General features: G+C 41.4%; 5 protein-coding genes across 6 annotated transcripts; 1 reads left to right on the top strand and 4 right to left on the bottom strand.

The window, feature by feature from the left end:
* Nucleotides 1-12,148: 12,148 nt before the first annotated feature.
* ism2a (isthmin 2a) lies at nucleotides 12,149-32,827 on the bottom strand. 2 transcript variants are annotated; one of them, XM_036542558.1, is made up of 6 exons: nucleotides 31,869-32,827; nucleotides 24,134-24,379; nucleotides 20,503-20,797; nucleotides 15,724-15,864; nucleotides 14,138-14,206; nucleotides 12,149-12,939 (listed from the first exon to the last, which is right to left on the bottom strand). In XM_036542558.1, exons 1-6 carry the CDS (start codon nucleotides 32,001-32,003, stop codon nucleotides 12,422-12,424), a joined length of 1,404 nt encoding a protein of 467 aa, XP_036398451.1. In that variant the 5' UTR covers nucleotides 32,004-32,827; the 3' UTR covers nucleotides 12,149-12,421. The 2 variants fall into 2 exon arrangements, with proteins under 2 accessions (XP_036398451.1, XP_036398452.1); XM_036542559.1 differs by lacking the exon at nucleotides 31,869-32,827 and adding an exon at nucleotides 27,800-28,109 and having other exon boundaries at nucleotides 12,422-12,939.
* Nucleotides 32,828-38,273: 5,446 nt separating this feature from the next.
* On the bottom strand, nucleotides 38,274-56,607 carry sptlc2a (serine palmitoyltransferase, long chain base subunit 2a). Its single transcript, XM_036542277.1, has 12 exons — nucleotides 56,359-56,607; nucleotides 53,751-53,945; nucleotides 53,070-53,224; nucleotides 52,449-52,597; nucleotides 52,021-52,145; nucleotides 50,554-50,647; nucleotides 48,765-48,870; nucleotides 47,959-48,178; nucleotides 47,504-47,630; nucleotides 41,132-41,267; nucleotides 40,887-41,016; nucleotides 38,274-39,355 (listed from the first exon to the last, which is right to left on the bottom strand). The coding sequence occupies exons 1-12, from the start codon at nucleotides 56,500-56,502 to the stop codon at nucleotides 39,236-39,238; spliced, it is 1,701 nt and encodes a 566-aa protein (XP_036398170.1). The 5' UTR covers nucleotides 56,503-56,607; the 3' UTR covers nucleotides 38,274-39,235.
* A 24,576-nt stretch (nucleotides 56,608-81,183) lies between these two features.
* alkbh1 (alkB homolog 1, histone H2A dioxygenase) lies at nucleotides 81,184-89,231 on the bottom strand. The gene is made up of 6 exons (XM_036542298.1): nucleotides 89,085-89,231; nucleotides 86,310-86,418; nucleotides 85,888-86,050; nucleotides 85,170-85,260; nucleotides 82,299-82,492; nucleotides 81,184-81,634 (listed from the first exon to the last, which is right to left on the bottom strand). Exons 1-6 carry the CDS (start codon nucleotides 89,220-89,222, stop codon nucleotides 81,184-81,186), a joined length of 1,146 nt encoding a protein of 381 aa, XP_036398191.1. The 5' UTR covers nucleotides 89,223-89,231.
* A 1,060-nt stretch (nucleotides 89,232-90,291) lies between these two features.
* LOC118787026 (SNW domain-containing protein 1) lies at nucleotides 90,292-97,196 on the bottom strand. The gene is made up of 14 exons (XM_036542420.1): nucleotides 97,172-97,196; nucleotides 96,160-96,313; nucleotides 95,182-95,343; nucleotides 94,901-94,996; nucleotides 94,510-94,616; nucleotides 94,049-94,153; nucleotides 93,870-93,939; nucleotides 93,210-93,275; nucleotides 92,996-93,112; nucleotides 92,757-92,898; nucleotides 92,421-92,523; nucleotides 91,357-91,474; nucleotides 91,092-91,255; nucleotides 90,292-90,931 (listed from the first exon to the last, which is right to left on the bottom strand). Exons 1-14 carry the CDS (start codon nucleotides 97,183-97,185, stop codon nucleotides 90,739-90,741), a joined length of 1,611 nt encoding a protein of 536 aa, XP_036398313.1. The 5' UTR covers nucleotides 97,186-97,196; the 3' UTR covers nucleotides 90,292-90,738.
* A 283-nt stretch (nucleotides 97,197-97,479) lies between these two features.
* adck1 (aarF domain containing kinase 1) lies at nucleotides 97,480-236,494 on the top strand. The gene is made up of 11 exons (XM_036542650.1): nucleotides 97,480-97,503; nucleotides 102,511-102,650; nucleotides 103,442-103,525; nucleotides 150,551-150,754; nucleotides 179,586-179,744; nucleotides 180,285-180,443; nucleotides 183,770-183,886; nucleotides 206,486-206,635; nucleotides 207,647-207,844; nucleotides 229,298-229,491; nucleotides 236,169-236,494. Exons 2-11 carry the CDS (start codon nucleotides 102,519-102,521, stop codon nucleotides 236,335-236,337), a joined length of 1,566 nt encoding a protein of 521 aa, XP_036398543.1. The 5' UTR covers nucleotides 97,480-97,503; nucleotides 102,511-102,518; the 3' UTR covers nucleotides 236,338-236,494.
* Nucleotides 236,495-236,801: the final 307 nt, after the last annotated feature.

Genomic DNA, 236,801 nt, shown 5'->3' on the forward strand with positions numbered 1-236,801 from the left:
ATGGGTCGAATGAAACAGACTATTTAGGCTAGATTACATTTTTTTTTCTGATGTCCATAAGTGATCTGAAGCACAAAGGTGTTTTTAATAGCCATTCATTTTGACAGGTTCTTCTGTTCATTCTAATTTGATGGCTATCAACCATTCCTCTTTGGAACAAGATTGCCAAGACCACCGAGATAACTACCTGATATTTCAGAAAAGGGCTTTCCATTTATTCCATTTAATTTACTTCTATTTATACAAGATAAATAATATAAAAACACAAGATGAAAAGAATACGCAGGTGTTTAAAAATACTGGGCTCAGTCTGAACTGATTGAGAGTGTTTTCTGTGCTACAGAATAGGAGGCAGAGACAGAGGGAGGGAAAGAAAGAAGAAAGTGGGAGTGTGCACACAATGAAAGTGTTTAAAGTACAAAAGATAAAAGGTCCTTTCAGAGAAATACAGTCATGGTTAAGAGAAGCTATGAAATATTATTGGCGATTTGTTCTCCAAAAGTCTTTGTTTTTGTTGTCCCTTTTTTTTCCTCTGTTCTTTCTGTTCTGGCCTCACATCTGTGGAGATTTATTTTGTTTTCCAGCATGTGAATATGGTCAGCATGTGTTTGGCCACGTTCCCCCATCCCGATCAGGCTCTGTCCCTCATGAGTTAATAACGGCTTGTCATTAAGACTTTTGTTCATTGCAATCTCCAGGTGCATTTCCAGCTGACATCTGGCCTAGTTTCTGTCAATAAAAAGGCAAATATGATTGACTCTGCCAACCCCCAACCCTCCCTCCGCCCACCCTTTTAACCCCCGACCCCCACCCCACCCCCGCCCCCCAGTACAAGTTGGTCATAAATGAATAATGAGCTCGTATTCATTAAGCAATCAATAATATGGCACACTGATTTGTAACAAGTGTATTATTATTGTAATTACAAACTCATTCTCATTGTTCCTTTCAGACAGGGAACCTCAGCACAATCAACACTGATATGCATGTACCATCTGTCTGGGTATCTGTTATATGATAAATTTCACTGTTTGTTACTCTTCCGGACAGAAAGTGCATTCTTGTCAATGAAATTGTCTGAAGTTAAGTGTCACAGCAGCTTACAGTTACAGCAAAAGCTCAGTAGAATACATTTAAAGTATGGCAAGTCACAAATGTAGATTAATTCATCATTACGTGAAGACCCAACAGCAAAGCAATGCTGCACTTCTAATGATACTTCTTCTGCTGCTGCATAATGCTGATAAGCAAATAAAACCACTTTCAGTCATTTTTGGCATCATATCATATCTGATTGTATAAATTTCCTCTGATCCCTATCTGTTGAATTCTCAGTCTGTTTCCTTCTTATAACTGTGTTTAAGTGCATCGCTTAAGTGAGTGTTTTTTCCATGTCATGTTTTAATTTACAGTAGCGGTCTTCATTCCAAAAAATGTTGTGCTCAGAATAATTTTAAAGGTATGGAGAATATTTTCATTCATTTTGTCTACCTTTCAACAGCCACATAAATAATATTTTTACTTCTTTACCACCATTGCAGATAAGTACACCAGCAGTACTAAATATGACAGGCTTTGTATTATTTGGGCACACAGATCTAAAAATCTCTTAAAGGTAGCATGAGAGCCATTCACAAAACAGACTGTTGTTCAGAACTGTACAGAGCATTGGCAGAATGTTCCTGGAAAGTCTTCAGCATGCCTCTGAATAAATTTAATGCGTACTGGGAAATCCATCAGGTGCAAGCAAACATCGCCGAGCAAATGTGGAATATTTCACACTCCCAACCTACCACCCTTGTGTATGGAGCATGTGTTACTACAGCCTTAATGCTAATAAGGGACCAAAAGATTTTCGACAGAGGAGTGCACAGCGGCAGTCTGTATTTGGGATGCTGCTCTGCTTGAGGTTTCTTCATACAGATCCTCTATTTCATAATGCAAGATAAGCACCCCAGTCTGGAGTCAGTGATGATGCAAATTCTTTTGATGGTAATGATGATCACGTTACATGACATCACATTACCTTACATTCATTTAGCAGACACTCTTATCCAGAGAGACTTCCAGCACAAAAGAGCATAAGTGTATCCATTCAAGTTAAATGAGCAACAGTGTCAGACCAGGCTAACAACAATCCCAGACCAGTGAGTGTCAACACAACACTATTCAAGCCCTACCACCAGTTAACTTGTGCAATCTGACTAAACAAGGGAAGCCAAGTATATCAGTCACTAGATCACAGAATCTAAAACACATCGCAATACACTTTGATGATAGTGGTGAATAATGAGACCGATGATGATGAAGATGATAAATGATAAATAATGACAACGATGATGACGATGATGATAGTGACAAATAATTACACCAATGATGTTAATGCTGATGATGATGACGAGGAGGAGGAGGATGAAAAGTAATGACAATGATGCAAATAAGACCTTGATGGTTGTGCTTCACTCCTGGAGTGTGTCTGTGTGTGGACAGAGACAGAAAAAAACTTAAAAAGAGGCCTCACGCCAGAACCTGCATCAACAGGTACAAAACTTCTTGCATGGAAGACAAAAGAGATCAAGCTCTACATCCTCTGCCAGCAGACTCCAGCAGCATAACCATTTTAGAATCGCTGTACCACACCGAACTCAAAACCATTCTGTAGACATATTCGGACGTTCTCCGCTTGTAACCTTGGAATCGACAGATAGTGAAATGGAGATACAGGCAAGCATTCCTATGTGCTCTGAGACAGCATGCCGCTGGCTATCCCTCACACTTTGCAGAAGAGTACAAATTAAAGGTGAGTGACAAGTAAACACTTCTCTGGACAAACAGTGCTCCTGAAGACAAGGGTCAAGGCACCACAATATGCCAGTCACTCCTGTTTGCAGTTCAGATCTGTGGAGCGTGACCTGCCTGCCATGGTCTGCTCTGGGTAAATATCTGGGGCATCAGGAGCGTTGGTTCTGCCTAAAATAGCTGCATTGTGGAGCCGTCATTAATGACCATTCCTAACAATGGAGACTCCACCTCCAAATCTTTACTTGTCTCATTTTTCCACACACTTCAGGTCAAGAACCCTGTTTGAAAGTAGTGATCATAAATTAAAACCATTTCATTACCAGCACAATTAATTGAGGTTATTTGTTTAGCAATTGGAGACTGTAAACAGGCTATTTAGTGTCTTCATGTCAGGCAGGTGTTCCATGTGACAGATGGTAAAAAGAACATCTTGTACAGCAGCACACTGTCCTTTTGCTTCTGGATAGTGGCTAACTGTCATGGTCTCCTTTTGGTAGCCAGTCATTTAAATGCTGTCATGTACCAATTTGTGACTGTAAAGCTAACACGCCTCATTGGTCTGAAATACTGAGCAACCATTACTAATTTCAAACGTGCATACATACATAATGTCAGTTTGCCAACCTGTCAATTGACTTGAGTGACAGATTACTTCATGAATGCCATTAATATTTACAAATGACAAATGGTTGTGACAGGTGACATTGAGAAGGTAAACCTCAGTTTCACCATTATTCATTAAGCGTTCAGATGACGGGTTTGAAGTTTGAAGCAGAGCCATGTGTGTCCCCTCTATCATTTTGCTGCCTATTGCAGTGTTGTCAGTTACCAGCCTTCTCACACATTGAGCTGCACTGTCCCTAGTTCAACTCCTCCAGAAGTGTCTGAAGTATTGGAAAGGAATGAGAAAAATAAGGAAAAGTCAAACAGAGGGAGCCTGAAGATAAAGCAGCGTGAAGATAAGTTGTATTGTAGGAAGAAAAAAATAACATGGAAGACTGTTTGAGTGGAAAAGTTTGTGCTGGAACTCACCGGTGTGTTGTAGCCTTTGATCTCCGCTCATGATGGTCGTATCCACCGTCTCTCATCTGGATTCACTTTGCTGCGGTCTGCTTTGGATCTCGCTCTCCCATATTTATGGCCCTGACAATGGTTGTAAAACAAGCCTCTCTCAAGCGCTGCTCCATTTCTACAGCCGGCAATGACTGAATGGTCTTACCGAGACCTCTCGGTGCCACAGGGTTTACTTGAGTGTTTTTATTCGAGCATTTCGGCCTTGCGCATGGAATTATGAACCTGTAACCGCAAGAGTCATTATGCTTTGATCCCCTATTAAAAATGATCACCTTCCCCAGCACGCCAAATGCTTTGATTTTTAATAGATTCTAGTAGCCAGACCAGGATCATTTGTCTCAGTAATGAAAAAAAAATGAAGGCGCAGGTGAATTCTTTCGAAAAATAATTTGCAAGCTTAATAGAATAGCCATACAAAGAAGTAAAGAAGTATTCTTTTTTTGCTAACTGGCTAGTGGCCATTGGCTAATGGATATTCACGTATTGTAACAGGTTGGTCCAGTGCCCAAGAGAGTCAAGTGGAAGAAAGCATATTTGTCCATTGTTGACAGCGTTGTTGTCATACACATCTGTTATGGCTCAGAAGAACTCATCGAAGCACGTAGAAAAGTCTAGCAGATACAAGAGCTAGTAATCGTTTTCACTGATTTATTTAATGCATGGAAACATAGAAATCAAAGACATGATTCCTTCAGAGAAGGAAAATACTCATGAGCTTTTGGGAGCGGTCAGTTCAACAAGACACAGACTAAGCCGTGTGCCATTTGAAGGTTTATGTCTATGTATTTGGGTGTTTGAAAAGAACTGAGATGATTGTCAAGACAATATGAAGAAGAGATTCCAATAGAGAAAACCTGCTAATATAGCAAGTGGAAAAAAACTGCACTTGCTGTTAATCATGTCATTTAATGGACACCATAGTGAGTTACAACAGCATACAACATAGTGTTTGACATTAGATGGACCCACACTGACAAACACCAAGACATTCCACAAACCACAGAAGCAGCTTTTCAACAGCTAACAGTCATCTGAATCAGGTTTGTTTATGTTTCCTTACCAATGATTACTCTAGCTACGCACCACAGTCTTCTGTCTAGTGATGTTGTCAGCTGTGATCATAGATCATGGTTCCAATGCTGCCTCTGTCTGCATGGTCAATGAATGGTATCAAAGGGTCTGAGCTTCAATGCTAATGCTAATGAGTTTACACCTCCAGGAGTCCGAGGGAAAAAATTACAGTAGCAACCTCATTATACTTTACTGTACTGAGGCTGTGTGTGTCAAACAAGTAAAGAGAAAAAAGTGATTGCTTAGTGACCATGACTGGATACGTGTCACTTGACGTCCTGTCTTGAAGATAAAGGATAACATTCTAATGCAATTGTTAATGAACACTGAAGAAATCCTCTGATATCTTTTGCACAAAGCATGAACAATGTATGACTTGTAAGTCAAAATTTAAGATTCAGCCAACTTTCACAGAACTAACTCAACTACCCTCCAAAATCATCTGTAATACATTGATTTGTGTAAAGTATGTATGTATAAATACAGTTTGGCACATTCTAACATATTTTTTCTGCACTCCGGAATAAATGTTTGACCACTGCTGTATAACCATTTCTCCACCATTTATTTTTGTTTCTTCTCTACCCAGGAAACAAAGCAAACTCTTCCCTCTTGACTCCAGCTGTTTTCAGTAAAAACACACAGTGATACAGGTACAGTTATCTTTGTATGACCTCCAGGATTCACCTTTGAGAAGTGGGCTTTGAATTCAGCATGGGAGCCATAAAACCTATGTGCAATAAATAACTTCTTTTAACTTTCAGCGACCATAATTTCTGCTTGTTATTTCCATTGGTACAAAAACAATGTTATGGTGGGAGACTTTTGAAGGTGGCACAAACTTCAAAGAGAACTGTAAATGCTCCCATTTATTCTTCTGAATAAGCAATATTGTATCTGACAGAAAATATGATAAATGCCCTGAGCTTCACTTAATCTCAAACACGAAGTGATGCCTTAAGACAAAAAAAAAAAAAACAAAAAACAAAACTGTATACTGTTTGCACATCAGGAATAAGAAAAATATATTTACTGAATGCTTGACGTAATCCCCCTCTCTTTTAGGTATAGAAAGCTCTCACAACAAGTTATTTAGTCTAGTACAACTTAATTAAAGTACAATTCAATTCTGTTCAGATGATTCATTTTTTTCTTGTCCACATATACTGAGATTTTTTAAAATTTATATCTTAATAGGAATTCAGATGCATATTGTAATACAATTCAAACTCTAGTATGGCAGAATGATGTCAGTACTCAGTGAGAAACAATCAAGTAAAGAGGAAAATTTGTGAGGTATTAAAATAAAACAAGGCAAATGATACCCTATAATCTGCTGAAAGATGTCTGATTTAAGAGATGATTTTTATACATAAAAAAGGAATAGAAATGCTTCTATATGTCATGGAACATTACCCAAGGCTTGTTATGAATAAAAGGAAGTGGACATCACTGAACTGTCTTGTTCTACATGGAGACAGGAAAAGAAGATGTCTGGAATTACATCCACATATACACGCTTATACACACACTCATAACTTTGTTTTTGGAGAATAGGGTATTTCATAATACAACAATTACCAATATCACACTTTTGTGTAATACACAATCAAACTTTAAAAGTTTGGCAGTAAAACTGGAAATAGGCAGTAGAAAACTCCTATGAGGGGAAATGTGAGTGGCACAGAGCTATGTGCACTTTGTATATGTCTTTTGTGATCAGCAATTACTCTCTGCTACCACTTTATTTCTGACGCTTTATGTAGTGCAATCAAACTAAAACCATGGCAAAATGTCGTTGTCATTCTCTGAACCAAAATATGTTTTTTTATTAGAGCAAAAACAGAGGTGTGCAAAGGGAAAGAACTATATGAAATGTGAAGGCCAGGCCAGCGCAGAGTACTATACCAGTTGGAAAGATTCTGCTGAACCATTCAGGAAATGTACAGGGTTCCAAAGAGGCCTTTACGCTCTGTGGAGGTTCTCTCTGACCTCACCAAGAACAGCACCTGACTTGGATCGCATTCAGACTGCGGCCTGGCCGAGGTATTCAAGCTATGCTTAATGTGGAGGCAATTAGTTCACTAGAGTAACAGATGGCAGTGACATAGTCGGATAGCAATTTTATGATAAGCTTCAGAAACACCCATGAGCGCTCTTGACGTGATTCATATTACACATCAGCCAACTGCTTCCATTATAACATTTCCTGTATGCAAACCTTTAACCTTGAAACGAGACTATTTAAAGTTGAGCCGAGCATATAAATACTTATTGAGGCAATTTGTAAAGACAGTATTTGAATTGTCCCAACTTTTTAATATGGCTGTGCTATAGACTGTTCTTGTCTGAACTTCTGCTGAATGGTTTAGCTACCCATCTTTAAAAGAGATGGCAGATTTGCCTAGGAAAAAGAATTACACAGAGTATTCCACTCATAATTGAGAGCAGGCCGCTACACATGTGCAAAGGCTTTGGGTGTTCAAAGATCAGTCGGCAATCCCCGCACGGTCCTGGTTAAGGCACAGCAAGGGCACGACTGATTCAACAGCTTGGCCGCTGTCCATTCAGATGTTTTATCGACCAGGTAGGGGCCTGCTTCCAATCAATCAGCTGAAGGAAGCCAGACTGCTCATCCGAGCCTTTGTGGGCTGGTGTTTTTGGCAGCGGAATAATTCAGTCAGATTGTGGCATAGGACAGATCAGAGGTCAGGGGATTCATTCCGTCACAACTCAAAACAGATGAAAACACTGGAAAAAAACTGAATGACTGTTGTATGCGGATGCATCGCTTCCGTTACCCATCTGTTAATATAAAAATGCTAACCAACTGCTAATAGGTAATAGGCTAGGCTAATAGGCTAACAGGACTCTATCAGCATATAAAATGTAATTCTTTGACCCAGATTTTTTAATTAGTAAGGGGTAAGTTATTTTCTCCTCATATGCAGTTTTCTTTGAGCTCCTACAGAATCTACATCACTCAACCATATGGAAATGAGTAGTGCACACACGTGGGCAGAATCCTAACCCTCATCCACAGTTCATAGCCTGTTAATGAATACAACTGAAAAATGACCACACATCACTGGACCAAAAATTCCAGTAGACAGTTGTGGCAAACATTTGTATATTTATTATATTTGTCACAGCACATTTATAACTTGTAGACAAGAATGATGTAAATGAAAATACACTTTGTTGAAGTGGTGTAAAGTAATGCAAATGGTTTCCCTTTTCACATAACAGAGATCCCTTTTAGGATGTTATTCAGATTCAATAGTGCACCTTCAGTATCATAGAATCATTTGAATATTTCTTACAAAGCTTAAGCAATTATTAAACAATGGACAATAAATACTGTACAAGAATATATCTAATACCATTTTTTTTAAAAAAGCACAATACATCATGCTAAACAATACTTACATTACATACAAAATCCTTTAAAAAAAGAAAATGCAGCATTTTAGCAAGTTATCTCTTTACAACAGTAACAAAAAACATGTTGGTACAATGTAATATATGTATGTCTATTTAAATAAAGTGCCTCTCAAAAAATGTTATTTTCAAAATGTGATACGATATCGCATACATTTAAAATATTATTCCTGATAAAAGGTTTGTGACGTAAACTTTAAACTTTAATCCAAGTGTATACACACAGCTCAGAAACTGCACTTCGCCACTGAAGGCAACACAAAATGTTCCTGATTTTTGGAAAAAAATGACCAATGACATTTATCTATTGTTGAACATTTTGTAAGTACAGGAGCATTTTGAATAATCTACCAGGATACGAAATAGATTGCTTCATATCATCTTATTCCTTGAACTGGCGCTTTGTTAATTAGCCCAGAATTTTTGGACATTTCTTAATTTTACAGTCTTCTAAAGTAAGCTATACTACTATATAGTAGGCTACCATGCTATAGTAGTCCCAGACTATCCCAATTATATTGGTTCACCTGAACTTGAGCATTTTAGATAAACTTCTATGGGGGAGCACTGGAATGCATACTTGTAACATCTTGAATACACAATTAAATACATATAAAAAGAAATTTTTAAAAATATCACAGAACACAGCCATGCAAACCCTGCCGTATCAGTAAATGTATCTGCTGCCAGTGAAAAGAAAAAAATAAAAGTCAGATTATACCACACGGATGTCTTACTGAAACCCCCAAAGCTTTTCGGGTTCTGCCCAGTTTCTGCCCTGTGCAGCTCTGAGGATCAGAAATGCTGGCCAGCCTTGAAAGAGGCTGCACCGCACCTCTCTGCTGACAAGGAAAGCAGGGAAATGGTTTCGAAACAATCACTACTCAAGAGCCCTGGCCAAAGTAAACATCAGTGAAAATAGTTATGCCCCCCCCCCTTTCCCAACTCAATGAAAAGTGTGCTCTCTCATTCAGAGTGATCTCCAACCTTTCTCCTCAGAGCACCATTAGACTACGCACTGACCCGAGGGCCCCCCCCCCCCCCCAGCCCCGCCTCCATAGGCTACACCTGAAAAATGAACCACATTAGAGCTGGAGGGGGAGGGGGAGAGGGACTTTTGCAGGTGTTGAGCGGTCAGTAATAGTCTAAAATGAGATACACACATTGCACATACAGTGCACAGGAATTAATAACAGTTTCACAGCTGACGTATATTAGATTGTTTTGAGCCATATGCATGATTTAATTTGTCAATATGAAAATACATTCAAGAAAATTTGATTTAAAAAGTCTCCAAATACTAGTTACCATTGCTGTCAAAATGCATTTGCATCATTTGGGATAAGGTTTTACCTGGTAGAATTTCTTCTGCTATTAAGAGCACCAAAAATAGTCCATACTCACATTTAAGTCAAGTTTGCAATAAACTAAGAAGAAATTAGCCAGAGTGGTAATGAGGAAAAAACGACTGCATGTATATTCATTCAATCATGTTTTATGGTTATTCCAGAATAGCGCAAATAATTTCATTTTGACCATAGGGATTTGTTTCAGACTATTTAATAAACAACCGCTGGACGCTCAGTGCCATCTCTGCAAACCAAATTTGACTACGGTTATAAAAAGGGAACCACAAGCAAATTTAGCTTCACTTCACTCAAACACAATGGCAGTAATATAATTTAAATGCGTGAAGGTCAACAGATAATATGGCCCTTTCTAAAAGTTCAGTTCAAATCATCCCAAGATACCCATCATTCGCTCAATCAATGTATAACTGCTCAATCAATTATCAAGTTATCCATGAACGACAGAGGACTGACTAGTTTACAGTATGCAAAGAATGCATTGGGTACGTACAGAGATGTGTGAGATGTATGTGTAAGGTGAACTGTATCAGAATTGCCAGAAATGACATTTTAACTGACAACAGAGAGGTATTTGCATTAGCTAGAAGTTTCCAGCACACCAAGGTTTGCTTTAACCTCGTAAATGACGTAAATATGACAAGACAGTCCCTGAACAACCTCGCCTAAAACTACATAACAATCAATCAATCAAAGCTGTATGAAAGAGGTAACTGTGTGTTTCATCAAAGGTTAATTGTGTCGTTTATACATATGCTGATAGCAAAAGACCAAAGGCAAAATTGCTCCTGACAGGCAGTCAAATATGTAGTTTGAGTTCACATTGGGTTTTAGTCTCAATGTCTCAGCTGTGGTTGACTCTAAAACTACTGTGTTACACAGCTTATGTTGTCATGACTTACTCTGATTGGCTGATGAACACGCTGTCCTTTGACGTCCCGCACTTTGGAGGCAGTGTGTTCGGCAGATACCGTAAACCTCTTTTTTTTTTTTTTTTTTTAGATAATGTCTGATATAGATTGGGGGAAAAACCAAGCCAGCAAATAGAAAGCCCCCAACTTGTTAAATGACACCAAAGCTGAGTCCTGTTATTCTTGGATGGGACAGGCTTCTGTCAACATGGGCCTTTCAAGCTCAAATCATGGTGTTCCGCGTCAACATCTCTCAATAACACAGCTCACGAAAAACACAATCTGTGAAAGGGGAGGATTTAGCTCTTAAAACAACATCCTATATAAGCACAGGCCTTTGATTGTGATTCGGAGATGAGTGCTAATGTTCAAAGAGATCCTCTGTTTACAAAGGCATCCATTTACTTCTAGAGTGTCACCTCCCACCTTAGGAGAAAAGATCAACTCTGTAGTAACGCCCCTAAGTGTCAAAAGTTTCTTGGATTGCATTTAGCACAAAGACAAACCTTAGGGAAAAGGGAAAAAACCCAGGGGGACCCTGTCATAGCTTAGATCATATGGAGCAATCCCACTAGGAACATAGCAATACAGCTTTCTGCCACCAGGCTAAGAATACCTAAGACTATTTCAATGTATTTATTTTACTACCTTACTTTTCAGATCATCTAATTATGCCCCAGTGCAACTTCACTTCAAACAGTGATCAATGTGTAACATCACATATCTTTTTTTGTCCTGGGACATAAGGCCTCACTAGATTTATGTAAATAAATAGGTCAAGACCTAAGATCCTAAGAGGGTTAAATATGTAGACATGACTTTGATACTCCATTTCAGGCCCATATTCATATCATATATTTTCCTCTGTGGAGCCTATAATGTTTCACCCTATAAAAGGATAGAGGACTGAATAGTATCGTTTCAGGAACACTGTCCCCCTAAAACAAAAAACATACAGGAGAAGCATAAATGGGCGTGTGTGGTTGATAAATCTAGACTGACCTTGCCCAAAGAGAAGCTGATCCAAAAAGCTTTAAATATGGGATGACAAAAAGGAATATTGTGTTTAAACTCACTGTATCTTTAGCAGCTTGACCATAATTCGTTTTGTGAAACATCAGAGTCTTTGAAAACCAAAATGGCCCATAGAATCAAATAAATACAGCGTCCACATTCTAGAAGGTGGGGACGCAGCACCCATGCCCACCCCAAGTCTCTTTTTCCTTTGTAGCAGCACATGTGATTCTGTGGAGAGAGAGCGTTTGGAGGGGAGCGTTTTGCATCCAAGTCTGTTAGGCGCCTTCCAAAAGTTCGTAAGCCAGTGTTATTTCTGTTTTGTTGAACATCAGTGTTAAAATCATCCCACCCACTGTCCCAATCCCAAGACTTTTCCAGCAATAAATTACCAGCTTGATATCTGTGAAATGTCTGTATTTCCTGCAACACCTGAAGTCTTCAAAAAAAAAAAAAAATTTAAAAAGCGGGGTTGGGGGAGGTTATTCTTTTCAAGAGAAAAGTGCCAGTATCAACCACCCTAGCTTTTGGACACCAGCGTAATGCGTCATACATAGACACGTTACAGCATTCCACAGTAAATGAAAAGGTCGAATCTCATGCTGGATGCAGAAAAGGCTTGGGAAAGCTTTCTGAGAGATACGTTTCGTTGCGGTCTGTCCATTCTGTGCATCACTGCGACACCACGCGGGACTGAAGGAGATTTACGTTTTTTTTTTTTCCCCTTTTTTCCCCAAGGACTCAGTACTCCCTGGCCTCCTCCAGCTCGCTCATGTAGACGTCCTCCTGGGGGTTCTCCGCACACTGCAGGCCGTTGTTGGGGGGCCGGACGGCGTGGAAGCGGCTCCAGTCGCCCTTGCACAGGATCCAGGGCAGCACGTCCACCTTGTAGTGGAGCTCGGGGGAGAACTCGGTGCTGATGAGGTTGGGGGCGCCGGCCCCCTTGCCCCGGGTGATGAGCTTCATGTGCTCGTTGTAGCAGCAGTGCTGTGCCGCCAGCGTGGTGCTGTCGAAGGAGAGCATGGAACGCACGCAGAACTTGGCGGTGGGCTTGTAGATGTCCAGCCGCTCCTTGGGCCCGCTGGCGTCGCGCCACCGGTAGGTCTTCTTCAGCTTCTCGTCGAAGATGTTGACGGCGCTGTAGACCACCTCCGAGGGGTAGCTGCACGGGCAGCTGGGCAGCTCCGTCAGGACCTGGTGGAGGTACTTCTGCAGGAAGTCGTTCTTGCAGTTCAGCCACTTTTCACAGCTGTCCACATCTGCGGAAAATCGGAACCGTAGAGAATGAGGTTAAATTACGAGGATCTAGGCTAACAGACTATACATTCAACTACAGGGCTCAAATTTGACTCAAATTATGACATGTAGATGGTAAACTAATAGTATTGGTAGGATTTAACATGGATACAATCAAATAGCATACTGTCAATTCAGTTAAGAAAGAGCACATATTCAAATTGTAAAGGCTGAAAGATCTTGGCTGATATATGTCAGTTTCAAAGGCATTTTATTTTATGAACTGCACCTTCTGTAATGAACAGAAACTGAACAGCTTAATACTGCATCTATTAGCAGAAAAGCTAGCTGATATGAAAATGCAAGCAACTGAAGATTCCTAATTATAATGCAATGCTCCTGGCGTAAAACCTCTAGTTATGGACTGATGGGCTGAGGATCTCTGAAATACTGGTATATCAAACAGTATTGAAAACCTTAGACGTAGTAAGCCCAGGCCAAGAAATAATATCTACTTAGGAGACTGCGGTTTAAATTGGAACATTCTCATTATAAACATTCATGTTCCATAGTGAATTAACGAAAAAAAATCTCACACTTTATCTTGTTATGTTTTAGTACAGTCTTCTTTATTATTATTGTGGAGTGAAAAGAGCTATCACTTTCAGACCTTGCCGCCAGAAGTGGGAGAGCAATAAAAAAAAAATATGAAAAAGGCAAATAAAATATTTTCTAGGAGAACAGATGGTATTTCTCGGTCTCGATAATGCTCTCAGAGGAGCAATACCTAATATCATGAATATGGATATTTTTTTACACTCTGACTGGACTCCTAGTACTTCCCTGTGATTACAGCCCCAGAAGAACAGTCCCCCAAAGCAACAGGTCGTTTAAACTACAGGAGAATCATGCGTCAAGCTGGACTTTCAGCACTAAATCCCAAACGTTGAAACAGTCAGCACTGATGTGATCCACATGACTTCACTCCTGATGTTAAACATACTCATGAAGCAGCTTGGTGCAAAAGAAAACCTCGGCTGTTTCTGTTAGTTAGAGACATACAATCAAATTCAGGCCCAGACTTCATTGACAGTTTCTGTTTTCAACTTTTTTTCGCAAAAGGAGGCTGTGGCTCAGTGTCACCTAAAAACACGGGGGCAAGTCTGAGCAAGGAGAGTAGCGCTTCTTTAAAAGACTTCTGGAAAGAGCTATTCCACTGACCTGCATCGAAAGGCTCCGTGCCGTTCTCCATCTCATAGGGCATGAGGTCAGTCACTGCGTTCAGGTCATCTAAGGGCCAGCAATGAGAAAGAAACAATGTTGAGAATGGCCTCAGGTTAGCTGAAGCACAGCATGTTAAAAAAAACAGCAATTGTGCAAAAGTCCCAGAAGTCCTCCAAAATGAAAACTGTAAGATGGGGTGGTCTGGAGTTGGGGGGTGGAGACCTGGTACTGTATCTCTACTGGAAAACTGTGCTGCTTAGAGAGGGCATGGAAATGACTGGAGCTGCTGTCTGTGTGCCTGGCTCTCTCCCAGGAGAGAAAGGTACTGTAAATGCACTCATTGAGCCGTCTGCAAGGAGCTAAGTATCGGGAATGCTCACAGCCCTCAAAGGCACATTATATACGTGGTGAAGTGTGATGGCAGCTTCTAAAACAGACTGATAAGCATCATATTTATTTAGCCCTGGGCCAAAATGAGCTACGAAGGAGAGCTGGAAGGCATGGCTTCAATGCAGACCTGTTTCATCTTTCGTATCCACCGTGGAGACCTCTGAGGCAGCAAAGAGGCCATCACAAACAGTCTTTAGCTGCTTTCCTTGAAACTCATCTACTCACTTAGTGGAATGGGGCCGTGGTGGAGCAGATATACAGGGCGGTTACTAACCACCAACAGTGCAGTAGTTTTGCTGGAGGTGGTCAAGCATAAGCAAGGCAGTAGGGCTGCAATGAATGACTATTTTGATAGTCGAATAATCTACCGCTTATTGAAACGAATAATCGACTATTTGGATTAAGAATCGCACAATTAGGCTACTCAAACGCTCTTATTTATCTATCGGCTTTTAAATTTAGCGTGCGGTTATTTTAGGCATATGCTAACTAACAATAAAGACAATAAATATGAGAACTTCATTCAAAATATGTCTTTTAATGAATGTTTTCTAGGACTCTCATCCAGAGAGCCAACATGCCACCTCTTCAGAGGCTCCAGCATAACTGATGTGCTCCCATGCCAGGCAAGGTCAAGTTTGCAGATGTTGCAGTTCACAACCTTCTTGGCAGCATTAACCCTTTCGCGCGTGCGGTCACACCGGTGTGATTAGCTGTTTAGCGGGTATGCTAGCACCGCTGCGATTAGAACACGAGATTGGAAAAATTCTAGCTAATTTTAGCTTTAAGGAAGCAGCGATTTAACATTAAAAAGACATTAAAAATACAGCAAATGCGGCAGCGAAAACTATGAGAAGTGTAATAACGCTAATGAAAACATAACTAAACATATAACGTAACATGCACGCTGCATAACATAAAATAAGTTAAGTGTGAAAGGGTTAAGAGTGAAATGGTGCCACACTTTTGAGGTCTTTGGTCTTGAAGGTGTTGGCATCTCTATTGTTCACTCCAGTTAAGCAACGTAGCTTAGGCTACATGTCTGAGTATTCCGAGTCAGCACGAAAAACACACGTGATGACATCACCAGCTATTCGACAATTAAATTCGTTGGAAACTAATTTGGTCATCGATTTTAGTTGACTACATCGATTATCCATTGCACCCCTACAAGGCAGTGACAAAAACATTACCTGGGCATCTTTCGAGGTCACAAGTTCTGGACTCCGTCGCCGTGCAGGCGTAGCCACACGACCGGATCCTCTTCTGGTTGCCGTGGCCACATGTGACACTGCAAGGCGACCAGGCGCTCCACTCCTCCTCCTCCTCATATTCTAAAGGGGAAATCAACACAACAGGGGGAAAAAAAAACCACCGTACTTTAGTGGGGTGACTCCTCCTCAGCTTTCATCTGCGACTAGCAAATTCCTCACCCAGCTGGTGGGTGTGTTATGCAATAAAGCTGTGGTCACAAATTAGTTAGAGCTACAGTATAAAACCTTTTGTCAGGTCTCCATATATATTTTAACAAGCTTTCGAAAAAAATAAAAACTTCAAAAGGCTGTCGAGGGTTTAAGCGAAGAGTGAACGCCTTCATACCAAGGTCACGTTAAAAATCAAACATTAACCTTTTAATCGTGGTGCAGTTTAGTACTGTACCTGCTGATGTTTGAGCCTATAACACTCTGTCTCACAGGAAGACCATAAAAAGGGGCCAGAGACTATTAAGTACTCCTCTCAACTTTGTTTCCACACAAGGCTTAATGATGCATGACTAAATTAATATTACATATTTCTGGGTAAAATTTAATCTCTCTAATGAACAGGATGTGGGCCCAACTGGCAGACTCCAGTTTTGTTGTAATAAATACGTCAATGACAAATTCTGCTTGTTTCAGCAGATGGAGCCGGCCAATACAAACACCTCAGTGGAAATGCACGGATTAATAGCTTTTCTTTCTAACGAACAATGCTTTCTCTCTGCAGCAATGTTAAAGAGATTACAGTTTCGCGGGATGGGATGGTTGGGGTGTGGGGGCATTGCCATCAGCTGCTTCACTTACATTTAATATATGTTGGCTGTGCTGCAGCAGGTCACCAGAACGCTGCTAATTGAGAGCTATGGAGCGGTGATGAAGGAGCCCCGATGCTCACACGCCAAGGGAAACAACAGAGGTAGGTGTTGATGACATGTACCTCTCTTTCGCTTTTACCCTTGGAATGCACAAGAACATAACCCCTTTCTGAAAAACGCATTATTCCAAAAGGGGTCGGACAATAGCGCCAAACTGGGTCTTCGGCTAAAGGATGATTTTTTTTTACCGCTGAAGCAATGGCTGCTTGTAGTATCACTGTGGACGGTTGATAATGCATGGTGGATTTGACAGATCTTCAGTCACCGTATAAAGCAGCAATCAGCAGCTGGCACAGACTGATAATGAATCTTTGTGTTCTTTCTCCTAAACGTAATAAGATAATGGTATTACCCAGCACTACCTCTAGTCTCATATGGAGTAAAGAGTTGGCCATGCTTCACCTAGAAAAAAACAGACAACTTTGTTTGAAAATTTCCCAATACTGACATCCTTAAGTCTTAAGTGAGTTCACCAAAGTTAGGACATGGTATAGTATAGCGTAATGAACTGAGCTTAATTAATTACATAAACACTGTGAGGAGGGTACCTAAACGTATTGAAGGCCACTACGTTTGTGCCCTTCAATAAGATACTTAAAGCATAGATCAAATCATGCACCCGCAAATACCCATTTCTGGCACAGGCAAAATATGCAACAATTGTGGCTATTGTAAAAGCTTTGCTGCTACTTAACTTTGGTTTTAGAGACTTCAGAACCATAGAGGTCTTCACTTATCACAGAGAAATGTGTTTGGAATCTCCCATCTTGCTGATAAAGTTTTGGGAAAGTCTAATGTCAGGAGGAAGTTATGTTATGGAATCAACAAGGGCAAGTTTTCTGCACATGGGAGATTTTCCTGAAAAGCATTACAAGTTCAGGGTCTGAAACACACCTTCAACAAAAGGCATAAGTTTGATATCAATCAATCAATCACTCAATCAAAATGACATCATCACAAAGTACATAGCAAAATATGTTCTCCAAGTAGAATGGAAAACCCAGAAAAGCCAAAGTCAATTGTGGAACAACGAGAGACATTTGCCCTGACCAAAGAAAATGGCCACCAAAGTGAAATACAATACTAACAGAGGGAACACAAACATGTGAAAGCTGGTAAATGAGGAATTGCATTAGTTCACTGCAGTATTCCAGAAACTCCTAGGTGGCAGAAAAATTGCCTTTGGGGGCCTATGGTGAGCTATGGGTATGGGCTTTCAACCTAACAGTAGCCTGGGGAGAGATATGACTGTTCATCAATTATCCATGTGCAACTTTTGACAAAACTGTCTGCATTCCTCAAACCCATCCCAAAATATGAGTAGCCAGAGACGAAACTAACTTAAATGGAATGTATGTATGTGTATATATACAACGACATACACACACACCCACATGAAGGTGAAGAAAGCTGGTTGAACTTAGTGCCCAAGTCTTATAAAAAGCATGTGTTTACATGACCGCAAGGAAACTATAATCATCTTCCTATTTCTGGGTTTATAGCCGGTGGCTGATAATGCTTTGACAACATAGTAATTAAAAAGTATTTCTGCCAATGAGTTGCTCTGATCTCTGCTACGAAAGCATTGGAAATCATGCTATTCAATATCATTGCAATGATGATGATGTGCAAAGGATGTGCAGATACCCAAGACTCGCTTGCCCATATGTTTACAACTGTACAATACTTGAGCAAACTACTATGCATGACACTGAAGAGAAATGAATACATTGCCATATCACCAGTTAATCTGATTAAAAACACTCAGATCGTACACAAATCTCATTACAAATTTTAAATGTGCAGCTACCCAATCTGCCATTTTAAATTTGTTGTAAATGAGAAGTTATGAGGCTCAAACCTACTGCAAGCCACAGGTCTCCATGCAGAGCAAGGTCAAAACCCTCTAAACTATGCAGACTGGATTGACTGGCTTAGCACCCCATTTAATGCAGTCTGCAGTTTAATAAATCCGTGCAACCAGAAGGCACCGTGCCCTTTTCCCACCAACAGCAGCACAAAAAAACAGCCCTGTAATTTTATGCGGAGCCCTAAAAGCCCCCTTGAATTCTTGAACCGGCTCAAAAGATTGTGCCGCATGATGCGGAGTGCAGCCAGGGACTGTGGGCCGGCATGAAAAGAATAGCTGAAGCTTCAACTGCCATCCCCAGTCAGCCTGCGCTCCTAATCTACTGTCTAATTGAACACAAATATTAGTTGTTTATCCAGTGGGCCTGGCCTCACGCTGCTATTAGCAAGCGACTGGGCCGGATCTTCAAAAGGCCGCGCTTCCAAGGACCAGTGTCAACTTCAAAGAGGAGGCAAACAATGCGCTGACGGTCGAGTGCCCTCGCTCAGTCACTAACGCGGAACAGCCAGGCCTCATTCTCTCTCGCTCTCTTTCGCTTGCTATCTCTAACCCACTCACTCCCCCCCCCCCCCCTCCCCCCTTCCCTCTCACCACCTCAACCTCTATCTCTCCCCCTCCTGCTTCCTTTGGTCCTCTGTCTATGTTTTTGGGGGGCGGGGGTTTAAGCATTCAGAGGATGAGTGCAGAGACCACACAAAAATTACTCTGACATTCCTGGAAGAAGACAACAGGCTATTAATAATTTAACAGAGCTCCTCTGGTGACCAGTTACAAGAAGCAGTCACCATTTCAAGCCCAATGTCCTACATAAAGCACCAGAATCACTTAGCAGTGGCCGCAAGATTTCATTAGCTCAAAGAACTAGGTACCCAGTGACTGCGCAAAACGTCCCATAATCATGACAAAAGGAAACTCAATAGTAAACTGAAAAAGATTCCGAAGATGACAGTCAAAATAATTTTCTCTTAGAGCCTGACACTCTACTATTATTATGACAGTACCACACGGTCTAGGATACATTATTCCTTTGGTCCATTTGGGTCCACAGTCAGGTATACCAGCGGCCATTACACAAAAAATACAAACTGACCCAACACAGTGTGGCCTACTACACCTGAATGTGGTCAAAGAGCACAAGGCATAATCCAGAAGGTGAAAACCTTCATTTGCTTCAAGGAAGGTTTTTCAGTCATTCAATCCTCCTTTTACTTTGAACAATAAAAGCTGTTTCCTTAATGAGTGTCTCCCACATTGACATAACATCCATGGAACGTGCCCACAGCAGTGTCTCCACTCTACCAGCATCGTCTACTTGCTTTTATGATAAAGTGAATGACGCACAAATAGTCTGAAGTAGATATTTTTCCAATGATGTATAGAGACAACCAACTCTGAATCTTAAGTTAAAAAAACACATTAAAACGCACCTCTTAAATTAGGAATGTAGTAGCTATTGTATATGTTACCAGACACTTTTAGTCAGTTTCCCTCCTTTTTGTTAACAACTGATAGAAATCAAAGGAAAATCCATGGGGGTTGCTACGGGAACAACATGTTTATCTAGCGGTCCTCGTCTGTAACCTCTAAGCATAAATCATGTCAAAGAACAGAGGGTTTCCAAGACCTGAACTGCTGCTTTAAACCGAAAGAAGCAAACCGTTTTTCAAATAGCTCGCTGTATGCGCACTCTCAACGCAAAATATATACATGCACACTGATACCTCAGCAAGCTACAGGTTTAAACGGTTTTAATGATTATGCCAACAAACAAAATCTTGAGGGCAGGGATTTCAGTCTGCCTTTTTATATACTGTGAAACTTTATAACTCCACTGCAAATGACAACGAAAGCACCACTGCTGTAATGCCTTTGTGTCTCTGCTGTGCAAAACTGTGCCTTGTGTAAGACACTGCTCTTGTGAAAATGCCACTGTGATGGTATCGTTAGGGAACTTTGCCATATGCTCACCATAGTTGTCCTTGGAGTCCCATCCCTTGTTCCATCGGCTGTCCCAGTCTCCCCCCACTCCGCTCAGGACGGACTCCTCGCTGTCGTACTCCAGGGTGTAGTCCTCCCCCGAGTCCTCCAGGCTCACGCGGCCCGTCCCGTCCTCGCTCGAGTCCGGGTATTCCCAGAAAAGGGGCCAGAACAGCTTCTTGTTGCCCATCCAGTCCACGGAGGACAAGGACCAGTCATTGCGGCCCTCCTTGGCCAGGTCCATCTCTATCTCCATCTGAGGGTCATCCACAACCTCAATGGTTACCTGTAAGGCAAAGGACATGCCATTTTTTCCCCTGTGAGTGGCACAGTGTGAGGTAAGAAGAAATGTAGTCAGCAGGAGGGAACAATGTGAGGAGGAAAAGACATTCATTCTCAACACACAGGAATCTCAAATGAATGATTGGAACCTTGCCCAAATCCACTTTATTTGCTTGCAAAAGTTTCTAGTTGTTGTTTTGACCACAAGTTTCTGCACCAGCCTGAAACAGTGTACAAATACTTCTAGATTTGCCTTTAATTTGCAAGAACAAGCCCTACGACACCTGACCACAGGTTGCCTGAATATCCTGAAGGGCAAAGGTTAAAACTGATATTGTTTCTGCTGTTGATCATTTGTTGGTCATTTGTTTGTATCTAATACAATTACTTTTAGATATTGTTACCTGTCATAACTGCCACCAAGCAAATAATGCCAAACGAAACTGTAAGCCTTTGGCACAATGGCTGTTCTGGATGGATGGATGTTCTTACAGGGGTAGCTGCAGAAACTGACTCCGGGGCAGAACAAGAAATTGCTTATGATAGGAAAGCATTTTGGCATTTGCTGTAGGCTCTTTTAGTTTCTTCTACTTATATTCAGTTATATCCATACTACCACTCAGCATATGGATTCCAATATACAGAAATGCCAAAATGAATTAAGAAATTGTGTAAGTAAACATCCTTCCCTTAGAGAACAGGAAAAAAAAATCACATTTCCAGCCCATATTTTACAGCACCTGGTGCCAGCTAGATTCACAATCTAAAGCCACAAAGATTGCAAGATACACCCAAAGACACCGGGATGCTGCTGTCCCTCGCAGGGTTGCTCAAGACATTTTTCTTGGTAAACTGACTTGCAGCTGGCATGACCAGACATGCTGTCTCCAACCCGAACTGGGGCCTGTGACAGATAGCACTGCTCCCGTCGTCCATTCCACAGGCAGAAACAAAAAGGTGCTTGTTTATTTTCTGAGCAGCATAACAATCTGATGGCGGCTGCAACTGTTTACAAAGACGAGCTGCAATCTAAAGTTAGCGGTTATGCAACTATATTTGTCCGCATCAGGCGTGAGTTTTGTTACCCCTCTCTGAGGTTACGCTGCACACGACTGTCAGAATGCTCTGTTCTCGGTGCAAAGCCCGTTTCCTTGATCTGCTGTGGATTTTGGAGCTATTCATCAAAAGATTCTGACAGACCCTCATTGATCACGTTAAATGTGTTGCTCCCACTGCATCATAAATAAAATATCAGTTCTACTTGTCTCATACATTGTGGTCATGGTTCAAGTGTCAAACGCAGTGCAGCTGAAGACAAAAAAAAAAAAGACGGCACCATGTGTTTTCAGAAATGTAATATGCAGAGTTGCGCATCCAGTTAAAAAAAAGAAGTTTTTGTCTGGTGCATGGGGGGTGTGCGTTTGGATGCAGAAATGCATCTCAAGCTTGTGCACTTGCACTGATGCTCTGTGAATCAGCTGCCTACACAAAGGCTTCACTGAGCATGAGACACATCCATATTGCAGTGAACTGCATTTCCTCAAGTTCGGCTCAGCTATAAAAAGGGGAACTTTATTGCGCTTAAATACACCCCGTTCAAATCCGGAGACTCATCCTGGATCTCTGTCTAAGAGATCCACTTCCATTAACATCAAGTCCACGTGGAAGGATAACTCTTTGCTACCAGCCTCCCTGTGAGCCAGCATGTATAAATCTTGCAGATGATACCCAGTTAGCCATGTTCAGACTCCTCGCTGTTCAAACATAAAAAAAAAATGCTGATGAGATAAGGTAAAAAAAAATTGCCTGAACCAATGGATTTTATTAGCCACTGAAACAAAAAAAATGCTTGTAAATCCAAATGACTTCTGGATCATACAGTAGATGGACTGTTCCCATTTTGAGGATGGAAAAACTCTTTTCCTAGTAAAGAAATGCTTTCAAATTTGAATACCTACATTTTCTTACATTTTCCCTCTAAAGTCTGACTTAATTTCCTTTAACCTCATGCCAGTACTAAAAATAAAAACTCCATATTTTTTTACTTTTTACTACGGTTTAAAAAGTACATTGAGATCGTGATCCGCACTCAGAACATTAAAAACTGCAGTTTTTGGCCCTTGTTAAAATAATATAGTGGCCTTTCACCTTTTAGTTTTTCCTCTTCCATTTTTCTTTTGCTCCAATGCAGATGTTTCGGCATGGTGGCCGAATTCAGCTGCGTGGCTGTAAAGGTCTAGCGTGGGGTAATTTAAGAGGCCGTTCTGACTGAAAACAGCTGTGGCAGAGCAGTGAGACCCAGTGAGAACCCGGAGGAGCTCCCCTAAGATATCACCCCGGCCAGCTTCACAATAACAGTGTGAAACAATATGTGCACAACCTGATCACATGCAAGACGAACAGAAGCCTAACAACTCTCCTTCTACCTATCAAAATGCATTCAGAAGCACAGAAGTATAATTAACTGGTCCAGGGGCAAGATTGTCTACCTAAATCGCACTGAAATAATGTAAAACTCCCTGTAAAAAAAACTCCAATTCCCATAAGGACTTCTGAGCTGCTTTAAAAAAACAAAACATGCCTGCAAAACTCTTCACTCCTTACACCTAGTGATCTGTTTGAAATAAACAATTTATCAGCTTCCAGTTCTGGTTATATGTGAGCCATCTTGTATTGTTTTGCTCCAGGTGCTGTTTTAGACAATCCCTGCTTCCTGCCATTATCCATTATTATTTTAATCATCAGACGGTATTTACCAAGCCTCTCCATTGTACAATTAGGAATTTATTTGTATTATGTTAGGCTTAAAGAATGTATGTTACACTCATAAATTACCCCAATTTAAAACCCCATAGGGTATTTATTTTCTAAAATTTGGACACGGCCTTCTTGAGGTGGAAGAAATTATGGCTAAAAAGATCAAGTGCAAAAGTTACTCTTACGAAATCCATTCGGGGTAGATGCGCATTAGCTGTTGACATTTGGGCTACATAATCATGTTTTTGGACAGAGTACACTGAAAATGCCATTTTAACATGTGGCTTACAATGAAAGTACTTTCTGTCTTTGCATAATTCAAGGGATCTTTCTGAGATTAAGCTACTTGATATCATTGTTCTATGTGATGCCATCAAAAACATCACTAAGTCTTTGCTATGAGTGAGCTTACAGAGAGAGACAACATGTGCAGGGGAGAAGCATCACAACATACGTCAGAATGGAGGACAGCAAAACCCAGGGTATCATCAAGTCAAAGCAAACAGTACCTGCTCTCATAGCACTTCCACACCATGCCCTCTCACTCGAGATCAGTTCAAAGACAAAGCTGCATTTATCCTACCTGAATGTTCGGATTCTGGGAGTTGAGGTCCGCATTCGCGAGGTCGGGGAAGTTCTTCAGGTCCAGGACAAAGGGCTTGGTCTCTTCCTCCGGTTCGGGTTTTGGCAGGACCCCCTCGTAGCGTTGCTGGGACCAGCGCCTCTTGTGCCGCCGCGGAGAAGACGGGACACTCTTCACCTGGTTCTGCTGCTGAAGAACCCCCAGCCCTTGATGGCCATCTCTGGAGGCTGTTTGAGCTTTAGCCCTCTGAACACAACCAAAAAACAGAGCAAGTTAATTTTCATATCAAGGGCTGAGAATGAGAGCTCATCGAATAAACAGGCAGCAATTGAAATGGCATCTATGCATTGTATATATGCACCATCCATTCTGATGAACTTGTTGATCATCTCAAATTTTCTGGAAAAAACAGGCATTTTTAAACGTGAGAGAGAAAATAATTTTGACATGTGCATTTATTCATTTGGCAGGCTTAGACACAATATGGAATGCATTAGCACAGGTAAGAATCTGTGGGGTACTTTAAAACTCCTCTCTGCCATCCATCACGTAAAACGAAGGACACAGCCACCGGAAACATTTCCCAGGTTCCTTAGCCCTCGTGGTAATCAATTCCTTTCTCTTGGAGGAAACTCGGTTCAAGGTACTGACAAATGGAGCCTCTGCCAGATTTTCCTGTTTTAATGAGATGGGGATGGAGGCCTCAGGCCACAGGGAGGCTCTGGTTAGTTTGAACCTGCTGCGCCAGGATGCCACACAGAGACAACCAAGAGGCTGGCCCCCCCAATGTGGCGCGACACCACACGGACGATGGAGATACAACCTGTAGGGCCACCGCACCACACAGAGACAAAGGATTGTGTTTTGGCCCTGTAGTGAACTCCCAGCGTTAAGCAGCTGTGGTGTTCCTTTTCGTGAAAGTTTAGATTTCAGCTAAGCCAACCCCATCTGCAATGAAATATCCAACATATGACAGCATTTTAGAGCTGGAACGGTGCCAGGAGTGGCAACAATGTGGTGGTGTTTAAAAAACAGTGAAAACATTAGGAAAAAAAAATCACAGTCCCAGAGCAGCCCATACTTTTATTTGGCTACTCTGTCCCGTTAAAATCAGATGGTCAGGCCTGAGTCTAAGAACAGATGGTTGACGTTAAGAGTATTACCCAGCTAAACTGATGGGAAGGAATTCCTGGAGGCTGACCCAGGATGGCGCATACAGGTAAATTATTACACACTCTGGGATATGCATCTACTTCATCTGGTTCACTTTAATCTGGAGTCCCAAAGTCTGGGAGAAAATGTCCTCCATTGTCCCGAATCTAGAGCAGCTCCACTTTAAAAGAAAATATCCCCTTCTAATTTACCATATGACACAAATGGTGGGGTTCAAGGGACCCTGTGGCCCACCCCTTTATGTATAGATGAACATTTGCATAAGAATGTCGACTCAGGATCAGACACAATTTTGATCTGAATTTGATTTACTTTCAATATTTGACCACAAGGTCACAACCATCTTATATAAATTAGTATTTAAATGCTTCTGACTCAAAAAAAAAAACCCCAGAAAAATCCAGAGTTCTGTTTATTCTGTTAATTACTCCATAAGGGCTAAAGAATCCAGCATTCATTGATATTAGTTTCTTGAAGGTGTGGGTAAATGTGAGTATCTGTAGTGAGTCAGAGCACTGTGCTCGGTGAGAAACATACGGATTTATTCTATGAATATTCATTCTTGGGAGCCACATAACACTCATATGTCAAACTAATTTGATCCTCTTATTGTATTCAATATATCCTTGAAGGCTGACCAGTGCTTTGACCTAAATTGCAACACTTTATGAATTAACACAGTCAGATTTGTTTTGAACACTGGCCTAAAACCGCAAAACACAACACAGGGGAATTCTCAGTTCCCCCTGCTGACGCATCAGCAGCACTTGCAATTCACATTTTTGACCGAACAATTGGAAGGCGCCACTGGGCCAAGTTTTGCATGGCCAGAGTCTTCTGAACGAAGTTAGCTCAAAGTGTCATCTGGCTGAATACCTGCAGCCTGTTCCACACCAGAAAATGTGGAGGGCGATGCCTGAAACCCAAATCTGATTTTACCTTCAATTAGGACCAGATGAGTCCCACCGAGGCCACTTTAATCCTGATTACTGAAGCACTTCAAAGAGACGAACAAAACACCGCTGCTGGGCCCATCCATGTGACCCTCGCAACATCAAAGTTGGCCTTCCTTGGGTGCTAACCAAGGGGGCTCAGAGAGGAAGTTGGCACACACATTGGACAAGACAGTGTCACTGTAGACCCTTCCTCCCATGAGGAACCTGACCAGAGTGTCTCTCCTCTCCACTCCCCTGACGAGACCACAGACAGGCTACGGCTGCCCCGGGAGTTAAGAGGCTGGCCTAAGCACAGGCAAATGTTTTGACATCTTCAGTGCTTCTCCTCTTCTCTCCGCACATCTGGATCCCTGTTCTGCTTTACTAACCCCCCCCCCCCCCCCCCCCCCCCCCCCCCCCCGGCATAGGAGGTGCCCTGATCAAAGGCCTCTCTGCTGATCATGTGTAGCCTGCCTTTGCTCAGTTCTCTGGCTGCATCATTCGCACACGCAAAACAGATGTCTCCTCAGCATCTGCTCGCTGAAGATTCCACCTCAGTACACTATTATATTTCAACATGAAGGTTAACCACGGATCCAGGGGAGAGTCTATCTATTGTGTCATTGTCGGGGGGGGGGAAACAAGAAAACCTTATTAGGGCTAAGGCATGATGGGACACTTTAAAAATCAACCTTTGAAACAAAGACCATCCTACTGAAACTATAAAAGGAGAGAACGTGACGAACATACCGCACGAGGATGGGTCTGGAAGCAGTTGCTCTGAAGAGACAAACAACAGCAGAAAACGGTGTATAGATATTCCAGATTGCCAATGCTCTGATTCAAGTAGCAGTGAAGACAAAGTCACTAAAACAGGTATGGGGCAGCTCTCGGGGTTTGATTTATGCGTCCACCAATTTCAAAGGTCCGGTGCTCAGCGCAGAGCCCTTTCCAAGTCAGTGCAGAAGAACAATAAACCAGAGCAAAAACTGAAGCTCCTTTGATCAGCCCATGACATGAAGGAAAAACAAGCGCAGGAACAGACAATACAAACAAACTAGAGAATGGAAATGAAAAACCTTTTCCACGTTCATAGATCGTTCGCCACACAAGGTCACAAAAGTAAAAAGGCATGAAACAAAAAAAAGGTCAAAATGAGATGGATTTCCCAAAATGAAACAGGAGAAGGTTTTACTGTGTGCTACATAAGCACTCATTATTGTGTGCCACAACTGTACAGCAGACAAATGAATCTCTTATTTCCTACACCTCGAACCCCAAAACGTGGTCATTTCTCCGCTGCACTGTGCAGTGTCTGCATTAAAATGCTGCTGTTGATTGACATCTGAGAAGCCCCAAATATAAAGTACACAATTTACACCACCTTCCAAATGTTTACATAGAAGGTTTCTGACAACGAAAGCTAGTGATCAAATCAAATCACGTTTGCAGCTAGTTCACAGCACTAGCTGAAGTTTTAATGGCTGACTGAGGAAAGCCAACCAGTGGGACAAACTTGCTAAGCATTAACCTACCATCCAGCATTGGATCTACATACCTTTGCTTTGTGCTTCCAATGATTTGATCTCATTTGTCATTTTGCACCCATCTGCTTCAGCTCAGCCCACTGGCTCACTTCTGCACAGCTGTTTTCCTTTGTGTCGCTGGGGCTTGATATACCTAGCACCTCAACCAGGTTGTCAGCTAATTCCAGACCCAATATTCCATCTGTATAACTTAAAATGTTAAATTAAAATGCTGGTATTTTTGAAGTACCACTGAATATGAATGATTACATCTATGATGAAAAAAAAGACTAGACGGATAATAATTCTGTGCAGAAAAAGAGAAATGTGCACACATCCTTTGATCAGACATTCCTGGGTGTCCACAAGGAGAAGAGGCGTGGCAAAAGGAAAAATCCAGTGTAAACCAGCAAGGGCGGTCATGAGTGTGGTGACCAATCAGCACGGGGGTTGGGTCATACCCAAATTGGCAGGAACAACTAAACCTACTGCCGCTTTTGACACATTCTTGTTTTGATAGTGTACTGGCCTTCCTGTGCTGCTTCACACTGCGTAACAATCTGATTCGGTTGGCAAATCCAGATACCATCAGTGCACCATATTTCATCCTATCTGTGCATATAAACAGCACAAACACCCATTGTATTCTCTCATCACGGTAACTGTATTGGGCAGAGCGTCTGGCCATAATGCCATATTTTTCCACAAAATACAATATCTTGCCCCACTCTGTGTTCTGCTGACATCAGCATATTTTTGAACTGCACTGTCGCTACATACAAAGGGTTTCGCTGCAGAGATGCAAGTCTTGCACAAATGCCTTAATGTTGAACAGAATTTGTAAATTGACTTCACGTTTTCACAAACCCCAAATACAGAACGCAAGTGGGATACATGATAAAGGGAAACTGAATAGCTGCTCATTATACAATAAGAGACATGGAACTGATTGTTAACTGAAGAGGAAATGCCATTTTCTCCTCTGGCTATGTATTTATAATCATGTCAGGTTACTTTATTCCTCATCGGACCATTATACAGTTAAACACCTCAGCTTGCAGGAAGTGAAACTCAAGAAATAGGACACGGAGATGTATATTACTTCCAATAACCATGCCTGGCTTCTTTCAAATGGACAGACAGATGGTGGTGTCAGTGTTTATTTTGCACTCTAGAGCCCCCTTACTCTTCTCCCTGGAGGAAATTCATCTTGACACCAAGTAACTGATTAAACAAGTGTATGTATTTACAGCGACGTCTTAAAGACATTATTATAGGCAAATTCTGCTCCAAATATTACTTGAATCCTAAAACACTGCAATGCGAACCTCAAACTTTGAACTTATTCAAGCACAGTTTCACTTTTGTTACCACAACCACTTTCAAATCATGTGTGTGCATGTGTGTGCGCGCGCACGCACAGTGTGCTTGTGTGTGGTGTTCTTCACCACACATGTGGTTCTGCTGAAATATCAGCTTGTGTTCCTTCATTAAAAACCCAGAGTATAAATTCCAGTGTAACGTTCAACATCGGTTATGTAGTCTCGAGGCATGTACCATATACCTTCATAGACAGATTATGGTATACAGTTTCAGCTTAACCTCAATTAGAGCACAGGACATTTGAGACCCCTCTACCCTTCAGCTATCCAACGCAGTGATAAAGACCAGCAACTTGAACTTCTGAACAGACTGAAGAATTTGGCACCCTCACAAAATGTGGCATCAGCATTCGCAAGCTTCCAAGAAGGGGTCGCCCAGTGATTATTTAGTTTTACAATTACCAGAGCTGTTTTCCTTTCTTAGCCTTTCCCTGCGTCACAGTCAATATCTCTGTCCACATTCCATTCAGGAATCTGGATAAGTCAATGCCTGTTTGTGTGTAAAATATGGGGTTCATGTTGCTTTCCACAAACATCCTGCTTTAATGGCCTGCTTCTCCCCATGTGAACCTGAGCTGCTACGTTAATAAAAACATATCACATATATCACTTGGGAGCAGGGGGCTGTGGGGGGCCACAGAATAGCACATAACGCAATCCCGGGGCTAGACGGGCCATATTGTAACAGATGCTCTAGGTTTGGCAAAAAAAAAAAAAAAAAACATGGAGCTTAATGCATTTTATCCTGCCTGTCCTTAATGTGTTGCTGGATGGTACTTTGGTACCACTGGCACTGCAGAGTTCAAATACACCGCCACATCAAACATTTGTCCTTGATGCACAAAAAACACTCATAAATTCTATTAGCTCTTTGACTAAGCACTGAAAAAGGCAACAAAAACAAGAGTGGGAACGCTGCAAACCCATTTCAGTGCTCTTGTGACAGCCAATCGTTTCAACAGAGGAAGCGTTTTAACATAAAACACTGCACTCCGTGTTCCACAAATTTATTTAATCATTCCACAGAGATGACTCCAGATTATTTATGTCAGTGTCTGCTAGAGGTGTCTAGGGAAAAAAAGATCAAGCTCAGAGTTCTATGTAACAGATACACATAGTGTTTTTTCTCGGAGAGGGGAGAGGCCCTTTTGACTTGAAAAGAGAGAGATATGATGCCACTACTACCCCTCCGACGCTGAAATTCATCATCTTTTATCACAAACTGAATGTGCCGCTTCTGAGCACTTGAAGCCACCGTGGGGTCAGTCTTCTTGCTAATGCTTAGCTGATTCCTCATACACTCCCACTAAAGCTCTCTGATAGCTGCCTTGGGCTACAGACCTAAGTAATGTTGAAAAACATGAATGACGTAGTTGTTATTTGGGTACTTTTGTCATACCCACCTACCAAACACCATCAATTCATCACTTCAGCCACAAAGCAACAACAGCATACGAGCTGAAACTAGGCACAAACACGTGTTCACCACTCTTCCACCACATGAGCTCAATGTGTCCTCTCCTCTCTGTGGGCACTGGAGGAAACCAAACACACAAAAGCTATGGAACCTTAGTGTGTATTGAAGAATGAAGGCAACACCCATTCCCGCCTATCTGCTGAGTTCACTGCTGGAACTGGTGCATATATGCAGTATTACAGACCATTCCCACCCCCCCTCCCCCAGCCTATATGAGCAATTGAATTGATTCCATGGTAATAATGAGATGAACAGCATGCCATTGCTCCCACCTTTGCACCTTAGGAACATTTTTGTAACTGTGGAACAACTGTTTTGCCTCTATCCATGAGTGTAAGCCACAATTCAGTGCTGGTGTTTACTTTTAAAACTGTCATCAGAACGATCAAGCAAATTCCATTTCTTCAGCGTGCCAAGACTTGAGTTATTGTGATGCAAAATCAATTGTTTGTCAGTCTGTGTTCTGTAGTCCTTATGTAAATTAATTACTGATGGGGTGTGTTTGAACTGCTACAACACAAAACCAACCAACACACCCTCCCCCTTTCAACTACAGAAATTCCCAGCCAACGTTGTGACAACGAAGTGTGGCTTTGTGGTCATTTGTCTTTACACTAGCAGCATATCGTTGATGTCAGACAGTAACTGACAAATGATCAATGCACTACCCAGATATAAATGGTATGGAAATCTGACATGTGGGTACAGATACCAGCAGCAATATTGCGTGGTGTTTCATACTTACTGATGCAGTGTCAACTAACAAAAAGTTTCTCTGGAGTATCTTCTATAATGAGTTTGAAGATGCAAGGCTTAACTTTTCCTCGAAGAATGAATATTTATGTATTTGTATGTTGGCTAAAACAATTATAGCCCTACATTTTTAATGTCAGTACCAAAGCTTTTCCCCCTCATTTCAGTGTAACGTTTAATGAACATCTTATGTGATACATTAGCATAACTGGCTTCACACAGCCTAATCTGCATATGAAATTTAAATCGACATCTCCTTTAACTCAAAATCCGCACGCGAAAGATAAACTGCTCCGTAAAAAGCTCCAAACACGTGCGTTTGGAGGGGGGAACCGACGCTTCAATACTTTACAATACAGCCCTGAAGCTAAAGTCTAAGCTACTTAAGTGAAATTAAAGTAAAAAGTTTGCTTTAAATCATAAAGTCTGCATAATTAATTGCCCAGGACCACATTATCCATCTACATCTTTTAACAAAAGTTGGCTTACCTCCAAAAATGCGCCGCTTCTAATCTTTGGGGAACTGTTCTTGTGTTTTTTTGTGGGAAACCCCTTGACCAGCACCAGGAAGAGTGTCAAGAAGAACACCCACAGCAACAAAACCTTCCCTCTGACTTTGTGCATTTCTTTTCCAAAATAAAATTACCAAGTGGTCTGGCTTTTGCGGCTAACGTTGTGGTGCTTTGTGATGCTTGGATTTGTCGCAGCTCTTCGAGATCTTCAGCACCCTGGGATGGGTCTTAAAGAAAGCTCCGATCACTCCTTGCAAGCTTGGGTTTCAGATTTGGTCTCCGCTCTTGCTGTTTTGCTCCAGGGTTTGTTGGGTTTCTTGTCCAAAACGTGCTAAGCAGCGCGCATATTTTAGTACTTGCAATGCTTTTTAACGGTTGGCGATAAATAAAGCACACTCGTGTAGCGTTTTCGCAATGTATTCAGTGTTTTACTTCCAAATATACGACTACAAGCGGTGCTTCTCCATCTCGGCCAATCTTAAGATCCTTTTAACTTTCGCGCTGATAGTCAACATTATTGTTCGTCCACTTCTCTCTGATGTCTGTCTGATGTTAGTCCCGTTCACATGAAGACGACTCGGTGACTCTCGGTTTATGCGTATCGCTGTATTTTGAACCCCTCTGAACCCTCTGCTGATCTAGTTTTTGACTATCGTATTACCCACGCGCTCTTTTCCTGCCCTCAGCGGTGCACGTTTCACTTTTATGTCTTAACTTTTGCAACGACGTTGCAGAGTGTTTCTCTTGAGTTTACGGCTGGTTATCTTCCAATTTACAGGCACGTGGAGTTTTAACTGTTAGTTAAACTTTCAATCCCTCTCGCTCTGTGTGGAGTATCAAATTGTAAGACCCTTCTCCAGATTGAATTTAACGAGTTATTGGCTAGTTACTTTTATTTATTACAGTTTTGCTCTAAATCAGTCAATCTAACCCCCTTTTTCGGATCTCCAGCTTGCATTTGAAGTCTAGAACATCGAATCCTCTCTGCCTCCAGCCCTACGTGACGTTGCGGAGGAGGGTCCCTGATAGACGCACAATGAAAGAATGAATGAGAGACCAAATGAATGAATTACTCACAAGGGAGGCCTTAAAATGGGGACAATGAAAGGATAACATGATAAGGCTGACGGGAGGAGAGCAAATAGAGCAAAACAACGCGGTTAATATTATTCAAGGTTATAGCGCATTCCAAGCGGCGCAAAAAGCTGTGAGAGAATTCATTTTACACGATTTGATGTTAGCGAACCCTACGTGATGGGAAATACATTTGAGATGCAAATTACTAATTAAACATTATATGATTCCCTTGTTTGTATAACCTTTTTAATTAAACTTCACACTTATGTTCGTCTTAAAAATTTAAAATTGCATGGTTGAAACATTCGACAATAAGCACGTTTTATGGTTATGACTACACTAATTTAGTATTTGACGTATGCAAGTGTTTAATAATACGAAGAAAATGGGATACTTTTCGTGGTAAATTGTTGGAACGAAATTAACTATAGACAATGCGTCTTGCTGGTGAGAGGACATCTATGTAGGCCTAATAATACCATCTTTCAGATCTTCTGCATCCTATCGCCCTGTTTGTCTATGTAGACTAAATTCATATCAAAACAGCCTGAATCACAGAGCTCCTAGATCCTAATCCATATTCAAATCAGAACAAGAGAAAAGAGACAAAAACCTGTTGGTTGGTAACCTTAGATCCTTGGGTGAAGGACATTGCATTTAGCATGAAGAACAATGCATGAGATGGTTTTGCCAGATACATGAACTGCAATATTTATGAAAAGTATATTCCTTTAGTTTAGTTCTTTAGTATATTCCTTTTCTCTCATACTTTCTTCTATTTTGTATTTTTATATTTCTTCTGTTTTTATTTATCTCTCTGCTGGTGTGTTGTGTGTCAATTATTTGCACAGTTGGAGCACTCCAATTACATTTCACTGCTGAGATACTCTGTACAACATGCATGTGACAAATAAAGCTACTTCTTCTTCTTCTAAAATATATTGAAGATGTAAGGTGACCTAGCATTGTCTTGCTATAAATGTTAAGAACACTTCCTTCAATTGAAACAATAGCAAGTGATAGCCTTCATTAACATAATCAAGTTGATAGTTCCAACCCTTGGGTTCTAGTTTCTAGATAAAATGTTGTCTTCTCTATCATAGAGCAATAATACCAGAAGAGACATATTGCGCATTGTAAGGCAACTGCTGTCAGACACAAAGCTTGAACCAACACTTCTCAGTAAGCCTGGGAGGTTTTGTATGTTGTAGCAAAAACACAGAAGGGAACTGCAAGACTCCCTGCTCACACCAAGGGCAGAGTCAGCCTCTAACACCAAGACATCGATGAGTGATTTACTTCCCTTAGAGACACTGTCCCAAGACTAGACAACATTTGGGTGCATCTAACAAGCATCCTGGACTCTATTAGATAGAAACATATCAGAGCAATTAGCAAGTCAGCCTTCATAAGGAAAACCTTAAAGCCTGCCCACACGGCCTCTGGATGCCGTAAGCAGGAAAGAAAAAAGAGAATGAGAGTGGACACCAGCATAACACCCAAACAAACTTCATGGTGCTAGCAAAAAGTCTATGAGACTAACTATATGCTAGCCAGCTGGGCAGAGCCTTAGAGAAACATCTATGAGGTTGCCCAGAGCTGGCTTTGAAAATGATGCAATTTGTGAGGAGCACGGGTTGGGAACTAGCTTTCTATCATTCCTCGGGAGCAGAGTAGTTACGGCACAGATGGACAGAATGAATATGAAGTGGGGATGCCTCTCAAATCCCACCGTGAAAGAAAACAGGACCAATAGTTTGATGAAAAGGTTTGAATGAAGGGATGAAACTGAATAGCAAGACCAATCTCATAACTACTCAGAACTGTTGGGTGGCTAAGAGAGCCATAGTGGAATCAGAAAGTGTCTCCATGGTCTAACCATAGCTGTAAGTGGTCAGGTATGTAGTTGATCTCTTATGCTTGCCATTCATACAGCCTAACAGTCCACACTGAGCTCAGAGTTTAGCTAAACATGCAATTGCTGCTTTCAGCTATGTGAGTCTGTGACAGAGTGCTGTCACTACGGTTGAGTATGCGCTCTGACTGCCATACCAACAAGCCTAGCTCTTTGGCGTTACCACCTTGTAGACCCGGGTTCGAGGCCAGGCAGGGTGACTGCTCTCGCCCTTTGCTGCACGTGGTGTCAGAAGTGTGACAGAGTGCTGTCACTACGGTTGAGTATGCGCTCTGACTGCTTTGGTATGGCAAAGTTATGTCAATGTTAGTTGCCAAACATGGATGCAATAAAGAAGGTGAAATCAGTGGGGCAATAAAACCATGACCTGCACTCATATGCAACAGAGAGCCATAGCAATAGAAAAGTTGGTATTAGTGAAAAGGGGTGAAAAGGGGGGCAGGACACCAATGGTTGTCCTTTTATACTTAGCAATTGACTACTTCAGCACCCCCTAGGGATGCAGAAGAGGACAACAGTCTACTCAGGATGTTGAAATGGACAACCAAGAAGACGACAGGCTCTGGTTTTCTGTATATGTATGCAAGACAATTCCACAGTCAGTTCCTAATGCACACTCTCAGAAGGTGCAGAAGGAAAACTCAGGGAAGCTCAGGGAAAACCTTCAGAAAAAAGTACAATGATGCTGAATTCTGAGGGTAACATTACAATGGAGGTTCAACAAGGAACCCAAGTGAATCTCTGCAATATCAGTAGTAGCAAGGCCCATACATGTGTGCTATGTACCAGTGGTATACACACAAATGGAAGCAAGAACAGAGAAGCACCTTGTGTTAGTGTGATCATCAACTGGAAAATACCATCACCTATTATGATGGCAACAACCAATTACGTGTAACAGAATATACAATATTAAGGACAGCAAATTCATCTTGTAGTTGGGAGCAAAATGTGAGTATTAAATTAGAAGTTAATCTACCAAGATTATGTGACACATACTTGATCAAGTCTTAAAAAGAACTGTGATCCATATATGAACAATAATGATTTTTCCTTCAAAAGCTACATCAGTTTCTTTATCTTGTGTATTATTTTATACACAATGGCAGATTAAATATTGTACGTATGTATTATTCAACACATTATCTATATATTAAGTATCACCAATCAATAATCAGCTATCACCCAGATTTGAATAACTGCTGTTAATGTTTATGGTCGTAATCATAGTTGTAATGCAACTCCAACCATCTCCCTTGCCCCTTGTTATAATTTTTTCCATTTCTGACCCACTTCATAACTACATTAGCTCATCTTTGTTTCAGTGTTTATTTGTAATGTTAATATTTGTATCTGGGTTAACAGATGTTTTTGACTTTGTCTAGCTCCACGCTTGTATAAGCACAGCCAGCTTCAGCATGGGATATATAGTGCTGGATATATGATGTGCTCCGTTATGGGTGGGAGTAATTTAGTGCAATGCAGAAAGAACAATTTGATTGCTAATGCAGATGAAAATCTTGAATTTTTGATGTCCAAGGCTATGACCCATCACATATGATGGACAGATGTTGGGTTAAATTTTACAAAGGCCAGCAAAATGATAACATAGTTATGTACTCAAACAGAGGTACATGATATATTTCTTGGAAAATGTGACCACATAATCCTCCACATGAATAGTTTCAGGAGTGCTGAAGCTGGATGCTTTTCACTACAATCATGTTGAGTCTTGTGGATAAAGGAAAAAGTGAGAACAAGTGCCAAATTAATGTGATGAGAGACCCCTAGCCAGAGCTGAAATGGAAAAACTGAATACAGTGAAGACTTCATCATACACTAAAATTATGCTTTGTACTGTAAAATTGTTTATTTAAACAGTGTCAACAAATCAGTTGAAGGCAAACCAAAAGATTTTTTTCCAAAATTAATCATATACAGATAGATTATAGTAGTCAACATAGCCCCATAGTTCAGCTATACAATATAATGAAACAGATATAAAAAGATTTTGTGTGAGCAATATGTATATTAATATTAATGAAGTGTTCTGTGGTTCATTGACTCGTGAGATAAAATAGCATTGCTCTGAGAAAAGATTAAAAAAAACAGTCATTATTGGTTTGCCCCACAAATTACTTCGATAATATAATACTGGTCTGATGTGAAAAAAGCATTAGGTACACAAAATTCTTTTCAATCATTACATTTTAATGTTCTTAAGGAGGAAGTGAAACATGACAAACTGAGGTGATTTACCATTATGCAGCAAAGAGTGCACTTTTCTTTGATCCAAAAAGTATACCTTCTCTATGCACTATTGGTAGCAAATCCAAGTTATGTTAGAACACATACATATATTTTCAAAGCAGTCCAATATCCACACCGCTATCTCACTGCACGGTTTCTCTACCAGACCTTCCAGTTTTGACACTAGTTGCATGTTTGTCATTACCATTGTATCCTGCTGTGTGCAAAAAAAAGAAGAAAAATGAAAAAGATATGTGTGTATATATATATATATATATATATTACAAATGTCAGTAGTCACATTTCAACTTTTAAGTGAAAAAGCAACAGAATGACTTGTATCATTCATATTTAAAATAGATATATCTTTGTACATTAAGACAATTAAATTGACTTTAAATTTCTATTTTGATTGGTTATAGCAGTTTACAGTTTTTGCCATTATGGCATTTTAAGATTTTATTCTTATTTATGTTTCTGCATTTTTTTCCTATCCTATGGGAAATGTCCACAGTTTTTACATGGGTACTCATTTTCCTGTCAAAGAGAACAGAAAAAAAAAAAAACATGACCAAACACATTTAACATACTTTGCTGTATCAGGCCGTGAACAGAAGGGAGAAACTGTAACTCAAGACACAAAGCTGGTCATTTAAAAGCCAAATCTGGAATGATTTCTGGTTTTAAGACAAGCCACAAAAACGGAGAAGTGAAGTATGCGTAACTCAGCACCTTTAACTGTAAACTAGCAGCTTCAGTTGACTACATCATACATGCATTTTGACAAACGATCAAAAAAATACTCATCAGTATTTGCACTGAGAGCATGCAGTGTGTAAACACGCATGCACTGTAAGAGCATATTTGGAGCTGCCATTGATATGAAGTCCATTTATTACAAAAAAAAGAAAGACATGAAACTTAATAAATAAATCTGTACATGAAGACACATCATAGGCAAAGTAACCACACATACAGGTAAGCAAATGTATAGAATTTTAAGACCCCCTGAAATTAATGAAGTCAATGCACATTCCCTCAGAGGTTGGAAAGTATTCAAAAACACCCTTTGTCTTCGGTAATGACAAACAATACTAATACATGGATACTGAATGTTTTAAAAAAAAAAAAACACAGCCGTATAAAAATTAAGACACAGAAGAAAACTCTTCCTGACAGAAGAGGAAGCTTAAGAGTTAATCGCAAGGATTGCACTTTGAACTTATCTGTCCCCTACAGAAATATACTTTATACCACCTTTTCAAAGAAAACAGATCACAGGACAAGATCTTAGCAATTTTCAAAAAGATGTAACTGGAATCATTTGGAAAGCTATTCTGACACTTGCGTATGGCTGTTCACAAGGTTCACAGAGAAGTCTATTGCCTTGACATTACCCTATGTAAAGTAACCCTAGGTAAAATGAATACTTTGGTAAAGCAAGGAAGATAATGCCTTGGTTCAAGTAAGACAATGGTCCTGGCAGAAAGTCAGAAGTGCATATAAAACACAACTATAACAAAAACAAACCCCAAAGCTAAAACTACTGGCAATCTGATATCTGATATAACATACAAGCACATTTGCATTCATTTGGAGAAAGAAAAACCTTAATCTATTTTTTTGATCGAGGGGGACCTCAGCTAATAGTAATTTCAACATGGATGTGTTTCAAGTTTGTTTCAATTATAAAAATAGTTTTGCAGTCATTTTTGCCTTTTCTGATTTTTTTTTTTTTTTTCATAAATCTCAGCCGAGGAGGTTCCAAAATGTTCATATTGCACAAAAGAGTTTGCGTCATCAAATAAGATATGGTATTAACAGAATAGCATTCAAACAGACTGACCAGATGTCAGCTGAAGAAATTTTCCAAAAAAAAAAAACCTGAACGCCACAATAAGTTAAGAACAAAACCCAACACTACGCCTCAGACGAAAATCAAAAAAGTTAAAACCGTTTTTCTGCCTGGACACTTCTGTGCCATCAGGAGCTCCATGTGTTAAAATAAGGAGGATGAAAGGGGCTTATATATTAAGTGGTTCTGTGACTTTTCACTGAGTGCTTCAGACGAGCAGTGCACATTTGGTTGGTGTGGAAGACATTCAATCTTCGCTCTCTTCGTATGTGGTCTCATCAAAGGGCCGGTCCAGCGAGGGAAGTATTCTGTGTCGGGAATACTTCAGCTGCAATAAGTCACCCACCTCGCTGATCACGCTTAATGCCTGCGAACAGACAGAACACAAAGGTCAGGCCCGACCGCAACGGCCAGTAACGCAGAATCAGCTGTGGTGGCAGGGTGAGATGGGAAAAGCAAAACACTCGAATCTGCGTACCAATTATGGACATGGTAAAAGAAGACAGTTCTAATTTTGGCCATTTTAAAACTGCACTGAAGGCCACTGATGTCTTATGCCGCTAATTTCTAATCATGTAACTATATACAGCTCAACAGTGAATGCAAGGGAAAGATGTCATTAATAGACAATTAATCATGGAAGGATAATGCACATCTACAGTATAGGATCAGATCAGGGGCCATAAGTGCATACCTCATCATGTGTTTTGAGTGCTCGAAACAAAGCCGGTATGTAGGACAGACGCAGCTAACGAAGCTGACAGATAAGGATCACCAACACGTTTCAATAAAACGCACGAAAGACGTGCCTCATCAACACAAGTGCTCTACAACCGCAGCTTTTGAAAAGGCACAGCGTGCTGCAATAAAAAAGTGGGCAAACCAAAGTCAAGTGAAACCATTCTCCTTCAGCAATAGAGGACACCTTTCTGTATTGTGTTACTGCCAGCCATGTGGAAGCAATTTGCCTTTTTTCTTTGCCGCGTTTTTTCTTTTTTTTTTTTTTGAAAGCCCTGAATAAAATGTTAACCATTTCATGAACATGTGCGTGAAGAGGGGACTTACTCAAAATAAGAAAAATGTGGGGCTTCATATGAAGACTCGTACAACAAAGGCGATTCTATTGCGGCACAGGGCTTTGTGGGTAAAAAAAAAGAAAAAAACCCAATATACTTTTCAGCACGGCAAAATCAAGTGTCCCTTGGGGAAGCAGATTAGATGCTCTTTGATCTCCTGCCAAATGCAGAGCAACATGGAAGTCCTGCTTACGTACGGCCCTTGCCTAACACGTGGAGCGGGGCGCTTGCTTCTTAAATTCATTCATGTCATATGTCGCCTTCCCAACTTAGAAGGGCTGCATTCACACTCCTACATGCTTTATTACAGACTTCCCAAACCGGGCTGTAAAATCATAAAAATACACACGCACGTGGCCTAATTGAAAGACTGGGGTTGAAAGCCTGCGCTTCGAAACGGAGTGTTTCATTAAGAGCAAGAACCACGTTGCTCGCTTCGTTCTAATGACCTCAGTGCTGTGAAAAAGTCCTCAGCTGCTCAGTGCATAATTATTGCACTTATCCTCACTTAACCTGCTGATGCAGTTAGCCTCATTTTAGCTAGCAAATTAGGTTTTAACAAGTGATGTGTTTATTTTACGGTTAGCGCTTTAGCTATGGGTCAGCCAGCTTCCATCGCACATTTTGCGGTGTGATGAGAGAGAAAGGCAGTGAAATGTTTTAAAATACACACAGGGACTTGACAAAGAAGGCAAACAGGAGAAAACGATAAAGGGCCAAACTAATCTTTGGTTTGTTCTTGGAGCACATGCAGATTAGACTGGTCTCATCACAGCACATAGAGGTCAAGGTTCACATGTACAGGGAAGTGAACGGCATTACCATGTCCAGCATCTCTTTGGTATGTGCTGCTGAGATGCAGAATCGAGCTCTGGATTCGATGATCGGCGTGGCGGGGAACCCGACCACCACCACACCAATGTTTCTCTTCAGCATCTCCCGCCCAAATGCACTGGAAAAAAACAGAAACTGAAACCTTTGTCATCTATTAACCTGTTGTTTACTTTACATGTAGTATCATGATCATGATATCATGATAGCACTGATGCAAGGACCGACAAACAAACCCGATTTTGGCAGGCATATACAGCATCATAGGCACCACAGGGGAGTCGTCGTTCCCGTAGATGATGAAGCCCATCTCTTGGAGTTTTCTGCGGAAGTATGTTGTGTTTTCTGCCAGCTGCTGGACTCGATCACGACCTGAGAAGAAATGGTTTCAGATGCGCCGAGCAAAATTTTCACCTCCACCTTTGTCAGTGTTTCCCGCCTGTTTTCAGAACCATTGAAAAAGAAAAAAAAAAACAATACTAAAATACTTGACCATTGGAATAAGACATTCTATATAATGGACTGGAAAGAGCGCCCATTTAATCAAGCCTGAGCCAGCTACAAACCTATGAAAGTAATAATAATATGCTGAAGACAGAATGCTGTGTGACAGTTGATCTTCAAAGACCGTAATAACAATACATACACCTCTGCACTTTAGTGTAACTATGGGTAGAGCTTCCTCCTCTCTCAGGCACTAATATCACTTTCGCCTCCAATCCCTCATGGCTTTCACATAGATATTCTCATCGGCTCCCTAAGCAAAGCAGTGCTGCAGGTAATAGCAAGTCACAAGTCTTCACCAACACAGTGAATCAAAAAAGCTATTCACCATGAGGTCTTCTCTTGTGATACCCATTTTACATTTGGAGCCATTTTGCCTCATTGTGGAGCATTTCCACTAAAAGAGGCTGCAAGAAGTGACACAAATACAGCGCTTGGAAGTGCCGTAGATTATGCCTGAAAGCACATGGCTCCGCTCCGTGCTTGAAGGAATTCAGCAACATTTGGCCTGCTGCAGGGTGATCCAATCAAAAGGTTACATTTACAAGTATTGGTTCTCACTTGTCAAACATTCCAAGCATGCTAAAGACTTGCTCAGAGGAATTTCCTTTTCCTTTACGAATTTCTCACCCCATGTTGTTCAGACATTTGATGTCAGCTTCATACCAATCCCTGCGATTTTTGGCACAATGCGCCGTGAGACAAGAGGTCCGGCCGTCAAGCTGTTCTGCGGTCACAAATTCCATTCAACTAATACAAATGCAGCCTCAATTACGAGTGTTTCCATTCAATATTTTCAGCAGTAAAATATAAACATCTGGCACTCCGCATGCAGGTTTTGTTTTACAATATGTAGCTGTTCCTGAAACTAGAGTAGAAAGAAAGCAGTAATCATTGGGCGAGGGAAAAAAAGGGCCCTTGGCTTAGCTGAACGAAAGCGCAACGTGACGGGCAATCGGACGAGACACGTGCGGGTTATCCGACGTGCTCTCGTGAACAGCAACTTGACTGGCTGTGAAATCGGAATCTTCCAGCGATCCCCCCATGTAAATTGGCTACTGACAGATAAAGCGGACTGCACAAGTCATGACCGGGTCATCCCTTCTGCGGCTGAAAAGTAACCCTCCGCAATGTGTAATCTTAAACACTTGGTTTCACTTCTGAGCTCTTCACAGTCAAGCGGCGAAACCAAGCCCCCCACAACAAACATCCCCCCAAAACTGTGCACGTTTGAAAAGTGACAGCCAAGGACTGTGACAAGTTACAATGATGCATGACCAATTTCCAGAAAAAGTAGACATGTATTTTTTACTTAACACATGGGAACAAATTCAACAAGTTCTGTACCAAGGCAAAGTAGCAGTTATTTCACAGAATTCATGAATGGGAGTATAAAGTTAACCCCAAAGGAAAAAAAAAATTTGAGCCACAAAAATACTCTATATGTCCTCACCAGTTACAGTTTACCCAAACGCAATTAACACTGAAATATACTGAAATAGGCAACAGCAATATTAAAATGATAACTCAGTCTGGACTTCAAATTTGCCTAATGAGTAGGAGGGAACACTTCTGTACCGGTCACTGGTATTTATTTGACAGACAGATTCCAGTTTGAATGGCTGTTTTCCTGTGACTAGCACAAGAGAGGACAGTTGGACAACGTGCAGTCTAAATCTTCTGAGAAGTGGAAAAACAAAAGGTGCTTCCTTCCAAGTTCAGCCCGGTATCATAAGCCACAAGCACAAATGTATTAAATGCTGGCGTGCATCTGAAAGCAATAAAGTTTTAGGTTAACTCGAACTCCCCACTTCAAGCCATTCAGTCAATGTGCATGTTCTTCTTGGGAAAGGGTGCCTCAAAAAGTAAATTTTTCTGGGGTACACTTTCAGCAGCTAGTTTCACAATACACATTCTTAACTCCTTCCAGACACTAACTGGAGATTTGGAGTGAAAAAGGCGGCTTAAAGAGCTTCCAGATGTGGGAGCTGTATTCCTTTCAAATGAAAGTTTCTCCTCACTTCCTTTTCATCTAGTGGGAGATAATTACAAACGCCCCGTGCCGAGTATTGGGCTTCTGACGAGGGGGACGCCCCCACGCGGGTCCCGGGCCTGAGAGGGGAAGGGCAGGAAGCAGGGTGGCAGTTGTACGGCTGAAATTAATTGTGAGACTATTCATCTTTCTGATTCATTTGCCATGTTTGTGACACATGTTCAAACAATCTCCGTAGAATGGATGAATCTCCTCCTGCTTTTAAGCTCCTCCATGATCCGACAGTTGAAACCAGGAAATTCACACATTCGCGGAAATCTTAGAGCACTACTTCCAGATAACATGACACTTACCTAAAGAGCTTATTCAACCCTAAATGTCCAGCAAAAATGTATACTGATACAAAAAAAGAAGAAAACAAAGAATTTCAAAAAAAATAAGTAAAGTAGATTCAAGTTAACGTTTCACTTTGCTGTATGAAACACTGTTTTGCTGCAGAGCCTGCAAAGTTTCATAAAACACAAAGGCATAAGAATGGAAAGCATAAATAGTAAATAGTGCATTTAGCTCTATGACTCTAATGGACCATTCCTCTGAAAGAGCGTGTCAGGCATCTCTGGGCAGTACCGGGGAGGGGATGTGTCTGTGCATAGAGTAAGACAGTACCTCCCAGGTCCTTAAGGGGGGGGGAGGGGTGTTCATGGACAAACACACTTTAACACCTAAAACATGTGTAGCTGCGCACCAGGCCAGCAGAAGTCAACACCTCAGACAGAGATGGATGGCCTTGGTTTGCGGAGCCTGTCTGAGCATACACTGTGAAACGACGCAATCAAGAACGCCGACAAGCACTCCTCGCTAAACAACTCCATTCTCCTTGTCCCAGAGAATGACAAACACTGTTTACTACAACCGAGGGGGGACCGGTGTCAGTGTTTGAATGGGTTTTACGAGTGTGCCTGGCTCCTTACAAACACGCTCCATTGTATCCATTTGTTTGTATCAAATGACTGGGGAAAAAAAATTGGGAAACGGCTCTCACGACAGATGCCTTCAAGACATTTCGGTTTCTGCAACACCAGACAAAGCCCTTGGTTTGACAAAGCGCCAGGCTTGGGTCTGAGGTTTGCCTTCCTGATCCGAGAACTTACTTAAAGTCAGCCCTGTAAGACCGCCGGACTTAACCGTATTTCCTGCATCTGTTGTCACTAACCACGCACATGGTTACAGCACGAGGGACGCCTTACACCCCACTAGCTGCATGTGGTAACTTTCACATGCAGGACAATCCGAAACAGGAACCGCCTTACAAAGAATGACCCTACGGTTTGTGCAATCACAGTCTTTAATAAATCACAGTGCGAACGTTTCGCAGTTTCCTCAGGCTCCAAAGACCGTACAGTCAAAGGTTTGTTATCAGTGGGTTACGGTGACAAATTGTAATGTTTGACTTGGATGAAGAACTGAAAACGAGGTGCCATAAAAAAACGGTCACAGTGTGTAAGATGTGTTTATAATCTGTTTTACGCAGAAGGTACAGGGGTCAGGTGCGGCGCGCAAAGTCAAAACAACCCGGGAACTTGAATCAAATCTGCTTACAGTAGATAAAAGAAAACAGTTAACTGGGCAATATCACTTTCCCAAAGTGTGAAATGAGTTATCCAAGGAAGAAAAATGTTTTTGGGGGAGAAGAGAAACTCTTTTTTTTGATAGCCCCAGACTGGTTTTAATTTCATATTTAATTTCACGAGAAATTTTTCTGGACGTGCTGCAAGGTATACCTCAACTCAGCTTCAGTGCAATGGGTCAAAATTCTCCACCCAACTTTTTTTTCTTGATCAAAAAAAAGTAACAATAATAATAATAATATAAATTACTGCTGGACTCAAGAAGGAGAAAATAAATGAAGAGAGCAATAAATTACTGTGAAACACAAAACTACAGAGTACGCAAGCGGCCACACCTTTCCATTTAAGGACGCAAAACAACACTCACATAAAGCCGGTCAAGCATCCAAATGGCTCTGGCTGCATTTGAACAGGGATAAAACAATGTAGCTCAAACAAAGCTTGGCTTCCTTTTGCCCTGAGTGTAAAACAACATAGACACAAGTGGGGTCTGAAAAGGTGTCAGCTCCCTGGGGAACAGACAGGAAATGCGGTCTTTACGGCCCTCCACTTGATTCCTTTTGCTTTGTGTACCCTGTTTTACCAGGTGGCCAATAACGGCCAAAGCCCTTAACTTGCCGCAAATGACCCAATTCTCACTTGTAACTCAGCGTTCATTTATCATATAATTAGCACCACGTTACGTAAAACTATGTATGGGCACTTCCATTTACAAACTTTCAAACTGTTATCACAAGTGGTGCGCGCTTCACTTCTCTGCAATTTGCACGACCGAACACCCTTGACAAAGTGAATCTCGAGGGACTCACTGTTTTCTGGTGGAAAACAGAATAATACCGTCCTGTGTTTGATATGATCTGAAGTTACACTGACGCTCAAACAAAGTCCATCTTAATCCACGTTCTGCAGGAAGCGTTCTTAAAGCGACGACACATATGCATGAGATCTCCTACTGCGTGGGTCAACTTGGTTGCCACTCAGGCTAAGTGGGCAGGGACATGGCTAGTTTCATGCGCCCTCACTCCAAAGGACACAGACACCTTCTGTGCCAGTCACTTTACTGCAGCTAGCAACCGATGGCGAGAGTGTCAGGGATCTTAAATAAACCCCGCTGTCCAAAAAAAAAAAGAATGAATAACGGGCCAAAAAGTTGGGAACAACGTTCCTTTGTCTGGCGGGCTTAATCCGAGCGTGAGGGGGGGGAGACGTGAACACCTCCGATGAGGCCGACTTACACGCCTATTACTCACGGCCAGCGCCTTACTCCTTTCACCTGGGGCGGACACGCCACGGTCCGCTGTTTGTTGTAGCTGTCCTCAGAAGATTGAGTGGCGTGGAGGGGGTGGGGGAGGAGGATTTGGAGAGCCTCAACAAAGGGCCCCCGATTACAGTGCCGCTCCGGATAATTGTTAACACATTTCCCAGGTTTACGCATACTGCTAAATATTTTACCTGGACCGGGGATGTACATCTGTGTAACCAATCAGTCTAATTTAACGTGCAATGGCAAAATACAGTGGAAAAAAACACAGTGAAATACCTTTCCTTTGCGTTCAGCAGCATATGTTCAACGATTACCTAAAATCGGGGCCTACTGTCTATTCAGTGAGCTGATCCTAATCTCATATCTAAAAAAGTCAGCACAGACGAGCTGATTGTCACAATGAAGGAAATGTATCATTATGTCATTCTGATTGGCTAAGGGCACTTTGCTGAGTTTGTTTTCCTTGTATATGGCAGGTTCATGTTTACAAGGCAAATTGGAGGGTGTGGAGGAACACTACAGCCAGCATTTACTGCACAGCTGGTTAATGACACAGGTATGCCTGACGTCAGCCAGGGGCTGGAGCAGAAACATCCTTAAAAGAGGTCTTATCCTCATCTTCCGGCCTGATAAGGATCAGCCGCGCCGCACATTGTAGGGGAAAATGATAGCGGTTTCTGAGAGAGCCTAGGAGCACGGACATACAGAAGCTGCAGGTAGCAGCATTTTGGTTCAATGTCTCTTTCAGACATCATATGCTTTAAGGAGGAATGTTTTCATTTCAGTTCATTGCAAATTACTAGTCTTGTTTCAAAGACTGTCTGATGTCTTTCACTGGACATAAAACAGCCAAATATAATACACAGTAAATGTGTGTTGTTCAGTTGTTTAAAAGGGAGTTACATCTGCTGAAATGAGTCATTTAACTCACTGTGCATGCTAGCATTCTATTCATCAGAAGACAATGACAGTCCAGAGATCAAAAAACAAAGCAGCATTGTTTCTTTTTACCTTTCAAGTGAAACCTTTTAAGACTAAGTCGACAGGCTGTTACAGCACTGACGTTGCCTTCCAAATGCTTTAAAGACCTATACTGCCACCTTGTGGTAGCATTACATCACTTGTATTGCCTCCTTTTTGACACTCTACAAGTGACTTCAACTCATATTAGTCACAAAAAGGTACAAACAAATTTAAACAAGCTTATTTTCAATCTCACCAATAGTGGTTCCATCCTCTCCCATAATGCACTTCATAGAAGTGATGATTTGTTCCACCACAGGGGGTGACATGGACGTGGCATAGACAGCACTGTGAGAATGTGTGCGGAGATAATCTATGAGCTCCTGGAGAGAGAACAGACACAATTAACAGAACAGACTTAAATATCAGTTTTCACATACAGTTCATCTCAAAGTACCTTCACATGAGGTTTTCTTGCTCCTTTTTATAAAGGATACTCGATGCCAGCATAAAACTGTCTGGCGCCATCTAGAGTTTAACCACTGCATGGACAAATTATTCATTGGATACAAATACAAGACAATCAAAATGTGTTTTAGTATTTAAGAACAGAAGCAGAGTGAGTTTTGGAGGTATTAACTGCTGTACTGGCATCAAAACAGTAAATAATAATAGTTAAGTTCATGTGTAATTTGGACAGGACAGCTTTACCTTCTTCCCTCCAATGTATCCTCCCGCTGCCCCAAAGCTCTTGGTAAAGGTCCCCATCATAATGTCCACATCCCTGGAGTCCAGCCCGAAGTAGTCCACCACCCCTCTCCCATTGGGACCCAGCGCTCCGATGCTGTGCGCCTCGTCCAGGTACAGGTAGGCTTTGTACTTCTTCTTCAGAGCAATGACTTCAGGAAGCCGAACAATGGAGCCCTCCATGCTGGGGACGGGGGTTACAAGAAGTTATAGCACAACAGTTAGGAGTCAGTTCTGTTGTGGGGTGGGCATGGGAGGGTGTGGGGGCAAAGCAAAAAAAAAATTTTTTCCACAATGTCACAGGATATGCAGGCACTTTCAGCAGACTCAAGACCAAAGCATATATAGTACCAGTCAAAAGTTTGGAAACACTTTGCTTCATTTTCACCATTTTCCACATTTTAGAATAACAGTAAAACTATGAAATAACACAAATAGAATTCGGCAATGACCAAAAATGTATTATGAATAAATCAAAACACTTATATTTAAAAAATCCTGTATTTTAGATTCTTCAGAATAGCCAAAAATATCTTCTAAAATTAAAGATTTTTTTTTAAGAAATCTATGCATAGGCATCAACTTCACTATTCATATTTGTCTAAGAAACAAATTTCAAGCATTTGAGCATAAGTCTAGATCAAAATGTCTTTGAATGTATGTTTCCTAATGCATGTTTCTTAATCAGGTGTGTCCAAACCTTTGCCTTGTACTGTACATGCAATCTGGGCTGGCTCTGTGCGAGGCTGCACTACACCCACTCATCATACCTGTAGATGCCCTCTACCAGGATGAGGATCTTCTTCCAGGGCCGGTGAGTGCGCGGCTGCCCGTGAACGATAGCATCTCTCAGGAGCTTCTCCAAACTCTGCATATCTGAAACAAACCACAATCTCAATTTCAGCTGTACTCAAGATACATGGCAGGACACGGGTGTTAAGCTGTCTGAAAAAACAAGGTGTCTAACCTGTACACTGGCCCAATGTCAATATTCCATATTTGAGATGGAGTTCATATTTGTGTTATACAAATAAACACGTCTATATTAAACAAGTCTTTTATGGTCATTGTGGGGAGGGAAAGTGTCATTTTTCATCACAGGCTGATGAATCTCTGTGTTGGGCAGCACAAGTTTGTCCATTCACAGCTATATCTCAGACACTGTGTAAAGTGATGTAATGATTTGAATATATGTGTAGGACTCACAGTATTTGTTTTGTGTAACAGGCCAAAATCTCAAGACCTTATTGGGGATTTGCCTTTCCAACTCAGGTTTCTGATTTTTGTTTACATTATGAGCATGTCTTTAAACTATCCATATAAGCTTACACAGCTGGTGCAGTCATACATTACAATAATAATGGCATTATTTTATAATCTAGACATCTGCAGCTCCAGAGCACTGATACCATGAAGCCGGAGTTCATCTGAGTTCACAGAGTGAAAAACATTATTTATATTACATTTTGCTTAGCAGGTACTCTTATCCAGGGAGACTTACAAAGCTTACAGTTTTTTCTACATGCATCCATTTATAAAGCAAAATGTTTACTGAGGCAATTCAGGTTAAGTACCTTGCCCAAGGGTATAACAACAGTGGTCCACCTGGGAATCAAACTGGCAGCCATTGGTTTCCCAGCTCCTTACCAGCACACCACAGTGCTTCGCTCAACCACACACACTCCTTGTGGCCACACATTAGTTATGCAGGCACAGAGCTCAAAGCGCATAAACGCAGGCAAAACTTGCAGGAGTTCTTAATCGAAGCATTTTATTATGCGTTGCATTATGATGTATTTTTATTGCAAATGATGCGTTAAAATGCACAATTTACAAAATCTGTATGGATAACAATGATATAAGTGATCAATCTTGTACTGAAAAAAACCTGTATTCAGGGCTTATATTCAGAAGTATATTCAAGTATATTCAAAGCCAGCAGCTTTCAGACATTCTGTGCTCTCACTCTAGTCTGCTGCCAGCTGCTCCCTGTCACTCTAGAGAGCTCTAGTCTTACCCACAACATTTCAGTCAATGCCTAATTAAAATCTGTTATCAATTCCCACTCTCTAGTAAACGCTGTGAATGAAGTAAAGCACATTTTCTCTCTTGCTCATTTTTATTCAGCAACTGGTACACTGGAGAGTTAACAGATTTCAATGCAAACCACATTATACATTTTTTTTGGAAAAGTATTTAGCAAGATGAAGATCTCTCGTATTTCAAATAAAGTCTGGAACTCTGAATGGTGAAATGCATCATGGTACAGAATGCCAGTTTAAAATGAAACAGAAGTGAGTCTTACTGTGTGTATAGCTGTGTATTTACCCATATATTACACACAGCAACACAGAGGTAAGAACCTGCGGCTGTTTCCTTATATTCTGGTATGGATGTGATGTAAATCTCTCAACTGTTTATACAGGTCTTCTTATAAGTGAACAGACAGAGACCAGGTCATCAGATACCAGGTACTGAGAGGATTTGGGAATATTATTTGTTGCTATCCGCCGGTATAAGCAGATGTCAGTGCTGAGTAAACCAGAGTAGCAGACTCACTGTTGTGCTTGAAAACACGGATGGTGGACCCTGAAAGTCTGGCTCCCAGGACCAGAGAGGCGTGGTTCAGCTCATCACTCAAGATCAGACAGCCCTTGGACGCAAGAGGAGGGCGGAACAAGACGTCAATGACATAATGCACTCAGTAGCGTAGCACTGCTTACAGACAGACGGTGTGATGGACAATGCCGCACACGCGGTCCTTCCTGGACTCCTGGACACTGCAGCCAGTGCTTTCACAACTCACCCAACAAAGCTGACGCACACAAGCCAACCCAGTGCACATTACTGTTGTTCACATTGCACAGCTAAATGATATGAACAACTGTTTTGCTCACGTTGGAAAATTATTTGAGTTAGATACAACCAAATTTGAGAATACCCACAAAAAGCCAGTATTTTTACTACATCAACACCAAACCCTAAAAGAATGTTCAGGTTGCTATCCTGGGTCGGTTAAGCCTTTTATATTTCTACAGGGTTGTCATAGCATCACATGGCAGTTGAAATGGAGGATAACCCACCACCATGCGATTGTGGGCTGCATGTGCCCCTGTGCTGATCTGGCCACGGCCATGAGGAAAGAAACTAGGTCATAAGCCAAAACCAAATGCTAAAGGAAATGACCAAATCCACAGAATACGAGCCAGTCAAACTGCAGAACAAGATCCCTTAAATATTTTTCTTCTCTGCCTCAGGTACCCAACATGCACAGCAAGGTTGTTGCAACCAGAGAGAGGTTATGAAATTTATTCTGGGGCTTATATGAGACTTTGATTACTACATAGTTGGTTATAGAACCACAAAAGAACTCGATTATCTAGTTTGCTTAATAAAAAAATATCTCTTTGGTGTGGATTCCAACTTAAGTAAAAGTGACATACACTTACAATATTGCAGTCAATTTACACGTTACTGTATCTCTGAAACACGTAGAAACCTTAGCAGGAACAGAAACCTACAGTATCACACAGGCAGCAGTTGTGGGGGTGTCAATTTAACATCACAATGGAGATTTCTGCCCCTCAGCAGGAAGTTGAGTAAAAATAAAGAAGATAGCCTCATGACTCTCTGGCCACACCATTTCCTGCACAGATTTCGCTCTTATCTACTTCTCTTCTCGTAAGATCTGAGTTCTCGAGGTCATTTGCAGATGCCTCTGTCTCCTAGACAAATGAATGTTTGTGGAGACAGAGTGGGGAGGAAGCTTGTAGGCCAGCCTGCCCTGCCAGGACACAGAGCAAGCTGATGTAAAACATCACGCACATTATGAATACATTACAGCTGACTATGCTTTCACTGACACAGTGATCAAGAAGTGATTCAAGAGAAGTTATAACAACCAATTAGGAGGAAGCCTTACGGCTGTTTTGAAACAGGGCAAAAGCAGAAATAATGATTGGGACATTGGGACAGAGAGAGACGGAGACAGAGGCAGACAAGAGAGATGGGGAGAATCCTTCATACCTTGCCAGTGAGAGCTGGAATGTTCATGGAGTTGGTTGCGAAACCCATGCCAAAGGCCATGGCGGATTCCACTCCCAGGAATTTTGCTACCAACTTCTCCAGTTCTTCATGCCTGTCCAAATTCCCTGAGCACAGAACACAATGTCAAATACCAAAACAAATACAACAGCAAGGTGTTGAGTGTCATTATAAAAACGCACCTAATACAAACTGATTCAGAATCATGTGACGCGCAGTGCACTCAAATAATGTCAGCACCGGGTACTAGGGAACAGACATCAATACTTTGACGTTCGCTGTGCTCATGCACGATCAACATTGGAAATCCAAGGCCACTCATATCAGTCAGTTGTTTTTAATGATATAAATGAATGTCATATTTTGAGGTCCTTCCGTGTTGGTCCTGTGTTGTGGGCGAGATGACCTACCCATCTCTTGCCTAGTGCTGCCCACGCCGACTCCGTACTTTGTGGTCACCTCGGCTGCAGCATCAGCACACACCCCGGTGTTCTCAGCAAAGCCCAGGTAGTTGTAGGAGCCCATATTGATGACATCTTTCACCACTTTCCCTGTGTAGCTAAGAGGAACAAAAATAAAAAATTGCATTGCCAAAACCCAAAATAATAAATACCACAGCTTTTGACACCACTATAACCTTTCAGTCTATACCAGCCTCTCAAGCTGTGCAAGACCCAAGCAGGTTTTTCTTTTAAATCTGTCAAAATATATCATTTTTCATGCAGTTTATTAATGTGTCTGCGTCAACTTGTTGGCGCTTACGTAACATGGTGTGGTCCAGAATCAAATGTCATCCAAAACTGTGACAATACAATAATACACATTTGGACAATTATTGTTAGGTATTAGTTAAATTTAGTATTTTCAGGACTGTTACTAGTGGACCATACTTCCTTTTGCTTCTTAACTGCACCACAACTGCACTTTTATCTTATTTTCTTATTAGCTACTATAAAATTCTGAATATTACAACAAAAAACAGTTGATTTCTGCCACCCTGGTTGCATTCATGAATAGTGGGAGCCACTCACTCAAAAGTCCAGTTGTAGTCACGGGACACTCGCTCCACCAGGTCCACCTTGGCCCCCGGAACACTGCATATGGGTCGGTTCCAGCTGTCCCGAATTCGCATGTATAAATTCCTTGTGTAAAAGTTTTCAAAATCCTGATAAAGTGGCACAAAATCCTGAAGACAAAGACATACAAATGAACTTGGTTAATATCCCACTGCTTAAAGTCCATACCTTCTAAATATCATTTTCCTCAAGAAAACTACTGAATCACTCTTGCCATAAATGGTTTTTTGGAAATATATTCACTTAACTCTCCAGAAAGCGATTTATTAATTTAAAAAGGGTGAATGATTCCATTAGCAACAGGCATTGTTTAAATCTGAGACCAGCAGACAGTCAATTCTGATACAAACACTGAAAAAATTCCATTTAGCTCCCTTTCCATTAAAGCCCGTTTGTCTTTAGATGAAAACTTGGGAGTTTCGGGCAACAGCAAAAGGATATCCTACTACTTCCTTTACAAATATCCACCCCTGTAATTTACCGCATTCAAAACAATGTTTTCACTTTGCAAACGCAGAGTAACTCATAAATGCCTGACTAAGAACAGTGTGCATTCTGTACAGCGGGGCTTCCTTCCTTTTCAAAAAACACTACACTCGAGAAACAAAGTACAAACAAATCAACAAAAAAATGTACCCTTTGTTCCTCTCTTTCTCTGGCAATATGGCACTTTTCGATTTTCCAGTCCCTCAAGAAGTCCCTGAGGTATCCAAAGATTGTAAGGATGCCATAACCCATGTACGTGAGGACAGCAACCAGCATGGGAGTCTCCTCAAATGATTCATTGAAGGGTCTGCTGTACAATCCTCCATTGCAGGCGACATGGTAGACCTACACATTAACAAGACATTAACCATAACACGATAAAGTACTTCACAAAATTAGCTAAAGGGTCAACAAGCAGAAACACAGCACAATGTCATTGACAATATGAAATGCTCTGAACAAGTATAGCAACTGACACCCGAGTCTTTCCATGCAAAGTATCTGAACATTTTGCACTCAGTATAACATTTTTTTTTTGCAAAATCTGACACAGACTGGCCACATACCTTGTACACTATGGAATATCCTACCTGTTTAAAATATGAATCACTAAATCCCTTTTGTGTGACATCTGTTCATTAGACACCCTTATCCAGGGTCACAAGGATTACTGAAACATAACCAGGAGGTTGCTGGTTTAAGTCCTAGATGGACATTGCTGTCATGCTGTTGTGCTCTTGATAAGGTTCTAAACTGACTGTTAAAGTTTACAGTGCACAGCTTTAGGAGTCAATTCTAAATTAAAGAAAGCCTTCTGTCAACTTGATTAAATTTCAACTAGAAAAACGTGTTTGTATCCTACCAGTGACAGCACCTCCTGCCAAAAAAAAAACAAAAAACAAAACCCTGCTGTCAATACCAAACTTCAGGCTTACATTATATGCCTGCATTTTCCTTCATTTGATTTAAAACTCTGTGGTTAACATTGAAACTTGAGTGAGGGATTGACGTAAAACAAAACTGATCACACTTTAGTCATTTGTAATGTAATACCAGATTGGCCCAGGAATTTTACATGGCCCCATTGTCCCAGTTTCCAAATCATGCAAGTCATTCAAAACCTACTACTTTGCAACCTCATGTGACTAGTCATGCCCTACCCTTAAATGCCTTGTTGGCAAACAGTGACCTCCATGTGCAGTACAATCAGCGAGGAGCCAATAGAAAAGCATGAACTTCCCTCTGCTCAGTGAAAGATTAAAGGAGGTGCTCCAACGCTACACTGGAGCTATTAGGGAATACCAAAAAACAAACAAGTACAGTAAGCAGACATTTATGCCCTTTAATTATCCTAATTGTGGATTCTCAGCTGTTCTTTGGTGGACAGCAGCAGTTCAAAGACTCGAGTTTTTTTTTTCTATGGAGGATTCCTCTGGGGTGTGTTAGCTGCATGCTTTCCTTTCCGTGTGATTGACTGGCGGGGGCTGCTAAGACTTCAGCCATGCTGTACAAGTGAAACACAGGCAGGCCGACTCCCCTGACTGCTAAAATGTTTTCTTGATTTCCTGATCTCTTCCTTAAGAGAACACTGGGATTCTGTGAATAACGGCAAAACACCACGCTTCTATCTGGCTATCGTGTAGACTAGTGTAAAAACAAACCAGCTGGCTAACTTTCTCAAGATTCCACTATCCGCTCATATACACATTTCATTGCGACACAAAAACGGGGCCGGTATTTTTTTCTGAAAGCTAACAAGGAGCCAACCAGTTTGCTTACTTGACGGCTATCTATCAGGCTTATCTGAAGCCATTTAGTTAACGTTAGCGAACTATCAGATCGTTCTCAACTTTAACTGCATTACAGTCGTGTCGTTAGCTTTAGCTGGAAAGGCAGCAGTTTTCGGGAAATACCTCTAACATTAGCTAACTGGCTAGCCACAGATCTTGCGAGGGGAAAAGAAACTTCTCTGCTTACCAAAGGCCGATAAGTTTCGGATTCTATCTTATCGGTCGCTAGCTAGCTATACGGTTAGCCATTCATTTCACTTAACCCAAGTTCGTTTACTACAGCGATGTGACTACTCATTCATCAGTTGCTCCACCCTCACGACAAGCTAACCTGTTTGAGAGAGAAGCGTTTGGAGGGCAGGGCTGGTGTCAGAGCAGTTTGAATGAGTTATCCAAACAAACCGGTAATTTCCAGCCTGAAAAAACACACCCATGCTACCACTTGCAAGACAGTGGTGGTAGGTAAACATAACGTGCAGCGGTTAACACCGCAACTTGCCAAAGTACTTCGTCAGCTAATTAACTAATTAGTAAGCTGGCTACCGACATGTACGTTAGCATTTCAAATTAGCTACCAAGGCTGCACATCCCAACCCACTTTGCCCAAAGCACATGTGTTGCTGACTACCAAACTAACCAGGACTCAATGAAGCAGACTGACAGCAGAGTGCAATAACAAGTCAACTAGTCAATTAGTTATCTCGATAAGGTTACCTAATGGATTCCAGATAACTATAGTAAATAACCAAAAACTAATCAAATAGCCTACACTGATGAAAATACGGACATGCTAGCTAGCAAGCAAAGGTTGATCGCTGGCTAACTAGTAAGCTCATATAGGCTTGTCAGATAGCTAGCAATACAATGTGAAATTCTGGTATTCCGGAAATGCACAGCCAGCTAGCCAGATAGTCCCAGCCCTTCCAGATTTCAACCGAAAGCCGTGCCGTTTGACAACAGGGCCTCACCTTCTCGTCGGGATGGCAGTACTTTTGCTGCTGCTGATAGAGGTAATGATTCTTCACCAAGCCATTCCTCCCCGGTTTTATGCCGTTTGTAGCGCGATGACAAACTTCCCCATTCACCGTCTTGTTTGCGGAGCTCTCGGTCATACTGATCAAATAAAAATCCCGCAAAGTTCTACATTAACGTTTGTGTGTGTATGTATGTAAGCAAAGAAAGGAGTCGCACAAACTCGACACCTCCTCCTTAGGTTCAGCGCACAAAAATTCCAGGGCAAAGAAACCTGAAAATCCAGCCCCTTGCAATACCGGAAATAAACGCCCCTGGCAACTGGAAGCGGCCAATGATACGGCCCAGTATCGGCACCGGCAAGAAGAACGGGAGTGGCTTTACTCTCCAGATTCAACAGGGGAGTGGTCCTTCGAAACGTCAGTGGAAATAAACTCTAGTAACCTTTGAATGGGTGTGGACCCCTTTCCAGTATGTGACGTTGGGCTCACCTGGTCCTGCCTGGTGCACCATTGCAAAAGGTTGACCACCATCTGAAAAAGGTTGCGAGATAATTACCTTGAAAAACAAGAGGGAAATAGAAATTTGTGAACGAATATTTTGTTTTGAACAAAATATTTAAGGCCTGTCGTTCAGAAGAAGATGCACTTCTGGAAAAGGTGATGGAAATGGACAAAGCAAAAACAAAAATACAGTCCTCAGTTCTTCATGCAGAATGAGCAATATATGCAAAGATTTCCTTCATTATGCTAAAACTGCTATATTAACCCATCTTGCCATTTTGCCTGCTCCCCTGTCCAGTCAGTAGCTAATAAGACCACCATCATGTTTTTTTTTGCTGTGTAAATGAGAAGATCTGCAACCTCCAAAGAGAGAAAAAAAACATTGATTGATATTATAGAACTATCTGTGTAGCTCCAGTGAGAGAGTGGAAATTTGCACTTACATGGATGAGCGTAAATGAAGGCAGATCAACTTTGTGATGAATTATACATTTTACTGCCCCTTATTGAATAAGAACAGACTACATGCACTAAGTGATACTTTGTATCATAGATTGTGAATATATTGTGAATGTACTGTATATGGTGCTGCTACAGCCCAGGGTCATCTGGATAACACTATATATTATGCTAATTTAAATTCAAGAGCACAAGCAGTAGCACACAAGCTATTTTCATGGCATATGAAAATGCATAAAAATCAAGGAACAAAATCAGGCCATATCTCTCAGATCCAGAAAAGTGCTGATTTTGGTTTAAACATAAATGGATGAACAAACTGAAAATCTGTCTGTCCATTTTTAGTGAGTTGAGGTGTGCCTGTAGTGAAGCCAACAATCTCAAAGTGTAAGCCAGGACTTCACCCTGGACAGAATGCCAGTCCATCTCAGGGCACAAAGGCTACAATCTTGCTGTAGTAATTAACTTACACAACATGTCTTAGGACAATCTGATAGTGGGAGGAAAACAGTGTCGCCAAAAACAACCTACAAGAACACGGGAAGAACGTTCACCCTCCCTACAGATAGGAAGAGATTCAAATCCCCTGCACCACTGTGTTACTGATTCATAAACAATTATAACCATAGTACTAATACTTACAATAATACTTAAAGAAAATGAGCTCCTTAAACATTTACTTAAATAAAACATCGTCCATTTCCTGTCTTGTTTTAAGAAGATTCACTCCCGTTTTACAGCTGGAGCAGAACAAACTGGCACATCAAATAAGTTGTTTTAAAAAGTATTAACGGTCTAAGTGGTCACACAGAGACTTCAAAGCATGCTTGGATTTAACAGAATCAGTCCTGATCCTTCTTTCGTGAATGGCAAATTAAAAACACCAGGGAACGACAAGTGTAATCTAAGACTGTCAGCAGAGTGGTTTGATTAAACTGGGCATGATTCTTGAGGAAGCCTTTAGACTAATAAATGCAAGTGTGTGCTGTGTGCCTCATGGTGTCCCCCTAACCTCATCCATTTCCATGTCTCTGGAGAACTCTTGCAAGTTTTAATGTGGCTGTCACGGCACAGACAACATCCTGTCTGCTGACCTTTCCTTCACAGCATGGGCACCCATAATTAAACCAATATGTATAGATTTCCCTTCAATTACCCAACCCCCCATTTTAATGGGATGGCTTCATTGTTAATGCGAATTTGATGGAGAAAGGCATGTGAAATGACAAAAGCATATTACCCTGCAGAGGCAAGATAAGCCTGTGCTTAACTTTGTATGTGTTAAATGATTGCCTCCATTGTTTTCTTTATGCCAGAACACTGGTTTCTTTTCCCAGCCATTTGCCCAAAAATATCTGTCACATTGCATGGAATACTATAAACATATATATTTCCAGGAAAGATACAATGTTTTTTACAGTAAAGTATAGTTTACTTGGTTTTGAATAAAGAGGCCAATACATGCAGGACATCTTTCTAATGGCTTGTGTTTATTCATTTTTGTAGTGCTTTAATGCTTTTTCCCACTTTCACAAAATTTTGAAAGGCCAATTGTATTACACTAAGTTAGCCTCTTCACAGTCTCCGCTTTACTAACACAGAGAGATGAACCAATGCAATCCTGTGATACATGAACACACATCCAGTGGCTGTTTTTCACACTACAAGTCCCATAGTGTGCCCCAGTAAAGCAAACTCAGACTGGAAGACAGACACTTCGCTGTTGATGCCATCCAAGTTACTCACAGGTGCCTCATGAGCCACTACTGGTGAGAAGAGTGGACCCTGGCTGATGACACCCACTTAACATTGGAAGAAAGAGGCCAATTATGTTCTGCTGCTATGGGCCCTGGTTATTGTGAGTGAACGACATAAGTCACATGTGAACATTGGTTTGAAATACAGGACACAACCTGCAAGTAACAAGTGCCTTAACTTGCTGAGCCACTATGGAGCCCAATGGTTTTCTTTTTATCACAAGCAAAGGAGGAGTCTATTCTTGGAAAAATTAAGCAACTCAGGGATGGTCCATGTCCCTCTGGTCTCAGATAGAGGAATAAGGGAGATGACTTTCCAGTTTCCAAGGTGCAGATAAGAGCTCTCTCCCAGGGGGAAGTGTATTAACATGGGAGGAGATCCTGCTGCAGACAGTAACATGCTCCACATCATTCAGCACTAAAATGCAGGCACTGGAAACCCATGGCTAAGACAATTTTATTCAGTTCATATGTAAATAATTCAGGACCAGGGCTTTTCAGATGTGTAACCTGGGGCCGCCCTGTATATCTTCAGTTTCAGTCCAACAGAACTGACTAGACCGAGATTAAAAATAAGCATTTATAATTATCTTCCCCATAAGGTCACATTGTGTAAGAAATTTGTGTGCTCACCAAGAAGAGTGAATATCCAATAAATCTTTTTTGTAACTCAGCTGAGTTTGTTTTCAGACAATAGTCATTGTTTATAATACACTTTCTGCTATATTTGTAATATGATATGATAAATAAAATGATTGATTGATTTATTGCCATGGGATTGTTCCAGAGTCCTAGGATCAGTGGAATATGAAGAGTCCTGATATAAAGCAAACATTAATATCTCTGACATTTGCCTAGTTACAAAAGTAATAATCAAAAAATACTTGCTTGCATGTTTTAAATGACTTGCTTGTTTTTAGCCGATTGATAACAAGGGACTGCTTTTTCGAATGCCTTGTTCTAGACAGCACTGCATACATGGATCCTTCTCCTTGCAAATAAATAACACTGTTAATGGTTTCATTAATTGCACTATAATGAATGTATACATTAACATGACAGAAAAATGGTTTTAAGGCAGCTTGTCTTTTTAGGAGAAAAAAGCAGGCAGTTATGGTAATACTCATGAAAAACAATATTTAATATAAAGATCCAACCTAAATGTTTAACCAATCAGCATCCACCAGAAGTAGAAGTTCCAAATATTGATTGTACTGCCAAAAAATGGCATCTGGGCATGAGAATCAGGTACATTTTTTGAAAAAAAAAGAAAGAAACCTTACAAGTAGATTTTTCAAGGAAACGTAGTTCCAATCCATATCTCAGCATGATAACAAAAATACTGTTGAGCTTTAATATTTTGGCATGGGCTTTCAAAGGCTCACACTGTCTCTGTGGTAGATAGTATAATGTTAATCTGTGTGCACACAATATAACAAACCACTGGGGCTGACACAGAGATTTGTACCCCTTTTTCAATGAATCAGAAATACTGGCTGGTAATGTACAAGCTCAACCGAGCCATACAAAATAGATTTTCTTCTTAAACTAAGGTCAGATCCACGCCTCAGATTTCAGCATGGTCACGCGTTCAAAAAATGCTCAAAAAATATGGGTCCATGGCTGAGGTATGCGTTACTCACACCCCGGCTAAACCCCCAGTACAAAGCACTCCAAAGGTCCTTGAGAATACAATTTGATGCACTTTGCAGTTTTCTCATGTACCTCGGTGCACAGGCTATCTCTTCCAGCTGCTTCATGTGGACTTGAATTTCAGTCGTCTGGCCAAGGATCTTGGGAAAACATTAAAAACAAACCCCTCTATCTTTTTTGGTTAAGCAGTTCTCTCATTTTAATTAAAAAAAGAAGAAATAAAAGAAACAGTTGCCCTTAGCGTTCAGTAGCTCTAAATCTTTCTCTTTTTTCCTTTCCTTTCTTTTTTTTTTTACTTCATCTTCTTGCAGAATTGACTTTCTGCACAGATCCTGGGCCGGTTTATATAATTGTTTGGGCGGAATGTCACTCAAGGAGATTGGTGTCAGGGCTGATAAGGCACCAAAGTGATCGGAGTCTGAGATCTCGCCACCTAATTACTGAGCCTCTCGCCAGACGCGCATCTGGCAGGGAGCGATAAGAGGCGCGGAGCTGATCAGAATAAAGCAGGTCGGGAGGGAGCGGGCAGGCGCAGACATGGGGAAACCAAAGCTGTTTTCCCTCTGCCTGCGCTCGTGTTTGCCACCAGTACCAACATTCAGCGGAGCCTGAGAGAGGAGGCAGCCATTTTCGAGATGCGCTGAAGTGCGGCTGCGAGCACACTCGGCCGTGCGAGGGGAGAGAAGCAGTTGCGCTAATTGAAACCACCACTCCGTCTGTCACACGCAGCCTAGGATATGGCGCTTCTCAGTGACAAGGCTAGTTTCTCCCCTACACCCAGATGTAGCTGTGCGACATTCGCTCCCACCACTACCTCTTTAATTCTATCTCTACGTACATCTTAGTACTTGCGTTGGTGGTGATAAAAAACGTTGGTCGCGCGCCACTTAATGAATTAATGCATTTTCTAAATGCAGAAAAGTCGTTCGACATCGGGCCCTTTTCACAGTAACCATGTAGTAGAAATAGTCTCTAATGCAAAGTTGTTGTCCTGAGAGATTGTGTGCACCACGGTCACATCACAGATGACAGTAGAGCCAGCTGTGAAGAAGGGAGGAGAGCAGGCACTCCGCAGTGCTGGATGATCCTCCACACTGTGAAGTGCATATTTCAGACACCTCTCCAGATCCAGGGAACTTTTATGGGTCCAAACGTTCAGAAAATACAAGGGCACATCTCTCAACCTTCCTGGCACGGGTTACAGTGTTTTGTGTTTCTTTCTTTCTTTTTTTGCAATATCTCACTGTTATGTAATGGAGTAGGAGAACATTATGAGTGCACTTAGCAATGAAAACAATCACCCCGTTGTTCAAGTGCGGGATTGCGATGCATTTTCCACACATAGTTTCCAGGATTCATTTCCTCTGCCCTTCCTGTTTTTTTAAGGAGTTCTGGAGTGCGTCGTTGGAATTCTCAGGAGCAACCTGATCGCAGTGAGCGCTCTGACAAAGGATTTCACATAATAAGCAGCGTCGGGCTAATGGCTGAGACCCTCAATTGCCATCTGGTGTGGAAAAGAGATTTCATACATTAAAGCAGCTTTATCAGGGGACACTGACCCAGGTGTTTTCACAAAAGGGCAAACTGAGCACTATTACTTTGAGAATTGGTTCTGCATAGTTTGGAAACCCTACACTGATCTCAGGTTTTTTTTTACAGCGACTTACTATTGCAACCTTATTTTGCCGTCACGCAAGACGCTGACCCAGGCTCCAATGCTGAAGCAGCCGTCCGCCGAGTTTGACCTTTGAGAAGCTTCTGAAATAGCTTTGAGCTACTTAATGAATTGTAATGTTAGAAAGATCAAGACGAGAAAGAATGTCGTTGACACTCTGTACCATGCATGAAATGTTACCAATGCCTGGAATTTAAAGCAGAGATGTAAAAAGGTTCTTTTGAGACATAAAAAAGGAATTATTAACTGCATATTATGAGCAACTTGTACATTTCTCCAATTGTTTCAATGTCGTTTACAACTGAGATTATGACGTGAAGACATAATCAGTAATCATATCAATAATTTCACAGGGATTTAGCTTTAAATACATGGACTTTTCAAGTAGATATTGCCCAAAGGTGAAAAAATAGATGAAAATCAGGTGTGTCTTCTGCTGTGTTTCTGCATTTTTTTAATACAAGTGATTTCAAGATGGCTGTCCCAGTAGACTTCATGGAACAATACCACACATTCTTTCTGCTCTGAGGAATCTTGATATCATTAGGATCAAGTACAGTGCTCCGTTCCTCTGGGAATGAAGCCGTTCACACAGAGGTCTGTTGTACTTGCACATGTCTTACCTTTTAAAACCTGGTTTGACTTGTTCTGAGCGCCCCTCTGGGCACAGCAGAATTCTCACACAGAAACCATTGTGTAAGGCGACAACATATTCTGTGCAGCACTAATGCACGTCCATCCGTTAACTGTCCCACAGGTGGCGCTGTTGGACTGTACCAGACACAAATGTAAGCCACACTTCTAAGGACAGAATAGCTTTTACACTAGCAAATAAAATTTTGAGATGAAAATGTGAAACACTGCTCAGTGCAAAAGGGACAAACTAATCAGCTACTGACCTGATAGTGTTTGTTTTTAATCAATGGGGATGAGTTGTCTGTTGCAGTTCAAAAATTCTCCCATTGGCTCCTGATGCTAAACTCGGGAGTAAACACAGAGGCAAATTTGAATGATATCCATTGATGAGGTATTTATCCTTCCCTTAGAGGAAGAATTGGAGATAACAGTACACGAGAAAGTAGTGGATCTGATAGGGTCCAGTAAACTGATAGCTGTGGTAAACTGAGAAAGCAGGTGGGAGTGCCTGCGACCCCCCAGTCTCAGTGGCTCTCCTGCTCTCCAGCTCTGCTACATTGATATCTAATCCTGTTGTGGCCTCCTCCAGTGTGCGGTCATCTGCGTTTCAGAGGACTGCAGCTGGTAGGAGTCGCAGATAAGAGCTCTGTTGAGCCAGCTAAATTAATTGCGGTAAGGTTCACATTTTTCAAAGGGTTTACTTAAGCCTGCAACAAGCCCTCCTCTTTAATTCTGTCCTCGCTGGGTGAGCTGGTCCTTCCCTGTGGGAGGGAGGGTTGGGGAAAAGCTCTTCTATTACAGCCGCATCATTATTATTGTTATTATTTTGTCATTCACATTTATCTAAAACAGCAAGTTCCATACTTCAGTTCACCAAAAATTATTCACAAAGGTATGTAGGAAATTAAAAGGAAAAACATCAGCTTCTTGGCGTTGTATTTATGTTGTCATGAATTTAGATGCAGTATTTAGAATTTACAGAAAGAACTGGTCGGAAAACAGGTGTAGTGTTTAATTCCAAACCATTGCCATCTTCCAATCTGAGTAAAAAGATAACTGCTAATGCCATCATAGCATCAACCCCCCCCCCCCCCCACCACCACCAAAAAAACATAAAAAAAAAAAAAAAACAAATGTCCCCAGCATCTATGCATAAATAACATGTGGAAAGAAGATGCCCTGCAAAAATGCATCTGAATACAGCTGGGCTGTTTTTCCTCTGTCTAACCTGGACCCAATTACAGGAGCCAATTGGGTCCAGGTTAGACAATTTCACAACGCTCGTCTGGCTACTCAGCAGATAGAGTTGCCATGGGAGCCAGCGCGATTGAAAAAGCTAAATTATAGACTGCCAAAAGGCTGTGTGCAGCGGAGGGGCCTGCCAGCCAAGCTTCAGCACTTGCACACACAAGGAGATTATGTTCAGTGTAAACACAGGTCCTTTCACTTCTCCCTTCCCTCCGGCTTCTCTCAAGCTTCTGTCACTGTAGAGAGGCCAGAGACGTACCCCTACATTTTACAGGAAGGGCAGTGCTAGATTCTTCTTCTCTTTTCTCATTTTCAGTAGATATACAGTAAAGATGGGAATTTACTGGGAATGTATTTACTTACAGTGCCAGTAAATTCCGTGGGTCAGTTGAAGACTGGCAACATGGGTTTTTGGGTTGAAACCAATACATGAAGAATGTAAGACAATGTAAGAAGGGAACAAATATGTGAAATGATGCAATTGGGAAAACGAACTGAAAAGGGACATTGGATCATGCATTGTGATATAAAATAAATTAAATAAATTTATTATTAATGAATTGCTTTTATGTTTGGCTATATTTGCATAAAAAGACATTTGTTTAACATGGTATCATTTTTTAGGAATAAATGTGGAGAGTGCTTGTGGGTGAGGTTTTTGATTGACATGTGGTGTAAAACTCCGCTGTGATTTATGTGGAAAGTTCAATGACCAGAGGCCATTGCTTCTTCATGCTTGACTGCTGACCACACTAGCCAGGCAGCAGGCCCATAAAACCAGCAACAACAATGCAGCCCGAGTCCCAGAAGCCTCACTTGCCCATGGTACCATGGTAACATGTCTGCACAGATTAAAACAGTAATGTTGGTGCAAATAACATAATGGGCCGCAATCAACCCACCAGGAAGCCATTGATTCCCTTGCAATTGCTCATCACCATAACAACAGTATCCAGTGCACTCTAAAGAGCGAGTGCTTTTCTCAAACCGTGGCTGGCTTTTTGGGAACAGCGAGAGCCTCTCTGAACCTTACTGGAGCTCAGCTCAGAGCACTGGCCTTATTTCTGTTATGGTTATTGACTGACTTTGGCATAAAGGTGCAGCTATAGCTAACTATAGTCTCTAAACACAAAGATGTTATATAAGAATATTATCACGTAAATGAATGATGCCCACCTGTTTTCAGTCTCAGTTCATTTACATTACATTATTGTCATTTAGCAGATGCTCTTATCCAGAGTGACTTATATGTTATACTTTTTACATGTTATCCATTTACACAGGTAGACATTTACTGAGAGTTCTGGGTTAAGTACCTTGCCCAAGAGAACAGGAGAAGTGCCCCAGCAGGGAATCAAACCAACAACCTTTTGGTTACTGGTTACTGGTTAGGTTAACCTTTGGTTAAGTCCTTCTCCACAATGCTACACTACTGCTCCTTTAAAATCTAAATTTAAATCTTGCACCTGCTATAGCACTCAGCAGAATGCTGTATGTTATGTAATGACTCCAGCTATTGGTTGCGGTGACTTTGTATTGACTTTGATGGCTTAGTATTGTCTCTGCTCTTTGCTTAACCTTTTCATAAGCACTTTTGTAAGCTGGATAAGAGTGTCTACTAACTGACTAAATGTAAATAAGTAGAAGTCCAGTGAATGTGAGAATTGTTCTTTTTACAATCAAAGAGAGCTTTCACCTGTTCCCCAAAAGCACTGATTGTTTGTAATTGTTTAATTTCTTAAATCTGTGTTCAAAGATCCTTCTCATTTGGTTCTCACCATTATTCATAACTGTGCTTATTTCATTCAGCTGCATCTAAACATGTTAATTGTTTAATTGTTAATTGTCTGATTAATTGCAATAGTCATTGTCTGTGTTGAAAAGCCAGCCATTGCTTAACAAGTTGCACCTGTCTAATTGAATGTCTGTGTAATACAGGTGTGGCTGGAGAGCAAAAAAAAAAAAAAAAAAAACAACAACAACAAAAACAAGCAAAAGTTTGCCTGTGGATTATTTTTGCAATAAATTATTTTACTTTTCTGTGAGAAGCATTGGCTAGCTTTTCCATAATTACATATAAATACATTGGTACATAAGGTGTGCCAACATACTTCAGCATGTTTTTTAAACAAAGTTGTTCTCAGACAGGGGGTTTTGATCTGAATGACCCCCTTATCACAAAAACCCTCCAAGCAGGACTAAGGAAATTGGCACATCCTTTAAAGATCCTTCAATAATTTATGCTGAAAATATTGATATGGATGTCCTGGTTGGTTCTGAACAGGTGTTCAATGGTCCAGCTGTATTCATAGTTACAGGGACATGTTATTTTGATTCAGAATTAATACAGGATATCACCCCTTCATGGAAATGGTGTTGGAGTTGGGAAAGTTGGAGAGGAAAACTGAATTTGGTTAATTTTTACTTCCTAAATGTTGTAGCTGCTGACACAAAAGTCTTCAGTATAGCTATGACACAAAATTAGCTAAATACTCTGTCAGGATGGCATCCCTAGATATTCATAAGAATGATTGAGTCAGATACCTTGAAAAAAAATCTCTGCAAACTGGAGAAACATAATTTCAAGAAATGATGGATATTGTTGCCTGGTTAGGGTTACATGTTAGGGAGGCGGTTAGATTCTCCTCTCACCTCAGGTTTGAATTATTCTATGAAAGCCATTGCTGGTTTTATTGGAATTTGGAGGTGATCTCCCATTGGACATGCCGCAACATATTTGCTGCAGTAGCTAACTCTGGTGCAAAGGCATGAAATGTCCACTTATGATCATGATGGTTTGAAATTATATCTTTATGTCGTCAATATATAGTAAACAAAGAACACAACAGATCATTAAACTGGACAATCCTAGAGTATGGCAATACATCTTTTCATTTTATGTATTGCAGATACATTGTCTTTTTCTGTTTTTGATAGAAAATGGAAGTTGAAAAAATAGCCACAAATCAACATTTCAGCTGATAAATGGGGTTGTATCAGTCATAATGCAAAAACTGAGAACAGATAACACAGAGCCGGTTAATTATTCTAAAAATACTCCTAATTGTATGTTTTATGACTCTATCTAATCATTGTAATTACCATAGATGTGGCAGTTCATCATGGAATGGAGTGCCTAAAATGGTGTGATCACTCCAGATTAACTATCCTGGAATAATGCTAAATCTTCTAATTACTATCTATAGTATTACTGCTAAGGATAAAGTAGTACAGTTGGCCATTACAGTGTGTACTTCATTTGTGTCACAGGTAGTGGATAGTGTGATTAAAATAATCAATTCAAGACTAAATTTTAAATCAGACAGTACTTATAATGATATTTGTACAAATGGCTGCTTTCACCTTATCCCTGACTACCTGCTCTATTGTTGGGTCCGCCTAACTAGCTGGGATTCTAAAAAGATATTGGATTACTGGATTTATCCATTGCCTGTGATTTTGATTTTTCTTTAAGTGATCACTTTGGGTAATAATTATACTGGAACAGGCTTCATTGATTGGAGCTGTCAACAACTACACCACTGAATTGGTGAAAATCAGACACACCAGTTAACTCCCAAATGCACATTACTACAGTGAGTAGCCTACTTGCTACACAAACAGAATTGTGTTTACACTTCAGTTTTCATTCTAGTGGTAACACTAGCCAAACAAGATGGGCCTACTATTCAATATACTATTCACCTATGATTCACTATACTAACATTCAATAGTGTATGCAGATGTACACAAAAGGATCTTTATTTTTTATGACTGCAAAATTATTAACGCCAACGACCTCAGACTAATTTACATACATACAATTTGGAATTCTTAAGCAATTATTTGCACTCCATTCCCACTGAAAGCAGGGTTTTTTTTTCTTGAGCTCAATCATTTGTTTGACAAAGAGTAAAAGAAATGTGAGGCCTATTAATTAAATGCTTTGTGAGACACATATAATAAATGGAAACCTCTACATTGTGCCTCAAACCAGAATAAAAATTCTGTTGATCTTTGTGTAAAAGAGTATTAACTGTTTAGTACAGCCCCTGGTGAGAGAGATTAAGAACATCAGGGTGCAGTTGATTCCACAATGTCCCAGATACATATTCCTGAGCAGTAGATAAATGTATAAGCCATTAACATTCCAATGGCAAACTCAGCAATGCTATAACATATAGCCTAGCAAACATTATTGTTTGCACAATTATATGCAGGTTCTGCCAGTAGCCACGAGGAAGGGTGGATACTATTTGCAATCAAATACCAATTTTTAATATAAGATAAATACGTATTTTAGAAAGGTACATAAAGAGAACAGTGCATGTTAAGTCTAATCCCTGTTTCCTTATAGTACAACTTGGTCACTTCTGATGAATTGATAGTTTGAGGTTTGGACTGAACTTCAGCCCAAGGTGCCTTGGAGGGTTGTATTTTATGGAACAGGACTGCACAGTTTGGTTGGTGTGATGGCTGATAGTTTTTCAGATGCAAGGAGAGAGCAATCCATCTTCTTATTTGTCACTTTTGGGAACTGTCAGAAGGTGCATGCCCACAGCCTGCGAGTGCATACCGTTTCATTCCGTAATTCATGCAGCTTTGTGACTTGCAGACGGATTCCACTCGACATGCTGTGCTTCATTTCACACATGCCAATGTGAGAGCAAAAGCTGAAATGAACTCCTGAGATGTAGTACGAAGAGGCAATATGATATCTTGCTGGAGTTGTAAAGCTACATTTCCCTCAGACGTTTCCTCCCCACTGCCACGTGGTCTTACCCGAGCAGAAACCTGAGGGAAACTCCTAATGCTCACTCAAGTCAAATACCATAGCTTCAAACAATGCTCAAACACGTTTATACTGGACATTACTGTGAATCAACAGTTAAAGATTTCTATGTGATAAATTCTCAAAAAGCCATCATTTTACATGTGAAGTGACAGATTGTAATTTGTGGATAGCCACAATATCAACATTTCATTCAGCTTCAATTTTCTTTGTCACCCACATAATGCAAGACAATAAATAAGAGTGACAAGTTAACAAGTAAATGCTACTGGACTATTTATCAGTGTTATAATGTTGTCTGTTGCTGCAATTTTTTGTTCAAGTGACAGAGTCTTATAAAGATGAATACTTTCTCTTATTGCACGTCCAGAATACACATTTTGGCACATCAGTCAGAAAAGTCAGAAAACATGGGAGGCTTTGAGTAGATCTAATGTATACATTATAAGAATCCATCCCTTCTCGATATTCATAAACAGGTTATTAGCTGCATGCATTTTCGTAGTGAAAGTGTTAGAATGCTGGCAATTTATCACAGCTGGCTGATAGATATTTAATAACAATAGAAAATAGGATACAAATGGGTCTGATGTATGACACTATTTTGTGCTTTGCAATACATTAGCTGAAGGATTTAGCTTTATGAATTACAATGATTCAGACCAGAACAGTCAAATATGTTGTACCGGCTCAATGTTTTAGTGTGTCGAGAAGCCAAGCTGTAATCTTCCAGCCAATGGAAAATACACTCAGATCATTTGTGATGCAGTCTTTTTAGTTTAATTTTTTTCCCCTCTCTATGCAGCGTGTGCAGTGTCAGCCTGCTTCCTCATAAATATTTGCATTTCCACAGCAGGACGCCGAGAAACCACCCATTGAAATCCTAATCCCCCAAGTTCCCATAACATGCCTGGGAGCTGATTTGCATGCAATTACTCTTCTTTTAAATGCCGTTTAAGTGATTTCAGGTAACTCCAGATTTTCAGTGACAGAAGCTTTATTCCCATAACTGTTAGTGGTTGTGTTTTCCCATCCAATAAGACATCCAATGTCAGGGTCGTTCAGGTGAAAAGAAGTAAACAGTCAGAGATCACCAGATTTTACTGTTTATTCATTGGCACATGAGTACGACATTTTGCAGTCTTGCTGAATACTCGCCCACCTCCATAGTTCAAATCAAAAGACACAAACTTGTCTATTCATTTGTCGGAGTATTCAACTTTCCTGTACAACATTTTCCCTGAATTTATGGAACTCCATGAGTTATGCCTCAAATATTTTGCTAAAGTGCACGGGAATTCTTGAATTATCTATTGGTGCATAATCTGTAAATGCATTTTCAAGGAAGTGGAGCTGTCCAAGTCAGTAATTCAGTATGTGGTATTAAAAAGGGTCAATTACTTGTTTCACAAAATTGCATTGGATATATTTACATTTTGTTCTTGTCTTATTTTTAATATCTAAAAGTCAGATACTTGATTATGCCATTTCTACAAAGCTCATCCCTTGACTTATCCCTCATAAGTCAAGGGATAATGTATGTTGAAGTTGGAGTACGAGACTGATAAAAGCACACAATATCCAATTTCTGTAATCATTCATCTATGTCCTGTAGTCCTTTGTGTTCATTTGGTATTTCATATGCACTGACCTTTACCAATGCCTGACTTACATCTAGCATGAATGGTGGAGGGAGAAAGCAAATGAAGGAGAGTTAGCTTACAAGTGCGGAACAGTTAGTGCCCTGTACTGTCAGTTACTTCAAAGGGTCATCCAGTCCCTGACTTTTGTTAAGTGCACCTTTACATTATTGTTCAGATTCTTACAGAGGAAAAAAAGAAACAGAGACTTTCGCTCTCTGCGAGTACTGCAGAAACTTTACTCATGACTGAACACAATCTCAGAGTTCAGTGGGTAGCTCTATGATGTGAGATATGGAACCTCTGAAAGATGACACAAGACCAGGCCCAGACGGGAAAAAAATAATTTACACACAACTACAATATGTAAGAAAAATATGTGCACCAATCTAATTTTAATCACCTTTGAAAACAAAACTCAGAGGCTGCATCCGAATATTCATACTGCCTTACTATATAGTACACAAAAAGCAGTACGTCACAATCCGTGGGGTGTCCGAATATTCAGTAGGCATTTAATAGTAGTCGAACGGTACCTGAATGACTTACTACAGCTGTTGAAATTTTGAAGTGTGCAATGTAAATGCTATCCCATAAGTCAGCTGGAGCCCAAATAACCAAAGAAGAAGAATTCCCCGGGAAAAAGAGAAAGAAGATGGCGGTGTAGTCAACTTGGTTAAGCTAACAAATGAATTGGCTTGTTACGTAACGTTAGCTTTTCGTTTTACCTCAGGTTGACAGTCAGCTAGGTAAAGCAGGCTGATTTTTAAAACATGTAAACATCCGGGTCAAAGGACAGGTAAGATGGTGGCAGAGTACGTCCAAACTGTGTCCTCACTACTCGCTCACATACTCATAGAACGTACTACAGTAACAGTCGGGTAGTAGGTTCTTAACCGATGTTAGTGCATTCTGAGTATTCAGATGCAGCCATAGAGAATTCAGTATTAACCTTTACAGCTTCAGATACTGCATGACAGATGAACTTTTGTAAATAATAATCACTTGCACAATAATCACTATCCACAACAATCCATGCAGTTAACATTCTCACCTTTGAAATAGTAGGAATCCACACAGAAGATCCTTTTCTATTAATAAAATGAGCTCGGCTGAAATCTTTGATTTCTCGACCAATGTAATCAACGTCTCATACAAACCCCAGCAAGCATTTTGAATTAAAATAAAGAGAAAAGGCTCAAACTACTTTGCTATGCCTGCTGGGGACTGGAGGCACAGAGCACAGATGTTGAAGGAGTCACTGTCTATTTCAACTGAAACTGAGTTATGGAATAATAATTTCCACACAAATATATTAATTACTTGGTGTTGGAATGAGAAAATGTAGCCTGTTGATTCTCTGCAATTAAAAATGAACAAGGCAATGGGAGCACTGTCTGGCCTTGAGACCATTTGCAACATTTAATTTAAAGACACCATATACAGTGTAAGGTAAAAACTATATGAAGATAGTGGGGGTTTTTAGATTCAGAGCTCGTTTACAGCCCAGACTCAATTAATGGCTGTTCACTCTGTATGAATAGCTAATATGTGATATATTGTTTCAATACTTGCACAACATTATGATTTAGCAGTTAAATGAAGAAGAAATATTCTGTAAAAACTAACAGAAAATTGCATTTGCTTAAAACCATGACTCAAAGGTTAGAACAATGCAGTGTAGTTATACACTGAATGTGGATTGAGGCTCAAATACACACCATCCAGTTGGCAACTGTGACAAACTAACTATAATGTAATTCAAACCTTATGTTTACATCCCCTTCTGAATCAGGAATTGAGCGCTGTAACATGATCAAAATAGACTTTGACTTACATTTGACAAAGGCATCAGACAATGACTTCGAATAAAAATGTCATTCCATTTGGTATGGAAGGGCAAACATATCCCAGCAATACATGATGCTCCCAAGGGAGCGGTTACTTGTCCCTCTACTCACATGTCAAAGCCCTGTCAAAACCCTTGAAGGCCCAGCCAAATCAGTTACTTAATATCTGCAAAGCTATATGGACGTTTCCAGGAGCCACAGTCAGCATAATTCTTTCCTGTACAAAATAGATTACCATCCGAAGGAGCAATTTATTAATCAAGAGCAAAACATCACTTAATGAAATTGCAGCAAAAACAGAAACAAAATCATTTGGATCAGAGGAATGAACTCATACATTTTAGATCCTATTGTGAATTCAGATGTCAACTTTGGCTCAGACGGCTCTCCTTGGCGATCAGCCTCTTCTTACACATTCAATGGGATTAAGATCCGGGCTTTACAAGCAGCTGGTTAATATCATTAACTTCAGAACGCCTGAGCGTCTGCCTCAACAATTGGGGGCTGTTGATAAGAAATGTGGTCGTATTTAGAATGTTGTGGAGGATTCTGCGTGTTGCAGGACCAACTCAAGTCAATATCTACTCACTGAAGGATGATGAAAGAGAATTTTGGGGGGGACAAATGAATCCCATAGAGGGCAAAGCTGATAACACCAACACAAAGTAATCTGCGTAATCATTATTTTAGAATGCACTTGAACACAGCTGTCTTTGGAAATGCAGCTGAAAGTTATATACATATGAAAATGGAGTCCAACGTGATCAGCTCTTGGGCATTCTACTCATATAACTACTTTGGCAAAAAAACAGTTAACAGACTGCACCCTGAACCCTTTGTGCGTATGGTGAACACAGAATTGAACTGGTGAAACTTTGGAAATGTCACCTCGTGAGTCACACTGTATTTTTCTCAAAGACCCTTTAAGAAATCATTCAAAAGCCAGGTTGCCACCCCCACAAACAAACATCCACACTAATGAAGACCAACTCACCTCGCCATACCCCAGTTATTACTCACTGGCTCCAACCCTTTTCTTCAATTAGACTAAATCACTCATGCCACATATTGGGTACAATGCAGCAAAAGATTAAAGCACATACATCTCAGCTCTGTGGAGATGCTCTATACGGACAGAAAACAGTTGGCTGACATTAAGTAGGCTTGACCTTATTAAAAATGACTAAGGACAGTCACACTGGGACGAAAGAGCTGGTCAGGACAAAAGAGGAACAAAGACAAATGTGGAGATGAATTGCTTTCCTAAGCTGGGGAAGGTAAGTGATTATCTCAATGAAGACCGGGGGAAGCATCACAATGGAGTATTTTGAGCCACATTCAGTAAGCTTTTGTTCTTTTTGACAGCTATGTTGGCGCAGGGCAAAGTAGCTTTGTTTATTTCAAAAATGACTACAGGACGCCAATTGTTGGTCTCACTTTCACAATTATTTCTTTTCGTTTGACATAAGGAGGCATGGCTCTGTGGCTCTGAGTTGTACTAAAATGTGAAAACATCTTTAAAGGGATCAGGTATTCATTTCCTTGCTGTACTGTATATTATTACAATGGAGGACCTTTCAGTACTTCTTGGTTATATTTTCATAAGTCAAGTTTGCTTGTGGCAAATGTTTATTTGCAATGCATAGATTAATCTGATAGTCATAAGTATGGAGTACGTGATTTTGGCATTTTTAATGACTCCACTGAAAAGCAAGGCACTCTGGCTGACTGGTGCAAATGTACACATTTTCAATCATGTCTAAGCACATCACATTCCCAGCAAGACCCCCTCACTGGGGATCCCTTGCACTGGCACTCCTATTTAAATTTCCTAGCTATAACATGCTTATCTCTCAGGGCTAGCTGTCACGTGAACAGCTTCTTAAATGAAAAATCTCCAAACCCTTTGAATTACAAAGCAGGGAATTGAATATTGGCTCCAGCAGGAGAGGGAAGCTTCCCACAATAACCGTCTGTGTGGTTAACAGATAAACACGGCAAAGGAGGCAACGAGATTATGCAGATGAAATCACCCAATTGTAGTTCAAGGATTTATGTGGGATTAATAGAAGACAAAAATGCATGGGGCAGAATATTCATCCGAATTTGGAAAGGGAGCTAGGAGACCACAGAAGCAGTGGTGTTGTGGTGATTATGCAGTCCCTCTTTGTGGCACTAGGGGGGGCATTTCACCCAGGTAATGGACTCCAGCAGCAAAGGAGGACCACCCATTTTACTAGACCTTTTCAGCAGCATCCCGCATTTCAATGTGACTGCAGCAATTATTGGTAATGGCAGTGATTATAAAAATGACATAGCAAATGCAATTTTGCCCCAATTTGCAAAGCTAATGTTCCCTCATTATCTCCCAAAACGAGAGCTGTGAAGGTGAAATCAACAAAGCAGTCGAAAACCATCTTTTGTCCTGTCGCAATAATACATCGTAGCAAACCCCCCCCCCCCCCCCTCAAATTATATTCGAAATTAGACAGCCTACATACAAATAATGTACATGAGAACACTATAGTTATGCACAGAGTATGACAGGTGAGCACTTTCCTTCTCTTCCTCTTGCTAATTTGGATTGTTGTCTGTTTTGTGTTTTGTCATTTAAATCTATTCTGATCTTGAAGCAGTAACAGATCACAATCCTTTCTAGTACTGGAGCCTGATGGGATCACATACTTGGAAAAAAATGTAACTGACAAAGATGTCCTAGCTCACCGGATCACCTATAGCAATAAAATGTCCAAGTAGTAAAAGATATGATGTTAACCAGAGCAGCCAACATAAAATGGCCGGAAGACCCCACATTAAAGATGAACATTTGATGAGACAGGAATGCTTTGATGCTAATGAACTGCATTCTGATCTAACAAGGTGCACCTGCCTGGCCTGAGATAGATGCGTGTGTGTGAATTCTTCCATAAACCTGTGTGCTGTTAATAATTCGTGGAGTGACTCGGCCTCTCTGTCGAGCTGCTAATTTAAGACGGACTGGAAGGCGGGATGAGTGGGCTGGCCACAAGCTGCTTTTGTCCGTTGCACCCTTTCCCTCACGCCGTCATACCTGCCTGTGACTGGTAATTAAAGAGTAATAGGAGTGGGAAAGGGAACAACGGGGCTAAACACCGAGCCGCCAGGAAGAGCAGATAAAGTGGCAGCAATAAAAATTATATGACTGCATACATCATCCTGCCAATGCACAATTTTATCTGAAAATGCAGGGCCTTTGCACGTATCAGAATGAATGTGTTACTGAGAGGTTGCTGGGAGTGCGTGCAAAAGTGGAAGACATTGGAAGGAGGTGTGGAGGTGTTTTTGTTTTTTTTTGTCATTTTCCCCATTTTTCACCCAGCTTTGGTAGCGGTCAATTTTGCATTAAGCTCCTCACCACCACAACAACAACCGCTGTGTGGGGTGAAGCACATGTGGCCCTCTGATACATACATATTCATATCGTGACTATTTTTTGATACTGTAGGACGTGTAGTGGGACACTGCAAGCCCCACGGTGCATTGGGAGGCAAATGCTATCAGAGGACAGGCGCATCCTTCCGATGCTGAGTAACTCATAGGTGCCCATGTGAGTCCCAAGGGTGCCAAGAGGGATGATGGGACCCTGGCTGATGTACCCAGGCCTATTCCCGGTGGAATGAGGCCAGTCTGTTAAACCAAACTGTGCTCCTGTGTATGGTTTTGAACCCAGACTGCAGGGCTCAGCCTGCACTTGAAACAAGAGCTTTTACTGTCTGAGCCACTCAGGATCCCCACTGTGGAGGCGTTGCTGAGAAGTACACTGTTCGTTCTGTATTAGTTACTGGGATGTATGTGGTCACGTGTTACGGAGGAGCATGAGCCATTTCTGCACAATAAACAAACAAAAAAAATCATCCTGGATAGAATCTCTCACTTATAATTCACTGTAACTTTTCTCATGATTTTTATTGAGCAGTCCAGAAGATGTGTAAGACGACTCTTGAGTTTTTTTTTATTATCTGAGGGTAGACATCAGAAGAACTGAATGTCCCTTGCCTCACGGGAGTGATATATTTGGAATCAGAATTTTTGTGATGCCTCTCTGCTCCACTGCACAGGTTAATCTGTGTGCTAGACCTTTTAACTGAAACAATAACACCAAGATGCAGTGGTATAGCAGAAAGATTCATTTCTTCATCAAAGATCAATTTCTTGCTCACATCTTATATGTATGCTTACAGGATTTGATATGCCAGGATCTGTGTGAAGGAACTTTCTGAATTTGAAATAACTGTTTTGACAGGACAGCAGTCAGGCAGATTTTTTTTGTTGTTTGTCATTAGTGCTGGTGAGCCAGCCAGGAGAGAGAGTGGGAACTGAAAGACATAGATTAACGGTGAAAGGTGGAGAAAAAAAAACACTTAAACATAATACACAATATTATGACTTATGTTTACTGAATTTTGAACAGGAGGTTAAAGCAGTGGATTTACAACATCATTTAACCTGGATAAACAGTTTGTGATTGGATGGGCGAGTATTCATGGTCATTGGCCATGTCCCCCTGTGTCTGCTTTGCTGTGTTGGAACCCTATATGTGACAAGCAGATGCAAGCTTTGATTGAGACATTCTTGTATTTTCATCTGTGGCAGGAATACTGCATCTAGCCCAGTGCAGAAATTCCACTCCTAATTAAATTCCATAATGGGAGTCAAAGAGTGACATCAAATCAGAGTTGAGGAAATAAAAGGAAATATGGGCCTGGGTGTCAGTGGATGTCTGGGGGAACATGTTGGTATCATTCCCTTTCACATAATGATTTCACTCAATGGCATGTATTTCATATGGTCTCAGCACAACTGAAATGGTTTATGACAAGCCTTTATTGGGATGTATATACAAACTAGATTCAAGCCAAAATAATTATAGGAAACCAATTGTTTCAGCATTATCTGTATACAGGTGTCATGCTTATGGATATTTTGAAATGAATGTGGCTAACCACATTTACATTACACCAGGCAATGCAGAATCCACATTTATTAATAAATTGCTAACTAATTGACTAAATGCAGAATACTTGCAAATTGTGTATTACCATTGCAACATTGTTGATCCCCTCAACAGTGACATCTATCTGACATGTCTACTTTCTGGTTATTACACGCTAACCGGTGTTTTATTCTATTGTATGTGTATCCATAGCTCAGACTGCTATGATTTTATACATATAACACAAATCATATATATATATATGATAGGATATAATGATATGAAATATATATATTCCCCATCAAATGCAAATTCATATTCATTCCCCTGTCCCCCAAATATGATCCAAAAAGTCTTCATCCAAACAGAGATACATGAGGAATTTGCAAACAGAAGAGAAGGTTCTGAGATGCCATCGCTGAGTTGGGTATTTGGCATGTGTATGTAGAAACTGGATGCACACCACCATGAGTCTGCTTATCAGGATTCCTGTATTAATAAAATTACCATTGATTTCCCAAGATACTGTCTCTTCACATCTCTGAAGACGGGGCCCGAAAATGGAGGAAATAAGTGCCGAATTTCATCTTGACAGGCAGGAGAGAGACCACTCTTACAATTCATTACAGCGCCGACTGAAATGAAGACGATGACACAGCATAATCCTAGCAGTGTGCAAACCCCATAGCACATATTCATTTCCCACACTCCACCTTCATTTCCAACAGACACAGAAATTCAGCTAAGGTTATTGGGACAGCCTCTCTTTCATTTAAAACCACAGGACAGGCTTATGGAACCCGAGTGTCCACCCACCTAAGGAAGAGTACATGATTGGGTGAAGCTTGACCACATGAGCATGCTTGCTGGATAGCCACCCCTCATCGGGAGGCACTGCACCTTCTTAAGAGGACATCAGAGCAAGGATGTTTTTTCTGGCTTAAATACCATGTAATACCTGTCAGTTTGCTTTATTATTTAACACTGATTGGCCCTGGCTGCCAGACAAATGGCACCTCTGAGGCCCCGAGGAAGAATGAGAAGGACCTGTCACAAAGATGGTGTTGCTTTTGCTTGTTTCCTCTTTCTCTCACACACTCTTTGCTTATAAACGGTATATGTAAAGAATAACAGCAAGGCAGATCTTTGACCTGTTAAATGGTGTTGATGCGTACCTGGTGTCTTCTCAAGCCTGCAGGGGGGGGGGGGGGAAGGAAAAAAAAACATTGATGCCTCAGACACCCTCTGGGAGAAAACTGTCATCATTATGATTATTATTGTCATTGTTGTTATTATCGTTAATGCCCTGGGCTCCAGACAGCATTTTTGAAGAGAAGGTTTTGGAATTGATGGATGTCTTTGGTTGTTCTTTTTGAAAACCCAACAAATGAGCACAATGCACTTTTGAAAAATCAATGTGGCTGCCTTCCAAGAGACAATGAGAACAGCACTGTCTGAGTAAGAGCGAGGGAGAATCACTGTTGCATGAAAGAAAAGTAAACAGGGCACAGAGTGGACCAAAGTTATGCTGCCAGAGTTTTTATTACACTTTATCTTATGATGCTCCTTGAAATAACCATGTCAACAGACAAAACAACAACACAAAACAATGTGTTATCTGTTTATTCCCTTTTCTCCTCTAAAATGTACAGATCTTCCTCTCCAAACATTTAAAATGCCTCTTTGTTTCCTGTAATTAGTTTGCTAAAATGTTCCAAAGCTTGCTTGGAAGTAACAATTGTTCTGCTTAATAAGAAACGACTTCTATTTAGCGTGGTCTAAAAAGCCTCACAGAAGCTTGCTATATAACCAATTTATTTTCCCCCTCACAATCTACATCTGATGCTTTCATAACTAAAATGACAACCAGTAATTATTCCAGTGTTATTCTGCATTTGCGCTTTTCTGAGAAGCGCAAAATTAGAAATTATGCACTCGCTCCAATACACATCTGCATGCCATTGTACAGCCAATGTGGATTAATGCTTTTATTTTTCTGCTCCTCCAAACACGTTCAGGAAATATTCACAGCATTAACCCCATTAATTACAGGTTGCGCTATCCGCTCACCGTTAGCGCCAAAGATCCGTTCCCGCTTCATGTACTGTCATGGATTCACAGTTGAACACCACGACCTAACGCTACGAAGAGATTGGATGACATTGAAAACGGTGGGAGATGAAAGTTTCCCACTCGTAACTTTCAAAGAGCGAAGCTTTCGTGCCGCTTCGAGTCAGCTACAGACTGCTTCAACATTCGGTGCTTTGCATTTGATGTCTAATCGCCGAATGGCTCAAAAGCAGCCGACTATCACAAGGGGAAAGCATGAGACGGCGCGGAGAACACATACAATTAGATCGTGACGGCTAATCAAAGAGAGCAGATTTATGAAACAAATTCTAATGTCACTTTTTTTTCCTGGCTGGCAATATCCTCTCGACCTATTTGGCAGAAGTGTTCCATCGCCGTGGTAACGGGAACTCCTGATGCGCGCTGGCTCGATGCGTTTGTCAACCTGCGTCCCTCGGGGCCTGTCAGAGGCGATCTCACTCCCACGTTGACACGTCTGACACTGGTTGACCAGATTAAAAAGATTATATACAGCACCCCTGGCCTTTCACTAAAGGTCAAGTCCATTTAGTGTTACTGTCGAGGGTAACTGCACGTGGCAGTGTTACTTAACACAGACGCACACTGCGGTGAAATAACAGGTGATGGCTCTAAAAATCTCACTGGAAACAGACCTGTTGGTTCAAAGGGCAGACGCCTGGTGTTGCTTAGTGGGTGGTTTACAAGACAGAGATAGCCATTTAAAAATTAAAAATAAATAAAAATGGAAGGGTTTGTCAAAATGCATCTAGAATTCATAAGGTAAAGAAGGGAATGACTGAAACGCTAACGCTAACTCGTTTGTATAGATCACTTCTGAATTTGCTTAGTTAATTAAAAACAAGGTAAGCCCTGTGGGAAAGGCAAAGAGCAGGAGAGGACCTGTAATCCACAATAATGCATACTTAACCTTTCCTCTTCAGAGGACAGGAAGGGTATTGATGAAAATGCCATTCCATCTTATAAATGCAGTATGTTGCACATACTTGAGTCTGAACGTTTTTTTATTGATGTGAAGGATGACCTGGTCTTCTTTTTTTTCCTAAGAGGTCTGCCCTTGGTTTGCAATGAAAAGGAAATGAAATAACATACAGACCCTGTATTTCCTAACATCAAAGCTTGAGAGAAACAAGTCTTTCCTCAAGGACATTTTTACCTTCTCAAGTGTGACCTTCCCATCGAACAGTGCAACAAAGAAATCTGATATGATGTCCAATTCTGAGTCTACACAGGGTGTGAGCCAGAGAGTGAAAGAATGAAAGAGCAAGAGATAGAGAGAGATCATGAGAGAGAAACAGAGACAGAGAAGGGGGTCATCTCACATAGTGAAACAGGAAGATGTAATTGTAAACAAATCACACAACACACAGATGAAGCATTTATTAATGCATACTTTATCTTAGAAGTTGCCATTTGCAAAAATAAATTAAGAGAGATGGAGAGTAGTCACCTTTGTGGATAGTGCCCTCGGACAGAACTGATGACACGAGAGAGATTCCTATCCAAAGTAACATTTGCAGATGTTTGTCATGACTCCCCGTAACCATCTGAGGTATTCTTTCTCTTTTTGGTATTGATGTTCTCTCCTCCCTCTGCAGAGTCCTTGCTGAATGTGGACAGAGTCTGTGTGCGGGTCTCTTCAGAGGGAAAGGCCTGTCCCAGACCCAGGACCTGCCTGACTGTCATGTTGACCCGGGATGTCTGCATGTACCTGGCGCACACCTCCCAGTCCTCCTCCTTCACCCTGCGCACCAGCGAGTCCTCCGGGGCACTCCACTCGGGGCCCTGGAGCAGGCAGGGGGGCAGCGGGGTGGCTGCCGGGGTGGGCACGATCCGGGGCACGATCCGGGGCACGGCGTGGTAGAGCAGGCGGCTGTGGCCCGACATCACCATGATGTCACCGCTGTGCATGAACATGGCGGTAGCAGGGTCCTCCCTTTTGGTGCCGCCGAGCAGGAAGACCGCAGACTGTCCAAAACTACCGGGACACCGGAACACACTGACGTCAGGACCACCGGACTCACATCCATCAGCTACTTACTCATCGCAATCTACAGGCCCTCTACAAAGTTTACATCATTAAACAAGCCACCGCTGACATCCCATTTTTAATTTGTGAAACGCTTGGATTTAGTAAGACTTTTGATTACTGCCATGCACTGTGGTCAACTTGCGTGAGGCCCTGATAGAGTCACACGGATAGCCAATAATGCCATGACAACTGACATTTGATATTTGAAAGAATGGATTATTCTTCATCAATTACTTCCAAATTAATCAGACAAAAGTATTTATTGAGATTTGAGGGTTTGAAGGGAGAATATTTTGACCTTTTGATATTTTGCATCCATGTTCATTTGCACTTAAATTCACATTATTGTGACATGTACATTTTTAAAAATGCTTTTTGGAGAATTTTCATAGTTTGCACAGCTTGTCCTCACTTCCTTTTTAACCCACATGAAACAAGATGTCACCTCATGTAACTTCAATAAGCAGTGTAGTGCTATTCAAAATTAATTTCAAAAATCCACAGCTTCAGTAATTGCTCAACACCTTCCATTCCCACAATGCCTTCTGGCTGTTCTCTGTCCAACAGACACACATCAAGCTGCAAAGCCATTCCCACGGTCCACTCTCACCTGAACGACAAGAGGGGCTGGGTGTGGTCCAGCTCTGATTCATCTACATGGATTCCGAGCGACGAATCAGAGTGATAGTAGTTGAGAATCCCCGCCTCTGCAGTGAAACTGGGAAACCCACAGGCGGCAGCTACATGTTTGGACACAGAGTGCAGATCTGCAGGGAAGGGGGTGTGGTGCTCTGCGGAATATGTCTGCAATGACATGTCTGCGGTTACATACATAAATAGTGAAATTGATGTCTATTTGTCCAAGAAACAAATTTCAAGCATTTCAGCACATTCTTTAGAACAAACTTCCTACTGTCTTAATCAGGTGTGTCCAAACTTTTGACTCGTACTATAAGAACAAATTTATACAAATCATACAGTGACTGTGCAATATACACATGATACAAGTTAAGATCAAAGAAATTAATGAAAACAATGATGATAAAATAACTCAAATTAAAAGAAGAGAAATAAAAACATGTCTGGCCACTCAGAGGGCTCACATTTGAAAGCGGCAAAGTTCTTACAGACTCAGATCTGTTGAGATCAGTTATTGTTAACCTTAGGAGCCAAAGCTTTGGAAACTCAGTTTCATCTGATGACACTTGTAATAAAACCAGACAATGGATAATGTAATAACTTTTTATACTGAGAATATAACAACTTAGTATGTTATTGGATAGTTCATGTTAATTGGTAAGTAACATTTTAGATAATGTGATCATTTTAAATTATCATGCAATTACTCTCTAAAATCATAATCATCATGTATGATTCTATAACATCATATGATTATATACTAACTTGATACCTGTAAAATTGATTATTCTTCATATTTCCACCATTTTACAGTAACAATAAAAACAACACATTAAGAAAGTTCTATATCTAGGATGACTTATACTATTCTTTCATTAAATAGGAAATTCACAAATACATTTGGACTACACCACACACTATTAACTACAACATTTATTTATGGCCCCATTCTAAAGCCTAAAGGCTAAAAAGATACATGGTAGATGTTTGGCCGATCCAATGCAATAATTTTTTCACTGACAATGTCATTGGTTTGTTGGATTAGATTATCTGTTGAACGATCATCTGGTAAATAACTGGATCATTTTGACTGATAATGTAATAAGCCATTAGATAACTTGTAATGTAAATGTAAATCACAATCTCTATTCATTAATTCAGTGGTCTAGTTTGCAATTCATTTTGGTTACATAAATGAATTATTCAGCTGATGTAAATTTACTTGAAGGTTTCAACTAGTTTCAACTAAAAGAAACTCTTCAGTAAAAATGAAATGCAATGAAATCTTAATGCTAACTACTCTCTTTAAAGAGAATTTCTTTAAAAATCCTTTTGTCACCATCAATTGTCTTTTGAATTACCTTTTGACTGAAACTTGACAGTGACCTCCTGCAATATTAATGTTAGTGTTCAATTCAAAATTAAATCAGTGCCATTAACAGGCTTCAGAATGGGCTTGTGAACAAATTTTGTCCAGCAACACGTTTAGTTACGTTATATAATTTGCTACAACATATAATACTTCATCTTTTGAAATTTACAGCTTCTGAAATTTTGCAAAACATAACACTAAATCATTACCATTTAAAAAGATTACATGTAATGGAAGCTAATTTTGAGGTAACTTTATGCAGTTATTGCATTCTCAGCTGTTATCAGTTATTATAAATGATTAGGCCAACATTATCCAGTAAAAAACTGTTATTCAATGGATAATGCAATAATTACCTGATAACACAGTAAGTTATTACATTTCCAGTTTCATGTTATCCAGCAATTTATGAACTTGCCCAGTCTCATTATGTCATGAGTGCCAAGTTAGTATGTTATGATGAATTACTATGTTATCAGGTAATTATTAAATTATCAGTTGCCAAAAAGCTCTATCCCTTATAGAGCAAAGATCAAATATCAAAAGCATGTGCTTTTGCAGAAACAGAGGCATTTTAGCTTGTGAGGTGCAGTGTGTGTCTACTAGTGAAGGTACGCAACATGCAACTCACTGCAAACTTCAAAGGATCACGCCCTTACAGAAATCTGTCCACTGCTGTACAAACCCACCCCAAATCAAAGATTTACACAAGTGGTGAAAGCGTTTCCCATTTCACTGTTCCTCTTCAGCTTTCTGAACATGTTTCTGTATTAACATCGAGGCATAAATGTGTAATCGGTGAATAACCGTGTGAGAGCTGTCTCTCCAAACAGCTGAATTAGTCTGTAATGCCTCTGATATTAACAGAGGCCGAATCCCCTCTCCTCTGCCAGAGCCGGAGACTCCGCTTAAAATTCACAGATTGTTGTCAGACATTTGGCAATGTCAAACTGAGATCACAGTTAATGAATCCAGTGCACAATTCCTGACTGATTTAATACGACAGAAGACTAAACACTTTTGTGCAATTAGCATATAAACAAGACAGGCGTCATGCCTGTACAATTAGAGATGAACTGTCTCGAAAGGAGCAAACAACCCTAATAAGATCTAAGAGTCAGTGAATTCCCTTGCAGGAGTGAACTAGCATAAGATGCATGCAAATCACTGTTAATATATGGAATACATTCTCATATTCAATACATTAATACGGGGGAACAAAAAGCAATTTGTATTAAGTGATATTTATTTTGAGAAATGAATAAAGAATAGCTCAGTGTTTTTAGTTGACAGGTCTGACTCAAACTTGGAATGAAGATCCTCATCACCAACAATTGCATAAAATATGCTTTCCAATCAGAGGGACAATTTAGTTAAGCATGGCACGGTACAATGCCTTTATAAAAAGAGAATGTATTCCTCCATAGTATATCAGTGCACTGGATGTGAATGATAAACAAAATGTATTACCTTGGTGTCCCAGTTATAGTGGTAACCTAAAGTAACCCATCGCAGCTTCTCCAGCAGGGTTTTGGGTTCCCTTTTCCCTGAGCCTTTGCTCCTGTGGTGATTAGAAGTTGCATTTTCATCAAGGGAAAGACAAATGCACAATGCACACACTAAAATGATTCAATTTTCCAGGTCTTCCTATTATGCCCAGCAGTCTTGCAGCCATCAGAAACACAGTGGTGATGTTTCTGGCCTGGGGGTATAGCCCAGCTGGTAAATAAGTGCAAATTCATTCAAATGGCTGTCTGCAGAGCTAAGTGCTTTTAAAGCCTTGTTCAGAAAAGCAGACATCAACAAGACACACTGTTCATTACTAAGACTTGTTTATGACTAAGCGCTCATACCACTCAATCTCTGGAACAAACTACTGAGGAACAAAAAGAGCCACATTTTAACAGAGCACTGAGCCTAATGCCACAGAGTTGTGTGCAATTTTGCAAAGAGCATGTGGTCTCCCACTAAACCACAGTAAAATTGCGTGTTTTACTGAAAAGGGTTTTAAGGACTTGTAAGTTTGAAGAGGTTACAGGAAGCCAGTGAAAATGCAACATAACTTGGGAAAAAACAAACACGTGTAGGCAAGTCTGACAGGCTAGGCAAGTTATTTTCTTATTGATTTCTGCAAACAATATGATGGTTGACTGAAACAGAGGCCATTCTGATGAAAGAACCCACCTACCTCAGGAGCTGTGAGCTCTTCTCCCAGATGTTTTCCGTCTCTGCTGCGGTCATGTGCATGTCCAGGTTGCACACATTAGGTTTTTGTGGGTACACCTTCAGGCACTGCTTCACCCAGTACTGCTGTGAACCAGGGAGGAACGGGTTTGAAATGAAGATGAACCCTACAGGGAGATACAAAAACATAATGCAGATTTTATGAAAGTACATCCTTACTGAGCAGCACTTACCAAATGGAAAAACCTTCAAAACTTAATGTATCCACATGTGACTATCAAGGCGCAAAGCCAAAGTAACATTAAGGATGACCAAATAATCACAATGGTTTGGGAAAACACACAAATGCTACATTCAAACTATTTTGAGAAAGGACCATTTGAAATGGAAGAAGCCAGACAGTGTGCTGCTGTAAGATTCACTTACCTGGATATCCCTTCAGACCAAATGCCTTCCACTCTCTGACTGGCTGAAGGCCGGCCTTATGAGCTTCATTCTCACCGACGGCTGTTGAGCTCAGTTCAGTTCTAAACACCTGGCAAAATGAAAAGGTGATAATTGCGGCATTATGTCCAATATACCAATTTCACCTCAGCTCTGCATCACCTAAGATATATCAATACACTTGCTCTGGAAATACACACAGTAGGTACACTGTTAAAAACGTAGATAGATGCTTGCAAAATGCCAACTTAATAAATCATCAATTATGATAATTAATGTAGCTGGGCTCTTTTTTTAATCAGCACATAAATCTCAATACACATCCCTGTTTTCCCATGATAAAAGAGGTTACTTGGTAATTTTTCATAATTAATGATACCTCTCCATACCTTTGTAATACATGATGCTATATGCAAATTGAAAATGTAGCCTTGAATGTGATTATGTTGAAAACAGAGGGCAAGTGTGCCTTCAACAGCAGCGGAGATGCTTCATAGAGATTAGCAGTAGGTAGGAGTAGGTGACTTGGTACATCTGACATCTACAACACATTGCTTGAATGCTGTAACTATAATGATACTTACATCAAAGTATACAAATAAAAACAAATCTGCCAACATTATCACAATGAAAATTCACAATAAATGTACAGAATGATTCACTACACAACCTATAAAATTTACAACACAAAAATATAAATGCATACTATTAAAATGCAGAAACAAAAATCTGAACAGCACATGAAATTCAAATGCATCTCTTCAAAAACAAACGTTTTTCAGAAATATATTGTACACAACTGTGCTTAAACCATCCATGACAGTAATTTTCTTGAACACAAAAAACCTGATTAGAGAGGAATTACATTTATAATTATGCATCAAAACAGAGCTGTGATGATTCAACAAAATATTTTCAAATGACTGGTTTTGAAATGAAGTTAATGAGAAGCAAAACAGAGCTCTAAATACTAGAAACTACATGAACTATAACAAAGGACATATCATTGTAGTGAGAGCATCCGCATACAGCTGAGCCCCTTTAATCTATACATAAGGAATCCCAGGATGTGGAGCAGTACAGGCAGCTTAGCAAAAGATAGAATGATCACTTCTTTGCTGAACTACATGTAATGCATGATAGGAAAATGACAATGAACAATTATGCTAAAATGTACAACAAAACACTTTCATATTCATTTTATGCATTTGCTATCAGTCTGTAAGGTAAGCATTTTAATATCCATTTCATGGATTAACTGAAATGTGCATTTTGCAAGTTGTGCCCAAATCCAAACGTCATTCAAGATGATATCTAATCTCAACAATTCAGCGTTTGTAAACAACATAACCTTTGTAACATGTGTAATTTAACATCTAAAGCTATGCCCCATTTTTGAGAATGATCACCTATCAGCTATCACCTCTGTATATTAGAAAGGCAACTGACACATTGAACTTGTTCTCCTATAACTATTTAGCAACTTTTTAAAAGTTATTCAGAAAAGACAAAAGCAACATAATTTTGCAAGTAAAAATTGCCACAAAATAGTTGGTTATAGCTTGCTACTGTTCACGTCATTTGCTGTTACGTAACATTTAAATAACATTTAATTGGTAACTTCATCTATTAATTTCATTTCCTCTTTAAACCTGCAAGCTACAGTGAAGAGATTAACATTATGTATAGGAGGTGGTGGTGGGTGACTTAGGAGACACTCCGCCGTATAAACACGCGTTTCTCTCAGGAACGTTTAATAATTTAATTGATTTACAAAAACACAGCAAAACTTCCAAGGCTCCATAGACCGCCTATTGTGATCAAATTACAAAAGACAGGCCAGGTTTGCTGCCCGCTGCACATTTGGCTTGACCCAGCGACTGATCTTTCTAAGGTACTGCAATTGCCTGGAAAGGTCTGGGTTTTCCTGATTTGGACCCAGGTTATATGTGACCCATATTATAGGTGTATATAACCGTTTGCTGGTTTATAACCATGTTAGTGTCTTTTTCTTTAAGAAGAGGAAGATGGAGGATACGTGCTTAAGGGACTCCATGACTGCTCTGATGTGCAACCAAGTAAATCACACTTGTAGAGTAAATGCATCAAAGGCACTACCAGGATCGTGACGCAAGTACACTAATAAAAAAGACAAACCTCCTTGCTGCGACATAACTTAGCTGACCATCGTCATCCACTGCATGGTCAAAAAATGCTGATGGCGTGGCTTTGCCCTAATTACAATTAATCTCTCAAACTAACCACGTAGTCAAACTGACCTGCTTTCAGCCCTAGTTAACGATCAGGGATGCCAGGTTTGCTTTTCATAACCAGTTTTGCACTTTGGTCTTTGAAAAGACTAAACATTGTCACTTTTATTTTTTTTTAAGAATGGCTAGACTTCAACAAAACACACTGGCGTAGATTTTTTTTAATCAGGTTGTCACCCTTTTACTGATGCTATGCAGGTCAAACTTTCACACATAGCTTAGCTAGCTACTGGCTAGCTAGCTTACGTTACCTCTAATAAATTACTGCAAAAGTACCCAATATCAAGAGACTACTTTCCGAAAAAACAGACAACATTTTGCCGGCATTAGCCAACTAACGTTAGCTATATCCAAAAGGGGCGTCAGTGTGTTTGGAAGAAGAGATCTCTAGCTAGCAAGGAGAAAGCTATCGTATAGCAAGTTAGCTAACCATCCACCAAGCGCAATGTTCTAAGCGGAATGTCATAAACTGGTACACACAACTGACCTTTTCATGCTTTAAACCTTTTGAAAAGTCGATCACTTCGCTGAAATCAGGCGGTGGATTTCTACGCTTGTAAAACTTAAACAACTTCCTAAAGGCATCTTCCCCATGCTCCAGCATGGAGGCTGCCATCTTTGCCATTTTAAATGAACTTTCAACTCGGTGAGACCCATAAACAATATAAACGGACGCATTATATATTAATCACTTAAATATACCATAAAATAAATATCGCTACCACTTTTAGTAATTCCTCTTCGTGAAAACAAAGAACAATATAGCGTAATTTTCATTTAGTATTCTGCGTGGTATCAGCGCATTTTCACCGATCTTATATACAAACATATGGACTTTAACCTGGAAGCAACATCCAGTTTGCATAATGATCAGGTATTCTACAGATGTCATGCGCAGAACTGATCCCTGCAGTAATTGATGCAATGGCTGTTTTGAGCGAATATTTTTAATAAAAAAATGACACTATTTGTTGGTATGACATTGTCACTATGCTAGCCAGCCGAAGGGTTAATGTTCTTCCTTTCAGATTGTAATCCAACACATTGATGCTGTTGCAGTCAAGATATACATTAGTGTCAAATTTGTGATGAGTGGATTGCCATCTATCTCCTTGTACTCCGCAAGGTAAATTCATAGCCTAGCATAATGGCATTTTGTTAAGGGTTGTTAAAACTGCGAATGTTTGAAATGCTGTATTTACACTAGCCACACAGCTAATTAAGATACGCCACCGAGCAATGTTGCGAGTTTTCACGCTATAAACACAGGAACTGATTTCAGTTTTCATTTTTCAAACACCTTTTACTGAAATTATCTTAGTCTTTTACAGGGCAAAGATAGGCTTCCACTCAGGCCTCTGTGAGATTGTGTTTTCACACTGTGGGAGGCAGCGTGCACCCTATTAAGAAACCACCAATCATTGAAGGTGATGGAGCAGAGTTATGGCTCTGTCGAGAACCACTGTACAACAGCAATTACAGATGTCATATCATGTCTGCATGGGTCTTGGTACATTGTTTTAATGTCACCAAAAAAGGAGTTATTTGAAGAAATGTTACACAGGATGTACCCTGCTTAAGATTTGTGAATCTTTGTGAAGCTTTGTAGCAGAAGCTAAATCTTCTGCTACAAAGACAGAAATCGACTGGCTACCGACTCAAGGTTCTGTTGTTGTGGACACAAACCATTATATGAATAAAGCCCTCATTTTAATGTTTTTCCACATATGCAACATATTTATTGTGATACTGTACATAAAATATTTGTAAATATAATCTACCTTGGTATACAGGTTTATTGCCTTTCTACTCAAGAAAGAAAAAGCAGGAACAAAACTCTGGTCATTTTCATGGTGCTTGACTTAAAGGGAGCTTAACTACAGGAATGACATATTTGACAGGTGTTTTATTTTGCTGACAATGCAACACAGGGGTATACTTATAACTGCATTTACATCCAGTACACTGACAGCATGTAAACACCAATTCATTACAAAGCAAAATTAGCCAATAAAAAAAAGAATTCAAGTTCACGGTGTTTCCTGTGTATAAAATCTGAGTACGTGTTAAAAGACAACGATCACCTACACTGTTTTAGACCCCACCCCCTTGGTAGAAAAGGTGTGAAAATCACAAACACTCTACTCCTTTCTGCGTTTTTTGTCGTGGTCGTAATCCTTTGAGCGCCCGCTGGTGGATGGCCTTTTGGATCCACCATGCTGCTTAGCCTCCTCCAAGAACTTATCCAGACCGAAGGGATCTTCCTCAAACTGAACTGGACCATCTCTACGGGAGCTGTGGTCCGCTCCAGAGAATTCTCGGTCGGGTACGAACCTGAAAACAGACATCAGGTGGCATGTAATATTATGATTACTTTTCAACATTTTCCATTTAAGGAAAAAAAAGCAAAACTCAAATTTTTTCTTCCATATTACTCCATACGCTCTCAGACAATACCACTTTAATACCATTATGTATCTTCATGATACGTTACCTGTTGCTTTGCATGAGTGTGTCCAGATCATCCCCATACATGTCTTTGTCTGCATTCTTGCTGGGCCTGTAGATGTTCTGGGCCATGTCTCTGCCGCTCCTGAAGGGCTGGTCATACACGTTGTAGATCTCATCCTCTCCACCGGCAAAACCGCTGTCCATGCCCTGTGGTCAAGAGATTGGACACATTGAACATGCTGGTTCAGGCTGACTATCCTCCATGACCGGTCTAACCTCATGTTTCCATGGCAACACTGCCACTGTACCTTGCTCTGGTTGAAAAGGCGCTGGTCGTACTGCGCTTCGCTGGAGGGCCGTGGATTGGGCTGACCCAGTGCGATGAGCTCGCTGATGTCTCTGTCCTGATCTCTCTGCAGCTTTGACCTGTGTGAACAAACACAAACCAAGGCTATGTTAAAACACATCTGAGCAACACAATCCTCCAAATTAGGTACATGAATATGAAGCAGAATCTCAAAAGCTGTGTTGAATATAGTGCCAAAACCCTGCCATCAATAAAAGTAAGGTGACACTTTCCATTTGGATGATTTTAATTTGTCTGCAGCCTGTTCATTTGGATTACCTATTTCTTCTTGGTCGATTGCTCTTAACCTGCATTACATATTCTGCAATGCCAATGCTAAAAATTTAAATGCATTGAAAGCTGAAACAATATGATAAAACAAATCTCATCTGTCCTCATTTTAAATGTGTACAGTTTTCATCTTTTACAGCCTACTTCATCATCCAGAATTAAAGTAATTCTTTACCGAGTATACTTATCATATTACCTAATCATTACCTATACTATATATGTTAAATAAATACTATTAATGTTAAATCCCTGTATATTCAGAGAAGCAAAATTTGGCAGAATGGAGGACAGCAGCAACATGTTAATGAACAGCAATGAGACAACTGTTCAGTCATGCAATTTAGCATTGAACTGTTTCTGCACCCTGAAAACTCATGAAATGATTGAATTATTTTGTATTTATCTAGCTTATATGAAATGTATGTACAACCATTATCAATGGGCAGTTATAGTTACTGTTCTAATTTCATTGAAAGCTTGACAATGGAACACACACTTATGTTCAACACCAGTTCTGAACTGTGATCAGATTAGTTTTTCCTAATCACATAGCTGTTCCTGATTGATTTTTGAAATCAATCAATGTGTATGGGTATATATATATATATATTACACACACGCATATACAATAACATTTTTATGGTCACGGAAGCACAGTATTGGAATTAGATTAAGCTTTCTTCTCATTAGCTTTGCCTTTGAGCAATTGACTTATGTGTTAAAAAGTACATATACCTCTTATCGGGGGCAGCTCTGGATATGTTCCGGTCATGTTGTCTCTCTCTCCTTCTGTCATGACGAATCTCGTCACGCTCTCTCGCCTCTCCGTCCTCCGCACCTGAGGAGAGGGGGAAAACAATCAGCTGGGAGACCGGTGTCAACATGCATCTGTTACCTTTTGTGCACTCAAACATAAAGGGGACAGACAGCTTTAAAAAAATGACCGTTATCCTTTATTCCACCTGTGCCGCAAAGCATGTGCCCATGTGAGTATTTTAAGAGGGATTTTCTCTGCACTTGATCTGTGTGGCACATGGTTCAGCTACATTTTCCCCTGTTATCTGTACGTGCCTTTATCCCCATGGCCTTTGATGCCAGCTCTGCGATCTCGGGCCATCTGAGCCAGCTCTCTGAGCTTCTCTTCTTTTTTCTCCTTTTCTTTCTGCGCCATCTTCTTCTCCACCTGTGCACGCATCTCCACTGCTTCTCGAGCCTATGGGGTCAAACAGTGCACATGCATTAATGAATCATGTCCCTGTCAAACAAACCCGTTAAAGCAGACCAAGTTTTTCAAGGTGTATGGAACTCACCTTTCTGTCTGCAATGTAGAGGGCTTCGGCCAGCTTGGCAAAGTTTTCGTTGATGTGAACTGTTTGTAACCCCCGCCCATCAGCAGCTAAACGCTTATCTAGAGGGATCGTGTACCCCTAAAAAAAACAAATTCAACAGTGAATTGATGTGAATAAACTGGTTTATGTCAAAATTGCCTTTCAACTCTTAAGGTTAATATAACTTCAGATTTACCTTAGCGTTTTTCCAATTTGAAATACATGGTGGAATCTTCCATTCCTGTTGTTCCTTCACAGTCATCTGAAAAGACATCACACATAAGTACTAAGAAAAAAGTGGCAATGTTCAGAGGCTGAGACCACTTAGATGGACTGACTGATTAATGCATTTTGCCATCTAGTAGTATAACAACATTACTGTTATTTCTCTGTGAAGTCGGTTGCTCTATCAGTCGATAGGTGAGAGACTGGGTTTTTGGGTGCAATCAAGCAGCTCTATAAAATGGCATTGATAACTTGATCTGATGGAGGGCTCCTATGTAAAAAAAAAAAAGGATTGCCACCTTTGTTTGGTTTCACGTTGGTAAAAATGCTGTTTGCTGCCCTAAATGTGATGTAGCTTCTGCTCTGAAAGAAAGCTCCCAGCATGCAAATACACTCTATTGATCTGTCAGCTCCCTTGTTTTGTTGAAAAATGAAAACTGCAAAACCTAACAAAGGAATAAAGGAATTTTCTCCAGGAGAAGGCAAGAATTTGAATGCCATTGATTCACTCCATTTCCACAATGGTATTCAAACAGTACATGTGCAATTGCCCTTCAGAGAAAGACTTTGCTGTGAAAGAGCAAGTTTCGACAGACTTCACTTCATTACAAACTCATCTGAAAAACTGTACCTTTCTGCTCGGGGAATGCATTACAGGCGCAGGGGGGGAGGGAGGTCCACGAGGAATCTTCTTGTTGATCCTGTAACATGAACATTTACATTGCATGAACCTCTGCACAAGAGGGGCTTTTGTCTCCTTAAGCACACAGAAAATGTTCAGTAAGTGACAACCAATAATGTTGCACATACTTGAAACGTGGTGGTTCCATGGGGTCCTTCTGCATCTCCACCATCCGAATAACCCTCTGCTTGGCGCCCGAGTTAAATGCAACTCCCTGCTGTGATGGTGTGTACCTGAAAAAGAATGTAATGTCTATCTTAGGATTTAAGTCAGGGGAAAAAAAATCTGTATTGCATCTTATTACAGTAAATGAAAAGATATTTTAAAAATAAACAGAACCAGAAAGGTTTGTACTTCAAAACACTCTGTTCAAGGGAACATTTAGAAACGGCTCTCAAAATCTGGGACCGTTTTATTGCTAAGTATATAAAAGGGATTCATACAGTCTCAGGGCAGATGAAGTTTTACCAAGCAGTAGCAAGCCTTTCATGACTCAACTGTTAGTCAGCAGTTCCAGAGGCAACAGAAGGCTGCTGCCGCTTTGTTCTTCACAAAGACCTGCGTGTGTTAGAAGCCTTGTGTCTCTTACCTGATGTACTGCGCTGGAGCCTGCTTATCTGCAGCGCGCACAGGCATGGCGGCAGCTATCTTCTGGGAGACCTGCTTGTCAAGCGCTGCTCGAGTCTTCTCTGTCAGCTACACGGGAAGAACACACATTCCCTTTAACACTTTGGGGTCAACGTCAGCTCACATTTGATTCTGCTCACATCTGATAAAGTATCAAAGGAAACGATAACCAGTGATGCACAAACCAGTCGAATTCCTCCGACATTTACTTGCTTCCATCAATCTCAAGACCAAGTCCTTGCAGGAACAAGGGGTGCTTTGCCTTTGACTGCAGCAACACTACAAAGCTGGGAACTTATCCTTCTGAATAAACCCAAAATTTCCTCTTTGCAACACTCCCCTACAGCTCTCACCTCTTTGACTGCGTCTTCATCTGGCTTCTGAAGTTCTGGGTCATCTTCATTCAAGACTTCTTTTGGAAGCAGATCTGTGTACTTGCTGTAAATGATCTGCAATCGAGAGCATGATCAGGCAATACTTGTGAGTTCCTGAATTTTGCAAACACAATACTTTAAATAATTCTCGTTTTCTATCTGCCCATATACCAACACGAAATACGCACTATATGAAATTCTGAATTCTGCAAATCTCTTGAATACAGAAGAAGAAATTGAGAGAAAGAAAGTAACCGCACCTTGTCCTTCCCCTGGCCTTGCCGAGCAATAGCATCATATTTGATCTTCCCCTCTGAATCCACTTGAACTGCCAGAGCATTGGAGGTCTTCTTCTTCCTGCCCATGTCCAGGGGGAATTGGGCCACATGGATCTCTGGGAAAGCACCTCCATCCCCAAAGTCCTGAGGCACAAACATCAGTGTTACTATCAAATGTAACCAACAAAGAACAAGCAAGGCTACTGTCAACCCATCTATATAGAGGATAACCTCAGAATCAAGGAGTATATGCACAAGCATGACACCCAGTTTCAGATACAGCTGTCATTCTGCAATTGAAATCTTCTTACTGACTACAGCCTACCATGTGCATCCAAGAAAGCTGAACATTTTAGTATTATTTTAAAACACAAGAACAGAGTCTTGAGCAAATGCAGCTATAGACTTCTATAAAATGTCAAAATTCTGTGAAGAAACATCATGATCAAGGATCAGTGGAGCCAATGTGGAAATGCAGAGCTCATAAGAGGCAATTAAGGAACAGCGTTATTTAGCTAGCATTACTCAATGACATTCAACTGTTTGTTACATTTAAATACTACAGTTAAAGCCAGCTAAAGGGCAGGCTGTACAATTAAACAGGATGGGAGAGATACAACTGGAGAGCAATCCACTTAAAAACACTTTCAAACAGAGATGCTCCTTAATGTACTGATATTTTAACTGGTAGGCTGGCTGGCTGATTTACCGAGATTGAGTAATTGCAGTATGTAGCCATTTTTAAATGCCACGTATGGGGTGGTGGGAAAATAGAGGCAGAGTGAAAACTATTTAGCGGCACATGGGTTGCCTGGGTGGCTTAAGGTTTTATATTAGAACTAGCTTCTCGAAACAAGCTCCTTGTTATGGGGCATTTTCAGAGATTTTCAGAGCAGCGAATAATTTATCATGGTAGAAATGTCGGCTGTTTACTTTCTGTAAGGATGTTTACACCCATACCTCCAGGGTCCGCGGCACCCAAGACTTTCTGAAGCCATATGGGGGCGGCTCTCTGCGTGAAGACACCAGTGCTGTCGATCGGGACCTCTGAGCTCGGGCCTTCTCCTCTGCCTCCAGCTGATCCTGGGACAGCTGCGTAGGCGCTGGTAGAAAGCTGCACATACCACATCACACACCGATTTGAATGTTAGCATAACATGATTTCACTTCACTGTCTTCATCATTACTTCTCTACATTATCCGTTTACAAATCCAGACATTAGTAACTCCAGCGACGAAACTGGCTACTTAGACATATTAGCTGAAGAGAATGCTAACCCATAGCCATCTCGCTAACAACAAGTACCTTTGCTTCAATGCAAAATCCAAACCAGCTAGCTAAACAGTTACAATAGGAATTAATTACATGTCGCTGCCATGCCACAATCAAACCAGCTACGTTCATTTACATTACTTGGTTAGCTACCTAACTCGTCAATATATGATCTCGTTCTCCTGCTAACTAATCAGAATTACTTCAAGCAGCACTGACAAAGAACATTTGCTGGACATTAGCGAGCAAACTGGCTACATAGCTAACGTGTCGTATTCAGTGTGGCTCCATGGATTAGCTCCTAGTTCGTGCAATCAAATGCAGGACCTAAATTTATCTTGAAATGCCACTTGAAATTGCCAAAATACAACACAGTGTGGATACGTATCCATTATTATAAAAAATACAGCTCTTATAGCTAACCAATTATACATTCAAAATGCAATTTAAAACCAGAAGCGTCTCTCGCCAGCTATGTGACGCGAGAGACTTGCTAGCAGCTTGGTCGTGCGGCCTAGTTAGAGAACAATACGACGCAATCAGTTAAAATGATTAAGTAGCAATTAGCTGTACTGCAGCAGAGTGATTATATAAATAAAAGCAATACGTGTTGGTGTATTAAGCCGCAACAACATATTTTCAGTCAGCAGGCTTTTTCTACAAAAAAGACGGGCGAAACCCGCATTACATGAAACTCACCTTGCTAGCGACATCTTTATTTTCCCAGTACCACTTCCGATTTCGTTTGACGTCACATAGCCGTGTGGCATATTGGGTTGTTGTTTCAATTTACAAATTCATATCTGTTGTTCAAATTTCTGAAGAGGTATCAGATTTTAAATCGACTGTTAAGTGTGTGACAGGAAAAAAATTTCGCTCTGAAAGGGGGAAATTAAGAAGCGTGGAAGCGTCGTTACTTTACCGGCAAGTTTCTTAAAGCCGCGTAAGGTTTAAAAACTACTTTACCCGTCATGCCTTGCAAATCCCCAATCAAGAGGATAGGGCGAGAGTTGAGAGGTCAGTGGAAACCGGTGAGTAACGTGAACTTTCAAATTAAATTGAGACACCTTGCGGGAATTATTTTATAATCTGTGTTGTTTTTCAGCTATGTGTCGTTAAATATATAGCTATACAGTTAAGTTTCATTTTTAAGATAGCTAATGTCCTTGTTAAACTAGCTAGATAATGATATCTATCTTCTCCAGCCCGGTCGTTCTCCCGTTACAATGTTACAAAACATCTTGCATAATCTGAGTTTTGACAGTAATAATCAGGTATCTTGCTAGATACCCTATGTTATGAAGAGTGTAGACGAAAAACCAGCCTATGTCAAATAACACATATGTATTGACAATTCCGAGATAGGTATTGTTTCACGAGACCAATGGTAGGAGGCTTCTGCAGGTTAGATGTCAAGTTCATGCGTATGGTGACTTTCTCCTGTCACTTAGATGGTATGCCAGGCTTTGATCATTTAACAGATGTGATTAGAAAAAAATGAATTGCATCACATTATGCTTTTAATGCTGAGTACGGTTTCTACCTAGTGAAACCAGCGATGCGGTAATCGCATTAACGTGATGCTTTATTGACTGTTTTGAAGTGACTGGCTAATAGGCAGTCTATCTTTGTAAATGCCTGATACTTAGCTACCTACGGTTAATCGCGTACTGGTATGGAATCTCACTTAGCCTGTTGTGTGGTGTTATTTGTGTACATTTCTCCACTTGATTTTCTAATTTCCAAGGAAAAATGCAGCTTTTCCATTAATCTGTTGACACAAAGAGTATACCTATGTAATGGGGCGTAGTAGGCATATTCATGCACATTCACTATTATGAGACATGTGGATATTGGAATAGGCATAGAGGAGGAAACTTGTTCAGACATCTCAAAAGGCATATCTACACACACATACGCACGCACATATAATAAATATGTTGACACGCGTATCAGGGTGAGGCTGTGACTTTATTTTAATACACTTAATAGTAAAGTATTTTATGGTGCTTAGAAAGGAGTGCAAAAAAAATAACCCTCGTTTCACAAATGTGTTGTGATTATTGGGATGAGGAATATGAATATGAAGATATCAAACTGTTAACCTATCAAATCTGTCAGGTTTTGCAGCATGTTTTGTACAAGTTGCATAATTTCAAGCATTGACAGGCAAGAGTTAATCACCAGCTCTGGGAGCTTTATGCTTCTCTGTATAAATCTGAGAGATTCTCTGGCTCCTCTGGGGCTAAATTTGTTTCTCACTGTCTTAAAATTCAGAATCGAAAGCTTAACTGGAAGCACCAATAACTACTTTCCAAATTGCTTCACCAATGAGTTTTGTAAAAATGATCATACAAGTTAAATCACCTAATAATCATTAAGTTTGCCCTTTTGGCAATATGTTTAACTCAGACTTTCTCCGAGGCATTTGCCCCTGTTGAAGAAAACCAGAGATCCCTTAGGCATGCAGAGCCCACACCTGATCTGTGCTAAATGTGCAGGTATTGCTTTGAGCCAACATCAAGCTGTGCATCTAAAATCTTCTCACATATAATTTCCTAGATAATATCAGATGGGGTGTAGAAAATGTATCTGTTGCTAAAAACAGCAAGACAACTTTTCAATGTTAAATGTGGTTCAGCCTCCTGAAGTGGCCATCTCTTTTTACAGTAAAAAAAAAAGTTTTTGATGAGGTTGTATGCTCTTTTCTTTCTGAATACTTTGAAAAATTATTTTGGAAAATATTTTACAAAATATCTAGAAAATGGTTTACTTAGATTGATTTACAGTGCACCTCTTTATTGGTGTCCCTTAACATAAATGAAAAATGGTCCAAATATTCTCTTAGTCATCAGAGGTCCAGGTAGGACTCTGTTTGTACACCTCACCCATTCCTCCCTAGATGTTTGCAGGATTCCATCAGCCCCTCTCAGTCACCCTTCATGCCAACCAACTGCCATTTGTCTAGCACATTTAGATGGGAAAGAGCAAAGGTCATTCCGTCATGCTGATGACATATTGATGACTTGCTTATGACCCTTGAAAGCCATTAATGACTTCTTATTCTATTCTTTGAAGATCTGTGGAAATCTCTAGCCATAAATACACATAAAGTGAAGCCTTTTTAGTAGACACCTCCACTCCTAACTTCCCACTACATACATTCATTTCACAATCTTGGAAAAATATTTTTATGGGGAAATTGCATTTTCAATAAAAAGTTGATTGAATATTTCAGCTCATGGTTTGAAAACAAGTCTGTATATTATGCTCTATAATATGTGTAGTTTAGAAAGAGAACAGAGTGCCATAACGGCAGTTTGAATCATTTTGCCATATCTTTATGCACAGATATTGTGTGCAGGACTTTTGTGAATGTGATCATTGGAATTAGCATTACATTTTAGGTGCTGCCCACAGCTTGATCAATTCATGGCAATTCAGTAAAGGTGGCATACTCCTCATATTGTTTTGTGTTCAATTCCACTTTGTATTCCAAGATTCTTCTGCCAAGTGGAGAGAATATGGTTCATTTGGAATAGAGAAATCACAAGATTGTGCAAGATCTTCCAAATTAGACCGAAGCCTCGAGGTGGTATGGCGCTATCTAATTTCATTATTGATCTCTGTCCCATTCTGCTCTGGCTGGATATAGTTTCTTTGAACGCTTCCTCTGCATGATGTCATATGGAATCAGTCTTCTGTCTCTGACTCTTCTTAGCTTCCTTTGTACTTTCCCAGCTATTCCAACACTAAGGAATAAATATTATTGTGAAGATGACAATAAGGAATTGTAGTTCACACATTTTGGTTTAGTCATCATCTTAAGGAACATCCCTGCTTTAAACAAACTTCATTTTGGTACAGTCATGGCAAAGGCCATTTGAAATTGTTTGAGACAATTGCTGTTAACAGCTTACAGAGAAGTAACATCTTCCCTGACCAACAGTTTTTTTGTTGTATAATGGCTAGCAATTTTGTATGCAGTTTGTTTCTCTATTGCCCTGGTCTTTGATAGAGCTCTCCCATTGACCCATTCCTATCAGCATCTCTGACTGAACAAGATTATATCTGACATTTATGGAAAAATGTTCACTCTTCAGTGTCCATCACTGCTGACCATTAAGACTAAGGGAGCAAGATCTCGGAGAGAGCTTTGTAATAAACATGGGATGCAGTCTCATCTTCACTCCATACCATGTTCACTCTGCAATTTTATCAGCTTTTTTTAATTTCTTGTCTTCAAACGCAATGGCATAGCCTGCTTGTACAGCAGCTGCCTTTCCCTTTGAAGAGGAAGTGTGCCAAATCGCTACCATGCAAAAGAACAGTCACATGAAATACCCTCCTCCCTTTTTTGTGGTAAAAAGATTGCGAGCAAGTCGTCTTGTGATACATTTATTGAGAATGTGAGCTTCGCGTTTGTGTTGTAGCCACTGAATAGGAGGAGTTGACCTTTCACCATTTTGATCGATTTCTTTCCTCTGATTTCTAGAGCAGTAAAATATTTAAGCTGTCAACTCTGTGTTATGTTTTGCTGCATGATACACTGTCTCATGCATTAAATAATATAACTAGGTGGTCTGACATAATTCCCTCTGGATTCTTCCTCTTCAACTTCCTGTTCACCTTTTTGAGTTTGGCCATACTTTGCAGAGTTTTGTGAGCTACAAACATAAATGACATAAATGATGTATAAGGAGTGTACGTCAAGGACACTGGCTGAAATTCAGTTGATTCCAATCTGGTTGCATTTTGTGCATGAAAATCAGTTGGAGTTAAAAATTGCACCTAGATACTACCTCTGAGTCCACAAGAAACGTCAAATGCAACTTTGAACTGTATAGCGAGCATGCCCAAATTCACCTCTGGCTGTCTGAATGAAAAAGCACACTTGCTTGAACTTGAGATGCAATGAAACATCTGTATATTCTGTTGACCAGACCCATAGCATGCTTCTGTATGCTGCTGCACTAGAGCATGCAATTTATTACTGTCATGATTGTATATTGTGTATTTTATCATTTTTATGATAAAGTCTTCCAGATTTTTCTTTAGCCAACATTTTTGTTTATCTTGCTCTTTCTGTTATTCAAAAATGTATTATCATTAAAGTTTGTATTTACCCCCCTAAAAAGTAAATATAACATTAAAAATAAATAAATAAAATGAACCAAATGTAGTTTTTTCTCACAAATACAAATTTGCCTAGAGTGTGGAGTGATGTCACTTGTTGTAGCCTTTGGCACAATGAATTCTGGGATATCAGCACATGCCCTCTTTCTTGATATCTATGCCCATGTGGGCCTGGCCAAAGGGAGCCATGGAGGGCAGATAAAGCCTACATTACTGGTTAATGAAAGTTTGGGACACCTTTGGTAACCTTGGTAACGTCCACTGCTCCCTCTGAGGGGAGGTGTATAGGCACACAAATAAGGGGCTTGATTCATATTTCTCATGAATGATGATCTCTGAGGCTGCGCATAGTGTTCGGAAGCAGGTTAGGTACGTCCTTGCGGATGCTGGTGGGCGATGGCAGCCCTAATAGGCTGTTAGTGGGTATCAGACCTGGCCTGGGACAAGCAGGAGGGGTTGGCATTGCTGTAGCCCGTGTCCATACCTTTGCAGCCTGACAGGGTTGCTGAGGGCTGTGCAAAGAGCAGAGGAGATTGTGCCAGGGATGTTAAAGGGAGCGTGCTTACCAGTGGGGATCCTTTTGGGGCTGCCGGAGGCCATGCTTGCAGTATCTGAGGGAGATTTTCCACCTGCTGAAGGTTTTGGTCTAAATTTGGCGGCTTGTACTTCCTTTCACTTTTCACTAGTTGCTTTTCAGTTCTTTTACCTGTGGTAAAATAGATAAGTAATTGGTCTAACTTGTCATTTTAAGCGAGACCTTCCTTCACTGTCCAGTGGTAAATATTTGTGAAATATCCAACCCAGAATGCCAAGATTTAGATCTCTCAGTATAGCTGGTACAATACGTGTCAAAAGATGCACAGTAGTTTGTATTAGCAGAAGTACACTTTTCTACATTGCAGTGCCTCCCATGGCTGGACGGCTGTTGAAGGTGTCCTCTTTGGCCACGGCTGTGTTCGCCTCCTCTGGATTCTATCTGTACAGCAAGCATGTGGATCCCAACGACATCAGCTTCATTAGATTTGGAAGGGCTGCAGCCACGGTAAGGCAGCTGTACTCGCGTGTGGGCACATTATCAATTGCAATATTGTGATTATAAGTAACCTATGACCCTCTCTTGCACTACAAACCAGCACCAAAAGTAATCATTTCAAGTAATGATTTCATTTTATATTACCGGGGTAATTTTCCATTCAAATTTTTCTGTGAAGAATGTACTTTTGTTGCAAACTAGGCTATCACTAGCTCTTGTGAAATTCTGTTTCTGGCAGGGTGAAATATACAATGGAATGGAAGCAAAAAAAGCAAAAAAATCGTAATGCAAAGTGCAGTACTGTTTTTTTTCTCTAATTGCTACCTTCCATTTCTTATACCTTGCCTCACAAACTGAATCCCTCACTTGCCTCCCCAGGTAGCCTCAGACTCTCTTCACTGTGTAGATAAGCTGATTTATAATACTGCTGATCTGTAAGAATCAGCTAAAGGAATGGATGAGTCTGAGGAAGGAATGACTCTAAAATATAGTGTAGATGTGTAGAAAATCACAGGCTAGTTCATGTCTATTATAGTGAAAAGTAAGTTGTTGAGATTTAACTGTTCTTCAGCTATACTGAAATTTGTCCCCATTTTTACACACTTACCCAAAGTGAAAGCTACTGCTGCCATACCCTTTCCTTGGTGCTTCCTGAAATCTTTTTGACTGACTCTCGCTCCAGTGATTTCCTCATATATTCCTTGTGGGATACCTTTGTTGCAGGCTAAATAAATAAAAAAAATGTCTGTTAATGTCTTAGCACATTTCTTATATGTCATTATTAATTCTGTTAATTTTAGACTGCTGTTATCAGCTATGACTACATGACATCCCTCCGAAATGTGCAGTATGGGACTGAGGAGTACTGGACCCTCAAATCCAAGGTAAGGCTTTTTATCCAAGCTCTGCTTTTACATCAAGCAGATTAGAGATGCTGGAGATCAGGTTAAGGTAATATGGGTCTGTCCTTTGCCTTCATATTTGTCACAATGTTTTCATGTAATGAATGATAAGGGTACCTCACTGTATCTGTATAAAATCCAGAAAGGTTCTTCAAGTGAAAGTGACAGTACAAAAAACATGAAAAAGAATGAAAGTTGTGTATCAGTAGCACTGCAGGTTTTTTTTGACAAAAGGTTTGACAAAGCTTGCTGGCACATACTGCTTTTACTGATATCATATTGTATGTGGGGTCACTTCAGACAGCACATACTCCCTATCTTGCTATTTGTCAGTGAATTAGATATTCAGGTTGTACTGTTTCCAAGCCTTTCCAAATCGCTTGCTTCCCTGCTAGGATGTTATCTTCATTTGGTCAGCATTATACTAATGCTACCCATGCTACTGGTCAGTTATCTAGCTTACACTTCTAAGATAAGATGAAATTAAATGCACTTTGTAATACCATACATTTTGAAAAGGAAAATATGATGTTGTCGAATGTGGCTGCACAAAAGAACTTCTGTGACAAATTGGCCAAAAAATTTAAGAAGAGAATTATTTCATATTTAATGTTTAGTATTTGATATTTAATATTAATATTTTTTGTATTTTTCTAGAATTTGTATGAATGGATAAATTTGTAAGTGGATTTTATTGAAACTATCCAGACAAATATTCCATTGATTCAGCCAGAAATTTCATTAAAAAATACTATTGGGTAACAGTATTGGAATGGGTGAGAACATACACCCCTGAAAATAACAAATTGACTTAGGGTCTGGTTACCTATCTACTATGTGATATCGTCATGTCACATGCAAGAGAGCATCCACTTCTTATGTACAAATACAGAGTGTAGATGAATTTTATGAGTTAAGTTTTGGTTGTTCTGTCAGCTGAGATGAAACGGAAGGCTCATGTTTTTGCGCAGAGCCCAGGGCACAGCTCCATAACTTTCTCCATTACTGGCTTTCCTGATACAGAGAGCAGAAAAGACAGTGCAGAAAGACTCCCTCCTGGGGAGTGCTTTCAGACGCCCGACCACAACCTCCACACAGTATGACTAAAACGAAGAGTCAACACACACTAGTATGGGGGGAGGGGGGCTCTGCTTGCACATTTACCTCCCAAACCATCAACCCCCCCTGTTTTTAATTTCCAGAAAGGACCTTCTTTGCTTTAATGTGTGCCTGATACACATCACAACGCAGCTCTGACCTGCACTACATTCTTTCTTATATTCTGCCAAGATTAATACAGAGGTTTTTGAGTATTACACAGAGAGCTGACAGGGTCATTAAAAGTTCGCTATCGATGCTTTGTGTAGACTCTGCCTGTTTGAAGGAAAACTGCTTGTCTGTAACATTCACAGCAGACTTACTGCCCAGCTCTGCGGTGCTGATGTACCTCCAAATGCATTTCTACAGATACCTTCAACTGTTCAAATTTTTATAAGCTGTCTTAACAGATTTTTGCAAATCGTGAAATTACCTAGACCACTGCATGAAAGGATTTTTTTTGAAAAGAGTTCTTTGTGGTTTCTAAATTGCATTCGATGTCAGAGCAGTAGGATAACAGCAAATGCTTTAAAACTGTGATGTCAAAGAAACATTATAAACATTTTCCTCTGCCACCCCTGCTACTTGACCTATTTAAGTGTTCTCTGCTCCATCTCTGCCAGTAGGCATTAACAACAACCAGTCATACTTTCAAGGATTGCGTGACCTTTATATTTCTCAGGAAAAGTGGCGTTTTACCTGAAAAAACTTTGCCTCCTACTGTAACATTGCTTAGGTTGGACACAAAGTACTGGCACACATGTACACACACACACGGGCCCGTACACTTGCGCACACACACAGCCATGTGTTTTAAGGTAATAACTGTAAATACCATGTAACATTCGTTTTGGCATTTTCCCTCCGGTTTAAAAGGCCAGCTTCCAGCAGTAGCTTGTAGATGCAAAAGACCAGTGACCTTTAAGTTCACTTAGTGTCACGTGGTCTGATAAAACGGCACGGGCCAGCAGAGGCAGGTGTCAGAGAGAGGCGCTGAACCCTGAAGAGCAAGGTTCGACTTGGCTGCCCCGGCCCCTGTGCAGGGGCGTGGAGGATAGCACCGTGCCTCCCCCCGGGCCCCCTGTCAAGCTTGGCTACACACAGTGATTAGAATTAATGCAAGCTCCCTGATTTAATACAGAGAGGAGATTTGCTCCGTAATTATTATGAAGTCATTGGTGTGATGCAGTTCAGTTGTTCACGTGAGGCTTTTTAAGATCATTATAGCATACTTCAGTCAGAGTCATTATTTGTGTTTATTAGGGGCAGGGCAAATTATCAAAATGGATTATAGTATATACAGAGTATATTTTTTTGAATATTTTCATCATGTTGAATAGTATGAAGCACAAAATACAAAACAAGAAATACAAATATACATGTATGTAAAATAATAATAACACTGAAATATTTAGTTTGGAATTCAGTTAATAAATTTAATGATTTCCTTCTAGTGCCATTGTCCTTGCCAAATTGTGCTAATTTGAGTTATTAATTTAGTCTCCTCAATAAAGCCTCATTCTCATTTATTTAGTTACCAGTTCCCTGAGTAGTGATGTCCTACCTTCGTTTGGTTATTGGGAAATTTTCAAGCTGCAGATGGTGTGAGTTCATGGTTTTCCATAGGCAGAAAGATGCTTCACATTGAAATGAGGAAACATTATCCTGAACTAAACCTGTGAATGTAAAAAAACACCCTGGAATACTGTAGAGGAACTTGAGGAAGCTTGCAGGTGTTGTGAAATTGTAATCAGTGATGTGTGTTGGCACTCCCTTAAATAGGATCGTTCCACACAGTTGCACGTTCCCAAGGTCTTAACAGATCGCACGACCTGTTCATTGTTCATTTAAAAGCTTTACTTCAAAGCAATTAAATAGCAGCACATGAAAGTACCGTGTTCATTAAGGTTGTAAGATATATCGAAGGCCTTCCTGAGGTAATTATGATTCCCCCCCCCCCCCCCCCCCCTCCTTCTTTTCCATTCCTTCTCACATCTTGCTGTCTGCATTTACAAAGTGGAGTAATTGAGTCGGCAGGGGTACATTGCATGGCTCAAAGAAAGCGATCATTTATGGAAATCAGATATGAGTCCAGTATTTGTCATAGACAATCGCATTGATCTTTACTCAAGTCTTGGTTTAATTTGTAGGGCTGTTAGCTTGCCAGAGTGAATAAAATGCAACTTTCACCTTGAATGTTCAAGAGAGGGAAATTTCTATCGTGAGTTTGACTCTCCAGATCGTAAATTAAATGGTCTCCGATGTTTTGCATATTCAGTGCCACGGAGGCCTGGCTGTGTGATAACACTCAGAGTGAAATTCCTGGTTTTAATTGCTTCTGCATTTGATTTTGTAATGAAAATTTCAGCTGTTGCCATTTCTCCTTTGGGGCACGATATCCAATTTTTCATTCACATTTACGAGTGAAGTCAATAACTGACGGTGTGAGGTGGCAGAATGGCTATCCTTGACAGCTAGGAGAGTGAAAAATCATTTCTCCCACAGCTGGTGTCTCTCAGCAAGCCCTTCTCTGCCCCTTTTAACCTCTGCCTGATGGCTTCTGATGGTGTATCGATTCACAGGGCTATTGTATTATGTGCTAGGAGAAACAGTTTTCATTGTGGCAGCCTCTCAGTTCCAGCCCCACTTTGAAAAGAGCAGCTCAGCAGTTTAAACAGGGAAGACAACCGCCATTATCCCCTCTAAAATGGCCTCTGGGGAATGGCGGCGTTCTCTCCGGCCTATCACAGCCTTAGGTGAGGTGGCCCTCCAGGGTGAGCAACGTGTCATTTTGCTTTTAAAGCAGCAAGACTAAGTACTTTTTTATTGTTTCACTTGAAGTGCACTTAGTTTCATTGTTGTCAGAGTCGCACGTAAATTTGGCTTGTAAATGAGAGGCCTGCAACAACAATGGGAGGGGTGACCTCCCAGTGTTGTCTGGTTGTGTGTGGATGACTTGTATTCAGCATGCGTCTGTAATAGCTCAGGTGAATATGAAGATTTAAAACCAAGACCCCTATAATAAACACAGAAGAGAAAATAATCCCCTTTTCTGTTGGCCAGATTGACCATTAACGACCAAAACAATCATGGCCGCTGTTATCTCATACGAAGCCAGGGCCGTAATAATGGTGATCTCTCTGGTCAAGTGGGTGAGGACAGCTGTTTCCCTCAGACGAATGATACTCCTGGGCACGCGTCCCCTTCAGTCAGGGCACTCTGGAAACAATCACGCTTGAGCCATCGGGTATTATCGCAAATCGCCCACGCTCTGGCCTAGTTTGATTACGGTGTTGGGACGCCCGGGGTTTTTTCATGGCAAGTACATCGGCGGCACGCTGCGCGTTGGCCCGCTGAATTATTTATGACGACAAGACGAGTGGCCAGGTGTGCCGCTCATCCCCAACAAGCATTTGCCTGAGCTGTCGCGGATGTAATCTGTTTTTTTTTCCCCCTCCAGCACGCAGGATGGGGTAAAAGACACTAGCCCCCACCCGCTGCTTCCAGCTCCTTCCCGCCCATCCATCCTCCCAAGCCTGCTCGCGTGGGAGTGGCAGGGCCGCTCTCTGCGCGGGGGAAGGGAACCGCGGTGGAACGCGGAGTGCCGGTCTCCCCGGCTCAGCGGTTTCACACGGGTCACCTTGGTGGGAGCCGAAGCCAGAGCTGAAGCGGTGGCTGGCGCTTCTTGTACTTCTCTTGTACTTCTTGTACCACCGTGCAGTGGTGTGAATGAATATGAACGCATATAAATGAGTGACTCAAAGGCTTAGAAGTGAGAGGTGAGAGACACTCCTGTCTAAAAAAGGGTGGATGGCTCAGGACGCAGCGGTCGTTTGGCACAGCTTTAAGTGGTTGTTCATTTCTATTTATCTTTTTTTTTTTAAATTTTGCTATTTTTCAACCATATGTTTACGATGAGATGCCTGCAGTTCTTGGCTCTGAATCACGCAGAGTTTTGTGGCATGCTCTTGCATGGGTGTCATTTTTTATATTTTCGCCACCTTGTCGCCTCAGGCTGTGATGACTAAAAGTGGGCATCTCCTCAGCAGCTGATATTTTTAGTAACATTTTAAACGTTTAATGGTGTAGGCAGGACCTGCTCAGATAGTATGTGTTTCCTTTAATCCTTTAATGCATTTCTTCGTTTTGTTGCTGAAGTTACCAAGATCTTCTGAACAATCAATGTCCTGTTCCTTAGTGAGAGTGAGAAAGCTGCAGCTCAAACAATACTCAGTAGATTTTCTGTAAAGGGGAAAAAACAACAGTGCTTGAGCTTATCATAGTGTTTAGATGAGGGCAAGTCACAGTTCTGTTATAAGTGTATGTAGTAACCTTGGATGACTGCATGTGTGCTTTACTTCAGACATGGCAGATTGTCATTCTCTGGAGAAACACTGTTATTAATGTGACAAAGAATAAAAGGATGTGTCAGATAAGATCCATCACGTTAGTGCAGCAGGGGAGGAAAGTGCCTTTAATAGACCCCAATCAGTTTTCGGCCCCTTGTCTGCTTTGTGTGACATTTGCCTTTGACTTGCCTTTTCCCTGCACACAAGACTACATAATCTGTTCCTTTTAAACTGCGAATGAACAATAATGACAGGAGGAAAAACTCCCAATTCATGCTAGAAACATGCCCCGTTCCATTGTAATGTCTCAGGTCACGACTCACGATTTGTTGAATTTGTTTGCGGTCTGGGGCTCGGTCTGGAATGAGGGGTGCTGCTAGCCTATCCAATTCCCCTGTCACTCGTGGAAAGGTAATCATTTAAACTGCTTAAACTGACACCCACCCACCCCTCCTGAGATCACTTTTCACATACCGCCAACACCCAGCCTAGGTGAAGGCTTGAAATCTGACGAAAGCTGACACAGACGTGCCGTGGCCAGAGGCAGCGTCAATTCCAGCTTGATAATGTGGCACAGTGAAATGCAAGTCTTTCATTAGCAGCTCTCATCATCTCCCAATTATGCTACGTGATAAAAAAACAGAATCACAGGAGCAACCCACCTGCTTCATTTTGATGGCATTTGTCAGGTGACCGCAGAACCCTGCCGATGCCCGTGTATTTACCCTAAACAAAGTGGATCACAGCTTTAGAGAATTTTTTTTTTAAACAATCAAGACAGTGATGTTGGGAAAGATTCCACATATCGATTTTCAAATAATGTGGCCCTAACGTGTTTAAGTGTCTGTGTTAACGTCTTAACGTTGTCTAACGTTGTTAATGTGTTTAAGTGTCTGCTGTGTCGTACATGGGTAGTTTCCCCACTCCTCGACAGCAGGTCACTCTCCTGGACCTTGTTCCTGCTCCCCCCCTGTGACCCGTGCTGAGACTGAGTGAGTCTCCCCATCGCGGGCGCGAGTTGTTCTCCTTTAAGGATGACTTGGCACCAGCTGCCGTTCTCTAGGAAGCAGCGGAGGTTGCCTTATGCAAGATGACATGGCTCGGACTTCCTGCCTGCTCTGCGAGGGGCCGTGTGTGAGTGCGTGGGTGCGTCTGTGCATGCATACATACGCATGTGTTTTTGTGTGTACGTGCACCTGTGTGTGTTTGTGTTTGTGCATCTACGTGTGTATGTGTGTGCATGTGCGTCTGTGTGTATCTGCCTGTGTGTGTGTGTGTGTGTGTGTGTGTGTGTGTGTATGTGTGTGTTTGTTTTTGTGTGTAAGCGGACCCGTGTGTGTTTGTATTTGTGTGTATGTGTGTGCATGTGCGTCTGTGTGTATCTGCCTGTGTGTGTGTGTGTGTGTGCGTGTGTGTGTTTGTTTTTGTGTGTAAGCGGACCCGTGTGTGTTTGTATTTGTGTGTATGTGTGTGCATGTGCGTCTGTGTGTATCTGCCTGTGTGTGTATGTGTGTGTGTGTGTGTGTGCGCCACAGAGGCTCGTATGCTCTGGCTCTGTTCCCTTCTGCCGCGGCTGGCCGTGTGAGTCGCAGAGGGCAGCATGGGACATTTGCACAGCAAATTAAGCTTCAGACATGGCCAGTTCCACTCCACTTCATTTAGAAAGGGCTAGATACAGTCCAGATAGCACTCACTCAGTGAAATATGGCTGCTCTGATGTGAGATGCTGGCGAACGGTGGGGGTGGGGCAGTGTGCGGGGTCAGAGTAAGAGGATGGGGAGGAAAGGTACTGTTGTCTGACCTTGGGATGTTCTGTTTTGGTCGCCTGGGGTTTTTCTGGTTAAAAAGGTTTGTCAAAAATCGTAACATAACCATCACTGAAATACTGAAACGCGTAGGCCTACAATATTTCAACAACAAATGGCTTCATAGGGCAAAAGCTGCTTTGTTCTTTTAAGAGCTCCTTTCAGACACTTTGGTGGCTTAAATTTATTTTAGCAGTAATGCCTACATTGATCTTCCTACACTGTCCTTGGGAGTTTTACACCTTAAAGTGCATCTGCAGAGCAGTCTTGATTCTATTGAGCGTTGTCCATTATGGGATTTCATCCTAACAACTGAAACGCCAATAGTTTCTGTTATGTCATTTCTGATGATCAGTGTCATAAAGTACTGTTTCAAGGAACTTGACAAGTTACAAAGTAGCATGCCATATTTAAAGAGGACCCCCCACAACCTATTTTAGTTGGTGCATTGGTTTTCAGGGTGTTTGTGTGTAGGACAGGACACTGTCTGTGGCCCATTTGAGGAGACCAGCTCTGAGAACATCTTTGGTGGTAAATATGGGCCATCATAGGAAGGCTGTAGAGCAGCTCAAGACTGTTAACAGATGCTTGTGATCTGGTTAAATGCTCTGATGGTTAGATCCTCTGCACTAGGAGTTCCCCTTGTTCTCCCTCCTCTCCTAATCCTTGATAGCCACCAGGTGGTGCTGCAGGACCAGTGTCTCTCCTCCCTCCCTTTGCTGGAGAAGGTGAGATGGAGATCTGGCTCAGTTGGCCTCCCATCACTGTAAGACAGGCAGCCATGCTGGGGAGCATTGGCTAGGGTTCAGCAGCTGTGTGTCAGTGCCACAGCAACCTTCTCCTCCTGGACCTCAATGCTGCCATTTAATATGTCTCACCGAAGCATCTGCTGATGGAGACAAGAAGTCCTGAGTTTGTTTTGCAAATCGGGCGGATGATTAACTCTGTGGGTGGAATGAAATCCTTTCATGCCCCCTTTTCTACCTTGTGATCCAATGTTATTCCCCTGTGGCTCGCCTCTCATTATTCCCCTCCTACCAGTTTTCTCCATCTTGGATTGTCTTTAAAGATGTGTAATTGTTTGTTCCTGTCTCCTAAGGGAAGAGAGGCTTTGGAACTGCTTTGGTATTCCGCGTCATGCTAGTGGGAAAGGGATATAAGTTGCTAAAAATGGACATAAATATTTGTTACGAACACCACGCATTGCAGACATATCAGATTTGGATTGCATTATGCAGGGGTAACAGTCTAATGAAAAAACAAAAAGGTCATACTCAAGTCAGGCAGTAAGTTTAACTGCTAATTGCAAATTAATTTGATTGTTGTCTGGAACAAAAATGTAGGACATCATGGTTCAAATAGAATGTGAGCCAGAATGCATGCAGTGAAAATAGTCCTTTTTTTTTTTTGCAACCCTAACAACAATACTTTTATCATCTACACCTTATCCACAAATCAGAGCTGTACGTGTTGCTAATTGTAGGAATCAGAAATGATTTTATGTGTGCCAGAATAAGTCACAAACTACATTCTCCTGGCAGGTGAGATGACCGTTTCATGAAAGTAAACAAAGTAAATAAGAGTTCAGGGGTAATCATCCGACAGAACTGACACCATTTTATGAGCCCTTGATCTACGGAAACCTACTGATGAGAGAATGGAGCTTCAGGAACTGCAAAATGGGTGGAGCTATCATATTCTATGACTGACTCAACGATCTGAGCCACTGACATTTTTGCTGTGGTGAGGAGGTTTTTTTTTCTTGATTGGTTCAGTGAAGTCGGTGTTTAACAGCACATGATAGCTCTATACCCATTATGAGGTTCTTGAAGCCTCTCTTTCCCATCACAACTGAAATCTCTGATAAAAATCTGAAACAAAACAATTTTTTTCTTTTTTGTTTCTTTGGCCTGTTTCTTCATTTCATAGCTGCTCGGCTTCCTTGTCGAGATGATGAATTTCTCATTGACACAGGCTGGGGCTCCCAGGCAGTCACCCTCTTGGCTTGTGGAGCAAGAAGAAAAAAAAACAGCAAATTGGGGCAGCTTCTCGTTTGCAGAGAATTTTGCCAGAAACTATGTTATGATTCTGAGAGGCGGGCCGCCAAGGTTCTGAAAATAAAGCAAAATCATATAACCAGATATATACAGAAAAACGTGACAACAATCTTGCAATTACTTTTGCACTTTTTCTTGAATCTCATGAGTTCTGAAAGTAACTGTACTCCAGTGGGAATCATACATTTTAATTTGATAGGTTACACAGCTGGATTGGGTATACCCGTGTAGGTACACTGACAGATTAAGGCAATACACTGCGTAGATGGTAGTTCTTTTTTTTAGGGAAATATACAAAAATGGCATTCAGTGCATGGATATTTGAGGGCATTTGAAATGGAAATCAAATGAAATTTCAATCAATTCCTGTACCACAATTACGTAGGCTGTTCATATTCTCCTCAAGGTGAGGAAACACCGTGTCTTGAGGTAGGGGCGCTGCCCCTGTTTCGGTTGTATTTAGATCAGACAATGGGAGAACATTTGCACTCGCTGTGAGACATCATGCCTTTTCCCAGTCACAAATGCATCATCCTCAGCTGCTCCACAAGACAGAGCGCTTGGTTTTCTGTTTCCAGCAAGAGCCCATCACTCACTGCGGTGGCTGAAATCTGAAGAAAAGCTATTCAGAATATAACTCTAACCATGAAAGCAATTCATCTGACACTCTTTGTGCTATCCCTACACCTTCTCCCCCAAATGTTTTTCCCCCGTAAGATTTATGATTGTATACAGTTTAGCTTGCAGCTCTCGTCAACGTCTGATAGCCTAACTGTGTGGTGAGGGAGCTGTTTTAAAGATGACATTGGAAAGATTTGCAGGTTGCTGTGGTTTTTGTTTATCACGGGTTCAAACAAAAATGGTTAAGTTTGTACTGATGTATACCTTGTCTTCATTCGTTGAAGGAGAATGAGGAAGCATACACTGTATGATACTCAGCCTAATCCAGCCAAAACTTCAAATACAAAATACAGATTCCTGTTTCAAGTGCAAGTTACATCTCACAAAGGTGTTTTAATTATAGCTCTATTTTTTATAGAAGTAGAGTAAACAAATCAATAAACCAGCGCTGTGAGGTGCAAAAAGAAGGCTTTTAGGAAGATAAGGAAGTGAAAATAAACAATGCTACAAACTAGCAGTGAAAGAGCCTCCTGTAATGTCAATACTGGCCTAATGAAAATGCTGGAGGATACAATGACTGCGGAGCTGTAAATCTGTGAAAGTGCTGTTTGGTTAATTGAATATGTGTTTTATTAAGCGCTGTCGCCCAGTGGTGGCAGCTATGGGCAGCATTGGCAGTGAGATGCTACTGTAAACTCACTGTGCTAACAAACAGCACGGGTGGTTGGATCTGATGAAAGTAATCAAGACTAGACCTGAGGAGAGAGTGATTGAGGTGGGTTTGAGGTGGTGAAGTGCCATAACATAGCTCTCTGACAAGGCAAATGGCCCTCTCAAATGTCATGTACTGAAATCAAAGTTTGGCTCAAATGAAGATTTTCCTGAAAAATGTTGGCACATATTTACTACAGAGATAACATCCTTGACTTCGAGGTTATGTTTGCTTTGTAGAGTTGTAAATGATTGTGTGTACATGTTTTTGGGTTTGTATATGTATATAATGCTCTTTTTAAAGTAATGAAACAAAATCTTTGAATAGTAACTCTTGTGGGTTTTTTTTGCCTAAAGCAAATTTGCATTGACCAGAGAACTAGATGAATTGTTTAATTTGTTTGATTTTGATGATCTCATGTTTGCACACAGTTTATGGGCACCTGCCTTTTCTTTCCTCACCTCTGTATTCTGTCCAAATCATGTCCCACAGTGGTCTGAGCCAATCACGGTTCATTCTCCATGTATGTAGTCATGTATTTGCCCCGCCCCATCATAATTAGATAAGCAGTGTTATGCAGTATAATTAATTACTTGGCTCTGATACCCACGTTGGAAAGCAGCCATGATACAGGAGCCTGATAATAAAATAGCTACCATTTCTCAACTTGATTAATGGCTAAGGTTGCTGCAAAAGAGATGAAGGTCAGAAGGGATTTTTTTTTTATTTCTTTTTGATCATTATTAACATAGACACATTTTGAGACCACTAATTTGTCATGGATTTTTAGATCTTTAAACTTCATTAAAATTTTAGAAGATGGGAAATGGAATAGATACTGAAGTCTTAGAGAGAGTTGGTTGAAGAAAAGGGGTACTTCACCATAGTCGATGAGAAAGGTAAGCCTGCGCTGGTGTATCTAGTGTATAAGTTTACTGATACACAGTCAGTTATATGTGTGTGTGTACATCTCATCAAATCTCTATCTCACCATATGTCCGTTGTGTCTTTCATTATATCATGATTCCTAATCCAACATTGTTGTGTTGTTGTGTTTTGAAGCATGACCATGCCAGAATACTTCATACAAAGGAAAGACAAGTGTTGTGTTTTGTGTCCACATTGTAATTTAAACCAAAGTCCATTATGTATGGGTTACATACAAATTGTGCATTCTGCAACATTTATGACAAGCCTGTATTTTTAGGTAGACAAGGAGATCTGAGAAACTTTTATGAGTGTAGATTCGCCTGGTGCGGAAGGCAGACGCTGGTGTTGGAAGACTGATGCATGTTTGCCATGCAGAAAAAGAAGGAAAGGAAAAGGAGAGATGTGCACAGGTTGTGACACGCAGTGAAAAGTGAACCAATGAGTCTGTTTTGTGTTTGCATTGATCAACAGCGGGGAGGCGTTAACGTGTGGTGGTTCTTCTTTCTGAAAAAGAGTTCTTCAGCAAAACAAGTAGTTTTTCGAGTGTGAAAAAGAAAATGAGAGCAAGGAGGAGATGATTGCCTGCATCGAAAAATGAAGCCATTCTGATCCGTCCACAGCTTGGCTCTCCTGAAAACCACATATGTCAGAGATGTTTTCTTATTTTCGAGGCTGAACTGAAGGCCAGTACGTTATTAGTTTCACAGTGTTTGAGCATAGTAGCTGGACAGGGCATGTCTGGTATTGTTTCTGCAGTCACAGAGTTCTCGAAAAGCACTGTGGTTGTGTTTATTGGGGTGTACGTTCAGTGCTAATAGTTGGTCAAGATTAAGGGAGGACTCCCTTATAGTGTCATTTTGCTTTGGAATTAATATTAGAATTCCAGGCCTATTTCTCATCTTCAGGTAGCAGATGGCAACATTATTCTACATTTAGAGCAATTTGCACCAACAAGAGACAAAGAACATTATGTGCAACCATGATCTCTTTTGGCACCCAGTTTCCTTGTAATTTAAACCGGTTTGTAATGAATGGGCACCAACATTCATTTCTCCACCCCCGTGACTAAATTGAGTGTTTTTGGAGGAAATTTAGCCTTCAGTAATGATGAAGGGGGTGGATCATGCTTGGTGACTCTTCTGTTGGATTATCTTATACTTTATACTGTTTTTATATTTTCTTTGGTTCTGATATGCCACCAGGGTGTGAAATACGGGGGGTCTTGGGGGGTCTGAGACCCCTTGAATGACACTTGAGACCCCCTGAAAGCCTCAACAGCAAAATTTTGGGGGGTCTCTGGAAAAATCTTTAAAAAAATATTTGTCGCTTGCAATTGTCACTAAAAATGTCTTTTAACCCTCAAACCCATCCAAATTCACATCCCTTCTTCTCGGAAGAATTCATCGCTAACCATGCTAGTTGCTTGTCTATGCAACAGAGTGTTGGGGAGAAAAATAATTTTGAATTTACATCAAATTTAATCATAGTTACAATATGCATACAGCTCTCCATCCATCTCCTCACCCATTACTCTTGTTTGAATTACTCATGAACTCATCATTGCATAGATATGGAATACGTATCACAAGAGCGGAACCGGAGCTGTGTAATTATGCTAGTCACATATTTGTACATACCGAAGTAATCACGTTATGAAGACAGATCAAACTTCTGCAAAGTAATATCTTTACTAATTTCTTCAACCATTTTCACACTCCTGCTTGTCAGTTAATAATCACAAAGTCACAAAGTCCCTATTGCTTCACAACGTACCGCATATCAAAATAAACAGCAGAACCCTTTCCGATGATACTAGTTGTTTCACTGTGCGACAAAGCGTTGTCGAGTAATCCGGTTTTGAAATCACAGCAAATTTCTGCATTGTCTCCAACATAGGGCTGACATTAGATGCCACTGTATGAAAAATAAACACAGAATAATGTATTTGCTTTTCATTGCAATGATTCAAAAGTTTTGGTCAAAAGACGTGTGCAGGTTTTCATAAAATAAAGCACATTCTTCATCCAGTGATTCAGTGACAAGACTTCAGTGAATAAAACAGTGACATTTATTTCTGTTAGGCACTAAGCACATATTTTTTCAAATTGCTAAGTATAGAGTATCCCACCGTCATGGTTCTGATATTGCCAGATTCCAGACAATCTCCCCTAAACAATTATGAAATTATAAACAAAGATATCTCTACTGCCAGCAATTTATGGTGAAATACATGTAAAAACATAGCAATTTCATGAGACGCAATTTTTTTTTCTCCTTGATTTACTTATTTATTTACTATCAACAACACCACCCCCCCCTCGCCCCCCGCCTAAAAAAACCTCCTGTATTTTGAAACCTAAATGTTGGCAGGTATAGGTAGGGGGGACCCCCCGATTGCCACTGGGTATTTCGCACACTGTATGCCACCATCAACATAGGATAAATCAGGGGTTTAGAAACTTACCCCAACCCTCTTTTAATGAGTGAATTTCTGAACCCCTGTCCCCCTGTCCCCCTGTAAAAGATTCAAATATATGATAAATATATTTTTAAAATTTTTTATCAAATTCACTGACTCTAGTCTAGTGTATATTGTGCACTAATGAGTGTATTGATCCTTGTGTCAGTTGAAAGGTGCATAATAATGTGCTTTTATAATATGTGCATGTCATACCATGTATTATGCAACCCACCCCAGTCCTTTTTACCCAAAGTTTGTAAATCACTTCCATAAACAAGCTTTCATGAAGACAATTGCCTGACTCCAGGTAAAATGTAGTTGTTCTTCTGTCTTCCAAAGTACTAATCAAAAGGACAACAGATTTTTGTAGTGTGTGTTTTTAATGTATGATTGCAAAAATAAAGTATTCATGTAAAAGTGAATAATTATTTAATCAAATATTTATCAGCAAACCATACACTATCTGACTGAGGCAGTCTTGTAACAAGATTCAAGAACTTCTGTGAGTGGTGGGACATACACAGATAATTCATCACTTACATTTTCTCTCCAGATCATCCCACATACAGTGTATTGATAATTTTATGCTAGGCACAAGAGGACAGTATGCAGTTCACTGAAAAAGTATACATATGTTAGCATATGTGAATTTAATCTTCCCCCATATTTCCAAGGTGAACCTTGAGTGCTCAGTCATTTGTTCCCAGCATGCCACAGTGTTAGCTTGCCTGGCCTCTGAGGCACTGTGAGATGTGGCTCAGCTCCATGGTGAAAAATTAACTCTGTCGAGAGAGAGGAGAGTTCTTGCCTGGTTGAAGGTCTATTTTGGGTTGACTGTGTGTTTTCTTTACCTGTTTCGTGTGGGGTCGAGCTGATCTAACAAACCTCAACTCACTCTGGCGAGCAGTACTTAGCCACAGACAACACCCGTGTCTGAGTGGAATAAAACAAACAGCAGGGCCTACCGGGGGCAGTTCAGGGGTTTAAAAGCTCATAAGTGGAAATCGATGCTGAATATCAATCACAGACCAACTGTTTGAACAGGGAACTGGCCGATCATGGCTCTGACCTCCTCCAGCTAACCTCCCACTGGGAAATATCCAATTATGCACTGTCGTACAAATGTATGTGCCTATATGTGCGTGTGTGTGGGCTTGTGTCCCTGAAGGTATCCTTCAGATTCTCCCCTCTTCCTGCAGTCAAGACTCCTAAAATTGGAACTACTTGTGTTAAAGGAAGGAGTCTTTTCTTATGTGAGGGTAAAAAAATAATTAGCAAAGGATTCATTGTTTTTTGGCAGTAATAGTAACATAGTCACATTTTGAACATTGCATATGATGTGCCATGGTGTCCATTCGGGATAAATTATCACTACATATTTCTTTCTACAATTTTAGTAGGTGTACTTTAAACTCCTCCTTTTTAAGTTCTGGTAGATAAGGACATCTACTAAATAACCAAATGTAAAAATGGAAAACTGCAAAAAACTTCCTTGCATATAGACAAGATGTTACCTGGCTAGATATTATGTAACAATTTGAGATTTTAGAAACAGATTGATTTTTTTGTAATGTTACAAAACTGAAATTACACATCATTTTTTTACACTTTATTGCAGTTTGCAGTTTACAGTTTACATTTTGAACACTTTTTCATTTTCTTTTATCATAAACTGCCTCAGTTCCCCTTGCCGAGGTTTTGAGTGTTTTTGAAAATTGCATTACTGCTCAGTACCACTTACCCAGAGGAAATCAAGGGCTTTCTGTCACCCTGAACTTGCAGAAACAGACTGCACTTCTCAAAGCATTAGGCATTCCATTAGGTGTCCTCAAAGCTATTCTCAACATGCTTTCTGTAACCTTGGAAATCTGTTCTAAGTAGGTTGGAGATCTTTGTCAAAGTCCATCCTCAGTTATAAAAATAATTTCCTCTGCCATGCTAATTACATAGAAAGGTGTGATAAATGCATTAATTTAAAGTGTCTTAGGTATATGTAATTGTAAATGTAAATGTATATAAAAATAGTGTATACTGAAATCTTATGAAGAAAACGCTGTTTTTTTTTTTCTTGTCTTACACTGTAATTTCGCAAAATATTACACTTCTAAAGGCATCACTCATAAGACATTCACTTGTATTTGTTGGTTTACCCTGTCATATATATAGTTCTTCACTGAGTTCTGCCAAAACTGAGGTCACCTTCAGATTGGGGTCTGCAGCGGACACAGTCTTGTCAGGTTTAATTCAACTTGATGATGAAAGCATCTGCAAAATTCTCACCGCCATCTGCAGGCTGTATCCCTGTCTGTGCTTGAGAAATCTGAACCTTCTGTTTTAAACATAACTTCTGTATCAACCGGAAAACTATCTTTAGCGCTGCATGTATTGCATTAAAAATCAGAACGACCTCGGAGACAACATTCGTATCACAGTGACAATGCTGACAGGAAAAACGTATATACACAACCGAGGGGAAAAAGAAGACAAAACTGCTAATGCAAATATAGTTATCGTAGAATGATTATGCATTATGCAATCATAAACACTTTCATACCCAGGAGACCGCAGCTATGGGAATTCACTTTCCTTTGCTATTAGCATATCATTATGAAATAGGCGAAGAGCCGCTTTCCAAATTAAATGTAGCTTACTTAGCCATAATGAATTATACATATCAAATAAGAGATCTGCTGACGAGAATGACATTCATTAGAAGGGAAAAAAAGAAGGTTAAAAGAGGCTCCATGTGTGTTCCAAAGGCTTAGCGCTTCTGTGTTTGGGTCTAACAGACCACTGTGCTGTTTCACATGCATCTGCATGCAGCCTTGAAGGCCTTAATGTGAGTCCTTGATGATAATGAAATGGCAATATGTACTAAAGTGATCAGCTGGCAGTTAAGCAGAGGGAGGTGACAGCTTGGGAAGCCGCCCAGGCCTTTCGGTTATGACACATCTGTGAGGCTTCCCTCTCATGTTTGCTCATTGGCTGGATGTGACAGAGCAACATCTAAATGAAGAGAGAGAGAGAGAGCGCTGAGCCATGCACAAAGCAGAATAGCTTTATCAAAAAAAAAAAGAAGAAGAAAAAACTCTGCCAGATGTTAGCGCACGATACCCGAATCAATTGCAAAGCGTCTGCAAATTTCTGGTCAATAATGATATGCACATGGTGGCGTGTCTTTGAGATAACCCTTGGCTAAAGGCTGTCGCAAAAGAAATGAGACAGTCCCTGGACTAATTTAATATGTGCGAGCCATACCAATGACTGTTATTGTTGATTGGCTTTCCTTATTTAGGTCGGCATCGTTTTTTTCTCCCTGCCAGTCATGGGGCCAAACTTAAAGGCTGTGTCACAGCTTCCTGTAGCGTGTGTAGGAAGTGACACAGTAATCCCAGCCTCTTCTTGCTTAGCCTGAGCCATTACAGCTCTAAATTCTGTGACTCACAGAAAAGCATCCATACTCCAGCATCCAGTAAATCCAGTGCTTTGCAAATCTTCCCACCAAGGTGACTGCACCCCCCCCCCCCCTTTCAGGCAAACGGGGTTCTGCCTGTAAGGTTTTCATCTGCAATTCCACAGACAGCATGCTTCCAGGGAATTACTACTGTTGATTATATTAACTCCTAAGCAAATGCTACCCAGCCAGTCTTCTTTCAAAATGCAATATTACCTATTTATAAAACGTAATGCCCGTTATTAAATGCATTGTCTTGCACCTGAACTCATTTGCCTTTTAGTAATATTCAAATAGCTAGGTATTTTGCGTACTTGTGTGTGCACGGCACATATTAGACACACTAAAAGCAACCTTGTCCCTTTCTTCTGTTAAATCATAAAGGTTTTGATCATCTGTCTCTTTGGACACCAGAGGCAATTAAGCGTTCGTAACTGTGGGCAGCATGCATCTGCTGTATGCAGATTAAAGTAAAGAATGGCTGTGGTGTGATTACTGTCTATGAGCTTGTGGATGTTCTAATGGGCTTGGTCTCAGGAGAGGGCAGGCTAACAAAGTCACATGCAGTGGAGAAATGGTTTCTAATGGCCCTTGGTACCACCAGTACTCTCCTCACTCAGTCAGTCAAGTCATGTACAGGGTAAGCCTTGAGGTGCAGGAATTCCCCCGTTTTATTTTAACGTCACCGAGGAGTGATCTTTGAGGCCCTTTGACTGCGCTCTCGGTGACATTTATTGGAAAATTGAAGTGGGTCTGTCAGAAGCACACATGAAATTGTATTTGCCCAAATTTATTTGTGTGTTGAATTCCCCCCTTACATGAATTTAGGTTACATGGTAGGCTATCAGATAATGTGTTTCAGTATTCCAGCTGGGGGAAAAACGGCATTTGATTACTGCCTGTCCAATAACAAGTACTTGAAATGTCATCTTAATGCAACCCGGTGACGGTGCTGGGGAGAAAAAGATATAGGGCCGTGTCCACTCAGATGCTGTCGAGCGAGAAGAGGCAATGAATCTAAGCCTGTGTGTGGGTTCTAACATGGAATAGAGGTCGTAGACACTGTTGATTCTGCCATTTTTCTGCCTGAGCTGTGTTAAAAAAGCAAAAGGAAGTGCGCTGCTGATTTTGGATCTCCCATGTTTCGGCTTCTTTCAGGGCTTTGATTCACTGCGCACCTGGGGGGTGTTAGGGGAGGTGAAAGGTTTTTGTCTCCAATTCCATGCCCAGCGTGTTTTCAGGAACAGAGGCATGTCGACTCCTCTTTGAGAGGAGAAAAAAAAGGTATAAAAACAAGAACCTCTCCCAAAGTGTATCCCCTGAGTGTATTTGAAGGCATATTTTCAATGTTTAATCATCATCTTCAGTGATTGAATAGGTAAGCTTATTGAACACACTGCACTTCAATCTAACCACAGGAATGCGACATTGATTCAAGAATAGTTGCTGCCTCTTCTCCTTAGAATTAGAAACAAAATGGATTGCAGCTGATCTTCTGTTATCTGAATAAGGAGATATGGCACCTGGCTCATTTTACAGCCGCATTCCAGTCAGCACTCAGGTGGTTTTGAGGTAAATATCAAGAGGGAACTGAAGCCTTGGTCTTTGATGACAACCGTTTAGCTTGCTGATTGGAACAGATAAGCCGCTGTGCTGGGTCTGATTGGATATTCTGTGATTGTAATCATTTATTAGGAAACCTGCTGCCTTTGTGTTATCTGCTTTCTGCATACTGAATGTTAGATTGTAAAGAAGTCTGGTTCTATTTATGAGTATAATATTTGACACAGCAATACTGAAAGTCTAAGTGACTGGGCAAAGCAAGTAGTGATTGGTATTGTACATATGTTTTTGCATGATAATATTTTATGATTAATATTGTCATTGATATTTTACAAATTTCTCAGTGGTACAAATCTCAGAGGCCATGGTGGCATCAAAATCATCGACTGCAAATTATAGAATTACTAGCATTTCCAGTGTTGGAAATTCCAGTGTTGTTGCCAGTAAGGGATGCTGGAAAATTGCTGTCAGGGCTAGACAGCTGAACATTAAATCATATTTGATCAAAATATTTTTTTTCATCATAGATTTTTCTTTCTTCCAGGTACTGACTATATCTGTATGTCTATCTAGTGCCCATTGCTTCTCCAAACATAAATGTTCAGATCACTCAAAGCAATTGGTGGCTTTGTAGTTGAGTTAAAAAAAATAAACCAATGCTTTTGCATCTAGGGGGTGCTTCAAACCCTAATTGATTGAGTCTTGCCTGAAATTCAGAGAGAGTCTTTTATTTGCCCTATTGGATTCTCCACTGCAGTTATTAATGACGACCATTAGATGTGAGAGCATTCTTAGTGGCAATATTTAATTGTCATTTAGTTTGCACAGTTGTCTCTAGAGGCCATTGCTCCTCCTGGCAAGGATATTTGTGTAAGTTGCCTTAATGCCAGATGCTAAGCTAGTGAGAGCAAATGCCTGAGAAGTTGCAATACTCAGAGGTATAGTTACTGAAGAAAACACCTCTTACTTTTGAACTCACAGGAGTAAAAGGACAGGAAGCCATCTTGGCTCCAGAAGTGTTTCTAGTTTGTAAAGATCTTGCTGTGAAAACTGGCTATATTTCATCTTATTTCACATGAATTATTATTCTGTTTGCACAGGTGTATTACATGAAGATTTTTGCAAATGAATTTTAGCAGGTACAAAAATCCATACACATTTTGTCCACCTGTGACTGACAGAATGGGAAGGTTGTGTTGCAGTTGATCATACAGGCACTAGATGGCAGCACTGGCTAAAGTCCTCCTGCTGGAATCCGTGGCGTGTGAGTATGACTGAATTTTCAGCAAGCGTAATGTGTCACTTTTGAACACGAACAGTTACGTGGGACATATGTAAATATCTCAATACATCACTCATTATAACCTTTCAAGGGGTTCTGACAGTGTGGCCCCAGACTTCATATCAAACTGTTTTTGCAAACAAGTCTGCACAGGGAGCCTTATGGGAGATGATGCAGGAAATTGGAGCGTTAAACATTTGTATTTCAGCGCGGCGCAAGTTCAAAGGAATGCTGACAACCAGAATTCCAGCAAGTCACATAAATACTTAATTTTTCTGGCACTTTTACCCCTGCCAATCTGAACACAAACCACAAGTGATACAGTGGAAAAAAAAAAACAAAGCAACTCAAAGTAGTTTGGTACAAACTGTAATAGCTCTCACAACTGCCAAAAAATATTCTCCTCATAATGAATAGTTAATTGTTTCATTACCTACAGATTGTGTTCATTAATAGATGACTATGTAACATAATCAGAATGCTTTCAACTAATAAGGACAGAATTTTTTCCCTTAATGCTTTATGTTGCCTCTATTCAAATGAGTCCTTGCAAAATCAGCACTTAGGGTAACCCTTTTTCCATTACGGCAGAGAAGGCAATGTTGTCTTGAACCTTTAGAGCTCTGAAGCTGGAAATTGTGTTTAATATAGGTTTTTGGTATTGAAAAAAGAAGTCTCTAAAGTGGCTATGTTTCATCTCCTGTCTGCAGACAGAGCAGGAAGTCCTGGGGAATTCTGTGTGTACCTCACAGCTATTTGTGTCCCAGAGTACCAAACCCTCCTTTATCAAAATGCTATATGGTAGCAGGGAATGTGCCCTTTTATAGCATGGCCAAACTAACATTTCCCTTTGCTATGTGCTCAGGGTGAGCTGAAATTGCCTTTCTTCATAGCTGGTAAGAGGCGTCCTCAACAGCACCCGAATTTCACTGGCCTGTTTTAATTTCCATATGGAGATTAATTCGCTTGGTTTATCATGTCAAAAGCATCAGGCGCTCCAAAGAGCTTAAAGTGTGATATCATCAAAGAATGAGAACAAGTGACGTTATATGCTTATTGTCGTTTGTTTGAGAAGCTGTGAAATGAGGTTATTGCACCACACAGTTGTCAGATTTGTCACATATCTTAAAAGTGAAAAAGACTCATATCCAAAAGTTGCCCATTAACTGCGTGTTATTAAGTGGCAGGGGAATTAGGCTAAACGTTTCGACTGGTCACTGGTGGGATCAAGACCAGCAGCTTGAGTGAGCCTCTGAGTTCCTCTGAGAATTTTTTATTTCTGAAGAATGCTGTCAGTATGGGCATAAACAGCGAGGATATGCTAACACTTGGACTTGTACAGTGTGTATGGTGTGACTACAGATACACGGGGGAAGGTTTAGCCCAAAGCAAGCTTTACTCTAAACTCCTCTGTGTTATGTATATTCAAAAACATGAGTCAAAACTGGAACCCCTCCCTCCTGCTTTTGAACTGGACGGAACTCCGCTTGAAGGTCCCATCTTAGTAAAGTGAACCAAGTTGAACGCTGGTTTTGATCTTGTGCATTGATGACAGTACCACATGTATTGATAAATACATGTTGGAGTAATATTCCATATCCCACCATGGCTGCAAGCAGTTGTCTTATGTAAATACCAACACTGAACTGATAGAAGCACAATGGATACATTATGCTCTTTTTCTATTTTGATGGTGTTTCTTCTCTACACAATGCACTGATCTTGTGCTCTGTTGCTGGCAACGTCTCTGCTGTCCTTCAGGTGGATGGAGTATGGAGGTGCTCACTGATTCATCATAAGCATTTGGGATTAGAAAGGCCATAAGGTTCCCAGAACTTCTCTCTCTCCCGGCCCTTTGACCCTGTGCGGATGACGTTCATTCTTCTCGGATATGATCTTCAGGTGTGCAGGGTTGCATAAGCACATATACCTGCAGATGCTTTCACATATGCCACGCTAGAGTGTTCAGAACTCGGCTGCATCTTGTTTAGCAAAATTGGTCATGCATGAACATGGTGAGAACTGTGTGGCAGGTGCACCAGTTTGGCAGTTCCAGTGGAAGCACTGGGGAGTGCCTCATTTTGACAGGTGATGCCTCCTGCTCTGGGCCCTGTAGTGTTACTATGATACCAACAGTGAAAACAGGAAGTACAAAACTCTGAGCCAGTACATTTTTTGGATGCTGATGTCCTGTAGTTCTCCATTAAAGTAGAAGATGTGATACAGGCCGCTGACCACACTGAGTTGAATGAACATTAACCTTTCAGGCTGAAGGCAGAGCGTTTCTTGGGAGTGGTACTAAAGCACATGTATAAGCACTCTCTGACTCAGAAGGCAGACTGATTGGCTGTATGAGAAGTCGCTTTCTCTGCCCCACCTCCAGCAGAGACTGCAATCTGGTGTGGCCTAGTTCAGCTGAGAGTGCCTTCCAAGGTGATGAGGGCAGACAGTCTGCAGAGTGAAACCAGCTGCTTTCACAACAGAGCTATGTGTTCTGAGTAGCGGCGGAATACATTGATGACTTTAAAATATATGTGCTTTATTTGTTGTGTTTCATTCTGTGTTCAATTGCCCATTTTTAAACTGTGTAATTATAGGTAGCTTTTAAAAGATGAAAAGCTTTTACAGACAATAAGCTTGACACATATTTGATCAGGATTAATTCATTTTAGACAAATTGAGCTAAAGAATATTGGAAAAAAAAAAAACGGAAAAACATTCTGCCCACGACATGTTTGGGATCCAAAAAAAGAAGAAACCCTTGAAAGTGGAGGCCAAATCGACTCATTAGACATTGGAGCATGTGTGAAGAAACAGGCAGATAGGGATTTCTTGTGAATTTAGAATGCAGAGTTCCATTTGTATTCAGTTTTAAAACTGGGTCAGTAAAACATTTTTTTTTCTTAACTATTTACATTACACAAAAATGCCTTTGTCCACATATTCTGGTTCAGAATAAACTCTTCTGTGCATAATACACACCTCATCACTTGAGTCAGGCACTCGTTGATACTGACGTTGACTTCTGTTTGACCAAATTCTAAATCAGGACATTTTAATTACTGCATCAAACAAAGGAATGTCAGGCCCTTGACTCCCTCTTTGAACAATGTCTAGCCGTTGTCTTATCAATTTGTCAAGGGAGAGAGGTTCTGGGTTTTCATCTTTATGCATGAAAATGCCTGAGGCTCAGAACCCAGGCACTCATCTAGTAGATCCTCTGAAAGTGATCTAATTTTCATAATGGGATTGTTGCTGTTTACCTGCAAACATTACCAGTTTTTGCACTTGTGGAATGGGTGGGCAAATTAACGGTGCAAAATATGGAACGTTCTGTGGAGTTATTCTGTTAATTATTGCAAATTTTAGGACGCCTCTATCTTTTTATGCATTTTCCCATTTGTCCAGCCCTGTTTTCACGACAATTGTGTTTAAAACGGTCAAGTCCTGCAGTTCCATACAGTGGACGCTAATTGGGGGATGGGCACCACTCCACTGATGTCATCCAAACAGCACGTTAGCACCCGTCAAATTGAGAGTGTGTAGAGAGTGGTGAACTGACCACTGAGATCCTTGCTGACCTACCCACCCCATCTCAGCTTGTGCCACCACTGTGGGCTCCAAAGGTTGGGCTATCATTGCCAAATTCTGTCACTATGTCACTCCATCCACCTGAATAACTTATTTCACTGTGGCACTGTTGATAGCCCACTGTATGTGATTCTGTACATTTTAGTTTGGCATGCCATCTGTCCTGAACCTGTCTCATCATAAGAAAGAGTAAGAACATTGTGAGGGATTGAGAGGTCACAAAGAGAAGGGAGTCAGAGGGGTATATAGGTAGCTAGCTACTGTATGTAGGACAGACATAGAATTCACGCATATTGTATTGGTGGATGCGTATTGCCTTTACTTGTCAGTACAAACAGTGGAAGGCTTTATTTTTTCCTCTCCAAGCTTGCAAAATTTGGTAAAAGTGGGACAATTGTCACATTGCATAAACCCTGCTCATAGCTATTAAAAAACTCTGCTTATAGCTTAGTAGATTTGTAAAATGATCATTTTCTAAAATGTTCACTAAAAATTGTAATATGTGTATCACTAGTTTCAATACTAGACTGAGGTAGCATGTTTCCATATCACATGTTTCTTGCTCAGCTTAACAGAAGAAGACAGTGCCTGGAAGAGAGACAGCCCCACTTTTGCCTGGTCGTAGTTGTGGCAGTGAAAGAGGGGACATTGTCAGCCACTGTGGGAAACCACAAAGTGCAATAGGAGCATGGGAATTCGGCCCCCCGACGACTCCACAGACAGGTGTTCACTGTCAGCGGCATTTCGTTTAGACCTGATGTTTTGTGTATTCGCTCGCAGTAAACAACTGCCTATAAGGCCAGCGTGGGGTTCATAATTAATGAATAAAAGAGACATCACGGACAGGGCTTTTCACCACAGCTGTGTTATTGTTAGATTTCATTTTGCAGATAGCGATGAATTTACTTGATTTATTTTCACCTGAAATTGTTTGTAAGATGGTGTTGGGGTGTAATTTTCTTCAATAATGTTAGGAGGCAGTAAAAGCTATCCCCATCACAATACACAATGAAAACACAGTAATTGATGGGAACACAATTTCATATCCATTTGAGTTGGCCATAAATGAAAGATGTTACCTTGTAATAGAAGTGACCCTTATCTGGGGTACCCTATTTGATGTGATTTTGTGTTTATTGAAAGCTCTATGTAACCATAGATTTGAGTAATGCATTTTGAACACTCATGCTGGATTAATTAAAATGAAACCTTGTTTTTTTATCTTAAATGAAAAAAATATTATTCATCCTAATTAAATGACAGAATATTGTAATTTTCATCTTGTATGGTTCATGTGGTCACTTGATGCAAATTAGATTGTTTTCTCCTGGTTTTACTCTTTTCATGGACATTTTCTATTAATGTTTTAGATGCATGCTATTCCTGTCCAAACGTGAAGGTCAGAACAAGTAGGAACAGCCATCCATATGCAACTGAAAAGCATTTCATTAGATAGCCCTGAGATATAAAAAGTGTCATTTTACTGACTGCATTTCCCACAGTACTATTCAAATAAGTTGTTGCAGCTTGTAATAGTAATAGCAGAGATTTAATGAATCTTTTGTGGCTCAAGTATTCTTGCTCCCAATTTATCTTCCTTACAATAAGGCCTTTGTTCAACAATATAACAGAATCTCGGGGAGTATTTTTAAAATGCAGCTTCCCTCTAGGGCTGGGGGGACCACTTCTTACAAGACTTCACAAGCATCAATTAAAATGGCCTGTTAACACAAATGGCTCAAGTTGCCATGAAGAATTCAATGTGGCCAAATCAGATTAAGAGAAAGTAGCTGTGTGTATTGTTTTTTACCATGTGAACAAAACAGTCCCACCCATAAACAAAAAGTATTGCAACGTGTTGGTGAAGGTGGAGGGTATTGAGTGTTTTTGTTACCATTGAACATTGAACCATGGTTAGGTAACTCTATGATGGACAGGGTACGATAGCCTAGTTAGTTAGACATATATACCTGTTTTTGTGAAATGAATTTCTTTTTTAAATCTTGCACTGTATTTTCGATTGGCTGGCAGGCTAGATAACTAACATTTTGACTGGTTGTCCAAGCATAAGCCCAACTTTATCTAGCTAGATGCCTTATCAACACATGACATTCCATCAATATTTTGGAAATGAAAATTCATTCAGACTTAGTTGTAGTTCATATGAACATAACTAGTTACAGCTAACCTTTTGTGAGCCAATGTGTACTAGCAAACTGTTGTCGATATGCTGTGTTTATTGTAAAGCTTATGAATATAATTTTAAACTTTGCTCTCACAGTTTCTGTGGGCATAGCTGACTTTTAAAACGGTGCAAGGTCAAGTAAGGTGCTGTACATTTTGAAGTATGTGCTATATTTTCAAAAATTTATGTTGTTCACATGTTGCAGTCAATGACAGAACGTACCAAAACGCTGTGTGGCATGGAGACCATGTGTGACCTCAGTGCTGAACCCTACTGGACCAATAGGGAATTGTCAGTGGAAAAATAAAGAAGATCAGTGCACTTGGTTTAGAGGGGGAAAGAGCATTCCTCTGAGGCCAAATTACACAATTTATGGCTGCAGCTGTTGTAAGCTCATGTGTTTGAGAAACAGTAGGTCTCCATCAGAGGATTCAAACTGCAGTGACAAGTCACAGATTCCCAGGTCATGGTGACACATAGCAGGCTCATCTTTCCTGTTTTAATGACACCTTCAGCCTTGATGATGCTGATAGATGTACAAGTAAGTAAGAACTGCTTGTGAAATTTTAATGTGAAGTAACACATTCTAGAGATTATCCCAGTACAGAGCAGGAAAAGTGTGGTGGTATGAACTGCACACAGTGGACAGGAGGAATGCATGTTCAGATTAAAGACATTTCAATCGTGTGACAAGCTAAATGCAAGGACTCAGCCAGCTGCCCCTTTCTCTGTCAGTACATTCAGTACTGCAAGTGACAAATTTATCTGGAAAAAAATTAGATTTTGGGATGGCAGGTGAGGGACTGACTTTTTATGGTCCGTTTTTATGGTCTACTGCAGAAGTGAGTTCTTCTGAATATTTATTACAGTACCATTCACATTTTTGAATGTACAGAATTCATATACAACTCCCAACTGCCACATAATAAAAGGTGAGAGAGATGGAAAAGGTATATTTTCATGAATACCAGCCTTTCATTATCAATATTAGTAACTTTAATGGTGGCATTTAAAAAATCTTAACTACCTAAACACCAACTAGATACTGTGAAATATGTAGGCCTATGTGTGGGTATTTTTGCTAATTCACTGAAGTCTTTGTGTTTTTACCACCCCAAATTACTTTCATTGCACAAAATCACAAAAATAATTTTTACAAGTCTGTAAAAACAAAACTAGGTCTACCATTACAATCATTCTTAGCAAAATGGAGCCAAAGGGTGTTACACTAAACAATTTGGCCCACATTATCTCGCACATGCTTAACATACCCAAGCATTGCTGCTCAAGTCTTTACTAAATTCTTACGTGTAACTTGACCCTGGGTGTCTTTATCTTATCATCTCAAGAAACGCTTATTTATTTTTTTTTTTTTTTACTGTTTGTAATGTGGCTTGTACATACTAATAGCTTGCCATTTTTGTATGCTGAAAACATTTTGCGGGGAGATAAAAATCACATGGCTCTCGCCATCCTTCCCTGTAGATGCCGCGAACAATGCTGAATGTTTTCACCGTGATTTATGAAAATGATAATGCCCCTGTGGCATGCATTACCATTTTAACAAAATGAAGTTTATTGCCGCGATACAGCAGTGCTTTGGATAGAGGCTTTAGTCAGGCTGTCGGGCAGGAAGAATTCAGAGAGTCGCCTGGCACCATACCTTTCAGCCTCCATAAATTTTGGACATGACAGTGTATGGATTCCTCAGGCTGCACTACAGGGACTCCATAAGAGAGGGCACCTCCACCGGCTCTCTCTGCGGCTGTCTGTGATGGCAGCTACAGAAACACAGGAGGAATATTTCAGCTCTGAATTGGCCTGGAATTATTGATGCATGACAGTAAAATGCAGGGCATGAAATTAACTGTGGCTGAGAGGTAAATTGCTACTGTTCATTTCTTCTCTCTCTCTCTCCCTCTCTCTCTCTCTCTCTCTCCCTCTCTCTCTCTCTTTCCTTCTCCTCTCTTTCTCCTCTCTTTGTTTCTCACATCTGACATTCAGCAATGTATTCATGGGTGTATTTTTCCCCCCGTTTCTGTAAGAGAGAACAGCAGTGTCTGAGAAAAGACCTGCATGGCACATGTGACATTATTTGGAAAACGTGAGCTAAAAAAGCTCTTTGAATAGCATCGGTTATCTTTTGATTCTGTGTATATGGGGTACAGGCTTTTAATACGGAGAGAAGGAAAGTCTGTTTACAAAACAATGGCTGAATGAACCATAATGGTGCTTTTGGTCTTCTGTTGCCTTTTAGCTTCAGTCTACAGTAATTAATGAAGAGCGAAGCCAATGAGGTGGAACGCTCCAGCTAATCTAGCATGATGAGGAGATGGCAGAAATCTGAAGTGCGCAGACATACATTTGAAAGCCCATTACAGAGCAGCAGCACCAGGCCCAGAATGAATTGCAAAAACAGCTTTTGCTTTCTGTCTTAAACGCCACTAGTAAAAGCTGTATGTATGAGAGTTATGTAATGCTCTCACTGATATATCATTATTGATAGGCATACGTGTGAGCATGGAAAAATGGTCATATTTATAACTGAATATTGTAGCATGTCATACCATTTCAAGTGACATGCCGTTTGTCTGCTTATTGGGAGCTGTGTGGGTGCACATATTGTGTAGTCATTGTTGTGTTATTTTTATTGGGAACAATGGGATATCAGGAAGCTGTGAAGGTGAAAGTCTTTGTTCACAAAATGTCTGTTTGGCATTCGACGCATCGGCAGCTTCTTTTCTTGATAAGAGTCAGTCAAACATTCAAGCCAAGCCAATCCCTCAAACATCTGCTAACAAATAGACCTGGAGCCATTCGATGGAAGCTGTCCAAAAACTCATTTGCAGCAACTGGGCGTCCAAATGTGGGCTGAAACGTACTTTTTGCCCATTAAACACTGAAGTGCTTGCTTTCAAACGGAACTCCCATTCAGAGTGAGAGCTGTGAAAGAGCGGCTAATTGCTATTCGTTGTAATGTTTGTACTCCTGCATTAGCGGAATGGGCTGCTGTTTTTCCTTGCCTCTGGTGCCATTTTACATGAGACTGATTACACGATTCCTGGGAGGAGACCAAAAAAATGCAGATGAGTGGACCTTATGTTAATTTTTTTCTCCAAAATCATATATTATAGAAACAGGCTTGTTTTTAAGGAATTATAAGCTATATGCTAAGAGGTGTGAGGATGTATCAGTAGGTGTGTGAATAACTATGTATGTTTGTGTTATATATATTTGTGTTAATCCACCCCTAACACTCACTAAATGTATTCCTAACAGTTCCCCCAATCTGTTCACCTGACACCTCTGCAGAGTGAGAGCGTTTAGTGGTATAAGCCACACATCCAGAGAGACTTTATTAAACCTTTAAATTACTAGTCAGTGTTGAGTGGGTAGAGGTAATGGTGAGTAGCTGCTGTAATCATTCAGAAGTGATCATGTTGTTTAATGTGCTGCTTGTTAAAAGCTGTGTAGGCTGTGGAAGGAATAAGGAAAACTGTGCCACCTCAGCTAATTTTGCTGTCTGAGGTAAAGCCAAAAATGGCACCTTTGCTGGCATGTTGTTCTCTTTTTTTAACCTTACTCTGATTTTAAATTCTTATTGGCAGTATCCATCTCTGAAGAGGAGTAACAGAAAACTGTGATGTATCCCATCATGCATTGCAACACAACTGGAGGCGGTGCATGACAGCCTGCAGCGCTACTATTTTCTGTTCACCAGTATCGTGTGCCATTGTGATGTGCTCAGCATACATTGTGGAGTTTACACAGACAATTACGTGTGGTTCTTTTCAGTTGCAGAGCTGCAGTGTAGAAGCGCACAGCTGCTCCTCAGCCATACGCCTGTACTCTTACATTGTCTGCGTACTGTGAGCAGAGGGTAGACGAGGAATTTGTCTGCCATTTTAACAAATCACGGTTAATGAAAATTCCAAGGAAATACTGTGTAAAGAATGTGCATGTAATTCTTTAATACAGGTGGAAGACATTGCATGTATTTCTCAAAAAAAACTCATTTTGTTAGGCACAGTCCATGATTATATGATAAACCAAATTCTAAATCTTATAGGATGTAATGTATTGACACCACTTAAGTTCTAAAACTCGCTTTTGGAACCTGCTGGTCTTTCTTACAGAAACTAAATAAGCTTATTCCATTAGTGTGATTTTGTGATGTGTGTAAGTGCTTAAATTGGCTTAATGTTATCAGTTAAACTGAATAACCCCCGTGCTGACATGCCATCTCATTTATCCTGGGTCTGCTTTATTATTATTATTATTATTATTATTATTATTATTATTACTGCTGATTACATTGCACTGTACATTTGTTCCCCCTCAGCATGTAGCTACAGCAATGACAGCCCCGAACAATCCAGCTTCACAAAGTGAGCAGGGCCACTATGAACCCAGCTAACGAGCTAATAATGATAATAAATAGGCTGTGTTCATACTTCAGTAATCAAAATAATTTTGTCTCTGGCAACAGAAATCAATTACCAGCAGCGTAGAGAAAGTTCCAGCCCAACTTGTCAGACTATTGATAGGTGAGATGTGCCTTCCTTGTTATTAGGATATCACACACTTTCATTTAATCTGTCTTGAGGGCATAGCTGTGACACTTGCAGGAACATTCGATTTATATATATATATATATATATATATATATATATATATATATATATATATATGCACATACACATATTTATATATACACTCACACACATGGATCTGTTCAGGTCTGCTTTATTTAAATCATTTGCCTGTTTTGAATGTCCAAACCAAATATGCATGGTGTCAGTGCATGGTGAAAGTGTGGACAGATACAGTAACAATAATTTGAGAATGTAGTTTTATTTCTCTTCTTGAAAGTCAGCTGTAACACCTCCAGTGCCTGGAAAGATATGTGTTTGTGTGTAAACTATTTGCATGTGGACGCAATCCTATACAGTTCCAAAAACACAATCGGTACTAATATTCTATTTACCACACATTTCCCAGTGGCACCTTTCACATGAGTAGAGTGGAATGAAAGTGAATTCAGAGAAACAATTTGCCATCTGTGCCTAATAGCATTTGAAGCCTCTCTGGTCGGCCAGCAATACAGGGCTGGAGCAAATGGTTTAATTAGAAGGCTGCACTGAGTTTCACAGCCATTCAAGGAAATTACTCTGACAGCAGGACCTTTGCAATTGGAGAAATGACTTTTTAGGAATAACCTTTTCATCACTGTATTGCTGACAAACACATGAGAGAAGGCAAATTCTTACCTATGCATCTGCTTAGATTCCCTGAAAACTGATGAAGATGAACTTTACACTGACTAAATTACAATTAAAAAGGAGTCTACATGTTTCATATTAATGTTAATGCTAATTTTCAGTATGTTTCAGCTATAAAAGGTATTTTAAAAATCAGCACTTCGATATGTGAGTTTCTAAAGCAACATGAGAGATCTAATGGGTTTTGAAAGGTGAAATAGTTGGTGCCTAAACTGCGGGTGCATCAGTCACAAAAACAGCAAAATTATTTAATGTATCAAGGAGCACAGTGTAGAAAATAATGACAGCAAATGTCATTATTGCTGGAAAAACTGCATCAGGGAAAAGGAACAGTGGTTACAAGTCCAACCTCACAAACACTTGACAGGATCATTACAAAAAAATCACAAAAGAACAGCCTCAACTATTACCACGGAACTGAGTGTGCACCTCCGTCTTGAGATTCAAAAAGCTGATATTTATGGTAGGGTTTCCATTCAGAAGCCACTTGGAGCCAAGGCCGGTGCACAACAACACATAACCTGCTGTAATGAGCACAAAGCCTGGACTGAACAGTGAAAGAAGGTAACATGGTCTGATGAGTTGTCTTTTACCCTTTTTACTACAGCTGGATGCATTTATGTTTGGCGAAGGCCAAAGTAAGGCTTCAACCCACACTGCCTGTGCCGCTCTTGTAAACATAGTAGTGGATAGGTTATGGTATGGACAGCCATCTCTCAGCAGTCATTAGGTCCAATTGTTACTCTGGGTGGTAGGATTACGCCCAAGGAATGCAAAGCCATTTTAGACATCCACATGCACACTGTGGTGCAAACATTGTTTCCTTAAGGTGTTCCATATTCCAAAGATGATAATACCACATACACATTAGTAAATGGATTCAAGAGTGGGGTCACAAACACTAGGAAGAAGTTGGACACTTTCCATGGCCTCGACCAATCAATAGATCTAAACATAATTAAACCTTTAATGGGAAGTTCTGGAACGGAGTAGATTTCACCTCTGTCCATTATCCCACTAGAAACAGGTAAAAACTGGTATAACAGCATTCCAAGAAGGACTGAAGCTGTTCTGAAATCAAAGGGCGGTCCAAGTCCTCATTAGTTGAAGAATATTCATATAGTGTTTTATGTGCACACATATATATGCTTTTTGTAACTACCTCTCTCAGATTTCTGCTGAAGAAATTGCCTGGTGCCAAATGGCTGTCTGCTGTGCCTTGTAACAGCCTGAGGCCTCCAGATCTCACTGAAAAAAGTAGAACATCTCAGAACAAAATGACACAACAAAGCTTTTCATAACAAAATGACACTAAGTGCATCAAAATGTGTCATCATAATGCAAGTTAGCTTGTAGTAGTAACATCTGCTACACAGAACAGAGTGCTGTGACTGTTTCAGTCAGCCCAGTGGTAAAAGGAAGGAAATATTTTGTTAATGGCCTCCCTTGACACAAAAGCAGACTTTTGGAGCTAATGCAAGTACAAGTTTACAGAAGCACAGAAAGGAGATAAGCTATAGATAGACAACAAAACCCTGCAGATGCTTAAAGGATGGATTTTCTATTTAGTTATTGCATTATTATTATTATGTATTATGCAGTCATCATTGAAACAATTAGCGCAGTAAACATAGCATGTCTCAACAGGGTTGAGTATCGCTTTGAAAATATGAGCCTGTTGAGGCTGCTCCCTCCCCGCGTGCGTGTTCCAGTTTGTGTGAGGTAAGAACGTCTGGGTGGCTGTCAGCATCTGCCAGTCGGTGGGGAATCCACACCTGTTTAATGTCCGGCGCTTGCTTCTTAATACACTTAAAAGGTGTGAGTAATGGGAAAGGAGAACAGTTACAGCAGGATTTCTGGAGAGTGCCTTATTTAGATGAAAGACTAAGTCATAATATTGCACAGTAGCTTCTCTTGTATATGTGATGCAGCTGCATTTTTAAAAAAAAAAAAAACAGATTGGCTTCTTTCTGCTGATGGAAGAGGTAGGAATGTTGGCCAGGGCTTCCCCATCTCGCCACTCTTAGGCTCCCTGAAATTTATCAGGCACTTGCGAGTTGCTCGGATGATGTCAGTAGAGCATTGCCTGTCCCTTGTTTGGCATCCACTTCACTGTAGTGCACTCTGTGACCTGTGGTGTGAAAAATAGCTGCTGGCTGTGAGCAAGCGTGTTTGAGGATTGCATTCATCTTGTTTCAGCACATTTGCATGTACAATTTATTTCTTTATAGAGATTGTCTGCAACTGGTGATTCCAACCAGGGCCGCGAGAAGGAGAAGAACCTTTAAAAGATGTAGTCTGATTGGTTGTTCTGGCAAAACTTTTCCCAGCTCATGCTGCTGATTTGATTTCTCTACACTTTTCACCTCAGGGAACACAATGGCCACGGGGCAGGGCTCTCGGTGCTTCAGACATAGGTGTGATACAATGTCACTTGCAGTACATGTCCTTCCAACAAAAGTATAATGAGTGAACTAAAAGAGACTGTGTCATGTTAGAGCAAGCGTGACACCTTGTCACTTTAAAAGTGCTTATTAAATCACAGTCTGGTAATAGCATGCGCTGACGACTCTGGCACTGACCTCAGGTCCCAATTCGCAAACACGGCCCACACTCCTGTCATCTTATTACACCAAAGAGGAAGAGTTAGCAGGTGAGCGGCTTAATTTGGGCCCATCTCCAAGCCTGTTCCATTCAGAGGTAGAAACGTTTGGCAGTCTGACAGGAATGCTATTGATTTCATTTTGGAGGGAAACAGAATAATGTTTTTTGTTAGCACAGACATTATAGCTAGGGCTAGGCACGTTTATGGGTAGTCGTTATGTGCGTGTCGCCGCACAGTGGATTCAAACTCTTCAGGATTCAAACCTCTTGTTCGTATTGAATTTCGTTTCCTCAATGAAAATGTTGAGTAGAGTACATCCATTCTGTATGCTCATCCCGCTGATGATCAATATGAATGCCTCCAGGAGCAGTTGTTTCCTTTTGAAACCCAAGATATGCAAAGTGTAATGATCAAATTAAAAAGTACATAGTAGCAACCTCTTACTACAGGGCACACGTTCTGGCAGAAGAGCATTGATCGACTTTTGTAATTAATGACCCCACTGAAAGAACCTTTATCACAATACTTGTTTTGAATAAGGAAGATATTTAGCTGATTTTTTATGTTGTAGTACAGCTGTCTGTGTGGCCCGCAACTAAACTATGATATCCAGTCCGTTTTACTGCTCCAATTAAGCCACATGTGCAAATGCCTACTTTGCATTTACCATAATCAATTTTCTTTATGCTATCAAAGGGCAATTGTACATAATGAAATTGATTTCAGCCCATAAAGAAGCTCATTATTAAGCTTGTGAATTTACAGTTCTTTTCAAACAGCCACTTACCATCTCCCTGTGGAGTCAACCTTGCTGCCCTTGCAAGTACATCTCATTTTGTTTGGGCAATTCTTATTGGTCTTTTTCCACTGGCCAGAATGTCAGACACATGCAATAAAGTATTAACACATTTGTACTTAGAAATGGCCTTTATCAGGACATACCTCTACAGCACTGATGTAATTTTATCTTTGCTCCTTGCTTCTCTGTGACAATGCAGTCACTGTTGAGGAGGAAACAGCATCTCTACAGTGTAATGTCACCATGTTTTTACAATATTATTAGCCCTTTATCCTGAACTGTTAATTGCAACTGAAAGCTTAGATCTTTACAGCTCATTCCAACAGCCCTGCATGAGGGCTTAAACAAGTGCTTCATCCTTGAACAGTGCTGCCCTAGTCTTTGAGCGAAGCCAAAGATTCAAGCTGGTTTTTTAATGCCTTTCCACAGCACTGTTTAACCTCCCACATCCTCTTAATCACATCACGTCTTGCCCCTCAAGTTGATGGGGCAAAAAAGCCTTGTTAACCTTGTTATAACAGGCTGGCCTGGAATAGTAAGGAGCTGATCTGGAAAAGGCAGGACCCGGGTCAACATTACACAGCTCAGTTTAGGCATGTTGGAGGACTGCGTGTTCGCACGCATGTGTTCATGTGTGCAAGTGTGACATTTTAATTTGCACTGAGCTGATGCTTCTGGAAAAGACTGGAAATCGACCGGGTCATGTGTTATGCTATACCCTTGCACCCATATGCTTAAGGAGACTTAAGGGGCGGACAATACCTCATAATCAGGGCTAAAGCAGAAACAGCCCACCATTCAGCCCACCATTTCGTATGGAGTGTAAAAGCCCGTGTTGATCATTGCGGATGCAGAGAGTGGCTTCTGCATAAAGCCAAAGCAGCATGCCTGATGGACTCTAAGCCACTGTGCCTGCTCATTACCTCTTCTCCCTGTCGCAGCATGGGTGCATTGATTGAAATCTCTCCCTGTGGGAGGCACACTCAGTAGCTTTGCAGGGATGAATCTATTTAGTGGCGCAAGTAGGGAGGCAGGACCGCGGGGCTGAGGTCAGCTCTCTGGCTGGACTTTATCGCCAGTGTTTGCTCTTCAAAGCTCCAGACTGCTCTAGGACTGTCCCTCAAACGAGATGAATTCGCTAAGAGGTATTCTTTCATGCCCCTGCTTTTATGCTACATGGTAGATGTAGACGTAGTGGCCTGCTGGGAGTCTCGATGTGGTCTAGAATGTTTCTCAGCAATGCAGATATTTTAGCCTGCCCCTGTATATGCTGGTATGTCAAGACACCTCTGCCTGTTATGGGTAATTCATTTAGTCGCCCGCACTGTGCTTGGATACAGTGTGTGGTGTCTGACTGATTATTGTCCTATGAGTACCTCTGGGCAAGGGTGGGGAAGGCAAGCACAGGGAAACGTGGGCATCAGACCATGGATTGGGCTGCAATTTAGAAAGGTCACCCTATCATGGGTAAGCAACGTCCAGAGACTGAACTTTTACCATGTAGTATTCCACACTGACATGGGCATTTCTTCCCAGACTGAGAAGTAAGTATCTACTAGGTATCTGTCTGCTTAAAAGGCATATGCTTCAGGTGATACAGAATGCTTTCGAGGGCAAGGCTTTCGAAAGTGAAAATGGCATGGAGGGACTTTTAAGCTGCAGCACGCTGACAACTTTAAGCAGTTGGCCGACTGATTAATTATGGAAAAATGTAATGTGGACACTTCATCAACGAATATGATGATGAATGTGTCCCCATATTATTAAAGTGATAAACTTTATCGCTCGGCATTCATGGTAATGATGCTGCTTAACAACCTGAGATCCTCATGAATATGACTGTCAGTGCCTTTTCCCACAAAGACAGTGGTATGACTGAGTGCTCTCAGTCTCGGGCTGCAGCGCAGATAATGGCATGGAGAAATTATTGTGAGGGCTAATGAATGTTACATAACGCCACTTTTCAATTCACTCAATTCTTATGGACTTTCTGATGACTACATTATGTTTTTTTCTAAACGCATTCGCCGTTTTTTATTTTACAAAAAAGAGATTAAATGAGTGATTGTAATACCATCCTCTGTAAAACCCTCACCTTTTAACTGTATGAAATTTTAGATACATTTTTTTTTTTAGGTTTTCACACATTTCTTGTACTTCATTAGATAGATAATAATAACACCAGCATATTATACGATTATTTGACTTTAGTTTTAATTCGAGAAATGCTTGTCTTTCTTTGGGGTTAGTAACACAGTTAAGAATCCACATAACCCCCAGGGGGTAAAGTATGAGCTTGAAGTTGGAGTAAACTCTGTCCTTTAACCAATTGGCTGACTAACTCCCAAATGTGAGTTTTTTTTATTATTTGTGCTTTTTTTCTGGAAATCTCAAGTCATTACAAATGCAATGGCATGCTTTGCTTTCATTATGGCAGTTCAAGTGAGTTAAAATCAAACTTACAGTTCCTGGTGAAGGTCAGCATCTGACTTTTTCTTGGTTTTTACCAGGTTACTTTTGTATAATAATAATAGTAATAATAATAATGACTTTGACTTCAAAACTCCAGTATAGTAAGGACATTAAATTCCTTGATTGATTTAAAGCATTTAATGTTTGGTGGGTTTAAAGAGGGAGTGAAATTTATTTAATATTTATGGGAAAAGACTTGGAACATTGTTGTTTCGGCATTGTATAGATGCTTTTACAACTTGCTGTAAAGCCTAAATCTTGGAGCTTTGCATATCGCAGGTGTGTAAACAACCATATCACAACTTCTGACCTAAATGCATAGTTCCCCCTTGGGTGACTCATTACTTGATGTTAATTTGTTATCACGGCTACACAAGTAGCTCTCCAAAGAGACCTTGTAGTCATCCAATTAGCTGTATAATGTCAAACTGTGAAAGGTTGAAAAAGCAAAAGAGAAGTAATAAATGATACAGGCTTTTGCATGGTGGTGTGCATTTTATTGACCTGAGATACTTCAGGATAGGCCAACTGCAGCATTGCAGAACTCCTAGGGGACTGTCTTGGTGGTCCAATGTAAAATAAAAATAACCAGGAAGCAACCGTAGATGTTTCCTGTTTAAACAAGGTATTGTTTTTCCTTCGGCTCCCCCCTACAATAAACAACTTCAGATGCTGTCATATAATAACTGACTAGCACAAAGACATATATTTTAAGGCTTTAAATAGAGTGCAGAAAAATAAAAAAAAAATCAATTGCCGTTTTACCAGGAATTGTGTCTTTGGACATTTAACTGCATTGCCTACCAATAATCGCCAATGTTTTCCGGGAATATGCATGTAATATTATATAAAATACTTTTAAATAATGACACAGACTGCAGGTTTGATAGGAAGGCATATTGTGATCTCACAATGATATTTTTCTGTACTTTCTGGTACACAGTGTATATAGTGAGTCCTGGTCATTGAGAGGCTTTGACAAAGTGTTTTTGAGCCTTCACATGTCCTCAAAGGGTGTAATATCATGGCGTATTGACCAATAGAGCATTAATTTGTCCGCAGTCCCATTTGGAAAAAAAGGAGGCATTAGAAGTCATTGATTAGCACTCTTACCTTCAGCCCATTTGTTGTATGAATGGAAAGTCAATACAGACATCACTTAAAATGAGTGGTTCAGTGTGGAATAACAACATACTAGGCCCCTCGCAGCATCCATAAAGGTCGCTGCCAGAACTTGGTTTTGCCCTATGGGGGGAAATAAAAAGGATTTCTTCCTTTCTTTCCTCTCTCACTCTCAGTTCAGCTCACTTTTCACACTCACACTCACACCAGCTGTGATCAGAGAAGTGGTTTAAAGCAGAAGCATTTGGCATGCTGCTTGCCACATTGAAGTTGTGGAGTGAAGAATGAGAAAGGCTGATTTGAGCAAATGTGTCAAATGGTTTGTATTAATTTGAAAAAGCATTTGTGAGGTGCTTATTGGTTTACTTGGATTTGATTCTTTCTTTCTACTGTTGCATGTCTCTTTTTAGTGCTTTTAGCTTGATTAACAAAACATTGTAGCAAGTGTTTTTGGCAGACTAGCTACAAATGGTCACACAATAAACGCCCAAACTGGGACCATTTTCACTTTATCCTTTATCATCCTAATTTCCAATTAATCTAGCTAAGATCCCGGCTAAAACATTAACGATAACATAGCAGTATAACTTCAGCAGTTTCAAAAACTTAACTTTCCCCGTCATTTCCAATTCAACAAAATGGCCTTGTGTGTTAACTCATGACAGATAGCAGGGTTAATAGGTTGTCCTGAATATCGCTGATCTCGATTTGCAAGTCATGAACTGCTGCAACCTACCAGTCATTTCATTTTCTTGCGTTGCAAAAATAGCCAGTATGATTTTTAAACCTTTTTTGCTTGTTGCTTGTTGTTTTTTTTTCTCTCTCAAAAAGGGACAGGTGGAGTTGTGTTACATTTCCTATAAATCGGATTACAGTCGCACTTGGTGAAATTCTGAACTCGCTATAGTTATTTGGATTAAAATAGGGAGCTTTTAAGTTAGCATTAAGTTAGTATTGTTAAGCTGTTAGTATTGTATTTTAGAAACTGGCTAGTTGGCTGATTTAGTTTTCTGCCAATTTGGTAGTTGTTTGGTTAGCTAACTTGCTGTTAACTGCAGTGTACAGTATAATGCTGCAGTGTAATACCTCATGAACATAATGAAGACTGATGCCAAGATAAGGGGATCAGCCTTCATCTGTCACATCAAGCTGCGTAACAACTGCTGTTTTTTTATGAATAAATGGATTGGTGTGAGTATATTAATGCATTACACAACAGAGCCAGTCCTCCGACAATCAAGAAGGAGTTTGCACACCAGCTAGCTAGCGAATGAGGTTGAATTGCTCTTGATTGCAAGGTAGCTATCTAGTTTTCATCCAATCCAAATTAAACCAGTCCCAGTAGTTTTAATTACAGACCTGTTTTGCGAATGTAACTACAGTTACACAATGCCAGTCACACTAGGGATAAGACAGAATATTTAGACAGAATACACAGTATAACTCTTATACCATCCCGGATGAGTCTCACATAAGCTGTGGGTTACAAAATGTCTTAATGCAGATGACTGTCCTTCACTCTAAGCAAAACCCATTTTCACAACATAGAGACTTTAATACATGTGAAACCCAGAAAATATTGACCCCTCTGATTTCAGATTAGGACTTCAATATATTTCAACCCTTGTCTCACTGTTCACTGTTTTATTGTTACAGCTCCAATAAAAAAATACAGTCAGCTGTAATGAGATCTCCCCTTTTGTGGTTTTCTCGACCTCTTGTCCTCCTGCAGTATGACTCCTGAGATAAAGCGAGCATGCTTGAGTCTAATTAACCATGCTAATCGCTCTTAATTACACACATAAATACATTTTACACAACTAAAACTCAACTGTCACCATCTGGAGACCTTTTGAAAAGGAAGTTTTACAGAACATTACAGAATACCCTCTAACTGTCTGCTACCTCTCTCACTGTTGCCTACTCACGCTCAGATGAGTGCTGTTCCCACTCTCTTTCTCTTCCTCTTTCCTCTCTCTCATGTAACGTTAGTTAAGTAAGTTTGGCAGGGCTCAGACCTGCTCTGTACTCCGAGCTGAGCTGCCTGTATGACGAGTTATTCTCACCCTACCCTCACTGTCAGCGCAGAGGAACGCTGGTGATAAAATTCATCCATTAAGGAGCAGGGAAACAGCCAAATGCACTGATTGATTATTGATCATTAAGCCTTACAAATTGTGTATAAAAGGTACAGGATGTAAGGGCTTGATATGTCCAACATTCCAACATTCTTGATGTCTCTTACTGCAGGCATTGGTGACATCTGGCTAATCACACTTTCTGACCTTTAGCATTGTGTAAGAATGCATGGTCCCACAGGCTCCACTCTGTGAAAGACAGGCACTGTGTTTGTATGTTGAAACATCAGCTGTTGAACAAATGCTTGTAATTAACCCTACTATTGTCATGCCAACTATATTAACTCCAACTCCAACAATTGCTTGCTAGCTAGCCCTGATTTGCAGCTAAAATGTACTGTCACCAATGTGTGCTTAAGTGCTTAAGTGCTTAACAAAATGAAAGGTATATTTTTTGACCATGGCTTCATTAAATAAGGTAGAAGCTAGCAATATGGGCCACATACTTCAAAAATAATTCTGGCAGAAGACTGAGTTTAACTTAGAGCATTGTGTATTTCAATTCCAATAGGATCTCATCCAGACAGAGACATCAACAGGATGCACCAACATTACTGAGAATGGGGATAAATCTTCAGGTTGCAGTATAAAAACCTCACGATTTTGAATGAGGCCGATGGGATCAGGACAATGAGATCTTAAACAGAGCTATGTACTGAACTGGGAATTGGATGTAGAGAGGCTGTGTGTTATAAATAATTAGCTTTTTTGGCACCTCGTTATAGCTTCAAGCTTGTCTGGTAAGTGGACATTCTTCCATGACTAGTAAACATGAACTGCTGTTCATCATGTCTCCTCATTACATGCCGAGTGTTTCCAGCTGACCCAGGCATCTGGCTTACGTACAAATGTTTGCATGGCATTTTTCAGCAATCTGTTTGTGTGTGTCAGGCTATCAAAGGATTTGAATCGCTTTGCTCCCCTCCCCTGTTAACAACATTAATGATCTGACTAATAATAATTAATTAAGTCTCACAACATTTAAGCATGTGTACAGTAATACTTCAGTGTGCGATTTGCATTTTAATAACTTTTTAATAACATACTGAGTAATAATAATAATAATAATAAAAGTAATAATAATGATAATAATAATAATAATAATAAGATACAGTAGAGCTGGCTGTCAGCAACTTGGACATATACCAGCTCTGGCTAGAGGTACAAATGTATTTTACTCTTTAATATGTTTCATGTGATAGTTTTAATGTTTTGCTTTTAGTAATGCTTGTGGGCAAAAACATAGTTGTTATTTTGCGAAAACAACAGCACTGTTGAGATACATTATTAAGTCTTTTCCTGGTAGGAAGGTACCAAGCTTTTCTTGGAATTAATTCACCTGTCTGAGGTCGAAAGCCTGTCTAAGACAAATTATTATATCTGTTAAATGTGTCTTCTATTTATTCTTCTATTTAATCTAATTGTTTTGTAATCATTTCACAAAACATACTTTTCTGAAAGCATTACAGCCCTTTTCTGACCTGTTTAGGTATTACTACATAATATATGTGAAACATTTTGAGATGCGGCTAACTTTCAAAGACGGTCCACTTGCTGAAACAGCTGAGCTAATTTACATTTTCAGAGGATAAAAGGATGTGTCCTTTATCTGTGGAATGTTACCACAGATTGAAACAAAACATTTGCAAGGCACTGTTTTAGAATGCACTGGATGTGGTGACTAGGCTTTTAGGCACCAGCTGTAGATTTTCCTCTAATGGCAAGCTAGCTATCGTATCTCACTCACACTTTGCCAACAGAATCAAAAAAAAAAAAAACGTGTTGCATGAACTGAACGATGGTGGCTTCAGAGGGTCATCACTGGGAGCTGTGACTTATATTGGTAAAAAATAATCTGCAGTTTACTAATAAAGGAATTGTGTGAGTGAACACGTTAATATCAGCAGCCCTATTTGTGCATCCTTTTTGTCCCTTTCGTTAACCCTCACCCCTGTTCAGTAGAATGAAGTTCCCTTGAGCCCGGAGTTTCACCAATAAAAGTCCAGATCAGATCTCTGTATGTCAGTAGTCTGTTTTGTTTTGTTTTGTTGTTGTTTTTATCATTACTATGTTATTTTTCCTAGAATTTTTTTTACATGTATTGTACTTGAAAGGGGGTGGCATTAGAGTGACCTTTGGGCCGCCTATTAGCCGGCTCACAAAAAATCTGTTCTGATGATGGCCCTACAAAGCATTTTTCAAAGGCCATCTAATGGCTTCTGCCTGTTGCTGAAATATGTCATTAATGTCCCCGGCAATTATTAGGCTTGTCAGAGCCGGGGCTTTGTGCTGCTTGGTCCACAGATGAGAGCAGTGAGGAGCTTGGGGGGGTGGGGGGGGGGTTGTTAATTGAGCTCAACCTCATTTTCTCCCCACCACTGCAAAAGGGAGTCTGACTTTGAGAGAGGTGTTTAACCCATGGAGGTAGCAGATGTTATGTGATGCGACAAGGAAACAGAAAGAACAGGTTCTTTCATTTCGTTTTTACGAGCTGAATGTTAAGCCTCCAGACATCGGTGCCGAACCCAGGTTACATTCTTAATGGTTGTTACTACAGCAGAAATACATGGAATAATAGGGTGGGATCTCAGAACAGGCTTGAGCAGTGGGGCTAAAATATGTCCGGGTGTTCTGAGCTAATTTTAATTAATAGTTTAGGGAGAGTTTAACTTGAAACAAAGTATTTTTTGTGTATAAAGAGGTTTTGGGCTTTTCTGACTGTGAAGTCATGGGCAGCATTAGCCCAGATAATCTGTATTGTTTACTGTGCTAGTAATGTCCTAGGGCAGAAATGAGACATTTTACTGGTCAATCAACATTTCAAATTAGCTCTTGAAACTGGCCATTTATGTACAACAATAAACAATAGTGGTTCATATTGCTATCTCTGCAATTTAATTTAATTTAATTTCTTCAGCTCTTATAGCATTTATCACGCTTCTGTGTTTCGTTTGGTCAGGCACATTTATAAGTACTCATGCCACTGTGGGGAACATGCCTATCTTCAGAGAGGGCACCATGTTGTGGATATGGCTCACCTCAGAGATGGCACCATTTATGTAGGGAATAACACCAGCTCTTGATAGGCATCGGACAATTGGTGAGGATAGTTAAATTCTGCAAGGAATACCAGCTTTAATAATGTGAGATCTTTTAAGTCTGCTACAGTCTGCTTTGTCAATGCAAAATACTTCATTGTCATGGCTATAAGTAATAAAACAACTTAATTAAATACAATGAAGACATACATAGATTGGCAAACTAATCAAAATAACTTAAAATTAAAGGATGAATGAAGGAGCTAGTGTAAGGAAAACAAGACAACATAAAAGTAGGAAAGCAAACAATTGAGAAAAATATATGAGTGGCAATTTGAAGAGGTTTCATAGCTAAGAGTCAAACTACAGGAAATATATAAAATGACCATTGTCATTTGACATTAGCTGACAAACCATCAATTTGTGTCTATCTGTACTGTTTAGCTGATTTGACACAAGCTTAACTTCATCAGTTAATCAGTCTCATACAAACGATAGTAAAAAAATATCATTGAACAAATAATGGATGTGTTTAAAATCTCGTTCATGATTGCATTGGCTATACTCACAATGCCAGTATTAAATAAGAATTTTATACTTAGAGATATCTGAGGAAGAGCAGCTCATTAGATCTGCAGCTTAAGTTCATCAGTGGTTGTCTGCAAAAGGTTGCAGGCCATGTCCATTAGAGGCACGGGTTGCAGGCCGTGCCCATTATGGACTTGCTGCAGGAGAGAGAGAGAAGTTCGCAAGGTGCAAGAAAACAAGCACAGAGACCATGCCCATCACTGGATGTCTGCTTCTTCTGACTCTCTTGCCAAGCAGTTGTTGTTAACATCAATGTCAACATTGTTATCAGACCTAGGGAGGGTCCCCTTTCAGAGCAATCACATATTGTTCTTGTTGCACCTATATAGCACAACATCAAAGGCAAGGCACTCCACATGTGCACACCAATCCATCAGTGGCCAAAAACTCACGCCTTGTATAATTGCCACGTGATCTGATTGGACAGTGGTAGCCAGGAGACATGTTCAGTGATGAAGGACCTGAGAATCTTCAGTAGGCTCTGAGTGACCATTGTTGGAGTTCCATCCTTTGAACTAACAGGCTCAGCAGAGCCATTAGGTGGTACACACTTATGGAAGGGCACTAGGATATCTGTGTTGTCTTCAATTAAGTGTAATGCAAGCACAGTGCAAAAAGTTCCTTTTCAGATGGCACAGTGCTGTTCTATGGCCTGATAAGGGAGAGGGGTCCTGCAGAACACAACCTGCTCCTTAACAAATGGCTTGGTACATATAACCTACACCACGTCTGCTTCATTCCTGATTCCCGATTCGCTGTGTGAGGTTAACAGATGTCTGGACCAATAGCTTTTGAGCTGTTGTTTTAACCTGTTCATTAGCTTCTCACCCACAATCCTCAAAAATGACTTTCAGCGTTAGAAAGGTTGTTGAAAGGGCCATGAATTTAAAGTCTGATAGTTACATGGTGGATATTGAAGAAAATCTCATCTGTTGATGTTTACTTAGATGGTGATGGAGTACTTCACTTATCAGGCATAGTAAATATTGCAGTTTTAGTCTCAGGATCACTATTACATTGATACTGAGAGTGTTCAGTTGTATTTTTTTATCTGCTTTCTGAGGAATCAACATTATTTGGCCAGATGTTCCCTTCCATGTACTTTGATCATCAACATGGAAAAAGGGGGACATTGATTGCTTCAAGGCAACCAAACTGTGCATAAGCACAAAAAAGGATGTTTAGTATGTGCTAATAGGCTTTTCCGTAGAAGGCCGGGATTGGACGTCGCGTCTTCCAGAGAGTGGGCCGTCGCCCGTGTGCTACAGCCGCAGATTGGCGAATCGCAGAAGAGCGTTCCCTTCACGCCCCATAAAAGTCGACACCGCCGCGCGGACCGTCCCCCTCCCCGGCCGCGCGGTTGCCCCTGGCGGGGAAGCTGCGCTTCTGCGCCGGCTGCAGGCGAGGGATGAGGGGAGGGGAGGGGCGAGCCCGCATGCCCACCCGCCTGCCTGCCCGCCTGCCTGCCCGCCTGCCTGCCCACCATTCGCATGTGCGAATGATTGCCAAGGCTGGGAGATGACAGGTGGCACGGATTCCTCTCCCTGGGGGATTAACCAGCGAAGAGGAAAAAAAACCTCCTCCTCCTCCTCCTCTTCAAAAATAAAAAAAAAAAAACAGACACTCCAAAGCGATTCTGCAGCCAGCACTCGCTCACTGTCTAGAGACCGGGATCATTACCATCATTATCCCCCCCTTCTCCCCTTCATGCTCTTACGCTATGAAAGCATGTTTACAGTGTGTATCTTTAGAAATTATATTAGTCTTGAAATTTCCTGTCTTCTGCTCTTCCCGATAATTATCTCGTAGCTGTCATATCCTTTTGCCTTCTCTTGGCAGTGAAAATCTTGTTTCCCTGCATCAAGCAGGACAACTCAGGCACGCTCAGCAGTGATCTGTACACTGCACTGGAAATGCCTACGGGACAGCATTTCAGATCTGCCACCCACTGTACTGCAGGATTAATTGTAATCCTGATAATGGAGCAGTATTTACTTTTGCCTTAACAAGGAACCGGTGACATACCAATATATGTGGCAAGGTCAGTAGGGAATTGAAAATGTCATAGTACATATAACACTGAAAGCAAGGTTTGTACTGTACATGGATAAAAATGGGATTTTGAAATGTCTATTCTAATGCATGTATGAATTTAGAGTTTTCCAAATTTGGTGATCTGTGATGAAATTCTGTCACTAGTAATAACATTATCAAAATCCAGATACACTTACGAAGCACACATTCGAATCCACCCCAGCGTTCGCCAAATAGTTCCTTTTTTTTCACAGGGACAAGACTTGTTTTTTCCTCTTTATTTACGCGAATCCCAAAGGGACATCACACTATGAACATTATCAACTCCAGCAGCTGTCGAGGAGACAAGTTGTTGAAATTACCCGTGTCTGCATTGACATCCCATTTAATGGCCCTTCACGAAATGGAAGAGTGTGAAGGAGATGCCTGTTTTGCAAGGCTCCCGCTTATCTCACTGTCTTACTGTTCTGTTGTGTTTATGAGACACATGCCCGGTTCAGAACAACATTTGTGCATCAGGGTGCCTCTCACGAAGCACAACATTAGATCCATCCCCTCAGTAGGGGCTATCTTGAATAAATGGTACCAATACAGTAAAAGAAACTCCCTCATTTGCACACACACTTAGAATAAGATGATCAGTCTAACAATGCTCATAGCTGTATGATTAAAGTTTTACATCCATCTTTTGTATTAATAAATAATCCATCAATCAATGTGTTTTCAGTCATTTTAGGATTAGCAAGAAGGACATTCAAAGCCATTTTTATTGGTGACTTTGCAATTGAGCAAATATACTGATGTCATACCTCACTGTGCAGGTACACCGTCGCTCTGCGGAGCGTCTCAGGGACCTGTGCTGTGCCAACAGGGGCACCTTCATCAAGGTGGGCCAGCACCTGGGCGCCCTGGATTACCTCCTTCCCGAGGAGTACACCAGTACCCTGAAGGTGCTCCACAGCCGGGCCCCACAGAGCACCATGGAGGAGATCCAGCAGGTCATCCGGGAGGACCTGGGCAAGGAGGTGAGATAATCCTAAATCTGTGTGTTCGCCTGCAGGTGGGCTGTTTGCACACAGGTTACGGATGGGACAGTAGCGATGCTGTGCCTGGGTAGCGCCCTGGGTTACCAGCATGGGGAATGTTGGGAAATTCTCTGGTATCACATTTAGGTTTAGGTGAATGTTGAACTGCAACCTTATTTGTCCAAAACCTGCTACAAACTGTACAGTTCCTGCTCTGACTGTCTGTCTCAGGTGTGCAGACACCAGACTCTTTCCTCTCTTGATGTGTATTATTTTGATTGTAATTATTACTTTGGTCAAATATTTGATTTCACAGGTACGTGAGCCATAGGTGTAATCAGCCTAATGTTTGATGTTGTAGTATTGCTGCACTCTCTGAAGGATGATAAAAGGATTCCACTGAAAAATGTTTATTTCCTTACATGATAGGTGTGCAGAGGGTTGCCTGGTAGCTGTTTAGCTATTCAGGTGCGTCTAACACCATTTATTCTGATGTCATTTAGCTAGGTAGCTAGTCTGCCAAGACATCGTGCATTATTTACACGTATATAGTAACAGTGAAATGTCCAAATCCATCTGCAAACAATATTTCTGTAGAAAGACAGCTGGTTAACCTGCCTGGATTAATAATTCAGTGAAACACCTGTACTGTCAAATGAAATCCTGCACTGGGCATACTCTTAAGTTTACCCAAGAGGGCCTTGCCTCTGTGGTGATTTGCCCTTACCTTTGAGAATGATATTTAAGCAAGTATTCTATTTTAAATTGTTTTTCACTAATTTCAGTAACTGTAACATGCAAGTAAAAAAAAAAAAAATAATAAAAAAATAAAAAATGTTAGTAGCAAAACTTTTTTTTAATTTCAAGTTAAGGAACATGTATTGCAGTATTTGACTGACATTTAAAATGTAATTTGCAAGGGATGCTCTGCAGCAGTCTACATGAAGCCACTTTGGAAAACTTTCCCTTCACATTGGCTGAGGCAGGTAGGGCACATATAGGAAGCACCATGGCTCAGAGAGAAGTCATCAGTACAGTGACTGCTGCTGTATTCGTATATTCCTGCTATACAGAGTGATTTGGTGGCTGTCCGGGTGTTGCCATGTAATCATGGAATTCACTCCCCACATTAGCCTTTCCTCATGTGGATTCCCACTTTCACCAGCAGAGGACACTGCTTAATACATAAATGCGTATTAATGATGTAACCTGTGATAACACCAAGCAGTTTTTTTCCCTTCATGGAGCAAATGAAGTCCAATGGAACTTTATTTCCTCCATGAGTTGGCACTGAAATGTTTACAAAAGTAAATAAAATTAAAATATTGTATTCTGAATACTTTTTTTTAAAAATCCTGAAATCTGATATAAATCGTTTATTTAATAGAATAAAAGGAAAAGAAAGCAGGATAAAAGCATCATAGAATTCAGACTAGAGTCTGAGTCAGACTGGTGTTTTGAAATAGCTCTGGCTGTAGACAGTTTTGACACACTTTTAAGGGTGTTCTCATTAGAATCCCAGTTGTAGTTCTGAGCATTGTAATTGTTATATTCCCTTGTTGGCAGTTTTGATCCCTTCTCAGAAAGTTAGAGATTTTATTGTTTTACTGTTAAATGTTGTGCTGTCTCACACCACCATCTGCATTATGGTAATGTTCTCAGGTTGAGGTTTAGTTTGTATATTAGTTTGTCTAGACTAATATAATTTTGTATGGTATAAAGGGTGTATTGTACATTATACTATATAGGCGCTATTTTACTCACTGTAGTTGACAAGTGAGGAAGTTGTGAATGAATATAAAGCTTTGAGTGAACTGGATGCATGTTATGTTTGGATTCAGATGTTTGGATTCAGTGAGGTGGTTTGCTCACTATAGCCAGGTAGTGTAGTGGATTAGGGGCAAAAGGACATGGTGGGTTTGTAAAAGATTGGATATTAGCACTGTTCATTTTTTGATACCTGCTTTCTTGCTAGCCAACCACAATGCTGAGCCCTGTGATGACCGTTGCCTGCTTATCAAGCAAGCCAGCGAACGGTCTACCTATCTTTGCCATCAACATTCATTCGATACGTATTCTTTAATATTTGGTCTATTGATATTTTATTTGATCGGTGTGATATGTTCAAGGTGCACAATTAATTGTTCATTCTTCATTTTTCAGTTTGGCAGTCCACATAACATGAGAAGTTATCGTGTCTGCCACAAAACAAGGCATTATTGATTGTTTGAATGCAAGTGAAGTCATAAATCTTGCTGACAAAAATTGAATTATTTCAATCCCGGCATTTCATTAATGCAAGGGGCACGTGTGACGCATTTGTAGATCATCTGTTTAGTGTGAAATGGCCCTAAAGCTGCACCCCATACATCTATTCAGTGTACGTTCCAGAGGTGATAGTGCTTATCTGTTGCTAAACTCTGGATGTTCCAAACATGTTCCACCATATCTGCATAATAACACTTCTGATCAATTATAAACAGGTTTGTTGGCAGGTTTGGACATAGTTGTCACGTAATGGTAAATTGGCCGTGATCATTCAGTCTGTGTGCCATTCTTTGAAGAGGGCTGTTTACGAGGAGGGCGATTGCAGTGCTAGGATGATGTAACTCTGTAGTATCCTAAGGTTGGCTATCGTGTTTCCATCTTGGGACATTTTTAATGAACCTGGAGGCTGTAGCGCTCACTGAAAAAAAAAAAAGAAACACAGACTTGGAGTGGGAGTTATTGCGGTGCATCCTGAGTTCTTGCGTCACCGTTCATTTGTTCATGGGTGGTGTGCTGTCATTTCATCCATTAGAGCTGAGGTGTTGGTAGCAAATCACTTGCATGCCCATGGGCAGCATGGCTTTGCCTTGAGAGTCTGGGTAAAATCCTGCATTCAAACAGTGATCGCTAGGGCTTAAGTATAAACCCCCTCATTACGTTACGTCTTTTACAGTGAGTGGCAAACCTGGGTACACCAAAAGGCCAGGTCCCATTGCACTTTGTGGTTCCTGTATCAGAGAGTTATTATCTGATACATAAGACAGACACAGCTGAAATATTATGTTGCGCACCTCATCTGTCAAGGGAGGGGAGGTGGAGCATAGAGGGGTCAAACGTGGACAGACAGCAGAAGAGTCAGGCTCTCAGATTCATCAGAATAGCATGCTGACTCAAAAGCTTTCTGGGTGACTATACTCTAAGCCTAAATAAAAGCTAAAGGTCATGAATTTTACAGATGGTTTGCCAAGCCTCCATAACATGTGCAAATGAAGTAAAACCTCTCACTGCCAGTGCTATGAGAAAATAGCCTTCCTGCTGCACAATGCCATTTTAAGATACCTCTAATTGCAATCATGGTATAATAACTATTCTGGAAATAGCGCTGCTTTCGCAATCTGTTGGTCTGACCTTGAGACTCAAGCACCTACCATTCTGCATCAATAGCATGAAGGCAAGCCAACAAAATGTAGGTCGTCTGTGCATAACCTTCAGCAAAGCCTGTTTATAGTTTTATTTTCATTATTCATCCGCATGCAACACAGTTATCAACCCCCCCCCCCCCTCCCCACCCCACCTGCCCGTGTTAAAAGCTGTGGCGTCGGTTAAAAAAGCAGCAGCATTACGTAATTCATTACAGAGCCTCGTCGTGATTGGCTTATGCAGAAAAGAGCTTTTTTCGCGGAGAAAATAAAAGCCATTTTCAGATGGTGATCCTGCGCGCTGTACTGGGAGCGGGAGATAGACCTGTCATGCCTCGTTGATTTCAGTGCAGCGGGAGAATAATCTGCTCGCCCGCGTGTCACAATAAGAGTCCCCCCCCCCCCCCCCCTCGCAGTCCCGCGCTGGCGGAGGAGGACTGCAGTTGCAGCGCCTCTAATGAGGTGCAAAGATCACTTATTTTCAATTTGCACCAGTTGTGCGGCGAGACTTTGTCCTCCGATCATGGCCGACCTTCATTTAGGCCTATATTCACAGCGCTGCGTTGCAGATGAAGGACAGAGGAGTCATGTTTAGGCTGCAGGTAACAGTCTCTCTTTAAGTGGTGATCTTCAACATCACCTCTCAATATTTATGAGGGCTGGCCACAGTCACAAAGAGGTCAAGCTTGTTACTGACAGGCCTGGATCAATTTAGATAAGGAATTATTAATATCGCCAAAGTGCTGAAGAAGCTGAAACATTAGCTTCTCAGTTTAACATCCACAGCGCTATGTCTTGAATCTCATCTCTGTAATCTATTTTTTTCTACCTTGTGGTGTTAAAATAAGTAGGCTTTGAAAGACAGTACACCTTTTTTAACTTCAGTAATTTGACTCAGCTGACTGTACAGTATGAAGCTAGCGGAGGTTCAGCGTTCTGGGGAGCCGTGTGTGCGGCGCGATATTCCCCTGTTTGTTTCGGGCCATCCAGCGGCTGAGACAGTCTGATGAACGTGCCGTCACAGCTGCAGTCTCCTGTGGGTCTGTGGCGAGCGCGGCGCTAAGTGGATGACATTGACTGTGGCTCTGAAAATCCCGCCGAGCTCTGTGACTTTGGAGTGTGACATTCAGAGCCGCGGAAGGTGATCACCTTGCACCGCCTCGAACTACATGAAGAAATACCGTGCTGCCCAGGAGAACCGGGAGACATGTTCAGTTAACAGGAGTGTTAATTTGTTAAGCTCTTCTCTTATTTTTTTAGAGAAAGTGCAAAGATATTCTGAATGTTTTTCACACGCAATTCTTTCACTATATTGAGATCTTTTTTATGTCACCAATTATCTGCAAGGTATCAGCCTCACAGTGTGACTGACAGGACCTTATAATGCGGTAATTGCCCATCCAGTGTTGACAATATATTTAAGGCTTTATATGTAACATTGGTCAATGCATGTTGTCCAGCTCCCAGGCTTCCCGCCCCCCACACAGCCCCCGTGGAGCATTCATTCTTGTTCATAAATATCAGTGGCTGTCGCTCCTCGCTGGCAATGTTTACCGCCGAGGTCAGGGGGGGAGTGACTGAGCGTGAAGTGGGTCAGTGCTAGCTGCAGGAGGTGTCCCTCTGTGGCCAGCTCTCTTACGCGGGCCGCGTGCCGCCGCGGTGGCCCCAGCTCTCGGGGGGCAAGGGGGGCGTGACGGCTCACCTCTCTGTATCGTCCACCGGGCCGGGGTTGGGGGGGGGGGGGGGGGGGCATTCATGTGTCAACGTGCAAGCTCTGCTCAGTCCTCCCACCCTGAGCCGGGATCGGGAAGGGGGGGGGGTCTGTCGTTCAGAAGGGCTCGCGTGATTTGGAATGGGAAGGTAAACAAATCTGATCCCAACCCTTGCCATGGACAGGTTCTGGGATGTTGTGTGCTTATTCAGAGTCTGTTAACATGTTTACACAAGAGTGAACAGTCATGGGAGACTATTATGTAACAACAACACAAGTAGCGTGCTTTACATTGATTGTGTTTCCTTGAAGATACACCAAAAAATGGCCGCTTCTTTCTTGGCTTTAATGTATCTGTCCCTATACACAGCATTGACTGATTCTGGACACATATACAGCTGTCCAGAATCACACCCCTCTAGTGTCTTAAAATGCTGCCACTCTTCTGTTTTTTCTGTTTGCTTTGAGACAGCTATTTAAATGCTCCACTGTGCTGAAATCAATAACACCTCATCCTCACTAGGCTCAGTGGAGGTTACTATATCTTCTGGGCTTTGCACTTCATTTGCTGAAATAAACAGTGTAGAACAATCACAGCTGATGTATTATTGTGACACATTAATTCTTATTTTATTTCTTTTACATGTCTAAATGTGGCAACACCTATTGGCTCCAGGGACTGTTTTTTTTTTTTTTCTTCATAAAAATGTTGACAAACTTCAAAATGGATTGTTTGCCTTTCCTGTATGTGGTCATGGGTGGTGTGAAGTGACCAGTTCCTCATTTTTTATCATCTGAAGAAAATATGGGTGCACTGTATGCATGTGTCTTAAACAGAATGTATTTATAATCTAATCTATCTATAATGATGTACCAGTGTGAGTATACCTCATTACTTCAGACTAACTTAACGCAGACAGCACCCATTAACAATTGATATATTTATAATTAGTCAACTAGATTCTTTTATGATACTGCACAGCTATGTTTTCTAGCTTTTGGATGGACTGAACTGTATTATCCTGTAGATTTTTATCTTGTATCCCTGATTTCTCCTCAGCAGAAATCATGCAATTAAGCAACAGACAGACCGGCCAATCAGAGGGTTGACATTTGACCCTGTCAAGTGGGAAGGCAAACTCAAGTCAAAATGCAGCAGCTAACCTCTTACAGTTACAGTGCATGCTAACAGGCAAACTACATGGTTTACATTAACACACATACACACCCACACACACACACACACACACTCTCTCTCTTATATAAAGTCTCTCTCACACACACACACAGTGACACACGTTCACACAATCACACAGGCGCACTTAGAGGGGACAGCCAGGCTGAAGTGCGGTGGTAGGAAAGGTCGCCCGCTGCCGAGAAGGCAGAAAGGAGCAGAGAGCACGCTACAAGATATTCAGGTTAACCAAACCGGGGCCCTGCCATCCATTAACAAAAGGAAACTCAATTAACCTTTTGTGAAATTGTGGGCCCTGTTCACAAAGCCATAGGTATTTATTATCTCTGGTGTTTTTTCAGCCACCGCAGCACCTTAACACGGGAGCGGGGGAGCCCGGCACACTGCCAGTCAGAAAGTGGCAAGGCTCACCAGGAAATGGGATTTGCTCTTTTCTATGCAAAGTAGTAACACCCCGGCTTTCTCCAACAAGCCATTAAGAGCTGAAAAGAAATCACCTTCTACAGCAGTTAAAAAAAAAAAAGGTGCGTTGGGCAGATATTGACATTTTCAACATTACTAAGCCAAACTTGCTTTTATAGACCATTACGAATGCTCAACTCTTTGGTTGGGCCAGTTCTGCTTTAGTCAAGTCTATAATCGCAGTCCGCCATTGTCATTAACAGTGAGACTGAGTGTATAATGACCAAGAACAAACGTATAATCCACCTATTTATTTACCTCACCAGTTTGATGCTTATTTTTAACATGAGTTCACTGTTTTCCACCTTACTGATCAGTCAGACCCCGATCATCAAACTTCAAATCTTACTAATATCAAGAAACAACCTCTGCTTTTATTTAAATTCTTATTTACCTTCCACTGTCCAAAGCACCCGCTTTAAGTTATTGTTGTTCAAGTTACAATGTGCACCACTTAGTATTCCCTGCTATACAGCAGCGTACAGTGTAATCACAACATAATAAACACATATTATTATCCTCTGTAAAATCCCTTTAGCTGAAATAACATGCCGTCTTAGCTGAAAGCACAGGCCTTAACCACAGACTCCTCCGGCTAAATATAGAAGCCATCATCGGCTTCCAGGCCCCTCATCCTTTCTCTTCCTTTACCTCTTTTTTTTTTTTATTAAAAGCTTTGCTGCCTCTCTGTAGCTTTTGGCCCTCTGCTGCAGTGTCCTTGAAGAGGACATATCTCAGGAAAGCTTTTTTGTCCTTGAATGCATTCTAAAACAGCAGATTAAGTAAATTGAATTGCTCCCTCTCTGAAATTGATTGGGAATTGGTTATAGCGAGGCTGCACGTCGTCGCAAAACCTTCGCGGGCCCCGCGGAAAAAGGCAAGCGTTTCTGCGGCACTGTCACCGCAGACGCGATCGTTCTCGCCCTGGAAGGTAAAGCGGAGAAGAGGAGGCCTTTCTGTTAATGTGCCCCCATCGGTGGCCTCATTATATTCTGAGTGGCCTCATTAATCTCTGGGAAAGGCAGCGACGCGGAGGAGGGCGTTTCCCTCACAGACTGATGCGTAGTCAGGGGCCTGGGTGAGAGGGCCCTTGGGGTCCCTCGCCCCCCCCCCCCCCCCCCCCGGCCGGAGCAGGGGGCCATCGCGGGGGCTTCGATCCATTTCTTCAGACCGACGAACAACAGATGGCAGACGAGCCCCGGCGAAGCGGCCTCACGTTCTCCCTCGTTATGTAAAGGTGGCAGTGGTGGCTGGGGGGGGGGGGGGCTTTATTGTAGCCACTGCTGCATTTTCAATTACATGCCAGCCAGCTGAGCATATAAACGTGCATAATTTCCCTAATGATGTGCAAGATGTGTGCCTGTGCGCAGGGTTCTCTCGCCAAGGTGGCTCTTTTTTTTTCATTTTCGACAACAGCAGGCTGCAAAGACAAGAGAGATGCAGTGACGTGAGGGCACTCGTGATGTTCATTGTACCCCCGCCCCAACCATACATACGTTTAACATACATGCGACAGAGTGAGGCAGTACAGCTTGTGTGCATAGACTTTGCACATTTTACATTCATATATAGGGGGCCTAACATATTGGTCATTTCCAAAAATTGAAGCATTTAATTCATGTGTAGAACATGTGTATGCCCTTCGCTTGTGTGTTCTTCCCAAATACATTTCTTTTTCAAACAACCCATTGAACATGACAACGGGGGAAATTTGTTCCTTTTGCATTATATGGTACTGGCTCCTGCTGAGATTAAAGAATGCTCCTGGCTGCGTGTGTGCGTGCGTGTGCGTGCGTGTGTGCGTGCGTGTGTGCGTGCATGTGTCTGTATCTGTACCTGTGTGTCTGTGTGATCTAAGTGTATAGGGACACATTATCATTTGACAAGTCCTTTCCTCGACAAAAAGGGAAGTGGGACCTCTTCTGTCAGTTCAGACAGCTACTGTTCATTCAGCACAAAGTCACAATACTCTGAGGCCCCTTTTTTTCAGCTAGGGCCATCGCTCCTGTGTCCACAGAGTAATTCCAGAAAGCTTCTCACGTCTTCCATCAGCGATTTAAAGGCACAAATACAGCAGACCAGCTTCTGGGAGGAAAAAGTATGCCAATATAATAGTCTGTCATATTATCCTCTGCTAATAGAGCCCCCAGCTAATTTGTAATGATTAACAGACTTTGGCCATCGTTGCCTTTGTCTAACTGGACACATCATGTGTGTCTGATTATGTCTGAGAAGGGACCCATCAGTCCTAACCATTCAATGAACAAAACCAGCTTACAGCAGAAGATAATGTAGAGAACAATGATTTGTTTCTGGACTGGGCACTGCGTGGAAACTAAGAGTGGTGGGTGCAAGTGACTACCTTTGTGATGTTGTTATCACACGTGAGGTCCTGCAGTCTGAGAAGGCCAACATGAAGTCATTGACTTGTCACCACCACAGTCAGAAAAATGTCTTCACCTTTCTCCCTGAGCTGGTCCTTCTAGGTAGGGATCTCGCCAGTAACTGTCCTGCTCCTTCAGTGCTGGAAGAAGGAAAGTTAAGGACAGAGTGGGTGCAGTTTATGTTGGCTTTTTGCTACTTTCGCAATTTGTTGGTAAAATTTCATTTCTGAGGGAGCCAATTAGCCAGTCAGTGAGGAGCCACTACAGTTTCCAGAGAAGCTTTCATCTAGTTCATCTAGCACCCCAAATATTCCATTGCTGTCTTGAAGGGGAATCAACAGCCCTGCACATACTTCAGTTGGTGCTGAGAGAGCGTGGAGAATGATATCGAAGTACATTAACTCTCCTTACATGTTGTAATTAAAGCAAGTTGCTCATTGCTGCTACTGCTTGTTTGCATCTTTTGCTGGTAACGGAACTGGATATTGAAATACTGACAATGATTTTTGAAAGGTAGTAGTGCATTATGAAGTGTTCTTTACTGTGACTGTGGTTCGTGCAATTTCACATCAAAATAATTTTTAGTGGGTTTTATGAAATGATTAAACATTTTCTGACACATTACAAATTCATATTCATGTAATCCCAAAATTTGTGAGTGAAAATTCTGGATTTGGAATTAAGATTGTAGTAGACAGGACTCTTTTTCTGGTTTTTGGTATTTCTGCATTGTTGTAACTGAAACATTTGTGGAGACATATGCAGCTCCTCAGTGTGAATCAGAATTGTGCTTGATAAACTGTTCCGCAATCTGCTGATTCTATCCTATCTTGTCCTCTATCCTTGTGTAGAAATGAAGAAAAACTGAAGACTGTTGTCCCAAGTGAAAATGCTTGTGTTCTGTCTTTACTCAAAGACAAAAGATTGTTAAAAAAAAAACGTCAACAAAGATTGTGAAAAACTTTACTTCAACAGGAAGGTGTCATAGTGAATTGTTGAACAAGTTGAAGTTTGAAGTGTTAAAACATGCATACAGTACCAGTCAAAAATTTGGACACACCCGATTAAGATAATGGGAAACATGCATTCAAAAACATGTTCATCTAAAGACTTATGCTTAAATGCTTGAAATTTGTTTCTTAGGCATCAACTTCACTGATTTGTCTATGTGTGAATTTCTTTAAAAAAATATTTTGCCTACTTTGAAGAATCTAAAATATAAGACAATTTTGATTTGTTCAACAGTTTTTGGTCACTGCATAATTCCATTTGTGATATTTCATAGTTTTGATGTCTTTACTATTATTCTAAAATGTTGAAAATAGTAAAAAAAAAAAAAAAAAAAAACCTTCCTGTGAGTGGGTGTGTCCAGACTTCTGACTGGTATAGCTGACTGGCTACTGTATATGTAGATGATCAATTTTAGACGGCTCTCCCCGGTGACCGATGCATTATCGCACTGTGATTGCCTTACTGTGGGTACAGTGTCTTGTACTGATAATGTCTTGCATTCAGTTCAAATCTCACACGCACGCGTCGGCTTGCTCCATATGGCTGCAGCTGTGGCACGAGGGCCACGGTTTGATGTCCCCCCCCCGTTTCATCCTGCAACTTTGTTTGTTCTCTCTGAGGCACGCAGCAAACACCTTCTCGCATTCGGAGAGTCACCGCTCTGTCAACACGTTTGGCCGGTGGCCAGTTACAGCCTCATGCATGTGCAGGTGTCGCCCAAAGCTGTGTGACATGCAGGATAATGTTATGGAGGGATGGGTAAGATAAATAACATCGTCGAAAACCTCGGGTCAGGGTTGGTTTGATAGCACTCCGTCGGGAGCCTTGCTCTCTCTGTGTCTCTCCCTCTCAGGCTCTCTGTGAGGTGCTAATGTGCGGATGAGAACTGGGGGCCCACCACGCGTTCTCGCCTCGCTGTAAGGGGAGGAGAGAGCAGTTTTTCCGAGTAACCTTGAGTATCTCTGAAATGTAACGTCCCACCTCCTGTCCCACAGTTTTCCCACAGCACTGGCACTTTAACACTACTGACTAGCATGTATGACCCGTTTGCTTTTGTGTCATATTCTTTCCCGCATACTGCATGCAAATCATAATGTGAATTTGCACATTTCAAAATTGACACAATTTTATTTATTTATTTACTCAGCATGTGTATCATTACATTATACCTGTAGATACAGTATGAAGCTCTATGCCATGTGAAGGAAATTATATAGCTGTGTATTTGCCTGTATTTCAGAATCTCTTGATTAATGGCAAACACCTGCTGCTACAGTGTCCTCTCCCAAGAGTCACACAGGAGATTTAGTTGTTTCCCAATCATGTCCTTTCTATATTTGCACAATAATTCATTTTTCAAGCTTCTTGTTTTCACTACCGGTGTTGCCTCCAGGGTGAGGGACAGATTGCATATTTTTGCATATTAATTAGTAGAAATGAGCAAGAGGTATGATTCAGATCATTTAAAAATGTGAATGTGGGTTTGTGTGTGTATATATCTTAAGTCAAGGTACATTCAGAGCACACACGTGTATTTTACAGTGCTATTAGCCTTAGTGTTTGTCAACAGATTCCTGGAAGCACCATTTATAAGCATCAGCTGCATTTGGTAGGAATGTGCGACAAGGCCATTTTTACACTCGTGGCACATTTAAAAAGTGACAGCATGCCCTTTTTATCTCTCCCTAACTTTAACAGCTGAAAGTTGAAGCGCTGGATTTGTGCTGCCCGGTGCAAAGTGACATATTTGAAGGCCTCTCTGTTGAGAAAGAGCAGAGTGTCAGAGGTCGAGCGGGAGCTGGCACCGCCGGTGGCCTCTCACTCTCCCCGCTGCAGCCTCTCGCTGTGTCGGGAGGCGCTCTGGAGAACCGCCGTCCCTTAATCTCCAGAGAGAGAGAGAAAAAAAAGAAAAAACATCATTTCCACCCCACTGCAGTCTCACCGCTACCAATCTGAGCCTAACCTTTTAAGGCTCACTCATCCTTAAGGACTACAGAAGAGGAACGGTTCAAAATGTTAATGGCGGAGACAATGAGCGACGCCGAGATTCATCATGGCTGACAGCCCCGGTGTGCGCGAGGTGTCAGAGGACGTTTCGGTCGCGTCGCCAGCGCGGGAGAGAATAGCGCGACGCCTGTGGTGTGTAATTCTAAAGCAGAAACGCCTTATGGATTTTATTTATTTATTTTTTTTGCTCCATGCCGTGATAAGGGATTAAAATATTACCATAAGCGCTGCATTATCTTGCTATTGCGCATCTTTCTCATTTACACCTAGCGGCTTGCCATATCTCCCTATTGGTACAGTGTGTAGCTGCCTGTTAACAGTCTGCGCATCTGCAGCATCTGCCTGTAGACTTCACAGCCACGGAAAGGACCGAGCTTCCCAATGGATCATGGAACCACCCAGAGCCACCCGTTGTTGGCTCAGTCCGCCTGGTGAGTTGGCCGGCGTCACCGGCCGTAGTAAGACCTGACAGTCTCCCAGATCATGATGTATAACGCAGCCCCACACTGCACCCAGCCTCATTGTTCTCCATCACCTGGTGTCAGTCCTTCATCCACAGGGGTTAAGCTACTAAATTTGAATATATGACGCCGTATTCCGAAGCTACTCATTCTATTCATAAAGCCGGGGGAAAGCTTGGAGATTGATTTACCGCACAAGCGTAATAAAGCTGCCGCCTTTTTATGTTTTTGCTCCAAGGTCTTTTTACTACTGATCATCATCGAGAAAGTGAAAGCGAAGACAGGTGACGCAAAAGTTGGCAGCACAGAGTTTTTTCCTCCTCAATACCGATCCAAATTAATGGTATCTTAAGTGCAGTTGATTTATTTCGTATGGTGAAAAGATAATGTTTAATCTTTAAAGTACTAATCTGTTTTTTTATGTTGATTATGAGCAGCCCAGCTGTGCCTGCTTTCCTATTCATAGAGTTTAGTCTTCTTGCCTGGTTTACAGCCCTTTCAGAGCGTGATTTACATCCCAAACAAGCGCTGCTCTCACAGAGGAAAGCTGGGCTCGCCTGCCTCTCTCTCTCTCTCTCTCTGGCTCTTTTCTTGTAGGTCAAAGACATTTTAGATTTCTCCACACATATTTTGCCACCCTGTTGATCTGTAAGCTTTTCATTCATGCCTTGTAATTTGATCTGTCTTCACTGAGGAGAAAAAGAATCAACAGTTTTTGAAAGAGCAGGATGCAACTTCCAAGGATAACTGTTTTTTTTTCTAATATGGTAGTGCTTTCATTTGGATAAATGTACACATATTTGTACTGAGACATTCAATAGTTTAATGCATGTATGAGAATCTCTACTATATCACTTCACCACAGATTTATTTACATATTAAACCAGTTTCATATTTTCTGTATTTTATGTTTTCTTATGCTTATGTTTGGTTTGCATGAGGAATTGCTGCATTTGTTCATTGTTAAAGCAGACTATTGCAGTTTGAAGCAGATTTCTCACTCTGTAACTGAGAAATCCAACAACCGAGCTTAAGCAGATGTATCTGTTGGAGTGACTCTTGCAGCTGTCTGACAATGACAGTATTCAGAGTGTGGGTACACTCACAGGCTGCCAGGCCCAAATGCATGCACTACAAATATGAAGAAGCATTCCATCCAGTATGTATATCAAAGAATGTGTTTTTGGTAGTATAAATGTGTGTCTAACCTACATGCAACATGAGCAGGACTCATAACCGAAAGGTTGCCGGTTCAATCCCCGCTGGGACACTGCTGCTGTACCCTTGGGCAAGGTACTTAACCCACAGTTGCCTCAGTAAATATCTAGCTGTATAAATGGATAACATTGTAAAAAACTGTAACCTATGTAAGTCGCTTTGGATAAAAGCGTCTGCCAAATGAATAAATGTAAATGTAAATGTAGGCCACAGATGTAGGGAGGTGGATTTCACATCTTTATTCATATTTACTGTAAGTAATATGGCTGTCTTGCCATATGAACAGGCATATTTGAATTGACATATCAAAGGACTGTCAAAATGAAAACAAATCTGCAAGATTTCAAGACTATATGCTAAGAGAAAAAATGAGTTATTAACTAAGTGACCATATGCTAGTTTACCATATGATCTTTGACTGCCAAGGAATATGACACAACAAATTATCATTTCCAGTGTATGTATTAAACTGTTGTCATAGTGTACTTATCACTTATCACAGTATCACTTTCTACTATCTGAAAGTTATGTGAATGACAGTATAAAAGTAATGATAATAACCACATGGACCAATATTCACTTTCGTAATATATATTGATTAGAGTCATTGTACGATATGGATTTCAAGCCCTTTGAGCCAACCAATTACAATTGGTATAGATTAAGCATATCAGAATGTGAACTGGCTTATTTATATTTGAGGATGCTGCAATTCACAGCTCAGAAGACATGGCTTTCACAAAACATTTATACACATGCTATGTATGACTGTCAGAACATATTCAGAAGCAAATTATTTCATTGCATTTTCAAACATATGGGCCAATATGAAACATGAATAAAATGTACATGATCATGTCCAGTTATCTAGCCAACAATTCTAAGGTCTCAGCCCTCTCTTCAAAACCTTCTTCTAAGACAATGAATTTTCCTTGTTACTAACTGCTTGTTTTTGACCCCTGAATGGCATGTCGTTACAAGAGTGATCACTACTTTTACCATGTTGTGTAATTTGCTCCTTCATTAGTGTAAGGTTACTCATCCACAATTCGTGTATCAATCACTGCAGCAAATTAGTTGGTACTCACATGCTGCTGATGCTCTCAGAAGTTGCTGATCTATTGCAGTCACCTTTTGGGAGCATTAACAATGTGTGCCGTTTAATTTATTCTTCACTTTATATTTGTGATGTGCCTCCAACTACTCTATGTTCGCGTAGGATACCAGGACAGCTAATCACTTGCAGTCAACCAACATCCATACTTTCTGTAAAAACCTTTGCTACTCAATGAGGTTATTACTTAATCCTTCTTGAAGGCAGTAGGTAACACTATACTTTTACATTATTAAGGGTTATTTACATTATTAAAGGTAGTTTTTAAATTCTTAAACATAGTTTCAGTTCTTTTGGTCACTCTTATTTTTATGTGAGTTTTCAGATGGTTTTTTAAATATCTCTTATTTAATGACCTAGTATATCTATTTTTGATTCTGTATAAGTCTGAATGATTCATCAAATGTATTGGCTGTCAGAGCTGGATGTTCACATGAATGGATGTACACATTATTTTAGTAATAAGAATATCCATATCTTCCAAGTCTCTGACTGTAATCAGCCGCTGTTATAGGTCATTTCAGGTCATGCACAAAGTATAAACCATGAACCAATATGAACTGCAAACTCTTGGTACCATCTCATCTCAAGATGGGTATTACAATATACATGCACTCTTGTGTTGCAGTACAGAAAGAGTTCATAAGTGAAAACAACCCCCTTAATATGTTGTTTAACATTCTGTTTGATACTACAACTTCATATTAAAGTTTCAAAACTAAACATGTACCCTGTAATTATCCCTCAGGAACTAAAGATGGTTTGTTCATCTGCCCCTGTTGCTACAGCGGCTTTTGAGCGGTGCACATGTTGTTGCGAAGCCCAAGATGAGACCCGCGCCATATTCATCTCGAAAGACAAAGGGAAGATTATGGCATGTTATAATTACACTGTAGAAATACAGGAGAAATGCAAGCTTACCATAGCCATTATGGTGTCAGCGATACCAGCGGCGCCGGCTCCTTGCTTCTCACAGTCATAGAAATTGGGAGCTGGTGATTACACACTTCCCCATACAGTTTGTGATTTGTTGTTTGGAAAGCCACTTATTATTGTCAGCATCCATCCTGAAATGACTGTACACGTGTCTCTTAAACAGTCAGTTAGCAGATGATAAACATCCTGATAAAGAGGATGTGATTCTAAAGTAGTCTTGCGCAGTAGGGTTTTCTGCCTCATGCTAATTCTGTTTGGAAAGAATGCTTTGAGATGGAAATGTTTGGATGCTATTTCAACTGCAAGTTTAAATGTTAGATCAAAGTTGTCTACTCCAGATCAGACGTGTTTTGAGGCTCTGTTTTTATGTAATCTGCCTCTTTTTTGGCTCACCGTCATGTTGAACAATCTCTGCCGTCCCCGGGATCAGAGGCTTGTCTTAAGTTTTTTTTTTTTTTTTTTTTGCAAGCTTGACCTTCCCTGTGGCTTGCTTAATGTCTTCTTCCTGCGAATGTTTGCGAGTTCCCGAGAACGGGCATTGAATGAAATCCAAAGGCAAAACTGAGGCATCAATTTTTCATCCTTTTCGTCCTCTCAGCATTTATTTTTATTACGTTGTTAATAACCCTCCTAAGACCTATTGCTTTGATAGATGTGCCATCAAGAGCCGAGAGAAAGAGCTACTTAGAGGCACATTTTAATGCATTCGTGTCTTTCTGTGCTGATATTCAATTATTCGGTTGTTTTTTTTTTTATTATTTGGTATTGATGAAGGAGGAGCATACGGAAATGCTTGTCTACTAAATTGAGTTCTTATCGATAATTTAGTAATGCATAACACTAAGTATAGCAAAGAAGCTGTTACAAGTATCTCCAGCTTTAGTTCAATCTTTCAGATTCCACCCCTCCTCCTTTTTGTCTTTTTCATCTCCTTGTTTGTTTATGGTATCAGTTTAATTTGATTTTTGAATAGATACTCGTAGTGCAAGTGCAAGAGGTGAATCTTCACAGGACATTACTTGTGGTCAGGGACTGCTGTTTTTGCAGGTCCTTCCACTACTATTATTCTTGTAAAAGGAAGACAGATGAGTTAGGGAAAGCATTATTTGTTCAGAGTAGCTTCTCATGTGAGCCTGCATACTTACTGATCAGACTTACCTAAATGTTAGTAACTAAGCTGTTTAAATGAATTATTTTAATTTTTTGCACAAACATGTCTTGTTCTGAGCGCACACACACATACACACACATGCACATGTGTGCGCGCACACGCACACACACACACACACACACACACACACACACGTCACAAACCTGAACCTGTTTCAGAGAGCCAAGTTGCAGAAAAACAGCCTGTGATGAAGTTACCTCTGCAATGGTAGCACTCAAAGTGCTATAAATGTCCAGTTGGTTGCGGTGTGCAGCACAAGCGGTGGAGAGTGCAGAGGAAAGCGTGTGAAACGAGCCCTGCCAATGCCTCATAATGGAGGGTAATATCTCCCACCTGTTGTTCCCTGAGTCAGCCAGCTGGGAGTGCTTCTCATAAAGAAACACGCCATGGCACATCAGGCTGGATTGGCCAATCAGTTGGAAGATTGTTGTCCTCACAATACGAGACAAATTACCCACTGTGCATCGCCTCGTCAAATAAAATTAAAAAAATCTCAATTTATACAGCATTTCTGAATGTAAAGTAACTACATACGATTCTCCTTAAAAAAGGAGACTGCAGGGGTTGCATCACAAACCAAATGGAAGTAAATTAGTATTGAATTGTGTATCTTGTATGCCAGGTTCAGGGGGTCAGTAACATTATTCATGTTTTTCATGAGCTGTCAGTGTATATTGATAATATGCATTGATACAATCACTTCTATATGTTGACATATTGTATCATTTTTAATGGAGGAAAACATCATACTCAGAAGTAACTTGAATGGATGCAGGTAAACAACAGGATTTTAGTCAATTATTCAATGGTCACTGTGACTCAGTTGCATTCAGAATAGTGCAAATTTAAAAGTTCTATATAATACTGTGTAACTGTATTTATGCACACAGCAGGTACATAGTGCATTGTACAGTGTAATTTCCCATGTATTAGTGAGAGGTAATGTAAAGTGGGACCAACAAATCATATGTTGCATCTCAATTCCATTTTAGCTGACAAAAGAACAAACAATTGCATAATCTGGGCCCAGCTCCTTCAGCAGACGTCATCTCAGTCTAGCCCTCTAATCATTCATTTTAGCTGATTATCTGTTTAATGCCTTGCTGCCCCCTCCCATTCCCCAGGTAATCACTGTAAATGAGTAATGAGGTCTTAGTTGACCTTCCAGGTAAATAAAGTCTCAATAAAATAAAAACGTTCAGGAGTTGCGCCAACCTGGTTCCATAGCGTCATTCAAAGATGGTTTTGAGCAAGGTCATCAGATGTTTCGTTATGAAAGCGGTCGAGATTAAAAATATGATTCAGCATATGGTCTCATTATAATATTTAGAATGGCTTTTAATGTTACATTTTAAAAATACCATAATGTATCAATATTTCAAGTTTTTTTTCCCCCAAAATCAAAATGAATATTCAAAAGGTATTCTTGCAGACGCACAAAGCCTTTAAATGGCACTGTTTCAGAAACGTCTGGTAGTTAAAACACATCCACTCACATGAAATTAAATTAGACTATAGCCTGGAGGGCAGAGATCTGAGTTAATTTGCTCATTTAAACTTTCCCAGATGAAACACTTGCTGCTAAAACGTTTTCACGTAAAAATGTCCTTTTTATCATCGCCACCCCCGGGGCAAAAGGAGCAGAAGGCTTTCTTACGGCACTTGTCTGCCGCGTCCTCAATTGATCCATCTAATCTATACCTTTATAAGTACCCTTTAACGTCCATAAAAATGTGGCAAGCATGAGGATAACATCATATCATTTAGACACCGTTAACTGATAGTATCCATCAGCTGTGACATTATCATCTCTTTTAGAAACTCCCGGTGATGGCGCCTGGTGTTGCAGGTTAACCCCAGCTAAAGAACATTGCATACTCTAAGGACTTTTCATCGCACTGCAGCGTGTCACTCTTACAATTCTCTGAATGTACATCACCATCAAACAAGAGGAGGCTGTGTACCGGGGTGTGAAAGAGAGTCCCTTTAAATACCGCTGTTGTGGCCAGACGATGCATCGAAACTCACTGGCACACATTTAAGAAAGACAATGGATAAACTGCATGCTCCCCAGGAGAACTGCTCTGATCAGTATGTGCTAGCAAATTGCCACCTTACTCTTTTGCAATCAGTCATATTTCACATTTGTCACTGCTTTGTTCTGAAATAGATCAGGTAAGATCTATACCAAAAAAAAGACAGATAAGTATGTATGTATGTGTAAGTATACATATACATAATGTGAGTGTTCTGTCTGAGATTAGCAAGGCTGAAATTGAGATTCTGAAGGCTTTTATATCCGTAATTTTGGCATGCTTAGATGAATGGGATTAGCAAGGCCACACATCAGGACAGTAAAATCATGTCTGGGCTTAATCAGTCCTCCTATTTTTCCCCAGCTCCTTCTCCTGTGCTTGTCCCTAAATGCTACTGCTCGGGCACCCCCGCGGAGCCTGAATTGCAGCTATTTTCCTTCCCCGTGATTGCTGTCTCGGGAGCCGCTCCCTGTGCCTCTCGCTCAGGAACGGATGGAAGAGGTGGACGCGGGCTGCGGGGCAGGACTGGATTCCAGGGCGCATTTCCCGTCCCCTCGCCTTATTCCCACAATCCACCGCTCCCCTCCCCCCTCCCCAGTCGCTCCGGTATTGTTTTTCAGGCAGACAACTGTAATGCCATTAGATTTAGCCAGCGTGAAATCTGGAATTTTTTTTTTAACCCCTCCTGCCTCTGACAAAATTGCTCCCCCATTCAAATGAGGCCCTGTGGGTGTTTGTGGCCGGAGGACGCTGAAGATTGACGCCGCTCTACAGCACCAAGCGAAGGGGGGCAAAGGGAATGGCGTGCACCGGAGTGAAGGACAATGCCCCCCCGCCCCCCCCCCCCGTCAGGCATATCCCCAGCTCTCCCTTTTTTTCCCCCCCGTCTAATTATAACGCGATCTGCTTTTTCCAGTTTGCAGCATCCCCTGCCTCCTTGCCTTTGTGTGTACTCGTCTCCTCGGCACACCTCGCCGGGGTGCGAGGACCATCTGTCTGTGATGAGCTGTGACACTTCATTTTGTTTCTATTCCAATGGTTTCTAAGGGGACAGGAGTGGAAATGTTTCAGAACAATTGCTGACTAAGCGATACAGTTTGCGCTGTGATTTTTGACCGCGATTCCCTAAACTTGACTTTGAAAGTAGATCTACTTTGCAGTAGATTGGTTAGAGACATTTGGATCAGAGACAGAGATAGCAGTCTGTTACTATTATAACAATTACTTTAATAAATTTGATTTAGCTGGCTGTCCTGTCAGTCTTTCCTAGATCTCCGAGGCAGACGCGCCGACAGTGACCTCATCATCCGTGTCTCTGGAACCCTGGAACGGTCTGACTTGTTCTCTCCTCGCAGAACATCCTGATTTTATGAAGAAAATGACATGAGTGTTTTCAACAGGTTTTCCCCCCGGTGGAGCACAGCGTGAGAGAGAGCTTCTTGCTTTGTCCCCTTCCCTATAATTTGACAAAAGTATAGGAGATGGTGAAGCGGAGCCTTTAAGTGCTTTTGTCACTCTTTCGGAGCCCTGAAATGTGCTGGAGATGGCATCCATTCTTCTGTCTCTTGCTTGCGTTCTGATTAAAGCCTTCTTTAAGGAGAGTAAAAGTCTAAAGTCGTCTGGTTGCGCTGCTCACTTTTCTCACACAGCCTCACGGTAAATTGCAGCGCCGTAATTTAGGAATATTCAAGAGGACAGCTCTGGTTTATGGGGTCAGGGCACTTTTTTACTGTCATGTAGAAACAAGTGACTGAAGTGCTTTGCAAGGATTCTCATAATCATAATCTTTTAAAATTCCTATAAATGAAACATCAAGGGACTTGTAAAAGCAGCCAGGAGATCCCAAAAGGGCAATTTTATTTACAAACACAATTAGCCAAAAATGGAAGAAAACAATCTGAAAATGGAAATATTCCATTTGGTTAAATCCATTTAAATGTGGTGCATCTAAAAATGAAAACAATTTATATTTGAAGATAAGCAAGAGCAATTCAATGTTGAATGGTATTGTATTCTGTATTGCTAAAATTAAGATAACATCTTCAAAAAATTCAATAACGGAACAGTATATTTTTTCTAGTCTGGGAAAAGGAGTCTTCTCAAAATAGCTGAAAGGGCCATGTTTCACTATTAAAAAGTTAATGAATAATGGTCCCTTCTCACTGAATTCCAACAGCAGATGCAAGGTGTACTGTTCGCGGTGCCGAATGAATGACATTATTATTCCTGAATGATAAAAGAATAAGACAGTAACTGCAGTACACTAGATCACAAGATAGTACAAAGTTTTATTGGATTGTATAAATAGCAAAAATTTCCTTAATTGGGTTTTTTATAGGGTTGTTATAATGATGATTCTCTGTAGCTTTTAAGATGAATAACAGAAGAGAAAGCCATTGTTCAGCAGTTGCTGAACAGAGAACGCATATATTTGACAGTGTCTAACAATGTATATGTCGTCTGTACAATAGGTTTGAAAGGGATTCTTAGAACTGACCTCTTAATCACCTAAAGTATTTGAAAGGAGAAACTGCAAAAAAGTCATCATTTGAAATGTCTGAAGTTGTGGGGAAAATAACATGTTTGCAACATTAACAGAAAAAGCAGTGAGTGAAACCCTTGCTCATCTGAAAAGGATGGTGTGATTGGAATGTAGAAAGTGTGTGATCACTGTGGTGAGAATGCAGCATTTTTTCGTTGATATAGCCAGGGACAAGTGCTGTGATGTGATTGCCACCAATGTCCAAACACAGAGACAGCTCGAATTGACACCTCCGTGACTAGACCTGTTATGTCCCTGAGCGTGGCTGCTATTGTACTTGAGAAATGTAGGGCAGCAGTCTGAAGGCGTTGTGGGGCGGTGTGTGGATAAGTCCACCTTGTCTGTCTGTAGGTTTGCGGTTCTCTTTATCTGTGTGGCAGCCATTGCCAATGTTTTGAGAATGCATGTTTTTTACCCTAGTGTTGACTGGTACATGAGGAATGGAGATAATCTGATAAGGTCAGTTTGCTTGGATGCCCCATTCAGTTTTTTCAATGTGCAACAGACAATATATAACATATATAACGTAATGGAACATTAAAAATACCTTAGGTATTTTATTTGTTTATTTGTTTATTTATATATGTGTGTGTGTGTGTCTGCGCAGCTGATTTCTGACATGTCATCCTGCTAACCTGACCAACTGCATTTTTGGGGTAACCATCAGAAGGTTAAATTATTTTGTGTATTTTGGCAGGGGTGGTCATTTTTGGGGGCTCTTTAAAGTTTCAGACACCAGCATTGTCTGTTCCAGTTGCGTCATATCACAGGGCAAAAAAACTGAAGCAAATCTCTTTATTCATTGCTGTTGGCTCCACCAGATGATTTCGTTGAGCATCCTGTTTCGCAGCTGGCCCTGAGGTATACGTTGTAAAGTGTTTTCTTATGCTGATTGATTTTCCCGACTCTGTGGGGAATCATGATTTATGGATTTCCATGCTGCACGATTAGAAGTCTGCTTGATCAAACAGTGATAAACACATTAGCACTCCCACTACCAGCATTGGGATGAACTGCACTCATCATTCCTTACATTCCCTCCCTCCTCTCTCTCTCTTTTCTCTTTTTTTTTTTAACCGCTGCCACAGTCCAGTTAGATTGAGATTTCAGTGTGGCACAATAATGGCTTCAGTGTGCGGTGGGAGGTCAGGGGTCGGCTGACGTTATCTGGTCATCGCAGGCGCATTCTGATCGGCGCTCCTGGGCATCTGTGGATTTAGATAAGCGCCTGCAGAAGCGCAGATTACCAGATAAATTTAGAAAGGACAACCTGGGTCAAGAATGTTGCCGTTCAACAAAATGATGGGAAAGGCTGAAAAAAACAAAAGTCGCAAATAAAAGTGTTTTAAATATGAAGTGTTTACTTAGGGCCTCTTGGAGGTAAATTGTGGATGGTTTTGCTGAAAGAATTTTGGTCATTTCTGTTGCGGCAGGAAACGTGGATGTCCTGGTAACTGTCGGTTTGTGTCTTGTCATATCACTTACAATGCGGGCTAATAGGCTTCTGGTGGAGAAACAGATGATATCACTGCTACAAGACCTTTTTTCTCATAATGCACAAACCAATCATTAATATCAACACAACTGTGTGGGGACCGATCCTGAACCCATGCCATCAGTAATTACAACCATCCCCCACTTCAGTAGGAGGAGAGGGGGTATAATGTAGGAGAGGGGGAAACATGATTGTATATGGTATCAAAAGTATATGTACTCACAACATTATGAGCCCTGTTCTTCACCACTGTGCTACATTGCTGCCCACATCTACGCATAAAAAGAGGCTGTATTTAAACAGTGGTAATCCAAACAACCGAGGCAGTTCAGGAAGAGATATAGAGCACAAAACGCCCACCACCCAATCAACTCACTCAAATTTTTGTAACATCTGGAAAATTGTACTAATTCCTGTGATCAAACCTTAAGGTGATCGCTGTGAGCACAGAGCCAGCAATAGCACAGAGCCGTTGTGTGACATCTGTTCTGTTTTGTATATATAAGCCCAGCATTTGTGGTCTTTTATTACCTAAAATGCTCAGATTGGCTGGTTCAAATCCACGGCAGTCTGTGAGCAGTATCTTTGAGCAGCGGGTTCCCAGTCTGTGCCTCGCCCTCTGCTATTCAAGCCCGGTCTCACAGTGAGTAATCAGACGCGATATCTCTCTGTCAGAATATATGTCCGTCCCCAGTCGGCTCCAATCCGATGCGAGCGGACAGGTGCCACCAGCAATGCGAGGACATCAATACAGCGTCCGCCCCTGTGCTGATCCTCAGATTGTCCCCAGACAACACCCTGGCACAGCGACAGGGACGGCCACACACTCTGCCAACATCGTTTACTTATTTATTTTTTTCCCACTAGTCTGTCATTTGCTCTGCAAATACTCGGACCCTGGGTGATACTGTATATGGCATACAGTGAGTGCATGTACAGTGCAGGGAATTCAAACCCAGTTATGAGGCCCGGGCTTAAGAGTGAGAAAACGCACAGCACTGAGATCAGTGTTGGTGAGTAAGAGTGAGAGCAGATATTGTTGGCACAAGCAACATTGAGTGATGTATTCAGGAAACGCTATTTGGCCTAACACAAGTCAGAACACATTGCAGTCGCTCTTGGATTCATTCAACATTTGTTCCAGAATTAAATGCAAGTGCAGTATTACTTTCTTCTTCCCAAATGCAGTTCGGGGAGTTCATTGATCGCCATGATTAAAGATTGTGGTTGTATTGAAAAAAGTAACTTCTCCATTTATTTGTAAGCCAAAAGGACAAATTGTTATCTAGGGACAGGTATTTATGTCATGTCTTTATTGCAATCATTTCCCTAAAAACGTAAAAGGCCAAATTTACTAATTGTTGAAGGTTTGTAGATAGTAGCAATTAAGGGATTTTAAGCTTTGTTTTTATTCTGACTGTGTGTACATACTCCTCAGTGCTCCAGATATGTGTTGAATCAGTGTTGAATGTGTTCCAGCTTCCTGCGGCATGTGGCGGGGCTTCCCCATGTGCAGGTGAGACGGTGAGCTGTCAGAGTGAAGGGCGGAGTGCCTGCTGTCCCTAGCAAACCAGGGCGACTCACCTGGCTCCACACCTCAGAAACAGACGCTGGCACCACGCCCACCAGCGGACTCGCCCTCCGCCCAGCTCCAGCTTAGACTGACGCGAGGCAATGGGAGAAATCTCGGTGCCAAAAGATCCTGTCAATAAATCAGCTGACTAAATCATGCTATTTTCCAGACCCCCGAATGGTTATGCGAGCTGTCAGACTGGAGCTGTCACTCACCAGAACCTTGTGATGTGGGCCAATGTTAAAAGTCTAGTTTCATCTATTTCTGCGGCTCACTGCTTTCCCATTACAAAAGCTCATGGAATAACAGTTTCTGGAGGAAGTCAGTAAAAGTGCTGTGACTTTTGGCTGTGATTTAGTTTTTTTTTTTCATATGGTGAGAATCAAACTGTGTCTTGACAGGTTTGCAGCATCATGTGCTCAGTCCCATAATCCTTTCAAACCGTGTCTGGGTGCAGCGTACTTTTGTCACCTTCACACCTTCTCACAAGGCCTTTTTGCCTTTCCTGTGGGAACATTGTGCATCTCACATGTGACTGGATGACAGAGAGCTTGATATCTGTACCTGTCCCTTCAGGAAAGACCTGTCCTGGACAGATGAATGGCATGTTGATGCAGAACCAGTCTAAAGAATAGCCAGCCATGCAGTGAAGCTCGACTCCGTGATTGATACAGGGTCCGGCAACTCTCATCAAACTAGGACGGATTGCAGTATAGCTCTCACGCTCCCAGTTTAGGTGGAGAACTGTGTCTCCCTTTTAATTTGCATTCAGATCACATAACCAATCTGTCTTAACAGAGATTTGCAATGTTAATACTGTGTGCAAGGAATAAGGCTAGATAACATTTTAAGAAGAGGGAAAGAGACCAAATGATATCTCCTGACCTTCACGAATCGTTGCTCACAGCAGCTGAAAGGGGATCTATGTTGAGCAGCTTGGTGTTGTGGTTCAAGATGTCCTCTGACTGGGAATTCTCTGCTTTTGAGTCGGGGGTTTCGCCGGTGTTAGCCAAGCCTCCGCTGGGCTCGGAAGCACAACAGATCAATAGACCTAATGCCCTTGTCTCAAGCGGAGCAGCACGCCTCAGTTTATTTGTTTATTTATTTGATTTCTTTTTTTTTTTTTTTTTTTTGTTCCTTCGCTCAGGTTTTGGATGGTAATCCCACCCCTCTGTGGTTGTAAATAGAGCACCAAATGTTGTCACTTCCTCTCAGCAGTGTTCCAATAACCCTGGCCCTCTGACAATAGTTTTTTCCGGTGTAATTCCTGCACAGAGTGGCAGATTACACATTGCATTGGAGTGCATATGCAGGTTACCATTTTTGATGAGGCTTTTACTATAGCCTTGCATATTGGGCATGTACAGAAGTGTCTTCCCAATGGAGTTCTGAGTGCCGGTACCCTTTTCTTCCTTGGTTCTTTTCCTTTTCCTTCTTCCTGTAATGAAATATTCACTCCTCAGAACAGCCCGCTTTGTTAGTTTGCCCTAACTAATGGAGGCTTTTCCGTGTGACTGACGGGCCATGACGGTGCTCTGAGCTTCCTGTGTGTCTCAGATCCACAGCTGTCGGCACCTCTGTAGGATCAGATGTGTTGTTTGTAGGAGCTCTGCTTCCGTCTCTGACCACCGAGGAGCTAAAGCGCACTGTCTTTCCCGGGAAGCAGAGAGGGGAAGCGCGGTGCTTTAGTGAAAGCTCTGTGGAGCGGGGCTGGGGCTTGGGGCCCAGGGGCCGGAGGCCGAGGGCCGGGCGGCACGCCTGGCACGCGGGGCCAAGGCTGGTGCATATGTCTCCGCACACAGCGAGGGGCAGAGGCGGGCAAGCGGCAGGAGCGGCAGATGGCTGGCCAACGTGTCACACCGCAGAGGTGACGGAGAGGGAGAAAGAGGGAGAGAGTGGTGGAGCACAATGGGGGGGAGAGAGGGAGATGGGTGCCAGTCAGACCTTCTCCTTCCCTCCTCTCCCCTCCCGCTCCTGCCTGGAACGGTGCATGGCAGCCCTGACCGTCCTGTGATCCTGTTTGCTGCAAGCTGGTTTTATTTCACATGGCACCGGTGCCCTTTCCAAAGACTGAGGCGGGGGAACATGCGTCACGGACCGAGGGACCTGACCAACGGGAGCTCTGTAAATGCGATCTGAAAAATCTCATTCTGGTCACAGTACAGTGGTGAAGAAAGAGTAGTCAAGAGCTCACAGACCTCACACAAGGGGTGCTGGGCTTCTGTTAACAAGGCAGAGAAAGTAGAGGCTTTACTTTCAACCTGCTCAAAATGACCCTGTCATTTCAGGGGAATAAAGTGTCATAATCCAGCGGTGATGAGAAGAAGGCTGTATCTGCACTGTTGTAAGAAATGCAGAAATGCAGATTCTTGCTTCTCTCAGACAGCTCACTTCATCTGGGAAATCACAGCTACGGAGATCTAACCGTGATCACGCTCTGCCATTATCTCTGTGTCACATTTAAGACTTTTTTTTCCTTCTCACGCAATATGTTTTGTTAATCTTGGTGACTGTAATATTTGTGGTGATATATAAAAATAGCCTGCTTGTTCAGAATTACTGTTTAGACTGGGTGCACTGCCTCTCTGTGTTATGGGTAGATCATGTCCTTATATAAATATAAGGCTATGGGCACCACGGTATAGACAAGTCACCTTATAGTTCACCAATGAAATTGTGGCACATTTGGTTTTTCATTATTACCTGATTAATGAATATGGTTTTACAGTAAAAACTGAAAAGGTCATCTTGTATTTGTATACTATTTGCTGTTTTTTATGTCATGGTTGTACTTGCAAATCTTTGCACAGATGCCCTCAGTGCTGTGTTGGGCAGGAAAACCACCCTTCCCTGCAGACTGATAAAGGCACCAGCACGCATATATTCATACATGTTGCATGTACAATGTAAAACATGTGTCAGTCATATCACCTTGCATTAAAAATGTATGTATGGTAATCTGATAGCGGGCAGATGAAATCCCTCTGACTCTGTGCTTTTCACCCACACTGGGATACTGGCAGCAGGATTCAGAAGTTTGCCCTGTGCCCTAACTCTGTCTTCCTTGACCACTGCTTCCAGGGTTTGGAAACATTCATTTCTGTATGGGTTAACATTGATGCACCTGACACACAGTGACGGGAATTAGATTGGTAATTAATTCAATTGGCTAATTGTGTATGAATGTAAAGAGGAGCATATAAATGGCAATATTAGCCTCTTTCATTCTCTGTGTTGAGGCTGCAATGATGGTTGGGCATGTCACTCATGGCCAGATTCGTATTAGATAAGTCATGTTTAATTTAAGAAAACCCATGTGCTCTACAGCCACTTTGTGGACACCTAGTACTTGATTTGGACAGGGTATAGTTGCACTGTGTTTGACAGAAGTACTTGTGCCTAGGGAACCAATGGAGAAAGAAGAGGCCTGGCAGAATTTCAAGTATGCCATGGGATGTCCTGCACATAAAAATGATTTTTTCATGTAAACACTTTTGACCTTGAGCTCGCTAACTAAGCCTCAGAGGACCTGGAGTTGACTTTCAATCTGACGCGGAAAAACTGTGTAGCTCACATTTAACTTACGGAGCATAAATTCTGCTCCCCGAGATTATTTCAGTTGTTTAACCAGACACAAAAATGGAAAAGTATTTGGCTGGCCACTTGTTAGCTTTGTTCTTTGTGTCTTCTGCCTTTTTTAATTACAAAACAGCATAGCCAAGTACTGCCTCTAATTAAATTAGTTTCTTTTTAAACTCTAAAACACATGAATAAGCATGGTTAAAAGACTGCTTTTTGTTCTTCCATGTGGCGGTGCCTTTGGATAACATTAAAACTCAGTTAAGGCTACACCAGCTTAATATCGCATATTTGGTGTGAGCAGCAGAGGGGAAATTTAAGGATTTTAATAGTGTTTTAATAGTAGTGTCTCTCTGCACATGTCATACAAAGCAGCATTATTTTGGGAAAGGGAAACAGTCTACAGTTTATCTGAAGTTACTGTCAGCGTTGTCACAGGAAAAACAGTTAATGCTCTTATAACACTTGGAAAAAAGTGCAGGAGACATACAACAGAATTGTCAAACACATGTTCTACGACCCCTGACAGATTGCACAGCTCTTTGTGAGCTTTGAAGACACGCCCCTGGGGGCGGCCTCCTTGGCGCAGGTCCACAAGGCCGTGCTGAATGACGGGAGGACAGTGGCCGTCAAGGTGCAGCACCCCAAAGTGCAGACCCAGAGTTCCAAGGACATCTTAGTAATGGAGGTAATTATGGCAGCTGTCCCCAGGCCTTGCTCACATGACGTCTCTCGATGGCCATTCACAGCTGGTGGCATCACTGGGGCCTTTGTTTTGTGCTAAAGTCGCTCGGCCATTTCACATTCCCTCGTACTCCTGCAGATCTCCAATCTGTAGTGTGTGCTTGCAGTTGTACTGTCCTGGAGAGGCTTTTAGAATGCACGGTCTGCAGTCACAATTCAATATACTAACTCTTTTCTGTTACAAAGTGATTCGGAATGATCCTTGCTCAAGATGACAGTATTATCTCCGGGCCTTGTTCATAGTTCATAATTGCAAATCGTTTATCATTGTATAAAAACACAAAAAATGCGTGGCTTTGAATGTTGATGTGATGTCCAGAAGCATCTCAGAGCAAAAAAAGAAGTGATTTTAAATAGTTTCTTACCCAAAGGTGACAACTGTTAATAAACTGATACAATGCTGCTAAGTTAAAGTTATTTTGGCAGGATGCTACTGACACGCTAACGCTATGATAGACCAACAGAATCACTTTGTGTCTTTCAGTTCCTTCTCCATGCTGTGCACTGGCTCTTTCCTGACTTCGCCTTCATGTGGCTGGTAGAGGAGGCCAAGAAGAACATGCCGCTGGAGCTGGATTTCCTGAATGAAGGGAAGAACGCTGAGAAGGTGGCAAAGCTGCTGAAGCAGTTTGAATTCCTCAAGGTAAAAACAGCAAAATTTCGGATGGTGACTTTCTGCGTAAAAGATTCTTAACAAGAAGGATTTCCCCTTCAGCGAAGTTCACAGCCATCCCATTGGGGAAGCTCTCCGCTTTCCGTAAACATCCAAGAAACCAAATGGTTTCACAGATCTGTCAATAAATAAATGAGATTAAAATGGCATGCCCAGTCTGCCTGATAAACATCTCTAATCCTCTCCCAATCAGGAATAGCAGAGTTTGGTGGTTGGATGTGTTTCTGAGTGCAGTGGTCAGATCCTCTTTCTCGACTGCGTGCTTTTTCCTCAGCTGATGAGCTGCTCACTGACACAAACCTGTCAGAGACACACACATACACGGTACACCATTCTGGAACATATACACATACACTCATGACACATCACACAGAAATAAGATGCACATGCAACATGTACGACACATCACACAACAATACAAATACGTACGCACTAGTGCACACACACGCACACACAATCAACCAGCAATTCTCATGTCTGTCCGTGCACCTGCACATCACATGCATGGCATGAAACATACTTCCATACATACATGCATGCATATAGAGAGGCATGTATATGAAGATATGCTCACACCCCACACACACACACACACACACACACACACACACACACACACACACATACACTGAGCTATCTAATCCTCTGAATGATGGAAATTGGGGTTGGGAGATCGAGGCATTAGTCTTTGGTCAGGCCTGCAAGGCTCTCTGGCTTTCCCAGCAGTTGATAAGAGATGCTATCGGAGTGACGTAATACAAATTATATCTCAAGGAAATTAAAAATAAAGCGATCAATAGTATCTTCCGTAAATCCTTTCCCCTAGACTTTTGCTAATCCTAAGTAATTTTCTCTGCCATACTGAAGTTCAACAAATAGAAGAAAAAGAATGGTTTGGAATGCATTGCATTATAATGCAGAAGCACAGAGTACTTTAGGGTATGATGAAGATTCCCTCCCTAGAAGTCACACATCAACCCTGAAGATGTACTGTATATTATAGAACTTACATTAACAGAGCAGGATTTGGAAGAGGTTATGTTTATGGTGATATGCATTTTTCTGTGTGTGCACACGTAAATGTATATGGGCATGTATGCGCTTGTGATGTTTTTAGATTCCTATATAGCCACAGTTATTGTGGTAGTACAGGTGATTACACAGATTCGGACTTGTCTGGTAGCTTACCTCTGTTTAATGATAGATTTCCAGTTGGTATCTGACACAGTGTTATCTTTGCTGTCTGATTAATAACATGGCATTCTTATGTTCAGGACCTCGGAGTGACTAAGAGTGACAACGCAAATATGCGTGAAAGAGAGGTCTGCTTAGGCCGTGCATTAAAGTAGCTTTATATTACATCCCCCCCCCCCCCCCCCCCCCCCACCCCCCCAAAAAAAAAAAAACTTCAAAAGGTAAATAATCCTTCATAACTGCTGTTAAGACCTGCATACCTGCATGGAAAGTCCCTTTTTCTTTTTAACAGCTCACAGAAAGTCCGGCTCACCTCACTGGAAAATGCAAATTTTGGGTTTACACCCAGAGATATGAGTTTAATGATGGTTTTCTCTAATCAGTTGACAGTGTAGCATCAGCAGCGATTGGATGAGAGTAAAAATGAATGCCTGATGTTTCATGACTTACCCCTGCTATATAGCAAGGTAGATTAAGCAGCGAATTTGATCAGCATAAGGATTGGCAGGATCGCTGTGAAGTTTTCTGAGCATGTGGCACACAGTAAGTGCAGGGACATACAGCGACATGCAAGAAAAATGGTTTTGTTTACAAACCACGGGAACATGGCCCTCATTTTCTGTTCCATTTTGCTCTAGCCATGACAACAGATTATTATGAGAAAGGAGGCATCAGCAGCAGCCAGTGGGGCAAAAAGTAACATTTTGCATGCATGTAGATAAACCATCAGAACACAGTTCTGATACTGCAGGTGATTTAACCCATGGGCCTAGTGGTAACAGTAACTCTCTTCATCTCTAAGTCACATGCCACCATCAGCATACAATGCCATTCAAGGACTCATCCAGTATGTGCCCTTTAAAAGCATTTAAGACAATTAGTTCTTACATGAAGGGATAGATGTACTTAAAAAATGTGCCTACATTTTAGGCATAAATGCATTGCTACTGTTTCTTAGAGTATTTACTGAACAGGTGGAATGATTGGAGGTGCAATTAAGTCTCTGCTGTAATTCCAAACTGCAAGATGCATATGCTAGTGTTTACATACATATTCATTTATGGGATGAAACCTGCTGAAACAGTAAGAGATTATTGTAATTGAGTCCATTATATATTCCTTCACATTTACCGAAGGCTTCATCTGTTGTGACCTTTGGTTTTTTTTTTTGGCCTGACAATTTTACAACTTGTAAAGAGGTGGCGTTAAGTGATCATACTGTGGTGAATACATGGCAAGGAGTAATTCAACTTTGACCGTGGCAGCTGTCATCATTAAATGGAACTCCCCATCAGTAAATACAAGTTTCCTTTTTCTTGGATTGTCCTGATAGGTCTTGTTTCAGGTTCAGGCGCTGTGTTTGTCCAGGAGTGTATACGGCAGAATGCTTCACTTGATATTTAAGCGTTGTTCTTTAATTGACTGTATAATTAGACATAAATCTATCTCTGACATTGCCTGCAGGTCACATGCATTTCTTCTTGTTTCTTTTCGTACGTAATTCTCTCTCCGTTAATCTGGCCCAAAATGTTAAATGCAAGAAAACCACCAAACATTCATCTGCAGTGTTTCCATTGCAGACGTCTGCTTTTGTCTGGAGTATCTGACTCTGAACACATGAGCAGAAAAGCAGTGGCAGTTGTGAAGGGGATGAAATTGTCCATGTACATTTCCCTCAATCCCTCTTTATTCTCTGAATCACAAAAGGAAAACATTAAATGGCTTGTTTGTACCATTTTGAATTTTTGTCACTGACAAAATTTTCCTAGCTTTGCATTATGTTTTACAACAAAATAGGAGAGACAAATGCCCTGTCTATTTTGTGTTTTATATCCCGGACCTTTAACATTGGAAGCCTACATTGCATTGGCAGTGGCTGATACTGAGTGGGCTTGATGAACGCAAATGTGGACTGCTTTGTAACAAAAAGGAGTCTTTTGGCACTAGAGAAAGGGGTTGTGGATGTAAAGGCCAGGGTTCTTTACCAAAACAGCTGTGCAAATTACATAACAGGAAAAAGGCAACAATGTACGGCCCACTGGGTAATGTAACATGCCAAGGCATTGTTTATAATTGGAATTGAACCGATTTTTTTTATTCAGGTTCCAAAGATTCACTGGGACCTGTCGACCAAACGTATTCTAACCATGGAGTTTGTGGAAGGGGGACAGGTCAACGACAGAGAGTACATGAAGAAGCATGGCATTGATGTGAATGAGGTAAGGCCTAATTTTGGTGCTGTGGAGGTTGAAAATTGCTGTTTTGGACCACTAAGACCAGCATGTGCCTCTCCTTCTGTGAGAAAATATGATCTACTCATTCCATTCCATTTTCCCAGCCTTGAACATCTGAGCACTATCAAAAGGAAGCCCCCTTTTCCATTATTCTTATTGTTTAGATAAATTAATGTTTTAACTTGGTTGTACCTGCAAGCTAGCTGCCTTTTTCCATACAAGGCACATAACTGTAAGTATAAACTGCCATTTTTGCTTAATGCTTTAATGCTTTCGTCACTCCCTAGCAACCACCTAGCAACCCTAACAGAAATGACAAGTAAAGAGCAAGCTAAAAACATCAGACACTGAATAATGGCTCCTTCAGCCATTTACTGTTGCATGTAATGAGAAGGGAAGAGACAGTAGTGAACGCTGACCATATAAATAAATATAATAACGGTAATTTTCATCTGATGGCATGTTTTATGCTGCTATAATGAGGAATTGAACAGGTAGGTGGTAAATTCTGTAACTTCACTAGCTATAAAGTACTGTCATTTATTGCTTTCTTGTTAGCTACCTAGATGATTTCTGAAAACATAAATAAAAACAGGTTAAAAACAGAGTATTAGGTAAATGAGGGAGTTAAAGAAAGCCCAAGGCAAAATATGAATAAGTAAAATGGACTCATGTTTATTAATGCGTAGCAAGTAAATATGTGTTACTCAGTGTGGAAATGAAAATTGCAAAGACAAACTAATCAGGCCTTGTTTGCATGGGTTAGTTAGCTATGTAGTTTTAGATTTATGTAATAAAACATCACATTAGTTCTTGGTTGAAGACAAATCATATTTTAGCTAGCTTTCTGCCATGTTAGCACATTTACCCATACACCATAGGTAAACACAAGGGCCATAATAGCAGCCAGCATCCAGCGTGGCTCTGCCGTAAACCCCTGTTATTCTCTGTCCCTCAATAGCACATCATCAGATTCAAATGAAAACTGTTGTTAATTCACCAATCAAAAAAGAAAACTGCTCTTTTTATTTATTACTTAGCAAACACTCTTATCCAGATTATGGCCAGATACATTAGTTAATCAAAGGTGCAACTAGAGGAGGAGCAACAAGAAAATGGGCTGTGAGAGAGCATTAAGCTGAAACACAGTGGTAAAATATGTGCATTTGACAGTAAAGGATTTAGCATACACATAATGCATAGAAATAATTTGCATTATTCTTTTGCACTCATAGTGCCTAACAACTAAGTAAGCAATATTACAGTTTGTCAGATTTCTCCCAGGGTTTGGGGTGGTATGGTCCTAAACAATGAAATGAATTATCAACAGGTATATTTGTAGGCAATGTTGAAAGATGGTGATATATTCTACAGTCCTGATGGTTGCATGTAACTAGTTCCACTAGTGGAGGCAAAGGATAAGGGCTGCTAAATGACCTGAGGTTACAGCTGTTGTCGAGGGTATAAGGTCAGATAAATCAGTGAATGTTGGAAGGAGTCGTCCTGGACCGTATGCAATACTGGTATCAGGCAATTTAATTTGATGTGAGCTGTGATCAGAAACCAGCGAAAGGAAGCAAGAAAAGGCGACTCATGGACCCGGTTGGAAACTGGCTACAGCAGTGTTCGGATTGAGTTCAAATGGTCTAGTGGCAAGGAACTGCAGCAGCGCCCTCTGAACAAAGGCCTGGATAGAGAGCTGAGATGAGTAACTGCTGAGAAACAGAAGAGGTTATTTTATTCTGTTGAAGATGAACCTGTAGGGCTGGATCTCCAGAAAGATCTTTTCTGTGAAGAAGAGCTTGCCATCAAGAGCAACACCTGAGGCGGGAAAACCTGTGGGCAGAAATAACATGTGCAAGTGATTCAGTGAAAGCGAGAATAGAGGGCGCCAAGCTCTGAGCCACTTGGGACCCTCGTTGAGAGAATGAGAAGTCGAGAGAGTGCCTCTTGAGGTCACTTAGCAAGAATGGCTTGAGCATAGCAGTAGGACTCAGGGCAGTGTCTGAGATTCCCATTCCTACCAGAGTGGGTAGAAAGATCTGTTGTGGCGGTCCACTGTGGATAATGGCTGCAAAGAGTTCCAGCAGGATTGTGACAGAGAAGCTGCTGTCTGTAGATCTCCCTCAAACTCAGTTTGGTGTATAACACAGCATAGTGTTATGTGTTTTATTGTTTTGAAGCAACAGCTAATATATAATCTGGCAGCTATGTGAAATGATTGAAGACTCAAATATTTTTTTACACTAGGATCAGGGGTCCAGTGTTTTGGGTTTTAAAAGTGGTTTTAAGAGCACAGTGAAACTTGATTTGGTCTGTGCTTGAGCAAAATGAAGGGGGAAAAGTGCTAATTAGTTATTGTTTTTGTAGAAGATGTCTTGGTGGAAGGGGAATGCTTTTGTTTTCCTGTGTCCTGCCATTACAGTCAAAACAGAATGTAGAATTTCACTCCTTCATTACCATTCAAACAACACCTTTAATGTTGTCAGATTACACTTTAATATACAGAGGAACTTGATTTCAGCATGGATTCTAACAACAGCTGGGGTGTAACCTCTGTGGATTTTTGGTGCTGGAAGTGATTCTGTGGGTTTTGTGGGAGTGGTTTCTCTGAAATGTTCAATTCCGTGGTTCCTCGGTGACTACTACTCCCAGTCCACACATCCAGTCCACTGTGAGTTATCACTCCTAGGTAAGCAGGGCTGTTTTAATATTTTGTTTTAATTTTTGTAATGGAATTTGCCCATGAACTAACAATCGACTTAATCTTTACTGGGATCCCCGTAGTTTTTTTTTTTAAAGGATGTCAGTGATTGGCTAACTAAACTATAATGATCTCAATGGGAGAAAATCTGCTTGTCTGTGCCTTTTTTTGCAATTTTGATTTATTTTTTAATTAAATAGACTACATTCTTTATATTAGTTTAATCCCCTGTAAATTCAGGTAGCAGAAATGGTTAAAATCAAAGGTTGTCCAATACTCATAAATGCAATATCCAGTGAACACAGCAAGTTCCATAAATATCGCTATCATTAAGACCTTTTTATTCCCACTTCACATTCCCCCCACATCTAGTATTCTATATTAATATTTCTTTGCTGCACCTACAACTGCAAAATAAGCCATTAGTCTTTATAGCAGCTCATTTCATGCATTGCTTTACAGCCAACGAGCTGGTCTATCGCTCTTCAAAGCCTGAGAGTGTACTGACTTTGTTATAGGAATGAATGGATTCATTTTAGCACCTGCTTTGTTTATTTCATTTCAAGTTCTATTTTTCATCAGTTTTTTTTTTCCAGCCTGGGAATTAGTATGCATACAGTTTTCTAAAGCACTGGGCTTAAAACCTCAGCCTCTTGTTATTCTTTTGCCCTAAGGCATCAATGTGTTTGACAGGCTTGTAAATATGAGCTGGCGTCAGCCCCATAAGATGGTGGATTCCACTAGTGTAAGCCGGAGCTGTCCTCAGATACAAAGGTTTTCGTAGGTATTCATTTTGTCCTACTCCGACTGAACTGAGAATTTCTGACCTTACCTTTTCTCCTGTGTTCTTGTAGAACTCTTACCTAATGCAGCGAGTGTCGTAGTTATTTTATAGGTAATCTTGCCCACATGGTATTAACATACTGAATTAATGAACATCTGTGTGTATGTACAATATGATCAAAATGACAGATATTCAAGAGGGCGTTGTGGAGAATGGCACAGATTGCTCCATTCACTTTAATGTAAAGGCACCCTCTGATGCTTTTCAGCGCCTGAGGTTGAGGCTGACATAAAGGAGCGAAAAAAACCCCCCCTTTGATTCACTATTGCTGCATCCCCCCATCTTTTTAATGCCATCAAAGCGCTTTTCCTCATTGAATTTATTCAAGGTAATTAGAGGTGTCTTTAGCTTGCTCGTTCCCCTTTGACATTGGCGCTGTCACATAGATTCGGCGTCTGAAGCAGGGTATTAGATTCAGCATGCGTCGCCAATTCAGATGGTTTGAGACCTTCGGAAAAAGATGAGTGTAAGGTATTGTGGAAGGAACGCTGCCAACACCTGGCAGATAAATGAGGCTGGTTCAGGAGGGTTCCCCATTGGAGCGCGCTGAAAGGAAGTAAACAGAGAGAGAGATAGGGAGCTGCAGTGCACTCGGAATGGCAGAGCAGCGGGAGGAAGCGCCGTCTCAGTGTGGAGAGTTGCTCAGGTGTTGCACAGGAGCAAAAAGTTGCTGTAGCGGTATGGGGCTTTTGCATCGCGGAAACATCCCACTCTGACTTGTCTTAGACGTTGTTCAGATACGGTTGCTAAGCCCTGTGCTGAACTCAGATGAAGCAGTTTGGCACTGCAAGGAGCTCAGTTCAATGAGCCATACTCCCATGTTATATAATGGCTGAAGTCAGGGTTGTCTGAATGTGAGAATTTTAAAAAATTTCCTTTAAATATGGATGTTTTGAAAACTTGATGGGCATGTCAGAGAAAAACAATGTACGAGTATTCAATGGCAAATGGGGGAAGTTCAGAGGAGATGTTGAGAAAAATTTGTGGAGACAGAAGAAATTGAAACTTGGTACGAGTCAATTAAATATACCGTATTTGAAGAAATAGTTTGTGGTAAACTTTCACAAGCAGCTCCGGCGGAGCACTGGCTGCAATCAGCTTGCAGCAGTATCTCAGTTATAGCTCCTATAATCTCATAAATGACAACTTTAGGTCACATCATTGTGAAGGTGCCCTTTCCTCGCAATAAATGTTGCTACATAATTTCCGAGATCCACATAATAATTAGATAAGAGGCTGTCACAGGGCGACAGGACGGGCCCCTGTGCCAGGTAGTGATTGGACGAGAGCACAATAGATCCAAAGTTGATTTGGCAGTAGCCGGTTTATTTTCCCTGCCTGGGGATTACGGAAAACAACAAAACCGAAAAACAAAAACTTACTTCTGCAGTCAAAACAACGGCACCCTTACGGCCTGACACCCTTGCTGACAAAACCAAAGTAGCCAGCTGCTGGCCCTCCCATGCTGCAACCGGGCTGCCTTTATCACAGGCCTAACAAAGGCAACAAGCCACACCCAGGCTGATTAGCAGTTAGCCTTACAGGCATTTGGTGCCTGTCTGTGTGGCTACTGCTGTCCCGGGTCCTGGAGCCTCCTGGCCTGTGGGAAACAGCTGAAAGGGCTGGAAGCAGCTCTACACTCCTGCTCCGCCCCTAACAGCATCACAGGGGGATGTTGTAAAAAGCTGTACTAGTTCACCACCCTTCAAAATATTATGGCAGAAGATTAACATATATAATAACATTAGTTTTAACAGTTTAGTGTTTGTTTAGTAATTTTTGCTAGTAGTGTATGGATTATGAATATTACTACTTACAGTGTATATATGGAGAAGGAAGTTACCCATGTTTCAAAATACTGTTTGCTTAGCATTACCTTACACCTATCAGAATGAGATGTGTCATATCATATATTAAATAAGCATATCAAATAAACTCACTTGAATTGTGATAGTTGATAGTACATACATTTGCAAAATTCGGGGTGACTGGGATGTACGACCCTCAGTGGGAGGGACATCCAGGTGCAGAGCAAAGCGGCCCAGCTAGTGTGTAAGGTCTGATGATTAGAGAGACGCAGGAACCAATCCCCTGGATGAGGCTAACACCAGCATTTTGAAACGGATGTGCGATGCTAGCAGTAGGGGGTGGAGGGAGATCAGGAGGAGTGAGGCATGGGTGTAGACAGTAAATGAGAATGTGATAGTTCCCCATTTCTTTGATAGTCTGTTTGAATGGGATTGGACAACTCATGGTGCATGCATTTTTACTTTTAATGAGCTCCCCAGCCAAACTAAACCGAGGCTCATCCGTTACATCCAGCTTTGAGCACAACTCAAGCAGTAAAAGCTAAATGGCTAATGTAACAAAATGCAGTGCTAACATGTGTTATATGCATGTGAAACATACATGTGATTAAGTGATCATGAGTGGAACAGACAGATGTCACAGTCTTTCACTTTTAGCCCACAAATGGGCTATAACATATTTAAGAGAAATGACTGTGTCCCTTGTGCTTTCTTAATGGACAATACATGCACTCTAATGCTTTTGTGCCTCCATAGCTCTGTTTATTGGGTCAACCGGTCTTAAGTAGCTCAGATTTCATCGCAGTACATGAAAAACTCAGTTGGGAAATTAGTTTGGTGAGAGTAAATTAATTTTAATTTCAAATTGGCATAGAACACGCTGATCCCCAAAGCATATGTTTAGACAGATTTTACGAGAATGGAGTCATCAAGCCATTTAGCCTGTTCTGAGTGAGTCTGAATCTTGAAACACAGCTAAAAGTGGAGAAAATATAATCACAAAGTAATAACAGGTGTCTTCCTGCGCTGAGTCCTGTTTTTTCAGGCTCAAATCAATATGGAAATGTGCACACAAAGTAGGCCCCTTGATTTCCATCTAAAAAGGCATTTCATTTTCGCATTCCATTTCGCGTTAATGGCTATTTCTGCATTCTGTTTTTGTTCATTGTATTTTTCCATTTGTTTCTTTTTTCCCCAGTTGCTTTATCACGTGTACTCATTTTATAATGTATTTAAGAAGCTGAGAGAAACCTGCTCTGAGGACGCATAGGGGTTTTATGAGGAAATAAAGAGTAATTTGGTCCTAGACCAGTGTTTTCTTAATTTTTTTTCCCCAATTTTTTTTTTTTTTTAATTTTATCAGACCTGGCTGATTTATCACATTGGATTTACAGTAAATCAAAATAATGAGAAAGACTAGTTGAGTGAGTTGAGTGAAACTGTACACTCTGCCTCGCCCCCTCCTGCGTGTTCTAGAACCAGATCCCTCTCCAGTCAATGATGCATGTACTTCCAGCCACAGCTTTCCATTAGAATGAATGGGGAAACACAAAAGCCTGTTAGAAAAAAAATAAGGACATCAACTGTTTGTTTTGTTTTCCAATGGCTAGTTCTCTGATCATATAAAAATATAAAGAATGATGTTTCCCAAGTCCTTGTGACTCTTTATGTGCACAAAAAAAGTTTTCCGTACGAGACATTCAAAGTGCTTGCCATTAGCAGAAAATAATAAGTGAAAGGTTGAAATAAACACACAATGTTAAAAAAGCAAGCAGCTTTGGAGAAAATAGCTATTGACATAATAAAAATAACTAATGCAGAAAACAAAAAAGAATGAAAGCCCCCTTTAAATATGAACTTTCAAAAGGGGCTTAAAAATAGAGAGGCTTTCTGCCCTAATGTTTTCCAACAGCACCGTTTAGAGGCTTGCACAGAGAAGGGTTGGTCCCCCTTTGTCTTTAACCAGGTCATGGGGATACAGAGAATACCTATATCTGATGACCTGAAAGCCCATCATGATAGATAGGGAGTAATTCAGAGATGTACTTGGTGTGTAGCCCATGTAACGCCTGGAAAATAATCAATACAATTTTATATCTAATCTCAAAGTAAATGGTAGCCAGTGTCTAAGGAGGCCAAAACTGAGGTAATATGTGTGTTCCTGTTTATTCTGCTTGATCCGGTTAATAGTTTATCAGGAGGTGCAGGCTAGATAATGGATGGCTATATATATAAACTCACAGGTTTGATTCCTATCCTGGGATACAGTGATGAATTGGAGTAAATATCCTCAGTAAATGTAAATAAATGTGTTTGTTTGATCAGGCTGCTTTAGTAACTGTATTTTCCAGGGCCCTGCAGTGTAACGCAATGCCAGTGTAAACACAGGCGCAGCCTTTATAGGGACCTTGGCCAGTGCTGTACAGTCTGACAAGTGTTGATCTTGGTGAGGTTCTCCCTTGAGCCTCGTCTCCGGGGACTGTTTATTCACCTTAAAGAGGTCAGTCCAAGAAAGAGCTCCTCTCACCTTCCTCTTCCTGAGTGTCATATCTCTCCTCAATGTGTCAGTCTTGATTGATTATTTTTTCTCCCTCTCCCTTCCCTGTTGAGAAAACCTTGTGTTTTTTGTTCAGAACACACTATCTGACAGTGTTGTTTAGAGAAAGATTTGGATGATTAAATAACAGCAGATGTTATTGTGTTGGGAATACGGACTGGATTAATTCTCACACAAAAGCACCCGGCATCAAATATAAGCTGTTTTTATTTTTACGCAAGAGTATAGAGTACTTTTGTTCTTTGAGACCCTATACAGTGCCATCCAAGCACTTTGTCTGCATTTGTGTAGGGCATTTGTATTCAAAGCAGAACCACATACTCAATATATTTGTCTCAGTGCTGTAGAGAGTACATTAGAGAAACACAGTGTGTACGCTGTTAGTACAAATGCGATCAGAATAAGTCACAATGATTAAAGTCCAGGCAATATCGGGCATCATAAGAGGAGAACCTGGCCTTTGCAACCTTGACTGATCTCCTTGCAGTTTTCATTAGTAACAGCCCGACATTACAGTACTGTTTACTCCCAAAGTAAATAAACCAATGCTTTATGAGAGCATTTTATCTGGGAGAGAGATTGGCTTCGGCATTAGCCAATCATGATGAGAGTTATTAGACAGTTGATGAGATAGATATCGAACATAATAAATGATGGAGTCCTCCCCAGAAAATGGATGGAATTATTAACTGGCTGTGGCGTCTCCAAGGTTCTGTGTGGGAGCTGGCGTGTAAGTAATCAAAAGATTGATGATGGCCAAAATAGACTTTTCTCTGTAGTGGTGGACGTGCATAGAATTTGTGAAAAGGCCCCCTTTTTTCCTTCTCCAACTGAGAACTGGTATGGAAAATAAAAGTTTTCTCAACTATCATGGGCAGATGCGGTTTTTATTATCTGCGCACTCTCTTCCTCTCTTTAATAATATGAAGGGAAGGCAAAAGTTAGGTCAGATCAAAGAAGTACAATTTAATTTTGATTTGATGTATGTCAACAATATTTGTCTATTTGATTTGATGCATGTGTGTAATTAGGTTCTTACGTAAGAAGAGCACAAGTTCCAAATTCCACAATGTCATCAACACTTGACAGGAACAGGAAGTTGACCCTAATGACCGCTGAAAGGCAATGTAACGGGATTACAGACAGCAGTACCCAGCTGCAGGTTTTTGCAAAGAGACAGGCCCTGTTGTCAGAGCAGCATTGCTGTTTGAATGGAATTGAATTTTAGTGCTTTATGTAATAAACTAAGGGTCATGGCTCACCACCCTCGTGACTATTCTCGTTTACATTTTGAATGTTGGATTTTCCCACACAGTCTAATTTTAAACCCAACCTACATCAGATGAAGGATGTGAGGCCAGTCACTGTTGGGATGGAGCTAAAATAATGACATTAATTGCTGAAGTGTGTGTGTGTGTGTGTGTGTGTGTATGTGTGGGTGTGTGTGTTTGTGTGGAGTGTGTGAGTGTGTGTGTATGTGTGAGTGCATGCACGCACGTGTGTGACTGTTAATGTGCTATGGTGTGCTGATCTAAGCAGTGGAAAGTGAGTGGATGAGCACTGTATGTTTTTTTTTTTTCTCACCCTCATCTTCTCTTTAAATAGAAATCCCCCAGTTCCAATCCTCAGGGGTAAGCAGTGGGAGTAGGAGATATCTCAATTTGCTGTGATTCCAACACTTCGACCAGTCAAGCACAAACAGTAGTTTGACTTTTTTCTGCCTTTTCCCAGGGTTTGAAAACTCAGGCCCTCATCTTGATTAGGTCTTTTCATTGTCTCACGTCCCGGTAAGGTTTTTGTGCCCACTCAGGCAGGAAAAGGTAATCGTGAATAGCAGTTAAATCCCATGCCCTTGTCCTTGATTTTATACCTGATTATTGTCCAGCACAGAGAGTGCTCTTGCTCCCCCCCTCCCATCTTTCTTCCACATTTCCTCCTCCCTCCTACGCTGTTGTCTTTGAGAAATCAGAGCCTGTGATTCAGTGTGCTTGACAAAGTCACTAGTGTCAGACCGGTGGCTCATTTCCTCTCACATGTGTCCAGGTGCCTTTAAAGGTGGCTAAGTTAAAAATGCCGGTCACTACAGTTAGAGTTGGCTACCTGCAACCCTATATGGCCAAGGCTCGTTTATGGAAGAAGGAAGGAACCAGATAGAACGTCAAGTATATCATGTCATCTACCACACACATCTACCACATCTTTTGAAGTGAAGTTTGAACATGTCCAGCCAGAGGAAGAAATTGTTTGGTGCATGGGAGAAGAAAGGAGAACTTTCATTTTAGAGTATTTCCTCCATTTAACAGCAGCCCTTAGCCTGGGTGGCTTGCTAGCTGGCTACATGTAAATTAAATGGGCAGAGAATTTACAGATTACAGATTTTCTCACATTACAGGCTAAATATTGTAGAAGCATATTAAAATTTGTCAATTATGACTTTTTTCCCACCTAGCTGGCTTACTGTTAGGAAGTGACTAGATCCAATTTTTTTTTTTTAAAGATAGCTAGCTGTTGCACTGGTGATAGAGGCATTATGTTGAAAAGGATTAGACGTTGGGGGTCCTTTCCATGCGCTAACTGGACCTCAAGATGATGTAAGGAATGCAGTGATATGTAGGTTCTTTTTAGACAGAACTATGTCCTCTGGGACCGTCAACCCACAGGTCGTTATGGAAACAAGCTGTGAGTGCCCGATGGTGAAGGACAGTTATTTCTCACCTATTAATCTGTTTTGTGCTCTCTGGGTGGATCAGTATATAAGGCTCTGGGTTTGAAAGCCTGGTGGTATACTGTCCTAGTCAAGTTTTGACTCTAGAAGCAGCCCAGCTGTTTTGTACATTTCACATGTACGTGTATGCATCAAAGCATCAAAATGGAAAGCAACTTAAAATGCATTTAAAATTCATTCTTCTCTTGTGTTAGCAGGAAGGCAGTTTGTGTTGTGCCGTGCCATTATGAGTTTGTGCGGGACATGGATTTTTACAACTATGCTATTCCTAAAAGAGGAGACACTAGAATCAGTTTTTACTGATCAAATTAGAAATTAAATTAGCTAATTAAGCTTTAATTGGATTTGCATTTGGAGTCAGTCCATTTACTAAGGTTGAGAATATTTGAGCAATTCTGTGAAAGGTATCATTCCTGAAAACTGAGCTGAAACAGAAAACCTTTTCAAAGAGCTGGACAACTCTGCAAATAGCAAAAATATCTGTGACGTTTCATAACACTGCACCTAACATCAGCTAAAAATAGTTTTCCTTGAAACCATGCCCTGTGGACTGGAAGTTGGACTAAATAAGGTATATTGTTCACTTCCTCTTCCTGTTACCACAAAGGCTCACATGAACAGGTGAAGTGACTGGAAATGAAAGACAGACAGCCTTTTTGTTCCTTCGAAATTAGGCAGCTTTCGCTCATACCTTCCCGTTATTTTGACTCTTTGTCCATCTGGCACTCTGTCAGTTTGTAGTTGTTATTATTTATGTGATTATTATGAAGAATATAATGACGATGTTAGTTACACAGCTGTCACTGAGAGCGGTGCCAGGACTGGAGAGCAGCCCATAACTCTAAAGTGCTGGTCGTTGAGCCGAGCATTTATTAAAAAGTTCACAGTCAATTATGCGTCTTAAGGAGTGGAGCCTCTCTTGAGAGCGGTATTACAGAACGATTAAGGAATTATTATTGTGATAATTATGATTACCGTTCTTATAATCTTCTCAATCAATAAAATGCACAGTCCACAGGTTCTGTTGTTCCCTGAATGGTCTCTACACAGTATAATAAGGCATTGACTGAGCTCTGCTTCGGGTGTAGCCCTGTTCTTTTCCTCCTTTTTTAACAGAAGCTGAAAGTGATGGTAATTCCTTGGGTACATTGTTGACTAAAAGTAGAAATGGCCACTGCGATATGATTACTGCTTTTATGTTGGACCCTTCTCTGAAGAGTGTCTCTGTTCTTGTGCGTCTCATGGCAGTTGCTTGTTCTTGAATTGGACATGAACCACAGCAGTAATCCCATCTGTGTATTTTAGTGTTACACAAATTTATTTGTAGGCAGACTTAACAAAACTACGTTTTCTTTAGCTTTCACGACGCGTTATAATGCAGTACATTGACTGGATAATATGATGAATTGGAAATCTAAAATGATGTGATTTTAATAATTGTTGTAATTAGGGCTGCAGCAGTATAGAAATATCTTTACCGCAGTATTCAAAGAATGCCACCTTTGCGGTAATACCACAACCAAACCCCCCTGTGTTTAATTATTCATTCATTTGACGTTACTCGTCCCTTAATATGCGATATAGTGGTACTACCACTACCACTATCACTACTATCACTACCACTATAGGCCTAAAAGCATTGAAAAAAGAACCAACAAAGACAGGACAAACTGTTTATTGGCTTTGTTGTTTCTTGTTTTTTTAAAGCCTACAGTTATTTTTGTGTTATTGTAAATAGGCTAATTCAGGCATGAATTTTATCAAAAAAAAAATAATAAAATAGGCCACCCCCTATTTTGACTAATGAACTGTTACACCAAATAGCTAACCATTGCAGCCTTGTTCGTGCCTCGTTCGCAATAACCAGCAAGGGATTTAATTTACAAGGGATTTAATTTGGGGGCACTAGGTCTATTTTAAAATAGGCTATATAAATTACTCACAGTTTTAAATTCCTTAAACTCCTTATGCTTAGCAGCTGCTGGCAATTTCAAATGTATCCATGTAACAGAAGCAGAATGTTACGCATTATAATTAATAAACATGGGTATAGACAGGGGTTATCATACATTGAATGTTTTCCTCCATAACATTATTTGTTGACAGTTGCAGTTGCTCACTAGTTTTCAACACCAGACTCGCAAACCGCTTCTCCTCAATGTCAGTCCTCTCAATCTTGATTTGATTGGTCAGTCGACCAGAAGGTTACAATGACGTGATGTGCTTACTAAATGTTATGTGTATGCTCAGTGCAGAGGTCTGGGCATGTGTGTACTGTGTACATGATCCATTTCAAAACTGATAGAAAAAAGTGAGTTTTCGAAAATATCCGGATATGTGTCGATAAGGCCACAGACCAAGCCAAAAGCTACATGAGGATGGCAGCACTCTCAGATAAGGGAAAAAAACAGCTGTTATGGCGGTAATGGCAGTGACAGGCTCAACACCGCGGTATGGTGATAATGCAGTTATTGTTGCAGCCCTAGTTGTAATAGCAGGTGTTTAAGAGTGTTGTATTCAGCAGCTTGTATAATACGTTTTGGGTTTATGTTCACAATCAATTATCCTCTCGTGAATCTGCAAAAGAGTGACATCATTTTATTCCTATGTGTAAGAGTTTATTTTGGACTGGACCAGTGCTCTTCAAAACCTTCCCTCCTGCTCAAATTCAGCACAGTCAGAAATCCAGCAAACCGGTGGAGTTCTGACCACTGCCTTGTTGTCCAGGCCATCCCCACGGTCTCTCGCACCTGACACGCGCCCAGGTCAGCGCTTACCACGGATAACAAAGGTCATCGCACTCCTGCAGAGCTTGGAGTCTAATCAGACGATGAGCCTCGCTGGCTCGGGGGCACTGTGACAAAGTGGTGTGATTCCTGTCTGTAAGCTCACATCATCTTAGTGTCCCGCGGAGGAGCGACTCATTACCTAACCGCGCTCTTAGAGGAGCCTCAGCGGCCCGGTATTTTCAGTGACAGTGACTGATGGCTGTCACTGTGGGCTGAGACTCGAGCATGCCTTGCTGCGCACAGGCTCTTAGGAAACGCATGCAGATGGTGTAACCAGATGCAATGGAGCGTTTTGCTGAACTGAGAGTCTGCTGCATCAACAGTGCTCGGTGAGGCCGTACGCCCCAATTTACATTTAGGAGACGGCCATGTGGAAGAGTCTACAAGATGGGCAGAGGTATAGCGTAAGTGGTAAGGAGGAGGACTCGTGACCCGAAAGGTTGCTAGTTCAATCCCCCTTTGGGGCACTGCTGCTATACCCTGTACCCAAGGTACTTAACCCAGAATTGCCTCAATAAATATCCAGCTGAATAAATTGTTAACATGTGAGAACTGTAACCTATGTAAGTTGCTCTGCATAAGAATGTCTGCTAAATGCCTGTAATGTAATGTAACATGACTGAATTTCCACTCTCCTGTACAGAGTGTGGAGGCTGTATTTCGTAACCGTGGTCGCAAGTGGTTTGTGTCGTTGGAAGATGCTCCCACTGACCTCATTAGTGCTACTGTGTAACAGCAAGTTGAGTGGATCAGACACCACTCTGGTCCTGCACATGGCAGTCAGGATAATGCTGTATTAATTTATCATGTACACACCCAGTCAGCACAGCCTGTTCCTGCATTACCAAGGGGCCTCTTTCAAACACAGCCTGTTTCAACACACAAGACCAACTGAGGATGTTAACTGAGAAAAGAAAGTCACTGTTTCTCTTGCCATGTAGCCAGTTTGTAATTAACTTGGCTTTAAATCCTTCTTTCTTGCTTAAAATAGCTGTTTGTCTCATGTTACAAGGAAAATTTTGATGTCATTATCCTGTGCTTTTTTTTTGCCCACACTTTTCAACTTTCAAATGTATTATTTCTAGCACAAGTACAGCGCAGTGCGTGATTCAATACGGTACATTTATCCCACTGTCTATGTGAATAATTGTCTTGACCTTTATTTTGAGATTCTGCAGAGCAGGAGTAAGTACGGGAGCTGTAGCTTGACTGGGGACTAAGAGCGGTCGTGTTTGACCTCGGCTCTCTCTCCAGTGTGGAGGCAGGGCCTGTCATGAGCGGAGAACCCAAGGCAGTGTGGGATAGGTCGCCTGCCCACATTGCGAACTCATCGCGGAGGCTGGGAAGTGCAAAGAGGGAGGAAAGAAATGGAAGAAGGGACTTGACACTTACGTGATGTTTACTTGTGTAACATTTCCACCAGCTGCCCGCTGTATTCTAATTGATGGCAGTTATGCAAGCAAATGGAAAGTGATGAATAGATGAAAAGTGCTCAGGGAGCAGGAGAACACTTGTAGAAGACTCTTGTCAAGAAACAGTGTTCTGTGTTCACAGTCAATTGAACAAAGCACCTCCTTTTGAGTGAAGCCCTCCCCTGACTTGTCTGCACTATGTACAGGAGAGGAAATAAAGCCTGTCACCTTCTGTCTCCCAGCCCTGAACGTCAAATCCGAGACCTGCTAGTCCCGCCCAATAATGTGTGCCTCCCGGGACCTCAGAACAGCCACAATCACATTACTTGGTGGTGGTGTGCGCTCCTTATTAAATAACCCTCTCACAACCAGCTTGTCAGTTCAAATCAAGTTGCTCTGAGAACATTTTATCAGCACTGGAGCAAGAGAGACAACTGCAAGGGACTTTACATGAGGTGAAGCAGCTGCACATCAAACAATGGCTTTTAGTCATCACAACTGTTTTTGTAGACTCTTCCTCTTTGTTTCATATGCAAATCATTCAGAGCTGTTTTTCTTATGTCTGCTTGTATTTCAATGACAAAATGCACAATTAATCATCATTACTAAAAGCACATACCTCTTTGATGTAAAGTGTTTGCCATCCGTGTCCTTATGTAATAGGCGTTGTAGTGATTAATGATATGTGGGCGGCCGACGGCCTGCTCAGGAAGAACAGCAGCTTTATGCGCAGGACCTGGACTGTAACAATTGTCTTATGATCCTGAACTCATGGCAATGCAGCCAGCTGCACAGGCTTGGCGCAGATTGCAGGTCCTGTGGTTGCCAGGTATGCTGTGTACACTTAGCTTCTCTCACTCCCCAAGTGCTCCGTGGTACAGGAAGTCCACTCGAATAGCCTGTGGATGCATGGACACATAAGTGTAAGGGTAGTTCTATTCAGTAGCTCAGTAGTTCTATTTCCTAAATGAATCGGTCCTGCCGATTGATACTCTTAAAAAATATAGCACATGCAGAGAGCAGTGGTATGTCTTTGCCTCATTCTCTAAAATATGCACTGTAGTAAGCCTATATACCTGTATCTGTTATTCTTGTGTGGGATGACTGTCATCATAATTAGTTTTATATTTATTAGCTGTCATGGTCAGCCAAGCAGAAAGGGTGGCAATCATCTCTTTCCTTATGAAGCAGATGCTTACAGGACAACCAAAGCTATTGTGATTGTGATTGTGATTGTGATTGTGAACACAAACTCTATAATCCCCCCCCCCCCCTTAAAATGTGATTTGTGTGTGTCTTCCATGAGGGGGGGAATAATAGTATTGCTTCCATCTACCAGATGAGGGTAGGGTATTTCTTTCACCTTGGACAGGCAGGCAACCAGACAATAAGCACCTGCCTTTTGGTGACTTCAATGCAGTCAATGAGCTTATAGATTTTTATTATTATTTTTAAAACCATAAACCGCTTACGATGGAGCCTTCTGTAAATAGGTCAAAGAGGAACCGCGCCAACAGCGGACCGGGACAGACGAGACAAAGCGGAGCGGAGATATTAGAAAAGACAGCTTGTCTGAAATTGGATGACATGATAACAGATTGAAACGAACACTCCTCTCTATGCTTGAATTCAATCTAGGACCATTAAGATTATTTCAGAATGCCTTCCACCAGCGATTGCTCAGTCCCAAAGTCATAGAACAGCAGGTTCAAAATGAAAGATGTCTGATGTTCCCCTGGTACGTCCATCTATTTGTTTTTAACGCCTCTGTTCTCACAGTCAAAACGCAGATAATCTGCGTTGCGCTGATTGGGGGGAGGTCAATTTAAACCATCCCTGTCCGACGTCCAAGGAAGGGCGAGCAGTGCAGTAGGCAATTAACAGCTTTTGTTAAAAACAATTGTTGTCTGAGCATAAAAGATGAGCTGGGGAAGGTCTAGTAACGGATAAAGCATGCGCTATCTCACCCAAAAATCGGCTGATTCAGCCACCGCGTGCCAGCGTCTAAAAACAGCAAAGATTAGATTTAGTGCAGCTCCCATTAGAGATTTTCTTTGTCTTGCCCAGTATTGATTCATGAAGAGGCTTAGAAACAGAGCGGATTACAACAGGAAGGTTTAAATAAACTTGCATTTTGTGCAGTTTATTTCATTCGCCACAACTTTATAATGTCTCAGTGAATAAACAATGCTGGCGTGTCTGGAACTGTGAGACATGACACCAGACGTCTTCACATTGGAACGGTACATTACAAAATATGATTTTATATACACAGTATATCTGTTTAACACTCCCATACTGAAGGCTCTGCTGCCAGGCTTGTACCTCTATAAGCTTATATCACACCAAAGTTTTGACCACTGAGCTTTTGCCACAGCAGATGCTTAGATTGCTGCCAGGCTTTTTCCTCTAATGTAATGCTGATACCTTGCTTATATATCATTTAATTTTTTACAAGTTTTTTAACCACATTTTTAGGAAAGGGAGGGGTGAGAGGTTTGGGAGCCGAGATGTAGGCTGAATATGTGGGTTTTCGGTGTAGGAAATAAATGGTGACCCCACTGTCTTGACTTTTGTGGGGAGCTCACTTCACCATTTGGGAACCAGAGTAGAGAAATTGTGTGATTGCAATCAGTAACCCTTCCAGGAGGACATGACTAAGCGACCAGAGGTAGAGGAGCAGAGTAGCCTGGCTCTAGGGTGTTGTGATAGATTGTAAATATGAAAGTATTAGAGTTGTCAGTTGACCTTCCTGGTTAAGTAAAGCTTTCATTAAAAAAAGTCTTTTGCATGAAGCAAATACCTTGTAAAAATATGTGCTTGTTTGCCAGTTATTCACATAGGTGCACAAATGTTCAAACGACAGAGGGCCTTCTGTGTACTCCACTTCCTTCTACGGCCATGGATTTAATAGGTGCTTTTATGTTGCCCCTCTGCAGAAATATAACATAATATAATACGACAGGCCAAGATCAAGTGATAGGCTAGCAGCAGACATTACCACTGTGGTGCTGTTTTTGTACTGGCATATCCATGACCGTTAAGCACCCTGGCATGGTTTCAGTGAGCTATTATTTAACCTGCATAAAACTTCTGTAGTAAGGAATTGTACATAAGAATGGAACAGAGAATTGAGCTGCATTGTTGCAAGGGGAAAAAAAAAACTCACACTGTAGTAACTGCTGTCCATTTAGATAGCAACACTGCCACAAGCTCTGAAAAGCCAGTTTGTTTGGAGCACATCGTGTGTCAAGAGTGATAGAAAAAAACCCTTCATCTACTCTCAGACCTTTTGCTCTCTCCTGTTCAGGGAGATCCTGCCTGGCAGTTCCAGTCAAACTTGCTTTTCTGTGTTCTGTGACATGACCCACATCCTTAAGCGAGCATGAAGCTAAGCCCCCATCCCCCTGCCCCCCCAAACCACAACTCACTCTCCTACTGCAGCTATTTTTAGGCCAATGAGGAAAGGAGCTGTCCCACGTCGATTCTTAAAATCCTCCGGCCTACCCCACAACACCCCTGTCACGTGACGGAAAGGGAGGCATCGGCGTTAATGAGCCCGCTGCTGACTCATCGGGTCTGAGCAGCATCTAGGTGTGTCGTCGCTCAGAGCACGTGGCGCATGACCCCCCCCCCACCGCGAAACTCCTGCCTTTTTATTTTCCCTGACACTCCAGATACATATTTAGAGAGGGGGGGGGGAATAATTTTGCGCATTTGCCAGCTGCCAGCGGGGATGCCCTCTCTTATTCTCCTTTTGTATTCCGCGGTCGTGAAGTTGTCAGCGCGGCAGACACTTTATATTCTCTCGCTCCTCGCCGGGGCCCCGCCGCTGCTGGGGGAAACGGACTCATCAGCCCGGTGAAATGGGACAGAAAATATGATTTATTTTCTGCGCGCGCTCTGCCGCCATCGATTCGCCGAGCGGCGGCGGGAAGCCGGGGAATCGTCTGGGAGAGAGAGCCGGAGAGAGAGAGAGAGCACTGGGGACCTCGGCGCTCCGCAAACTCATTTTGCACTCCATCAGTGCGCCTTTAATCAATTACAAATATTTGTTGTCGCTTCTGCCTCTCACAGGCAAATTGGGTTTTGCAGGCATGGATATGTACACAGACGGGAGCACGTGGGGGTTTAAAGAGCATTAAAGTATCTATAGAGGGTTTTAGGTTTGCAATACTTTCAGACATACAGTACCAGTCAAAGGTTTGCACACATCTACTCATAGGAGGCTTTTCTTTATTTTTACTATTTTCCACATTTTAGAATAATATCAAAGACATCAAAACTATGAAATAACACAAATGGAATTATGCAGTCACCAAAAAACTGTTAAACAAATCAAAACTATCTTATATTTTAGATTCTTCAAAGTAGCAAAAAAAAAAAGGAATTTTTTTTGGAAGGAAATTAATACATAGGCATCATCTTCACTATTTACATTTGTCTAAGAAAGGAATTTCAAGCATTTATTCATAAGTAGATCAGCATGTCTTTGAATGCATGTCTTTGAATCCATTATCTTAATCAGGTGTGGCCAAACTTTTGACTGGCACTGTATATGTGCACACCTTAAGCATTTCATGCCTTGAAATGCATAAAGTGTAATTAGTCTGAGCAGCTGATTCTGAGGCTTCACAGTACAACAGCTGCATTTTCTCTACAGTGGAAATGTATTAATTTCCTTCACTGATATCCTTCTCCAGTGAAACTGACACAGCTTACTCCTCTGAGGTGTTACTGGCTGAATCTGCTGAAGGATTTTCAGTACCTTGCACAAGGGTGCAGTAGCCCTGCCCCTGTTGAGATTTGAAATGACAACGTTATGGTTGCAAGTGCGGGGTTTGTATTGGGGACACTGGGCAATGCATTCTGTACTCATGACAAATAAAGCCAGCCGCATTTAAGAAACAGCTTCATGATTATGGGAATTTGCTAGATAACCATCAAACTGAATGCTGTGTATCTGATGTCAGATAGTTCCTCATTGTGCATGTCTGTAGTGATCTCACATTAAATTATTTTACCTGGCACCAAGAATATTGTCTTTTTTGTCAATTTGATCTATATATATATATATACACAAAAGCATTTTTCTACTAGCAGGAGTGTTGAATGAGATGTACTTGAGAAAGAAACCTAGCACAGGTGAATATGTAAATGGGGTGGCAGGCGATATCACAGGTAGTTGCCTGTATATCATGTCTCGCTCACAGAGACACAATCAGTGCTGCCTGTTCTTGTGTTTGTTTTCTCTTTTTTGACAGTATCCCACTGTTACCATGATGCTAAATTCCCTGTGTCTTTGTCTTCTAAACGGAACAGGTGTGCGAGTGTCTGTGCTTAATTATATTAATGAACTCACAGTGGCGGGCGTACAATGATATCATTTGTTCGAGGTGCGAGGTATTGAAATAAGATTAAAGTACCACAAATGTTCCGAAACGAGAGAACAAGAGAGGCATATTTAAACACCTCTCTCTTTAGCGGTACACACCGCTGCTCTCCTGGAGGTGTTACTCCTCCAAGGAACGCCATTATCATACAAACTACCTCTCTGATGTTGCATGGTGCAGTGCACACGTGGGATGTTGCACTCCCGCAAACCTCAGATGCGATTCAAGATACAGAGCCTTCACAGTCCCCGAAACTGTAAAAGTAGTTTTTATATTCCAGTGAACAGAGTAACGCACGCAATGCGTATTATTTCACATCAAAGTGTTTGCTGTTATTGCTGTTATTGTATTATAGAGTTGTCACAATTAATTTGTTTTATCGTCATATGCTGTCTGTGATGTCTTTCTTTATGATAAGTCAAATTTCTAGAGTTGGCACATTGATAAAAAAAAAAATTACATGACAATATTAACGCTTTGTTTTGCCTTAAGTGTCTTGCAGACTAATGCATACACATGTAATCTGATCCTGCGGTCGGATAGATAATGAAGTTTGGAATGCATCTGTCTCTGTTTCGCCTAGGCCCTCCAGCATGTTTATCAGCTAGAAAGCTCTGTAAGTGTTCAATTAACGCACCTTCAGAGTGATGGCTTTGCCTTGGGATATGCGTCTCAGTTTTTTTCTGAGGGTATTCTCCATGGCCTCTTTAGTAGCCCAAATTATGTATCTGGCTGTTAAACGCAGTGTTTTCCATCTTCCTCGGCAATCAAACAGAGGAGAAGCATACTCTAGGGACCGTTTAAGAGATTCCTCCCTGGGGCAATTTTCTGCGCTGGTGTTTTGATGGAGGAGGGTAATATGGTTGAGGACTTCCTGAAGCTTGCTTGAAACTTGAAATATGCCTGTCCTGTTTTTTGCTTTTTAAAACTTCCGTAGCCCCACAGACTGGTGGGCATGGATCTCCTCCCAGGGAGAAGAAGGAAGTGATGACACCCATAACACATTCACCCCTCAAACGCCAGATCTCTGAAGTCCAAGGGATCACGTTGCACCAGAAACGATTGATCTGGAAAACTGCCTTTTCTCACATTTTCATTCACAATGAATAATTTCACCCTGCCGCAGTTTGCGGTTTGCATACATGTGACTCTAAAAAGTAAGCATAGCAGCTTGTCACACTCACTCTGACACACATAGGATTGTTATTTTTAGTGTACTGAGTAAATGGCCAACGACTCGCTGGCGTGATGAAGCAGCCACCCATCCATCATCCCTTTTACAGTTCAGCGTCTGACAGTGTTCATGTAATCATTTGAACCATTGTGCATGATTGGTCCATAGGCTGATCTCCAGAAGTTGTTTTATTATTTTGATATACAATAATCACCTCTCCATTTTATTTTAATTTTTCAAAATTGTGAGTTAGTGGGCAAAACAATAGCAATCCATTTTCTAAATAATCATAATCTCAATCCATCAAGAAGACAATAGCTAGCTGGTGCATGAATACATTTTTTGTCAAATCCCTTTAAAAGTTTTTGCAAGTTTCTTGATATGTTGGCCCAATGTAACCTACAGAGCCCTCAGAGTAACACTGGACTGGCTACACCTAATGACTCCTGGCCTTTTCTTGCTGATCGGCTTAAATGGGTTTACACTGCAGTAGGTATAGGCCTACTAGGAGCTTGGGTGCACGCTAGGATAAGCATTGTCAGAGTCAGGGAGTGTTACACCTCTGTGTGATAGCAGATTTCAGGCAGTTCATACATTATGTAAAGTACACACGTCTGTTGACACATCAATTGTGAAACGGCGTTTGGATCAGCAGGTGTAGGCTGGGACACCGCAGGGTTATGTCTCCACGCCCTGCGTAGGTCATGGTCTGCGATGTATGAAAGTGGATCTTCTCCCTGTTCTCTGTCCTCCTCTCCCCCTCTACCTCCATTTACATATTTTACATTAACTTTGTGCTTTTCCATTATCCCGTAGTTCTGAGAGGATTCTTATCAGAGTTAATCTTCAAAGGGTAAATTGGGTTGAAATGATTTATATCGGGTTTGTGTTTGTAAACATATTGGTTGGAGCCTTAGACAGCGGCGCTATCTCCTCCTGTGGAGCGCGCAGCTTTATGTAAATGTTAAACACGCTCCTCGCAAACTTGGCTTGCCCTTTACACAGCAGACCGCCTCCGCTGCCCTGCAGCGTACCGACGGCCAGCGTCGTTATACATGTTCCTAATTACCCATAAGCACACACAACATCCACTCAACATCAACAGGTAGAGCTTTCATCTCGGATGATGCCAGTGCTGCTTCTCAATGCTTTGCCTTTTTTTTTTTCTCCCCCGGCAGATTTCCAGGAACCTGGGGAAGATATACAGCGAGATGATATTTGTGAACGGCTTTGTGCACTGTGACCCCCACCCCGGCAACGTGCTGGTGAGGAAGTGCCCGGAAAGCAATAAGACCCAAATTGTGTTACTCGATCATGGCTTGTATCAGGTGAGACATCGCCGCCGCTCGCAGCAGCCTCCCAGAAAGCAAATTCATCACATATTACAGCACATTACTCATTTGCTCACTTTTCAGGCTGAAACTATGCACCCCCCTATCTGGCGGAGTAGATAGAATTTTAAACATATTTCATTATGGGGTGTGATTTGCAGTCACTGTGAAGAAGTAAGGATACTTAAAGATGCTACAGTTTCGCTACATTAAATACAAAACATCTCTTCCCAGAAAAAAGAAAGAGAATAATAATAATAATTAATCCGTGTTTAAAAGCTGGGGCATACATTTATGAGAGATAAATGCATTTATGAAGATTAATCTGTTGGTGAAAAATATGCACTTCTGAGTTTCTCTATAAAAAAAAGCAACCATTGAAGTGCCATTTCCCTCATTTCGACCATAATGGAACCAATTTGTGGGTAATGACTTCAGATTTTAGTGTTGGTTCCCTCAGAATTTTAATTTCTTTATTTCAGTATTTGTATTGGGTATGGGGGAACCTTCTCTCCATACGTTGTTTCCATATCAATCGGGTGTAAAGTTGTAAAGTGGTGTGTTCCTTGTGCTGAATGCCAATGAAGCATGTCTTACTGTAGGGGATTAGCTGGCCTTTTATTTAATATTAACAGCTAATGAAACAGGGTGGAAGTGTTCAGTTAATGAATCGAAACGGCCGTGCCTCAACACCATAGCCTCCACAAGCATCTCTGATCCACATTGCCCTGGATACACAGATGAATACATTAGTGGCCAAGTTTTTTTTTTTTTTTTTTTTTTTTTACAGTTTCTTTTATGTGTGGAGAGGTGCAAATATCATCCATTTACATGTGACGACACATCTCATTAATGGAGCACTTAACATGGAACCTGAGCTGACTGAGTTTCTGTTTAACTCTGATTGATTTTGTGGTTATGTAGCCAGTGGGGTTTTTTTTTCTCGCTCAGAAAGGTCCCATAGCAGTTTTATGATTGTGTGGTGTCACTGGATCCTCCCCACCCCAGGTCCTGAACCAGGACTTCCGCCTCAACTACTGCCGGCTGTGGCAGGCCTTGATGAAGGCGGACATGCAGGGCATCGAGAGGTACAGCCGGCGCCTGGGCGTGGGGGACATGTACCCCCTCTTCGCCTGTGTGCTCACCGCCCGCTCCTGGACCTCCGTCAACGCCGGCATCAGTCAGACCCCCATCACAAACTCGGAGGTACCCGTCGACTATCTAACTAACTTGTAACGGCTGGTTTCAATTCACATTCATCTTTGCATGTTTGCAGTATTGTGATCTAATGTGCATGTTTTAAAATCCTATTTACAAATAAACATGAACATTAAAGGTAATACTCCGCAACGCCCAAATCCATAATGTTGCATGTGTTTAATAAAGTTAAGGACAAGGCATTGCATGTAGATAGAGTCTGGGGCCTGTATTAAGTCCCTGCCATTTTAATGTGAGAATACTATTCCCACTATGGTTGTGTGCCTTTTGCACCTCATTGGTAAACAGGTTGATGAGTTCTGCTACACAGGTGTTCTGTGTAACACAAAGAGCTGCAATACAAGCTCTATTTGCTCTACTGTATATGCTATCAAAAGCATGGAAAGTATCTGCCCAAACATAACACTCCTCAGCAGCATGCTGTACCTGCCTCTCTCTGTACGCCGCCAAGCATCACAACCGAAGCCAGCAGAAGGCTTTCGTTCACATGCATTCGAGCCGTCCCACGCACGCGTGGCGAAACGAAATTTCGAGGAACTCTCTGATGCTGACGCACACACACGCGCGCGCACCGGCCGCCACTGTTGTCAGGAGCGGATACCCTCCGCACATCCGGGCGTCTCCGCCAAAAGCGAGGGAGCTGAGGGGTGTGATTAAAGCACACGGATGAGTGGACCTGGGCACGGGGCTGGAGCCGCCCTCTGCGGGGGAGGCCGGCCATCTGCGGACTGACAGGACATTTATTTTTACACCCATTACGTAACCTTTCGGGGCCTCATTGTGTGTGAGTCGCCGGTGAAACAGCATTACATCATCGCACGAGGGGCTGTGGAATTTTACATCCTCACAATGGCATCACTGGATGTATAAATGAATGTGTGAAGGTAAAAAAAACAACAGATTGCTCTCCTTGGATTCTGTCCAGACCCTTTTATACTGTACATCAAGGCCTCAATATTCTAGAAATAACACTGGCCTTTCCACAAAGGAAGGTGTAGATAGCAACAATGAGGAGGTCTAGGAGGGAGTTGATAATATGTTTGGTCTGTGGATTTCATCAAAGTAGAGGTGGGGAAAGCAGGACTTACAGGAGCACAGTGAGTTAGGCTCACTGGTTAAGGTGCTTGCTCCCAGCCACATCATTAGCCTATGACTAGGAACTGACGGGAGGCAGAACAAATTGGCTTCGTTCCACCGGGTATAGGGGCGGGTAGGTCGGCTACGGTCTCCTCATTTCACCACTCTCAGGCACCCCTGCAACTCATCAGACGCTGGCAAGGTGCTTGGATGACGTTAGCGGAGTACACCTGTCCTCCACCAAGCACCCACTCTGCCGTTGTGCGCTGTGTGACTAGCACCGTGACAAATAGCTGTTGGCGGCGTGCAAGCGTATCAGAAGATCGCATGCATCCCCCTCAGTGCGCCTACGTAAGTGCAAAGGTTGTTGTGGTGAGACGAGCCTAATATACAATGTACAATTCCAAAATAAGGTTGAATAAAAGCGAAAAAAAACATTAAAAAGACTACATTGAATTAACAGTTCTCTTCAACCCAGCTCCAGTGCCATGTCTCCTCCAATTTTACTTTTCCACTGTTGGAGCTGGAGCCATAGAGAACTATGAAGTTCTGGTTGTAGCTGTTTTTCCAGTCTTTTCTGTTGGATTGAATGCAAACCATGCTATTTCAGCTCCGCAAAGAGGCTAGTGCCAGCTAACTGGAACCAGAACTGTGGGAGGTGTTGTTGTGCTTGTCACCAGTCACATAGCATCAGGTGAGACTAAGTGGTTGTGGTTTCTTTAGAAAGATGGGAAACAGGGGCTTCTGAGTGGCTCAGTCAGAAGGTGCCTGTCATGAGCACAAACTTAGCCCTATGGCCTTGTTTCAAAACCATCTGCAGTTAATGATTAGAGGCCTACAGCAACAGAACAAGTTGGCTCCTTTCCTGGCTCCTCTAGGCCGCCCTTGTACCACTTGTCAAATGGTTGTCAGCACCCCTTGCTGGACACGGCCAAATGCAGAGGTGGTCATAGTAACATGGACCTAAAGTAGTACAACTGGTGATCACAAAAAATAGTCAAGCAAAAAAATAGGAAAAATGCAAATGCAAAAAAGGTGGTGAGCAAGATGGTGAGCAATCTATTGGTTAATATGGGACAGGCAAATCTATTTTTGGAGTATCTGCTCATACTTATCCTTCACACCAAGGGGGATTTTCAGCTTTTTTTAACAGTCACAGTTCCTCTCTAGTCAATAGAGTCTTCCATGCCGCCCCCGCTTTCACCGCTAACTTCTGCCCAGCTCACTGTAATTTCTGCTGTCTCACTTGGAGCTTTCTCCAGCTCTATTTCTCTAGTGCATTTGATCCATGATAAATAATCGCTACTTTGAAAAACCAGCAATCGTCTCTCCATGAATATCCATTTACTTGTTCACCTTCTGTACTTTCTGATTGTCTGCCATCATGTTAAAGAAGTGTGATAATAATCAGACTCTCCCTGTTTGGCTGTTTGTACCCTTCTTCCCCCCACCACCACCAGCACCCACACACACACACACACACACACACCAGCCCAAATCCTTAATTCCCATCAGCCTCGGCACCCCTCTGGCTGTTGGGATAGCTGTGTTGCTGGAGGATAATTAGGGGTGCTGGTATGTTTTTTGAAGGAGTACACAGACCCCTGCACTCCAGTTTGGCCCAAGCTAAATATAGCATGCAGTCCTCTGGTACGCTGGGGCCTGTGGACAAAGCAGGAGAGGAGATACTGATCCAAGTGGTGATGACTGCTGTTAGCCTTTAAACCATGTAATACCACACATTAGTATACACAGCGGCACAGCATTCCCTGTGGAAAAAAAAGGTCATGCAGTTATCTTTGGGAACAACATCCCCAGCCTTTGCTTTGTCATATCACCAGCCTCTAAAGCAGAAGATGCCCCAGTTTTGTATATGCGTACTTGTATACTTCTTCTGATTAAAAAAAAATAGCACGCACAAGCTTACATTTTGTTAATATTTGGATATGATTTGGATACAGTCCCTGATAATTCAAACAAAGTAAAGTCAATTGATGGATAATGATGGTAATGACTGCTGATAACTGATTTTTAGGATTCACCATTTCTGAATCTTTGTCAGAAGAATGAATGCTTACAAACTGATAGAATAGATATACAGAGAAAGATAGTTTAAGTCAGTTTGACTGAGTCTCCAGACTCCTTACCATGAGCAGTGATGACGGTCTCAGGAATCATGTTTTGATTGAGATTGATTTGTACTACTTTGAAGGTCCATTTCTTTTAGTGTTGCAGGTGCATGAAAACATGGAGACATTAGTGCCCTCTCATACTTGGTGGTTGTTGTGCCTCAGCGGATGACAGCCAAAGGCTTAGCTGACTACAGAGCCTGCTCTGGCCGGTTAGACATTATCAGTTGAGACATTGCTCGCTGCCTCCTTCAGTACAAGGCTCTGGAGACTTTTCTGGCTTTTATTGCCTGCGAGCCCCAGCAGAAGTGATTACAGCCCCGTGATTCATGCTGCTCAGCTTCCCACTCGACCGGCTGACGGCGAGTCCTACTCCGTTTCCCAAAACGGCAAACTCCGAGCAGCCACTCTTTTAGCTATCCCGGGGTTCTTTCAAGGCTGTCAAATTACCCTCACATTTTGAAGTAGTCTGGTCTGAGATAATTACAGGAAATTATAATGGCTGATTCTTTATGTAAAGCATTGACATTCTCAAGGATGCTGTCTCATTTGCATGAGAAAGAGACAATAAGAACATACTGTAATGCAAGCATGGGATAATTGGCAGGGAAAAACAGGAAAGGAGAAGCCCCGCCACTGACTTTGAATGGACATTAGGGTCAGAGATGCCCGCCGTCCCTTACAATGGTAACGAGCAGAGGAAGGCTGTAAGAAGGGACATTTTTTCCCTCCAAACCTCTTGATTGACATCTCAAACGTCCCTCCGCGCTCCGTAGGATTAGAGCCAATTACAGCGGGTTGACTTCCCCTTAGATGTCCTGGTGGGAGTCAAACATGGCCGAGGTAGAGGCTGTGCTCTTCAGAGCAGGAGTCACTCGGCGGTAATGAGATCACGGAGCCCAGGTGTGCAGAGATCAGGGTGATTAATCACTGGGTGGCACGAGCCCAGCCCTCTCCTGCTTCCCCCTGTACATGTCAAACTGTCTACTGGACCCTAAGACCACGCCGCACACCTAGAGTCACCGTGCTGCCAAGCAACCCACAGCACTCAGAGAGAGCAGGAGCTGCAGTACGTGCATTAATAAAAGGCCCCATGTCAGTGCAAGAACAGTTATCCCATGTCGTTTCTCGAAGCATTGTGAACAGGGAAATGCAAACACACATGCATAAATATAAAATTACAATGTGTACATACGTAAATACAGTACCAGTCAGACGTTTCGACACACTTGATTAAGATAATGAGAAACATGCATTCATCCATTTGATCTCAAGACATATGCTTATATACTTGAAATTTGTTTCTTAGACAAATATAAATAGTAAAGTTGATGGCTATGTATAAAATATTATTTGGCTGCTTTGAAGAATCTAAAATATAAGAGTTTTGATTTGATAAACACTTTTTGGTCACTGCATAATTGAATTTGTATTATTTCATAGTTTTGATGTCTTTAATATTATATTTAAATGTGGAAAATAGTAAAAATAAAGAGTACAAGTTGTGTCCAAACTTTTGACTGGTACTGTACATATATACATGCATATTGTCATATACATTTACATACATACACACATGAATACAATATATGCTTACATCCAGCACATGCATACAGACATGCACACTACCATACACACACGCATACATACATGCAGATTATAACCCATACAAGATCTTCTTTTTAGATTAGCAGTGGCTAATTTATCGTAAATGTTATTAGAATTTATCTTAAATTCATTAAATATTATCATCCTCTGTTTGTGATGTTAATGATTGAATTTTGTAAGAGTTTCTTACCATATGCCTTGCTACATCGTCCTTTATAGTGTGATTAAAAAGGTTACAAATCTCACTAATGATCAGCATAAAGCACTGTGACACTAAAGCATGCTCAAGGGGAGCTCCATCGCCTCCCAAATCCCAATATAACCCCGGCATGGAGCAATAATTGTTATGCTCTCTGTGATTTAGCTCTTGTTTTTCAGACAATAAAAGGTTTAACTCAAGCATTCTGTTTAATCAGTTGAAACCCCCTTGAACTAGCAGATAAATATTTAAACATCCGTGAAGAGTCTTAAGGAATGCATTAGCGGAACTTGCTCAGATAGTCTTTTTTTAAGAGAACTAATTAATGTTAGTGTGTACAAAGGCATTTTAAAGTGCATGCTTTTAAGGCATAGGAGATGTTTAATTACTGTTAGAATGAGTGTTTTTTTTTTCAGTGCACATGTGGTAATGTTTTCAGATGGGATGTTGATTTTTTTTTTTCATGATTCCATTCATAGTCAGCTAGGTTTGTAATGTAACCACTTAACTTTTTCATTTTCTTTTTTAACTTTGAAGCCCACTGTTATCAATCCTATGGCCTGTCCTCTACCACACTTGTCTTCTACATAGTACCTTTAAACCCCTTGTATCAGCATAGCCTTGTCTATACCTTGCTGCCCTCTGTGTTTGAGTGTGACAGAAGTGCTATTGATCCCTGGTCAGCAAGTTGCGGCTTTAAGAGCGCTTTCTACTTATCGCCAGACAATTCCATGTTTCTGGAGACCAGCACTACTCAGAAGTTTTGGAACAAATTGATTTCAGGACTGTAAACTATCTTACACTGTCACAACTCCCTGCATTGGACTTGATTCAGTCTATAGTTCAGCATATCTGTCAGCATCCCTTGAAGTAAAACGCAGCAGGTCTTTATACACCAGGTTACGCATTTAATCACAGTAATGACAGGCCACAGCTTTAAGAGGTCTGACAGATTTGGATTTTGATAGACATAGTCATCCGTGACGGTGCTCACAATTATCACTGATGCTCTCGCCCATCACCTTTTCAATTACCTTGGCTGGTTGTTGTTCAAGGGCAGGAGGACAGCGATTTGCTGTATGTACAGTACTCAACAGTGCGCAAAGGCATGAAAAGTCATTCATGTTACTGCATTTAGCTGGACATATTGCAGTCTGCTTATGGCTATGCACAAAGGGACTTTTAAAAGCTTGCCTTTAGATATGGTAATCCAGCTCTGCAGAGGCTAAACTGAAGTGGTCTCCCTCTTATGTGTAACCAAAGACAATGAGGGTGATTGGTAATACAAAATTATTAGAGGGGGCAACAGAAACGGATTTTTTTTTTTTCTACTGAGTAATTTTGAACAGTACTGTTTTTGTTCCAGTTCCTTTTTTCCTGAGCACATCTAAACTTTTCTTTTTTTTAGTGTAGTGTGTGTGCGTCTGTAGAATATACATAAAATACTGTAAAACATACACACGCACTAAGTTAATCCATATTATTTGCATCGTTGCAAATTGTATTACTGTGAATAACAAGTAATGTTAATTGCACGTCCTAAAAACTACTATATTGAGTTTCCAACTAATGTTGGTTACCAAGCTTGCTAGCTGTCTCTTTAGCTAGGAGCAGATGTTTAATTACTCTAGTTACTTTGCAGATGGTATATTGTACATTATACAAGTCTGAAGAGTGCCATACATAAGTAGATGCTGAATTACTGAAATTCTTTCCATTTCAGAGTCTTTTAGCACTGACACTCTGTTGTGCTTAATGGCTGCCATGCTGTCCTCTTTTATCAAGACTGCTGTCAGCTCCGTCACTTCCTATTTTTAGATGTGATTGTTTGCTAGCATGGAACTGTAGCAAATTCTCACATTTGTGAGCGCTCACAAACATCCAGTGTGACCTGCTCAACACCCCCCTTGAAGCAATCTTGAGAATCAAATAAATGATTAACTGCATATAGAAGGCTCCTAAGCATTCATTTTAAAGGTAGTGAATAACAGACTAGCACCCTTGTGTACAGGACCTATTTTGGCTATGCTGTTTGTTCAGACTGATTTTAAAATGCAAAGACACAAAGAATAAAACTAACAAGCCATTTACCAAATACTTTTCCATTTTAACTGGTTAAAACATACTAGACAATTAAATTAAAGACAAAGACAATTAAAGACAGCTGAAAAAATGCTTAACTTCACCTGCTATATTTTCATTACACTAACTGCACATGAAAGCACATTGTCTTGAAACTTCTCTCAGTGAGTAGAATTTAAGAGACTGAAGTTCTGAATGAAATGTAAATTGCAGAGTTTTTCCAGTTTCCTCTTAGGATAAATTATGTTCATTCCCAGGGACTAGCACACATTGACAACCTGCTTTAGTCATAATGTTAACTAGAGCTATCTACTTTTAAAGAAGAATTAACAAATTTGTACAAGCTATGTAATCTTTGCTGTTGCAAGCACAGCCATTGTTCATCTAAAAATATTAAACTAAAGCCAAGTCCCCATCAAAGTAAAGGTGTCCAAAGTGATCAAGAGGTTTTTTTTTTAATGTGCTTTCAAAATATGTGCTTTCCCTGAAGTGTTACACTCTCTGAAGTAGGGTACATGACCACAAAAGGACTTCAAAAAGGCTAATGCGCTTAGTTATCAAAACAACCAAAGAACTCTTCAGTAAGAATAGCTACAATAGTAAAGGTTAAGAATGACATACTACAGTTTAAATATAAGGTGAGATTACCCTTTAAATAAAGTAATCAGCATATGTTAGTATTTACAGCACAAGATGTCCTATCAAACAAAATTCCATAAAGACTCACTGTAAAATATACACAAACACAATTCACAATCCACAATTCAGGTTATCTGAGCACATTATATGCTAAGATAATCAACATCCCCCAGTGCACAATTAACACCACTCACACACTATGCACTCTGTTTACTTCAGGTGAGCTCTCAGAAGACAGAAGGTTTGATAAATTGGTGTGAAGATAGGGACTTTGGGATGGAATGGTTGCTTGTAACCTCACAAGTTACTTTAGCTTCGCATGATGTCAATACCTCGGAGTGTGAAAATTCGGGACAGAACTCTGCTAACTCAGGGTAACTCTCCAGTTTGTATAACACTGTGAAGTAGCCCTTATCCGTTGTTTTAAAGAACCCTTAGCCTTGCTCATTCCATAAGCATAGCATGCCATTAAGATTCATGTCCATGTAGCATATAATTTGTATTAAAATATTCCATTTTCGTGATTTCAGAAATCAGCGGGGTACTCAAGGAAGCTCATTCTGTCATTTCTAGAACCTGTGCAAGTGCACTTGCTCTGAATTAGACATCCAATTTCCAGGCTGCACACTGATGTTTAAAAAACACTCACCTTAAAGTTGGACATAAGCATTTTTGTCTGAATCTTGTAGACTGCCATCCAAGTATAATGAGCACTGCTTTAAATGGCCTTTTAAAAAGCTGACAACGCTCTTTAATGTATGGTTTTCAAACTTTGATCATTTATTACCTGTTTGTAAAAAAGTTTTGTAGCACTGGATTTGAGAGCAATTGGGAGTAATACTTTGTGGAATATCTGTGCATTCTTAGCATCTGTGTGAGAGTTATATTCAGTCTCTTCATGGAAAACAAATATTGTACTGTTGGATCATGAGAAGAAAAAGGGTAATAACAGTGAGAAGGACAATCTTGAGGCACTAAAAACTTGTTTGTAAGAGAAGCTGGTCAGTATTGCTGGCTCGTCTCGTCTCGCCTCTTCCTAGATGAAAGAACTGCTATCACACGGATCTCAGCGCCATAATTAGTTGCGTTTTTCAGCAATGAAAGTGATACACAGCACAGACTTATTATCTCTCATTCTGCTTCATGCTGCAGAAAAGGGAGCAGTGAATTACTGCCCTTTGTAAAAGAGTGAGTTTTTATTTTTCCACTTGATACCTCAAAGGAGGCTGTGCACTTCAGTGTATAGCTGTTCCTTTATTTCTCTGACAGAGATGGTCATCAGTGAGAGCATGGACTGTACATCCTTATTAAGACGAACTCCAAATGATGATCGCTTAATAAACTGTGTAACCTGATTTGTAGAATTTGTAAGCCCCATCGTTCCCTCAAAATTCTTCTTAAAAATCAATGTAAGCATTTGTGTGTGTTTTAAAAATAACTGTCTTCAATAATATATACTTTTCAAAATCTGTCTTCACTCATTCCTTACAGCAGCTGCCATCCCACTTTATGACAGACAACGCCTGTCTTATAAAGTGTTGTATAAGCTGCATCAGACTTTATGAGTATATGCTTCAAATATAGAGTTGCCAAAGTTTCCTATGAAAAAGTAACCTCTCAAATAAATCCTATACAGAGGATTTTGTGTTGAGGTATTTTGAGTGACATAACTGCAACAGTAGCACCAACATATTGCAGTAAATGCCAAGCTGAATCAATGACCTAAGTCAACTGTGTACAGAGGCTTTGGTACATACTGTACTATTTCTGTACAAAACCAGTAGCACACCATCATTTGCGCTGGTACCATATATGGTGATTTTGGCTTTGGGGACAATGTGGCCATTAACGATTAGGGGGACACATACACAGTTCTAGTTAAGATTCCATCGTGTTTGTTTTACATTCAGAAACACAGAAAGCGAGACCATTAGTACTGGATTGAAACAAATGCAGTTGATATTGATTATAGCAGGAAAGTGTGCTCTTTGAGGGTGAAATGCAAGCCACAGTCACTAACTGCATGAAAGGAGTGCGCGAATCAGAGACGGAGAAACAGACATCTGGGAAGAGGGAGCTGATAGATGGAACATTGAAGAGAACACATCCACTCCGCTGCCAGGAAATCTGAAAAACACACATGAAATCGGGCTGTCACTCAGAGCCTCTTCACGGCTGCAGAAATGTCACATTTGTTTTGCCGTACAAAGCTGAGCCACATTTTACACCAGGCTCTCTTGTGCAAACGGCTGTCGATTTGTTTAATTCTCCAGCTATTGTTGTTAAGATGCTATATTTGGCAGGCATGGTTTTATGGTAATAGTGTTCCCTGGTAAAAAGAAAAAAAGAAAAGCAGTAAAAGTCATCACCAGAAAATAAATCAGACATAAATCTGACATGCAGGAATCAGCCTCCACAAGCACCTGGTAGCAGTGACTCACTTCCACTTCCCGATTTTGACTTTATTTTGAGATAAGTGATCTATGCATGTCAGATATTTTTTTCTTTTTCATACCACTTTAAGACATATCCAGGCAGTTGTTTATATTTTAAGAACAATCAAACTATTTTTACCATTTTTGTTTGAATTTACATTTGTCAGTGCACTGTGAGGCAGTTATTCCAAGTATCGGAGATTTCCATTCATTGATCTGTCTCACGATGACATCATTAATTCCTCCTCCAGTAGTGGAAACCTGTCCAAAGCCAAACAATAAGTAGATCTTTCATTCTGAAAGATTTCGCTCCAGTAATGGACACAGTGTTAAAGAACTAAAAGCCCTAATCTGACTATGTTAGTAAGAAATGGGAAAGGTGGTTGACAGAGATTTGTGGCCAGAGTAGTTTTCTATATTCCCCTACATAGATGTCACATCAAGATCAGGAATATCTCTTGTTTTTTTACTGCTGTTTCTCCTTTATGCAACTCTCCTTGGAATCACCTATTGTTTACCAATTGTAATAGGCTATGTAGCTTGCTAGCTATCCAATAAATCAGTGCTATCTCTTTAAGTTACTCATTTGGACAGGTCCCTGTTGGAAGACCTGTCAAAATTTAGCAGATAAAACAGAGTTTAGAAACCTGACTAGCTACTAAAGCCTACAGTGGGTTGCTTGCTAGCTAGTAATTGGCTGCTTATTTGCTATCTTACTGGTGTGTTGTGAACAAAATACCTTACTAGCTATAAACAGCAGCTAACTATCTTATGCTAAAGTCATTTCTTTTAACTGATGACATAGGAAGTATTTCGAGGTAGCTCCCTCTCTTGGAATGTTATGTAACAGACAGTTGGAAGACCCGAACTGGGTTAAGTAGGTCCAGAATGAAGTTGTATAGCATAAGTCCCTTTAGGATGATAGAGGTTGGGGTGATACTGTTTAGGACAGGTGTAATTAGGATCACTCCATGTTGCATAATAGCCAGTTTTCAGGTATTTTTATGACTGACAAAATTGTCAAATTTGGCAGTTATAAATTACCTTTAGTCCAGAGGAATTGCAGTGCAGTTACTTTATTATTGGCAGTTACCTAGAGGTGCAAAGTGTTTCCTTTAGAGACATGCAAACACAATCAACATATGGGTGTCAACCATGATCTCTCTTGCCTCGTCATAAGTCTAAGGTGAGACTTGTGAAATTGTTTAGCGCAGCCTGCAGGGTATACAGTATTTGGTTCAGCAGCAGACCTGCATTTCCTTACTGTTACATGGCTAGAGTAAGTACTCTAATGCGAACACTTAAATGTATCCCCATTCCTGTGGAATCAGATAGGCTGGGTTGTGATAGGAAAGCTAGTTTGTCATGTCCCCAGGTTTGCCCCCCCCCCCCCACCTCCCGATTCCACATTCCACTATTCCTTCTCAGTCTCACAAAGGCTTCCCTTTTAAATTTATCTCCCTGAGTTTGATGGAGAAGAAAGAGAATGTTCTATTGAACAAACACCTTTGCCTCTGGAGATTCCCTTAGACTCCCAGTCATACTCTCATTGTTGGTGCAGCGTCCGTTATCTAAAATTGAGTTTATTCTGAAATGAAAAAGTAACTGCTGAGCTTTGAACCAAAGAATGCCAAGTGAAAATTAAGACCCTCCAGCCCTGGCAAGGTAATGAATGTTAAGACGTTTCTAAGTTAACCCTTCCTCCCACCCACCCCCTCCCCCCTCTCCCCAGCTTAGAAGGAAAGGCTTTTGAAACCCCACCCCAAAGGAAAAAAATCTATTAATAATATTCCCACGATGATACAACATAATTAATTTCAGGGACTAACCTCAGAAGTTTTCTCCATAATCCATCCTGGATCTTTGAGACATGGATTTCCTTGTGTTAACCCAGCTTTTATGGGTTAATGCTCACAGTCAAGCAGTGCAAATCTACATTGCTGAAGCTTGGTATCATTCTTTACTCAAGGCAGGGAGCTGCTCCTGCTTCCCGCAATCACATGTTCATTTTGCAGCAGGATAAAGCAGTTTGTTCACAATGTTTTATTTCAGTGTGACAGTGATGGATGCCACTTAGTTATAATGTGATAATATAGTGTTTGCTTTCTATATGTATAGCTTGTTATCCATAGATGGTTGTTTTTTTGGTTGTATAAGATACTATAAACAGATCTTATATTTACATTACATTTAGTTGGCTAGCAGATTATTTTAACCACGGTGACTTAAATAGGTTACAAGTTTTACATGTAATCCATTTATACAGCTGGATATTTACAGAAGTAATTCAGGTTAAGTGTCTTGCACAGGGGTACCACTACAGTGCCTGAGTGGGGATTCGAACCCGCAACCTTTGGGTTGCAAGTCCTGCTCTTAGAGATGCTATACTCTGTGTTTGCGTGTGAAACAGTCAGAGCAGCCAGGTGCTTTGGAATGAGGGTTGGCTGCTTGTCTGCCATTTTAAGTGTTCCATACTAAGAGTTTGCAAAATGACTGGAGGATTATTTGGTTCATTGAGCTTGTAGTCAGTTTACTATGTAGTTGCATGTAGCTAATTGGGAATGTAGCTCATGTCAGATGCCCGTGTACAGTACTGCTGTTTTCCATCATGGTAAGGTGTAGAAGTAATCTCAGACCGTAATTGCCAATAGGAACAATTGCCTATACGGAACCCCAGTTCCCTGGTGTTTTAGCTGTTTGATGGACACTTAACTTTCCACAAGAAATTCACAATATGATTTTTATATGTAAGCATTTTGGATAAGGCTTCCATTTGTTGTACATATAATGTTGATGCAGGTTTCGTCATCACAGATGAAGGAGTATTATTCTATTTTTCTAATTATTTTGGAAGCAAGATTTAGACAAAATCTAAGTAAAATGAATTAACTGTACACTGTGATGTGTTTCATCTGCACACAAAGTGAAATATTTTCAACTGTTAATTTTTCTGCTCCTGATAATTAGACACGTTTCCTTTTGCTGTGAAGTTTGGTCCCTGTTACATGCATTAGCTTCTGTAATGGAGGGCTTACATAAGCTTTTTTTGTGCCCTGAAGTAAATGGGATGGGATGGGATGCCTTTGTATGGTGATGTCTTGTGCTGGCACAGACACTGATCATCTAACCAGGCTAGTCATTTCCCATAATTCCATATCTGAGCCCCTGAAACAGAACGGAAATACGTGAGAGTGCTGGCAGTGGTGCAGAGCAGCCCCATCACATGAGAAATTCTCCTCGCTCTCATAAAAGGCGTCATTATGCTGTCGGGAGTTATTAGAGCTGTGACAGCCCGCTGGACGACTCCTTGTTCCGGTCAGGCCGGAGCTGTGGAAAGGTGTGAGGGGACCGTGCGCTCTGACACGGCCAGGGCAGCGGCGCACCTTTCACACAGGGTCTTTGTGACCGTCCTGTGTGTAAACGCAAAGCCAGGGTGGTGCGAACAGTTAGCCGCGCCTTCAGAGGTAAAAACGCACTGGTGTTCTGCAAGAAGGTCTGGATGCAGTCTGCCTGGTGTTATTAGCATATGCAATTACACAGTGGCGATGGCTGCTTTTTAAAGAGAGTGATATTCACACCTTCCCATTGCATTTCCATTCTCCATTCTCATATGCAACTGAGAACTAGATTTTGGATGTTGACTCTCTCCATGTTAACTGACATTATTTATTTTGTTGTTATATGATAATTTACTGACTTTATATAAATCTTACATGAAATAGATCTAAACAACGCATTATGTAAGAACAGAAAAAGCTAATTATTCAGTAATGAATGTGTCCATTTTTCACAGCATGTTTTGGAATTTTACTGTTAATTGTGACAGTGCTGAATGTTATTCTGTTGGTATTCTAAGCATGGAGGAAAGGGGGTTGTTGGTATCTATACTGTCATGTAAATAGTCACAGCCAAATTACTTCTGAAAAGCATTTTAACTAAGCATTTTATCACTTCTCACAGTCAGCCAGAGTTCCTGAGTGTCAGTCCCAGGTTTGTGGCTCAGCTCAGAATGTGAAATATTTCACATTCACACACATATTCATGTTTATAGAACACCTCATAGCCAAGGCAAACCATTGCTTTGTTTTCCTCATAACCCAAGACCTGGCCAGCAACCCGGCGTGGCAGGGAGACCTGAAAGCCTTCACTGTGAATTATAGCAGAGATAGCAAGGAGGAACAATGGACTCCCTCTTCTATAATTGGGTTTGTGTTTGTCCCAGAGGAAAGATTATTTTAGGTCGTGTGCTGGAGTGTCCATGCTGATCAGTGCCATGTTTTTAACGGACCCCTGGAGGTGGCAGTGCAGGGAAAGGAGAGAGTTTGCTGAGAGACAGGCCCATACCTGACAATGAAAAAGACCAGCATGAGGAGGCCAATAAGCAACGCACCTGATGGACATGTTCGACACTGGTCTTGTGACTGGATCTTCCGCTGCACTAACTCACTGTGGCGAGAAGCTGCAGTCACAGTCTGACTGGACAGTTCTTGTTCTGTCTCCCTTCAAAATGCTGAAGCAAGAGCTTTTGCAGTTAGAGTACACGTTCAGCTAAAAATGAAGAACTTAAGCCTGGCTGTTTTCAGTTTCTCCTGTTTACTTGAGCGACGGCTGCAGAAAACTCTTGTGTTGGTAGAGCTTAATGTCAGAGGGCCAATCTGAAAATAGTCATTTTTTCCTCCGGGTTAATACAGGCTTGCGGTAAGCAGTTAAATCAATTTCTGATGTGTAAAGAATTAAGTAGTTGCTGCCCTAACCTCTGTTGTAAAAATAGCTCATGTACCCCCATTGCATCCTGTGCCCAAGAAAACAGCTGACATAATGCATTCAAAAAACAAAGCATTACAACAAAATTAAATGGCAAACAGCAGTTACTTACCAGAGCGACGTAAAGGGCTAAGCATGGTTTCATCACCATAATGAGATGGGGTAAAAGCTGCCTGAAGTTGCGCAAGGCAGGTGCACAGGAGTAGGAACAAGGCTAAATGTTGTAACATGAAAAAGCATTGATGTAATTAGGACATGATTTCCATGCTGTGAACACAGAACTGGAGATATTAAATGACACATTGAATTCATGTGTTTTTTCTCTAAATGTAATGTTTTTTTTCCCCATTTTAGTAGTGTTATGCCTCTAAGCAACAGATTTGATCAAATGTGTATTGCAGTTTAGTAGATATATTTCTGGGAGTAGTAGGATAGGGGGCATGTATTGATTGTTAGTAAGGTGAACTCCTTTGTGTTTCTCCTCTACCAGCCTGTCTGGGCCTGTGTCTTTTCCAGTTAAAGCTTTCTAGTTAAAGCTATATTTAAATAATTTCCTGACACAATGAAGGCATCCTCTCTGAAAAAATCATTTCATAATGTAATTCACTACTGGGGTTCTTCAGTTGCTGGTGCCACCGTTCAGAGGTGTTCTACCTGCAGTATCTGACCACCCCCCTTATAATGGGAAACATTATGATACAGTCATTGAACGTCTCAGTGCAGTGATTTAGGCCGTGTCTGGATGTGTTGAGAAAAGTATTTAGCCTTTGCAATCACACATTGCACCATGAAAAGTACTGGATGTGTCACGAGGAAACCTTATGCTTCTCTTAGTAGTGTCCTCACATACTTCTCTCCCTTCTAGTTAAAATATATCAGGATCCAAAAATAGTTGAGTAAAATATGTGTATGACGGGGAGGGGTGCGTTCGTGTCGTCAGGTGCCCCATCTGTTTTATTGATCGCGACAAAGCTATTTCCATTTTGAGCTCTCTTCAGCCCCCGCTGTTTACTAGACAGCCGTACATACATTCAGGCCCAACCAGCCCACAAATCAGCGCGCCGGTGTCAGGTGTGCAGCCAGCCGTGAGCCTGCTGTGCCAGGGTCTGACTTGCATCACCCAGACACCTCCCAGGAGTGCTGTATTACGATCCCGCCCAGTGTCCTTCACAGGAACTCTCGCACCCAGAATGCTGATAAATCCAAACTCGACCTATTTTTTACCCCCGTGATGCAGAAACAATAGGTACAATAAGGCCGACCCGCTGATAGGAATTATGTGTTTTTAGCGCGGCTCAAAATGCTTGCAGGGATGGAAACACGGCGAAGAGCACCGAGAACCTTCGTCTTTGAAGTCTCGCGTGTCGAAGTTGGGGGGGGAAAGCTGTCTGTTTCGTCAGCGCCCCTGTCCACAGATCCTGACGTTTCCATTCAGTCCTCTGGCACGAGGCAGAGTCTTCATCAGGCACGCAGGCGCGGGAGCGACAATCAATCTTAATGCTCTTGACTGCGTGTAATTCGACGGGGGTAAGGCTCCACTACCCACTTGCTTATGTGCGATATCATGCATCTCGTAAGCGGTCTGAGATCCCGGGAGACAGGCGCGCCGCGCTGTGATTGGCGAGCGCCGTGTCTCGTCCTCGCCGTTGGCGAGTGCGCCCCATGCTGAGCAAGGGGGACTGCGGAGTCTCCTTTCCCCTGCGGCGCTCCAAAAGAGGTCCTTCCTGGATGACCTCTAATTTGCGGCCCAACCGAAAGAGGAGGGGTGTCAGGTTTCCTCCGCCACCCAGCCAAGGTGTAGCGTTGGCCGCTGAATCACACACCTGGCGGGGTTCTCCCTTTAAATAAAATAAAATAGCCGGTTGCACGTTCGCGGAGGACAATAATTCCGCGCGGAGCGGGGGGATAATTTGCCGCCGCTCACCGCAGCGTCCTGAAGAGCACCCTGCCTTTGAAGTGGAACTGAACCTTGAAGTGGAGGTGGAACTTCAAAGAGAAAAGGGCCAACCGGATGAAGGCAGGCTGCCGAGGCGCGGAGCTGCTTTATGCAGAAACATAACAATGAAGAATCAAACTGGATGGCAATCGAAATGACCCGCGCCGATTCCCCTTATTTACGTGAATGAATTATCTCTGACATTCGGAGTGATTTATTCAAGAAAATGCAAATGCACATTTTTGTTTCTGACTTCCCACCAGAGAACTGAAATACACAACTAAACAAATAGTTACGGTGGCAGAGATCCGTATGCAAATCGGAGGAATTATGTTCAAGGTGCACATAATATTTCTTCCCCTGCAAACAGATTCCCCGTACACGGGATTGCGAGCTCGCTATTTATTTTTTGTAGACACTGAACTAACATTGTTATATAAATCTGCAGATGAAGAGATGCAGCACTGTACATCAGAGAACTCATAATCTCAGCGTGGTTCAGAGCGATGGAACAGGCCCATATCTCAAGCAAATGGCCTAGAGGAAAATCAGCAGAGCATTGCCAAGCAGATAACACATTAGTCCGGGCGGCACACTCATTTCTTAAAGAGAAAGCACAGGAATCGATAGGACAGCTGCTTTTGAATTTACTTTTTGGGTTGGGGTTGTATGGATTACAAGCACAAGGAAGTGTGAAAAGACTAGGAAGAGAGAACCTGGAGAAAGGTTAACCCACCATCGCATGATATGGAGTTTGTCACAGAAACACAGAATTTTAAGTTTTAATCAGAATTGTTCATTGTGTTTTAAAGCTGTGTGATGTTGTTATGTTCTTTTAGAGAAACCAAACAGTAGTCAGTAGATATTTACATTTAATATATTTAAACCACTGTATTTTAGTTAAAGCTAAAAGAAAGAAAATGTGAATATGTTCTTGATAATCCAGTTATGCTGTTTTGTCGTAGTTTCACTCTCTCTCTCCTGTGAGCTGCTGTCTGTGCGCCTGTTTCCCACAATTCCATTGATGCGTTTTACACGGCAGAGGTGGCGCTTGCCCCCCGTCACATTCCACACCTGCCTGCGCGGATGAGCAGCTCGCCGCCTGCTTGGAGCTCCGCGATCCTCGGAGATCTCCTGGCTCCGGCTTCTCGTGGGACAGATTAACCCCCCGAGCCGAAGGAGGCAGCGGACCCTTCCCAGCCAATCCTGGGACTGACGCCCAGACAAGTGCATTTCACGGGTCATTTCAAATCCTGCACGGAAAAAAAAGAATAAGAAAGGGAAGAATGTAATCCCAATAAAAAGGCATCTGCACTCTACATCGGTCGTAGTCGCAGGCAGTAAATGCAGGTAATTGCTGCAGCCCCGTGTGGAAGCCAGCGGGCCGGTTTTTAGTGGCCGCTCTTTTGTGGAACACTCTCGGCTGCTCTGTTGTTATTCCACAATGAGAGTGTTTCAGCTGCAGTTTCATTACGCATAATGTGTTTGCTCTGAAATCTGATAACAGGAAGCTTGATCCTGGAAACTGTTTAGAAATAATTTTCTTCTGAAAATCTCCCTTTAAACCTTGATCCTAAATTTGACACTATTTCTCTCTCTGGCTGATTACATCCCTTTTCTTCTGATGTATCACCCTCAGCATAGCTAAGAATTCAGTCATTTTAGTCCTTTGCATATCTATGAGTTGTGTTTAAGAAAATCCCACAATTCTCTCTTGTAAAGTCCCTCTGTACCTGTAGGGAAAAAAGAAGAATAAAATCAAGGCAACTGTAAGTAGCCCCCCTCTCTCCTCCCCTCCCCCCTTCCTCCAGTGAGAATGTCACAGTACAACCTCCCAGCTTTCCAGGCAGCATCAAGCTCACACTCCACTGCCTCTTTCCACAGATGCCAAGATAGTGCCCATGGCACCGTGGTTATCAGTAGAAAGCACTATTAGTTAATGCAGTCCCTCTTTCCGTCCTCTTGTGAGTCTTTTTTTAACAGTATTCCCTTCCTGGAAGCCCCCCCCCGGGAAATATTCACTGCAGTTCCCACCCCACCTCATGTCATGTCAAACCACTGCCTGCACACACACGTACACATGCACGCACACATATACACACATACAAGCACACATACACACAGACACACACACATACACACAGACACACACGCACACACACATACACACAGACACACACACACACACTCACACACTCACACACACACACACACACACACACACACACACACACACACACCCCCCGCACCCATGCTGGTCACGGGATGTCACCATGCTCTGCCAGCCTCCATGTCTGCGGGTGCAGGCGTTGCATGCCAGCGCCCATAACTGTAGCTGTGGGGCGAAAGGGGTGTCAGCGTGACAGTCCCCTCACTACCCTCCCCGTCCCGCATGTGAGTCAGCATGAGAGGCCGCCTGGATCGGGGCCGAACCCACCTGTCAGGCCTGCCGGGCATCTGCCACCAGCCGCCAGCTGGAACCTCTCAGAAGAGCAGAAAAAAAAATGTAGTCATTTACTTACTAGCCTTGATCTGACTTAAGCAAACGTGCTTTATAGCTGTCAGCGGTACGATATGTTCTTCTTAAAATATCATCAGGACACATTTGCACGTGAGCAGAATTACTGATTAAATATGTGCTTTATATGGAATTGAGGACAAAGCTCAGTCAATATTGATGCTGAAGTACAGAAAACTGCCAGTGTTCAGGGATATAAGAATGGTTGAGCTCCAGTCTTTCTGCAATAATGGACTGAGTCTGGGACAAGAACTCTTGCTCTGTCACCTCCTCTCTAACATTACATTATTTATTTGCCTAGCAGACACCCAAATCCAGGGAGAGATGCTCTGCTTACAATTTCGTACATTTTCTCTAACAATCCCTCCATCAGCTGGATTTCTACTGGATTTATGGCAATTCGAGTAAAGCTCAAGAGTGCAGCAGTCTGATACTCGAAGCTGTAGTCTTCATGGCCAGAGTCTGGCATTCTTTAACTGCTACAGCAGGCAATGCCCACATGGGCACGTGAACCCTGGTCGTCTCTCTGACAGGGTCTGCATTCACAGACAAATCCCAGCAGCCACCAGGATCCCGCTGACTTATCTGCGCATGGAGGGCTTTTTCTTTCTCCGTGGAAAGTTTAACACGCCGCTGAGTGTTAGCGAACGGTGTCTTAACCCTGACTAAGATCTTCGCCATCATCACCAGTGGGTGGACCCAAAAATGGTGTCATCTGCCCCCACAGTAGCAAAACAGCTCAGAAAGTGTGGATGTAGTAAGCCAAGGAGAAGCATGGGTTGAACTTGCATGCCAGGTTGCTTGTATAATATGGAGACAGATTAAAAAGAAAAAGGGTTTGTTAATACTGGTTGATATCGTGTGCCTTTTGCAGCCAGCCACTAAATCAACTGTCCAAGTCGTTTCTCAGCGCAAGGGCAGCGGTGAGAAATACAGGCTTGATTGCTTTCAGAACATTTGCTTGTGGTCCCTAGCCTTGGGGCTTTCGTCGCTCAAGTGACAAAGCCAAACAGCTAATCTTCCCACTGGCAGCTCTAAGCTCTCAGTTTCTCAGTTGTCTGTTAAATAAGCTACTCGGATTTTTTCTCTCTCTCCTTTTTTTTTTTTAAATCCTGGAGTGTGGACATTAGTGAAGAAACTGTGACAGTGGAAATAAATGAGAAAATGGATGTCTGAAGAGGGATGGCTGGTATTGTATGACTGGTAAAATGCTGTTACTCGAAGAAAAGGGAACACTAACTCACGCTGTTGACAGGCGCTTGACAGGACAGGCATATATTTCTACGTGTCTTAAATGCAGTGTGACAGAAAGGGCCCAGCCGGGAGAATTATGCCGTCGCCCACGTCTGAGAGCTGGGGATGCTGGGAAATGTAATTCAATGGAGAAGAGAAGCTGCGTTTGCGCAGACCCAAATCCCCTTTTTAAAAAAAAAAAAACACCCTCATACCTAACCGCTCAGGTTTTTTGTTACATAAGTAAGCATAAATTTCTGCTGCTGCTGTTACGAATGTTTCACACTTTCGGCGGATGCACAGAAATGCAGGGGTGCTTGTAGCACGTGTTGGCACCGGGGAGCTCACATGGAGTGACTGGCTCTCAGTGAGCTGACGTGTAAAGAAAGTGGGAAGACTGAGACTAAATCACACTCACCGCTAGTCACAGTCACTGTGCCTTAGAGGAAGTGGACCGGAGTGACGGTGACCAAACGAGTGGGAATATCTTGCTCAGTGACGTGATTCAGGGGGGCAAGACACTACTCTGTACTTGATTCAGTGAAACCCCCGTGTACCAGCTGGATGTCATTTTGTTAAACCTTTTTCTATTTTATTTTATTTCAACAAGCTACCAATGAAAGGACATGATTCTAAATCCATTTTTCATTAGGTATGGAATCTTTATTTTGCATTGCTGTGTCATGAAAGAGCACTTATGTGCATTAGTGCTTCCATTACTGTGTTCCTGTGCATGTGCCTGTGTGTGTGCATGCGTGTGGGAGAGCGCTGTGACAAAAGCAAGGCTTTCACATGCCTTTCCTGATGTGATTCGCCCGCAGGACGTGGAGATCCGGACCAACGCCGCCCTCTATCTACCTCAGATCAGCGACCTGCTGAACAAGATTCCCCGGCAGATGCTTCTCCTCCTGAAGACCAACGACCTCCTGCGGGGCATCGAGGCGACGCTGCAGACCCGGGCGAGCGCCAGCTCCTTCATCAACATGTCCCGCTGCTGCATCCGCGCGGTGGCCACGTAAGCAGTCCAGCCCTCGCGTCACTGAGGGCTTTTAGGCCATTCATGCTTTTAGGTTCACGCTGTTACATTACATTACATTACATTACTGTCATTTAGCAGACGCTCTTATCCACAGCGACTTACATACAGTAGGTTACGATTTTAGCCATGGGAACATTCTGCAGTTACCGTTCGCGTCTCTTTCAGCAAGGCCAGGATCAACACTAAAGACCATCTATTGTTAATATCAGAGAGGTTTCTGCACTGTAAGCTCACATTACATTACATTATTGTCATTTAGCAGATGCTCTTATCCACATCAACCTACATAGGCTACAGTTTTTATCCATTTATACAGATGGATATTTACTGAGGCAGCTATGGGTTAAGTACCTTGCCCAAGGGTACAACAGTAATGCCCTAGCAGGGAATCGAACCGGTAACCTTTTGGTTACGAGCTCTACTCCTTACCATTATACCACACTGCTGTCCCCTACACCACACTACTGTTGAAATACAATCCCAGGGTGTTCCCAATCAGTCGTATTAGAGTTTTGGGCTTGCGTGGGGCCCAGGGCCGTCTGATTGTTTGTTTTCCTAAGACACAGCATCACGTTTCCCCTCCGATTAGAGTAAACTCTCCCTTAGCCTTTCTATTCATTCATCTCAGGGGCTTCAGGTGGATTTGCTCAGTAGTTATTGGTGCTTCATTTACTTAAAAATAACACACAGACGAAAATATAATTATAATCACAATGACAAGCTCATCTAAGGCCGGTATGATCAATTCGATTCAAAACACGTGATTCACCCAGCTCCTCAATACCAGGTTCTGCTTACATACCACCTCTTTGCTGCTCTCAAGCTCAAGAATCAAAGAAGAGGAACAAGCAAGAAAGAAGCCGCCAGCCATTAAATCTGCCAATTCTAGGATTATCTACTCAGTTTCTTCTTTGACCGACATGCATGTTAATCTCTAGCCAGAGTGCTATTCCTTGGTGTCTGTTCCCTCTGCTCAGACCTACTTTAGCCCTTTCAAATCTGTGCTAACAGTCCCCGTAGGTTAGATCTCATGATCTGAACATGAAATCCATCCATTGTGGAAGCCCACTCAGGGACTAGTCTATGTTTGCGCACCAAAATGGCTAATGATTCTCCCATACATACGTGATTTTCATGGGGTGATAAGACTGATATTGACAATTATTCCCACGATGGAGAAATATCTACATTTACATCTATTTATATCTGTTCACAGCTCTGTCCGCTTCCCTGCCCTTGTGTGTAATTGAGTGAATGAATTCCATGATTATATTGTACTTTCAGTGGCAGTCAGCACTGATCATATTGATTCATTCGTACCATTTTAATGAAGTACTCTATGATTGTCTCAGAAAAATCATTACAAGCCAAACGAGTGGGTGCATGCGTGTGTGTGTGTGTGTGTTTGTTTGTGTGTTTATGTGTGTGTGTGTGTGTGAGCTTAGCGTCATGGTGGTTGGAGGGTGCCTCTGCTTGTAAAGGGTGTTGGCGCCCAGCTGAAAGTAGAAGCATCGAGACATGAAACCCAATGTCGTCCGCATCAGCGCTTCTTTATTACACCCAATGGCGGCCAAGCGCGGAATGCAGATGAAAAAGCCATCACCGAGCAGAGGGCTGGAGAGCGCCGAAGTTTGCACACTGCTTGGAATGGCGTTCTGGGCTGTGGAGAGCCGGAGCTGGAGCTCACTTCCCTTTTCTGCTGTGCTCTGCGCTCCTGGGCCCCGGGTTTGACATCTTTCCATATGGTTTTTATTTGATCCGTGTGAACATTTTTCAGAACTGGTGTAGTCCACACTTCTGCGAGCGGGCTTAATCTGAGATCTCCTGAAAGTGATTCATTCAATTCTGGTCTCGAAAATGACACAGAGCCCTTCTCTCGGACCAAGCCGTCAACACCCTCCATGCCCCCTCTGCGGAAAATGGCTCTATAAATGTTTTTCTCTCTCTCTCTCTCTCTCTCTCTCTCTCTCCCTCTCTGTTTCTCTCTCTCTCTCTCTTTCTGTGTGTGCTGATGCTTTTTACCAGAAACACCTACACACAACTGATCTTTTAAGTGAGCATTTTAATGTTTTTTTTTTTTTTTTCTACTCCTGTAATTTCAAAATATTGAATAGCGGTAAATCTCTTGATAGTTTTCTCACTCTCCCTCCCTCTCGAGAAGGGCCTTTTAAGTGCACCGGTTTAGTCCTCACCTCTCACTTATCAGGCCGCAGTTTGATGCTTAAAAAGGCCTTTTTCAGCATAATGGCTTTTTTTTCACAGGGCCCTCAGCACTGCAGACAGGCCCAGCTTAAGCCAGTCCCACATGATGAGGTTACAGCCTGCTTTCTGTGTGTTACCAGCAGCGAGTAAGATGAGAAGCATCACTTCACGAGGCAGGGGGACCAGGGTAATGTTTACCCTATCCTCACTGTGCTCTTGTTGTGTAATTCAGCACAGGGCACATGCATTATCAGAGGAACAGCAAGACACCTCTTTGTCAGCTTGTATTCCTGCTCTTGGCTGATCCACACTTCTGCTACCCTGTCCACTAGACTCCGGTAGTGATGAGGTACACTGGAAGATGCTTATCGTGATGTGTGGACTCTCACTTTTACCCCTGTAGGCGCATGGCTTTTTTCAACTATGGATATATTGATTGTATTTTTAGAGCCATAGTGAAGCTAGGATTCTGTCTGTGTGTGTGTGTGATGAGCGGATGTGCAAACTTAAAGTGGGTATCTAATTGCTCTGTCTCATGCCCTGTCTTCCAAAATTTGAGTGATGAATTGAAACAAGAGTTATAATTTTTCATTCCCTCTAAACTTTTTTCATTATCCAAGTGTCCACAGAGCTCACAATTATGTGTGGAAAAACAAGTGAATGCAGTACATTCATTTAGGATAAAGTGCATCGTGCTTTCATTCAATAGAGGCCTCACTGTCTCCAGCAGAAAGCCAAAGCTTTGTCTTGTGCCAGATCCAGTGTCTTGACATTGGTCAGACCTGGGCCTTTTTTTTCCACTGCCTCCAACCCTCACTGCAAAAGTACTTCAGAGACTGTATTTATAAGCCAGCATTGACAGTGATGGGGAATCGCATGGCAACAGAATGCAAAAGTAGATCTTTCTGCATAACAAATAGCTCTCTGGGCCTCTGTAACACAGCGCTCTCCAAGCCTCTCCAAGCCCTCCTGAAAGTGATGTGAGGGTGAGAGAGAGAGAGAGAGAGAGAGCTCAGGCTCTGAACGTGGACAGTGCAAACGCCGGCGCCTTGGGAGGAGGCTGCACCGAGATCCGCGTGCTAGGCGAACAGACGCAAATGTCACAGAGAGTTACGGGGCAGAATTACGCTAATGGGAGACATGCTAATGGAGTAGCGGTGTAGTACTGCCGACTCCTGGGAATCCGTGGGAAGCGGGGTGAGGAGAGCCGGGTCCTGCCCGGCAGCGTAGGGAGGTTTCCGCAGCTCAGCGTCAGGCTCGGCGAGACACACACATGCACAGAGCAGCTCCTCAGCGCAGGCGCGGATATTGGATGAGTTATGTTCCTCATTAACCCTGTGCTGCAGTTTGAAGAACTTGATCAAACATGGAGAGTGGCAGTGTTGCATAGTGGTAAGGAATGGGGCTCGTAACCGAAAGGTTGCCGGTTTGATTCTCCGCTGGGGCACTGCTGCTGTACCCTTAGGCAAGGTACTTAATCTGCAATTCCCTCAGTAAATATCCAGCTGTATAAATGGATAACATGTAAAAATTGTAATCTATGTCAGTCACTCTAGTCAAGAGTGTCTGCTTAATGCCAATAATGTAAATGTAAGGAGAATTTACAGTGAAGAAACCTCTCTGGCCAGTGATATTAACAGTTGATGGTCCTCAGTGTTGATTTCTGTCCTTTTTGAGGGAGAGATGTGAATGGTAACTACAGAATGTTCCCAGTCTGATACTGCCTTCACTGCGTGATGATCCCGTGTTTTACGGGTGCTGGTGATGGGTGCTCAATCCAGAGATCCATTGTCGAGTGCTCCTCCACCAATCTGCCTAAAATCTACCTCCCAGTGCCAGTCCATCATCTCAGCATCGGGCCCACGGGGCATTTCTCCCTGTCAGTTGTCTGGTCCTGCTGAGTTTCAGTTGGCTCTACCAGTCATGGTCCGCGAGAAGGACGTTTTCTCCCATGCCTTTTCCATTTCGAATTTCAAAGCGGTATCTGTTGGCTTTAAATTGAGCTAACTGAACGGTTTAAACATCCCAGAAACGCCTATCAGAAGACCCTCTGCTGCAGTGTACCTTTTCAAGCTTCCCTTTAAGTTAAGCACAGCCCTGCAAAGTCGGTTTTCCACACTCTGTGAAGGACAGGAGCGGCAGGCTCCTCTAGTCAGACAGTCACCAGATTTTTCCCATTTATTTACTGCAGTGTTAAATTTTGTTGATATTGCTGTGTGATTTTTTTTTTCATCTCAGAGGGCATGTCTTTAGCATCGATTCAGTAAAGTATTTGCAAATTTTCCTCCTCACAGGGATTTGTAGAATGTACCCTGCAAGGGTCTCATGTGCATCTGAATCTGTCAATCAATCTGTCTGTCAAAATGTGTCAAACTTTATTTGATTGACACCCGCCCCAATGGTATTGTCACAGAGCGCTTTGCAAAACACAGCAGCGAAATGATCACAAGAAATGACACACAACTATAATTACCTCATTATGAGGTCAAACAGACGGACATGTGTCATGCTTGTTTTGCAGCAGAGAAGAGTGCTTTAAGATCTCAGGTACTGCTCTGTCTAATGCAAGGGCTAACATCCAGAAGCCAAAAAGCACTTAAAGGGAGAGTGAATGATGTGACCCATCCTCCCCAAGCCCTGGCCAGCCTGCAGATAGTGAAAGTAGTGAGAGTGTTTCATTCTGCCGACAGTGGGTGATGTAACTGGACAGGGGGGTTCCTGCTGACAGACAGAGGGTGAGCGGAGTGCACACCCGGCTCTCTCTCTCCCCCGCGCCTGCCGGGATCATTCACTCGTCGTCGAAACGTTGCATCTGCGCTTCCCTCCCTCCCCGCGGGCCGCATCCCTTCATCCTGGCTGGAGTCCGACGTGACGCTGCCAAGCGCTGGCGGGGGCTTGATTTGCCCCCCCCACCCAGTCTCCGGAACCAATGCCTTCCCGAGGACCAATTTTCTCCACAGTTCACAACGGCGGCCGGTTACTCGTTCGACTCTCCCCAGGGGTACTGCTGCTGTAGGTTTGGGCAAGGTACTTACCCAACAGAACTGCCCCTGCAAATGTCCAGCTGTATAAATGGATAACGTAAAATTGTTACCTATGTAAGTCGGTCTGGATAAGAGCATCTGCTAACTGACAATAAAGTAATGTAATGTAATGATTAGCTAATTGGGTTCTGTAACAGTGGCAGCAGCAGAGGTAGTGAAATTGTTTTGTCTGTCATTATAGCCAACATTGATATTGCCTTTTGTGGAGTAAACTAGAGAGAGGTTGTAATGTTTTCAGCTCAAGCTATGAAGATGATCTGAGTGAAGTGAGGCTTTACTGCTTGAAGCATCAGTCCACTGAGATCAAAAACATTTGTGTCGGGCATGATCATAATCAGAGTTATTTTCTCACTCGCTGTATCATCGGGCTACATCTGCTGTGTAAAAACATGCGTTGTTGTGCTCCAGCCTCCACCTCCTAAAGCTTGGCCATCTTGGTCCACTAAAATATCCTGAAAGTTTAATGACATTTAAGAAGACACAGCATGCCGAGCTTTCGGGTCTGAAACAGCGATGGCCTCATGCTATCTCCGGGGTTCTACTGTACCCACGTCTTTTAAGTGGGAAGCCTCTCCTAATTTTTTTTCTCCGAAAGACATTCATAGTCACATTTACATAATCTCATCATTTCTACAGGCAGAGATCTTTTTTGAATAAAAAAAAAAAATTGCAGAGATAAACACGATTTTGCATACCGCACGGTAGTTCAAAGCCATGCAGAAAGCCACCTCGCAACGCATTATAGAGCGTTTCAGTTTTCCCCGGCAACCAGCCCCCCAGCCAGCGTGGATGCATTGAGTAGTCACACTCATTTACTCCACATGGTTTACTCTGTGCTGAAGGTGAATTTTGAAGGCTCTTTTTGTTGAATGACTAAGAACCCCCAAACTTTTATCACAGCGTATCTTAGATGAAGATCTGAAATAAGGTCAGAAATACCTTTACAGCTCATTCCAGCAAACAGGATGTAAATGACCTACAATTAATGATTTTTTTTTCTATTTTTCATATAATTAATGCAGTGTAAAATAACCAAAAAATATTTTTCTACACCAACCAGTCTGGTGTTTTACAGAAACACAGATAACAAAAAGCATATAAATACAACTCTGTGTAAGAGTAATAGGCAGTGTAGCATAGTGGTAAGGAGCAAGGCTTGTAACCAAAATGTTGCCGGTTTGACTCCCTGCTGGGGCGCTGCTGTACCCACAATTGCCTCAGTAAATATCTAGCTGTATAAATGGATGACATGTAAAAACTGCAACATATGTAAGTTGCTCTGGATAAGAGCATCTGCTAAATGACAATAATGTAATGTAATGTTAGAGGTCGAGAGGGCACCCAACTCCTGACAAGTAAGCATTGTAGGCTCCCTCCTCTGCTTGACTTGTTTGCATTTTCTCACAGGTACAAGAGGAGTAAGGCCCGCTCGCGGACCAGGAGGATGCAGATCGCCCTGTCGGAGGCCGTCACCCTGTGGCAAATCAACATGTACGAACTCTTTCTGTGGCTCAAGGGCACCACGCTGGGCAGCTTGGTCACCTGGCTGTTGAGCTATTTCCACTACACACACTGACCTCAGCTACATCTCTGTCTGTTTACTGTAGCCAAAACCAGCACTGAATCTCTTGTAGAATGGACTAGATTCTGACTGGACTCAGATCACTTGACATTGCCATGAAGACGGTTACGCCAATGGATTCCAGTGTTCAACATTACTTGAAATATGTACGAGGAGGACATTACAGTGGAGAGACAGAACAATCTTTGTTTGACATTTTGAAATGTTTGTAAGAAGGTACTGGTAAGTGTGGATTATACTCAAGATACTGATGAAGTAGAGAAACTATGCAAAGATGTTATCTCAGCAGTCATGCTTTTATGTTTTGCTAGAAGATTTTTGCATCACAGAGCCAAATGGTCTTTGAAAGCTATTTACATCCAAAGCATGACCACTCTGTCCAGTACTATAACTTTTGTCTCTCCATTCCAGAAATGTAGACTTACTACTGAATGCAGTGATATGAGTTACCACATGGA

This window comes from Megalops cyprinoides, chromosome 12 (assembly GCF_013368585.1).
Source record: "Megalops cyprinoides isolate fMegCyp1 chromosome 12, fMegCyp1.pri, whole genome shotgun sequence".
Classification (NCBI taxonomy): Eukaryota; Metazoa; Chordata; class Actinopteri; order Elopiformes; family Megalopidae; genus Megalops; species Megalops cyprinoides.

Excerpts from the sequence above, each read along its gene's own strand:
- LOC118787026 (XM_036542420.1), bottom strand. Across the intron at positions 93,113-93,209 it reads CAAATTGGAAAAACGCTAAG|GGGTACACGATCCCTCTAGA; the intron begins GTAAATCTGAAG and ends TGTTTTTTTTAG. Across the intron at positions 91,256-91,356 it reads GCCTTTTCAACCAGAGCAAG|GGCATGGACAGCGGTTTTGC; the intron begins GTACAGTGGCAG and ends TCTTGACCACAG.
- adck1 (XM_036542650.1), top strand. The coding sequence starts at position 102,519 with ATGGCTGGACGGCTGTTGAAGGTGTCCTCTTTGGCCACGGCTGTGTTC. Across the intron at positions 180,444-183,769 it reads AGCAGTTTGAATTCCTCAAG|GTTCCAAAGATTCACTGGGA; the intron begins GTAAAAACAGCA and ends TTTTTTATTCAG. Across the intron at positions 207,845-229,297 it reads CCCCCATCACAAACTCGGAG|GACGTGGAGATCCGGACCAA; the intron begins GTACCCGTCGAC and ends ATTCGCCCGCAG.
- alkbh1 (XM_036542298.1), bottom strand. The coding sequence starts at position 89,222 with ATGGCAAAGATGGCAGCCTCCATGCTGGAGCATGGGGAAGATGCCTTT. Across the intron at positions 85,261-85,887 it reads AAGAGCTCACAGCTCCTGAG|GAGCAAAGGCTCAGGGAAAA; the intron begins GTAGGTGGGTTC and ends TAATCACCACAG. Across the intron at positions 82,493-85,169 it reads ACTATAACTGGGACACCAAG|ACATATTCCGCAGAGCACCA; the intron begins GTAATACATTTT and ends ATGTCATTGCAG.
- sptlc2a (XM_036542277.1), bottom strand. The coding sequence starts at position 56,502 with ATGACCGAGAGCTCCGCAAACAAGACGGTGAATGGGGAAGTTTGTCAT. Across the intron at positions 53,946-56,358 it reads ACTGCCATCCCGACGAGAAG|GTCTACCATGTCGCCTGCAA; the intron begins GTGAGGCCCTGT and ends GTTAATGTGTAG. Across the intron at positions 48,179-48,764 it reads CTGGTAGAGGGCATCTACAG|CATGGAGGGCTCCATTGTTC; the intron begins GTATGATGAGTG and ends CCCCGTCCCCAG.
- ism2a (XM_036542558.1), bottom strand. The coding sequence starts at position 32,003 with ATGCACAAAGTCAGAGGGAAGGTTTTGTTGCTGTGGGTGTTCTTCTTG. Across the intron at positions 20,798-24,133 it reads CCCAGAATCCGAACATTCAG|GTAACCATTGAGGTTGTGGA; the intron begins GTAGGATAAATG and ends TTTGCCTTACAG. Across the intron at positions 14,207-15,723 it reads TGACCTCGAAAGATGCCCAG|ATGACCTGAACGCAGTGACT; the intron begins GTAATGTTTTTG and ends GCTGGCCCTTAG.